Raw genomic sequence first — 288358 nt, 5'->3', positions numbered from 1 at the left:
CCAAGACTCTACGGTGTAAGGTTTAAGACCTGATAAAGTATAACTACATACAGAATTATATAGAAAACACAACAATCCCATTTGAGTAAAAAGTGCAGTCCAACAATAGAAAGCAGGCTTTTAACTTCTAAACTTTGTGGTGTCCACCTGGGCTCACATGGACATTGCACAGACCTTATACTAGGGGGCTCACAGGATAAGGTCTGGGTAATCTCTGATCTGACTGACTCTAACATTTGCATTCTCACCTGCAGCTGACCGAGGTAAAGTCTGAAGATGTTCAGGGTTCCAGTGCATGTGTAAATGCAGCTTATAAGACCTAAGCAGTCATTTAGACCCTCAGCTTAACACAATAGAATTGTATGAGAAATACTGCATGGAAGAAATGCAGCATTAATCCAAACAAGATTCAGGCCTTTATCACTACAGGTATGTGGTGATCATAAAGCAGCCAACAAACAGTCATCATTCTGGTCTTCTAGAGCTTTTCCTGAATCTAACATTTAGACTTGGACTAAACCTTTCAACAGCAGCTGAGCCCCCTGTAATAATTTTTAGAGATTTCATCTCCTTAAATCTCCTTTGCTTCATTAAATTCAGCTTGAGACAATATGCTTCTAATACATATCACATCAAAATAATGAGGTCTTTAAATTGCCTAACACAAAAATATCACAGTGGCAGGTTACTGTAGTTGAATCTAACAAATGGACTCATTAATTGCCTCTGTCTCTGGTCCTACAATGATACACTGAAGGCCAGAGTAGGATTAAGCTTTACTTATAGGGTTTTTCAACTGTTAAAACTCTCCTGAACTAGACCCTTGAGCTCTCTGGAACTTCTGTAAGTAATATATGTATGGACTAGTTTTTCAGCATCACACCACAGATCCCTAAAAGTGGAATGAACTCTTTGTTTTAAACTGTAGCTGTACCTTTGCTAGTAATTAGTGTTGAATCTGTGTGGTATCACTTTACTGAAGTTTTTCCTCACTCTTCCTTACTGCACAAGCAACTATATGCCATGTTGTGTGACTAACACGAGTAAACAGCCTTTTTAGGTCTACAACAAATGCTCAGTTGGACTGATATGTGAACTCTGACTTGACAATCTAGTACATTATCATTTTGGTTCACTGGCTGGCTGGAAAACAAATCTTCTCCCAAGTTGCAGGTTTCTTGTACATTGCATCAGATGTTCCGGGAGGTATTTTGTGGATTTTACTGCAATCACTTCAGCCTCCACCCTTACAAGTCTTCCATGGCCTGCGGCATCCCCACAGCATGATGCTACCACCACCACCACCACCTGATAAAGCACAACTGCTTTATTGAGTACTTTTCCAATCCTGTGTTGGCAAAAAATTACTGAGCAAAACTTTTTTATGGTGCATTCTGGCTGTTTCATTGGTGTAAACACACACCGTGTAGAATGGTGCCATCTCAGTTTGCTGTAGCAGTGGAACATTTTATCTTTGATTTACATAAAATCTGAAACTTTATAATCAATTCTTATATCCAGAATAAATGAATAGGAATCTAAGGCATACAGTCACGTCTGTCTAACTGCATAAATTAGCTCTGTCAAGGAGGTGAAAGGGACAATTTTGCCTGAGTGCATTTGCCTCCACAGATCAGAATGTATAATGTATTCAGCTGCATTGTTGGAGAGAGCAAAGAACTAACTGAAAATTATAGGTAAAAAATGGCAGGATTATGTGATTATGGGATTACACATTAATTGAAGTTGTATGCTATCCTTAGATCACGCTTGACAGACATTTCATTCAAGCTCATTCATTCATGGGGATCAGTGGGAAATGCTTCACATCTGTACACTTCAAATGAATGCATCCGACAAAAATAATTTTCTTTGACCATGCCTCATGATTATACATGATAGTTTTGTCAAAACAAGCTTACTGTTATCAACAACAGATGTTGGAAGAGAGAAAAACTTAACGTCACGCATCTAGATACTTTCAAACAAAAAGGAAGATGAATTCTGTGTCTTGTCATTTTATTTCAAACTGAGTTTTCCCTGGCTCCCTGTGTCCTTAAGTAAACTTTTCCAACTAAGATACCTGTATCCATGGAGACAGTTGTTCTATAGGTTTTTTTCACTGCTTGTAGTAAAGAATTTTTTTATGTTCTCGCCTCCACGAAACAGGATTACTTTGCACTGTGCCATTAATAAAAAGGCAGTTTTGGGTAGAAGCTTATCTCAGCTAATGTAAAGAAGGGACATGGGTTTACATGTATTTCCTGCTGAAATAAATATTTATGTGCTTGCAAACAGTAATTTAACTTTCTTTCACAACAGCTTAGTAGATCATTAGCATTAACATTAGTGTAAACACATACTTTTACTCTTTAGATGCTGTTTGTGCTAATGTTCACCACCTTTCGCCAAATTCCCCAAATCTTTACAACAATCAACAACAGTTCCTTCCTGACTTTCTTTACCTTCACATGGCAATCTAGAGCTCTCGCTATTTACCAGGAATTTACCAGGAATTCATTTCTGTCCATTCAATGTCAATTCCTGCAGTCTGGTTCTGTCAGCACCTGTTAATGCTGCAGAGTACTTGCTTGGGAGACTTTGCATCCTGACAAGAAAACAGGATGTAGTGTTTCTATATATTTTTCTAAAACAGAAACACTAACGTTAACATACATGAGGGGATTTTCTTCACCCCTAAAAGCTTCAATTCTTAAGATTTTCATTATATTTGTATGGATAAGCTGCACTGAATGGATGGATGGATTTTCATTATGTCTAACACTATTATGACACTGCTCCACAGCCAGTGGGCATTTGTTGTATAGCATCAGTTATTAGGATATTTAGCAATTCAAACTGTTATTTCCCATATTGTGGAAACAACCAATGCAAATTTCTTTTGTAACAAACACATTGCTGCAAAACTGTAACTTTTCTTCAGCCAGCTGATTTGAGTGTTTTGCCATATCTTGCCATAATTTGTTACCGGTTGTTACCATGCCCATAGTTATGGTTCAACAAGACCCTATTACATATCAGCAGATGACAAAAGCAAGAGTGGAGGTAGGAGTGAATGACAGTTTAACAAACTACAGGTCTGTGAATTAAAAGACACTGGTTAGTCTCCTCTTGAAATTGGTAGTCAGTGTTGATACAATACCAAACCAACAACATCCTTGTTCAGGTCTGTTGCATAATGCACCATAATATTGACCTACTGAGCATACAAGCCCATATATAAGGTACTGATAACAGATAACAATCATAGAATGGAATGATGACAACAATCATATGAAGCAGCTTTACCTGAGAAAAAAGTGATATGAACTCATCACTATTTCACAGAAAGCCATTTTCTATCAATGTTCTGTCACAAACCTCAGTAAAGTAACAGTCCAAACAAGTTCGTCTGAGTCTCTGTCATTGTCAGTGTGAAAACTGAGACTCTGGGTGACACAGTCGGGGAAGTCACTGACCTAGATTTCACTGTCCGTCAGTAAACACTGCAGTTCTATTAGTGATCACCTTAGCATAGAGTAAAATAATGTGGAGTTTTAAAGGGAGTGGTGACAACTCAGTAATAACTTTGGGAAAGGTGTGACACAAGTATTTGTCTGTGTTTGAATGCATACACTGAGTGAGCAATGGAGTTAAGCCAAGAGAGTTTTGGTCTGGACACTAAACAATGAGCTGAAGGTTGCTATAAAGCTTTGTAAAACTGAGCTACAGACTTAGATGATAATTTCTCTAGTTTCAGTGTGATGTCAGACTCCTTTCAAACAGCCACATAGTTTTCATTTCATCATGATATACTATTATTAAACTAACAATTAGAGCCCCTTTTAGGTTTATAACCTAACTGTAGGTTGGTGACAGTAGCAGCATTCAGCACTGATTCAAACCGGTTTACAAAGAAAACACGTCAGGCGTCTAGGTTTTAGTAATTATTTCATTCAATAACAGAAAAACGACCATGTAATTATTTTTTCCAAACAGCAGGACTACAAATCTCAGGAGTATCTAGGATACGGTTAACATGGCCTCACATCACACCAAGAGACGCTGATGTCTTTTCCTCAAATACTTTTAAAGCACAGTATTCTCAGGTGGCCTTATTTCACATAAAGTTGTTCCAGCCAGTCTCCTCTTAGGTTAGTTTTAGTCCCTTGTTAGAGTGTACCACACATGAAACAAGATAAACAAAACTATGTTACTAAACTGATTTCCATTTGAGTCTACCTGTATAATTACTCACATCACAGGCTGAGGATAATTATTTTGCAAACATCGTTCAAAACACAAATTTCTCTTGCATTTCTTCCTCTTTTTTGAATCTCACGTATGGTAGATTTGCAAATCCCATTTGGGGACATTTGACAGTCAGTGCGCAGCCAGAAATTACCTAGACACTTTCTGACAGTGTCACCGTGGCGACGCAGAGATTTTTTACTGGTCCGGCTGCTGTTATCAGGATTCCCACACAAAGAAAATATGCTAAGCTGTGGTAACGGTGACTGCGTTCACCTGCTCCCATGGTCAATGCTGGCTGCAGGATTAAGCTCTGAAATGAGGTTGATTCATGTACAGTACAAACACAGATAGACATGTGTGTCATGAACAGGCATCTTTCCCTGCAAAGCAGTTTGTGTTTGGTGTATAAAATGTGATAAAAGTCCCTGAATAACAATGGGAAAAATCCCAGAATCCCAGTTCTTGCTGGTCATCTCATGTTGAGGCACCTCAGTCATTTCCTCAAGTGTCATCATCAGAGCTGCTATAATGCTTGAGGCTTTCTTGAATTTGTCTTAAATATCAATTCAAAGCAGCGTTACAATTGTTTTCCCTGTTGAAGACTACTCACTGAGGTCTTTGCAACGGATTTTTTTATTTGCCTTGTTGCACATCTGACACGTAGGCAGCTCGTTTTGTCAGTTCAAGGGTTAGAACGAACTAATGCTTCACTGGAGTATTTTATGTCTCATCTTGGGCTGCAATTTGTTTAGGAAAGTAAATGAAAAAGCTGCTACAACCTTGTTCTGTTTGTTTTTGGCAAGGCTGCCTCATTTATCTGTTGAGGGAGGGTACTTTTTCACCTTGATCATGCCATTTTGTAAACATGAAAAGCAGTCACAACTGTTTGATGATGCACATCTCTGAAGGACATTGTCAGGGAGAGACAGACGGTGCTATGGAGGTACAGTACAACAGTGTCTCTCTTTGCTTCTTTCCTTCCTCTTCAGTCTCCTCTATTTCATTAGGGAACAAGGTCCCTGTCTATGGAGGCCCAAAGTGTTCAACAACAAATAACTATATTAATAAATCATTTTTTACTTTATAATATCACTTTCCATAGAAATTGTGTCATCAGCACCCTCTCACTTCAGAGTAGTGGTCAGTAACAAATGGGTAAGTACAGGTACTTGTACTTTACCCTATATTACTTTTACACTACTACTGCTCAGTGGGTAATATTGTACTATTCAGTCCACTACGTTTGAAAGCGTTAGTGACTTTGCAATAGACAGTTTATTTGCTTGTGTATTGGTATTAACTATGCTATTAACTATCTTTCTTAATAGAAAGAGAATTAAACTTAAAGAGCTGGTGCTTTGTGTCATTTCATGTTTGTATTTTTTTTATTTTGGGGCTCTGCTGAAACAGTGATGGGTGTTTTCTTATAATTTACCTCTTCTGACCTTCTGTATACAGTGGTTTATTTTAGGTCATTCAGCTGTACATGTTGGTGCTTGAACCAGATCTGGATGACAGTGCAAAAAAACGTAAAACACCCACCAACAAACATTGCTGAAGATAACATTAATGTTGGTAGATGGTACTGGCCTCTCTCCTCTCCATCACCCATTTGTATGCTATAAATCACAGTATAGCATAAAATCTACAATGCTAGTGAAGTAGACATAGTAACATTTTCAAGGGAAAACTTGAAAATGTTGGTGTAGAAAACAGTGGGCAGGTTGTGAAGTGCTGTGAACAGGTGGAGTAAAGCTGTTTCTGTCCCGAAACAACATGATCTGCTGTTATATAGCGCTTTTCTACCTCATTCACCCATTTTCACCCTACATTGGTTGCTCCAACATGGTAGCACCAAGTGTACCATGTGAGTTGAGCAATCTGGGGTTCAGTGTCTTGCATAAGGATACTTTGACATGTGGATGGGAGGAGCCAGGTGTTGAACCACTGACACCACTACTGATGGACCACTACTAATTCACTCGTTACATGTACTCAAGAAACCTGGTTGATGGAAATCACTGTTTACATGCAACAAAACTATAACTGGATTTCTCCTCTGCCCTAGGTTGATGTCAGAGGTATGGTTCACAGGTTTTAGCTATATGGAGACAGAAAATCCCAAGCTGTGAGGTACAGTCACAGTGCTGAAAGACACACAGACAGTCACAGCACTCCTTTTTACAGCGCAAACGGTCTGAATTAATTCAATATACAGTGAAAAGTGACTTACTTAGACCTCTACGGGGAAACTTTGTGTTGCCTTCAGTTTTAGTTGGATTTTGGACGAGTTTGATTTACAAATTATTGCACTTCTCCATGTAATGATGTCTCCTTTCATCCAGCTGCACTTCTCAGCTGATATTAGAGTGGCGACCTACCAGTAGCCTTTGTTATGCACATGGGCTCTTAAAAAAAGCCAGTTAGAAACCCTGTTACATGGAACAGTTCTCTGGGAGAAATCTAACTAGGCAAATCAGGTTTTTCTAATCCTCTACCCTGATTACAGTAACCAGGTTTATCATTTACACGACAGTTAAGAAATCAGCTTATTGGAGAAAGCTACTGTAACCTGGTTACTTGAGTGCATGTATTGATGCTAGTGTAACAAAGGCTAGCCTGGTCCTGGCGTAATGTCTTTGGCTCTCTCTATCATCACTTTCTTTAGTTTTCCAAATATTTGTTAATAAACCAAAGTACTGAACATTCTATATTTCTTTAATAAATGATGATGCTAGTTAAAAAAAAAAAAAAAAAGGGATCATCAAAGCTCTTAAAATTGAATGAATTTCATCAGTGCTTTAGGAAACCTGTTCAGACATTTTACTCAAAGCTAAAACTACAACCTCGATGACCAAAATCTGTGGCTTTCTAATTAATTTGACTGATTAATAATCACAGGATGCAGTCTTAATCCTATGTAATTGGCTGTTGCGCAGCAGCAGTGGAGTGGTGACTGATTTTTGTTTCTTTCTCTTACTCATTCTATTTGTTCACTTCCTTCAAATCACTCTCACTTCCACCAAATCAGAGACGAAACAAGCTGCCGGAAAAACAAACCAATCCTGGAGTGTTTTTTTTTTTTTTTAATATTTCATATTCCACTTTAATTTCAACCACCATTCCTCCTTCCACCTTTTAACCAGTCAAGTGTCAAAAATCAGGCTGCAAAATTCACTTACATAGTGATTGCAAAATCGCCTGCTGAAATAACACACCCACATTGGGGTGTTAGATATGTTAAACACATCCTCCTTCAAAGCAGCTCCTCTCGTATCAGTTATGAGACACTGCTGGTGGAAAGTGGTTTATTAAACTGGCACTGAAATAGCACTCAGGGTACTCTACACAAGAAACAGGCCTTATTAAAGAAAAAAATATTTACAGTTTTACAACACCACAGGAGAACTTACTGTAAGTCTCCTTCAAAGAGATATTTAATTTCAACTCAATTTGCCATGCAAGTCAGATGAATTATAATGTATAAACCTCTTAAAAAAGTTAAACCCCAGTCTCTAAAAATAGATAAATCAGTTATGAAGTGTATTTGTTGTGAACAAGCCATACTGGATATGGAACAAAGTGACAATAAATTACACTTTTATCTTTTTTTTTTCTTTGCTGCTTTGTCATTATACATTTTCATCAACAAATCCTTTGTAAGCGATAGACTCTGATCACCATCAGGTGTATAAATCTTCCTGTCAGCTGGTTTGTGATTTGCTTGTCTTGTGGCGCCTCAATTATGCTCCCACACATGGCGCTCAGGCGACTGACATTACAAGGAACTAATACGGGGTATTGCAATCAGAAAAAGCCAAGCCTATTAAGATAAGACATAGATAATAGATAACAAGAAACTTAAATGATCCCCACTGGGAAATGAGGTCCGATACCAGGAGACACTTTGTAGGGATATAAGAATAAAAAAGCATGAAATGTGTGCAGCATGATGAATGTGTAAAGTGATGGCTTTATAGCACCAGGAGTATAAAACAGACACATAAAAGATGCATACAGATACATAAAACTATAAAATGTGCATGTTATTCATATTTTCACATGGAAAAATAAAAAATATTCTCCTCTGATCAGGTGATTAATGTATTTAAGCAAGTTTGGCTTCATGAAACCTCTACATCTTTGCTAAAGATAGCCCACAAATATGAATTACAAATAAACCAAGACAAACAACCACTGTTTTTCTGATTATCACAGTAAAAATGCACATGATGATCCATAACACAATAAAAGAAATTTGTTTCTGTACAGAAAAAGCCCTTCTGTCGCACAAACATTGTTTCAACATCATTTTAAAGCATTACGCCCATTCACACAACACCAACATCATTTCTAACTGTCATGGTAGAGAATGTGGAAACGATTTACTATGAAATCCAATACTAGTCTTAAATTTTCACCATCTGTTGAGTTCTTATTTCATTTGACCTCTCATTGGTGGAAGCCAAAGCCCACAACAATGTCACCAGAACAGCAAAGCACTTCAAGGTCTACCTACAGATTGAATCAAAAGGTAGATTTCAATTGTGAAACATGGTCTCCTTGTAACATTTGTGAGTTTTTATGTTAAAGGGAAATTCCCATCAGTTTGACACATTAAAGGTTGTTTATAGTGGAGTTCTGCTGCACACAGTATGCGGAAAAGGTTGGACAAAGGCTTTTCTGAAGTGAAGTGAAGTCTGAGAAATATCCTCAAGTAATGTCACTTCAGTCAGCATAGGTTGTATCTGAAGAAGCAAAGGAATCTGCTGGTGTAGAGAAGTGAGCTTACAGACCTTGTAGTCCACTCCTCATGTTTGCTTGACACTAGCAGCTCTAGGCTACATAAGCATAACATAAAATGTCTGTTGGAACTGCTGAAGGTCAAGCTGAGGGTAAAGTAGTTACTGTCACTTACAAAAAAGAAAAAATCATCCATCCATTATTTTTACAACAGTAGGTGGTGGGGCATACTTTTTACTGGTTTCCAGTAGGTTTTCACAATTAGGCCTAAATAGAGTTGTTTGAGTTAGCAAATTTTGTGCACAGCAAGTGACAAGAAAAAGTATGTGAACCTTTTAAAATGTTGTGGTTCTCTGCATTAATTTCTCATAAAACATGATCTGAGCTTCATCAAAGTCAAAAGTATTAACAAATATATTGTGGCTAAAATAATAACACAATACAAATTGTGATCTTTTATTGAGAACAACCATAAAAAAACCTCATGGTGACAGTAAAAAAAAATGTATGTGTGTGTATGTGAACAGACAAAGTCAAGAATATCCTTAACCAGGCGCTTCCTGTAGTCCATTCTGCTTTAGCTCTGTCATGTTCTTTGGATGCCTCATGTGTGGCTTACTTCTCCCTTCTAGTTATTCTATAGCATCTCTATCTCTACAAAAGGTAGATTTTGTTTTTCTGACGCCATTCTGTTGTGTGTTTTGGGTCATTGTTCTGTAGCATCACTTTACAAAGTTTTAGCTGATGTACAGACATTCTCACATTATGCTGAAAATGTTTTTGATACACTTGGGAATTCATTGAACCCCTCAATCACTGCGAGCTGGCCAGACCCTGAGGCAGCAAAGCAGGGCCAAATCATGATGTTTCCTCTGTCATACTTAAAACTAACCAAACGACAGTTGGGAAGATGCTTTCATGATGATATGCAGTGACCTTTTTATGTCAAATGTAGTGCTGTTTGATTTTTTGCAAATAGTCTCTCGTAGTCTCATAGACATAGATGAACACCGATGTTAGCCAGTTCCAATGATGCCTTCAAATCTCAGGGTTGCTTCTTTACCTCATTGATGAATTATTTGTTGTGCTCTTGGGATCATTTTGACTTCTTGGTGGAGTAGCCACAGGCCCAAACTGTCTCTATTTGTAGATTGCTTGCCAACAGTAGACTGATGAATTTCCAGTCCAACACTGTGAAAAGTCAATGTGTAATGTCTACCCATTGAAATGCTCACGTGTGTACATAAAGTTTTAATTTTGGTGTCTGTTCATGTTTCTGTCGAATCAAAATCAAAACCTTACTGTACAGATGTCCAGATTTAGCTGCTTCTGACTGTAAATGATATGCAGACAACAAGGTCCAGAGTGCACTCAAAAGTCAGTTAAATCTGAGAGACATTTATGGACCACAACAAGCTCAAATTCAGTCCTTTGGCTTTTCAAACTAGGTACCTGGTACCTTTGTTAAATTATACAAGCATAACAATTATGACATTGCTTATCTTTATCTTCTTGTGATACTGTAATGCCCAACAGCATCTTTCTGATTAATTGCTCCCGACTGCTAATTAATTGAGAATATAGCTTTTCTTTTATGAGCTGTATGAGTTGAGTATGTAGCTCTCCTTGGATTTGATTTGCTAAAAAAGTGGCAATGGCACCTCATCACGTCTGTTGTCTTTATGGTTATTCTACTTATTAATCATGATCAGATGCTGTTTCATATTGACCTTGTCACTCAACATGGAAATCAGATGAGAGCGATTCCAACTTCAGATTGAGACTGGAGGTATGAATTGAGGGCACCCTTAGACACTCGCTCTTCTCCTCCATCTTCTTACCGACTGTTGCTGGTAATTTAGTCAGGAAATTGTTTTGTGTTTGTTTATGAACCATGCTGTCCCAGGTGAGATTAATCCACGAGGAGGCACAACACAAAAAAAGGTCGTATGCCTGCAGTGATGACTGTTGTTCCTGTGTTGCAGTAGTTGTAAAGTATTTTCCTATCTCTCCATTTCATCTTCAGAAAACTCACAGAAAGCATACTAATCAGTCAGTGTCTCAGCACAGGAGGAGTGACCGGCTCTCGATAATACAAATTACTCTTCACCTTTAAAGAACATCCAGTGCTAAAGGTCGTACACCATCCCGGCCTTTTTATTATATAGATGATAATCCCTCATCAGCTCGGAGATCTGCAGAGTGGCTTATCTGCCTGTAATGCAGGCAAATGAAAAGGTGATCACAGCACCTAATCTTCCTGGGATTTCCTCTTGCTCTCCTTGTCTGTCAGTTATGTTCTGATTCATCTGGTTGACCTTTAAGTTGTTGGACTGAGTGGTTATGGGGGGATTCATCCTTGACCCTTACATCTTCTGTATAAATCCATGCTTTTCCAGAAAATCATGGCATTCACTAGAACATAATTTGTACTTAATACAAAATATAATTGACAATAAATAATGACTTACTATTGTGGATGAATCATGTGTCAGTACATAAAATGGTTAAAAATAGCTCCACCTTTAGACACTTTTACACATTGGTGCATCAATACGTCTTTTCTAATAGTGAAATATATACACTCACTCGCTGTATTCCTGTGAGCGGAAAGAGGAGAGGTTGTGGGGCTAGCTTTGCTTGTTAATAACAGATGGTGTAACCCTGGGGACGCCACAATCTAGGAGAGGATCTATAATGAGAACATTAAACTCTTTGCAGTTACTTTGAGACCATATTACCTGCCGTGGGAGTTCTCTTTGGTCATCAACATTATTTGCACACGCTCTGCACACGATGAAACTGCCTGTGATGTAGTCACTACGCAACTAATGCAACACTACAAACACGGTATTCGAACCAATTCATCCTTCTCTCTGAAGGATAAATAAGTCTGGATCCTTGTAGCCTGTAGCCTTGGACTGGATCATCTGACCTGTAGGCCACAAAAAGTCCACCTAAAGAATTGTGTCTCCAGCAAACCTTATAAGCCGCACAGGGACCTGCAAGGTACTGTCCTGTCCCATCCCTGTTTCTCTTCACAATCTACATGCCTAACTTCCAGTACAACACATTTTACAGAATGTTTCTGATGATTAAGCGATTGTTCATCTAATGCTATGCAGTGTAATAGTTTTGCCATTAATTCTATTTTTAGTGGGATATAATTTCAACAGTATAGAACGAAGAATTTTTAGGCTTGTTACTTGTTACTTATTTCATGTTAAATCACCTGATAGAAGGAAAACATTGGAGAAGAGAGACTGAGCATGCTTCTATTGTGATCTGTTTGAAAAGAGGTTACCAATAATCCTTGAATAGATATGAAGTGGGATATATATTTAAGTTTAAATTTCACAGACTAATCCAGGCTGTAATGCAACACAGCATAACACTGAGTAAGTGACTTGAGAAAATAAAACCTCACTGCATCACCATCACAAATGCCAAAGCTCTGCCAAAGTCTATGCCACATAAATTGACAAATCGATGTGTGCTATAACAGTATGCACAATACTCCATATTCAAAGATTTTACCCACACTTTTTCTTAAACAAACATGGACAATAACTGTAGAAAATGAATATACTAGACACAACACACAACAACCAAATGTGGTAACTGTCGAATCATGTTTGTAAGGCTCATAACTACAGTTTGCAAGGGAATACAACTTTTTTTTTCCTCTAGAAAATTGTGATGCACCAGAAATGATAATAAAGGTGTTCTATTCCTTTCTATTCTATTGTAATTACGCTGAAGAAATCAATATTTTCATAATAACATAGGACAAAATTACAACATGTAATATGTGTAATATAAAATAGCTTGCTAGCTTTGACTAACCTATGTTGTAGCAGCATTTAATCATTTTATGGACATTAAGTCTCACGATATACTGAAATAGAAGGAGGGTTGTTGTCTTTTATTGTTAGTGACCGTTGTAGGACTTGTATTGTGATGTAATGTTTACTTGTGGGGAAGCCAGGAAGAGTAGCCACTACTTATGAAGTGGCTAATAAGGGTTCCAAATCAATAATTAAATAAAGATAAAACCAAGTGCAGTTCCTTTTAATTCTGTAAAACTTTGACACATCTTTTAGATAACTGCCTAAGATCTTTAGCCCACAATAACCTTCTCATCAACTCACGACTTTACAGCTGTGCAGCCATTTGTTTTCGGTGAACACGGTAGCATACAGTATAAGCCACATATTTTGCTTTACATAGTTTGTTGGTGGAGACCAAACCTAAAGCTAGAGCTAAAAGAAGAATTCATATAGTCACTAGATTCCCATTTGTCAGATGGCTCAAAATACGGGTCCAAATAACGTGTGCACTTGCCTTCACTCTCCTCCCACTTCTATCACCCTTTTTGTACAGTACCCTTGTCTACATGCGGAATAATCCTGTTTTTGCCTATCACTGGTAAATACGACCCAAAAAAAATAATATCAGGTCCATATGACCTAAATCATGCTCTCAGTTTGCATGTCACCCTTTGGACAGACACACGATTCCTTGTTCCAGAAATGCATTCTACACCTAACTCCAAACTTGCATAACTGAGTTAAAACGTGTGATCATGAACGTGTGGACTAGTTTCTGTGGGAGTGGGACTTATAAATGAACTGATTACTGTCGATTAGTCTGGACAGACTTTAAACTGCAATACCAATCATTGGCTTAGGCATCCAACTGCAAGGTAGTAATTTTTTTTTGTACTTTGTGGAAAAAACTTGTTCATATTCAGTTATTTCTCCTTTGAAAAAGCATTTTTTTACTCATTTTAGTTCAATGACAACTTCATCTAGGGCTACTGCAGACCGCTGTAACAAGAACTTCAGGTAGGTATTACACATTGAAATGTGTAAATGTGAACAACCACTTAGCGACAGGCAGCTTATCTCTTCACTATAGTGTATTCAGTTTCCTTGTGCCCAGTCTGTATTTTCATCTTGGTTCTTTGTGCTCCCACTGAACATGCCACATCTCTTTTTAAAAGGAGGTTGTGTATTTTAATAGAATCTAATTTAACACGTTAGAAATTTGCCCCCCTGTCAATATCTGATGCTGTTATTAATGTAACCTCAACTACACTATGGGCCCTGTGGGAAATAAATAAACAGTAGTGTGCTCCTGCATGCTCCACTACTTTAAAACTTAAATATTTACAACTTTTCAGAGATGTAAATTCAAGGAGCTACAGTTGGATTTATTTGAAGGTTTGTTTTCCATTTAATAAAAAGGACAGTAAATAGTTGGTGACCAATATGATCTCTTATTTTTATTTCAACAGATGACAGCAACAACTAGCAACTCATCAAATCAAGACAAATACATGATTAAGTGTGACTTAATTGTAAAGGCAATTCTGGCCACGTTAAATAGTTTTATGTCCACTTGAGAGCAGCAGAATAATCAGTGTCTTTTATAGTCTTTTAACTCTGTTTTGGTCTCCACCCACTCCTATGAAAATATTTGGATCTTCAGTTTCTGCTGATGATGTTTACTGATCTGCTCCATGATGTTTACTAACTGCATCTGCCTGCTGTATCTTGTAGTTGGATTACCTTAGATCTTTGTGTTAAAAAAAGAAAATGCAGAAATGATGATGAGAGAGGTGAGCGGGATGACAGTGAAGTGGCAGCCCAAATAAGTGAAATATGGACCTGCATCAACTTAAAAACTACATACAGAGCTGAGCAGAACAAGTTGAACAAATGTCTGTTCTTTTCTCATTATGAGCATCACCATTTATCATTTGTTAATTTAAAAATAGTAATTAGTGGAGCTTTAAAAATCCATATTACAAAGCTACAGAAAACTAGGGTACAGTAACTTTAAGTTCAACATTCATTGGTGTCTTGTCTTCATGCTGTTTTTGCCCACTCATGCTTTTATATTGCCCCTAAATGTTCCGCCTCTTAAATTTGCCCTTAAAAGTCAGTATGCACAAAAGTGGAGGAGCAAGCTTTTAAAAGTGATCCAGACTAAAAACAAGTCTGGGGCTAGACAGAGACAACACTTTCTTACAACATGGTGCTGATCGAATTCCTCATCAATTTGTTTTGCCACGAGTGCCTCCCGACATCACATGGAAACTACACTGAAAGCTCTCTGTCTGATAAGTTCTGTCAGCATGCTGTGTTTGTGCTGGTCATGGCAACGGTACCATCAGTGCATACTGTACACCCACACGCTGAGCCTGCTCAATTCCATTCAATTCTAGGTACTCATCTAAAATTCAATACATGCATTTTCCCCTGGCTCTACCTTTGAGTGCTTTGCAAAACACCATTTCCTCTGCAAAGTTCTCCTCATTCACAAAGCAAAGTGTAAACAATCGTGCAGGACTGGATGGAAGGAAAAGGACAGCCTGTGCTCATCCAGCTGAAAAGCAAAACACACCTGCACCAGAAGCTGAGAAAACATGTCCCAGGGTCATCACACTAAATACAGAAACTTTACTAATTATCACAGCTTCAACTAGAAGTGGGAAAGAAGCCATAAAGTAACTGGCTGTGGTGTTGGCTCGAATATAAAAAAAAAGCAGAATTTTGGGCCTTTTAGACACATGTCTGCCTCCATGATCCCAATTAGCTCCTGGTATCTAATTTCAGCTATAAAGTACAACTTAACTATGTTGGCAAGAAGTATAACTCAGTTTTAATGAATTACTTCATTAGGAAGATAGCTTACACAGTTTGCTGGTACGTTAAAGCATTGTCTACTCAACAACTGACTGACCAGAACATCTGCTACAACTCCACTACCCAATGTGAGTGTGTGAATGTGAAGACGAGACAGAGTAACAGAAAAATTAAGCTACCCAAAGAGGACAAATACTGTAGCAGAGACTAGCACGAGCACCTTATTTATCACTGGTGCACAGACGTGACCAGCTGGACCACATTCTCCACCCAAATGTGGTGATTTGGGGAAATCAGTCTATACAACAATCAAGGACGGTACCTTTAAATGATGTTCTTTGTCTGTTCTAAAAGTTTCAAGTCTTCATCATGTCTACATTTCTGCATTCATCCCAAGAAAATGGTTAATAGAAATGGCAACCAAGGCCCCACAATGAAGAAGACATAATCATCATGAAAGACTGACTGACTTCTCTGACACTGTCAACAAAGAATACTAGATCACAATATTTTCCATGAAATCAAAACACAGATTGCTCACAAAGAAGAGTGTCAGGTAATAGAGAGACATCATATTAGGCACATTGTACTGCAAAAACACAAACAACACACAATAAAAGCAGATAAATAACCAAGAAAAACACTTAGCTGATTGGTTCTATTTTACAGATGGGCATCTAGCCTTTTAAATTGTGCTCTGCACAATTCCTTTTCAACATCCATGTAAACATCACCCACTAACACAGGCTTTGCACAAAAAGAACAATAGGACTGTGTATTGACTCCGACAGCAAAGCATGTCTCAAACACAGCAGCCAGTTTTTAATACTTAGCCTAATTCATGACTATAGAAAGGCTGTACTTATCTAGCCCTAGCTGCTCAAAAAGACATCTGTAAATTTTCTGAGATTGTCTGAAAAAGCAGGAAGAGGTGCACTTAGGTGATCCCTAGCTTAGACGGCATTGCTATCTAAGCAGCAAAGATATTTCATATCCTTAGTTGAGCTCAGAGGGTACCATGTACTGTACTGATGGACTGAGCCGCAACTGAGCTGGAAGTTAAAGGCACTCAGAGAGTTTAAAGCTTTCACATCTTATATTTCTAACAATATTTGCGTGTGATGATTGTGTGGGTGAGGTAATTCTATTGTCATGACCGTCTATATATTTAATTTATGTATATGTTCCTCATATACTTGTATATGTGATTTGTTGTCAGGCCTCTTTTAAAACATATATTGATCTCTCAGGGCAAATTTCTGAGTAAAAGTCAGACAAAAGTTAGCACACAGGACATAATTCCAGCAGTTCTACACAAATGAGAACAAACTAATGCCCACATAATTGGAGGCACATACAGAACATTAAATAGAGCTTAAATCTCACTCACAGTGTACTGTGTGGTAAAGTTTAGCTTGAGCAGAGCAGGTGGCAGCTGATTGACATATTTCTCCTCTGGGCCTACCATAGCTGTACAGTATTTGACACCACTCAGTGCTACCAACATGTACACACTGTACAAACCCAAACTCTGCCCTCGTTACTTTCTGTACATGCTACAAGAGCTGTGCAGTATCCTGAAGAATGCCAAGCAACTGGAGCTTCAGCCTCAGATTCATCTATGTGTGTACCAGATATGTACACACATAGATATGTGTCTCTGAATAATTATTCCTGGCTTAATGTGGAGTTTGGCATGATTTGTTGCTGCAGTATGGTAGATAGAATACTGATGTATGAGTGTTACATTTTAAAACATACAGGGGGGGATTGATATTTAAGACAATATACAATACATCTGGGCAAGAATACAGGGAAAAAAACTAGGTAGACCACAGGTAAATGATTAGACAGTATTAACCTGTAGTTCTTCTTGAGATGTTTTTTCTATCAGTCTGTTTTTGTCCTCGGAGATTGCTGTGCTGATGCGAGACTGCGCATCAGTACTGGCTGAGCATTCTGTCTACTAGGTGCACAAAGTTTGATTCATTTAGCAGCAAATCTGTTTCTGTAGGTAACTGCAGCCAGAATGTATTTTCTGTAAACATAATGACAATAAGCTCCCAATCAACATAAATGGCAAGTCACAAATTTGTTGACAAAGATCCAGTCTTGCAGTACAACATTCAGTTTAGGGACTACAGCCTTAAAAAAGTTGTCATATATTATCATTTTTAATTTTTAATTTAGGTTTTTTCTTTGTTTTTGTTTTTTTGTTTTTTTTTTGTACAAACAGGCTAGTACACATTTTGTTAGCCTGTTATTTTTTCATTATTTACAGTGACGTTAAATATTTAATGGGCAGTTTACTTTGGTCCAGCAGCAAAGCTGGTATAAAAATGTCAAGTGGAAAGTTGTAAATATTCTCTGTTCCTGAAATGTTTTGATTAGTTGGTGCATAACCTGCAGTGTCTATCTGACGTGAATGGTTGACTCAAAAGTCCACAAACGTCTTACAGACTTTTTTTTTTAGATGATTTTATTTAGAGTTAAAAGGCTTTGTGAATCAATATTAGACCAAACATGAACACACAGTTACTGCTAACATGCAGAATATTTTTACTATATGGACGTTTGAACTATTCAGATATTGAAACCAGCTGTGGTCCCAATTTGAACAACTGTTTTGGCATCACTCTCAGACTTCATGTCATACATCACTGAATGAGTCACAGATAATGCATGTGACTCATGTAAATCATACATTTGTTATAGCTGGTTAAGAGGATGTTATATAAGAAAAACAAAATTGGTGATGCAAGTGCAGTCTGAGCCTGCATTAATTATTGTCTGAATCATATTAACACTACACATGCGAACCTCATTTCTATATGTTTTTCTAAAATGCAATGAAAATGAAAGTTGATGATTTGTTAATTCCATTAATTAACCTTTTTTTATTCTGACACAAGCACAAAGATCTATTTTAAATTTATAATTGAATCTCTGCAACACACTCAAAGTTGGGACAGAGGCTAAACAAGACTAAAAGTTTGACAAAATATAAAGTAACTCCATTCCAAAATTAGCAGGTTAATCAGTAGCAGGTGACTGTATTATGACAGGAGCACCCACCAATAGTAAGCAACGAGAAGTCATGGCTTTACCACACCACTGACAATACACACAATACAAGAGAAAGATTGCAAACACTTTTTGCATTTTGCTTTGACTGTTTACAGTTCATAATATTGTGAAAGATTCAAGAACTCAGGGGAAGTCTGCCCAGGGCAAAAACTACTGTTGAATGCTTGTGACCTTTCAGCACTCAGTAGGAGAAATAGTTATTCTACCATGCTGAATATAGCCACAGGGGCATAGGAGTACATTGGAAAACCGCCTCATCCAGAAACTCTAAGGAAGAAGCCACATATCAAATCCATGTGGGAATGCCACCAAGTTCTCTGGGTCTCTGCTCATGTCAATATAAACATGTTTTGTGCTCAGATGACGCCACATGTCAGCTTGTTTTCAGAAAAAAATGGTATTGTGTTCTCTGTTTCACTGACCAAAGAAAGAAATGCAGCTATTAATGAAATTGCAAAAGCCAGCATCTGTAATGGTATGTGGGTGCATCAGTGCCCACGGCATGGGTGAATTGCCTATGTGTGAAGGTTCCATGAGCGTGGAGGAGTATACTGGGATTTTAGAGAGATGTATGCTTCCATTAAGGCTACGTATTTTACTAAAAAGAAAAACGTGCAAATATTCCACTTGCAAAGCTGCAATGATTAGTATCTTCAGTGTAATTAAAAGAAAACATGTTTGAACACAGTGGTAAATATGTCTTAGTCCCAGCTAAGCATGCAGCATCAAATTCATTTAAATTTGCTGAAAACACAATTAAAATGTTTAGTAAAAACACTGAACATTGTTTCTTAGTACTTTTGTCAGATAAATAAAGTTTCACACAAAACAACAAATCACAGAATGAAGGTTGTATTGCATTGTAGAAAAAGTCCTAACTTTTCTGGAAACGGCGTTTGCATATTGTGAAAAATGTAAAAATAAATTAAAATAATACAAGTATGAGTGAATGAACAGATGGGAAAAATAAATCTGAGTAACACAAAAAGTATAGACCTGCTCCACAGAGCACTGTTACACTTGCCCACATTTAATAAGCAATGCAGAAGCACAATTAATATTTGATACACATGCCTGAGAAGAAATAAAATGCACACTGGATGAGTGGTCACAACACACCATCTATTCCAGCTCATCTATCTAATTGTGTGCTGAAAGCGTAATTATATTTTTCATATTTTTTCCAGGGAATGGACAAATATCAGATAGCACAGTCATGGCCAATCCTAAACTAATGATAAATTCACCACACAAAGAAAGAAACAGAGCAGAGGAAAGTCAGCCATGTTCTACTTCTTTCTATTATTTAAGTATGAGTCTGGCCTCCGACCTTTCTTCAGCTTAATATGACCATGGTGAAAGCATCCTTATGATACACACAACTACTGGTGTGTATCTACTACTACTGGTCTTGAACCCAGTGACTTTTGTCTGAGTTGAATCTACCAAAGTTACCAATAATAAAACTGTTTATTTTATTACACCTGTGAGGTATAGGCCACCTCTAAAAGCATGTTATACTTGATACTATTCCTGCGGTGAGGTCACATTTTGAGACGCACTTCCTGAGAACGACATTCTTGTCATGATTAATTGTCTTGAAGCAAATCAATATCGCCTGCAGCGGGGGAAAAAATATGACGGAACAGAGAGATGCAAGAATCTGTCTGAAATTCGGTGACCTTCAAATCAATGGACTGCTCATGCCATGTGACAGGAATCAATTTATATAGATGAGAGTTGACGAGGATGGAGGTTTGTGCCTCAAAGGGGAAAAAGAAAAATGTTTGAAATGGTTACCTGGAAGCTGTGTTTGCTCAACACTGTCATTTCAATCTTTGAAAGGGATTGCTTTTCACACAGACACGTAACAAAGACTTTTTCTCCACAAGTGTATCTACACATTTTTTTGTACTATGTGAGTATGACTTGTCTTTGCTCAGTGATACGCAGAGTATTGCAGTAAATTGCAAAATTGCAGTAACACGCAGGGCTTCAATTGTTTTTGTTTTCCTTTGTTTCCTTCATAGTGAAAGGGGATGGGACACATTTAGGTGCAGTAACAACAACAACTCCACAAAGCTCCATGTTAAGCTTCAGCTAACAGCACAGTTTGATGTGAAACACAACTCGCAAATTGATTTCCATGCTGAAGACAATGAGTCATAAAATTGTTGCAGCTTTTATAGGTGCTATAATGCACCACCAGGCATTTAGCTAGCCATTTATATCTTGCTGATGTAGGTAAATTTGTGCACAAGCAAATGTATAACGTATACATGTATACAAAGGTGTCCTTAATAGTGTACAAACACATCAGCAGCTTGTGCTTGAACTCCTTTTAAGTTAGTACTCCTAAGTTTAAGTTGCAAGGTGGGGCCTTAACAGATCAGGCTTTTATTGTGCGTTCCTAAAATAAACAACGTGCAACCAGCCAATCACATATTGCAAGGCAAGGCCACTTTCTCACACAACACTCACATACCCTGTTCATGTGTTTTCAGTAGTGAACAGCAGGATCAGCATGGACAGTCTGAGTAAGTTTGTGCTGCAGAGTAGTTCTTCTATGGGATCAGACCAGCTGGAACACCTTCACTCCCCATGTGCAACAATGACTCCTAAGCACCCATGACCTGTGTGGTTCACTGGTTAGCCACCGTTTACATGGTATGTAGTGATCATTGCATACTGGGAAAATCTCATGAGACTTGTTGTTTTAGAGGTGGTCTGACACTGACACACTCTGACACCTGCTTCCAACATCGACTGCAGTAACTGTTCACTTGCTGCCCACAGATGATTCTACTCTGTTTCAGGCACTATTGCGATGACATCATCTGTGTTATTCCCATCACCTGTCAGTGGTTTCGATGTTGTGACCAACTGGTGAAGATCCCAGGGCAGACAATTCAGTGACAACAATACACAATCAGATTTATGATTTTCAGTCCTGGCTGTTAGTGATATTAGTGACACTGACAACTTCAGCATGCCGATCTACATGTTGCAGCTTTAGCCCATATAGACGCCTGCAAACTAGTGAAATAACCCAAAATTACTTCTACAGCAAACAAGGACGTTAACTGTTACCTACATTATGATCAGAAAGGGTGCAGTGGAGAAATCTCAAGATGTGGTATTTAAGAAGATTGTGGAGGGGTCTCGTTTTAAAATAGGTCAGATGGAAAGTCAGCACAATATTTTCAGCCAAGAGTTAGCATGTATTAATTAACTGGCTATCAATAGTTAATAAAATCTGTTATTTCAGTGAGAAAATTTAAAAATCATTGGCTTGAAACGAGAAGCTCAAGGACCCATCTGTGTAAGTTGGCAAAATAAAAGAGCATTATCAAATTCAGACTGTCTCTATAATAATATTATATTAGCAACATTCCAAAGATACCATGTTAGAAGAAGACACTAATGAAAAACATTCAAAGGCCAAGTGCCGATCACTTTTTCATTCAGTAAGTGCTACTAAAGGTTAAACTAACTATTCATGGAAACTATATGTCCTTCAAGTACCCAGTGTGTATTTTCCAGACAAAAGTGAAAATCTACTTATTAAGGGTAAAGGTAAGTAAACTAATGAAAGATTGCATCAGGTACATTCATGATTTATAAATGTCACAGAGGATCACACAGCTTCAGCAATACAGACGAGGGAAGTATCATAGTAGTATTTTCCAACATTCCAACTCACCCTGCTGCCTTTTTCCACAGATTTTAATGCACATTGTGACATTCCTCAGCAAAATATGTTCAGTGAGATGTCAAGGAGATGGCTACAATTTCCTCATGAAAACCAGACCAAAACTAATCATAGCATCAACAGAGAAGGAGTCAAAGATCCTTCTATGTTGAGGGAAAACATTTATAAAAGATACATACAACACTTCCACACAGAGAGGGGTAATTATAAAAGAACACTGTGCACCCCTCATGCATACTTCAGCATACATAGAGCTAGAAACAAGCAGTATGAGGTGAAGATGAAAAGAGGAGGAGAGGGTATCTACATGTCAAATAATTTATCTTGCTTGTTTCAGTCCATACAATTTGCAGAATGTCAAATAAAAGTGCTGATGAAAACCACAGACCGTCTAGACCAGATACTAAGGGTAAATTACCAAATTAGGTTTGCAAGTTGGACTTCTGTCTAGATGATTCTACTTTCTTTCTGTGCTAATGAAGCGTAGAGCAAGATGAGTTCTGAACATGAGCAGTGCTGTTCAATAAGTCTGGATCACAGGGGCGGCAAAAAGCACCTCTCTACAATAAGATATGCTTTGGGAGACATTTCTAAAGAAAAAAAAAACATAGTAACATACTGACTGTGACTCTGAATGCAGCAGATCATAAATCAGATTTTAAACTCACAGATTTCAACTGTATAGTGACAGAAGTTGCTGCTTGCTTCCTCTGCTTTTTTGTCTACAGGTCTAATTCTGACCGGGGGGAAATCAGTGTTCTCCATCCGTGCATTTACATGGACTCAAGTAACCTGGTTTCAGAGAGTAACCAGGTTTCTCAGGTAATTGGGGAATGCTTTTACATGCACTCAAGAAAACTGGTTACTGAAAAATCCAAGTATACATGCACAAAAGGGTAATCAGATTTCTCCTCTGCACTGGGCCGATTTTGGAAGTGTGGTCCACAGATTTTAAAAAAGTACAGAGACTGAAAAGATCACTTCCTGACTGCTCCATCTAGATGGGTGGTTTCACAGTCTCAGGTGGTCACGGTACACACACGCCAGAGGAAAAACAACCCACAGTGACAATGTGTTAACGACTCAATGACTCCACAGGGCTTATAAGTTTGCTTTTCCAGTCAGTGAGAGCCAATGAGCCCTACTGGATATCAGGTGAAATGTATTTAAGAACTTCATCCAGTTGCCACTGAACAAAAAACAATGAGCAATTTTTGGAATGAGAGTGGAAAAAAAAGGCAACTAGTGTACCACTTGGAATTTAAAGTGAAAAAAGTGTCTTTCTTAGTTTGGTAAAAAGGGAGATAATCACTGTCTACAAATATAATTAATGTGAAGTAGCTGAACTGGTGACACAGTGAGGGTATACAGTATATGGATTCACTGCTTAATGCACCCTGTGCTCACGATAATGAATCACTGAGCAGCTTCTAAAAAAGCAAGTCCAAGTCAAGGAAGTGAGGGAATGAGTCAACCTCCTCTTCTCAGGATATTTCAGTTGATCAACATAGGTTTTTATCTTTTTTCAACAATAGCAGCTGGCTTTGCTCCGCAATTGATTGTGGAAAAAACGTTTTGTCTCATCTGTGAATCACTTTGTGGCTCATCACCCACATTTTACCGCCTCTGAATAGGAGTGTAGAAAGTCAATTTATTTCCCCAAGATTGCAATTTCTCTTGTTTATAGTATGAAAATGAGTTTGTATCGAGATGAAAAGGAATCACATTCTAATTTGTTTGGAGCTTGCTTGAATGTGATAATGAGATTCTGTTGTACATCAGTAATTTTAATATATCTCTGGTGACAATGACTGAAAAAGCCAGTACAATAAATACCAGCGTTGATATCATCTCATTGCGTCATACACGAAGTCCCAGATGTCTTAGTTCCTCTTGGCACAGAGTTGAACCATGAGATCAATGTGTAACCAGAGCCTTCTGGCACAGCTCAACACTTACGTAAGTATGAGTACATTTGTAAATATTCAAGGATGTAACAGATGGTTTATAATTGGAAAGGACATGTTTTTTTTTTTTTATTTTAAATGTAATTGCATTTGGGGCGCAATTAGAGAAAGCAGTATACGCTGTATCGTAGATTGGTTTCATTTTTTTCTTTTGATTAGCGAAAGTAGTGAGAAATGTAAATTTCTCATTTATATGGACACTGAGTATTTGTAGAATGAACACAAGAGAAACAGATTTCTTGGCCCTGAAAACGTCTGAATCTGTTTCTTTGTTAATGTTAATATATATCAAAAAAGAAAATACAAAGAAAAGAAAACTAAAGAAAGCAAACAACAACAACAAATAAAACTGAACAAGTGTTGATGGATGTTTAAAGAAGAGTGAATATTAAATACATATTTACTGGAATAGCTAGTGTGACAAAATTAAAAGGCATATTTATATAGCGCTCTGTAGCAAGCATTTTTTAACTACTAAGGCTTATTCTTTATTCCGAAAACCTGTTACGAACTGGGATGGACATGACTGACGGGGACCAAACAGGTAAGAACAAAAAAGGGTTTTATTAACAAAGGGGACGCAGGCAACAGACGAACCAACAAAACATACAAAGTACCAATTAATAAACCACTAGACAAAAATACAAACTACAACTCACTAAAAGAAATACAAAGTGACAAACGAAAATCACTGCCGAGGGCAGGAAAACGAGAACAAAACTAACAGGACAAAGTATCAACTGAAAAACACTGCATGAACGCAGACCGAACAACTCAAACCGACAAACCAAAAACAGACAGGTGCCTCACAGACAAACAAACGAACGAACAAACAAACAGACTGACCAGATTAGTGAAGGAGTAGTGTGCAGCATGAATGAAATCAGGGTGAATGACATGAACGAACGAACTAACTAACTAACTAACCAGCGAGAATGGGATGAACAGCATGTATGATGTCAGGGTGACAAACCAGCAATGAACTGAGGACTGAGGGGTGCTTATAAGGCAGAGGGAGTGCACAGGTGAACTGAGTCAGTAATTAGTCCGGGGAGTTCAGTGGAAAGCGGAGGAAGTCCATATATGGTTGTGTTGCAGGAGGGTGAGACATAGAACAAACAAAACCAAACCAAAAAACAGGGGCAGAGGGAGGAACTGTAACAGAACCCCCCCGGCAAGGGGCGGATCCCAGACGGCCCCAAACAAACCAGGACGGGCGGGGGGAGGGAGGCCCGGAGGAGGGCCTGAAACACCAGACCGGGCGGGCGGAGGGAGGCCCGGAGGAGGGACCGGGCGCAGCAGACCAGGAGTGCCTCCGGCGGACGGCCAGGAGGCGGCAAACGGACCAGGAGTGCCTCCGGCGGACGGCCGGGAGGCGACGAACCAGAAGACGGAGCCTCGGGCGGACGGCCGGGAGGCGACGACCCAGAAGGGAGAACCCGAGACCCTTGGGCCGGCTGGAGAACCGGAGAGCAGGCCGAGGCAGGAGACCCCCAGGCGGACTGCCGGATGTCGAGCAGTGAGCCGGGGAACAGCAAGACGGCTGAGGACTCCCAGGCGGACTGCCCGGCGGCGACGAACAAGGCTGGAGAGCCCCGGGCGGACTGCCCGGCGGCGACGAACAAGGCTGGAGAGCCCCGGGCGGACTGCCCGGCGGCGTCGAACTTTGAGCCAGCTGGAGCTGAGGGGCCAGAACAGGACCACAGTTCTCAGGGGCCCCCCAAGGAGACAGGAGCAGGGTGGTGGTGTCCTCATTGTCATCCCACCACATCTCCTGGGGTGACAAACAAAGTTCGAAGTTAAGAGGCGGCGAAGACGACCTCTGCGTCGACCCGTCCGGAGACTGAAGAGACGGCGGCGACGGCCTCTGCGTCGACCCGTCCGGAGACTGAAGAGACGGCGGCGACGGCCTCTGCGTCGACCCGTCCGGAGACTGAAGAGACGGCGGCGACGGCCTCTGCGTCGACCCGTCCGGAGACTGAAGAGACGGCGGCGACGGCCTCTGCGTCGACCCGCCTGGGAACCGGACTGGAGCAGTGGCAGCTGCTGGGACCAGATCAGCAGCTGACACCAGAGCAGCGGTGACTGCAGCAATCAAGGTGACTGCAACTGCAGCGACAGCTGAAGGACCAGGAACAGGAGCCGGATCCGTGACAGGAACAGGAGCCGGATCCGTGACCAACACGGCATCGGCTGCTGGACTAACAAACACGGCATCGGCTGCTGGATTAACAAACACGGCATCGGCTGCTGGACTAACAAACACGGCATCGGCTGCTGGACTAACAAACACGGCATCGGCTGCTGGACTAACAAACACGGCATCGGCTGCTGGACCAACAGAAGCAGCATCGGTAGCTGGGGGACCAACTAAAGCAGCGCTAGCTGCAGGGCTAACCACGGCAGCAGGGGCTGCGGGCCTAACATGAGCAGCAGGGGCTGCGGGCCTAACATGAGCAGCAGGGGCTGCGGGCCTAACAAGAGCAGCGGGAGCTGCTGGGCTAACTAAAGCAGCATGGGCTGCTGGGCTAACTGAAGCGGCATGGGCTGCTGGGCTAACTGAAACAGCCTTAGCTGCGGGACCAACAAAAGCAGCTTCGGCTGCAGAACCAACAAAAGCAGCACTAGCTGCAGGACTACCAAACGCTGGGGACCGGGGAGTACTGGAGGAGGGGAGCAAATGGTGCTGGCTAGGCAGGGCAGTCAAACAAAACCCTTGTTTGAAGGAATTCAGAGAAGCCATCACAGCGTCTTTAAGACGCTGGAACTCTGGATACGTCATCATGTATCCCTTCTTCACAAAGGTTCTGATTGCTGCCCTGTAGAGCGCCTCGAAACACTCGGGGTCCACACCCGAGTGCAGCCAACCGACCAAATGCTCCGCACTGCAAAGCAAGTCTAAACACTCCCCCTCCAGAATATCCGCCAGGCCCCCATAACAAACAAAACTAGGACAGGGAGGAAGGGGGAAGCGACCAGTGGTGGAATGTGGTGGTTCCATGGTCGCAAACGTGGCTGGTTTGTTCTGTTACGAACTGGGACGGACAGGACTGACGGGGACCAAACAGGTAAGAACAAAAAAAGGGTTTTATTAACAAAGGGCAGGGGACACAGGGAACTAACACAAACTAACAAAGTATCAACACAAAACGCTGCGGGAACGCAGGCAACAGACGAACCAACAAAACATACAAAGTACCAACTAATAAACCACTAGACAAAAATACAAACTACAACTCACTAAAAGAAATACAAAGTGACAAACGAAAATCACTGCCGAGGGCAGGAAAACGAGAACAAAACATACAAAACTAACAGGACAAAGTATCAACTGAAAAACACTGCATGAACGCAGACCGAACAACTCAAATCGACAAACCAAAAACAGAACAGTGCCTCACAGACAAACCAACAAACAAACAGACTAACTGACTGACCAGATTAGTGAAGGAGTAGTGTGCAGCATGAATGAAATCAGGGTGAATGACATGAACGAACGAACGAACGAACGAATGAACGAACGAACGAACGAACGAACGAACGAACGAGAATGGGATGAACAGCATGTATGATGTCAGGGTGACAAACCAGCAATGAACTGAGGACTGAGGGGTGCTTATAAGGCAGAGGGAGTGCACAGGTGAACTGAGTCAGTAATTAGTCCGGGGAGTTCAGTGGAAAGCGGAGGAAGTCCATATATGGTTGTGTTGCAGGAGGGTGAGACATAGAACAAACAAAACCAAACCAAAAAACAGGGGCAAAGGGAGGAACTGTAACAAAACCTTATCCTTGTCTTTACTTAACTGTCACTCAGTTCTACCATCAAAAAAATATCTTTTCCTTGAAGATAATAACACCAATATCATAGACCGCAATTGTATTACAATCAAAACATGTTAAATAAAGGTTTCAGCCTCTTCAGCTGTTAAAATGGTGACAATGGAGTCATACAAAGAGCTCTGTGACATAATTTGGTGAAAAATCAACAAGCAACATCCCTCCCAGGCCACTTCCCACCATGTGTTGGGCATCGGGGCATGTCGAGTTCAGTGCTTACGGTAGCAAAGGGAAGATTTGTTACACTAAGTGGCTTTAACCCTCAACGAAAATATAATATCAAACCACCACTGTTGGTAGCTTACCAGCGCGTTGCAGTGGAATAACGTGCAATTTATGCACGTTTAAGTAAATTAAAAAAGTTAAAGCTTATTCCACAAAGCTATGAATTTGAAACCAGATTTTATACATTTTCAGTTTTGTCTTGGTATGACAAACTACATGAACACATATTTATTATTCAAAGATTAGAGACTAAACCATCAAAAAAACAACAACATTGTTGAAGTCTATAGTTGACCTCTTACTACAATGTTGGAGTAATTAATAAATTACAGAAAAGGCAAAATTTTAATAATAATATTACTCATGGATACAGTTGCTTTATTGCATGGACGGAAGCCAATAGAACAAAAACTGACACAGCTGAGACAATGGTAAGAATGTTCTGGTAGTTATATTTATCATGTTCTAACACCTTGTCACATTTTGCATTATGCCACAGTAATTGTTTACATAAATACTAAAACATAAACTGCTGACCAAATGCAGAGTTGGAACAAATAGTCAGTAAGCACAGCATTAACGTGCTCTGATCATTTCCTATGTCTATAACATGGAGAACGCTGAGGTCTAATGGACCGGTCTGATGTGTGTCAGCTGTGTGTGGTGGAGAAAACTTAGTGTATGTCACTGGAACCATTGAAGGGTGGAGTAGCTAAATAGTTTGATAGTTACAGGAGCCAGCCCAGTCTATCTGGGCTCTTTTCGTTCTTTTAGAATTCCTCTTTTTGCTTCAACTTGTAATTTTGTATTTTCTTAATTGGATAAAAAATTAAAATAAAACTCAAGTGTATACTGTGTTTTGAGTTCACATTCTGTCTAATTAAAGTTGTTTACTGGACAGTTACACTGAAAAACCTTTTAGGGTTCCACATGCATGTATATTTTTAGGCTCAGAGATCATGCCTACTGTAGCAGAAATATTTCTGAGCATGTATGACCTGCTTAAATGGCATTATAATAATAAAAATGATATAATGATAGGAATGATGTTTCAAATAAATGTTTTCAGTTGTTCATGCATGTTGATTCTAAATATTGTTTATGGCATATGGGTTTGGGCTAGTGGCCAAACAATAGACACAGAGCAATATTAGAATTGATTTGGATTTGGTTTTTGGCCAACTGCCAAGTTTATTTTTTTGTTTCCACTACTACTCCTCTAGTTTCCCCAGCTACACCGTACCTTTGTCTGCTGTTGGAGCTAGACAGATAATGCACATTTGGTTTGTCAGGTTTTCTCAAAATAGTATGTTAAAACATTCAATTCAGCTGAGGGGAACTGCAGTTGCTTCCTGGTGTAAAACATAGTCCTGCTAGCATTATGTATCGTACAGAACCAATTTGACAGGGCACATTAGTGGAAGATAAAAAAAACTTTTAGCAGAATGGGCTGAAAAAAAACATTAAATGTACTAATATCACTAAGCAAAAATCTCTTTATATGAGATTAAGTAGCTCGAGTATGCACACATTATGCAGATTTTTGAATCAAAATGACAATTATTTCACTATTTCTATGTCCTTGCTAAAACAAGTTCGATTTGTTGCTTTATTTAATAAAATGTATCAAAGTGAAATCTTTTGAATACACAAAAGGGTCTGAGAGATAGTGGTGTTCCTTAGGTAACAGTGATGTGGATATTAACCAAGTAGAAGAATCAAGATGAGGGGATGTACTGGGGGTGCTTGGGGGAATTCTGGTTTATATGCGAGGTTAATCAGTATTGCGACAGATTATTCTTTTTAGAGCATAATCTGTCACTGCCGAGTGGACTAGCTGTCATGTCATAATCTAATGTGTTTGCTGTGTTTGCCTTAGGTCTGAATACCATTTATTTTGTAAGTAATATCTATTTGTCAGTCAAATTACTAGTTACTAGTTTAGACTCATATTCTAATCAGTTCATCAGTTCAGAGTCCAAGTGGATGTTTGTGCCACAGTCAGTGATAGATTTAAGATCACAGTGACCCTTGTCCTGCAAAATCTGTTATGGCTATTACTGGTGCATTGGCACTAAGTTCTACAGAGGCACCATTGAGAGCACCCGCCCAGATGACCAACTGTATCACTGTGTGGTGTTTAAAGCAGTAGAAAAACATCAACACTTTCTTCACCTCCCTCCACTCACTGCAACCACAGCTTCTATAGGCTTTTACCATTCAGTGAGGAATAACAAAGAATCAAGGCAGGCTGTATGTCAATCAGACTATATGTCAGTCAGGCTGTATGTCTGGTTATACATCATATAACAATATCCACTATGTCTTTTATTTCAAGGCTTTACCAAACATACATCTTGTTCACCTGTGCAGTACTGCACCATGCCTCTCTGTGACAACAGTAAGTTTATAATTAATGTACATAGATATTAGTTACTGTACAAAGAGGTTGGCCTTGACATTTATGTTTGTTGAACGATATGCTGTCCCAGAAATACTGTAATTACGATACAGGATATTTTTGACACTTTTAGAATACTTTATGCCAATGAAAGTTATCACCTGCTTTGTGAGCATTGAAAATCTTGGCTGTCTTAATCTGTGTCTCCTTGCATTCACACATATGACGTATAACGTACGTGGAGACTGCAAATATAGGCCGACAGAGACTTCTTTGCTAGTAAATGTAATATGGGGGTTTGGTGTGCCCAATCTATTCTAATGTCACAAAGTGAATCTGATGTTCGGGTAAAAGAGTGGCTATTTTCTATTCTTCTGGGAAATGAGTAAGACTGTTTCAGTGTAAAACATGCAGGTAAACAGGCACTTAAATGAGTCATCTACCAAATGATAACACAAAGGTAAATGCATTCATATGTACATGTTCTTGCTCAGATAAATTAAAGGTGTCAGGTTAAGCTTTCACTTCAGAAATGCACAATGTTTATTCTACAGCACATCCCACACTGTTGCACTACTCCATGGCAACTCAGCAGACACACAGACTGGATAATAATAATGTTACATCGCTCGAGTTTCCAAGGTATCACTGGGAAGGTCTTTTTGACACGGGTGTGAAAATGTACTCATTATAAGCCACGTTCAGGCAAGGTTAGAGAAACATGAACTTCCAAGTGTGGAAATTGTTTGCCTGTAGAGTCAGGTGAGTGTTTGGCTGTTTCCTTCACTCCTCCTGGGATACAGAAGAGATCTTGAGAGCAATGTGAAGATGTGAGAGGGAAATTAGCAGGTTTTTATTCTTCTGAAGTAATGAGTACATTGAAACTACATTAAGCTTTCTGGTTTCTACAATGTCTAGATATATTCAAATGCAGCAGTTTTTTGTAGCTTGTAGAGTGGCAGGTGAGCTTGTTAGAGGACTCCACCTGTAGCCATAGAAGCAGGATTATAAATTCCCATTATTTTCTGACAGAACTCCAAGAAAAAATTAAAGCAGCTACTGCATTTCCCCTGTCGTTACACCTGCTTGTCTCAGTGCTAGAACTGAACAGCCAGTTCTGCAGGGACCATGCATAACCCTTACATCAGCACAAAACTAAACCCTACTAGATTTTGCTAAACATACGCCAAGAAAAATGTGTACATCACAAAACAATATGTATGTAACAATGTGACAATGTGCATGGTGGAGCTGAAAAGGGGTCTCAGCTAAGACCAAGCAGGGTTAGAGCTCAAGCTCAACACAACACAACACAACACACAAACTGCATATGTTCACCGCCTGGTGATTGTCAACAGCTTGAGGTAGGTATGTGTACATAGAAACTTAAAGTTTCATTTGTTGCTGGTGCTCTGAATGTTTTCTCTCCTATTTACTGCTTTGTTGTGAACATAAGTCTTTACCTGAAATGCTGGCTAAGGGCAGCATACAGTACATTCAGTATATGTACTGTATGTTCTTCTAAATGCACAGCAATTAAAATAACAGACAAAAAAAGACAAATAATTTTCACCTTGGATATCTAGAAATACATGTAAAATATGTACTATTTGCCTCAAAATTCTATAAACAATACCCTATATTGACAAACTCAAAGAAGTTAGTTTAAAAACTTTGCAACTCTTTAGTCTGAATGCCAAACATTATGTCTGGAGGATATCAGGCACTGCTCACCACCTAGTCAATACCATCTCTACAGTGGAGCATGGTGGTGGCAGCATCATGCTGTGGGGATGTTTTTCAGCAGCAGGTACTGGGAGACTAGTCAAGATCACGAGAAAGATGAATGCAGCAATATAACGGGACAACTCTGGAAACGTCCTTGAGTGGTCCATCCAGAGCCCAGACTTGAACCTAGCTGAACACCTCCCTGGAGAGATCTGAAAATGGCTGGGCACCGACGCTCCCCATCCATCCTGATGGAGCTTGAGAAACACTGCAAAGAAGAATGGGGATAAAACTGACCAAAAATAGCTGTGCCAAGCTTGTAGCATCATACTCTGTTACAAACAGGACGGACGGGGACCAAACATGTAAGAACAAAAAGAGGTTTTATTAACAAAGGGTAGGGGACACGGGGAACTAACACAAGGACCAACAAAGTATCAACCTAAAGACCCCAAAACATAGTGGAGAGACACAAACAAAACCATAAACTGACATACAAAGTAACAACTGAAAATGCTGTGGAAACACAGGCGAAAAATACAAACTAGAAACTTAACACACTAACACAAAACAAGACAAGGCGCAAACAAACTCATGACTAAGGAATACAAAGTAGCAAACAAAAATCACTGCTGAAGGCAGGCGATACGGGAACAAACAGACAGGGATCCGAAAAAGCTGAGTGACAAACTGACGAACTGACAAACGAGTGGCGTGGATCCGTGAGAAGTTTTAAGCATGAGTGAGCATGAATGAAGCAACAAACCAGCAATGAGCAGAGGACTGAGGGGAGCTTATAAAATGGAGGGATGCACAGGTGAAATGAATGAGTCAATTAGTCCAATGTGTTGAGAGTGGGGGAAGAGGAAGTCCATATGTGGGTGTGGCAGGAAGGTGAGACACAAAACAAAAGAAAACATAACAAACAGACAGGGGCAGAGGGAGGAATTGTAACATACTAAAAAAGACTTGAGGCTGTAATTGGTGTTAAAGGTGCTTAAACATAGTATTAAGCAGTGACTAAATACTTTCTGGACACACTGTATTACAGTCTTACTTTGCAAGGTAAGTTACTTTTAAGTAAATATATAATAAATGCCACAGCTATAGACCATGTACTTTACCTGTTTACACTCACCTTTGTGCTTGTAGTTATTGAGTAGTCCAAAGGTACCCTGTACTTTTTGAGTCCTGAAAGTATTAAAAAAACTAAAAAAAAAACCACAAACATGAAAGGTAGAGATTAGGAACAGTGAAGAATATGTTGATTCTGTCTTTAGGGTTCAAATCCCAAATCAAATCTTTCCTTGAATCACTTGAGTCCTACTGTAACAAAATCTTTTCAGGGACATTTAACAACCATGTTAGTTATAAATTCATATTACAGGTGCAAACACATTTTTATAAGTGGTAGTATTATTTTATGAGCATAGTCCATAGAGAAGCAAATGTATTAAAGGGTACATGATTCTAAATAACTGTGTGCCTAAAAGGATAGGTGGGGAACATGTACCTTGTTAAATAGCATTGGGGATCAATGTGGCAAATCTGATTAGGTGACAGACTTCATTACCCATGTCAGGGAAACACACTGGAATTCAGCTCAGAGCCCTTTGAAAATGTAACTGGCTTACGGAGCTTAAAGAGTCATGCTTTGGAAATATTAAATTCAAGCTGTAACTGCAATGTACGAGTTGCAATCACAGTCAAACTACTGTAGATAAAATTATTTTACATTTCATCATAGTAATCTAGCCAAGTTGTGAAATAAGCTTTCTGACCCCAGTATTTGTAATTATTAATACTTTGAAAACTCCTGCGAGTGACAGATTGCTCCTCTGTGAGCTTAAGACATCAATAAGTCTGAGGAATAACTTCAGCTTTGACCAATAAGCAGCAGATGAGATATGAGATAAGAAACTAATGTTAGTCAATCTAATAAATCTTTTTAAAGTGTCTTATCTTAAAGTCACTCCAGGTGGTTCTGTAATGTAAAAATAGGACACCAAGAACAAACAGTTACATCTTTGACCCACCTAATTTATTTTCATTTTCATAGAATTTGGAGAATAAAGGGTAGTACAGAGGAATAAGCTGGAATTGAAGAAATAAAGAAAAATAAAGAGAATCAAATATACGCCTGTGAGGACATTCAAAGATTTTACTGAGTACATTTTTTTCGCCCTCCTCCTTCTCTCATTTACATTTCATCAAAGAATATAAAATAACTAATTGATTGTTTCATGACACAGCACCAAATCCTGAAGCTATTGCCAAAGTGTAATGGGGCATCGCGGCAGTAGTTAAGTCTTAATTATCAATACCCACAAGTCAATTCAGGGTTATGTACAACTATCAGCATCAGCAGGCCTTGATCAGAGGTGTGTGTGTGTGTGTGTTGATGAATTATACAATCAAGGCCACAGAATAATTAAAACATGTCAAAGTTCCAGCATATCAATAACTTCCACCAAAGAAATCAACAAAAATGTGCAGTAGTGCAAAGCTGTACAAGTTCTACACTTAAAAAAAAATGCTTGAGTTACTGTTATGTATGAAAATGTGCTGTAAAAAGAAACTTAAAGTAAGAAAGAGATGTATTCATTAGTATTTATTCATGGTTATGACACTGTAAAAATTGTCTGTCTTGTTAAGCTATTTCTTGCAAAATATGTATATAGTATAGTGAATGACAGTGGTACAGTAGGTAGTTGCAGACATTTCTAATTATAGGTCAAATAGGAAAATCGGAATCAGCAAGTCAGATAATTAAAAAAAAAACAATTGGAGAAAGAAAACTGCAATCTGTGCAGCTTTAGTAGTAAAGCAACAGTGAATCTAGGGAGGATGTTTGACATGAATCCTGCACTGTCCACTGTTAGGGCCTTAGTCCAGGTTCTGCCTTTTCCTTTGTTAATATGAGGGTACTGTGGGCATAGGAGTCTATGGAAAAAGACTACATGAAGGTGTAAATCAAAGAGAGTGATAGAGTGATAGTCAAAGAAATCAAAGAGAGTGATAGTCTAATCTCAGTTACAATGAGATTAGACCAAATCATAATGATAGCTTGATACCCTGCTATCACTGTGTCAGGTATGGAGAAAGAAAATGTCAAGTGCCAAAAAAGGTGTCAGACTGAGGCCACTTCACTCAGCACAAAATTTCCCTCTACTGCTGGAAAGAAAAAGATGTGTGTGAACATCAAATACAAAGATATTTGCAGGTACTGTATATCGCAACATCCGTCGGACATAGTAGATATTTTTTCCCCAACTTGTCTTTAGGTTTCACTGAAAATTAGTTTTATCCAAGTGCTAAAAACCAACACACATCAGCAGGTATCTTAGATCATGGTCAAACAAAGAAAGACGACTGATGCCTGTCATCCAGTCAGCAGAAATAATACCATAAAAGATAGGTAATTCAGATTTTACAATATATACTATTTGTGATTATATGTGCAACCAACCAGGGAAGTTGCAGTTTATGTGCATGTCCAGACTCACATTGTCATAATTTGCAGAAATGCTAGAAGTAAAAAAGTTCTCTCCAAGTGTCATTGTCTCCCCAAGGTTACAGTGACCAGGATATGTAATAAAGTCAGTTAAATATAAAAAAATTCCACTATGGTGCTAAAAAGCTAACATTCAAAAACACCTAGTTCTCAACTATTAGTAAGAGGTGGAATCAGTGAGTTTTTATTGGGTTGGTGAGTCCAGTCCTCTCATGCACAGAAATTGGTATTTTGTTCTGTGTAAACACCTGCTTGTGGGTCAAATGTGTGCAACTAAAACAAGCCAGTTTGTCGATTTGCAAGCTATAACAGTAATAATAAAAGCATCATCTAGATAATTTTAACTGCACAATTCAAGTTTGCACCCATCTCCTTATAACAGCAAAGTCTCCTCTCTAACAGCAAAGCACCATATACTAAGGAAAATGTTCTCTTAATTTCTCTTACGCAATCAGAAAAACAATCCTGTCATTAGTAAGTTATATATAACACTTTAGATTTATAGATAGATATCATGTGATAGGTAAAAACGAGACTAAGAGCCCACAATTAAAGTAATAGCACTAGGTAAATACTAACATCGTAGTTGTTGTTGATGTTCGTAGGTGTAATGTACAGTGGCAACAAAAAGTAGGTGAACCTTTCGGAATTTCGTGGTTTTCTGCATTAATTTGTCATAAAATGTGATCTGATTGATAAAGATCAGATCACATTTTATGACAAATTAACCCATAAGAACCCAGACTTATTTCTACTGAAAGGAAAATGATGTGGAATATAAAATAAACCAAATGGACCACACACATACATCATGTACTTTTTCTTGCCACTAGATTATGTTCACCATCTTTGTTTCATTGAAAGCAACCAGCAAAGATAGCAGCAACTAAGATAGCCTGATTAGCTACAACTGATGTGAGTGACACATAAATAGCTATCCATGATCTTAACCTCTTGTCTTCTTTAGGGTTGTGGAAGTGCAGGAGCCTACCCAGTTGTCATTTGACAAGAGGCAGTTTACAACCAGGACAGGTCAGGACAGAAAAACATTCACGCTCACATTCACACCAATTTAACCTAACGTGCATGGCTTCGCCGACCTGTGGAATCAAATCTGCTGGGAGGTGAGACTACACAACTGTGCCACCCCCAACACATACTATGTCAATGTTTGTTTGTTTGTTTGCTTACAGCAGTAACTATAATCCACAGTTTACAGCAGAAGCGCCACTACTTGAAAAATAACATTCTGATGATGTCCTGTGTCTTGCCAACATTCCAGTGACACATATGTATACTGGTTATAATTTTGAGATTTTTACTAGTGTAGTTAGTAGAAGTATCATTTTGACACACACATTTAATGTTTATGTCTTAAGATCCATTGATCTGACACTGTTGTGACTGACACTGCTGTCTTTTTGCAAGGGTAGGAAGGGAGTAAAATACTGTATCCACACTACCCCTTGGTAATTTCATTCTCCATTTCAGATGGTACGCATGGACTTTCATCAGAAAAAGGCCATAACCCAAAGTGAGACATGAGGTAAAGAGACTGGGTGAGGTTAATTTGAATCAGCTATAATACTTTGCTAAAAATAAGAAAGAAGGTAAAAAAACAAGATGTGACTAAAAGAGCAACGGTATGTTGGTGACATTACAACAACACATTTAACAAACATGGTTTTAATGTTTTTTTCCTGTCATCATACCAGTTTCCAACAGGTATATACAGTATGTTGGTGTTAGCATGTTTTCATCTACCAGATTAGCAACACCTCCTCTCTGAAATTCTGGTTTTCACATAAGAGTCTAATTTCACACTCATCTGATAAATAAAGCCTAAGTACAAGCAGGTCGTTCCACAGAAAACACTCCACTTTAAAGGTCAGAGTTTCTTTTAATATCTGCCCTAGGAGAACTGTGTCTTGGATCAAGGATCATGCATATTACTGCATAAATTAAAACACAACTCACAACTATGAGAATAAAACACATTTAATAAGTTCAGAGGATATGAACGCGTCATTCCTGGCCTCATGTCTACTATCAATGAGCTGCTTCATAATAACATCACCTAATATAGGGACAAATGAGTGACAGTTGCACATACACAAGGATGGGATTTCAATTACAGCAGGAACAGCGGGTGTGGATGAAAGATTAGCTAGTGGTCCAAGTGGGTTTACAACCACCGACCTGCACAGGTAAAGATTAAGTCACATCTTTTCCCCTAGTAAAGTAAATCCAAGCATTTTGATGTTATAGCTATCGCCACTGTTGATGTGTGGTTACCATGGTTACAAATGATTCTTTCACCTACCGGGAGGGTTAGTGAAAAGTCATGTTTCCTTGTATATGTCAGATTAGAATAGTTGAAATAAACACTGCCAAAATCACTGTGCTGTGTCGTAATACAACTCTTACTCTTCAGTAATTCCAGGTGTCATTCCCAACGCTGGTTATTTAAACGCAGCACTTCCTTATTATTGTTCCTGCTCACTTAGCATTTTCATCGCTACCTGCACTCTTTACTGCAGAGCTGCTCTCATCTGTTCACTAAATTACTATTCTCTCTTTGTGTCTAGCTTGAGACATTAATGCAGTGATATGCCTTAGCAAGCAACTAGGGGGTGATTTAGATGATTTACAGCCTCCATTAATTCTGCATACCTCCTTCCAGTAGCATATTAACATGAAAGACCAATGTTAACAAGACTGCAATAAAACAATATAATTAGTTCATTTGTTTGTCCTTGCATCTGTCTGTTACATCATGTTTTAGCTTTTTTATTATTATAACAATTGTAATAATTTTTGTTTTCAAATGTTACATTTAATTCATTTTATTCATTGTGGAAAAAGCACATCACAAAGATTCTCAGTGAGGTTAAGTCGTGGACTCTGTGGTAGCCAATCCATGTGTGAAAAGGATGTGTTATGCTCCCTGAACAGTTTGAGCCCAATGAATCGTCTCCGGCATTGTTCTTAACCCAGTTTTAGTAGTTTCAGCAATCTCCTTAGATGTTTTCTTTGCTTGATTCATGCCAATTTTTCTACCCTTCTAAAACAGATTAACAACTTTCCACGACCACAGGATGTACCTTTCGACATTGTTAGTTACGAAATGACAGGCTACTCACTGCATCAGTTAGGGTTATTTAACTTGTTGGCAGCTGAAAAATAATCACCCATGCAGTAATTATCCAGTGAGAGGCTCTTACCTATTTGCTTAAATCCAGGTGGTGACATTTTTTTTTTGACAAGCAGTGTAGTTTCAACACATACTTTTTCTCATAGTTTTTGCTTCTGAGTACATGCAAATACAGCATAGAGTGATGTGTGTGCAGCTCGATGGCTGTCAGAAATCCCTGTGCCAGGCATCCCACTGCTCTCATCAAAAAACATATCTTCTTGTCTTGTCAACGTAGCGAAGGCACATGTAACAAAGAAGCACAGATGGGGCTCTCACAACATTAGATCCTTTTCTTTGAGTTGTTATGGAAGGATATTGATAACCTGCATGAAACATGCCTGCTTCTTCACCTGACTGTGTGAAACATAAAGCTTAGGGAGGCAGAGTTGCTTGAGGCACTTAAGATGTGAACAAATATTCTTTTCCTATAAAATCCCTGCATGGTCTCTCACCTGTCTTTATATTCTCTACAAAAAGGGCAGATTAAAGGTGAATAATCAGACTTGGGACATTCAACTGCAATGTGAATGACGTCTTTTAACCATCAGAGGGCCAAATCTTTTAACTGACGTCTATGCACAGAGATATGAAGGAGAAGCCCTGATAACATTTAACCTTTTACAGATAATTGCTATTTTATTTCCCTGGTTGCCCCAATATCTTCTATAGATAAGATAGTGATGTTGCTATACATAGTGTAGGTGCAATAGTGGGTTTTCAAATCTTTGTTATAAATATCTATTTCCTAAATGACTAACCACAAATTTTGGAATTTTAATTCAAGTTAAAAAAAAATAAATAGAAAATGAAGGAATATTATTATTGTTTGTTATAATCTGTATAGTCTGTTATAATTGGATTACACTAAATTACTATTTCTAAGAATTAAGTGACTCAGTTGGTAGAGCAGTACTCAGTCAGCTTTTCAACTGCTGGTTCCAGCTGACCACACTACTTTTGCTTTGCCTACAGTCTAAATCACTTTGAAACAGACAATATAAATAAAGATGCTTTGCCTAAGTTCACATCATGGAGGTTACAATAAAAACAGTAGTTATGTCTGAAATATCTTCCCTTTACTAATAGGAAATGTACAAAACAATGTAGCCAGACATGCTTTTTATTTTTTTTGTTCAACTTTTACTTCAAAAATAATAACTCTGAAGTTTGAACTGTGACTGAACAAACATGATTTGAAGAAAATGAGCTCAGGTACTTCATTTGATAGCATACAGATATAGGTTTGTTAAGTGCCTCGTCTAACTCCCCTGAAATTATCCTTCACATATAGAGCTGTGGTGAGAGCACACAGGGCTTACTGTATGTGCAGGAGTTGTTTGTGGTTTAAAACACAGCAATGCTTTTTATCGATCATTTCTTTTAAAAGAACACTATGGAATATCTTTACCATTACATGTCATCAAAGAATAAAGAAATCGCTAATAATTGTATGTAGATTTGGCAAGTTATCTTCTGAACAGTGTGCCTTAGCTAAGCTTAGCTAACTTTAACTAATTCCTGCTACTAGTACATAGTGACATACATACTGTGTGGTCCATGTGCAGTAACAGTAATTTCTATCAGTCACACTGAAGGAGCAGACGGACCTGCTAACCAGCACTCAGTGTAGCTCTGTGCCCTGCAAACAAGCATCACTTTGTGCCTCAGGAGGGCAACGATATGCCTGGATGCAAATGGGCGAGGACACAAGGTTCCTCTCCAGGCCACAGAGGCTCTCCCTGGTTCTCGCTTTATGGCACAGAGGTGGGCATCTAGGATATGGATGTCCATACTCCTCAGGGTGCAAAATTAAGTTTTTGTGTCATCAGCCAAGCAGATTTATTTTTTTTTTTTTACCAGCCATAACAATAAACTGGCCTCTGGTGGCAGATATACATTTATCTCAGTATTTTAGTGAGATAATAAGATATATTAAACTAATGTAAAACAGACAAAGCTACATTTAAGTAAAAATATTATTATTATTAGCAGCATCAGTATATTTATTGCATAAAAAATAATAAATAAATAATAAATAAATAAAAAAATTAATATTTGAAAGTCAGAAAGTCTTGATCTCAAAATTCTATATTTATAGTTTTAAAAACTTGTAAGCTCTACACTAGTCAGTCCCTGAATGCCATAGATGACCTATATTCTCTACGGTCCTTAATGCCTCACTCACAGACGCAGACACTGCATGGTTTTACTATTAATGTAAAAGCATGTGCACAGAGACGAGTGATGGATACACTTACAACAAGAAGAGAGGAAATGTCCATCTAACTACCATTTTTAGTTGACAGTGCGAAGAAACATCAATCAGCTATTTGATTAACACAGTGATGAGAGGCTGCCACACACAAATCACAGAAAGGTTGGACCAAACTCTGATTGCTAAGTGGCATATCATGTTGCTAGTTTATCATGTGTGTCAAACTCCGACATTAGTAGAGGGCGATTTTTTTTATTACATTTTTTTTTCATATAAGTAGATATTAAGCTACAGTATATGTAATAGGAAATAAGTTAAATCACTCTTTCTGCCAACCTTTATGTTTCCTTACTCTTAAATAGGATGTGGAGGCACTCAATTGATTATTTTTGACCACGCTTACTGGTATTATGTCTTTCGCATTTACATTGGCTATTACAGTATATGTAAAATATCACTGTTCTTTGTTTTTTGTTGAAAGACTTGGCGCTGGAAAGTGGACACTATCAGGTCTTGGGCTGTAAAGTCTTGGATTGTGCATGCTCTAAAATATTTACGTTTACACCACCAGTCTACACACTACCGACTTTCACATTACAATGTGTTGCTGCTAACAATTCAATTCAACTCAATTTTATTTGTATAGTGCCAAATCACAACAGAAGTCATCTCAAGGCACTTTACAGAGACCTTGCAGAGTATAATTGTATAAAAAATAATATAAACTGATATTACAGTCTGTGCTGTGAGCGTCAACCTAACCTGAGTAAAAAGGTCTGTCTGTCTTCTGGTTTTGTAGTTGGATTTCTTACTGGCTCAGGAGCTGATGGTAATTATTTTTATTTAACATACATGTCATTTAATCTTTATTCATGTGTGATTTCCTTCTTTGTCCCTGGCTAGTTGAGCTAGTTCGTTAAAATCGTATAAATAAAAACTTTAAATCAAAAGCTACTTAGCTAGGTTTTTAATAAGGTATTTAAACGACTGAACCCCCGCAAAGCAGCGGGCCCAGACTCTGTCTCACCCTCCGCCCTAAAGCACTGTTCCGACCAACTGTCTCCTGTATTCACTGGCATCTTCAACACCTCATTGGAGACCTGCCATGTGCCAGTCTGCTTTAAAACCTCAACCATAACCCCTATTCCTAAAAAAGAAAAAAACACAGGACTCAACAACTACAGACCCGTTGAGGCTTCTTTGGTCATGAATTCTTTTGAGCGTCTTGTCTTGTCCCACCTCAAGGATTTTACAGCCCCCCTGCTGGACCCCTTGTAGTTTGCCTACAGGGCCAAAAGATCTGTAGACGATGCTGTAAACATGGCTCTCCACTTCCTCCTCCAGAACCTGGACTCCCCAGGATCCTATGCCAGGATACTGTTTGTGGACTTCAGCTCTGCCTTCAACACTATTGTTCCATCTCTGCTCCAAGACAAGCTCCCTCAGCTAAACGTGCCGGACTCACTGTGCAGGTGGATTACAGACTTCCTGACAGACAGATGGCAGTTCGTGAAGCTGGGGAAGCATGTCTCGGACTCCCGGACCATCAGCACTGGATCCCCCCAAGGCTGCGTCCTCTGTCCTCTGTTATTCACCCTGTACACAAACAACTGTACATCTGGACACCAATCCGTCAAACTCCTAAAGTTCGCGGACGACACCAAACTCATTGGCCTCATCTCCGATGGAGACGAGTCAGCCTACAGAAGTGAGATGGACCATCTGGTGTCATGGTGCAGCTTGAACAACCTGGAGTTCAACGCTCTCAAGACAGTGGAGATGTTAATGGATTTCAGAAGAGACCCAGCCCCCCTCCAGCCTGTCATCCTCTGTAACACCCCGGTTACCTCTGTTGAGTCCTTCCGTTTCCTGGGCACCACCATCACCCAGGAGCTCAAGTGGGAGCAGAACATCAGCTCCCTCACCAAGAAGGCTCAGCAGAGGCTATAATTCTTGCGGCAGCTGATGAAGTACAACCTCCAAAAGCAGATGTTGACCAACTTCTACACTGCCATTATCGAATCCATCCTCACCTCCTCCATCACAGTCTGGTTTGCTGCAGCCACTGCCAGGGACAAGGTCAGGCCGCACAGAATCATACGCTCTGCCGAGAAGGTGATTGGCTGCAGCCTCCCATCACTCCGGGACCTGTACGTCTCCAGGACCCAGAGACGTGCATCCAAGATTGTAGCTGATCCCTCTCACCCCGTCCATGCACTATTTCAGCCTCTTCCCTCTGGCAAGAGACTCCGGTCCATCAGGACCAGGACCTCACACCACAAGAACAGTTTCTTCCCTGCTGCTGTCAGCCTGCTGAACAGTTTCCCAATTCCCCCCAGATAACCTCTGCATAAATCCACCCCTCCCAACTGACTGTGAATATGCGTATTTATGTTTGTTTGGTTGTTTTTCTGCTATTCTATTCTATGTCTGCACCTAACATCAGGACAAATTCCTAGTGCTTTAAAATGCCCCTTATTGCACCTGGCAATAAAATGTTTCTGATTCTGATTCTGATTCTACTAAATGAAATCTTGTGTTAATTCATCAGAGGGAGTTTGATAGTATAACAACAGTCTGGTAAAAAGAGTAGGTTATGATGGTTAATATGATATTATCTGTACTATATGACTTTTCATATCAGAGTTGTTGTATCAAGTTGACATAGATTGTATTTATAGCCATGAGGACCCTTTGTGTGACATATATTTTTAATGAAATTGCAAATTAGTTGGGGTGTTATCTTGTTACATTTTATAGCTCAATTTTCTACTTTTGCAATGCAAGTACAGTTGTAACAATGTCTTTAAAGTAATGCTTAAAGTTGTTCCTCTCGTGTGATCAGATGTGATTAGGTTTTCATAAAGGTATACAGGAATAATAACAAAAGAAGCTGATTTTGAATTCTGTATAGGAAAACACAATTGCAGGAAGTGAACAAGACAGAATAAAGGCATATTACTGCAGTTCTGTCAGTAATTAGGTTTAAAGTCTGGCTTGGCGGTGGAGCATATTTTTCTTTTCCCTGAACACGAGTCTGTGAACTTTCATTTCCCGGACCCACTCTATGGGAACTCCAGCCTGCCCTCACTGATTAGAGGTCCTCAAATGACAGTGGAGGTGATTTGGATTGAAGGTGGCCCTACTGCAAAGCACAATCTACATCCTGCCAGAGCAAGGCAACAGATGGGAAATCAGGAGCTGCCGTACAATGTCCACTCATTGCACATATTGTGTAGACCCCTTGAAACACACAACAGGAAAGAAATGCACGTTCACAGAACTGGAAAGGAGATGGACGTCACGCCAGTAACTACAAAGTTCAGGAAGTGACCGTTTCACTCACTGTGCACATGGACGGCTGTGATTGTATTTTATATTTCAGTGCAAATTATACCTTGTGCTTAGATTCTTGTCTACCAAAGTAAAGATTAAAGAATTGCATGAATATTATCTTTATCATTCTTTCTATTAAATCAGTATAGTTTCTTTATTCTCAATTTGTTGATTTGATAAAGGAGGATTTTAACACAAATTCTGTACATGTGCACGCAAGTAAAGATGTATATTAGACATATTGACATAGTCACCGTTAAAATGCAAATAATGTACTTAAAAAGTGCAGAAAGAGTGAGACGAGTGCTTCTCATCCAGGCAAGACTATTAAAATTTAACTACAAACATGAAACAGCTCAATTTAAATAAAACTTTGGGAAACATAACTTCAAACCTTTCAACTAACATGTACTGTATACCTGTATTCAAATACAGGGCACAGTAATCTCTTGAGAATACTTCCTTATTACAACATTACCATGATTGACATGTTATTGACTATAAACCTTTTTAAAACATTTGTCCTTGTGGTTGATGTGTTAGAAGAAGGTGAAATGGGTAAGCATAAGGGTTTAAGCACATTTGATGACGGCCAAGTTGTGATGGCTAGACGAATAGGTCAGAGCATCTCCATATCTGCAGCTCTTGTGGGAGTTCCCAATCAGCAGTGGTCAGTATCAAAAGTGGTCCAAGGAAGGAGCAGAGGTGAACTGGTGATAGGGACCAATGCTCACTAAAGCATGTGGGGAGTGTAGACTGGCCCGTGTGGTCCATTCCAATAGACAAGCTACAGTACGTACTCTACTGTAAGGGGTTAATGCTGGTTCTGATCGAAAGGTGTCAGAATACACAGTGGATTGCAGTTTGTTGCATATGGGGTTGCATAGCTGCACACCAGTCAGGGTGCCATTGCTGACCCCTGTCCAACACAGGAATGTGCCAACAATGGGCACATAAGCGTCAGAATTGGACCATGGAGCACTGAACACATGGTACTAGGATGCACTATAGCTAAAAGGCAAGCTGGGGGAGGCAGTGAGATGCGTTGGGCAAAGTAATGCTGGGAAACCTTGGATCCAGCAACCCATGTAGATGTTACTTAGACACGTACCACCAACCAAACCACTGTTGCAGACCATGTATGTGCATCGATAGAATAGTGTTCCCTGAGAGCTGTGGCCTCTTTCAGCAGGTGCACTCTGACACAAAGCAAACATAGTTCAGAAATGCTTTGAGGAGCACAATAATGACAGCAATCCACATTCACCAGATCTCAGTCCAACTGAGCATCTGTGGGATGTGCTGGACAAACGAGTCTGATCCATGTCTTGATGGGTCAAGGCCGTTTTTGGCAGCAAAAGCTTGGCCAACGCAATATTAGGCATGTAGTCATAATGCTCAAGCTTGATTGGTGTACATTCTACATATACAAACATATTGCATTCAAATTCCAAATTGTTGAAAACTCATGCATTTTTTTTTTCTATTTTGCTAACTTAATATCTTTTTACGTTTTTACACAAGTTTAATTTTCAAACTCTGATTCACTTTAACCCTTGATGGCAATCTGAAAATGCCAATCACATTATGGTGAGGAATAAAAAAAGAAAAAAGTAAAACCACAACTGACCTTTATGGAATGTGGTCTCAGTCCAGTCCCCAACAAACTCTGGTGCAGTTTGTTTGTGGTAAGAATGAGAACTGACCTTAATACAGCACAGAAAAAATTGATTTTTGCAAAATGTTTAGTTGACAGCACATCATCTTTACAAAGTTTGAAAAACGTTTTCAAGATGGGTTTTTTAAAGTACATTCAGCATTATGCTGACGGAGTTATGTTTTTTCCATGTTGCATAGCAACTTTTATATATTGAGGAGGACTATTGTCACTTGACTTGTAGTGATGCATGTGGTTCACTTGTATTTTTTACTTTGAGAAAGGAAACTGAACAAGGGGGAATACAGACCAAGTTTAAAAAGTTGCCCACTGATTCAGACTAAAGCAAACAATCTGTAAGTTTAAAAAAAATGCTCAGTCTATCTGGCATTTGATGTAGGTTAGGTAGCATATGTCTGGGGCTTTGTAAGTAGCTGCTTGTTGAAAGTAAAGTTGGTGAGCACAGATGGTGAACCAAAACTGTATATTTTCATGTCACAAAACCATAACAATAATCACAATGAGCTAAACTATCATGTAGACTTAAGAGACGCTTAATGATAATTCTCTAAGGCAAAATACTACTTCAAAATAATAGTCTTTTAGTGTTCCCTAGCAGAACTGGGAAGGTCTGGTAGATGTAAAAAGTGGTTAGACTTTAGTGTATTAAAATTTTACCTCTAACTAACATATCTGAATCAATCAATTTTTTTATTTGTTTTAATCAAAGGTTTTTGCTAGAAGAACTTTAACTGGTGAGAAGGTGGAGGTGGTGGAGAGGTACAAATACCTGGGTGTTCACCTGGACAACAGACTGGACTGGAAGTTCAACACAGAGGCTGTATACAGGAAGGGACAGAGTAGACTGTACTTTCTGAGGAAGCTCAGGTCCTTTAATGTGTGCAACAAGATGCTGCAGATCTTCTACCAGTCTGTTGTAGCCAGTGTGATATTCTTTGCTGTCGTCTGCTGGGGCAGCAGCATCAGAGCCAGCGACACTAAGAAACTGAACAAGCTGATCAGGAAAGCTGGCTCTGTGCTGGGGGCTCCTCTGGAACCTTTAGAGCAGGTGGTGGAGAGGAGGATGCTGCACAAACTGCTGAGCATCATACAGAACAGCTCACATCCTCTCCACAGCCTGCTTATCAAACAGCGGAGCAGTTTTAGTCAGAGACTTCTCCAGCTCCGCTGTGACAAGGAAAGGTTCAGGAAGTCATTTGTGCCAACAGCCATCAGCCTGTACAATGACTCCCTGACAGAGAGTCAGTGTCCACGCTGATGGTTTAACAATGTGTAACTAAGTCACTTTACATTCAAGTCCTACTGTGTGTTTAGTTGTTATTACTGTCTATTCTCTGTGTTATTCTTGTACTGTTTCTCGTGTAGTGTTGTGTAGATCATGTTACTCAATGTTCAAATATTTTTGTGTGTAATGGCTGCAACACCAAAATTTCCCCTTGGGGATCAATAAAGTATCTATCTATCTATCTAACTTTAAACAGCTTTGCCTGTTTTACGTTTTTAACAGCTCAAAATGGCAAAAATTCTAAGTAATCATACATAAAATTAAAATAATGCATGCAATATGTACTGTAATATTGTTGTGCACACCTCCTTGCCAATGCATCTCCTCTAAATAATGTTGTATTAATTATCAGTTGCATTAGGAGTTTTGATTTTTAAGTTTAGTTTAGATTATTAGGTCTGTGGATGAAGCTTTATAACGAGTATATATAACATTATGTTCTCACTCTCAGACATCGGGTTTGTGTTGTTTAGTGTACTAGCAAACGTCCTGCAAAATTATACACATTTTTATCACGTGAACATGTATATTAGCGTTATCAAGGGTGATATGATAAAACAGCCGATTACAGATTACAGCTAGAAAACTATACTACAGCATTTTGCTGACTTATGGGCAGAACTAGCTAACTAGCTAGCCCACATGTGACACTCTTATTTGATTTCTACCAAGCCAGTTCAGAGCTGGTTTGGAGTTATTTGCATTTTAACAGCTAAAGGACCAGCTTTAAGCCACTGACTGGCAATCAGGGGCTGGGCAGTGACATCAACTGAAGATTTGTTGTAAAGATAAAAATAAACATGTTATTTATTATATTGGTTTCACTGCAGGGTTGTTGATAAAATTAAATGCTAACAAAGGCTGACATTCAGATATAAGAATAGACCAAAACGTACCTGCTGTACATAGAGATCACAACAAGCAGCGCATATATGTGTATGTTTGTGTGTTTATAAAAAAGTCTAGTCTTAAATGTGGAGAGGGTGTCTGCCTCCTGAACCTGAACTGGGAGCTTGATAGCTAAAGGCTCTGCCTCCCATTTTACAGTGGTGTTTGGATGTGATCATCATGTTTGCAGAAGGGAAGCTTGTTCTTGAGCAATTTAAATTGTTCTTGTTGGATTTGTTCAATGCAACCAGCTGAAAGTTTGTACATTTTGTCAAAACATTTAATTTGCAGTGAGGCTTGAATCATTTTTAAATACAACTGTATGCAATACAGTCAAGTTGTTGTCAAACTATATTATCCTCAGCAGATATGTTTGTTAAGCCAATTATTGTACTTAATGTTTGGAATAGAAAGATTAAAAGTTTTAGAAAGACTGCAAACACTAAAACAACAAACAACTAATTCTTCCAGGTACACTTGTGTTGTTCCCTAGCACATTATGTAAACTGGCTGTAGGTGGACCAAGGGAATAGATAGTGCACAGTATGTCCTCACTACAGCTGCAGTAATAGAGCAGTAAAACCCTTTGCTTGATAATCACCTTTATAGCATGGGAATTGTTATCTTCTGAAGCTTTAAAGCTTTCACTTCTCATTTTTGTCAAATTCCATGTTCCATGCAGAAAAGTTGGAAAATGAAGAAAATAATAAATCAGTGTAACAACAGCATGATTTCAGGCCTACGGGCTAGAACGTCTACAAGAAATTATGCTGGAGAAAATTACATTTCCTGACCTCCTGAAGTGAAATAACAGTCCTCCCATCCACATCAGGCTTAGGTGTTAATGCCTCCTACTGCCTGAAAATACTGCTCTAGCCCCCAACTTGTAATGAGATCCATTATCTGAAAAAATATATAATCATTAGGAATGAGATGATGTATCAAAAGGTATTTTGGGAATTACTATAAAATGAGCCTAATATTGACACTGAAGCCACACTACCAGCATTTGATTCTTAGGAGCAGCTGCAGGCAGTCAGACAGTACATGTTACACTAAAGAGTCTCACTTTCTATCTCTAAGACACGACGGCACATTCCTGCTTGACTGGACTTTTCCAGACAACAACACAGCCACCACACACATGCTCTTTAATCGACCATATCTTCCTTTGATGCAGCTCAATCTTTTACTGTTTCCTTCAGTCGAGGCAGCAATGTAATGTCTGTGTTAATAACATCTCTCACTCACAGCAGCTTATCTCCTTTGAAATGGTCCAGAACACAGATGACTCATATGATTCCTCTTCCTTACTGTTGTGTTTTTTGAAGATATCTTCCCAGATTAATTTACTGGCTGTGACGTCTGACAGAATGCTGTTTTATGGCAGACTGCTGCTGTTGTCTGGGGATATGCATACATAATCTGATATATTCATTTTGCTCTATAGACATTTTACAGAACAAAGTCCTTCATAATGTGTTACATACATATATGTATTTATACACCTTATTCTTTCTGAACAATGTGCAGGTCTGATCCACAGCTACAGGAAGCGCCTGTAGTGGTTGAGGTTGTTGCTGCGGGGGGAAAGGGTTCACATACTTTTTCCACAAAAAAAAAAGCTTAAAAAAATACACTGTCACCGTGAAGTTTTTATTGTTTTTCTCAATAAAGACATGAAAGATTAGAATTGTTTTGTGTTATTTCTTTAGGCACATCATATTTGTTAATACTCTTGACTTAGATCAAGATCAGATCACATTTATTATTTCTTGCCACTGTAGATGCGGCCTGATCCATACTCAGTCATGTAGTGAATGACAAATAAGGATGAATATGTTCTAGTCTCCTAATTTTATGACTACCTCATTAAAATCTCAGAGCTAAGGTCAAATCCTGACATCAACCATCATAACAGAGGAGGCTACAAAAAGTCATATTTCGGCCGGACTTACTACTAACTGGAAGAGATGGATACAAGTAGAACTCACAGGTACTTCTGGAGGCAGTAAAGTAAATACCAAGACAAAATGATTCCCATCACAACACTAAATATTCCTATTTAATACTTAATACTTATTATTGCCTGGGCTTCATACATTACCATAAATGTGTTTTTCTCTCGCCAGGCATATCAGTTTACTTTATTTTATGTTAGTCCAACTTTGTTGCATCAGTTTATAACATTCCTTTAGACTGGCATTAGGCATCTTTCTTCATCTTCTCCTTCTAACTGCTTTTTGGAATTAGTCTCATTTACTATTACTCATCCAATCATCCTCTGGATTAAATGATACAGGGCTATAAGGACGTGTGTTTATTTGTATTCATCTTGCACTAGGCAGATATTAAAATGCAGCTCAAATAAGTATGGGTTTGGATTTTAGGATTCTTTAAATGAAATCAGTGAGCTTTAAAAAAGCCCTTTGTATCCATCCTCAGACACAGCAGTCAATACTCACTGCTTTCCATATAATGGTCTGCCTCTTAGGGAAGTACAAAAGCTGCAGGCTGAGGCCTCATGCTTGTTGTTTTCTAACAATCAATCCATGGTTGTTTTTTCTTGATTAGCTGACTACAAACTTTTTAAAAAGTGGGACATTTTGAAATTAAACTTGGAGCTATTTAATAAAACCAAGAGGAAGAGCCTAGACTATTATCCCCACTTAGGCCCTAATGTTTACCTTTTAGGATCTGCAATAAACAATTACATCTAGCAATGCAGTTAATTTTCTCTATTTAATTATAGTCCATTGCACAACTAAGAATACAACAATAAAAGAACTTAAGTCTGGGGGGCTTTAGTATTTTCATTTTTCTTTGAAGCTTAGTGAGTACCACTAAGGTCAACAGCCAGTTTGGCTTAAGTGAACTGAACTCATCTTTCTCATTTGAGCTGACACTGCTTGTAGCAACACCTGTTTCTGCGCTATGCTTCAGCATGGTGCTGCTGAGAGCCTGCATGAACACAGAAATCTAATATTTATGTGGACCTGTGGATTGTCCCATGCTGTGTCTCTGAAAGTCAGTCTCACCTCTGGACACACTTTTACTGGCAAGAGTCAGCTATGCACAATCACACACTGATCACAGAAAAGATTTGCTTTGCCTATGATAAAAACCCTAAATGTGCTCTACGTTTTCAAAGATTTCAGGTGCAGAATCCACAGTTCATCTATTTCTCCTCATTCCTTCTTCTTCTTGATAAGTGTTATAAGGGAAATCAATCAGAAATAATGTTTTCTACCTGGATTCACCTCATCAGTTTACCTCAAGAAAAGAGTAATCTGTTGTGAATTCAGTGTACTCTAACAGCTTTACAACTGCCTTTCAAACGCAGGGAGCCGCAAAATAAGTCATTCCAAAATAGTGAAAGCAAACAAATAGTGAAAGCAAACAAATAGTGAGGCGCGATAACAACAGTGCCACTAAATGTGCTCAGACCAACTCTGCTTTATGTTGACTGTGATAATGCAAAACAGTCGTGAACAACAAAGTGCTGTTGTCGTCCCTAAAAGGCTGTAACGGAGCCTGGTCGACAAGCCGAGTAAACCAGGAGGATGTTGTGGAATACTAAACACCCGAGGCAATGTCACCTGATGGTTCGTAAGTGATTTCAGCCGATCACAATCCCAAATCCAGCCAGATCTCAGGTGTTTTATCTGTGTCTGGAAGCTCACAGATTCATCTAAATGTGCGCTATCCAGAAAGCATGAGAAATGTCTGAAAGTAAGTCAATTGCATTTTACATAAAAGTTTCATTCAGGCCACCTGTATCAATCTTATTTCACACACAAAGGCCGTAGGCAGTGATGAATGTAGGGAAAAGAAATGCTGTTGATGAGATGCTCTGAAGCAGCAAACAGATGAAAGATATGTAGAGTGCATTTGTTCCATCTACACACACTATCCAGTTCACAGACAAGGTACAGGAATAAAAGTCCCAGCTAAATAGAAAAAGGAAAAACTACACATGAAAGAATGGATCTACAGTCATAACCTGCTGTGGTACGGTCACCTGTCATATTTGGTTGCGTTGGTAACTCTGGAGCCTTACCACCTGAAGCTGTGACCTGTTGTGGTTCCAAAGGTGCTGCCTCGCCTCACATTCTGTTTGCACTGCGTTGCTTGCTCTTGACACATTATCAAGATTTCTCTTACCATTGCTAATAATAATTTAAGCATCTACATTTTGATAAAACTGTTCTAAATTACTCTAGTCAAATGCTGTAAAAAGAAATTTGCAATATAGTTTTAGTGGTAGTCATTTTCTGAAAACTGTAAGTTTTTTATTGTCACATTATAATCATTTGTTTTGTCTTAGTTTAAACATTTTCAGACTTCGTGTCTCGTCTTAATCATCGTACTGTGCTGAACAGAGATTTCACCATAATTTTTGTTCAATTAACATTGTTATCACAGTTAAGTTATTAAATAAAAGGCAGTCAATGAATACTTAACACTGACAAAACGAACCCTGTCTGCATGTCCTATAGTTAAACACAGGCTGGTTTGGTACATATATTCATTCATCATTTTCTTTTACGTTGGTGCTGGTTTGATCAGAGAGGACTGACTCCAGTCTTACCCTCTAAATTGCTATAGGCTATTTAAAGTTCCAAAAAGCTCTTTATTCAGGTCTTTTTTTCATGCTGTCTTTACAATATTCACAACTTTTTGCCTGGAATTTATTTTATGGAAAGAATTTTTCTTAATGCATATTTTATTAACTTTTACTCATGTTTCAAATGTTCCCCATTACTTTGAATCTGGGCACCCTGTTATAGTTTTTCTAAACTTCTGCCTCTGCTCTGCATCAAGAAATCTCATTGTTAAATGCCACTTTTGTTTCAGACAAATTGCACATTTGGAGGAGACCAGCTAAAACTGTGTCTCACATGGCTGCTCCAGTAGCACTGATAATGCATTCTGAGCTTCAGAAAATGTTTGAACTCTTAAGTGCTGTTCATCACTTTTCGCTTCACACAGTCACAATCACTAATAATATATTAACAAGGCTAGTTGAGTTATCATCACAATCAGCAGATTCATGCCACGACATTAAGGATACTGTTGATGAATGACACAGCCTGCATGGCTCCACATGCCTCCAATGTAGAAACAACAAGCAGAGGCAGACGTGCTGACTGGATCATCTCTCAGAAAAGTATTTGTCCAGCTGACATATTGAACGCTTGGAAATGAAGCAGTATTGATGTCAGCTCCCCCGTTCCTTAGATGGGCGTCGAAGGGACCATCAATGAGATTGATTCACATCAAAAGACATTCCGAGCAGGAAATTACAGGGTCAAAGGTCCAAGGGTATTGGACTGAGGTTTTTCTTTTGCCTAGTCTGGATCTCCAACCATAAATAGACTTGCACTTTGAGTTTGTCATTATATGTTCAAGTATTAATAATCAAATACAGCTACAGTGTTAGACAGGCTATTAGGCGAGTGGTGTGATTATGACAAAACCCATATCTATTTATTTTTCTTTAGAATCCATCATTGTCTAAAATCTACTATAGCTGTGTGATGACATCAGTTTTTTTGGATTTGTTTTTTTGTTTTTTTAATTGGGAAAGAGTCAGTGGGTATAATATAACTAATATGACCCAGAGTTTCATGTGTGAAAAGCAAAGCTATTCCGAAAACTTGTAAACATCATCTACATTACATTTTAATTAATAATTTAATTAATCACTAGAGCAGTGTTACTGATTATTTTTTCTGATTGAGTCTGTGAGGTTCAATAATGTCTGCAATCAGATTTCTCAACTCTCTGCCTCCTGATGAATGAAGTTATTATTTATGCCCATCAATTTCAAACAATTGTATGTATTTTATTGTGACTGTTTTGACTATAAAATCATTGATTTCAATTCTAGTCAAGACTGTACAGACAGCTCTAGCCCTAACTTGATCCTGAACAGAAAGAAGCAGCAAAAACAAATGAATGAATTAACCTTTCTTGTTATTTTAAATGCTTCAATCCAGTACAGACACATTCCAAAGCAGGTTGCTGCTTTTGCTTTTGCTTAAGATCACATCACCACTCTATTTCAGTTTCAAAAGTAAAAATTCCAGTGCACTTAAGGGATGTCTCAATCATCATTTATCAAAAACCCATAAAGAAATTGGCAAGTTCCTGTAGTTGTTGCCAGTTTTGAAGAGGCGAGGGGGATGACCAGATAGGACTAGATAGAGTAAAGCCTACCGGAACCAGTGCCTCCACTAAGGGAAGGGACGATATTTGTACATCAAACTTGTTTTAAAACCATTTTAAGGATTTTTAGTTAGAAGGTGGAATCACGCCACAATGTGCAAGCACTTGATTAAGGCAAAATGTGATTCAGCGGTCAGTTATTTGGTGACATAACCCAACTGGTCATATATTATTATGAACAACCAGAGCCCGATCCTAATTAAACTAGAACTATAGTAATTTCTCAATTTGTGACAATAATAGTTTATGTACACAAGGTACATCAACTTTGTTTGGAGAGTAATTTATTTCTAAAATGTGCCAAACTAGCAAAAGCACATGATGACTCATTCACCAATAATGTTTTAAAGCCAAAAGTGTGGGTGCCGACTACCTGTGTAAATCGCACACTGGAGCACCAAGCATTTTAAAGTGTATTGTAAAGAGACAAAGGCGTGTTAAATAGGGGGACACACTCTCTCACATTTCTGTGTAAAAGAGGCTACAGGGACTTCACAGAAAAAAAGTGTGGTCCATCCTGATATTGCACAAAACCATCCAAACAGCCACAGTATAGACTGCTCCCTCTCTCATACACACATCTGTAACTACACAGATACAGATTGTTCTTTTAGGGCTAAAACAGTTAGAGCTTATGGTACATATGCTGAGGGCAGGGAACTTCCACAAGATCCCCCTAGCTGGGTCTGTTTTATTGCAGGATGTGGACTAGGTGTGGGACCTCCACTGCGGTGGACTTGGTTGCTGCACGTTTACTTGCCAGACTGTATGGACCAGAACAGATCAGCCAATGGGGTGGTATGAAGCAGCGTGTAACTGATGGGTGGAGCCTACTTCTGCTGCAGTTTGTGGGGCCCAAGTGTTCGAATGTCTCTTGAGATGGGGCTGCAATTATTACTAGGTCTGACCCTTGAGGCATACTGCCAATGAGCACAGCATCTGAACTAGGAAACTAAAGGCGCTTCGCAGATGTTTGCCTGCTTTAGGCAAAAATTCTGCTTGCATATCACATAATAAAACACTAACATTAAGGAAAAAGCATGCCAAATCCAGACAATCAACAAATGCAACAACAAATACTAGAGTGAAGACTGGCACAAACAGTAAGTATTCATTAAATTAAATTAAATAAACATTCACCACACTAATAATAATTCTCAGATGATATAGGGAGTAGTGGGCTTGATTTGAATATGCAGCCACATTCAGATACTTCTGTATGTTTGCTATGTTTTCCACTGTCACAGTGTTATGTAATTTTCAGCTGGAAACATGAGCCACATTAATAACAGGTTTCAAGTTGATTTAGTTAATACAACATACAACATGTATTTATTATTCTTATGGTAAACGGTTGGTATATATATATATATATACGGTTGGTATATATATATATATATATATATATATATATATATATATATGTTTTCTCTGGGATGACTGTGCACACTGACTGGTTGGTAATCACAATAGCTGGACAAACTAGCAGCCAGTCCTCGCGGATCCAACAATGTGCACTAAATGTCCAAAAAGACATTATCTCTAAATGGACCATTTATTCAAAATCTAATTGACTAATTTTCCATAAAATAATATCAACTACAAATTCAAATTAAATTGCTGCAAGCCTGTACAGTTAGGCTGACTTCACAGGAGCTGTCCCTCAAAAACAGGATGCGTTGAAACGTATTTCTACTATAAATACATATTCAAATAAAAGTTACACACTATAGCTTTAATAAAAAGTTTCTAGGTAGGTGGGACCCTGGTGGATCAGCAAAATACTCCTGTCCATGTGCATGTTGCTGCTTATTCAAATTGAGTTTTTATTTTCCATTTTAAGACACATTATACTTGTACTCCACTACATTTACTTTTATATACATTATTGTTCCACTACATTTGTTATTAGTTATCTTGCAGGTTCAGATGATTTCAGTGTTTTATGTATTTTATCATTATGAAGAATAGAGGTGAGCTTATAACTCTCCACATTTTAAATTCACAGAGGAAACAGCTGAAGTGTGTCTGTTGTTAACATATATAAATCCATGCCAAAAAGTAACAATATTTGCCTGAGTTTTATTTTGCTGTGGCCTGGGGTTCTCTGTGGACAGTCAACCAGCAGCTGAGCCTCTCAGATAAGCTTCCAGCCAAAGAGAAAGAGAGGGAACAAAAAAAAGAACGAGTGAAATAAAGAGCAGGCCAACAGAGCTGTGTGATTGAGAAGGCTCCATTTCATAGTAAAAAGCAGGCGAAGGAGAGAGGGGAGGTCGCAGTCAACAGCATGGCAATGGAAGAGTGAAGAGTGAGGATAAAAGGCACAACATAGTATTAGGATATGGTAGGTGGGAGCGTTTTGCTGGGGGGGTGGACGAGTTGCAAGCGTGTCAGTGACTGCACCCTTTGGTGCCGCACTGGAGAGAAGACGAGTTTGGTTAGTCTCCCTCTAATGGTCGTCACAGCAAGCACTGAATGCTGAGATGCACTATCCTCTTTTGTCTGACATCCTGAAATTATATTATGTCACCCACACATCCACAGTCTTGTGGATATGTACCAAAAGATTGGATGAGGCTTTATTTTAAAAAGGGGTGCAGTAGTGATAGTGATCTATGAGACCTATGAACCATCCAATGCTTATGATTCTGCCCAGTTTTACTACAGACCTTATACCCCAGCTACTAGGAAGACTTTAAATAAGACTAAATCTTCTTTGCTCCATCCAACATTATGTATTTTGTAACACTCTAGCATCTGAAAGCTGTTAATGTGGCTGGAAAGATTTAGTTCTTTTGGCAAATAAAACAAATGACACATTTTGATACTAAATATTACATTTCTAGTACACAAAGCTGCTTTTGTTATCTTTTAGTCACAACATGTAAATTAGGCATTTATCAAAATAGCTTCTCTCACCATGTTTATATATATTTAAACATGGTGTGGTTAGAGGTGCAGAAAAGACTGAGCCGTACACTATACCATACTAACCTGAAACTGAGACACGCAGATTTTCATCTGTGCAATAATCATTTTGTCAGGATATTTTCTAGTTTTATATTTGTTGTTGTTGCTTCTACAATGATGACATATGCAGCTTAAATTACACTCTTTGGAAAACGCTGTGAAAATACAGTTGTCTGTGCCATGCTGGTATTTCAGCATTGACAAAGAACTTGCCCAAAAGGTGATTGATGCCACAAAATTTGATATAATAAAATGGAAACACTTTGAACTTATGACATGAGTTAAATGCAATTTCATTAAAGAATACATTTTGCAAAAGCGTGCTACACTTTATAGTAAACAGATTAAACAAAGCGGTGGTCACACATGTGCACAGTTGAAAGTTCAGAAGCTCTACAAAATGATGACGAATGAATGATGGTCATCATCAGAGGATGGAGCTGCTTTTTAAAAAGAAATATTCTGGTCCCAGTTTTTGTGTGCACCCAGTCCACCGCTGTGTTCCTCTGACGTGTTTTTAATCATGTGAATTGGTACAAATATATAAATTATTCAGAATATTATTCTCTTATATGTTATTTAATTTATGTTTGAGACTTTGGAGCATTGATCAAATTATTGTGGAGTGTCCTGGTAATAACCAGAGCAGCACACCATATGTAAATTAACAAGGAAGCTTTGTGGAATGCAGAATGTGTTAGAAAGTTCAGCAACAGCGACACTGATTACATTTTGTTAAATATAAACAGCCATTGCACATTGTAAGATAAGAGAAAACATATAGCTGTCAGCTCCTTTAAGAGCAGTTTACATTCTCATTAAACCTGAACGCCGTTGGAGATCAATACATTATTCCTCCTGAGAGATAAAACAACTTGGTGAGAGTCAAAGCAATGGCTAGAGAGAGTATCTTACTCCTTCATTACACAATCTTAAACAAAACTAATGTTGATAGTTCACAGGGCCAAGACCTGGAGAAATGATTAGAATGACTGTTGTGCATGTTTAAATGTGCACTTAGTCGAGTAACTGGGAGGCAGAAGCTGGTGAGTCTGCTTTTCAGAGAGACAAAGAGCTCCAGCTTTTTCCAGTTCTTTCTTGGCTTTGACGGGGAAGTTGGGGAATTGTTGTTGCACAGAAGGATTATGAATCTGCTGCAAAGCAAAAACATTTGTCATGACTTGCTGTGTTGATTTGAATGCAAATTAGGAGTCCCGTGTGCATCCTGAAAAATGCTGTCACCTGTGATATCAGCTTTGTAACATTTGATTTCTACCTCTGTCCCACAAGTGTTTAATTTTATGATCAACACGGAGAAATGAGGGAACAAATGGTGAAGAGTCCCATGTATTTTAAGCTGTTGTTGAGGTCTTGTGATTTGTTCGCAGGTACAACTTGCTAAATATGCAGTGAACTTGGCACAAGCATTAACCTCTTTATTCTCAATTAAATAATGTTATCTCTTTGTCTCAATTTTACAAAGCAAAAACAACAAAACCAGCCCTGGAAGTAGTTACTATAACCTTGTGTGCACCAGGAACAAATTGTACCTTCAAATATGATTTAGTTTTGCATGTAACAGAAAATACAATCATCATCAGCTGTTGGTTGCAGATAAAATACAGAGACATGGACATTTCTTTACAGGCTGGCCAAATCAGCAACAACATTTAACAAAAACAATGGAACCTTTAATTACCTGTTATCAGCTGTTAATTGCACTATGAAGTTGTGTTGGAGGGAGATATTGCACAGCCAAGGAAATTAGACTTGTACAGAAGCAAGCCAGGAACGTTGAGGCTTGCAGCGACATGGTAATAAACTTTGATATCTTATCAAAAGATGATAAAATGTGAGCAAAAACATGATAAAGCCACTATAATAAACATAACCTATTTTTGGTAAAGACATGGTCTGATTGTTGTTTGTTTGAAAAAGAAGCAAAACACATCTTAATTAGTAGACAAAGGATAAAGGTAAGTAACTTTGCTTTGAGCCTACAGCACGAAAACTGCTTATTTATTTTTGTGTTGTGCAGACAGGAAAACAAGAGCGCATTAAAGTGAGAAATGTATGTTTAGTGTAAAGGCAGAAGGAGCTTGATGTCTTTATAGCACAAACTGCTTTGATATGAGATCAGGTGGGTAGCTCACAAAACAAGTTATTCAACTTCCACAATGAATTTTGCACACAGGACCTCATTTTATCTCATCTCTTACCAACAATCAGCATCCGTTTCATTTGACCGTGACTAAAATCTCTCTTCTAAGAATCTCTCTACTACTTCTATGGAGAACTTAAAAGCTTCTCAAGTGCTGAAGTGCTGATGGTGTTTTCTAACTATTTATCTCTTTATCAAAACCAAACAAAATATCATTCAGATAGATGTGTTTAGATTCTCTCCTTCAGCCACCAGTTAAAGCAACAATTGTTTTATGACCAAGAAATATGAAGGAGATGCTGGTTAAAATGGTCACTGAGTTTCTTGTCATTTCTCTTGTACAATCCTCACTAAAAAGTTTCTGTCTTCAAAGCACGGACTTTCATGTCATTGCTCCTCATTTTCTCTTTAGTTTGAATATGAGGTGGTTAGACAAATCAACAACAACAAGTCATTTACTGTTTGATATCTACTGATCGGAATCAGATTCAATCAAATATACAAATAGGGATGTCTCAATACCAATACCAGTATCTGGATTTGATGGTGTAAAAAACATAATGTTGATCTCATATTGGTTGGGTAGGCGAAGGTGGGAAAATATCAGCAGTTTGGAGATTTTTTTTAGAAAATACCGGATTCCAAGCTTCTCATCATGCTGCATGGAGTATGACATTCCCAGCCGTCACCACATCGTTGACACTGCCTCACATGTACATTTAGTCATTTAGCAGACGCTTTTATCCAAAGCGACTTACAAGGCAAGCAAACTAACTCTAAGTCAAGGGGAAAAAACATCAAAGCAAAGTGCTAACAAAAAAGTGTATCTGTTTCATGAGATGTACAAGAGAGCAGAAAATTTAATGTGCAAAGGAAGATGCAGAAGAAGAGGTTCTGTTTTCAGCAGTTTTTTAAATATTGAAATTGAGGTGGCTGAGTGTGCAGAGTTAGGCAGCTCATTCCACCATCATGGGATCACTGAGCTGAAGAATTGTCCATGGTGTCGACTGTGTGGTGCTGGTACCACCAGACTTACCAAAGGTAAACTACTTTGCGAAAAACTAATGATCTTCTATTAGCATCAGACAATGGTCTTCTCTCTATACTCGTCATGTTAGATCTTTGCTGCATTCGACACTATAGATCACAACATTTTATTACACAGACTGGAACATGTCATTGGAATCAAAGGAACAGCACTAGAGTGGTTTAAATCGTATCTATCAGATAGATTTCAGTTTGTTCATGTTAATGATGAGTCTTCCATGCACACCAAAGTCAGCTATGGAGTTCCACAGGGATCTGTGCTTGGACCAGTTCTTTTGACTTTATATATGTCCCCTTTAGGCAATATTTTTAGGAAACACTATAAATTTCCATTGTTATGCAGATGATACCCAGCTATACTTATCTATGAAACCAGGAGAAACTAATCAATTAGTCAAACTTCAAGCATGCTTAAAAGACATAAAGACCTGGATGTCCTCCAATTTCCTTCTCCTAAATCCAGACAAGACAGAGGTTATACTGTTTGTGCCTAAAAATCTCAGAGACACTATGTCTAATCACGTTCTCACCATTGATGACTTAGTACTGGCCTCAAGTAATACTGTAAGAAATCTAGGAGTTATCTTTGATCAGGATATCTCCTTCACTTCATACATCAAAGATATCTCTAGAACTGCCTTTTTTCACCTGAGAAACATTGCTAAAATTAGGAGCATCCTGTCCCAAAGTGATGCTGAAAAACTAGTCCATGCATTTGTTACTTCCAGACTGGACTATTGTAATTCCTTACTAATAGGATGTCCCAATAACTCAATAAAAAGCCTCCAGTTAATCCAAAATGCTGCAGCCAGAGTTCTGACTGGAATTAGCAAGAGAGATCATATTTTTCCTATGTTAGCTTCTCTCCATTGGCTCCCTGTTAAATCCAGAATTGAATTTAAAATTCTTCCTCACTTATAAATCCCTTAATAATCAGGCTCCATCTTATCTTAAAGACCTCATAGTTCCATCTCTTCCAAGCAGAACTCTGCGTTCTCAGGCTGCAGGTTTACTTGTGGTTCCTAGAGTTTCCAAATGTAGAATGGGAGGCAGAGCCTTTAGCTACCAAGCCCCTCTCCTGTGGAACCAGCTCCCAGTTCAGGTTCGGGAGGCAGACACCCTCTCCACATTTAAGACTAGACTTAAAACTTTCCTTTTTTATAAAGCTTATAGTTAGAGATGGATCAGGTGACTCTGAACCATCTCTTAGTTATGCTGCTATAGGTTAGTCTGTTGGGGCACCTCTACTCATACACTGAGCTCCTTCCGCTCTCTCTGTATTTGTCTGCAGGTATTCTCGGCCTTGGAGCTGTATATCTCCAGAATCTATTTGACCTGCCCAATGTTCTTGCTGTTTGTTGTTGTCTTATTGCCTGCTGTTCTTTTCTCTCTCCTCTTTCCACTCACTACACCGGTCGAGGCAGATGGCCGCCCACTATGAGCCTGGTTCTGCTGGAGGTTTCTTCCTCTAAAGGGAGTTTTTCCTCTCCACTGTTGCCTAAAGCTTGCTCAAATGGGATTGTTGGGTTTTCTCTATAATTTTTTGCATAAATATTTTCTGTAAGGTCTTAAACCTTGCACTGTAAAGTGCCTTGAGATAACTTCTGTTGTAAATTGGCGATATACAAATAAAACTGAATTGAATTGAATTGAATTGAAAAACATATTGACAGTCTTTGCAGGACGTTTCATCGTTTAGCATCACAACTGATGTTTGGACCAGCAGGGTCAGTCCACTGTCCCTCATTAGTCTAACAGCTCAGTGGACTGACAAGGACTTTACTCTCCAGCAAGTCATATTAAAAGCAAAACAATTTTGGGGCATGTATACCAAGCCATTTCCCCTGACAACAGGAAATGACAGTCATATACAGATATTTATTGCTATTTAATAGATGTGTGAAACATTTATCATAACTACACTTTCAGTTGACCTATCAAAACCATTTTTTAGGAACTCTTGATATAAATTGAAGTCAAGCTGCGTTACTATCAACCAATCCTAACTAAGTGTCTAACTCTGGCTGTGACACGTCCGATTAAAGACGTTAATCTTGAAATCATTTCAATTGTTTTAAAAAAGAAAGACTGTCATTTCAGACAGGAAGAAGTACACATTTGATATTATAGTGATCATATTGTCACCGGTCTTCACTCAGGCCAAATCAGGCCATAGAAGAGCGCACACGCAGATTTATTTTTGACAAGAAAAATATATACTACCAGCACATTGCTATTTTCACAGTTTTCTATAAAGACAGTGTCTTACCAAACAACGGATAAAATATTAATTATACTGCTATGTGCTCTTCGATCAGTTCATCAATATGTATGGAAGATCCAGTAAAGCAGATTTCTTCGCTCTACTTTCTCTGATTTAGTCTATAACTGAATACTAGTGAGTTTCCCTTTTGTCCCTTGTACAGGAGAGTGATGAATATTTATGAAGGTCATATATCAGAGCTGTGGTCACAGAGCGTGTAACCATGAAGTACAGATATGCCTACTATATACAGAATGTGTATAACAAAGTAAGTAATGAATATTAACCATGCACTTGGTATTGAGGTCATTGAATCAGAAGAATGGCAAACATCACTGAGCAATAACAGCCACTTGATTCAGTTGGAGCTGGAGTGGCTCAGTCACCTCCTCTCCAGCGTTTCTCTGCGCAGCCATCAACCTTCATAAAGCTTACATTCACTCTTCTCAGCAGTTATTTAAAGCAGGTTAGCCATGCTAGCAGCGGCATCCAATTTAATTAACATTTGAGGATATAAAAAGTGTAAAGATCATTTGCGAGAGCTATTAAGTTTCCCGAATGAAAATGAAGTTCAACTTTTGACCCATGGAGCCTCGGGGGCAGATTCCCTCTTTCGCTAAATCCCAATGCGTCAATTAACAGAGGAGACATCCATCAAACGCAGTCATCCCAAGCTGCAGCACGGAGCAGGCAAACATTACTGAAAACCTGCAATTATGAACATTAAGACAGATGCAATGTAAGTCTCTAAACATGCTATGAGGTGGAGAGTACAAGCCCTCTATAGAACGTCTACTGTGAATTTTTTTTGTTTATTTGTCTCTGTGTGTGTGTGTGTGTGTGTGTGCTATTAAAGCCCAGAGTGATGAAATTAATTCGTGAAAATGCCCCAGGAAAAAGCCAAGTGGAAAATTGATATATTTCCTACAGCTGGCAGGAAATGTGGGGCTGTACTGCTATCATCTCTGCTTCATATCTGAGATATCCACGAGCGTGCGTCCTGGCCGTGCATGTGGAAAATTATTTCCAAGCTCCTACTGACATTGTGCAGTGGCCATAAAAAAAAGCTCATGGAAAATAGATTTTCTTTCTTTGTTTTGTTCATATTTATTCTCTGTTCTTGGCAGAGTGTGATCTTTCCTTAATCTGTGGCATTTAAGAGCTTGATCTGCCCACTGAAAATCTCACACTTACACTCTACAGCAGTCTAGGGCAGTTAAAGGAGCTTTACAAATGTTAGAAGTTGGTATGAAGTAGCGAATGAGGGCACTCGACGCCATTCTACTGAAATCCCAAGAAACCAAGAGGATCTGGTGTCTGAATAAATTTCAAAGAAATAACTTTGCTGTGACAATTTGAGAGCTCACTGTTTCACTCACACATTGTTTTCTTGTGTGAACTTTCTTTTACAATGACATGCAATTTTTGTTTTTTCCATCTCAAGGGACATTAGTTTCTGTCCTCGTCCAAAACAGCTCCATGAAACACAAAAAACACAGGACTGAAATTTGCCATGAAAGAACTCCCGCTTTTCTTGTAACATATTTAAAAAAATGGTGGAGCATCATACAGTTTGCTTTGCATCTGCTGCCCCATCTTTAGAATATCAGTCAACACTGGCCTTCTATTTCCTGTCTCCCGAGTTGTCATCCAGGACACCTTCAATAAAGTTAATAAACAATAATTGTTTCTTGTCGCTCTGTTTACCCAGACATCACATCAGGCTGGCTGGAATGGTGGCTCGGAATTTAAATGTGCTCCAAGGAGTTGTTGAGCTTCACTAGAAAGACAATGGACACATTTAGGGGGATCTATTGAGCAATGGCACACTGACATCATTATCGCTGATGGCTGAGAAAACGGCTGTCATAAATGGGGAGGTAGGCTTTTGGGGGTCTTAACATACAGTCAGACAAACACAGTGATATTTCTACTTTATGTTGATGATGGCACTACACAACATCTGTCAGATCACCGATTTTTCCATGATTTTGCTACTTGGGATATTTTAAACACTGGAGAAGTAGTAACATCATAAACTGACACGTCAGCAGGAATAATTAAAGAGTCACAGTGATAATGCAGTGGAACAACACAGAGCTTTTCTGGACACCCCTGAGGGACATGTCTGCACTGGATGCATATTCTTTCATTAGGCTCTCTCATTAGTTGAACATCATCGGCCTCGGCTGAGCAGCTCCTGTCTTTTGGGCTGCAAGTTGAATGCTTTCTTTCAGCTTTGCATTTATTACTTCATGTGATCACATCAGCCGTTGCTAAATGTCAAGTTTGTTTTTACAAAGTCACAGATGATTGATCAGCATTTTTGTTGGCATTCCTTCATTAAGATTGTTTAGTTTTTAGTATTTTTGTAATAATATTTTTAAAAACTAAACATGGATTCTTGTATCCAAATCAATATAAATGCAACATTCACTGTTGCCTTTACAGCAAGAGCCTGCAATCTGAGAGCACGGATTGTAGCATTATGTACAGTATACAGATAAAGGACAGCTCCTCTTTATGTTTGCTTTTTTGGTTTGGTTCAGTGATAACAGAAAAGTAGTTGGTTGGGTCATTGTAATTTTAACAAAAAATAAAGTAGTGACAATTGTGATCAGAGTACTAATCTCAATCTAATTAACAGTTTAAAATTATATTCAAAACAAATAAAATAGGATTCATTATTTTCTTTTAAACTAGCTAAAAATACAATTTACCTTAGCAGTTTGCCTGCAGCCCCCAAATCACTAAGAAACGTTTGGAGGATGCTCTGACCATTTCAGACTCAATGTATTAACACACACATACCTATCAGCTGGCAACCTCTAATCATTAAACCACATTTAATTTAGTTAACTGTGTGTAGGCTCCAGGCTGCTAGCATATACCATTCTTAGGGAAACATGGTTAAACAACATGATTGATACAACATAGATACCATTTCGACAATCACAGTAAAGCACAGTGCTTTGAAAAAGTATTTGCTGCACTCTTTTCAGGATTTCATTTTTTATATAGATCATAGTAAATAGTATTAGATCTACAAATTAAATTTTAGGTGAGATCCTGGCAGCTTAAGTAAACGCAAAATAGTTTTTTTAAAGATATTTAGTGACACAAGTATGTTGTGTATGTGTATGTATCAATCACTACACAAGCGTGACAAATCCACTAGGTTGCCAGCCTTCTTGATATTTGGGTCCAGATGCATTAAATATACCCAGCTCTGTGCCATTAAACCCCGTTCATTCTACCTATCATTTAAATCTAACTTTTTCAGCAACTGTGACACAATCACAGAAAAGTCCAGAAGAGATGAGGAAGAAGGTGAGTGAAGTCCTTCAGTCTGGGAAAGGTCACAAAACTTTTCTAAAGCCTCGGGATTCCAAAGAACCTCAAAGAGGACCATTATCTCCAAACGGAGAAGACTCCTCAACAACTCTTTAACAAACAGTTGAAAACCAGTCTCCTAGATTAAAAAGGAGTCTGTCACATTCAGCTATGTCTGCCTAAATCCTCATGTTAACACACGATTTATACCTTTCATACAAGAAGTATGAGAATCTCAGTCAAGATTATTTGTGTTTTTATTCCAAAAATATGTACATGCATTTTACATTTTAACAACAAAAAACATGTATTTAAAAAAACATCAGAAAATGTTATATTGTTTGAAAGTTATGAAAAAAAAAATCAATAATGCTAATCTTGTGTTTTCTCACATTTTAACATATTCTAATACTTACTCAAAAATCTTGAACCTAACCGCTGACCAACCAACTGCAGAGTTTCTAGGATTTTCTACAAAAAGACAGAGAAATATTGCTCATGGCTCTACTAACCCTAACCCTAACCCATGCATATACAAGAGAATAGCTTTTGAATAGCTGTCCACTACTATGCATGAAAGGGTTAAGATCATTCAAAGATATCAAAATAGGTTTCAACAAGTACTGTCGTTTTGAAGGCAATTTGGCTTTTCCTGTGAAACATTTGCAGTGTCGTGATGTTTAACTATTGACTTTTGAACTATTCAGATTTCACAATGCTTTCTCACAGCACACACACACACACACACACACACACACACACACACACACACACACACACAAACACACACTAAGGCATGCATAATGAGAAAGTCAAGATACAGTCATGATAATACATTTCCAAAGAAGATGTAAATCTTTCTCTATTCTATGAATTCATCTCCTCCTTAAATCACCCTGCGCCTTCCTAATGCAAGAGGCTCTAATATTGGGAGTTCACCTACAGTACAATTTTTGTACAGTAATTGGCCAACTCTAGAGTCTACTTAGATGTCTAAATAATAAAAAAAGTTATGCATTGAACGAACTGTAAGTTTAAAGGTGAGGACTGGATTTAATGTAGTGAAGTTTCTGAGTCAGAAGTACAGTGTTTCCCATGAATGTAAGATATGCTGGTTTCCCTCCATTTTTTAAAAACATAGTGGCATTCTCTGTATTGCTGCGTTAAACATTCTGAAACTGCAACATGTAAAGGAACCCTTCAAATCAGCATGCAGGCACCACTCTTTTCATCAGTAATTTTCCAGTAATCCTAATAAAATCTTTGATGTCCAGGTCATTTCACATTATCATTTTGTTCAAGTGAATGACCACCATGTTGTTGATGGGAGATCACCAGTGCCTGTGCAACAATATTTATTAATGCCGGCCACAATGCACCCATTCAGCATTTTTCTTAAAGCCAGAACATCATATGCAGTCCAAAATTGTTTTTTAAATCATATCTGCAAGGCATAACACTAAATTATTATAGGTGCATGCAAGCAGTCAGTGCCACTTAATTTGATAGCCCAGTGGACACGATTATCTTGTGCATTGTTTATATGTCCTGCAGTAACTGCATTTCCAACATTTGCACAAATCACAGATTGATCAGAAAAACATGTGGAAGATAAATGAGTGAAAAACTTGTGGACTAATAGTGTGCAGAAAATGAGATTTTAAATTGCCTGCATATAAATACTTCAAGTGCCACTAAGTGATTTAAAGTTGATTGGAACTGTCTCTGCTGTGATAAATGATGTTGGATAATGAATTGATCTCTGTCCTGAGATCAAACTAAGTGCAGCACCGGGTGTAGGCAACAATTGGGCATCAGCAGCCCCACCGTAATCCCACACCGTCTGTGCATCCATCTGATAAAGTATAAAGTGATTGGTTACTCTGCGCACTGCTGTCCCATCAATCCTGACTAGGTCAAGTATTTGAGGCTGCAAAGTGTAAACCTGAGTGTGTCTCCAGGGGTTTTTAATGTGAAACAAGGCAAGGCTCTGATGGAAATTGGGCATACCAAAACGACAGTAAGAGCCTCCTCTACCCCTCTGAGCTACTGTCACTCAGGTGTATTGTAGACTGCCCGTATTTAACCCCTCACCCTGAGCCAGCAGTGTTTGTTTGTGATGTACTTTTTCCCCCTTCCTTCTCACATCTACCCAAAAGGTAAAAGACAAAAAACACACTTGCACACAAAATGAAATTTGCTGTGAGTCATTATTTGACGCTTGTAGCCGAATGGGAGTAAATGGAAGGTCACTTGAGTCGCTAGAGTCCTGATGAAAAATGAAATTTTAGTTCAGCCATGACAAATGTTGAGATCTGACCTGTTTGTCACATCAACACGACCCTCTTTATGTTTGTGTACCCACAGTGACCCACTGTGATCTGCTGTCAGCAGCCTTTTCAGTACCTTCATATCCAACCTGTCAACTCACATCAGTCTCTAAGTAAGGCATGAAGAAAACACTTGAAGACCTATAGCCGCCATTTTGAACTGGAGCTTCACAAGGATGATAATGCTGAAGATATACAATATGTTTTAAGGAGTCCTATTATGCAAAATCCACTTTTTTGGCATTTCTGTACAGTTGTATGACTCTAAGGTACATGTAGACACACACCAAGTATGTTAAAAGTGCACTCTCTGCTTTTTTCACAATTTCTTGTTTTTTGAAAAATGGAGATTCCTCCCTGAACTGCCACCTTACTGTGGTGGAGGGGTTTGCGTGCCCGAATGACCCTAGGAGCTATGTTGCCGGGGGCTTAAGCCCCTGGTAGGGTCTCCCAAGGCAAACAGGTCCTAGGCGACGGGCCAGACTAAGAGCAGTTCATAAACCCCTCATGACGAGTGACAAATCAAGGTCGGATACGTCGCCCGGATTGGCGTCACCGGGGCCCCACCCTGGAGCCAGGCCTGGGGTTGGGGCACGTAGACGAGCGCCTGGTGGCTGGGATCTCTCCCACGGGACCCGGCCGGGCGCAGCCCGAAGGAGCGACGTGGGACCGCCTTCCCGTAGGCCCACCACCCGCAGGAAGGCGCATAAGGGGTCGGTGCAGTGTGGATTGGGTGGCAGCCGTGTGGAGGTGCCTCGACAACCCAATCCCTGGACAAAGAATCTGGCAATTGGGACATGGAATGTCACCTCACTGGGTGGAAAGGAGCCTGAACTTGTGCTGGAGGTTGAGCGGTACCGGCTAGAGATAGTCGGGCTCACTTCCACACACAGTCTGGGCTCTGGAACACAACTCCTTGAGAGAGGTTGGACTCTCTTCTACTCTGGAGTTGCCCATGGTGAGAGGCGGCGGGCAGGGGTGGGCTTGCTTATAGCCCCCCAGCTCAGCTGCCATGTGTTGGAGTTTTCCCCGGTGGACGAGAGAGTTGTTTCCCTGCGCCTTCGGGTAGGGGATAGGTCTCTCACCGTTGTTTGTGCCTACGGGCCAAATAGCGGTGTAGAGTACCCAGCTTTCATAGGGTCTCTGGAAGGGGTACTGGAAGGTGCTCCGACTGGGGACTCTGTCGTCCTACTGGGGGATTTCAACGCCCACGTGGGCAATGACAGTGATACCTGGAGGGGCGTGATTGGGAGGAACGGCCTCCCTGATCTGAACCCGAGTGGTGTTTTGTTATTGGACTTCTGTGCTAGTCACAGCTTGTCCATAACGAACACCATGTTCAAGCATAAGGGTGTCCATCAGTGCACGTGGCACCAGGACACCCTAGGTCGGAGGTCTATGATCGACTTTGTGGTTGTGTCATCTGACCTCCGACCATATGTCTTGGACACTCGGGTGAAGAGAGGGGCTGAGCTGTCAACTGATCACCACCTGGTGGTAAGTTGGATCCGATGGCAGAGGAGGGAGCTGGATAGACCTGGCAGACCCAAACGTATTGTGAGGGTCTGTTGGGAACGTCTGGTGGAACCCTCTGTCAGAGAGGTCTTCAACTCCCACCTCCGGGAGAGCTACAATCAGGTCCCGAGGGAGCCTGGAGACATTGAGTCCGAGTGGACCATGTTTTCCACCTCCATTGTCAATGCGGCTGTTCGGAGCTGTGGCCGTAGGGTCTCTGGTGCCTGTCGTGGCGGCAATCCCCGAACCCGGTGGTGGACACCGGAAGTAAGGGAAGCCGTCAAGCTGAAGAAGGAGTCTTATCAGGCCTGGTTGGCCTGTGGGACTCCTGATGCAGCTGATGGGTATCGGCAGGCCAAACGTGCCGCAGCCCGCGCGGTCGCAGAGGCAAAAACTCGGACCTGGGAAAAGTTCGGCGAGGCCATGGAGGAGGACTATCGGTCTGCCTCAAGGAAATTCTGGCAAACCGTCCGGCGCCTCAGAAGGGGAAAGCAGTTTCCTGCCAACACTGTTTACAGTGGAGGTGGGGAGTTGCTGACTTCGACTGGGGACGTTGTAGGACGGTGGAAGGAATACTTTGAGGATCTCCTCAACCCCGTCGTCACGCCTTCTGTTGAGGAAGCAGAGGCTGGGGACTCTGAGGTTGATTCATCCATTTCCCTGGTCGAAGTCACCGAGGTAGTCAGTAAGCTCCTCGGTGGCAAGGCACCAGGGGTGGATGAAATTCGCCCCGAGTACCTTAAGTCTCTGGATGTTGTAGGGCTGTCTTGGTTGACACGCCTTTGCAGCATCGCGTGGAGATCGGGGACAGTACCTCTGGACTGGCAGACCGGGGTGGTGGTTCCTCTTTTTAAAAAGGGGGACCGGAGGGTGTGTTCCAACTATAGGGGGATCACACTCCTCAGCCTCCCTGGGAAAGTCTATTCCAGAGTGCTGGAGAGGAGAGTTAGGCCGCTAGTCGAACCTCGGATCCAGGAGGAACAATGCGGTTTTCGTCCTGGCCGTGGAACACTGGACCAGCTCCATACTCTTGCTAGGGTGCTCGAGGGTTCATGGGAGTTCGCCCATCCAGTCTACATGTGTTTTGTAGACTTGGAGAAGGCGTTTGACCGTGTCCCTCGTGGCATCCTGTGGGGGGTACTCCGGGAATACGGGATTCGGGACCCTTTGTTAAGGGCCATTCGGTCCTTGTATGACCGGAGTAGGAGCTTGGTTCGCATTGCCGGTAGTAAGTCAGACTTGTTCCCGGTGCATGTTGGACTCCGACAGGGCTGCCCTTTGTCACCGATCCTGTTCATTACTTTTATGGACAGGATTTCTAGGCGCAGCCAGGGGTCGGAGGGAATCCGGTTTGGGAATCACAGGATTTCATCTCTGCTTTTTGCAGATGATGTTGTCCTGTTGGCTTCATCGGACCGGGACCTCCAGCAGGCACTGGGGCGGTTTGCAGCCGAGTGTGAAGGGGCTGGGATGAGAATCAGCACCTCCAAGTCCGAGGCCATGGTTCTCAACCGGAAAAAGGTGGCTTGCACCCTCCAGGTTGGGGGGGAGATCCTCCCTCAAGTGGAGGAGTTTAAGTATCTTGGGGTCTTGTTCACGAGTGAGGGAAATAGGGAGCGTGAGATTGACAGACGGATTGGTGCATCGGCAGCAGTAATGCGGTCGGTGTACCGGTCCGTCGTGGTGAAAAAGGAGCTGAGCCGAAAGGCAAAGCTCTCGATTTACCGGTCAGTCTACGTCCCTACCCTCACCTATGGTCATGAGCTTTGGGTCATGACCGAAAGGACAAGGTCGCGGATACAAGCGGCCGAAATGAGTTTCCTCCGCAGGGTGGCTGGGCGCACCCTTAGAGATAGGGTGAGGAGCTCAGTCACCCGGGAGGAGCTCGGAGTAGAGCCACTGCTCCTCTGCATCGAGAGGGGCCAGTTGAGGTGGCTTGGGCATCTGTTGCGGATGCCCCCGGGACGCCTCGTAGGGGAGGTTTTTCGGTCCTGTCCCACCGGGAGGAGGCCCCGGGGAAGACCCAGGACACGTTGGAGGGACTATGTCTCTCGGCTGGCCTGGGAACGCCTCGGTGTCCCCCCGGAAGAGCTGGAGGAGGTGTCTAGGGAGAGGGAAGTCTGGGCATCTCTGCTTAAGCTGCTCCCCCCGCGACCCGGCCCCGGATAAGCGGAAGAAAATGGATGGATGGATGGAGATTTGCCCAGAACAGGCAGAATTCTTCACATTGTCTACAAAGACTGAGGTTTCTGCTGTTACAGAATCTCTGTGATCCACACAGGAAGGGACAGGCCATGACGTTACTCCTAGAACAGCACAGCAACCCCGTGCTAATAATTAGAGTGAAGTCACTCCAAAAAGGACAGAAGCACTGTCTCAGTTTTTCTCTCAAGTTAGTTTCATGAAGCTGCAGTGACAGAGAGAGTTTGCAAAGTGACGATGATGTAAGAATGAACCTTTTGATCCACAGATAATATCAGCTTTATTACAGTACTGTTACTACTGACTGAACATTGCAGTGCTGTTACTACTGACAGAATTCTGTAGTACTGTTACAGTGTGTATCTGCAGCTTTCTCTTATGTTGCTTTCCAAACAGCACTAACCTCTCAGTTACAGTACACTGAGACCTTTACAGAATGTAGTAAATTGAAATTAGTCACAAGTTCTGCACAATGTCAAATATTCTGTTAACTGTATTTCTGTGTTGAATCTGAAAATGAATGATTTTCTTTGCACTGTTTCTGCATATGGGAGTAAACAACTGCTTAGACAGCACATCATACATACTTTAAACAGTGGAGGTTACCCAACAGACTGACCCAGCACTGCTACAGTACCTACCTTTGACACACAACTGTTTCTGAAGGAGTCTCACGTGAGTACAGGTCTGTAGCCTAATATACAGCTGCTCCACTCTCCAGGTGACTGTCTTCTGAAAAGACTTCAACACCCATAAAGAAACAATCAAAAATGTCACCTGGACCTTGAGGAGGGAGATCTAGAGTGAGTGGCTGTGAGGGAGTCAACAGACATGTTGTGAGTTACTCAAGTTTCTCCCAGATCATCAGCTAAAAAAAGGCTCTCTAATTCTGATTCAGCAGTCTCACAATATTTCCTCCCCCTGTGAACCTTCTTCTTCTTCTTCTTTTCTTTTCTTTGCTTCTTATTTTCAGATTAAACACAGAGATACAGTTAACAGAACATTTGACGTTTTGTTATTTAGAGGATTCAGCTCATGCTGTTGTTACATTGTCTTGCTGAATGCTGACAGATGTTTATTTTATCTATTTCAATTTCTATTACTAAGGGCAGGTTGAACAGACATACCTCCCTTCCTTCAAAGACCAAAAAGAAGAATGCTGAGGCAAAGCACAGAGGACTAAGGCATGATTTTGTAAGTTTTTCCTTTATAATTTTTATCAACACATTTGTAATTTACATGTGGTATTTACTGCTCTTGTACGTTGTTACACATTCAGAACAATTTTAATAAAATAAAAATAAATAGAAATTAGTCTATGAAAAATATGTAAATTATACACATTATTAAGTGAAGCACACATTATTTGTGTGTGTCATATATTACAAAGTATATGTCGATCGTGGATCATCTTTGAGAAAGTTTTTGTGGACCTCTCCCCAGAAGACCTGTGTGCACAGCATGAGCAACCAGAGTTTCCTGGTCCAGTGGGGTGGGCTTGCTTTCTGTGAATCCATGCACCACACTGCCTGGAATAACAGCTTATTTCCTCCATCCTCCATCCACCAGCACCACAGGACTCTGAAACATGTGAAACCTCAGAAAATAAAAAAATGTGTTATTAGGTTGAGCAGTGCAAAGTGCAACTACTGGTGATGTCAATAAAAAAACTTTACAATATCTGTAATATCAATAATATGATTTCATATTCTGCTAATGACCAACCTGGGTACTCTCAAAAACTATGACAATGACTTATACTGGTACATTATGGGGAATAAATGTAAAGCAGCTTGGTTTAACATGGTTATGTTTTAATTATCATAAAAAATCATAAATACAAAAAACCTTACAAATTTATTGTGATATGATGAAGCAAAAAACCCCACTTACTGCTGTTTTCCTCTTAGATATTGTATTTCCCAATCCCAGCTGTATTTCTTCTGTAAATACAGCTTGGATTGGTCGTGTTGCCTCTTGTGACCTAGTATGAAGTAGAAAATGTAGGTGTAATGGTATGTTTTAAATACAGCCAGGTAAATTGTGATGTTAGCAAAATAAAAAACATACATCTGAGGGTATATTTTGTAGACACCTTTGCACAATTCTATTGATAAATGTGAGTTTTTCTCCCCAGTATCAAGCATCTGAAACTCTAAACAAGACAGACATTGTGTAACTGTGTGTTTTTATCATTACTGTAGCAGCATAAAGTTGCTATGCAAAATAACTATGCCTATATTACAGAAAGTAAGCTAAATGAAGTTCAAAATCATCACTGACAAATATTACCATTCAAAAATACGTAATCTACTTAAATTACATTTATTACGTACAACTACTTACAGTTGTATTATTACGAACCAAGATACAGACAAGACAGGGCAGCTTCAGCTGGACCAGTCACTCTCGCTCAGTCACTGTATCCAGTGTATTTCAGGACCTCCCTTTTACCATGGCGACATGAAGGATGTAACCCGAACTCCGCTACGTCATATCCGCTTCCATGTAGAGGCGTGGGGGTCACATCTCATTTGCATACTTAGTTCTGACAGAGGGCCTGACACGCACAAACACTTTCGCACAAACACTTTCAGAAAGGATCGCTTCCTGATTCTAACCAGCTTTTCAGCATTATAATTTACACATTCTTGGGACATCCAGGTTCAATAGTCTTTAGACTGAAAAACTATATATATAATATGACCCCTTTAAAACGTTGTTGTTAGATTATGAGATTAAATTTAACACACATTAGCACAAAGCATTTACACACACACAACAACACACACACACACACACACACACACACTGTTACGAACTAACAAACAGGACTGACGGGGACCAAAACAGGTACGAACAAAAAGGATATATTTATTATTATGTAATCATTGAAGAAAGGGACAATGGAGGGAGATTTCACTTGTGACCCTACAAATATACAATGGCAAGAACATTTCCTGGTTTTCGGTATAAACTGGTCATGAAGTGTTATCAGATCTGGTGTGTTCAATAAAAACATAAAATATCATGACATCATATTTGTGTTTTATTTGCTTGGACGTGTTATGTTAATATTTGTGACTGTGGTAAAGATCACATTTCATCACCAAATCTTCATTCAGCTCACAGTCTTCATCTCTAGACCATCTCATTCTTCCACTGCATTGGAAACATTCCGCCGCAACCTCAGATCTCTCAACCCGGAGCAGTTGTCTTCCCTGGTTTCTGCAGCGCTGCCCTCATCGCAGGTTTTATCCACCTACGACACCGACGCAGCCATGGACAGGCTCTGCGATACTCTTTCGTTCTGCCTGGATAGTCTGTGCCCGACATCTACTAGACCTGCTCGTCCTTTAGCTTCCAACTCGTGGCTCACTGACCAGATCCGTGAACAACGCACGGTGCTCAGGAGTGCTGAGAGGAAGTGGCGCAAATCCAAGTCTCAACCTGCTCTAACTGAGTATCAGGATTTGCTTCAACCTTTCTCTTACAGTGTCACCAGGGCGAAGACTGAATATTACCAGGACAAGCTCAGCAACACCACAGACACCAGAAAGCTGTTCTCAACTTTCAAATCTCTACTCTATCCACCCCCACCTCCACCACCCACCTGTCTCACAGCTGACGACTTCGCCTCCTTTTTTACCAACAAGGTGGCAGCCATCAGCTCCCAGTTCACTCCTCCTGACAATGACATTCTGCTTACTAAACCTGACGATGCATCTCACTTCACTTTTTCAACACTGTCAGAGGACGATGTATCCACTCTCGTCCTCTCCAATCGCCCGACCACCTGCTCTCTGGATCCGATCCCCTCTACTCTTCTTCAAGCTATCGCACCAACACTAATACCAGCCATTACACAGATCATCAACACCTCTCTCACAACAGGCACCTTTCCCACCTCGTTTAAGCAGGCCCAGATTACTCCACTGTTGAAGAAGCCTTCTCTGGATCCCTCCCTTGTGGAGAACTACAGACCGGTCTCTCTTCTTTCAATCCTGGCCAAGACTCTGGAACGTGCAGCCTTCAATCAACTCTCTGACTTTCTTTCCCGGAACAACCTCCTTGATGTCAATCAGTCTGGCTTCAAGAGTGGTCACTCCACAGAGACGGCACTTCTGACTGTGTGGAATCCCTACGGGTGGCAAAAGCTGCAGGTAAATCTTCTGTCCTTATTCTATTAGATCTATCTGCAGCCTTTGACACTGTGAACCATCAGATTCTCATGACTGCACTCTCAGACCTGGGCATCTCTGGATCAACTCTAGCCTGGCTTCGGTCATACTCGTCCGAACGAACCTTTAAGGTATCCTGGCAGGGGCGTGTCTCTGACTCTCATAACCTCTCCACCGGTGTACCGCAGGGCTCAGTCCTTGGTCCTCTTCTTTTTTCAATCTATACTTCTTCTCTAGGCTCTATCATCCACTCTCATGGCTTTTCTTATCACTGCTATGCAGATGACACACAGCTCTTCCTGTCTTTTCCGCCGGATGACTCAACTGTCTCATCTCGCATCTCTGCCTGTCTCTCTGACATCTCTGCCTGGATGAGAATAAGACACCTTCAACTCAACATACCCAAAACTGAACTTCTAGTCTTCCCTGCCAGACCTTCAACTCAACACAACATCAGCATTAACATTGGATCTGCGGTGATTGTCCCTACTAAGTCAGCCAGAAACCTGGGGGTCATCATTGATGACCAGCTGACCTTCACAGATCACATCGCCACAGTCGCTAGGTCGTGTAGATATGCCCTCCACAATATCAGAAAGATCAGACCCTATCTGACGGAGTACACAACCCAACTCATTGTACAAGCGTTGATCTTATCTCGCCTGGATTACTGCAATGCACTACTGATGGGTTTACCGGCATCCACGACCAAACCCCTCCAGATGATCCAAAATGCGGCAGCACGCCTCATTTTTAATCAACCAAAAAGGTCTCATGTCACACCGCTCTTCAGATCTTAGCACTGGCTTCCTGTGGCTGCAAGGATCAGGTTCAAATCTCTGTCTCTTGCCTACAGAGTGGTTAACTCCACAGCTCCATCTTATCTCAATTCAATCGTTCAGGTCTACATCCCTTCCCGTCCACTGCGCTCAACCAGGGAACGTCGACACCAAGGAAAACTGTTCAGCTCAGTGATCCCACGATGGTGGAATGAGCTGCCTATCTCTGCACGCTCAGCCACCTCACTAGCAATCTTTAAAAAACTGCTGAAAACAGAACTCTTCCGCATCTTCCTTTGCACTTAAAAAAAAAAAAAGAAAAAATTCTACCCTTTCTTTCTAACATCTCTTGAAACAGAAACACTTTTTCGATAGCACTTTGCTTTGATGTTGTTTCTCCTTGACTTAGATTTTGTTTGCTTGCCTTGTTCCTCACTTGTAAGTCGCTTTGGATAAAAGCGTCTGCTAAATGACTAAATGTAAATGTAAATTAAGCAAAAATTGTAAATTGTTCATTTATGTTGTAAACCCAATAGATCAAATAACTGTGACTGAAAGATAATATTTTAATGATGAACCAGAAGAGAACCTTTGGACAACAGCACACTGCACCATAACCGCAGTGACATTATTAAACATTTTAAGCATACAGTGTAAATTCAATTCAATTTGTATAGCACCAAAACACAACAGAAGTCATCTCAAGGCACTATACAGTGTAAGGTTTAAGACCTTACAGAGTGTAATTGCATAAAAAATTATATAGAAAACTCAACAATCCCATTTGAGCAAACTTTAGGCAACAGTGGAGAGAAAAAACTCCAGTTAGAGTAAAAAACCTCCAGCAGAACAAGATTCATGTTGGGTGGCCATCTGCCTCGAGCGGTTGGGGTGCATAAAAAGAGAAGAGAGAAAAGAACAGAAGTCAACAAAAACAACAAAAAGCAGCAAGAACATTGGGCAGGTCAACTGGAGATATAGAGCTCTAGGCTGATACGGTATACCTGCAGAAAAGTACAGAGAAAGTGGGAGACAGAGAGGAGAAAGAATCAATTCAGAAACCTAGAAGACAGAAATCACAATTATTGTGTGAACCTCTAGACTTTACACAGACACTCTGTTTCAATTTTTAATTTATCAAATGTACTGTCTTACTCTAACACTAATCATCACAACTAACTGCCTCACCCTAAACTTTACCCTAACCAAAACCTTAATATAACTCTAACCCTAAAACCTAGTCGTAAGCCTGAAATCTCTATAAACTAGAGAAAAAATTGATCAGATCATCCCTGCATATAGCATGGATTGTACAACAACTCTAGATCCACGCTCGTACTTAGACTGCTTCCTCCCCGTAGATCATTCTGAATTAATTTCAGTAATTAATTCCTCTAAACCATCAACATGCCTCTTAGATCCCATCCCGACTAGACTCCTCAAGGATGTCTTACCTTTGATCAGCACGTCCATATTAGATCAGATCAATCTGTCTTTACAAATAGGCTACGTACCACAGGCTTTTAAGGTTGCTGTAGTCAAGCCCCTACTCAAAAAGCCTACTCTGGACTCAGGGGTCTTAGCGAATTATAGACCAATATCTAATCTGCCCTTTATCTCTAAAATCCTTGAAAAGATAGTTTCTAAGCAATTGTACGACCACCTGCGTAGCAATAACTTGTATGAAGATATCCAGTCAGGATTTAGAGTACATCATAGTACAGAAACAGCACTGGTAAAGGTCACTAATGATCTTCTACTAGCATCAGACAATGGACTACTCTCTATACTCGTCATGTTAGATCTTAGTGCTGCATTCGACACTATAGATCACAACATTTTATTACACAGACTGGAACATGTCATTGGAATCAAAGGAACAGCACTTGCAGATGATACCCAGCTATACTTTATCTATGAAACCAGGAGAAACTTCAATTTCAACAATCAATTAGTCAAACTTCAGGAATGCTTAAAAGACATAAAGACCTGGATGTCCTCCAATTTCCTTCTCCTAAATCCGGACAAGACCGAGGTTATACTGTTTGGGCCTAAAAATCTCAGAGACACTATGTCTAAACACATTCTCACCATTGATGACTTAGTTCTGGCCTCAAGTAATACTGTAAGAAACCTCGGAATTATCTTTGATCAGGATATCTCCTTCACTTCATACATCAAAGAAATCTCTAGAACTGCCTTTTTTCACCTAAGAAACATTGCTAAAATTAGGAGCATCCTGTCCCAAAGTGATGCTGAAAAACTAGTCCATGCATTTGTTACTTCCAGACTTGACTATTGTAATTCCTTATTAATGGGATGTCCCAATAACTCATTAAAGAGCCTCCAGTTAATCCAAAATGCTGCAGCCAGAGTTCTGACTGGAATTAGCAAGAGAGATCATATTTCTCCAACGTTAGCTTCTCTCCATTGGCTCCCTGTTAAATCCAGAATTGAATTTAAAATTCTTCTCCTCACTTATAAATCCCTTAATAATCAGGCTCCATCTTATCTTAAAGACCTCATAGCTCCTTATCTTCCAAGCAGAACTCTCCGTTCTCAGACTGCAGGTTTACTTGTGGTTCCTAGAGTTTCCAAATGTAGAATGGGAGGCAGAGCCTTTAGCTACCAAGCCCCTCTCCTGTGGAACCAGCTCCCAGTTCAGGTTCGGGAGGCAGACACCCTCTCCACATTTAAGACTAGACTTAAAACTTTCCTTTTTTATAAAGCTTATAGTTAGAGATGGATCAGGTGACTCTGAACCATCTCTTAGTTATGCTGATATAGGTTATTCTGCTGGGGGACCTCTACTGATAAACTGAGCTCCTCTCCTCTCTCCCTTCTCCTGTATCAATGCAAATGCCACCATTGCATGTCATTAACTTTGTGTCTTCTCTCTCCTGTAGTTGTGTTTCCTCCTCTCTGTCTCCCTCTCTCTGTACTTTTCTGCAGGTATCCTCGGCCTGGAGCTGTACATCTCCAGAATCCAGTTCACCTGCCCAATGTTCTTGCTGCTTGTTGTTGTCTTATTGCCTGCTGTTCTTTTCTCTCTTTTCTCTCCACTCACCAAAACCGGTCGAGGCAGATGGCCGCCCACTATGAGCCTGGTTCTGCTGGAGGTTTCTTCCTCTAAAGGGAGTTTTTCCTCTCCACTGTTGCCTAAAGCTTGCTCAAATGGGATTGTTGGGTTTTCTCTATAATTTTTTGTATAAATATTTTCTGTAAGGTCTTAAACCTTACACTGTAAAGTGCCTTGAGATAACTTCTGTTGTAAATTGGCGCTATACAAATAAAATTGAATTGAATTGAATTGAATATAAACACCCTTCTTGTTGTGAGGACCTGCTTAAATGTCCTCACTTTTAAAACTGTCCTTACTTTGTAAAAATGTCCTCACACACATAATTTAGAGCTTCTTTGCAAAAAGTCAAAATAATAATAAATAATCCAAATTAGTAATGTGTTTTCACTCATTTCATCATTATGAATTATTGAGTGTAAAATGATGAGCAACTTCCTAATTTGGTTATTTTGAGATTACCACCCACCCAATAAACTGAAAGGCTAGACCGAGACTGAGATCTGGACTATTATTCATGAACTGAAAGAAATAACTTGAGTTAAGAAGATGATGATGAATACTAACCGAGTTCAGCCACCTTTTCATTTATCACAGCATGACAGGCTGCACGTTAAGAAACATTTCCTGAGCTTCATTTCACATCCTTCTCATTTCCTGGTTTAGGGCAAGTCATACAAGGAAAGGCTCTTGCGAATGCTTATTTGAGTGCATAGCTGAAAGCTAAAACCGTACTCCACCGCTCAGTGCCTGAAATAATTACCCAATGCCAACCCTCTTTTCTCCTGTGAATGATTTCATCATTTAGAGCTTCTATAGCTTTTCCTTTTAATTCACATGCTCACTTAAAAAGGCAATGATGCACATTTTCTGAGAACATAAAGAAACTTTTAGCATACCATCTTCCCATACAATTGGGTATTTCTTGTCCATGAACTGGCTCTTAAGCCACACTTTTTTGACACTTTTCCGAGCATAATAAAATGTTGTATCATTTGATAGCTGAATAACTACCATCAACTTTTAATTAAAGAGATGAGGGAAACTATGATGTATATTTTAGAGCTAATTAGCACACCGACTCAGGGGAGTGAAGTGATTAGATGAGTAAAGACTCCCCATGGATGCTGTAGATGAGCACACATACAAGTACACACACTAGCATTCTGGAGGCGTTTGCACTTGATCTCCCAGCCTTGCAGCACTTAAAGCAATATTTCACTTTGGTGTGACATTTTCATTTTCTAGTGTGCAGTGCTACTTTTATATCGACCCTCAGCATTTAAGGCTTTTCCACAGTTTTCTTTATCAATAACTGGAGTAAAGGATAATTATCTGCTGGTGTCTGAAAAATCAGTCAGAAAACACAGAGTATTATCAATAACAACAACACCACAGACCTGTTCATGTGTTACAATGGTACCTTTCCATGTATCTTACTGTAGTTGGCTCAGGCTGAGAGGTCAGCTCCTACTAGTAAAACAGTTGAATAAAAGAGAAAACAACGGATGTCAGCCATTTGCCAAAGAAATTTAAAATGAATAGCAGAGAATGAAGCAACATTTAATTCACTTTTCACTGTTGTTACAAAGCATCATGGTCCACAGGAGCACCAACTAAAGACTAATTAAAAAAAGAGCATTTCTATTTGTTGCTGATGTCCTACTTAGAGAATATTGCATTCAGTAGACTTCATGCATGGACAGATTTTGTGCTGAATTAGATATGATGGAGTTTACACAGTCAAACTGCTGTGCTTGTGGATAAAATAACTATTCTGAAATTATACAAAATCATGCGCACCTGAAATTTTATACAAGTTGTAAAACGCTATCCGTAAATTACCAAACAAACAAAAAGTCTAAATTATTAGAGCACAGTCTTCTTTTTTGTCCCATCAGACAAACAGTTCTACTCTTTTACTCTCTTCAGTGAATCTACTAACTGGCCTTAATGTTCTTCTATTATATTGAGCCACACACTACTGTACAGTATATCGCTCCAGTCACACGCTTTCATTTAACCTGTGCACAACCCCCCTGAAGCCCTTTTTTTTCTGAGCAGTGCTTTCCCTGTTTGCATCTGAGAATGACCTCCTGGTAAGGCACCCCACTTTCAAGTTCAAAGAGGAATCAGCTTTCTTCAGTCACTTTGCTTCTGTTCTCCTGCACGAGGACAGCTTATGATGCTGGATGCTTTCATTATCTATTAGAATACAGTCCAACATTTTAACACCTCACACGGGAGCATTTCTCCATGTCTGGAGGTATAAATTATGTCAGCACAGGCCAAGATGCCAACATCCTCTGAATCTTATGTCCCATCTGGAAAATCTCTATACAGCCGCTGCCTCTGGTATATTGCACCTCAAGGCCTACATTGATCTCACCAGCCTATTTACTTTACTGTAACTGTTTTGTTCTAACTTAACAATATAGTTTTGTTGGAATCTGATTCCATTCTTAGACGTATTCCTCAAGAGTCTGAGAGCCCCAAAGGCCCATTGTAGTAAAATACCATTGTAATAAAATCAAACATATATCCTCTTAATCTCTCTCTTATCTCTGGTTTTATAGACCATTTTCAGGAAATTGCTCATAAAGCTGAAATGTCCTTTATCATATCACATCCTAACAAATTCCTCACATTTTTTATTAAATTTTTTTGTTGTTTTGTTTTTTTGTTGCTGTGGTTTGGAAGGAATGGTGGAGGTGATATAAACGCACTTACTTACATCTGCTCATGTCCTGTCAGTGTGACTTAAGTTACTGAGTGCAAAATAAAGCTTAAAATTGTTTCTCAGAGAATTGGTGTGTTTGCTAAAAAGAATTCAATATTGAATTAAATTTCAATTGCATAGTAACTTTTCTACCTAGCTGGTACTTAAAGCGTTTTACACCGCATCTCATTCACACACACACCAATGGCAGAGCTGCTATGCAGCTGACCTGACTCACCGGGGGCAACTGGGGGTTCTGTATCTTGCCCAAAGATACTTTGGCATGTGACATGGCAGCCAAGAATTGAACCACCAATCCTTAGTTGGCAGTCAACTGTTCTACCTATTAAGCCACAGCCACTCCCTGCCTTCAAAGAGTCCTGTAGTGCCAAATCAAGATAGAAGTTATCCCAAAGCACTTTACAGTGTAAGGCTTAAGACGTTACAGAGTATAATTGTATAAAAAATTATATAGAAAACCCAACAATCCCATTTGAGCTGTCTGCCTTGACCGGTTTTGGTGAGTGCAAAGAGGAGAGAGAAAAGTACAGCAGGCAACAAAAACAACAACAAGGGGGGGGAGACTGACATAGGAAATAATAATACAGAGAAATGTACTCAAAATTAACTAATGAAAATCAGAGTGAGTTGCCAAAAGGTTCCAGTTTTGTCTCATACGTTCTAAGGACATTCTCCACGTCGCTAAGCATTATTTAGTTTTTTTTTTTTTTTATTGCTTTCAACAGTGAAGTCCCCCTCAGACCGATGAAACTGATGTACCTTCACCTTGGAGTTCACCTCTAATCTCTTTAAAAGTTATTCTGGACTCTTTACTATTTACTGTTCATACCTTTCCATCTCTTCAATTTGTCATCAATTTTCCTTGCTGCCACTTCCAGTTGCTTGGAGATGGTTTTATGGTCTTTACCTGTAACATGTTTGTTTTTTTTGTTTTATTTCTTATATCCTATGACAGCTCTCTTCTTTAGCTTTCTGTGGTCTATGTTGAGTGTGTTACACACCATGATACCAAACAACACAGTGACTACTTTTCACCATTTTAATAGTCAAACTGTTTACAAGTTTGACACCTGTGATGCCAATTACTATAGGACACACTTTAGTTTAACACGTCCCTATGGTCAAAATTTTTTGTCTGTGGGTACCATAATTTTTGTTTGGGCCAGTGTCATTAATTTTTGTCAGTTTCACATTATTTCAGAGGCGATTGTGGGTTTTTCTTTCTTTAAAGGGAGAGTACCAACAATTTTGTCCACATCTGTAATACCAGCTCCTTCGTATTTGTATTTACATAAATCCCATGTTTTTGAAAAAGAGAGCGCATTAAATATTTCAGTTATTTTGTAAAGTAACAGATTAACTAATTCAAATATATGCAAATACGAAAATAAAATATGTATGCTTTCTTTGTTTTCATATTAAATTATTTATTCTTTTTTTTAGGTTTATCCCTCCAATAGCTACAATCTCTTATCCTTGAGTTCTATGGGGTGGCTAGGGCAAATGCCAGCTGGGACACTAGGCTTGTGGGTATTACCACACATTTACTTGCAGTATTAGCATTGTTAGCAGCTATTTCCATTCATATTCAGTTATTTTTTGATTCTCTACTAAAATCTATTTTACTTTATTGTGCATTTAATCATTTTTTACATATACCATTAATATTTACTTGCATTAAAGTAATTGTTTGGATCAATGACTTTTGATAAAAAATTATTACTTTTATAAAGATCACAACTGTGATCCTATTACCATAATCAAATAAGTCAAGTGTTGTTCTATCATGTGCTGTGAAGCATGATATGAAGGCGATGTGACATGCATGGTAAACATTTGCCCAGAAAACATTGTCAGAATAAGCAATAAAAGGCATGCCTTTTTTCAGCAGTGTATAATAGTACACAGCCTTCCTGTTTGCATTGAACAAATGTTTGTATATTTGTGTGGCTTTAGGACAAAAATGAACATACTGTCACGCCAACCTACAGAAACACAACTGGAGATGGGCCCATGCAAATGAATTCTATCAGAGACAAAGTGTGATAAATGTGCTGTCAATAGAGATAGTGCGGTGCCACATCACAGTCCCCATCACAGCCCAACAGAGCCAAAAGGAATCTCAGAGGCCCTCACAGGCAGCATCACGCATCATCTAAAGAGCGCGTGAAATGCTGCTGTGCTGCAGCTCTGTGATAAACAGAACTAACTAATTTCTAGGTTCTGCCTTTTTGACTAGATTTTTCTATGCTTGTACCTTTTGGGTCATACAACTGTAACATCACTGAGGGAGTCATTTGAGTTTAAAGACCTGCTTTTAAAGACCCAATCCCATCCTTATATACAATTTAGGACTCTGCTCCGAAACCATTTTTCTAAAGAATAAAGTACAAAGGCTGATAGCAGATTGCCAAATTATCAGTGCTGTAGTCTGACATCTTTACTGAATAGGGCATGAGAGAAGACAATAATGCATACCTACAGCTCAAGTATTGCAATGTGCTATTAATTTCTTGACAAATCAATCCCACTCAAGGCTGCATAATGTCCTGTTCACAGTCACATACTGTGGAGATCCTATGAAAATGAGAAAGATACTGTACATGTCTGTAGTTACTAGTCAATTCTTTTTCCCAAGATGAATGGTCTATACATGACTGAGTAAGATTGACTATTGACTATAACTATTTTTAAGTGTTTTTAAGGCTGAATAGAGTAATTTGTAGCTGGTTGAATTTAGAACAGAACAGAGCTGGTTCAATTTAATAAGGCCTGATGCATTCAGCAAAGGAATTACGTAAAGCTGGATATAGAATATCATTGCTACAACAATGTAAAAAAGCACAGAAACAAGCAAACTGTTTAGTTAAACAGATTGTTTATGTTTGTATCATTGTATCATGTTCCTAGAAGCACAGGTCGGGGTGGAGGAGTAGCAGCAATCTTCCACTCAAGTTTGTCAATCAACCCCAGACCTAAACATAGTTTTAATTCATTTGAGAGCCTCACTCTTAGCCTCTCTGATCCTAACTGGAAAAATCAAAAACCAGTCCTGTTTGTTATTGTGTACCGTCCTCCTGTCCCTTACTCTGAGTTTTTAACTGAATTCTCAGAGTTTCTATCTGATTTAGTTCTTAGTGCAGATAAAGCCATTATAGTGGGTGACTTTAATATCCATGTAGATGTTGATGATAACTGCCTCAACACTGCATTTAATTCACTATTAGAATCCATTGGTTTTACCCAAAATGTAAATAAACCCACTCACTGTTTTAGTCACACCCTTGATCTTATTCTGACATACGGTGTGGAAGTTGATCAGTTAATAGTTTTTCCCCAAAACCCTCTTTTATCTGACCATTTCCTAATTTCATTTGAATTTACGCTACCAAACTTTACTAAACCTACAGATAAGATTCACTATAGTAGATGTTTATGTGAAAATGCTGTTGACAAATTTAAGGAGCTGATTCCATCTTTTATTTCAGAGCCATGTACCAACACAGAGGAAGGCAGTTATTTCAACCTTACTCCAGCACAAGTGGACTATCTTGTTAATAGTACTGCTGCTTCACTCGGAACAATACTTGATACTGTTGCTCCTCTGAAAAAGAAGCTAGTGAGTCAGAGGAAGTTAGCTCCATGGTTCCAATGGCTTAAAGCAGAAATCACGTAAGCTGGCAAGGACGTGGCGTTCCACCAATTTAGATGAATATTGCCTAGCTTGGAAAGATAGTTTAATAATATATAAAAAAGCCCTCCGTAAAGCTAGAACTTCATATTACTCCTCATTAATAGAGGCAAATAAGAACAACCCCAGATTTCTTTTCAGCACTGTAGCCAGACTGACAAAGAGTTATAGCTCGGTTGAGCCTAGTATTCCCTTAACTCTCAGCAGCAATGACTTCATGAATTTCTTTACAAATAAAATCATAACTATTAGAGAAAAAATTGATCAGATCCTTCTTGCATATAGCATGGATTGTACAACAACTCTAGATTCATCTGCAAGACCACACTCGTACTTAGACTGCTTCCTCCCCGTAGATCATTCTGAATTAATTTCAGTAATTAATTCCTCTAAACCATCAACATGTCTCTTAGATTCCATCTCGACTAGACTCCTCAAGGATGTCTTACCTTTGATCAGCACATCCATATTAGATCAGATTAATCTGTCTTTACAAATAGGCTACGTACCACAGGCTTTTAAGGTTGCTGTAGTCAAGCCCCTGCTCAAAAATCCTACTCTGGACTCAGGGGTCTTAGCGAATTATAGACCAATATCCAATCTGCCCTTTATCTCTAAAATTCTTGAAAAGATAGTTTCTAAGCAATTGTATGACCACCTGCGTAGCTATAACTTGTATGAAGATTCCATTCAGGATTTAGAGTACATCATAGTACTGAAACAGCACTGGTAAAGGTTACTAATGATCTTCTATTAGCTTCAGACAATGGACTACTCTCTATACTCGTCATGTTAGCTCTTAGTGCTGCATTCGACACTATAGATCACAACATTTTATTACACAGACTGGAACATGTCATTGGAATCAAAGGAACAGCACTAGAGTGGTTTAAATCGTATCTATCAGATAGATGTCAGTTTGTACATGTTAATGATGAGTCTTCCATGCACAGCAAAGTCAGCCTGGAGTTCCACAGGGATCTGTGCTTGGACCGATTATTTTCATTTTATATATGTACCCTTTAGGCAATATTTTTAGGAAACACTATAAATTTCCATTGTTATGCAGATGATACCCAGCTATACTTATCTATGAAACCAGGAGAAACGAATCAATTAGTCAAACTTCAAGCATGCTTAAAAGACATAAAGACCTGGATGTCCTCCAATTTCCTTCTCCTAAATCCAGACAAGACCTGTGTGTTTGTTGGTATTACTGTCTATTCTCTGTGTTATTCTTGTACTGTGTCTCGTGTATTGTTGTGTAGATCATGTTACTTAATGTTCAATGTTTTTGTGTGTAATGGCTGCTGCAACACCAAAATTTCCCCTTGGGGATCAATAAAGTATCTATCTATCTATCTATCTATCTATCTATCTATCTATCTATCTATCTATCTCTAGAACTGCCTTTTTTCACCTGAGAAACATTGCTAAAATTAGGAGCATCCTGTCCCAAAGTGATGCTGAAAAACTAGTCCATGCATTTGTTACTTCCAGACTGGACTATTGTAATTCCTTATTAATAGGATGTCCCAATAACTCATTAAAAAGCCTCCAGTTAATCCAAAATGCTGCAGCCAGAGTTCTGACTGGAATTAGCAAGAGAGATCATATTTTTCCTACGTTAGCTTCTCTCCATTGGCTCCCAGTAAAATCCAGAATTGAATTTAAAATACTTCTCCTCACTTATAAATCCCTTAATAATCAGGCTCCATCTTATCTTAAAGACCTCATAGTTACATATCTTCCAAGCAGAACTCTACGTTCTCAGGCTGCAGGTTTACTTGTGGTTCCCAGAGTTTCCAAATGTAGAATGGGAGGCAGAGCCTTTAGCTACCAAGCCCCTCTCCTGTGGAACCAGCTCCCAGTTCAGGTTTGGGAGGCAGACACCCTCTGCGCCAAATCACAACAGAGGTCATCTCAAAGCACTTTACAGTAGTATTAAAGAATAATTGTATAAAGAAAAAACTCCCTTTAGAAGGAGAAACCCCTAGCAGAACCAGGCTCAGGGTGGGCGGCCATCTGCCTCGACTGGTTGGGGTGCGTGGAAATACAAGAGAGAAAAGAATAGCAGGCAACAAAAAACAAGAAGAAGAAGCAAAAACACTGGGCAGGTTGCAAGGGCAAGTAACTGCACTCTTGAGATATACAGCTCCAAGTCCAAGGTTACCTGCAGAAAAGTACAGAGAGAGGGAGACGGAGATGAGAAAGCACAACTACGAGACAGAGAGATACAATGATGGCATTTGAATGGATAGAGGAGAGGATAGAGGAGAGGAGTTCAGTGTATCAGTAGAGGTCCCCCAGCAGACTAACTATAGCAGCATAACTAAGAGATGGTTCAGAGTCATCTGCGCCATAAGCTTGACAAAAAAAGGAAGGTTTTAAGTCTAGTCCTAAATGTAGAGAGTATGTCTGCCACCAGGACTTGAACTGGGAGCTGGTTCCACAAGAGAAGAGCTTGATAGCTAAGGGCTCTGCCTCTCATTCTACATTTGTAAACCCTAGAAACCACAAGTAAAGCTGCACTCTGAGAACTGAAAGTTCTGGTGGGGAAATATGGAACTATGAGGTCTTTAAGATATGATGGAGCTTGATTATCAAGTGCTTTATGTAAGGAGATGATTTTAAACTTCATTCTGGATTTTACAGGGAAGTTAATGTAGGAGAAACATGATCACTCTTGCTAATTCCAGTCAGAACTCTGACTGCAGCATTTTGGAAAAACTGGTTTTCTTAGGAGTCATTGGGACATCCTATCAAAAGTGAATTACAGTAATCGATTCTGGAATTAACAAATACATGGACTAGTTTTTCAGCATCACTTGGAGACAGGATGCTCCTCAGGTAGAAAGAGGCAGTTCTAGATATTTCTTGTATGATTGAGGTAAAGGAGATATCCTGGTCAAAGATAACTCTGAGATTCCTCACAGTGTTACCTGAGGCCAGTGCTAAGTTTGGGTCTAGGCTAAGAATGTGATTAGACATAATGTCACTGAGATTTTCAGGACTAAACAAAATAACCTCATTTAGGAGAGAGAATTGGAGGACAACCAAGCCTTTATTTCTTTTAAGCAAGTTTGATTAACTGATTAGTTTCTTCTGGTTTTATAGACAAATATAGCTCGGTATTATCTGCATAGCAATGGAATTATTAGGAGTATTTCCTAATAATATTGCCTAAGGGAGACATATATAGAGTAAAAAGAATCAGTCCAAGCACAGAACACTGTGGAACCATTAACCATTAGTGACCATAAACATGCACAAACTGGAATTTGTCTTATAGATATGATTTGAACCAGCCTAGTGTTGTTCCTTTAACCCCAATGATATGTTCCAGTCTGTGTCATAAAATGTAGTGTTGAATGCAGCACTAAGATCTAACAAAATGAAGATGGAGAGAAGTCCATTGGCTGATGCTAAGCAAAGATCATTAGTGACCTTTATTGTCGCGAAGGTGGTCAGTTTGCTTTGAAGAATTTTAGAGGGCAAGGGCAGATTAAATATTAGTCTATAATTGGTCAAACCCTTGAGTCAAGAGTAGGCTTTTTGAGTAGAGGTTTGACTACAGCAACCTTAAAAGCCTGTGGTACATAGACTGTTAGTAAAGATAGATGGATCTGATCTAATATGGTCGTGATAAAAGGTAAAACACCTTTGAGCAGTCTAGCTGGGATTGGGGCTAGAAGACATGTTGATGGTTTAGATCAGTGGTCCCTAACCTTTTTTGGGCCACGGACAGGTTTAATATCAGACAGTATTTTCACTGACCCGCCTTTAAGGTGTGGCGTATAAATACATGTGGGACTCTTGGTATTGTCTGTTAAATGCAGCTTTCTTTTTCTTTGAAGTTACAGGCTCTTCTTCTGTCTCCTCACTGGCTTTTTTTTTCCTTGCGCAAAGAAACTTCCCAAAGATGTTTGTTTTTTGTTCATTTTGCTAGCTTGAGGTTTAAATTTAGCCAAAATATATTATGTGTTTCCTGGCCGGAGCAGCCCCTTTAAGAAGGTTGTGGGTATAGGTAATGTGACCAAAGTGAGCATCTTGACATGCATCAAGAGTGAGTCATAGACACATGTGGAGGGAGGGGCAAGAGCATTTAAAGACTTAAAAACAAATAAAATAATTTTAAAATGAACTCTAAGATGGACAGGCAGCCAGTGCAGTGAGGCTAAAACCGGGGTAATGTGCTCTCTCTTGCGAGTTCCACTCAGCAAGCGAGCAGCAGCATTTTGTACAAGCTGAAGACTGGACATGGACGATTGAGACACACCAAAATACAAAGAATTACAGTAATCCAGCCTAGTTGTTACAAAGGCGTGGATCACTGTCTCAACGTGCTTTTTTGACAAAAATGGTTTCATTTTTGCCAATTGTCTCAAGTGAAAGAAGCTGGATTTTACCACTGCACTAACCTGCCTATCCAAACTAAAACCACTGTCCACCTTAACACCCAGGTTTAAAAAATTGTTGACGGTAGGTTTAAAAAATTGTTGTAAAGATCCCAGGTCTACAAGAGAGGACCCACTGTTGGCACTCGGGCCAAAGACAATGACCTCTGTCTTTTTCTCATTAAAATGGAGGAAATTTAGAGCCATCCAGGATCTTACTTCATCCAAGCATGTCATCAATGAGCCCATGGCAAAGCCATTCTCCTGTTTTACTGGTACATATGTCTGGGTCTCATCAGCATAACAGTGAAAGGAACAATTATGCTTTCTAAGAATGGAGCCAAGGGGAAGCAAATACAGGGAAAAAAGCAGAGGCCCCAAAATTGAGCCCTGTGGGACCCCAAACAGGAGAGGAGCAGAAGAGGACTGGACATGATCAATTTGTAAACAAAATGTTCTCTCTTCCAAGTACGACCTAAACCACTCTAGAGCAGTGCCACCGATGCCTACACATTTCTCTAATCGAGAAGTCAAAATACCATGGTCCACTGTGTCAAAAGCAGCAGTTAGGTCCAGTAGAACCAAGACCACATTGTCTCCAGCATCTGTAGCTAAAAGGATGTCAAAAGCAAAAACTGTGTCAAAAGCATATATCTTTTGCAATAAAGTATATAATACTTGAAAAAGACATAATGCCAGTAAGCAAGGTTGAAAATGTCAGATTTAAGAGGCTCATTAACCTTATGATATCTTGATATCTCACTTTAAAGTAAAAATGAGCCTTAAGGCTAGACAGAAGGTGATTGTATTTATATGTTAATAAATACTGGAAATGACTGATATGAAAAACAAATGTTTTTTTTTTTTTTCCATTTCACCCAGCAATATTGTGTTATTTTGCAACAGTGACTGCTTCATTGCAAATGGGGCATATAGGTTACTGAGAGTATTACTGAAAGCTGACATGATGAAAGTGTTGAAAAGGTAAAGTCACAGCATGTTCACATAGGGCCAGCCACACTTATAATATGCTAGTTTCAATAGTTTGTGTCTGCTTAGAGAAATACTGTCCCAAATCTGTATTGTCCAGAAAGAGATGTAGAATCATTGTGGCAGGACAGTTTAGAACATCTGAACATTCCCAGCATGAACAAAATACAGAAGCCCAAAGGCAGTTTTCAATAGCAGCACTTCAGGAGCTGTGGTACTATAAACTGTTGCTGAAATAGAGGCAAATTGACCAATTTTGCACCCTAAAGCAGCTGTGTTTGTATTGTACAGCTTCTCTCTGGATGCTATCTAACAGACGCTACTAAACTGTTCATGTACATGTTTTTTTTTTTTATTATTATTATTCATAGTTTGTCCTCTTGCAATGGAACAGATGTTTGTCCCAAATGGCTGCAAGTGGAAACTAAAAGCTTTTAACTGAAGTAGCCACAAATCAGATGTCAAAAACAGCAGGTAAAACTCTAAGGTTGTGAGTCTAGTTTTCTGTGTACCCATCACTACACATTGCTGTCATCCCGTGTTTTTCACAACTAAAAATAAAATATATTTAGATAGAAAATTATTTAAATTACTCTGGCTTGTGAACTCTTTTTTTTTGCAGATGTAGTTACAGTACATTGGTGTTGCATAGGAGATTCATTTTTGGGTTTGACAGTTTTGGTTGGTGCAATAACTGTGTAGGTGGGCACTAAAAACTAGACAAGATAAGTTGACAAACTATTCTTAGGAGGCATCTCCTTTCAGTAACACACATCCAGAAAAAATATTTGATTACTGTACATATTCTGTTCACCATAATGGGAGCCGTGTCTGAATAAATGGTCATAAAAATAGCAATTGCCCAGCAGCAGAGTCCTATTCATTAATGAGACAACAAAATAAAGAGGCCGGATGTTACCGGCTCTATAAGCATGCTTGTTGCTTAATGTCATACTGTATGACAAAGTAGATTAAAGAATGTAAATGTAAGTTATGACAATTACTGTGGAAATTATACTGAAATGCAGTCTGATCATAAACAATACAGTCTGTAATATTACTGATCAGGCATAGAAAAGACATACAGTATGCTTTACTAACGAGGCACACACATAAATAAAACATGTCAATTTGTCTGTCTGCCTTACTGCTCAGTGAAATGGCCTTTGTGTCCTCAGAAAACATTTTAAATTAAATGCTTTTATTTATAAACTCTGAAATGTATGGCCAGAACCTTGTCTGTGCCTTACACCAGAACTTTATTTGGGTAACTTAGTCTAATTAACCATGGGAGTGGTTAGGAGATTTAATGAAAATCTTAATTGATGCAGCATTTAAGTCTCATTCTTATTATTCCACCAAGGTTTTACAGGACATTTCAGGCCAAAAGTTACAGCATGAGAAAGCAGAAGGCTATTCAGGGTATTTCACCACCACTCCTTTTCTTTTAAATTTACTTTTCACTGTAGCTGCTGAACATTGTCTTTAATACCTCCAGTCAGCAGGGGAAGTCAGTGATGCAGGGCACCAGTGACACTTTTCAACTCTTAATTATATGTAAATCACTTGATAAATTACCTCCTTTCTCACCTTGACAATACAGAGGACACGTCTGCAATCCAAATGCAATAAACAAAAGATTTGTCACAGCATATTGGAGCATGTGCAATGTTTTGAAGCAAGTGGCCGCATTTTTGGGTGACATGCTTTTTGGTGCGAACAGTACAGGCGTAGTGATTTGACTGATAATGCATGTCTAAGAAGGTGTGTGTGAGTGTGAGGTAGGGATAGTTTGAGGGATATAGACCTCAACACGTCAGGTAATCCAACAGCTCAAACTGTTTTCCTGCCAACTGAGAGATCTAAGTCATTGCATTGGTCTTGTAGAGAGAAGGGAGTGCTAGTTAACAATGTGAAGAGAAGGCACAATAACAGTTATGAAAGGACAGAAGGGACGTGGCCGTGACTTGACAGCCACTATAGACGTGTTTCATTAAAAACATGTAATTGTTCCCTTTAGATTGTGCTGTCAGATCCTCGAGCACAAAACAAGTTCCAACTGGTGTTTTTTCACAAGATTATTATCCAGCAGTTTTGGGTCCCATTTGTCCACTGTGCTGTCAAGACGTATTAAACTGGAGTAATTTACTCCACCTCTGTTAGAGGAGGTCAGTGCTACTAAAATGACTCATTCTCTCTCTTGGCATTTGCTTTTCAGCAACACACAACAGAGTGCTTCCCATTTCAAGAAATCTCACTTTCAGCTGCTGACTGCTACTGCAACATGTCTGACTGTCTGGGACAATTGTCACACACACAAAAAAAAAAAACTTCACATCACCTCATTTACTACAGCTAGTATTTGATTTATCTTTCCTCTTGAATATGGATCACAAGGCATAAGAAACAACTAATGAGAAAATGTAATTTCATCAACCTTCACACAAACTGACACTCGTATAGACACAAATCTGGGATTTAGTTTGTCTAGAGTACAAAGGGCTAACCTGGCTAATGATGCAAAAGGTATTTGTGTGCCCTATAACAAGGCCAAAGTAATGTCAGCATGTCTGGTTAGTTAATCAGTCCAACCTGTGCCCAGAGCAAGACAACAACTATGCTTTTCGTGTTCTGACAATGACAAATGTTGCATTAGTAATGTCTGTACACACAGCAGTAAATTTATAAGATGGTCTCTGTTCTGATCAACACAAGGCACACAAAACAGACTTCCATCTACAAATTAAATTGTGAACTTATTTGCAAAGTTCAGGAACTAATGTATTTCACAATAATTGCAGTTATTTGGTGGCAGACATACCAGTAGTAGTAGGTAGTAGGGAGGAACAGCTGAGAAGAAAGTCAAGAAACTATGTGGATATGTGTTCAGATTAGCCCTTTGCTCAGACACTGGTGGTGTGAATCCCTCCCTGAAACGATCCATGATTCATTATTATAAAGATACAGCATTATTCAGAACTGAGCCCATTCACTGCAATTCAGTTAATATTCAATTTTGATATAACTTCCATTCACGGCACACATTTTGCAGTGATTAAAATCAGTACATTCACCTAAATGCTACACTCAAATACAGCTTTTAAAGCAGCCTTTTCACTCAACTGCAATTGAGAGTGGAATATTGTACAATTTACTTCACTACATTTATACATTTTTTTAGCACAAGTGGACTATCTATAGTACTAGTAGTAGTAGACTATTAATAGTACTGGTGCTTCACTCGGAACAATACTTGATACTGTTGCTCCTCTAAAAAAGAAGCTAGTGAGTCAGAGGAAGTTAGCTCCATGGTACAATTCACAAATCCGTAGCTTAAAGCAGAAATCACGTAAGCTGGAAAGGAGGTGGCGCTCCACCAATTTAGATGAATCTAGCCTGGAAAGATAGTAATAATATAATAATAATAATAATATATAAAAAAGTCCTCCGTAAAGCTAGAACCTCATATTACTCCTCATTAAAAGGATGTCTTACCTTTGATCAGCATGTCCATATTAGATCAGATCAATCTATCTTTACAAATAGGCTACGTACCACAGGCTTTTAAGGTTGCTGTAGTCAAGCCCCTACTCAAAAAGCCTACTCTGGACTCAGGGGTCTTAGCGAATTATAGACCAATATCCAATCTGCCCTTTATCTCTAAAATTCTTAAAAAAGGTAGTGTCTAAGCAATTGCACGATCACCTGCGTAGCAATAACTTGTATGAAGATTTCCTGTCAGGATTTAGAGTACATCATAGCACAGAAACAGCACTGGTAAAGGTCACTAATGATCTTCTATTAGCATCAGACAATGGTCTACTCTCTATACTCGTCATGTTACATCTTAGTGCTGCATTCGACACTATAGATCACAACATTTTATTACACAGACTGAAACATGTCATTGGAATCAAAGGAACAGCACTAGAGTGGTTTAAATGGTATCTATCAGATCGGTTTGTACACAGCAAAGTTAGCTATGGAGTTCCACAGGGATCTGTGCTTGGACCTATTCTTTTCACTCTATATATGTCCCCCTTAGGCAATATTATTTCCATTGTTATGCAGATTATACCCAGCTATACTTATCTATGAAACCAGGAGAAACTAATCAATTAGCCAAACTTCAAGCATGCTTAAAAGACATAAAGGCTTTGATGTCCCCCAATTTCCTTCTCCTAAATCCAGACAAGACAGAGGTTATAATGTTTGGGTGTTTGAGTTTTTCACTATATATATGTATAGCGCCAATTCACAACAGAAGTTATCTTAAGGCACTTTACAGTGTAAGGTTTAAGACCTTACAGAAAATATTTATACAAAAAAAATTATATAGAAAACCCAACAATCCCATTTGAGCAAGCTTTAGGCAGAAGTGGAGAGGAAAAACTCCCTTTAGAGGAAGAAACCTCCAGCAGAACCAGGCTCATAGTGGGCGGCCATCTGCCTCGACCGGTTTTGGTGAGTGGAGAGAAAAGAGAGAAAAGAACAGCAGGCAATAAGACAACAACAAGCAGCAAGAACATTGGGCAGGTGAACTGGATTCTGGAGATGTACAGCTCCAGGCAGAGGATACCTGCAGAAAAGTACAGGGAGAGGGAGACACACAGGAGGAACCACAACTACAGGAGAGAGAAGACACAAAGTTAATGACATGCAATAGTGGCATTTGCATTGATACAGGAGAAAGGAGAGAGGAGAGGATCTCAGTTTATCAGTAGAGTTTTGTTTGTCATATGTCACATGTACATATTACAATGACATTTGTCCTCTGCATTTAACCATGCCCTGGGTTGGGCAGTGGGCAGCTACAAACAGCCCCAGTGTGTCTAGCTTACACACACACACACAGATGGGGTTTGAACCAGGAACAGGGACGCATCCCAGGCTGAACGCATCACCAGGCCACCTAGTAGCACAAAGTTGCTGCAGGAAACTGAATCTGTAATTTTAATCGTGTATGATCATGTCTTACTCGATGGTTATCAACTGTATTTTGAAAGCAAATCATTTCTAAAATGCATAAAACTAGCAAAAGCACACAACAGTTCATTTCCTGGTAATGTTTTCAAAGTGACCTGCACGTCATACATCAAATTAAACAGCCTGCCGCTAAAGCCGAGGTGAGTTTTTATTCAGGTGTGCCAAAATTCAGGCACACATCATTTGATTAAGGTCCAGGTTAACAGAGAAAAATCCAACAATACAAAAAACATCTGTATTACAATGTACACAAACTTTTAACTTTCTTTAATTGCAACCAGTTAAACCAAGTATTTTTCTTACGTAAACCAAATGTCACACGCAACTCTGGACTCCGATTTGAGTCTGCATATTGTACGTCCTTCATCCACCTCAACTTCCTCCTGCAAATCACTATATCCTTGATAAATATAACAATTAATTGACACTTTTTGTTACTTTGCAGATGCAGATTCTTCATGCAAAATAAAAATCAGCTAATGTATAAATATAATACATACAGTAATGTATGCATTTATTAGCCTATGTATTGTCCTGAATTGATAATTTGTCAGTGTATATAGTATTTCAAATAATCTCCAACAATGATGCTTACATAATATCATATCTGTATTTATAATCCAATAATATAATGTATATTACAAATTGACCATTTTACAATAAATAATACTTTTGTAATTTGTATGTATACATTTTAGACCAATTTAATCAGTGGCTTTAAACAATTGCAGCCACTTCAACTACCACGTTCGTTTTTCCTCTATGTTTCTGTTAGTCTTTACCCATTCATCCCATACCATACTTTCAGAAGAGAAGTAACACATAAAGCACCATAGCATATGAACCAAATGTGTCACATTACTAATAAAATATTGTGACTGCACTAAATAGTTGTAATAAAATATTTTGTCACTTTTTATGTGACAAACCAGCAAAGCAGTTGTTTGTCTGTTGTTGTTTTTTTTTAACAAAACAAAAAGAACTATATTCTATATGAATCTGCATTAAATTAACATGTCATTGATATTGGCAATACAAATATATAAGTTATGCTGCCACAGTGGGGTGCATAGCACTGCACTGGTTGTACCAGAAAAATGAAGACCAGGGTCTACTGACCTGAAGTTTAACACTGGGTCAAACTCCATTTTTGTGTTGAGGCAGCTACTATAAATTAACACTTGACAAGGTGAACATCAATAAGTCAACAGCTACTCTGCTGACAAAAAATTATTCTAGAGGAAATATTATGATCACCAGTTTTTTTTTTTTCTGCATAATTGAATGCGCAAATTTAATGTGCATTCAAATGTATGTGTAAATTTAATTTATGGTGAATATTTCCAAGTCAAAAAAAAACAAACAAACAAAAAAAAACAACTCACAGTTGTCTATCTGTATATGCCCTCAAAACAGACAAAAAACTATTCTATTCTCATTCAAGAAAAGATATATCAATTAACAATACATATGTATATAACCTATGGTAAAAAATAAAAGGTTTAAATATAAGTTTGTACTGGCTGTCTGGTCTTTGTACAGTGGGAGACTGTTTTTTTTTTGTTTTATGTTTATTTGGATATGAGATTTATTTTTTCTGAAACATAAACAGTTTTCTAAAAACATCTTGGTATAGAGCATTCTGTCATTTTATCAGACTTTGCAATATTCCCAGCTGGGTATTCTTAAACAGACACACACACTAAATCAGAAGAAAGGAATTGCATAGTTACATCCATCCATCCATTTTCTTAACCGCTTGTCCACTGAAGGGTCACAGGAGTGCTGGAGCCTATCCCAGCTGTCATCAAGCGCCAGTCCATCACAGGGCAGACGTACAGACAGACAACCTTTCACACTCACACCTTTGGGCAAGTTGGAGTCACCAATGAACCTAAAAAGCATGTCTTTGGAGGTGGGAGGAAGCCAGAGAAGAAAAAATCCATACCTACAGTATGGATTCTAACCAGGGTCCTTCTTGCGGTGAGGTGACACTACTGTGCCTCCCCTTCTTAGTTACATTTACTGTAATATTATAGATTATTATTATGTATTTATTTTTAGGTGAAATTATCAAAATCATTCATATTGAGCCTAGAAGCTGAAAAAAATGCTGATGGAAGCTCATGAAATACATGTTGATAGGCTCCAGGGAGCCTTTTTTTAAACAACACAAGACACCCTGAGCAGAATGAAATGATAAGGGACAGATGAGTGGGTAGGAGCTGGGGGTGGCATAAAATGATTCACCATGGCCTAATTCACTCCTTGGTCACTCTCAGTCCTAACATTTCAGAGCAATTTTACACCAGCCCTTGATATGCTGGCAGTCAGCCTTAGCTTCACTCTTGGGAGTCAAAAAGGCAAAGGCGCCTCTCTCAGAGCACACGCTGCAGCACAGCATTTCCACAGAGATGCCTCTCCATCACTGCAGGCTCTGACAAACATGTGCCCAGCAGAATCGGTACAACAGATGAGCCTGAAATTGTGCTGCAAGGCCAGCTTTTATCTACTAAGTCAAACCCAGTCTTGCCAGATGACTACTGGCTGCTCTAGCCGAGAGTCAGTGCTTTGATAAAGTGATGCAGAGCTGAGAGATCTCTGCAGATATGGGTTCTGCAATCTGATAAATATGAAAGGTAAGGGTTCAGCTCCGTTCACTGCCCAGTGGTGATGGCTGGTTCGAAAGCAGGTTTGTTTGGGTTAGATATGCCCCAGCTCATTCCACCTGGCCAGAGATGAAATATCCAAGAGAGGTCTGTAACAGTTGGCTACTTAATATTGCAAACTTCTACTTCAATGTTGGTTTCCACAGAAACAGGTACAACATTTACCTATCATGGTTCTCGAGTTTATCAACCAGTCTGTATGATATGAGCTCTGCTTTTCTCACTCTCTACCGTACAATATCGCAACACAACGCTGGTGCTTCTGTGAGAAAATGTTTAAAATCTCACTTAACTCCTCCATCATTTCACTGTGACCAAATTGGCAAACACTGTTTGACAGAATGAGGCTGAAGAGTTGCCTATAGCACCACTGAGAGATGTCAAGAGGCTGTAACTGGAGACTTTCATTTGACAGTCACCAGAGCCAGACTTGAAATCAGTTGTTTTTTTTTTTTTTTTTTTTTTTTTTGCTGTATAGCTCAAAACCACATTAAAATGAGGTCAAAGGACAGGTGGACTGCTCAATATATCTAATTAGGATAAAAACTAGTTAGCTGAGAGAGTTGTTGCTCTACTTGGACTCCTAGCTCTAGAGTTAGTTGTTTGCAAAAAGTTGAATGCAAAGCAGCAGATAGTAACAAATTAAATTAAAAAAACAAATGTAACAGTAAAATGAAACAACAATAAAGTGAAATCCCTTTGGGTAAATGGGTTCTGTGTTCTAAAGGAGAGGTGAACCACTTCCACCCACATTAACTTGAATCCTGGGTGATCAAGAGGTACTTATTTTTCAAAAAGTGTGATGTATGTTGTGGTATTTACTAGGCATTTTTTGCAATACAATTACAGGAGCAAGAGTAAATATAGACTAGTTTCAATGCAATTATGTTTTTTTTTTTTTGTATAATTAATTAAGAATAAAACCCACAAAGTTAAGTAAATTTAAGGGTAGTTAAAAGTAAAAAATGACAAAAAAAAAAGTATCATCTACAGTAATCTACAGTACCAGTACCTACTCACCCTACCTACCCAACATTTTGAAAAAGATATGTGTTGTTGTTTTTTTGTCGTCACATTGATGACTACAAAACAAAACAGCCATGCTGAAAATAATGGTTTGAATATCTCCACTACTCAAACACTGAAAAAGTCTGCAATTTGCAGCCCTGATGAACACAATCATAAGAACAATGCTTCTCAGAGCCTAAGAAGTAGATAAGGCTGATCATGTGGCTTTTCTTGTGTTACAATACTGTGTGAATATGGGCAATGATTTTGAATGCACTTTTTGCACTGGAAAAATTAGCTTACTGTGCTGCAATTCTGACATCACAACCCAGCAAGTATTGTTTTAAAAAGTGAATGTTTTTTAGTGTGTTGTTATTTGCAAGAACAATACACCTTGAAAGGCATGATTACGTATTATTTTTTAGTATTATTAGATCATTCTAGTCTATTTTATTATATAAAATATCTAATAATAACAAAAAATCAATATGACATGCCAATGTGGAGTACCCCATCAGCGCATGCTGAGATAACCTAAAGGTAAAAAGTGTTTACATATAACAGAAACGTGGTACAAATATTAACTACTGCAGCTCTGTGTTTCGCTTTACTATGTTCATAGCAATTAGAAATGAGTGAACAAGCTGTTTGTGGTTAACAGGACAGTAGATGACGTTACTGGTTCTCTTTGTTTGTTCTCTGTTGTTCTCTCTGTGTTTGTTTGGGCAGTATTTCAATAAAGCACTTTAATTTACTTTTGACTTTTATTGTGTGTACAGTAACAAGCCATATATAACAAACTCCTGTCCTGCTCTGTATGAAGAAATGGGGAATCATTATACCTAATTTAAGAAGCTACAGTGGCAGTAAAACTCTACATCTAATTAGCAATTAATGTGTGGTTTGCATGTGGAGAGGGTAACTTTTACTTCAGGTTATGATAATGCATTTCAACCAAACGTCAAACACAGAACCAACACTACTTCACATTCATCAAACAAATAATGAAGCAGTTTATGAAGGGCTTGCAAACTAGCAGAAACCAGTGGTAAAACTTAAGAGTGAGGTTTAAAAACACTAAAGCATTATGTATCTACCAATATGCTGCACTTCCAAAAGCTCTGTTTTATCTTACTGTCTAGGAGCTAAATGCTCGGTGAGCTCTGCTATCATTAGACTGACATGCATGCTTTCACTCAGCTGACTTGTGCACATCAACATTTGACTTTGCTGCAGTGTGATTACTGAGGCATAGCACTGGGGGGCTTTGATCCCAATAAGAAAACCAAGCTCTACTGGCAATTAGTTTGAAATGAACATGGTTGAATTGATTTTCTTCCCAAATCTACCTTAATTACTGAATGCAGTGTTAACCTTACAGATCTCTTAAACGATATAGTGGGACTGATCGCCCAGAGCTCTGTCAGTGCATCCTCAAGGCACTTTCATTAGTGGTTCCACGCTGAAATCTCTGCCAGACAAATTAAACCACTCTGACACTGGAGAATATTGCTGGAAACACTTGCTGAACTTGATCACCAGTGGCAGCGCAGGATGAACTCAAGTTCAGCATTCAAGGTTAAGATTCACAAGCCCCCTGATGAGAAAACCTCTTAATCTCCATCTCTCTCCCTGTGTCTTACTCCCTATCTGTCTAATCTGCCTGCTCTTCTGCAGAGAGGAGAATTTGCTTCTTGCATTAAGTAATGTAAGAATGCTGCCCTGCTTTATTAAAAAAAGCACTACAAATTTCAATGGTCAGTGGTCAATAGGTTAAAATCAGTGATGAATTTAACTGACTACAACAGTAAAGCTGGTTACACTGGGGGAAATATCTCATTATACCTTATGTGGACATGTAGTGCTGACAAAAAAAAAAAAAAGCAGTTTTCAATTTTACAAGCTAAACTGTTGTGTTTCAGAAGCACAGGCAGATGTGTCACATAAAACCTGTCCAAAAAATAACCATCACAGTTTCCCAGGTAACATCTCCCAAAATAATCTAAAATATTCTGTTTGCTATAGACTAAGAAAACAAACAAATTCTATCATTTGGACTCAAAACGTAGGTTGTGGCCAATGGCCATTAGAATTTTCTTACTTTATATTACTTGCAGATTCATTTTCTGTGGGTCTTGTACCATTAGTGTGAGTGTTCCTTGACTTTGAGAAAACATGTAATGAGGGAAAACCGAGTTTTCGTTACCTAACTTTAACTACAGAACCTGATCCTATCTTCTGTAGCTAGTAAGCTGTATGAAACATTTCTTGATGCTTCAGCTCTTGTCCTAAAAAAATCACAGCAGATCTATAATAATGATATGGACTGGGTTAAGTGTCCCTGTTTCATTTGATACAGGCAGACAGCCGCAGTAGGTAGCATGCTGGCTGACGATAACAATAGTTCCTGTTCCTTTTGTTTTTTGTTCCCTCCTTTTATCTTTATGCTAACCCAAGTCCACAGTTTCAAAGTAAGGCCTACAGCAGTAAGGAGCCCTGTGCTTTCATAGAGCTGACATAAAAGTAAAAGAAACCACTGATCATAGTCCTGTGTGTTCACAGAGACGCGCTATTATTCACTGCCATTCCCTCAGGTGCATCTCATGGGTACTGCAATTTCTTTGAAATTGTGCATGACAAGAAAGAGTAAACTCTTAAATGTAGATAAGAGTAAAACATCTCTCTGCTAAATGCATTTTTGGAGGCTTAATCTGAATGGAAACATTTGTCCTGGGGGTTAACTATGGAAGTACACCAGTTCAGGTCTTTTCTAGGTGATTGGCTATTGATTTTCTATCTGTGTAGTAGATTGGTCAGTGTATTTTGCCTAGCAGTGATAGGAGAGAACCATTGTTCTTTACTATTTAATTTCCAGGGCTATTAGTGCAGAGGAATTAATCAAGTGCTGTTCGTGGACTGTATATCATGTTCCAACATGACATTGTTCCATTGTATAGTGAAACGGTTAAGTCTGATCAATTCACAGCTGTAATGGTTTGCAGCACATAACTATAGAGGCAGTGATATGCTAGTCCGGCTTTCTTCCTCCATACACTAACAGCGCAGTTACCTTGACTATTCAGCCACACCAAACATACTAGAGCAAGGTAAGAGTGGAGTCCAATGTGCTTAATGAATAGTAATGTGGTATTAGTATTCACTGTGTGGAGAAAAACTGGATTCTTTGCAGACTCTCTCCCCTTTCCATTTGAATGACACAGTGAAATCAAAAGAGCACCAGAGAGGCACAGAGGCCTTTCATCTGCCACCAACCAAAAGTAAGTGAAAGAAAAGGGCAGAGAGTTAGAGGAAGTGAGTCACTGAGGATTGTCTCTTTTTGCTCTGTGTGCTATCCAAACGACCTCTCTGACTTCTGGTTTGTTTTCTGGCTGTGGCCGTTCTCTCCTATTTGGTCACACTAAGAATGGATGGATTGTCTCCAGAGGTGCACAATATAAATGTGAAAGTACATTAACTTTTAATATTTTAATAAATGCAAAACTGTGCACATGAAACATGCCATCAGTGTAATGAACAGATTGTTGAAATATTTCTAATCAGTTAGGAAATTAATCATGTCATTCCATTGTATAAAAGGCTTAAAAAACTAAAAATTGTTTTTAAAGGGTTGATCTTTTTAAATTATTGGGCAGATTATGGAATCACTGGCTACCACAACAAATCAAACTTGACTCAAATTACCCTGTGAGATTTCTATGGAGCAGTGTTTTTAGAGTAGTCCCTGTTTTGGTTTCCAAAAAGATGGGACACTGCAATCTAATGATTTATAAATCTCATAAATCCACATTTTATTCACAATAGAACATAGGAAACATGTTGAATGTTTCAACTTACAAAATGGACCACTTTAAGAAGAAAATAAGGTTATTTTGAAATTAACAGCAGCAACACATCTTTAAAAAGTTCGGGCAATGGCAACAAAAGGCTGGAAAAGTAACATTACAGGAAAAAAAGTAACAAACACATCAGGAGCTGGTCTTTGGCTATAATTATAGGGACAACTGGAACAGGAATTGTATGTCTGTGTAGTGTCCATTCTGAAAATGTGCATGAACAGCCCGTCTCACCTTTATATACAGGATTTCTCTGTCAAAAATAAATCCAGATTTATGTTCAGATCCTGAAAGGACCGGTTGTTTGGTCCCTGGGACTCAATAATATGTAATTACGAGTGCGAACTTTGAGTGGACAACTCAGAGACTGGTTTCTACACAACAAGGAAATGGAAAAAAAGGAGGAAGTGCACTTCTAACATACTTGGTGAGTGTCTATGTGCACCATAGATTCATATAAAAGTGCCAGTGATTTTCAAACAATTCCAACTCAGATTCACCAGTTCACAAAACCTTTTGCCAGTAGTGTTCTGGAGTGTCAAGGTTCACCAAAGAGCATACCCCTTCCAGCTTTATGCAGATTAACAATTTTCAGCTTTATACAAAGAAACAATTCTTAATCTTTAAGTGTTTAGAATGTGTTTTTTGTGAAGCATGATTCACTACAACAGATGCTTCTGCAAAATGAGACAGAGCCCTAACTCACACCTCTGATCTAGTTTTACTGACTGGACTCCAGGTTTGTTTTCTCCTGACTCCCATTAGTTTTTGTTATTGTTATTAGCCAAAGGCTTTACATACTTTTTCAAAAGTATACTTTTCCTAGTCCCTGCTAGAAAGGATACAGAGGAGAACAGAAAGAACCTGATTTGTATCAATTACAGACTTTAACAATAATTATTTTACAAAGCATTATTGTGATTTTGCATTAAATAAACTAGCACTAGCACTTAAATTCACATTTTTCAACATAAACTGTGATGTGCCACTTCTCCCTATTTTTTTGTTTTCTTCCGTGTGGAACATGGAGCTGCATCATCTTGCTTTGCTCTTCCTGTATGAGTCCAGCGTGTACACGTGAGCCCAACAGCATTTTTATGAGCACCAGTGGGGTGTTTACCTGTGCTAAATAGAAACAACACACAACATTCTTTCAACCTACTGTATGAGGACAATGGGATTCATCGATATGAGAACTGAGCTACTACTGGGGAATAGGAGCATTGTCAAGTGTATCATTATGCAATGTAACAAATATTCTTTTAGGACTTTTCCAAATAAATTTAAGAAAAAAAAAAAATGAAAAAAAAAAATAATAATAAGATATTGGTGAATGAGGCCTATTTCTGTAAAATAACAGTGCAGTGCTCTGGTGAGAGAGAGACTACATCAGGGGCATCAAAACAAGCTTATCTTGCAACAGACAGTGGGCAGCAGTTAATTGTGGCCAGTGGCGCTATGGGGCAAGGCTGAATCACCAACTGGGCAAAGCAGTCAACAGCCCTAGGGCAGCAGAACTCCAGAAGCCCACAAAGACCCAAGCTTACTGTGTGTGGACTGGCTGGTGCTGAATTAATAAAGAGTTTTATTTAAAAACATGCATTGCTAAAGTACCACTATCAACTGACCCGATAAGGGCATTAGGCTGGGTCCTGCTTTATTATCTGAGCCCAGAGGGCATTATATGAGGATAAATGTACACATTACACAGAAAGTCCAGTAGCACCTTTGTATCTGGATCTCCTATAAAGTTGCAAAGGAAATGCAAAGAATAATTTAATGAAAGACGAATAATTGAAAAGTGTTAAGTGTTTAGACCAGAATATAATTCAATTCAATTCAATTCGATTTTATTTGTATAGCGCCAATTTACAACAGAAGTTATCTCAAGGCACTTTACAGTGTAAGGTTTAAGACCTTACAGAAAATATTTATACAAAAGATTATAGAGAAAACCCAACAATCCCATTTGAGCAAGCTTTAGGCAACAGTGGAGAGGAAAAACTCCCTTTAGAGGAAGAAACCTCCAGCAGAACCAGGCTCATAGTGGGCGGCCATCTGCCTTGACCGGTTGGGGTGAGTGGAAAGAGAAGAGAGAAAAGAACAGCAGGCAATAAAGACAACAACAAGCATCAAGAACATTGGGCAGATGAACTGGATTCTGGAGATGTACAGCTCCAGGCCGAGGATACCTGCAGAAAAGTACAGAGAGAGGGAGACAGAGAGGAGGAAACACAACTAAAAGAGAGAGAAGACACAAAGTTAATGACATGCAATGGTGGCATTTGCATTGATACAGGAGAAAGGAGAGAGGAGAGGAGCTCAGTTTATCAGTAGAGGTCCCCCAGCAGAATAACCTATATCAGCATAACTAAGAGATGGTTCAGAGTCACCTGATCCATCTCTAACTATAAGCTTTATAAAAAAGGAAAGTTTTAAGTCTAGTCTTAAATGTAGAGACGGTGTCTGCCTCCCGAACCTGAACTGGGAGCTGGTTCCACAGGAGAGGGGCTTGGTAGCTAAAGGCTCTGCCTCCCATTCTACATTTGGAAACTCTAGGAACCACAAGTAAACCTGCAGTCTGAGAACGGAGAGTTCTGCTTGGAAGATAAGGAACTATGAGGTCTTTAAGATAAGATGGAGCCTGATTATTAAGGGATTTATAAGTTAGGAGAAGAATTTTAAATTCAATTCTGGATTTAACAGGGAGCCAATGGAGAGAAGCTAACGTTGGAGAAATATGATCTCTCTTGCTAATTCCAGTCAGAACTCTGGCTGCAGCATTTTGGATTAACTGGAGGCTCTTTAATGAGTTATTGGGACATCCCATTAATAAGGAATTACAATAGTCCAGTCTGGAAGTAACAAATGCATGGACAAGTTTTTCAGCATCACTTTGGGACAGGATGCTCCTAATTTTAGCAATGTTTCTTAGGTGAAAAAAGGCAGTTCTAGAGATTTCTTTTATGTATGAAGTGAAGGAGATATCCTGATCAAAGATAACTCCGAGGTTTCTTACAGTATTACTTGAGGCCAGAACTAAGTCATCAATGGTGAGAATGTGTTTAGACATAGTGTCTCTGAGATTTTTAGGCCCAAACAGTATAACCTCTGTCTTGTCCGGATTTAGGAGAAGGAAATTGGAGGTCATCCAGGCCTTTATGTCTTTTAAGCATTCCTGAAGTTTGACTAATTGATTAGTTTCTCCTGGTTTCATAGATAAATATAGCTGGGTATCATCTGCATAACAATGGAAATTTATAGAGTGTTTCCTAATAATATTGCCTAAAGGGGACATATATAAAGTGAAAAGAATCGGTCCAAGCACAGATCCCTGTGGAACTCCATAGCTGACTTTGCTGTGCATGGAAGACTCATCATTAACGTGTACAAACTGAAATCTATCCGACAGATACGATTTAAACCACTCTAGTGCTGTTCCTTTGATTCCAATGACATGTTCCAGTCTGTGTAATAAAATGTTGTGATCTATAGTGTCGAATGCAGTACTAAGATCTAACAAGATGAGTATAGAGAGTAAACCATTGTCTGATGCTAATAGAAGATCATTAGTGACCTTTACCAGTGCTGTTTCTGTACTATGATGTACTCTAAATCCTGACTGGAAATCTTCATACAAGTTATTGCTACGCAGGTGGTCGTACAATTGCTTAGAAACTATCTTTTCAAGGATTTTAGAGATAAAGGGCAGATTGGATATTGGTCTATAATTCGCTAAGACCCCTGAGTCCAGAGTAGGCTTTTTGAGTAGGGGCTTGACTACAGCAACCTTAAAAGCCTGTGGTACGTAGCATATTTGTAAAGACAGATTGATCTGATCTAATATGGACGTGCTGATCAAAGGTAAGACATCCTTGAGGAGTCTAGTCGGGATGGAATCTAAGACACATGTTGATGGTTTAGAGGAATTAATTACTGAAATTAATTCAGAATGATCTACAGGGAGGAAGCAGTCTAAGTACGAGCGTGGATCTAGAGTTGTTGTACAATCCATGCTATATGCAGGGATGATCTGATCAATTTTTTCTCTAATAGTTATGATTTTATTTGTAAAGAAATTCATGAAGTCATTGCTGCTGAGAGTTGAGGGAATACTAGGGTCAACCGAGCTATGACTCTTTGTCAGCCTGGCTACAGTGCTGAAAAGAAACCTAGGGTTGTTCTTATTTGCCTCTATTAATGAGGAGTAATATGAAGTTCTAGCTTTACGCAGGGCTTTTTTATATATTATTAAACTCTCTTTTCAGGCTAGGCAATATTCATCTAAATTGGTGGAACGCCACCTCCTTTCCAGCTTACGTGATTTCTGCTTTAAGCTACGGATTTGTGAATTGTACCATGGAACTAACTTCCTCTGACTCACTAGTTTCTTTTTCAGAGGAGCAACAGTATCAAGTATTGTTCCAAGTGAAGCACCAGTACTATTAACAAGATAGTCCACTTGTGCTGGAGTAAGGTTGAAATAACTGCCTTCCTCTGTGTTGGTACATGGCTCTGAAATAAAAGATGGAATCAGTTCCTTAAATTTGTCAACAGCATTTTCACATAAACATCTACTGTAGTGAATCTTATCTGTAGGTTTAGTAAAGTCTGGTACTGTAAATTCAAATGTAATTAAGAAATGGTCAGATAAAAGAGGGTTTTGGGGAAAAACTATTAACTGATCAACTTCCACACCGTATGTCAGAATAAGATCAAGGGTGTGATTAAAACAGTGAGTGGGTTTATTTACATTTTGGGTAAAACCAATGGAATCTAATAGTGAATTAAATGCAGTGTTGAGGCAGTTATCATCAACATCTACATGGATATTAAAGTCACCCACTATAATGACTTTATCTGCACTAAGAACTAAATCAGATAGAAACTCTGAGAATTCAGTTAAAAACTCAGAGTAAGGGACAGGAGGACGGTACACAATAACAAACAGGACTGGTTTCTGATTTTTCCAGTTAGGATCAGAGAGGCTAAGAGTGAGGCTCTCAAATGAATTAAAACTATGTTTAGGTCTGGGGTTGATTAACAAACTTGAGTGGAAGATTGCTGCTACTCCTCCACCCCGACCTTTTTCTAGGAAGTAATTAACATACACGAAAGTCCACGTAGACATGATCTCTCAAAGTTGCAAAGAAAAGAAGTCTATTTGACGAATATTGAACATTTAAGTAAGCAACATGTCCATAAAAGAAGAGTCACTGTGTTGGTTTTAAAACAACCTGGACCTGCACACACCCAACACTGTGGAGACTGTGGACTTCAGGAGGGAACACGCACCTGAATTGCCTCCACTTCCCAATTCCACTAGCCTTGTGTCAACTGTGAAAACCTTCTTTGTTGGGGTGGAACACATCTTCCAGATCCAACTCCATCCTCAAAAAAGGCTCAGCAGAGAGTGTATTTTCTGCTGCGGTTGAGGACATTTAACTTACCACAGGTGTCTGTTCTCTGCACCTCCTTCAGTCTGGCTTGGAGCAGCCACCAAACAGGACATGCACAGACCACCAACTGCAGAAACAATCATCAGTGCACCCTGGCCCACTGTCTAGGACTTGTACACCTCTAAAGACAGGCAATGGGAAAAAAGAAAAAAAAAAAGAAAACCACAGACCCCTCTCACCCTCAACCTCTTCCAGCTTCTCCCCTCTCTCTTTGGCAGTCACCGCAGAGCGGTTTGCCAAAACGGACAGACACAGAAACAGTTTCTTTCCACAGTCTATCACACTCATTAACAACTGACCACATACATTTGCTACACTGCTGCTACTCATGCTGTAATGTACACGTTGGACATACTAATACTCATTCGCTACAACCCCACACAAGGACTGAAGGAACACAATGCACCTTAGCTACACATAAATACTGTGCTGCAACACACACTTGTGCCTTGGTTTGTCTTCTTTATGTCATTGTTAAATGATGTGTCTTGTTTAGTGTTGAACATACACTCCTGTACACTCCAGAGGCAAAATCTGACTAAATCAACATTATGAGTTTTCTTTTTAGTTTTTCTTTTCTGAATCTTCTGTTGTTGAATGTATTGTTCTGCTATACCATCATTTATATGGTTACTTCAATATTGTGATACAATGTCAGCTTTGAGTCTGACACACACACACACACACACTCACACACTGCTTTCGCTCTCTACTCAGAGGGTAATGTTGTACTTTTTACTTCACTACATGTCTTTGACAGTCAAAATCACAAGTTATTTTTCAGATGTTGATTTTAAATAATCAACAACTACAACTAATCATTATATTTTGTATTGACAGTTACTACATAGCAGCAGCAACTTTAACCTATTCTTTATAATGTAATTGAATATTGTAGATATTGAATGGATGTACTTAAAGTACATTTTAGAGGAAGTAAAGAATTTTCAGTTTTTTTGGCATGTACTTTATGGTTGTGTACATCCGCCATGTCTGTCTACATACTGATTAAGTGATGAACTATGATCATAACGAGGGCTCTGTGTGATGCTGGAGTGTTATTTGCCTGCTATTATGATGTGGTACACTAGAAGTTATCACAGTTATTAAGTCTAGTTAAATTGGTTACTTTTGCATAAAAATAAATTATTTAATTAAACTGAATATTTTAAGTCAGTAGTAGTAAAATGCTCAGTAGTACACAGCTGAAAATATATATGCATTTTAATGAAAAGCAAAGTCTACTTATCTACAGTATTTTTCAAGGCAAATAGTTACACTTTTACTTGAGTATTGCCTTTGGGTACTTACTAAATTAGGTATTGTATTTTGTACTTACAAAAGCTTATCTAGTGTCGTACACTTCGAGTTTTACATTACATTTACATTTGATCATATAAAAATTGAAAATCCCAATACAAAACAACATTGAGTCTTTGAACCCACTTTTATTACATTTTCTAATAATTCCCAGTGTCAAAAGTCAGGATCACAACTTTCACCATGTGCTGGCCATGGTGCTTTGAGAGTTGTGGATTTATCATAAGTGAGGTGTGTTTGTGTCAGTCAGGTCTATGCAAGTCCTGCCACCCCCACCCCACAGCCTCCCTGAAAGCTCGCACAGAGAGGTGAAAGATGGACATGCAAGCCCTGCAAAGTGAAAGCCAGTGAGAGAAAGCAGGGTCATTGCTGACTCGCCCTCAGCCATCACCTTGCATCCTCCCTCCTACATCAACAGATGATGCCGTGGGTGGGAGAACAGCCTCATCAATTTGTTTTCTACCCCCTCTTTTTGTCTGCAGCACTGCCACAGGCTACCCCTTCTTTGCCATTAACCGCCGCCTTCATGGATGTTCCATCATCCAGGACTGAAATAATCAATGATGACTGCCATGCTGAATGAGACATTTTCTTAAAAAAAAAAAAAAACACCAATTTTTGTCATCAGCAGCAGCTACCATCTCCAAATATGTTTTGCAGACCTTGTTTGACATTATTCGATTGGACCAGGTAAAATGATGAGAGGAGCTTCTGGGTCCACATATCCTCAAAGAGCAATCTAATTTAATGCAAGTGGTGTCAGAGATAAAAATGAATCTGCATGAAAATAAAGTGAGTTTAAATTGAATCTCCCATCAGCTGGGAAAAAAACACACATAGTCTGTGTTTGCCACCTCCCGTGGTGAATTTTTGTGTCACAATGAAGTGGCAAGAAAAAGTATGTGAACCTTTTGGAATTTCATGATTTTCTGCATTAATTTGTCATAAAATGTGATCTGCTCTTCATCTAAGTCAAGAGTATTAACAATAATAATGTGCCTCATGATACACTTGGGAATTCATCTTCCCCTATATCACTGCTGGGTGGCCAGGCCCTGATGCAGCAAAGCAGGCCCATATCCTGATGTTTCCTCCTCCATACTTTACGGTTGGTATGATGTTTTTATAACAAAATGCAGTGACCTTTTTACACCAGATGTAGTGCTGTGTCCTCTTTCCAAATAGTTTAATATAGTTTCATCAGTCCACAAAACATTTTGCCAATACTGCTGTGCAGTGTCAATGTGCTCTTTGGCAAACTTCATGCATGCAGCAATGTTCTTTTTAGTAAGCAGCGGCTGGTGGTGTCCTGCCATAGGCACCCTGCTTATTCAATTTTTTACTTGACTTATAAACACAGAGGTTAGCCAGTTCCAATGATGCCATCAAATCATTGGCCGTCTCTTAGGGGTTCTTTCTTTACCTGACAACCCTTTTGCCTTTGCAGACCTTTCTCTAGGCAGAAACCCGGTTGGGAGAGTTCAGTCGTCACTGAGATTCAGCTCACCTGGTCTGGCTCCAGTATAAAACTAGTGGCAGTTAACCAGTCTCACTCCCCTCTGGGCTTCCGCTCTAATTGGTTTTGCCATTTGGTTTCTTCTTTTGTTAGTTTGTCTATACATATTTATTAAAAATATATTTTTCTAGTTACTCATGTGTGGTCTCGCCTCCTTTGACTTGCCTTGAGGTTGTGATATAACTCATTAATGAGAGTTTGTTTTGCTCTTTGGGTCATTTTGACTAGCCCACTTGTTGGTGGAGTAGCCAAAGTCCCAAAGTGTCTCCATTTGTAGACTGTTTGCCAACTGTAGACTGGTGAATTTCTAAAGTCTCAGACATCACTTTGTAATGTAAATCGATAATTATTGATCGTAGATTTTCTGAAAACTCCTTTGATGCATGGCTCACAGAAATGTATTCTTCTTGTGCAGAGCAAACTCAAAAAGTTAGTGTTTTTTTCAGTCGAAGTAGCTTTAGACCATACCTACAAACTAATTTTCTTAATTTATGCTAACATCGACTGGTTTTTAGGGTTGTTCCCAAAAAAAACATAAAAAAATAAATATGTGTTATTAGTTTAGGCACATCATATTTGTTAATACTCTACTGACTTAGATGAAGATCAGATCACATTTTATGAAAAATTCCAAAAGGTTCATATACTTTTTCTTACCACTGATAACTGATTTGTGTGGCTATACCCACTGCAAGACTGGAGCTTAAACATGAAGCCAGCAAGTTGGAAGCAATGCATCTCTGTGTTTGTGTGTGCACAGCTTTTCTTCGGCAGACTCGTGATGCCATCACGCCAGGACTTGCCCCCTCTCCACCCTCCCCACTTCCAGCCCATCTGAAAACAAGCTACCAACTGATTAGAGTAGTTTAAAAGGTGTGGACTTACACGGCGGGGATAAGAAAGAGGCTAGTCCCGCAGAGCCTGCTGGACTCATCTACAGACAAACTCTAATCCACCGCCAGCAGATCAGTTGTGGAACGCAGCCCGCCATTGTTTATCGTTGGCTTAGAGTCTGCTCCAACTGCTCAGCGTGTCTGCTCTTTTATGTGGATTTTAATAACTCATGAGTGAGAATTTGAACAATCCAAAGGCATCACCAAGTCTGTTGTGGCTGCTCTCTTAGCAGGAGGATGTGGCAATGAAAAATAAAACAAAAGAGCAAATAATAAACTATTCATGTGTGGAGCCGTAGTGCCAGCAGTAACTGCAGGTAGTAAGGGACTAAAACTGCCACCACTTTTACAATTACTGAGCTTAATCACCACCTTTATGCAGTAATTCAATATCTGTGTTTGTCTGCTGATTGCCCGGTGAGAGTAGTGTGTGCATGTGTGTACAGAAAATGCCTCATGATTGACAAAATCATCAAGATAACCATTCCCAGATATCTGCAAGCCTTTTGTTTCCACTCTTGCTTTCAATAGTGTAGAGAAGTCATGGTTCCAGCACTTGAACACAGCCTTTAAGTGTAAAAACAATGGCTGGTACAGTAATGGCAGACACACACAGTGTGACTGTGGGACCAGTGCTGTACTCCAAAGCGTTCATATCACACTCCAAAGGAAAATACGAGAGAAATCTGAAGAGCAACAGCAACATGTGAAGAAAAAAAGAGAAAGAGCCTCATATCCAGGTTTGCGTAATCTGACATAAACAGATGCTTTGACGAGAGCGTCGCCCCCATCCTTTTGTTCGCTGCACACAATAGCGATTGTGTTTTTCATCCAGAGCACATTATGCAGCTTTTCATCATCTTTTAAACGCAGTAATGTGAGATCTATTGCCTTGGAAATACAAAGACTGAGTGTAATTGAACAGGGGAGGCAACGCTGGCAGCCAAACAATACAGACCCAGTGTGGCCTTTGACCTTCATCATACTGTTCAACTATTTCTGGAGTTCATTTGTCCCGCTGCCTGCTCGCTGTCCTCTGCATGCCTTAGAAAAATCATCCGTTAGCGTCCTGTCCCTCATTTAAAAAGTGCGCAGGCAGCAGAGGGAGTACAGTGCATTGATAAGAGAGCAGGGCAGAAAAGGGTCAAACTGTGAATTACTGCAGCTTATCAGCTGCTCATAAAACACACTAACTAGATGTGACATGTCTTGTAAAGCGCCACTTGCAGATTAAGTGTGTTGAGCCCTCGATCAATGGATCATCAAGACTCTCCAATTAAGGAGAAGGCTGAATACTAGAGGCTCTGTTTGGTTCTAATGATAAAAAAGTCCATTAAAGTTGCTAATTAAATGATAAGCGTAAATTAAAACACAGGTCATGATGAATGAACTGTGGAGGTTTTTTTGTGTGTGTTTTTTTTTTTTTAAATGGCGTATATCTGCTGGTTGCATAAAGTGAGGGGGCGGTGGTGATGGGGGAGGATCAACAACTCTTCCGTCTCAAACTTAAAAGTGTGTAAAAATGTTATGTCAAAAATATATGGAGGGGAGCGTGGGCCACACACATCCAGCTGAGCCCAGACAACAAGAGCATTTGAAAGTTTGCAGCTTTGGACACTAAGAGGTTCACATCACACAAACTGATTCTCTATTCCAATCTGTTAGTGGCCCAGTGCTGCCCCCGGACCTTTCTCTGTCCCTGCCACTGTCTGTACGGTGTAAAATAAAAACTCTAAAAAGAGAATGGTTGTTAAGCAACAACATAGTTTATTTCTTTTCCTGTTTTATACACTATTTAGAAAATAAAACACATTGAATAAATACAAATTTAGAAAGCGATAGATTTTCTCCGTATTCTCACAGCAACATGTGATTATTTTTACAGAGCTCTCTTGGGACTAGCGGAAGGATTCAGGTTGCGGAATCCACCCTAAAGCAGACTTGGGCCACACACTGCAATGAAACACTTAAGACTGGCATGCAGATGCTGAAGTGGTCCCCATATACAGACACAGAGAAAATGGATTGGCACACTGATAAGACGTTCAGAACATCTAGAAACACCCGGGGGGAGAAAAAACATCTATATACACAAAGAATAAATAAAGAGAAATTAGGTCCAAGACAACTCTACTGTACAGATACGTCCATCAGACGTAATCGACTTCTTTCCTTGTTACCCTCTGGTAACTTTCAATCATCAACCTTGCCCGTGATAAAGTTCAAATATAGTACAGTACGACATGATGTGGGGGGTTCACTGACAGTAGATTGCACCATTTACAGACACGCACAAAATATCAACCAGTGGTTGGCATCAACTGTAGTTCCCTTTCGGTGTGAGTGTTCATAGTAAGGCAGGATGCAGAAGAGCTCTTTGAATCCCATCGTCGAGGTGTACAACAGGTAGTCCGGCTGCCTTGACAGGGCTCGTATATAAAATTAACTCCACTCCTGTGAGCGGCCTCTGGTTTGGCAGATGAAAAGTGGCACAGGAGAGAAGAGGTTACATCAGAGTGCCGAGGAAAAGCAAAAAGGGTGTGAGTAGAATGTTACAAGTTGTCCAGTGCACTTTCTCAGTCAATCTTTATGGCGAACAATGTTTCATCCAGGCATGGTGAAGGAGACAACCAGAGCTGTATACATGGACTGAGGAGCTAGGAGCAGAGACCCAGGATCCAGACCTTTCCCTTAGGCAGTGATGCGAAGAGAGGAATAGGTGCTATCTGACTTCCAAGCAGTCAAGGTACTCCAGGGCCAGTTCATAGCAGAACCGATACTGCTCCTAGGAACAGAACAGAGGTTTATTTTCCAGTGACAGAGATGTAAATAATAAGTAAATAAGTAATAGTAAATAATCTGCATTAGTAACTATTAGTACTTTTTCAGAGACAGCTTATTTGCTTTCTTAATGTGTGTTACTGACCGTACACTAACAATGAAGGCCCACCTGTGGCCTGTAGGGGTCCCTAGGCAACCCCCTTACATTTACCCTGCCTTTGCCTTGTACCTTGTACTTCACTTGTAAGTCACTTTGGATACATGCGCCTGCAAAATGACTAAATCTTTTAGCAAAGCACTAACATAACATAATTGGTTTTGGAACTTGGGCTTACTTTGTTTTGGCCTGAACCATTTGTTCAAGAACCAAATTGCTGAAGAAAATGGGAATGTAGGTGATGCTTTTTGCTTTTCCTACACTTCTTTTTTATTATTATAATTCCCATCAGTAAAAACATACTGTATAGTGTTTTACAGTGGGTTTTCCCCTTTATGTCCCCTATTTTACTAAAAGACTCGAGTCAGGAATACATGTAAAAGTAATGTGCTTATTTTGGTACAATGGCCGACTTCGCGGCTTACATTCCCAGTCTGTGGCAGCAGCATCATATGTTATATTGCAGTAAGGAAAGATAAGGACCCCTGCATGCTCACCATTGTCTCCACCATGTTTGGCTTAGAGTTGCGCAGTGTCTTGGCAGCAAAGAACACGTCCACCATGCTGTGGTGACGAATCATTTCCAGGATCATGGTGCAGGCACAGAAGGTACCGCTCCGACCGCCACCATTCCTACTCCAGAAACAAGGAACGCAGACACAGAGACACAGACCAGAAGCAGAAAGACATGAATGACCTAATAAAGACGTGGCAGAGCAGCTCAGACAGCCTCTCAGAGGGGGAGCTACAGAGTGAAATGTCACAGTTTGACTGAGCGCAGATCAAGCACGCTGTCAGAAAAAGGCCAACTGGCAAGCTTTCAAGATGAATATCTGAGTAAAGTTCTCATTAAAATACAGATGCAGGGACCTAATCAGATGTGAGCTGTCTTATACACAGCCTGACCTCCAGAGATCAAAGGGCCCTGACATGGAGACGGGGGCTGGCACTTCAAATCAAACATCTGACGTAATGACACAAATTGTAAATTTTTCCTTTGTAATGCAGACTTACTAATATTTAAGTCTGAATAAGAACTTTTTGTGACTGTGGCAAGTTTTAAATGACAGTAGTAAAGTGAATAATATGCACAAAATCTGGCATTTTAGAACATAGTTTACTAAGTCCAGTCTTGAGTTGAGAGTCTTTAATGATTTTCCATTTAGACACAAAATAATTAATGAGCTGCTGTTGAATTTCTAGTACTTTTAAAGGTCACATTAAATTGTCACATATCACATGAATGTGAGCACAGGCTGCAGTTTGAGTCTCAAAAGGCTTTTCCAGCGTCAGAATTGGCAATGAAGCATGTAATGTGGACTCACAGGCAGTGGACGATGGTGCGCCCCTCTCCACACTCCCTCTGCCAGTTGTGAACCTGGGCCAAAAGGCTCAGGAAGGCTTTCTTGGAGTCGGGCACATCGCGGTACGGGGACCAGCGCAGGAACTGGAAGTGACGCACCACAAGCTGGCCTTCCTGAAGCTGAAGAGGGTAAAGGACAGTGGAGAGGGGAGAAAAAGTGAAAATAGTTTTATGATTTTTTTTTCAACATATCCCATCAGATCTGCATTCAACTCATTGCATATGATTCACACATCACAGACTCCTAGGAACATCATTCTGGTAATAAACCAGAGTCATGTCAACTATGGAGGTTAGGTTCTTAAATTTTAAAGGACTGTTAAAGGCACAGAATGCAGCAGAGTACTGTAACTTAATGTGAGATATTATCAAAGTGAATGTAAATATAACCACCATGCCATAAAATCTGGAGGATGCAGAACAGCATGTTTATCAATCAGCAATAGCCACATCGGGGGCAGTGAAGCCAGTGCAGAAATGTAGTAGCTCTTCTCGATAGGTAGACGTTTGGGAGCAGACGTGGCATGTGACATGATCAGCTAACGAGTACTCCTTGCCACCTGGCCTGTCCACTTCACCCTCACAATTTTTAATACTATTCCTGCTCTTTAGGTGACTTAGAGTTGTTATACAGCTTGAACCACATACATCTGATACTAGCGACACTGCCTCTCCAAAAAAAAGTTGAAACCTTGATTTAACTTAACAAATAGGTAAGAGTATCCCATTGGATTATTACTGCATATATGATTATGTTTCAGCTGGGAACAAGTTATATAACTCTAACTGATGCAGAGAGTAGCTTCTTGTTTCTTAAACAATCATGTCTGAAGACACATCCTGTGGTCGTGGAAAAGTTGTTAATCTGTTACAGAAGAGTCACATTATTTTATGGATCAAGCAAAGAAAACATTTAAGGAGACTGATGAAACTACTAAAACTGGGTTAAGAACTGTCCAATGAAAGAAGGTCTACCTTCAGGACTACCTGAATATATTGAATGACTAGGTTATTCCATCAATGGATTTTTACTTCCCTGATGGCACGGGCATGTTTCAAGATGACAACGCCAGGATTCATCAGGCTCAAATAGTGAATGAGTGGTTCAGGGAGCATGACACATCATTTTCACACATGGATTGGCCACCACTCTCCTATCATCAATACAAGATCTTGGTGAAAAATGAATGCCACTCTGGACGGCTTCCACACAAATCAAGATTTTAGCTAATCACCACCTTAGTGGGCATCTACATAAAACTTGTGATTGTAATTGTTTGCATATCGACACTGAGTTGTTCTTTAATTTCTCAGATGAACTGGTGTTGGTGACTATTTTCAAGCCTTACGAACTAATGTCTACCCTTACAAATATAATGGTTATATAGAAATATTCCATTATCTTTTGAATTTTTATAGTAATATAGTCAATTTCTACTAATTAATAAAAAATATAACCGTTTTAAATACATTTGTTGCTGTTCTTCATTCTTCTATATGTAATTTTCTATATGTGTTTGTTATTAATTTTGAAAAACATTTTACCTCACATGCATTTAAAGCTGCATTTATAGATTATTTTGACCACTGGGGGGCAGCACTGCCAGCTGTAAACACACATTAACTCCTACTAATTACTATTAACAACATATAAAGCTAACTTGTGGTCTCCTAGAATTCATAGTGGCTTTGGCCACCTAATTCTGATTATATGTCCAATATTCTCTCTACTTATCTCTCTTCTTTGGTCTTCACTAACTACTGAGAACTTAACTTTGTCCCATCATTATTGTTGAAAACAGCTGACTGCTGAAACTAGGCTAATGAGAATGGTTAGAGTGAAATAGTTAAATTGAAACAGAAAGATGCTAAAGAGCCATTTAGAGCTAAAGGGGGCTGCACAGGTAGGAAAAATGTCACAATTACCAATCTCCTTCACATTACAACTTTTCTCTTGGTCCATTGTTGATATTAAAGTATTTATAATATCAGTTGTAAAGAAAAACTTGTTTATTATGACATATTCTGTACTGTTTACCCCATCTCGACAGGACCCAGGCTCTCTGTTAGTCCATAATGAACCTTTGACTTTTGTGATTCTAAAATGCCAGGGAGCAATAAACCCAAACCAATACTGGACCAGAAAACAATTTCTAATGTCAGAGAACTGACAACCTAGTTTCTCCACAGTATCTGTTTCTACTGTCTGGGGATTTGAAAACATGTTTGTTCTTAAAGCACAAACAGAACTAAAGGTTTCTGGGTTAAGTTGTTCACACCTTTCTCAAGGCCAGAGACAGCCAGGGGATACTAGGATGCATTACTACTGGATCTACTGTAGTACCTTCGTGGGTAAGGCGCTATCGGTGTCTTGGTCTGTGGTGCCTCTCTCCTTGGATCCCTGCAGAGAGGCCATGTGGGACAGTTTCTGATTTTATGCCAAGATATTTGAGGGGCTGGGTGGCAGTGGGGGAGGGATGGGATACTGAAAGTGGAGGGTTAGGCCACTATGAAGGTGAGGTAGGTGTTGTAAAGGGGATTCACAGCTAAAGGAGGCTTAGCAACAAGGACACATGTTCAAATAACTACTGAGGTCAAAGGACGGGACGGGAGCTAGACACACAATCCACAAACATATTCAGTAACACAAAAGTCATATTGAAATATTGGGTATGGTCAAAGCAAAGAAACATTTTTGTACTTTAGATAATAAAAAGTTGCATAATTGCTCATATTGCTTCAATAAGCACATGTGGTCCACATGTGCTTATTAAGCAGGTCTTGGGACTAGACACAGCTAATGCCATTATCATGTTAATGCTGTTGACCATTTAAAGCAGCATTATTATACAGCAAATCATTATGACTGCTGGGAAAAACAAATGCCAGCTGGGACCTAGGTCACAATTCAGAATCATTATATTAGCATGAGGCGTCATAAACCCACTTAAAAATAAATTAACTGATTGAGGGCCAGGAAATGCCTCCCACACTACAGAGCTAGAGCTGTCCTGAGCAAGCATTTCTGTCCATATCCAATATTAAAGAAAAGAAGTGACATTTGAGAAGAAAATTAAGACATATAAATAGCAATTTTTACATTAATGCTATCAAAACTGACGTATCCGGCAAACTGAGTGATTCAAAGTTTACACTAAGATCTTAGTGTTTCTATACAGTGAAGAAAACTAAATTACGGCAATTACATACTTTTATTAAATCAAGTCTGTGAGAGCAGGGTGAACAATGTGTAGGAAATAAACACAGTGTAACACTGTACTGTATAACTAGACACTCCTGAGTTATCCAAGAAGGTGGTGTGACTCCACTTATCAACTACAACGAACACTGTTCTTTGGTGATACAAGAGATATGCTTTTGAGAGATGTTCCTTGAGTCACTGCTTTACTTGCTTTCCATCAGCTAATACTAGACAAACCTATTAACTCTCAGGAGAATAGGCATTGTCTATTTACTCTTAAACCATTGTGTTTGAACTGAAGTCATGAAACGCTAGTTTCAGCTGACTGAGGTTGGCAGCCCTCCCATATAATTATTCCTATACGTCACCTTCTGTTGGGTTGAGGGAGATGTTTCTTTGTTTTTTCGGAGGATTTCATTTTCCCTAACCAGTCACTTGTATGTAGCTGCTCTGGCAGTGCTTTTGATTTAAAAATAGGGGTGTGTTAGCATGTAGTACTAAAGTGTGTGGTCTACAGTGCAGTGGTAAGATCTCCACCCCTAGGCAAGACCTCCTTATGCCTATCCAGCATGCCTTTGTACCTTGTACCTCACTTGTAAGTCACTTTGGATAAAAGTGTCAAATGACTAAATGCAAATGTAATGTCAATGTAAGTTACCAGGGAACCACAACATTACGCTTACAAAAACACAAAGAACAATGTTCCCTACTGTGTAAACCAGATATAAGCAACCCGTGTCAGCTATAAAGCTTCTTCATAATGTGCATGATTTGTTACTGTTGTATATTTTTTGACTATCTCACAGCAGCTTGGTATGAGAACAAATCCTCAACAAAAAGAACTGAATTGCATCAAATTTTGAATCTGAAATTGAAAATAGCTCTTCTAACATGGCTGCTGTGTTCTCAGTCTGTATAATAAGATGTACAGACCATATGATATGTTATGGTAGTTGGTCCCCACTTGCATGTCATGCATGTCAGAATAAAAGTGTGCAGGGTAATAAGTCAAATTATCACACAGGACTGCGGACTTGAACCCAGATCTGCAGTTTGTCAGTTCTGCACATTTTACTTACTCCATCAACCCCAACCACTTCTTTGCAAGTTGCTTTCTATTAATCAATATAGAGCTTTATTGTCTCAAAGTATTATATTGCATCCCAACATGATTATATATGATTACATTTCCTACTAAAACACAATTGTGGTTGCAATTTAGTTTCGGGGGAACATAATGTTTAAGAGACAGGGTTCAATCAGCAGTTGCGTAACATCAACCATTAACCATGTATTTTAAATCTAAAGCAGTTGACACAGTTGCTCTCATAGTCAGCTGGATTACATGAATATGAAGCAAAAAGATTTATAGTTGTACCTACTATTTTGTCCATACCACCACATGTTTACACTGATGCTGACTGCATGCTTTCTGACAAGAGATGGCTCCTGATTTACCAGACATACATCAATGTCCTTGTCATAAATAGGACCTTGGGACTGTGCTTTTTCATTCTGAGGTAGTTCCACCTACCCGGGTGATGTTCTGAACACGGAAGAGGCGAATGATAACGTCATCGTCGGCCGTCCTGGACAGAAGCTCCACTGTCATGGGCCCAAACTGCTGCAACCCTGGTTCAGGCCAATACTGCAGACAAGGCTGAGAAAGAAGAGAGGAGGTAACAGATCATTAGCCCACAGTCGCTTGAGGCAGGACAAATCATTATGTCAGCTGCCAGTAATGGTGAAGCCCAGTAACAAGACACCTGAGTATTGACAGCAGAGACAATTAGCCCAAATGACAATGATTATCTACAAATAGCAACTGTAAATTAAATGAACAAAAAAACAACCAGCTCATTGCTGGGAACAATCCCTCACATAAGCCACGGTCACCTAGCTTGAATTATTCATGAGTCGAAATCATTACCATTAGCGCATTACAAATTAATGGAGTGGGAGACCTTGGCTGTGCCTGGGAGAGATAAACAGGAAGTTAGCCGAGAGGCTGGTGTGCGCAAAAGCCAAGGTCTCCTGTCATCACCGCTTCAAAGACGCGTCCCCAGCAGCCAATAGAAGTCGTAAAAAAAAGTGTTGACACACTGACGTGTTCCACGGTGACTTGGGGGTTGAGGGTACCCCTGGAGTAGGCAGTGATAATGGCATTTCACAATGACGAAAGGTTATTAACAGGTGACATTGGGCAGGAGGGGAGATAAATATTTATACACATAGACAGGAGACAGCCAGCCCCAGCTCAGGAGGGCAAACTGTGTGAATGTGTGTTAGAGGGGTGAACTGTTAATCCACTGGCAGTAAGAGACAAGAAAAGAGAAGAAGAGAGTGACAAAGGAAGAAGGACAGGTTGCAGCTGACAGGCACGGTGGAAATGTTGAGGAGGAATCAGACATGACACGGGTGACAGAGTGGGGACAGGGAGACGGCAAAAACAAACCACACATGAGCAAACAAAAAAGAAAATGATAAGAATGTGTTAATGTCACGGCAGCCCGTGTTAATTAAATGGACGCGCTCGACGCAGGGTTGAAGCTTTGCGGCAGAGCAGCAGTTAAAAGGCCAGACACGTGATGACCCATCCTCACCGTGCTGCGTGTCACACACGTGTCTTATCTGACGGAAAAGGGTGGTATGGAGCCACCATAAGCAATGACAACAGGAACATTAATCTGATAAGCAGATTTTTTGTTGACATAAGTGAAACACCTAAAACCAAAGATTTTGAAGGTGATTTCTCGGTCTGTGATTTGACTGTGAACAGTGGCAGTAACAGGACAGGACATCTTTGGGTTTTAAACTGTTGCATGGCAATGTGAAGACCCAGAGCTTGAAGAAAATGTGATGGCCCTTTTTTTTTTTTTTTCGTTATTATCCTTGACATTTTATGACTGTGTCTGTTGATAAGTCAAAAATGTAAGCAGTCATTAGCGGGAGCTGCTACATAATGTACAGTAGATTCAACTTTTATATTTTCACTGTACAACTGAGCATGTGTGCACAGCAGGATGGTAGAAAACACGTTGATAACACATTGCCATATAGATAGCTGTCATCTTGACATTTTCAGCATTTAAATAAAGTCAATTGATGGAAACAAACTTATTTTTTTTACTACACACTGCACTCATGTCTAGCTAACATGACATAAATAGCAACTAATTACATTCGCACTGCTGACCAGAGACATGACAAGACTTTCAACAGGTGGTGTGTTTCATGACATGAACACCATGTCCTTTATAGCTGCAGCGTCAGGGGTGCATGAAACACTTAGCTGGAAGTTTTATTGCCATTTAGGAGGACACATTGTGCTAGATAAGATAATTGATACGTTAGTACTAATATTAGGTAAATGCAGGATTTATTTTTAAAGAATTATTTATCAGCTACACAGCATCATGAAACTCTCTACTGTCAAATAATATAAACTGACTGTGTGTTTCTCTTCAAGCCCAGTGACCATAGTAAGAACCACAAAAACGATGACAAAGTTTAAGGTGTTTCTTTTTCAAGTGGGCATGAAAGTTTTCTGAAGGCAGCTGTGAGAGCGGAAGTTGCTTGGATTACTAAGGGTGGAGGAACTGTCCTTTGCAGCAGAGTAGCTGGCTAAGTGGACAGGACTTAAAGAAGACGCGGACAGCTCTTTGGTTTACGTTGCTTTGCCATGTCTCTGCTTTTGCTCTAGTCTTTAACGTGCTGTTTGATGTACAACGGTTGGAACTGGTGGGAAATTGTCCTGACACTCAACATTCTTCCTTTTCTTCTTCAAGTAATACATACCACACATTTGTTAGAGGAAAAAAATAAGTCTGAATATATGCTGCAGGAGCCTCGAACACACTGAAAACAAAGCACAACATCGTATAAAAACTCACCCTCTATAAAGGCTGTAAAAAATGAAAACCTGCTGTAAGATTGTACTGTGATATTATCTGTATGCAGTGTATGGCACTAATCAAAAGTTAGCTGTGGTGCAGATGCTATCACACAGAGGGTTTGACTGTTACCCATGGCTAAATTAGACATGACACGCTGATAATTTAGAAGTATGAGCTTAACCTAATTACATTAATAATAAAATGACTTCTATCTAAGATGCACTATGGGTATTACAATGACAATTTCATCTCCAGCTGGTTTATTTCTCATTCTTCCTCTTACCCAGGCAGAGTTGGATTGGTTGAGCTGGTTGAGCATCACCACTGAGGTGCAACCGTAGTCATAAATGAGCCTCCAGAAGTCAGTGGTGGTGCCGGGCAGCGGGTGCGGGGTCACCACGAAGGCAGCAGGCCGGAGGAAGCTGTCGGCGAGCGCAGCATTGATGTAGTTGCTGCCTTCTCCCTCGGTAGTGACGAGGAAGGCCAGGGACCGGTCCGGCGGCAGGACGTCCATGCTGCGGTTCTTCTCGCGGTTCCTCGGCATCAGAGAGATGCTGCACTCCTCCACGTCCAGGTGAGGAGTCACAGAGTTCAGAGTCTGCGAGAGGGAGAAGGAGAAGGAGGAGGAGCGGGACAGTGAAGGAGTCGAGAGCATGCAGAGAAGATAATTAGAGAGGTTGGCGCGTGTGTTTGAGAATGTGTTCACATTTTAGATGTGGAGATAAAATTAAAGAGGGAGAAGAAAGAGTGTGATAAGAGGAGACAGACGCAGCGGAACAGAAATGGGATCAAAGAGAGATGGACAGACAGAGTGAAAATATTCTCCACTCAAACAGCCTGATTCTCAGTACTTGACAAGCACAACTATCTCCAATCAGAGCTGGGAAACTTTAAAACACATTCATTATCAGTCAAAACCCCCACAAGGCTTAATGGATAAAAACACATTTAGTGCAATCTCATACATTATGAATAAGCATATTACCAAGCAATGGAAATTCAAATGAACTGATTATCTAACTCGCTTCATATTGTGAATTACTCCCCATTGGTTTAGACTAAACGAATAGAACATTCCAGCCCATAACTGGAATATTGCGTCTGGGCTGCAAGTTGCAATTATGACAAGGATGGGACGACACATGTGAGCAGCACTGGAGGAAGGTAATCGTCCAAGGGAAAGAAAGAGCAGAATTTCTAATTATTCTGGACAAAGATCGCCATCAACGATGCCATTACAACTGGCATTGAAAGGACAAGGCAAAAACATTACACATTGTATATGATCTAAGCTGCAACCTAAAAGCTTTCTACTGAGTAAAATGTGTTTTGTGTTTTTACTGACTCGAGAAACAGCTTCAGCCTTGGTGGCTCTCATTTCATAACAACCAGAGGATTTGTCTAATGCAGGGCCAGCTACTCTCAGAGGGGTAAATGTAAAAGCTCTCATGAAGAGGAGACGGACTGAATAATAGCTGTGTCCGAGCATCTACTCAATAAATGGACATTTACTTAATGAAAAAAGGCAAGTGCAGCTTGTGCAGAAGAAAATAACGGAACTAGAGTGCAGTCATTTAAAAATAAACAAACAAACAAAACATAAAAAACATAATGCCTCTGGCTACAACAGTGTTCTTGTGAATGTGATATCTTAAGAATGCCTTTAGGGAATTTCATCAAATTTGGCACAAACATGTACTTCTAGTCAGAAATTAACTGATTAAATTTTGGTGGCTAAAGGTCAAAGTCACTGTGACCTCATGTATGTCTTAGTCTAGCCAATGCTGTATCTCAGAAACACCTGTGGGGTAGAGCATTTAAGTTTAAATGAAAAGAGACAAGTGGTGGTGAGAACTAAAGCTAGGAAAAATAAATCTGAGAAACAGCTCAGACAGATTTCTTGTTGCACTGTATTGTATATAGGCATGACAACAGGGAAGCTTCATGGAAAAATTCACAATAAAATTGAAGTGAAAGTTTGAGATCTGAACATTCTTTTGCTTGAAACGGGAAATATGAACATTGGTGCAATGACTTTCAACATTTCTTGAAATAAGGCCGAAACAAATCAAAAAGACTGAATCAAGCATTCCTTGTTTGGTGTGGTTCATTCCATTACAAGCCAATCAGTACTCTTCACTGAGCTCCACACAGGCAAGACCTGAATACTTCCTGCCCAGTTCAATTTCCAACCTATTGTGTGACCTTCAGGTTGGTGCGCTCGTGAAATGTCTTATAGATGTAGATGATCTACAGCGAATTCATCTGACTGAGTCGGAAAGTTTCTCCAATGAGGAAGATGAAAATATATCCTTACGCAAGTGGCTATACACACACGACAATGGCAAATTTCAACTGTCACTCATACCACTCAGAAGGTAAACACTGCTGTACAGTACAGTGTAATCATGTATGAAGCATCTGTCCAACACTGTACTGGGGACTGTCAATTATAAATCAAAACCTAAACTTTTCAGGCTGACAGTGCTGCTACAGTCTCTTCACGTAAGAGCAGTCACACAGGTACAGTAGTTCTGCACACTGACATCACAGAATCGAAAGACACAAGTATAGCAGTATACAAATCCACAAGCATACAAGTGACACCAGAGAGAAATAACACACTGAGGCAGTGAAAATTCAAAATGAAGAGACAAGTTGCTAAAAGACATTTAACCTTTTGAACCTGACAGACCCTGTACCCAGTATCTGGTCAATGTGCCATCATTTATTAGCCATCAGCTCCACAGAAAGCCATGGATTTTACCTGAAAGCTGTCTTTTACTCAGGGAATAAGTGTGATCCGTCATACAGACAGCAATAGAAATTTACAAACATAATTTGTGTGTTACCTGAAACTCCTCTCTGAGCTGCGACGTGTTGCTCTGAGAATCAACCTTCAACATCTCCTTATAGGTGAGCGCAAACTCATTAACAGGGATGGCAGTCTCCCCGCACAGACAAGCCTCTAGGATGGCGTCGTGGATGAACACATACTGCTCCTAGGAGACAGACAGCGGGGAAACGTTCACAAATTCACAAAGTCACACAAAACCCCCACTGCACTTATGAGCCTCGTAACTGTTAATTGCCCACTTGTGAAGAACAATGCTGAATTTAATTACTGCTGTTGAATGTTGACTAATAGTCCTAACTGTCAAACATTCTTCACATCACCATGCCCACTGTGAGACATTATTTCCATGCAGGAAATTGTCTATAAATGGGGTAAAAAGTGCAGAAAACACACATCAGAAGAACCAAACACTGCCCACACACCAAATCTGAATAACGTCATGAGCTGTGCAATTAATGAGGAAACTAGAAAATTTGTTTTGACACCCAACCAAACAAAAGATCAAAGAGGCGAGGATACATTCAACATTACAGGCATGAAACTGTCCCTCTTCCAACTTATTTATCATTTTTAATGTGCTCTGTAATTGCAGAAAAATGTATTCACTTGGTAGATGAGCTCCAGCTGAAAGGTGAAGAGATTAAAATTAAATTGAAGATAAATACCATTGTTCTGGTTTTACTCTATCCACAATTGCTAATAAAAGAACTCTTTTCTGACTTTCAATACTTTTGTTTACTTGAATAATTAGAGCATTTCTCTTGTTTGTCTGCGTGAAGACTGGGAGTCTAGTGTATGCACACTTTAAATAGTGTATGTTGCTATTGTGTTTATTTACACAAAGCAATTACTGTATCTTAGTTTAAGTGAATCAGAACAGGAGCAAATGTTTTTTCTTATATCAATATAAGTAGTATTAGTGAGTAATGGATTTAACATAACAAACATCCTTCTACAATTAATATATGAAGAATCTAAGTACATTCAGTTATATTGTACATTGTTGTGTATTTGTATGTTAGTATGCTAATAAATGAGTAGTTTATACTACTCCATATATATATAATGTATAGATTGTATTTTGCTGCATAAGCTTACAATAACAGTTGCTGTATATCCAATGTTTTTTTTCTGTTTTACATACTTTAAATATAAGAGTCCTAAACATGATGCATAGCTATTAAAATGCTAAAACAATAATAAAACAGCTTAAATTAGCTCCACGTGGACCAACTACATATTACATTAATAATTCAGTGGTAAAATGGATAACACCAGAAGAGGAGCATTCTTATGAGTACTTTTAAAGTTGCATTTATCAAATATTTATACTAACAATAAACAAAATAAGTATGGGAGTTGCAAAAGGTATCGCAAACAGGATGAACTTAGTGTGAATTATCATCCAACTGCACGGTTCCCTGCAGCTCTATGAAGCTTTTTAGCCTCAATCATTGCTTTTTAGCTTTTTAGCTTATTGTTTTGGTTTTAAGATAAGTTAAGATAGACTTTATTCATCCCACAATGGGGAAATTCTTTCTTTTCTAACTCTAACTGATGCATCTATTGTATGCTACCTGTTCAGCATTCAACATAGAAAACAGACAATTTAGCAATACTATGGTGAACATAATGGAATAATTGAGAGCTATGCAGCTATATTTCCAAACCAAAACAAAGCATTTGCAAACATTTGTCAGGTGGCCAGATATGTGACTCAAACTGAATTCTAATGTTAATCCATACACCATGTAAAAACAGCCAACTATTTGCTAAATAAAAATAATAGTAATAATAATAATGATAATACAGTACACTAAATCACATTTCCTGTAGTTCTAGGAATGACGTTTCCAGCCTGAAAAAGTGTGGTGCAAACATGCATGACAAAGGTCAAATATGAAGATGATAAAAATGTGGAGTATTAGCAGGTTCATACTGTGAAGATCAAACCTGTGAATTTCTGGTTAACAGTTCAGCATGGCCTCTCAAGCCACATCCCTGCCCTCCCACTCACTTCAGTCTGGATCATATTTATGCGTCTGGAGCAGAGGGTCTTGACACAGTTGTAGATGTCTACCACTCCTTCACACTCAGCCATATCCAGCATGACATCCAGCACAATGTAGCAGCCGGTCCTTCCTGCCCCCATACTGGTGCAAAAGGATGAAAGGAAGAATTGACAAGCCTGAGTATAGCACTGAAATGACAAAGTGTCAGTGGGGAGCCTTTAGTAATCATCAAGATACTCTGCCCTAAGTCAAGTATAATAAGTGTCTTTGTTCTGGAAAGGGACAAAGGGAATACAGTGACCATTATGCTCGGCTTTTTATGTAGCATAAAAAAGAGTTGAGCTGAGTTACAGTTTAAAACCTTGTAGTAGTTGTAGAGACTGCTACAACATTAAATAGTACCAAATGTACTGGCCTATGCCTTCAATTTCTGCAGTTAAGGCAGATGTGGTTGTCTGTGAATGCCTAATTCCTCTCCAGGTAAAGCTTGGCCACTCTGAAACTCATCTAACTGCTAGCAGTGGGATGTTTAATGCCTCCAGAACAGATCCTTCTTCATCGTCTTTCAAAAGCTTTTTCAATAATAGAAAAAAAACAAATCTATGTAGTAAAAAGGTACTGTTAAATAAGTACATCATCTTATAAGCTTCACAACGACTGGTGCTTCAGAATAAGACCTCACAGTCACAGGTTTTGTTAAAAAGAAAACAGAAATAAGCAACAAATCTCAAAATCTCAAGGTTTACCATGTTCCTGCTGTGTAATTTAGAATACTGCTGTTTCTGACAGGCAATAAAATAATTTATTAGCTGATTCAGTGACATGCTATGCACTATGCAGTCAGAGTATGAAAGGTAGAACATAAGCATAAATTCAGCGTGTGATCGATGAACTGTAAGGAACCTATTATCTAGCTAAACACAAGAACAGTGGCCGTGTTTTCTTCAGGTAACATTTTGACATAACTCCCTCAGAATTGAACATGTTTTCAATATATGTTGTGTGTGTTGCAAGCTAATTTGAAATGTAGGCACAATCAAATGAGAATCAGAAGACTTTCTCACCTGCCCGGTTTTATTTAAAAGAACTCTGGTGTGTTCACCCACTTGGTTCAGTGAATTTAGTTTTTTAAAAAAGCTGCCAATCAAACTCTTACACAGACAAACCAATTGCACCAAAACGTCCTCAGTGGGTCACAGACCCACAGAAATGCACCCCGTTTGAAAAGGTTCAAACAAACTCTGGTGTGTTTGCCCAGTTTGATTGGCTTGTTTGTTACAATGCTATCCATCAAACCCTGGTGGGGCAAAGACCATTTGAAAAGAGGTTCTCAGCCTGCATTCAAGTGGTCTCTGGTGGGGTTTGTTGGTTGTTTGAAAGCAAACCGAACAACCAAACGTGGTAGACAAAATGTGCTATTATAGTGGAAATATTCATGAAATGTTCAAGAAATCATCATCTAATCAGTCTGTATCCACATATACACTGACCAAGGCCATCTTTTGCAACCTGTCTTGTTGTGGTGGTTCAGACCACACCAGTGTTTGGGGAATGATCTGGAACCCAGTCTGAACTCAAACCTGGGAATTTGTGGTTAGGTACACCTCAGACAGCTGTGCTCCATAGATCATTTTTTGGCTTTTCTGGTGAAGTGGAGGCTTGTAACAGTGTGTAGCAGTATGACATGCTTTGTCTGTGCTACAAGAAGCAGAAGCAGTGTTCTGTCAAGGTGAATTAGTAAACTCTATTTCCATCAGCTTCTACTGTATCCATTCTTTTTTTGATACGCCAAATTTTCTGTCTCAGCCAAGTAAATTTAGTTTCAGATTTTTCATTATTTTCCCATATTTCACTTGTTTCCACTCAGCTTTCTATGCACATACTAACAGGCGAATGGAAATAAAGCCTGTGGGGTTTAGCATCAGTGTCCAACAGTCAGTCTTCCTTGAAAAGGCAAACAGCCTATGCCTTTGTGATTTCTCTTTTTTTATGCATGAAATACAACATCCCGTTGGACATTCTTACTTTATTTTTGTTTTTATCACTGCTGTGCTCTCCACCTCCACAACACTAAGAAGCTTAAAGTTATTTTGGGAAACAGAGAAAAACAAAAACTGAAGTAGAGGTAACCAGGGTAAATTAAGTGGGTTAGAATGTGATATTAAAAAGAAAAACAAGAACCGAGGCTGAAATTTATTTACAAAATCAGACATCTGTTAGATGTTGAGCTCGTTATCAGAATGAAAAGTGATGTTACCTGCAGTGGACCACCACAGGCCCAGCGTCAGGAGGTGTTGATGCCTTAACCCGACGCAGGAAAGCCAGCAGACCAGTGGCGTGGTAGGGCACGCCATGCTCAGGCCAGGAGGTGAAGTGGAACTGGCAAACCTCATGTTTGGCAGGATAACCTCTCTAGATGAAATAAAGCAGGAAAGTTTAACGAGATGGAATCATTTTAAGAATGTAAATATTTAGAGGAACCATTTGAGAAAACTTGAAGCGTACTTGAAGCAGAAATACTGTAAACTGGTGAGTGTGCATGAGAGAGTTGAGATAAAAATAATGTGAGAGTATGACTCACCCGCTCCATGGCGAAGGTGCGTACAGTGTACTCTGCCAGCGTTTCTGTCTTCAGCAGTGTTATCTTAATGTCGCCATAGAGCTCAGTGTCATCAGGCCAATACTTACAGCACTTCATCTGGGCAAATAACAAACAGCTGAAGTTCAGAAAGGTTCCCACGCACACACATACACGGCTCGTTTATCTCAACAGCAGACAACAAACGCTCACACGATATACGGCACAGAGATTTCAACAAGCAGACAAATTGCAACGCTCTAATCCTGCTGTGGCCTTTGCTAAGAATTTGGACTTTATACAGTTGCTCCAATCATCTCCACCATCACATCAGACACATAACACTTGTTGATACCAAGATAAGACATGTTCTGATGACACTTCTAAGGGCATTTCCCACTCTTGAAAATAGAACTTAAAGTCATTATTTCCTCCATCTAGAACCACCCAGACCCTGAAACACTTCACTGCGAAGTTTTGAAAAGAATGGCTGTTGTGTGTTTCTGTTGATTAAGTGTTTTTCTTGTACTGCTGGCTGTGTGGTGTCGACATTTTCATTGCTTCGGGCTGCAGACACATTTTCTGATTCAACCTACATAGTCTTCTTGAATTCTGCCTCTAAAAGACTGTGTACTTGCCTGACAAAGAATATATGGTAGTAGCCTGTGGGGGACAATAATTGCACCGCTGTGTGAAAGGATGGAATGCTAAAAGGCTGCTCTTAATTATACAGGACATATTTATACTTTCTATTTTAAATGAGACATTATTTGGGTGTTTGTGAATTTGGTATTTTTACAATAAAAACAGCTAAAAAAAAATACACTTTTAGCTCTAGAACTCTAGTTAAGGGTTACTACAGCAATTTAGCATTGTGTTCCATAAAGCTTCAAAATCAATGTAGAAGAGAACAGAATATTCTTAATCTTCTTACTTCCTCCAGGAGCTGGTTGAAGCAGCTGTTCGTAAGATCAAGCTTAGTCTAGTTAGAAGGTAAGTGCTCATGATTTTAATTAGGTGATTTATGCATCACCTGTTTTGCAACACTTTGCAAAACACAACTAGTTGTTATGTACTGATTAGTTGTTGCGCAACCAGTAACTGCCATGTGTAGGCCAAAATGTTGTGTAGCTCGCCTAACTAACTAACAAAACTGATGTTAGCTTGGCAAGCCAAGCATAAGCAAGGTTAGAATGACTGGCAATAATCTGCTAATTGTAAATAAACACAATAATAAACACAAACGCCACTAAATGTGAAATGCAAATATTACAAATTACTACTAAGAATTCATTAATTAAGCGTTCCCATTTAACTTTATGCCACTAATCACATTTTATTACAGTCTGACTAGTGCTTAACATGTCTGTCATACTCAGTGAATACTGTAGCCAACTGTATTCAAAAGTAGAAAGAGAAGTTGCTAGTACAAAGGCTACTATGTTCATCCATGGACCTTTATATACATCAAAGCTTTGACCTGAGCACAGCCACCAAAGCAAAAGGTCATCGGTCATGATCAGACAGCAGCAACCATTTCCTCCCACAACACACAGCAGCTCTTCTGATATACAGTAAATGAAAAAAGAGCTTTAAAAACACATTCCTTCCATCAATCTTCACTGGCGGCTGCAGAGGTCACCAGACAAAGGGAAGAGAAACCTACCCTGCCCACTTCCACCAGCTTGTTGATCATGACAATACTGAAGCAGTTCTCTTGCCAAACCATCCTCCAGAAATCGTAGATCATCTCCTGCTTGGGGCCTGCGGAGGAGGAGATACACAACAGAAGTATGGGTGGAAAAGTGGGAGAAAAAAAGTGAGGAGAGAAGGTGGAGGAAGCGAAAGAGAGGAGGAAAGTTGAACCATAAGTCAGAGAAACTAGCAGCAATAACCAACAATGTAGAGGTGCTGTATAATCCATGCCAGGGAATAGAGTAACAATGTGTCATTCATAATCTATTGCCCATTCTGTGTTCTCCTAATACTACAGAGGAATGTCATTTCAATACACCCACAAATCCTCAGCCATTGTGCAAACAGCCTCCTGTATTGCCTTTCCCAGGCACCGGTGCCTGACACAAATCACAACCCCCTGGGGAAGATGACACTTTCATTGATTTCATTACGCTGTGGTGTTGATAATATCACAAGGTCCTCTTTCATACGGCCTCCTCTGCCAAATACACTACGCGCTTTTAGGTGAATTAGATATCTATTAATTTCCGCCTACCTACTTTGTTTAATAGCAATATTTTCTTCTCTCCTGCAACTAACCTACATGACTCGGAAACCCGTCCTTTTACAGTCCCCTAATTACTAAGCAACTACAGTTGAAATACTAAGAGAAACCTCCACTATCATGCATCAACTCAAATAAGTCACAGTTGTAGTGGCCTTTATGTTGGTAACAGCCCAGGTTTAATTAATTACTATCTAGAAATTAAGGTAGCTCTTTCCAATAAATTATCTTTTCTTACATAGCTTTTGTTCATGGCTACACCCATTTATTAAAGGCTTATTTAATTATGTACCTTATACTTATCTTGTAACAACACTGCAGGAACAGGTTTTTTCTGGTCATGGTACAGTAAATACTGCACAGTATATGTTCTTATAGATGTTTTGACAATATACAATATAAGCTCTAACTGTACTGTAGAATGACGTCTTGTCAGATTCCATGGTATTACGGTGCTCTTATCCATATTTATAATACATTTATTTATTTCCATGACAAATGTTTACCATGGTATTACCAGGTATTAAGTTGATCGGTAATAGTGGAGGTTTTTATATATTTCAGTGGTAGTTCCTGTATTTACCAACTTTTTACATGTGGTAATCACCTGTTACATTGGAATATTTCTATATTTGCCAGATAAACATGAAGTACATCATTTAACTATTACAATTTTACTCACTACAGTATGTATTTGGTATTTGGTTTTTGGTAGGTATTTAATAATATGATAACATTATTAACAAAGAAAGAATTTATTTAAAAAGCTAAACTAAATCAAACTTTGAGCTCAGGTGTTCCTCTTGATAAATTTATTGCTATATTTACTAAGCTATTATCTTCTGAATTTATCTTATATATATTATTATGTTAACTTCATATATGCACTGTATACAACTTTGTAGACCATAAGTAGAAGCACTCCAGGTCCAGAAGACCATAAGTGGTATTCTATCTATCCTATTCTACCACAAAAAGACCAAAATACAATACATGCTGTGTTCCAAATTAGCCTGCATGACAAATTCAGTCACATGTTCTTTTGTTACACTCCCCACCTCTATCTGTATTCAGGATAAAAAACAGAACAACAGCTTTATGCTGTGTCTACACACCCAGTGCTCATATCTGCACATGTAGAGCACACGTTTCTGCGTTTCCGAAGTAGAAATTGAAAGCTTGCAAAACACAGGTGACCTACGCCTGAGCTGCACCTGAAAGCCACCTACATGGATGCACTGCTCTGCTAACATGCTGCACACCTCTGCCTTCTGTGTAGCTCACGGCGTTACCCTTTAAAGTCAGCTGGTAATGTGATAAACACTTAGCCAGTGGAGGTTTGAGAGTAAGAGAAACATCTACACGACATTCAGCATATGGAGCGCTGTTGTAATCCACGGGGATAGAAAGAACACTGGATTGGATTTTTAAAACAATCCTGCACATGGTAGAAATACAATTACAATGGTAATACATAGTCCAATAGCACATAAACACACAATGAGGTATATGTTTTATGTTTTGTTTTATGCTGCTTGTACCTCCTCTTATTATAACAAGATGAATAATCAAAATGTATGAATTTACCCCAATGCGAACAAGGAAAAAACTATGAAGGTTGAGAATTACAACTGGGGATAAACAACCTTACTTACAGAGCCTGACAATGCCTTCGCCTTTCATAATAGCCAGATACTGGTCTTTACTGTAGCTGACCCAAGGTTAGCTGATGCCTGCCTGTGTACACTTTAATTCACACACGTAGGCAGCTACTTAAACCACTGTTTTCCTCCTCTTCACAAGGTTATTCACATCTCACTCTTCTGTTAGCAATCACTGAGCAGCTTTCTCTGTGTATTAGTGATATGAGATGTTAATATTTCCAGCAGCAGGAGAAGCCCACTAATGCATTGCCAGGGGGACATGGCAGTCAGTTGAGACACGAATGATGTGTGATCCCAGCACCTGGGTGAATCTGTATGCATAACACAACATGTTTCTGCTTTGGACTCAGGCTTTCAAAGTGCGCTTGGCATTTCTCACCGCATCTGCCTCCCCGTCAACCGCCTCCTCGCTCTCCCTCATCTCCGGACATAATAGAGAGTTAGCCCAGAGCACCTGCTGCCTGCTGCAGAAGCACAGCTGCCTTAAGACTAACGTAAGATACAACAAATCAACCTGAACCTGCTGCCTGGTGGCTGACCACCCAGGGCTCATGTCTGTATATGCATGCAGTTTTTTTCGCCATATGCGGACTGTGAGGGACAAGTGACAGCTTTAATGATGCAATTTATGCATGGTGTCTGTATGTGTGTGTAGGTACAGTAAGAAGAAATCAACTGCACTTATTGCGGTATCTATAACAGACTGCAGTTTGGTATAGGTTTTATGACATATTTTTAACCATTAGTTTAGGTTAGCAGCTTTAATGCATATCAAACTTCAAAATATCTGAAAGCCTGTCATCTGTAAACCTAAACGATCAATATATATCTCACTTGAAATAATAAAAATGATTTGTTAGTGTTAGCCAGCAGCTGCTGACTTATTCTTCACTGCAGGTGCTCTGACAGAACAATATGAAATATTTTTCATTTTTTGTCATGACCCCAGTTTGGCCTTAAAAATAAGAATTGGTTCTTGAAGGCCTCAATTTGACAGCTCATCGACGTCACACACTTCACAGCCAGGTGGCTGAGGGATCCTGAGTAAACACTGATAGTCACGCAAGGCACTTGGTGATATAATATAAGCAAAATGAACTGCCTATAAAAACAATTCAACTATTCCACACGCCTTATTGTTTTACTACATTAAATTGTCAATTTAATTTGGCTTTTTTTTTTTGACAAAAAATAATGTGCATACAACAGCAGTTACGTTGGTTCTTCAATCGTCAGTGGGTCTAGTGTGATGTCTAAGAAAGCTACATTTTGGAATTGGTTTAATATGAGCTTTTTTCTTTGCCACTTCAGCATAAGTGGGGAAGCCATGAAGCTTTAGCTGCTTCGTGTTCTCGCATTAAGTCTCTCCCATTTCAGCTATGGAAACTTGAAACTACTACCCTCTTTAGTACCCTAGTTGCACAGTCACTCAGTTTTTGAAAACGCTTTATACACGTTATTTAAGAACTTCCAAGTCCTTGAATAAAGTGTTTAAAGTGTTGTATTAGGACTCACCTACATTTGGTGCTGACCCAAGTACTGGGTTACACTGTGCCTACGCAGGCTGTGTTACACAGCAGCATGTAAACTGAGCAGCAGCAGCAGCAGCAGAAGATTTAGTACAGTACAAGTTATGTATTTCTATTTTTTTATTGTTTGATTTTTATATTTTACGTGATTATTTGTATATGTATATTCTATTTAATAACAGAACCTCATTACACAGAAACATTTATTCCGGATATGTAGCACAACAAAATTACTGATGCTTCTGTTTGATTTTAAATCTAAAATATTTTTTTTTCAAAGAAAGTTAATTTAATACTTTAATCTCTTTAAATCTGTAACTTCGGTTCCACTTTATGTCAAATTTCGCCTAGTACTTCTGCTTGAATGGCATGCTGTGGCACTCTCTCCACCTCTGCCTGCACCCTTGTCTGCAGAAAGGCTTTGTGAGCAAAATGTGAGAGAGAGAGAAACGTTTTGAGGTTACTTTTGTGAAGTGGTAGAACTGAGACCAAATGAAAGATGGAAAGAAATCAGAGGGGGATTATGAAGTGAAAAACATATTCACTGAATAAATAGGATCAGAGCTGGTAGAGAATAAAGAGAATGTCTTGCTCTATCTTCCTCAGTCTTGTTCTCTCCTTCAATCTGTCTGTCTCTCTCTCTGTCTGTCTGTCTCTGGTTTTTGTGTGTGTGTGTGCCTCTTGGGGACTGCAGCCTGTACAGTGTATCAAACTGACATCAGAGAGATGATGCACCACACATGCAGATGGCGAGGTGGAGAGACACAAAAGCAGAACTTCACAGACTGCGGCAGGCAGTGGTGTTACAGTGCAGATTGACTGACAGTTACAGTCGATTGTTATGCGAATGTTTCTCACAGGCGGTAGAACGTGAAGCTTCATCGTAGAAATCCAGATGTGAACATGATGCAACACAGGCTCTTTGTTGTTTACAGGTTAATAATTCAGTGAATTATTGTCAGCAGGGCTGCTGTGTAAAGAATGCCACAAACATAAATATTAGCAGTCAAACACTGCCGCTGGGTACTTCACACTCACCTTGAGTGGCGATGAAGTGGTTTGATCGCTGGTAACCCTGTGTGACAGAGAAAGTAAGAAAGATGGTGGAGACAAGATAAAAAAGAAAATGGCAGGAAGTTAATAATTACAAGAGCAGATGATGAAGTGAAACTTAGAGTAACTCTCATTTTACCCTCCCATCCATCCCCTTCCTCCATTTTCAGCTTCAGTCATGGCTTATTCATCTCAGAGCAGATTTGATGTTGGCGCTCTGCTAAATTTCTGCTTTGCTTTCGACTGAAGATATTTCAGTGGCCGTAAAAACGACTATGCGCAATGGTATCGGCTTGGCGGCGCTGCTTAAACTACATTAGCATCTTTGACAGACTAAATTCTCAGGACTGTTTAGGCTCCGAAGATTCGCACTTGAATTTAAATGCAAAAAAAACGACATTAATTCAACTTTTTCTCTGTCTGTCTCTGAGTCAGGTCATTACATGCAGAGTGAGGGAGCTGCATTTCAAAGGCGGCCTGGAGTGCTGTGCTTTGCATGCAGACAGGGCCGCTGATCAAAGGTAGATTGACAAGTGAGGGATCTTCAGCTCTGGGAGTAATTCTACCTGAGTGACACTGACTGATCTGGCTGTCTCCTTTCTGCTCAGCTTGGCATTAGTGCAGTTATGATACAGTGTGCACAGTCTGGAAGGCTATTAGTGGCATGCTGGCCCTTCACTAGACAAACCCTGAGTGCTGAATGCAAAGCAGGCAAGCCTGATGATCCCTAGAATTAAGATTAGTGTGCCCCCTCAACACTTATAGGTAAAGTGATACAGTAAACATTTGTGCACTACAAATTGCAGGGTACAGTACTGGGCTATTGTCTCCCCCACACCCAACACCCACACATAGACACAAACTACAGTAATATGCACATATGCACTATTCACCCAGGCAGCCACACAAATTACATTCTGTAACTGTCATGCCACAGAGGGAGGTTGAGATGGATGGCCATCCATATGAAAGAGTGCAGCACCCCTCATTCCCATAAGCCTCTGGTGCTGAGTTTCCCTGAGCCGACCAGTTTCCTGTCTGTCACCTTGACAACCGCATATTCCGACAGCAGACAGGCAGAAAAATATCAAGCAATATGAATTCACAATGGATTGGAGAGGAAAAAAAATAAAACATGCAGAGTCATTTAAAGTGTAGAGAGCTTAGCAAGTCTATCCAAAGACAAAAACAACTTTCAGTTAAGTTTTTCTTGGCAAATTTGGATCACTATCTACAACCTGTGGCTGATCTTAGTCTCATATTTAACATGCATCTCAGAATCACCTATAGGGATCTTGCTGAAATTTTAAGTGATTAAAAACCATCCTCCCTGAGAGTACTGGAGGGTATTCTAAGGCTTCTACCTTTGGGAATGACAGTGACTGGCAAAACCTAGTGCTTTTACATAGGCATGTTGTTCTAGAGAAAACTGTACTTGAATACAAGTAAAGGCTAAAAATATATCTAACAACAGATTTAGAGTATAAAAAAAATACCCTCCATTACAGTTTTGATTCCAAACCATTCTAATTATCACTTTTTCATTTCCTTGTTGCCAAAAATTGGAAAAAGAAATTATTTTCTGTGGAGTAATTTAGTGTAGAGCAATTACTGAATATACCAGATAAAGCTGGTTTGTTATTTTAAGACTTTTTGGAATTTTTTACAGAAATTTTTTACAAGTGTTTTTGTTTCAATGGTGCACTGTTAACATATTTTCTCACGGTAGACAGGTAAATCAACGCGCAGCTTCCATGCATTGTCTATCTTTTGTGGACTGTAAAGCAACTTTGAGCTGCCAATTTCAAACCATCTTAACAGTGCCCATGAACAGGTGTGTATGAGCTGTGTGGGACCATCTAATATTAAGACCCAGGATCCGTTGGAAAAACCTATTTCCTCTACTTGCATTTCCAACAGAGGAAACAGGGTCCAAATTTAGTTCCAGCCCTGTAGTTCTACCCTTCGTCATGCGGCAATACTGCAGCTTTAATCACTGCTGATTAGTGTGGCTGATTGATTGATTTATTTCCACCTGGTATTTTTACTACCTGCTGCAAACTGAATGGGGATAGAAGAGCCCAAAAGTGGGATATGTTTTTCAGTCTTTCTGGGGCTTTGACCATGCTGTGAAAATGAAAATCCCCCCAAAGCTTTGGGGGTAAAGCATATGAGACATTATGGTGGAAATGGGTCTTTGCTGTATATAACACAGCTCTACAAGAGTAAAAACTGTGTCACACTGAAAAAAAAAAAAATCGGGTAACACTTGATATGAGTTTAGTAAGTTGAACTAGTAAGTTGAACTTAGTTCAGTTAAGTCTATTCAAACTGTTAGGTCAACTCAAAACAGTAAGTTAGATAAACTTAATAATAATTTAAGTAATTTTTCAATGTATTACTTTATAGTGTGACAAGATGACTATTCTTCTGTGAGATGCTTGATAAATATAGAACCTGACACTGTTGTATCTCCTGTAGACCTGCCAAAACCAAGTCTGATATTGACATAACACTTGTAAGCTATAGCTATAATCATTTCTACACTGGGACATGCTGTGTTTAGTAAATGTTTTCATGCTCAGTGAATATACAGTATTTACAATGCTTGCTTTGTCATGATTATATACTAGATTGACCATCATCTTCTCTCCTCTGTGGCTTACTACCAGTCTTTTTTTAGAACTGCCTGATGTTAAGGCAAGAACCCCAGGAGAGTATCTGACTATGGATAAGAAAGGACAGAAACTGCTGCAGTCAGTTTTGGGGGGGGGAAATGGAAAAAAGTGATAGCTAAAGGTGGAAAAGCAGCTCAGAATAAAAAAAGGAAGGATGATCTGCTGTTGGAACGAAGCCATGGAGGGCTGGCAGGGACAGTGAGAGGGGGCAGCATGAAAAGGGAGAGGAAATGGAAAGAGAAGAGAAGCAAGGTACTTACTTCCCTGTTTATCCGAATCTATGCCAAAAGGTTGGGGGGCGAGAAACAGAGAGATAGAAGACGGAAGGTAGGGGAGGAAACAAGAGCTTGTTATTGTGATTAAAGAGCAGGAAAAGAGGGTAGTGAATGGTTAGAGAGCAGCTTGCTCTGTGGACCTGTGGAGAGAATAATATGCAGATATCTCAAATTGCAAATTGATAAAGGCCTGTAATGTATTAACTGTTCAAGGTGAATGATATCTTTAAGGTGTTCTGCAGCAGTTAACCAGCCCACTATGTCTTGGAATTACATCTGTCTTAAATGATTTCACACCTTCTAATTTATGTTCAATGACAACTTTCAAAGCCAGTGCAGGAAGTAGTTCTGCTTCTACTTTATGCAGACCAGCAGAAAGTAGGGACTGACCTTTGAGGTAGCATATGGCCATTTAGCATGAAACCAGCTTTGTACGTGAAGTTTATCATCATTTTTAACCATAACCATAACAATCTTTGTCTAGACTTAACCATGCACTTTAGTTGTGCAATTCTGCTATATTTTTTTACCACAGTTTGCCAACTCTCAAAATGTATTTTCAATAAAGACACTTTTCTTATTTTAACTTATTAGAGGGGAAAAAGGCTTGAGCACCAATTACAAGTATCATTTCAACCTACAATATATTTAAATCTTTTTAAATATTTCATATAATACATTTTTAGTACATCAAGGAGGTCCTTCTACATCTGGACATATGTATCTAACAGAGGACTAAGGTCTTCAAATATCTCTATAACAATCCTGTTAATGAACAACAAATACATACTGCAGAAATGGTTCCAAATGTAATTCCTCATTTAACCTTCTTGGATTTAAAATGCAAACTTTAAAAATCCTAAATGACTCTCAGTATAGAAGCAAATGGTCTAAATTGGGTGATTTGTTTCAATGAAATATCCTGCAACTAAACAGTTCTCTTAATTTTATGTTTTAATGAAGACAAGACTGCTGAATAATTGGTCAATAAAGAGTGCACTGGAGAAGAGTTATACAACATATTTTAATAGATGGATTTGCCTTGAGACCTGCACTGGTCTGCACCTTGCTGTGTGATGGTATTGCACCGTTCCAAGACGTGTGAGAAATGAACAATGAATAAAATGTTAATATTACTGATAGGCAGCATGTTAAAACTACCTACCAAAGTAGTAGTAGAGAATTCTTTTTAAGGGGTACTTTAAGGTGAATAAACCAGGTCATAAAGACAGACAAAGATGCACACAGTATATTGAGCATTAAGCTAAAGCTGAATTTGTCTGACATTGAAAGAAATTAAGCATTTGGATTTGCCTGCTCAGCCATGGCAGCCATTATGTCCCATCCTTATTCCCATTTTATCTTCTCCCAAACAAATTACTGTTGCTTCCAACATGAGAGTAACAGGCATTACTTCCTGAGCACCAGAGCAAGAAAAGACTACCTGGTAGTGGGCGTTTAGAATAGCAAAGGCAAAATCCTTTACAACTTGGTGGGGATGGTGTCATTCTCTGTCAGCAATAGACAACAACAAAAAGAACATTGAAAGATTTGAGCCAAAAATGTCATGTCTTATTTTGCGACGCAAAAGAAAAACTATACCATGTACACCTGCATGTGAACGAAAGGAAAGGCAGATAGAACTTTTTAATTTAACCTTTTAAAAAAGCACTGTTCCATTTATTTCAACCTTGGTCTCATCAGTGAATCATTTGGAATCATTGTGCTGCAGTGTTGGGAGCTAGGGGTCTTGGCATGACATGCAGCCAGTGCTGTAGACAGCTCAGTTAATGACACAAAGGTTCTTGGAGCATTTGTCCTAATGGAGCCCTCACGGAGCACTAAAGGGGATAAAGTGGCCACGCACAACGCTGTGAGCTTTGACGTTTCGCTTTAACCGATGCCACCCACATACGCTGAGGCATTCACTACTGTCCACTTTACATTTCCTTTTGTTCAGCAAACAATAGCAGAAACAAAGGATGTTATTCAGTACTCAGGGACCATAACAGCTCACGTTAAACACTCAGATGAATACTTCAGTAGGCTACATCAAAAATTGTTGAGGCTGTTGAGGAAAGACTGTTAAGAGCATTTCACAGTCACCGTCAAGTGACCCCCCCATTATAAGCGAGCAGCAGAGCTCACAGACTGGCCTCTAACTAAGATGAAGTAACTGTCCTTTAGATAGAGTTGGTCCAACTAATGCAAAGTTTCCAAGATAGGATCTGGCAGGAGCATGAACCACTGGGACCGAAGAGGCTCCTTGAGATGCTCACTCGAGCTAAACTGTAGGTGAGATCAAAATGTCTAAAACTACAAGAAAGGATCACTATGAAGTTATTTGATTGACTCTGGGGTTGCTGAAATAAAATGTCACCTTAAAGCCTGCATGTACAAACATACATAGACATAATGTCACCTTGTGGGTGTGGTTACAAAATGGCCGTTCACTGTGAGTAACAGAGAGAGGTAACACAGCCTCAGACAGCATGTGCTCAAAGACTGGATCAACCACAACTAAAAAAAAAAAAAAAAAGACAACTATAGTATCCTCTCTGAGATGGAGTAGGAAGCAGAAAGAACAGGAGACTTACGTCTATATAGTTGGCATTGACATAATCAGAACTGGGGTCAGCGAGCAGAGAGTGGAGTTTGACTCGATGGCGATCATCTGAAATGCACAAAAATGTTTTACAGGTTTTAAGAAAGATGTTGTGAGTAGGAGATGTTGTGTGCTAATTAGAGGCCCCTTCAGTTCATAGGAGCTAGGTTGGCCTTTATCTAGACAGAGATGTAAATCCCAGGGTAAAGAAAGTCCTACACTCGCCAGAGGCTCTGGTGAAGGTCGCTGTTGTCAATGCACGACAGAAAAAAAAGCTATAATGCCCTTGACTGACTGAAATGATGGCCAAAAAAGTGCAGTGGTCTAATACACTGGGTTTATCCATTAAGCTATTCTGCAATAGCTACCATCACATCTTTATGAATTGTGCTAGTCTAGAATTTGTACCATGACTGTGCAGACAGTATTTCTGATGGTGTTTCACAGTGACTCTGGACAAACACTGACATTAAGATCATCACAACATAACATTTCAAAAAAATGATCAGTTGTAATTAATAAAACCTTAATTACACAGTAACTTTTTTTAAAATTAAAACTGTTCCACCGGTAATAAAGGTAATTATGGGTTTGGTTTGTCTGACACAGTACAGGAAGCTGTGTTGTTAAAAGGTAATCTAATTTACAGTGTAAATACAAACCACTACTAATGTTTAGTTGCAATAAAAGACAGACTCGGACAAAATCAAGTAATAGCATCATCTGTATTTCTGTCTTATAATTTGCTAAGCAACCCATTAGGCTATATACACAAATACTTACGGCTGAGCAAACTATCGTGTCTTCCTTTGGTCTTGTCCTTCTTCTTGGTGACATCCCAGCCATCAAAGAAACTCTGCCAAGTCAATTTATATTTTAAAGAAAGACATTAAACAAATACAATGCCAATGTGTCTTTAATGCATCAACTCATAATGGAAATGACTTTGCTAATGGGCTCCAGAGTGTCACCCTAAGGCTGTCGGAGTAACTTCACTATTATAGCATCTTGCCAAGTGATCTGCAGACATCTGCCACAACACAGAGGGTAGAGACTGAGGCTGAGTTGACATCCTGCGCTGAGAGATGGCTGCGGCCTTGAGGAGAAGCGGCCCGCTGCAGTCATTCTTGTTCTACACACAGTGTGAGGCCTGCTGCTTGAGGAAGCCACTGCTCCATAATACCTCATGTTAATGTTAAACTGCTAAATTTGTGACAGCTGTTTATGATGCCCATCTAGTAAATCTGCTGGTGCAGCGAGATGAGTCACTGAATCTAAATCAATACGATAAGGAAAGGAAGAGTGGGTGGAGGAAAAAAAACAAATATGAGCTTGGATGTGCCTGAGTTGACTTATGTCATATTCTGTTACATTTTAGGTCCCAACTTGATCTTCCTGCTGTATCGAGAGGCACATCCAGAATGTCATACGCAGGCACACTGCCAATCATTCTCCGATGGGCGAGGTGGTGGGGTGGGGTGGTGTTAGTGAGCAAGTTGGGGCCACCTGAGTTCCTGGTTAAGTTAGCTAAGCAGGGGCTTAGATCTGACACTGGATCACAGGTAATGCCTGATCTAATCTTTCCTAACAAACAAGCTTTTGTCCAGCACACTATTTTTTGGAGACACAACATTGTGTTCACCTTTATGGAGCTTTACCTTATTATGCTTGCTCTGTATTATTTTATCGGCTAAGTTTAATATACTCAATACACAAACTTTTTATTGAACTATAATAATAATAATATATATATTCTAGAAATAGAATTTATTAATCTCACAAAATAACGACGAGCATCGGTCACTGGTGAGCATCTGTTGGCCTACATTTTTTAAGTTAGTCCCACACTGTTGGTTCTAGTCTGACCCTGGTTGGCTGCTTTTCAGCATGTCAGTAAAAGAGAAAGATCAATGATTGGCTTGTCAGCAAATCACAGCACTAGATGAGAAATTCTATTTACAACTTCTTCTGTATTAGGATTCTTGATTATAAACCATCTGTAGTGACAGTGAGTGTTGTGACCACAGGAAGCAAATGCTGCCAAGTGCTGTTATGTTTACAGTTTGCATAGCTGTACTCTTTCCTGGCTTGGTGTGTCATTGTGCTTAAAATGGAAAACTGAGCTCCTCCCACTTCAAAGCAGTAATGTTCGAGGTTAGGGTCATCATTATCATTTTACTGTCATTTATAAGTATGTCACTAACTGTATTGGCACAATATTCAAACTGTCAGGTTCTATTGTACATCATATGAGCGTCTAGCAGTGTTAAGAAGCACTAGAGCTTCAGAAGAAAACACAATGACACAGCTTCACCCATAGGGGGGCTACATGTCATGAAGGGTGTCACACCTTCTGTCACTGTGTGTTTATTCACTGGCTCTAGTTCCAGATGTTGACTTCCAAGGACAATGCATGCAGTACTGTACCCTCACTGCAATGATGCCCTGACTGCATCAAAAAAACTAACAAAAAAAAAAAAAAAAACAAAACACAATCCACCGCAACATGTCTGATCAATGGCAGCAGGACGACCCTGTGGGAAATAAGGGTTATGAAGTCTGACAGCAGTGTGCCCACTGATCCCCTTCATCTTGTTTATTTCTCCAGGCGATGGGGAGCCAGACTGAGGAGTGAAAAAGCGACCCATATATTGATTTTGAAGGAGGGAAATTTGTTGGCCCCTCAGGGGATAGCTTAATGAATCGAAAAAGTGCATCTGGCTTCCTGCAGGTGGATGTGCAAAAAAGAAGACTTTTCACCACCGGTTGATATGAACAACCTCATATTTAAGTAAAAAGAAAGAGGAAGGGAGTAACTTTGGAAAGCATAATTAGTCCACACAATACCAAAAAGTTCAGTGTATCTGCATTATCTCTGTAATGCAGAGGAAGCAAAACGGCTTTTTATTGCTTGCTCATGAATGTTAAATGCTCTATTTAAGTAATTTGAGTGTAGAGTTGTTGTACAGTAATACGGAGATGTGCTCTGCAGACAGACTTAAAAATATCAAGAATTTAACCATCTGATATATTGTTTATTTGAATCTTTTTCTTTTTCCGCTGAAGAAAGGGTGATGTAGGTGTTAGACAGCATCCTGGAAATAAAACACAGACATCTAAGCCTACGAGCTGTGCTCTGTCTTTGACAGCAGCAGCAATCACTTACTCACAGTCACATGCTTAACAAATATATCAAGACCCAAGCAACAGTGATATAATGTCAACCTTATGTATTTATGAATCAATTAGTTGATTTTATTTATCTAAGAATCTACAGCTGAAAAAAGTAACTAGTAACTACATTTGTAAAATAAATGTATGGAAGTAAAAGTAAAAGCAACATAAAATAGAAATACTCTCTATAATCCAAACATACAATAATTACGAAAACTGCTAGAGGGCTTTGTCACTCGAATGTGAACATATTGTTTCGTGGCAGCTGCTAAAATGACTGAGGGTGTTTTCTTGGAATGGACAGTTTCCATTATTATTATTTTTCCATGATGTAGTGTACCTCCCACTCTATGTCTAAAATAAGTTATGTGCTATAGTTATTGCAGTGGGACACCAGAGTTCGGATCCCGGCTGTGGCCTACCTCCAGTAGGGGTCCCTAGGCAAGACATTATTACTCTTACCCAGTTGTACCTTGTAAGTTGCTCTGTACAAAAGCATCAGCTAAATGACTAAAATGTAAATGTAACCTATGAAGACCATTACCGATTTACCTTAAATGGATCTTAGCACTAGCACAAATCATGAAACTCTCAAGCAGTATTATTGTTCTATATGGTTTCCAGCTTTCTCTTTCTTTTCCTTTCTTACCTCATATTCTTGCTTGAAGCCGTATCCCTCAGCCGTCTTCATCTGGTTGATGTGCTGGAGGAGGTCAGCCACCCTTACAGCAGGGTGGAGCTGACCTGTGTGATAGGGCGAGCTCTTCCTCCGACAGTGGCGATGCGGCGAGCCTCCCAGCAAGCTGCTGGACTCATTGACGGAGCTGCGCTGTTCATCTGGGAACATGAACACATAGAGTTTACGCCATAACGCACACTTATTAATGTAAACTCAGCTGAAAAGTCTAGGGGGCAGCTCAAGGAAAGAAGTCAGTGTTTGGCAGTGCAGAATATTTAAATAGACAAGAGACATGCAGGAGATTTCTCTGTTGAGACCACCTTATGGTCTGGCAGAACAGATTGGAAGCTATGCTTGGAAGTAAACATGGCTGAAGGTCAGGAAGGAGAGAGCTTCATCACTCTAGACACTTTCTTAAGAGTACCCATATGTTCCTTGCTGTCTTACTTCGAGCGTTGCAGCCATGGGCGTCCATGAATGAGTGGGCCATCCTCTCATCCTGCTGGAGAGTGCTCTGCTCTGTCATGCTGCAGTCTAAAGAGCTCAGCTTCCGATTCTTCTCCTGCCTGTAGGACATGGCTGCCTTGTTTATGGCCACCTTCTTCCTACTGCAGAGATGCAGGTACAGAGAGGCAGGATAAAGAGAGAGAGAGAGAGAGAGAGGAAGGGGAAAGCAGGGGGTGATTATAGACAGAGGACAGAAGAAAAGGGGCAGAATGAGAGAAAGACAGGCACAGAGATAAGAAGGGAGAGCAGGGAGGGCGAGGAGATGAGAAATCGGACTGAGCTGGAAATATAAGGGCTACAAGATTGAAATTGGACAAGGGGAAAGAAAGATTTGATGATAGCAAGAGAGTGGTGGAGGTGGTGGGACAATAGGAGAAGGAAGGGGGAGCAGGGGGAGATCTATACTGGTTGGAGACAGCAATTCCTATTTCCACTCAAGTAAACCTAGGGCTACGAAAGGCAAGCAAGGGGAAGATGGCATTAGGGTGTCATGGTGGAAGATGGAGAAAGGAGTAACTTACGGGTAGTAAGGGTAAGAATAGAAGTCCCTTCTGATTAGCATGAAGGAGGAGGAAAGGAGAGAGACAGAGAGTGAGGAGAAAAAAAACTGAGGTGACTATGGCTTATCAAGATGGGCACTGGAAAGATAAATGATGCTCAGTGAGTTGGAATGTTCCTCGTAAGACGTCGCAATACAGGACAAAGCATGAAAAATGAAGAAAGGGCTTGTTGCACACCAAAACACAGCTCCAACATTTACACTGTTAAGGTTTACAATGAATGACGTGTTTACTGTACGCTGCTTTATGTTCAATATCAGATCAGCGTTTGTTAAAAAGGGAACTGATTCTACACATTCCAGGTGTTGGTGAGTGCTGCTACATAAAGATGGCTCCAGAGGGAGTTATGTGCAATGTGATAATTGGCCTCAAGAGATGTCATCAATCTGAAGAGGAAAAAAAAGCTTGTTGGTGTTGGAGTTAGAGACATGTGAGAATGCCAGATCTGGCCTGCTCCTTATCTCTGCTCAAGACGAGTAGAGAAACAGAGGGAACTTGTATGTCGTGATTTTACTTTTTTACTGTCCATTGTCTGAGTAGGAAATTCTTCAACTGCTTTCACCTCTAAAAAATCAGTTATTGTCACATGTAGACATGAATCCTGTGACTGAAATTCAGATACCTTAGACAGCACTACAAAAAACAAGTGTGCTCATATGTACTAGCAGAGGTACACTAAAGCACATCTCCCAAAGTACTAAAGTATTTATATTTAATTTACATTCTATTACATTCATATTGACAACTTTTCACTTTTATTCAACTACAATTCGGAGTCAAATGTTGTACTTCTACATTTATTTAATATCTTTTAGTTCCTAGTTATTTTTTTCTGATATAAATTCTTGCATTATTATAATCAAGTAATAAATGATAGTGTAATATTGGATTAACTGTCCAGCAGAAAAAAAAACTAAAAAACTTATCAACCTCACATATACCAGCGGCCATTTTTATTCCACTTCTGTTGCTCAGTACTGTTTGCAATATATTGGGTTTCTTTTCCTTGTACTTAAGCATTAATTACATCAAACTGAGTAAAAGAAACTGAAGTGACAAGTCTACTTGTAATAGGATATTGTTTAAAGAAGTACTTGACCACTGTGTTTGTGTACTTCTACCTCCTCTGTGAACAAGCAATTAACCCTGATCGTGTGTAGAGGTATGCAGAAATACTACCTCATATTTACATCGACTCCTCTTTCATGTAAAAGTATTTACATAAAAACTTGGTTCAGAGTTGAATTTTCATGTGCATTAAGCCTTTTCTTTATTTCTGAGTATTTCCGGTTGCCTGCATTGCAAACACACTACAGAAGACTGTATCCTGCTGTGCAGTGGAAGTCTACACTGAATCATTTTAACATACACTGTGTAACATTTCACATGGAGGGTGACAGTATCTTGTGGCTAAATATATGCACGTCTGTTCCTGTTGCCCCCATGTGACTGTCTAGCTCCTATTGTGCCTGCTAGATTGGCCCACTGAATCTTATCAGTCACTGGCCTTCTGCCAGACATCCCCATTCATTCTCCCTGTATTCTCTGTGAGAAAATTCCTTGGGGCAGAGGAGATCCTCTCTCCAAAAAAAGCAAAAACAACCTTCCTAACCAATTACTAGCCCATCCACTGGCACCTCACAGCTGCTCGCCTCATGTAATTGAGTGGGCAATGGAATAACATGCCCCTTGATGAAATATTTCATACTCAGACGAGTGTTTCACCATCGCCCAGCGAGCAAAGGAAGAACACGCTGCAGGTGCGATCGACGACAGCGGTAATTTGCAAGTGGAAAGCAGCCAACGATTTCCTGTGCGTGCAGGCTGCATTTGAATGTGCTCAGCCAACATGCAGACCTTGAAATTAAAAGATGAGATGAAACACAAAAGCTTGGCTGAGGCAGCGGTGGGAGAGTTTAGGATTAATGCTCTACCATTCCACTAACTCTGATTGTAATTCACTCTCATTGCCTAATGCTTTCCTCAATAGACCCTAGCTGCCAAGTGGAATAGAGATAAATTTACTCCTTTGGATGGGCTACACAGAAACAATAACTTAAGACTGTAAATGTGAAAAGGTCTAACCCATCTCACACCAGTCAGCCAGAAGACACACAAACATTTTCACTGACACTCACCCCTTCTTGACGATGATGACAATAGCCCCAAGAAGCAGGATGAGAACCACTAAACCGCCGGCACAGGCCCCGAGAATCAGACCCATGTCCTCTGCATGTTGGGATACCTCCAGGGCCCGCTTAGAGTCCTTACAGGCAGCTGCACACAATGCACAAGAGAAAGTTCAGGACGAGGAGCAGGAGGCTTACAAAGAGAGCCACTGTTATAATTAGAAATACAAGAAGTTACGAGTAGCAGTTTGATGTCAGTAAATCATTGACACATTCATTTTAGCATGATTATCATAAACAAACAAAACTGTTGCCAAAAGAGTTGGCAGCCGGTGCTAGTCTTGATCCTGTAGGTCTGATCTGATTGGAAATCAACTGGATGCTTTGATGGATTTATGGTACAAAACAAGAAGGAGGAAGGGGAGGTTTTTATCTAGCCATTCACACTGTCTTGGTTTTATTTGCACAGGTTTTACAATAACTTCAGTCTCCATCCCAAAAGCATGGTGATGAAACAATTTTATTTTGTGATGCTCAACATAAAACAGAAACTCAGCACTGTTTGCCCTGGTCTCCCAGGGAAGCCAGTCTTCTCCAACTACAAGAAGATAGTTCTGTTCCAAAAAAATATGCCTTTTATACATTTATATACTAGTATACACCAAATATTGATACTTAAATTGATGACCTGTACTCAAGTTAAATGTGAGTCCCACATATTTAGACTTTCAACTTGACTCTGACTTGTGATCATGAGCTTTGAAGACTAGTAAGGCGCTGAATGTTCCTGGAACGTCTTTGAATGTTTTACAATCCTCTGGAGTCCTTCAATGCATCACAGTGTGACTCTGACAACTACAGGCAGCCTTATATAAGTTCACACTTAACCATAGCTAGCTCAAAACTCAGTTTACATTCATACATACATTTGTGAGTGCTAAAATTGATGTTCAGATTTGGATGCATTGTGTTTTAATGGTGGTGTATTTAAAAGGTAACAACAGTTTTCCTAAAATGAAAAAAAAATATATATATATACCGCCTTGCTTACGCTATCATAATGTATTCAATCATAACCCCTCTATCATGATACACATTGTATGGCCAGATTCTTGCCAAAAAATAGCCCAATGGAAGTTTGAAAGTTCTTGGTGCTCAAACGTACGTGAATTCTGTAAGATCCCCGAAAAACATACATTTAGTGCAGATGTTATGAATGAATTGAAGTAAAAGTATTATTATACTTCTGACAGCATGCTTAACATCTCACTGTTGAGAAAACTAATAAGGTGGGGAGCAAACCTAATACAGGCAGAATTATTTAAGGGTATCAGAATAGTTTCTGCAAGCCTCGTTACAGCTGAACTCAAATGGATATTTCTCTGTTTTAACAAAGCTAAGGTGCCTAATTGCAAGAGTTATTGCTTTTTGTCTATGACTGGAAAAGACCAAAATAAATGATTTTACAGTGAGGCAGACATTGAGTGGTAGATGGTAGAATAGTGGGAGAGAGAGCTGACGGCTCAAAGTGAAGGGTCGCACATCAACTGAACAAAGCCTTTTGCAGCCAAGGTTAACCCTGCATTTGAATGTCGCCCATGTTCTTTATTTGTTGAAATTATAACAGATCAGATCACTGATCACTAAAACATGAGCATGTTCAATGAACAGTGCTTGTTTAGCACGTTCACGCACAACACTGACTACATGTGTAGGATGTGTGACACAAAAAACACAACAAGCTATTGAATTTGAATCCTGTAGTGTTTAGGATACTGGTTTTAAAAGATATATGAAATGGGTTTGTCCTGTTGTAAAGGTAATCTTTTAGCTGTTCTTAAAACAGTGATGTACCGTAAGCTAAAAATCTTGTGGCTACTATTCATGTTGTAATTATACAAAAACCTATAGCGACTTTTCTAAAGCCCTTTAGTAGCATCTGTGTGACGAATACAATGTTTAAGTATACTGTTTCTACAGCTGAGTTATATTAAAGAGTAAAGTGAGACTGAGACACTTATTAATCAGCAAATTGCATCATCACTGGCAGGTAGAGTGTTACATTATTAGAATTTTTACATCTACTGTATAAAGTGCAATGCATTGCACTATATGAGTGTGAAATTGTTTGAGGGGAATATTTAGTACATACATTTCATTTTATCTCTAAGCCTGTCTTTAAGCTGCTGTTTCAGAAAGAGCTTGGATTATTTCAGTCCACTCAAAAGCAGCAAAATAAAGGAAGCTAAACATGTTTCATTCAGGAGAGAAAATGTTCCGGTTATCTTACCAAACTCAAACACATTCTCAATCATGCAGCTATTTCCCTCCTACCCATATGTCACAGTCCCAGTTCATTTCCTTCTGCACTGTCATCTCAGCTAGCTGAGAGCATGAAATCTCGCTCTCTATGACTCATCTGCATGTCCTGTAGTGTGTTATCCAAAAGTGAAAAATTGCTATTACATCTGAATGAATTGAAGGAGTATTATTACATCGATCTGACTGATGAGAAAACAAATAAAGTGGGGAGGGAAACAAATGCAGGCGGAATTTTTTTAAGATTAGAGAATAGTTTCTGCAAGTTCTGGCTCTGGCTGAATTTGAATGAACGTCTGTTTATTTTAACAAAGCAAAGATGCTTCATAGCGAGAGTTATTGCTTTTTGTCTGCAACTGAAAAGAAAAGGTTTTACAGTGAGGCAGAATGCTGAGTTTGGCTTGATAAGCTGTGGATTGTTGGTGACTATAGTTCCTGGCAGACACAGGCTGACAGACTTGCCGTAATCACACAAATCATGCTGGGTGAGTCATTCTGCTTTTAGGGCCATATTTAGAAAATTGGCTATCATGGTATATTTCATTGCACCAAAAAAAAAAAAAAAAAAAGGTAGCAGCGGTCACTAAAAAGTATCCACCAAGATGGTCCCTAATATGAGCCTGGTAGAAATTACCTTTAGTATAGAGGCAAATGCAGTACAATGAACGTTATAGCACTAACTCCAGCAGTAGAGGGACAGAGTGTCTGGGATTTTCTTAATGCTGTGCCCAGGCATCATAGATAAAATTCAACATTCTGTGAAATCCCTGACTTTCTGGAATTAATCTGCAATTTATCAGGCAAGATCCATCCTATTAGTCACAGACCTAAATAGACTGTGGCTGGATAGTGTAGTGGTCACATCGCTGCCCTCCATGAGGAAGACCGGTTCAAATCCGGGCTGTGGCCCACCTCCAGTAGGAGTCTTTAGATCTAAGAGCTCATGCTTTGGATAAAAGCCTCTGCCAAATAACTAAATGTAAATGTAGATACATGTATAGAGTGTATATAATGTGTCTTTGAAATAATGTTTTAATAGTAACTGTCTAATTCATTTTTTATTTGCATTTGATTTCTTCTTTCCTGTTTTTATTTTTACCAGAAAACTATGCCATATTTACTGGTCTAAGATGTATACACAGCAATGTTGTAGGTACATTTAGCATGATGTACAGTTCCACAACGCAGTAGCTTTCTTCTTATTATTTTTTTATTTTTTTATTATTAATCTCAATTAACATTTCTGACACTTCACACTACCTGCAGAAGATTCAAAGTCAAGAGACAAATGAGTTACACTTTTAGAGCAGCTAGAACAGTTTAAATGATCATTGACAGTGGGTAACTATGTTGTTCGACTGATGAAATTAAAGATGTACAAATGTGCATTATATTAAATTGAAAAAGACAACAGGTAAACAAAGAGGAAACAGCTGTGGAAACATATGATAAAATATTTTTTTGTCAATTCTTTTCTAATAAGCTTATTTCATATAAGCCAGTTTCGAATAAAAGCCAAAAAGAAGTATTTATAAACTATTTTAGAATTTAGGGTATAATGGGATTCCTTTCAGCTGTCACAAGGATTTTAAGCTAAAATTTCAATTCCTGCAAAAGCTAAATTTGACTGTGATGCTTTTTCCTGGCTGAGCTGACACGAATAAAACCCTCGTCTTGTAGCAGAATGAGCAATCTTTCAAGACAATTTGGTTTGTAATGAACATGTTCTCACCGTTCTTTAGTGTCAGCTAATGTTGGTCGTATTCCATTAGAGGACAAAAAATAAAAAAAATAAAAGAGAGAGAAATGCCTGGGTGTTATAGAGAGAAAAAACACCTCTGCTTGGCCAGGTGCTCCGGTGAACACAGCTGGCAGCAGTCGTGTGTAGGAAGCTGGTGAGAGGAAATGAAAAGCAGCCAGGAACGGTCCTAACAGGACCTCTGTGTCACCTCTGAAGGAAGTGGAGTAACATCAGCATGTCCTCCTGGGACTGTCTGCCACAATTGTATATGTTCAACTACAGTAAAAAATTGGCTCCTATAAATACGACAACCCACCTCCCCCTCTTACATGACATGCTGGCAGACAATAGTAAGACAGAATTCTTTGATGTCATTGCACTTTGGATAAAAAAAAGAGTTCAGGCATAGGAATCCAATTAATCTGCCATCTTTCTCGAGAGCACTACAAACTTCAGACATAATTCAGTAGGGAGGAAGGGGAGAACAACTCCATTTCACCTTCTGCCTGCCTCACTCTCCCCTATTGTTTGAACTGAGAGCCTTCAATCTGTGTCTGTCTCTCAAGCAAACACTGCTGGTCGCTTCCTCTCTCAGGGAGATAGAGAAAAAAAAAAGCGGAAATGTTGCTGCATTCAGGATTTCAAAGCTGTCAGAGCCCAAAAGGGGTTTGCCAAAATGTCAGTGTCAGTAATTCAAGAGGAACAGTGAGAACACAGATGCATGTTTGCTTTCACCTTTCCTCTGGTGTCTCTGTTGAAGGGAGATTGGCACAGGGGCTTCCTCCCTGCAGCACCCAAAATAACACTAAGTCCATGTCAAATCCACTAAGTAGCCGGCTGATCCAGGATAACTGTCGAAGACTCTGACATGCACCCTGTACCTCATAGCTGAAACCACTGAAACCACTACATTTCATAGTGGTTATGATTACTGTGAGAATCACACCTTCATTTATTTAACATAACATTAGTAATGGAAAAAAAAAAAGCTCCACAGTGCTTTTGCTGTAGCATTTTCAGAATTCCAGTCTGAAATTGTTATTTCATTGATGATTGTTATTTTCATACTCTCATTACAACGAATAATAATAATAATATTAACAATAATAATACTTGCACTGCCTTAATTGCTAAGACAACAACAAAACAACACTGTAAAACACATCCGAACAAAGGAGAGCTTGAAGACATTACAACACATGTTTTCAGTATGACCTTATCATCTAAACTACTTAATATCATCATTATGATCTATTATAATCTTCCAATCTGTGTCACTTCAAAAGCTTCATGTGTGCACCCCTACTGCAAAAAACAACAGGATTCATTGCTTCAAAGCTGCTCTGCGAAATATACATGCTCTGCATCAAAATTACAATTACAAATTAATTTAATGGATTTACAAAGAGAGATGGGTATGGTGCTGCATGCCATGCCGACATATTGCTTTTATGCAGCTAACTTAGCTAACTTATAGGCTGAGTTCTCAAGTCGATCCAGTGTCTTTTCTCCACTGTCCATTTTCGTTACAGAAGACAGAACATATTTAGTGTAATTTTAGGTATTAACTAATAAAAAAAGAATCCCCTGCAGCCCAAAAACATTTCTCACTACAGTACCAGCCACAATACAACAATAACACTGCATTATGCACTCCAGTACAACTTCACCATCCTCTGTAACCTCAATATTAAACATTTAGTAGATTTATCACCTTTCTGAAAGTTTCAACTCTAAAACTGCTGTATAGGACCTGAAGTATAATTGCACCTAATAAAGTGCCCAGTGAGAGTTGTGAGTGTGTGTATGTGTGTGTGTGTGTGTGTGTGCCAACGCAAGAAAGCAGTCAACAATATAATCCGATGTACAAATACTAAACTGAAGACTCTGCATTAAACATTCATGTGTTGTTCACTTTGAACCCTGCACTGGAAACAAAAACAACAATGAAAATATATACTGCACAGCTACAGTATTAGTGAAAATGGTGACCAAGACAGTGAAACCAATGTAAAAGGTATTGATATATTGAAAATATTTAGCAATATCTCGAACTAAAGTCCTAATGTCTCATTTGTTTCACTAACTAACTCAAATCCCTCAATTCACATTTCAACAAATAAATACATTTACCTCATACCTCAATACATTTAACTCTACAGCTTATGGTTTATTGGTTTCATAAATATTGAAAACCATGATTTACCAATTTTCTTTTACAAAATTTGTAATTTTTAAGAATTTTAGTAATTTGCATCACAACAAACGTTAAGGGTAACCAACATCTTTTGTGCTGTAAACCACTTTTCTCTGTATTGTAAAACTATCTAGAAATCTAATGAGATGCTTGTAGTGTAAAAGCAGAAATGCAGGGCATGGCTTGTGACAGCCACGTTTAAGGTTTCAAGGTTTACTAATGTGAAAAGTAGCGTCATAATTCAAAAGAAAGGAAAGTGTTACCTTTGCGAGCGATCCGAATGCAGTTTATTCTGGTCTCCTGTGAGGAAAAGAAGAAAAGTTATTCATATGTATTGGCAACAGTTCAACATTATCATGGCTCAGTCTGACAGTCTGGTGTAAGCTTGCAACAACAGTGGCTATGTGTGTCAAAGTCACCCAGACCTCTGCTAGGTGAAGGCAATAATTGAAATTTCCAAGCAGATGACATCTCCTTGTGATATGAGAGACCTCTGCTCCCCTTCCCCATGTGAGGTCCCTCACCCGGGTCCACTGATTGGCTCAGACTGCCCCCAAAACAGCCACCTCTATCTTGTAGATAGAGGGGCATGTTACCAAATTAAGATTTAAGGAAGTTAAATCAGCCTTTATGGGCAATTATGGTAATTTGTGCTCTGAGATTGGAGTCAAAAACCTTTCACCTAAAACGGTTGCCAAATTACCTTTTTTAATTGGAAATCTGTTTCAAGTGGATTCTCATCTCTTCCAGTGACAGATAAGTCATATTTACTCCCACCCAGAGGTTATTAAAGCGGCGGCAGGTAGTATGTCATGTGCCATCATGTCCTCTGTCAAGGTTGACTTTTAGCCTTTTGAGAACAGAGACACCAATGTTCACCAAAGTAGCAATTTAATGCAACTGACCTTCCAATTTTGCTAAGAAGAGATATTAGCAGTACATTGAAGAATCACCATGCGTGGGGTGGATTTCAATAGTATTATATCAAATGTGTAAATCTGCTTATCAAAAATGAATCCTTCTTAATCCCTTACAGATTCCCTTAAGGTTCAGCTTTAAGCAATTATAAATAAATGCAGTTATAAATAACAAAACTTAACAATAACATATGTTGTCTGATAGCCATAAACAGTTTTGAGTCTTACTAATTGATGTTTACAACCTGAAAAATTAGATGAACTACTTGAATTATGTGTTGAATGTTGATTCAATGAAACAAACAGCTCAGTGACAATACGCATCTTCTTTTTCAAAAGTTACTTGAGCTATTGAGCCATTTAGCTTAAAATATCAGTCTCGCATGCAGAATTAATTAATTTATCCACACATTATCACCTTCAAATCTGTTATGTTGAAGTTGCTAGCTAACAGTTTTTTTTTTTTCCATTTACAAATGTAGAAAAAAGGCTGAAGTGTTGCTTGTCCTTCTGAAACTTTGTCTCATCTTCACACAGGATCCTTGATTTCAGTCAGAGTGACAATTGGGTTCTTCTTACACATCTTACTGAGGGTTGTTTTAAAGTTCTTCCATGCGAGAATTATGGAAGCCTTTGTGCTCTTGGGAATTTTCAGTGTAGCAGAAATCAAAAATCATTAAAGAAGCAACGACCAGCCAGGAAATCCGATAGATTGCCCTGAACAAAACCACCATGAACAGTTTGGACAAAGTTCTCAAGTGTAGGCATATCACACCCCACAAATACATAAATACAGGAGGAAAACAGGCATCTTTGAACTATGGTGCTGGGGAAGACATTTACCCTGGGCGCCCTGCAAAACAAATGCATGGACATCGCAGCAGATCAAACCAAAGATGTTACTGGAAAGTAAAGTGATATGGCTTTTTTATATTGTGCTTTGATCATAATAAGTTTTAATGACAGATAAAAGGTCCCATAATATATTTGGTAGCTTAGCGTTTTTGCCAACCTGGATCTGGTTCAAAAGTTCAATTCACAAGCCAATATATCCATTAAGAGAAAAAGTGAGCAAGAGAGATTATCTCAGATGATGAGTAAAAGTGCAACTAGGGCTTGAAATGGAAACTATCAGTATCTATTTGGTATTTTCACTTTTACTGTCATAGATGGCAGCAATCTAGATATTTCTAATGAGCCACGTGACTTCTACAGACAAAGCAGAGAGAGAAAAATGAGTTTGTTTCCTCCTTGTGTGCTTCTCAAGAAACTGACAGCACCAATCATGCATCTTTCAAGCCCCACTGAAGGCATATCTGCCAAAGCAATTACTGATTCAATTCAGTGGCAGCTCATGGTCCACAGTAAGCCTCGTACATCTAATTTATCCAGGGTGATTGTCAAAATAATTAGTTTTTTTTGGCTTTTCTCTGAGCAGCCCATTTCTCCTGAAACACCACTATAGTTTAGAAAATAGATGAAAATGTTTGCAGGACAAAAAAAAATCATCAATATTCCGTTTGTTGTGCTTGCTGCTTTCTGTCTCATGACTGCTGTGCAAACACTCACTGCTGATTTCAGATCAAAGGGGAAAGTTTTCAGTCACACACACAGCATGTTAGTCTTGACCCAGATCAGAGGTTCATCAGGTCTTCCTGGCTACTGAGGCCCCCTTAGCACAAACCAGTTAAAATTGTGTGCTTCCCCTTAGGAGTCGGATACTGATATAGTATACACGAGAACCCACAGATAAACACTGTAAGCATATGTGCCTAATGATTTCAACAGCATTTCCTTGTCTTTGTTACTCCTCTGCACACTGGCCAGCACATTCCTTATTCAAGCTTCAATCATTTCTCGAACTGCTCATTGAGTCTCTTTTCAGATCTTTTTATGCCCACGAGGCAGAATTCATCCCCCCACCCGCTCCCCCAAAGAAGGAAAAAAGGATCCTTAAAGTTTTGAAAGTGTTTGTTTGAATGTGAGGGAATTTGACAACTGGATGATTACAAAAATGTAGAAGTACACGTTGTATTCTCCAAGTAATTATCTCCTAAGCGCTGTTAAGATTCATTTGGCCACTTTGTTGTTCATAAGATGTTTTAAAAAAGATAAAAGCTTGCTGTTTCACTGAAGACTGATGCAAAAAAAAAAAAATATATATATATATATATATATATATACTGATAAATATATATATACTGATATATATATATATATATATATATATATATCTACTGCTAGGACATAAAAACAGCATGAGCTCTGTGTCAGTAACTTCATAGTTCTTACCCCTCTGAAGTTGCTGGTGGCCTGAAAGTAGATGAGGTAGTTCTTGGTGGGGTCTAACGGGCTGTTCCAGTAGCCGTTGTAGGTGTGGTTGTCACCCACAGTGAAGGGGGTGGCCTCTGGCAGACTGCTGGGAGCCAGCTCAGCTGTGTAGTAATGTGGGGCTCCCTTGGCCTGGGCCTCGTTGTGGGAGTTTGGTGTGGGGAAACAGTCCACCGTGCCCAGCTCTCTCCTCCTCACCTGACGAGAACCATCCTCTTCCACCACCACAACCTGGTAGGCACTGGAGTCAGACAGTTAGGAGCTCAGTACCCCAAACAGTACAGTACAGTGAGCTAATCAAACTAATGGCATTACCAAAACAATTCATCCAATTTATTTTCTTAATACAATATTTAGTCTGCATGTATGTCCCTCGTGTCCTGGTTGCTGGATTCTGAGTGGCAATATTTACGAACACAGTCACGTATGATAAACCTTTACTCAAAAAAGTCCATGTATGTATGAGCTTTTCATTTCATGGTCTTTACCAGCAGATAAAATAGTAAACTAATACCAGTAAGTCATCTCCATGACAACTGCATTACTGCTTAAAAGTCTGGGTCACTTTTTATTATTTATTTTCGTGAAACAACGATCAATTAATCAATCAATTAAAAACAGGTACATTTCTTAGTGACCCAGATGTTTAAATAGTAATGAATGCCAATTTCATTCATGAAGAATTGAAGATTGGGCATCAGTTGTAATAATGCCCAGAACAAAAATTATGTTAAGCATTTTTTAAGCAGGTACAATAATAAAAGATCAAAAGACCATCACAGCCGGAAGAGTGCCTCTATCTGATGCAAAATGGAAAATAATAATATACTGCATGTAAATTGCACATTGCATGTCCATACATATTTAAATAGCAGTTTTATTGTTGATTTCATTTATATGTTCCTCACGACACAACATACAAAACTAATTTCTTATACCATGAAAGAGTCAGTGTCCTCCAAGTTTTTTGTAACTCTCAAACATTCATTCTCAATTCAAAGTTAGTGTAGTGCTTGTGCGTCACTGCAGATCTGTGTGATGTGGTGAGTCAGGTTTTCAAAGAAGCAGTGATAATGGCAAGTATTTATTTATGGGTTGTTGTTTTTTTGTTTGTTTGTTTGTTTGTTTGGTGATTGTTTCAATCCTAGCCCAATCGATTGTGCAGTACATCCCCGGTAATTCATTTGAAACATTTCTTACAGCCTGTACACAACTTTAAAAGCTAACTTTTTATAAAAGCAAGCTTGAACTTAAAATGGCTTCTGCTATGCTACAAGCCTACAGAACTATTTTCTGGTTTTCTACAGAGCCCTTTCTGATGGCAGCTATAAATATCAGAGTGCGGACGAGCACTGAATGAATGGTGGCGTAGGAGTGAAGCATCTATTAGTTGTACCTGACAGGAGCCCCTCTTCCCAGCGCAGGGCGCAGCAGCACGGTGATGGTGCTCTCCGACTCACTCAGTGGAGAGGGGATGTCTTCATAGTCAAACACAGGGGCTGAGAAAAGAATTGGAGCAGGAAAACAACACAAAAGTTAGGGCAGAATCAGGAGTAGTAGTCGAGTATTTGAATTTTACATTTGCTGGTGAAGATCAAATATGTTTTGTTATGGTCTGAGAGAAAAGTAGCTGCACTCATGCCTGAATATTTCAGTAATTTACCACCCCTACATGAAAAGATACAGTATACGATCTTAATTCATTACCCGCACATGTCCCCAGTGTACTGTAGTGTGCGGAGGCCTCCCACACAGTGCCACTGACTGATGGTGACTAGAAACAGCAGCCAACTACAGAGAAAACAAGAGGCCCTTATATTATAATTAGGGCAGATCGCAAAGCTGCACAACCTCAGCAAAGCTCTGGGGACAATGAGGTTGAGTGTTCCCACCTCTGTTTACTACAGGGAGTGAATTAACTGGAGTATGCAGTGGAGCAAATGGCTATCTTGGTACAACAGTTGAGCTCAAACAAAAAGGCTCCTGAATGGACGTGCAAATGTTTCTGCTTCCGAGGCAGAGCAATGATGCTTGTTGTAAAAAACGTCTTGTGTAACTTGTCAACCGAAAAACACACACACACGCTTGCACACAAAAGGCTGAGGTCTACATTATATACAGCGGTGCCAAAAAGTGTTAGCCAGCCAGTGCATGTTACAGTAGGTGGTTAAATCCAGCATGAATTATGAAAAAACTAAATGTCTTGCTGCTAGCTGCCTCATCGGTGCAAGATTTGGCTTCCTGTTGGGCTTTTCTGGCAACGCAGCCAAGCGAGAGCGTGTGATACTGTATGCTGAATTCCATACCTTGACAGCTGTGAGCCCACATAGACCACCTTCTAAACTAGATAGAGCAGGCAATGAGGGGATATGAACAGGCTGCATTGTTTATAATACCAGCGTATGTCTTTAAAGTCAAGAATTTTTTTTTTTACTTCTGCTAACAATCCAGTACATAATTTACGTCCTCTGGAACCCAAAAATGTTAGAATCTTTTTTTTTATTTTCAAATATTAATCTTTACATTTTGAGTAAACCAAGCTGTTTTGCTTCATACAGAGTCATTTTGCTCCTGTATAACCCTGTGCAGCCACGCAGCAGGTGCATGTCTGTGAGCAGTTACAGGCCATGTATCTTAATTAAAAAAGACTGCAACAATGAGGGTGGAAATGGTTATAATAAAATAAAGGGCACAGTGTAATTAGTTATGTTTGTGCACAACACCCAGCTGAGTTTAACATTTCTCCAAACTGAATGACTAAATATCTTATTTATCATTTATCATTTGAGCAGCTTGATCTGACAACCCTTATCTAAGTCTCACAAATAATTCATGTGATTCTTTGCTAATCTATACAGAGCAGGTGCTATTGAGTACGACTAATAAATATTCACATAATAAACCACACTTTATTTCTGACATTTTATCATATATTGAAGGGTTGTCAATGATCAAACAAATATTATTTAAGGGCAAACAGGCCAAATCTTCATGACCATGTCCAAAAGTAAAACAAACCTGCATTATAAAATTAAAACCAAGCAGTTTCTTTAGATTTCAGTGTCGATGGCATTATAACTGTGTAAAAGACATTATTGAAGGGGCAAGGACAGTTGCAATGAATGCAATGAAAACATAAAACAGCCACATACAAATGCAAAAACACAATGTCATGAAAATGTCAGGTGGTGATATAAATCTATAAAGTCATGTTGGCCAATCCAAAGCCTGAAAAAAAGCACTGTTAACAACAATGACAGAGCCAGTTATAAGTTATACTGATATCTACTGATAGCTTCTATGGTCTGTAGTGTATTCTGATGCCTCCGTTTATCAACATAGTGGAAGATGTGTATGTATGTCTTATCATGTAAAAAGTCTGCTGCCACTGAACAACATTTTTTTTATTTTTAAAAGGAGATAATGTTGTGATCACTGTGATGTTAAAAAAAGGAGATGCCGGACTTAAGCCTGGAAGGCCGAAAAAAAAAAAAAATTCACACACAGTACACGCGGACTAGAACCTAGATGAACGTTTGAATCTAAATTGTTTGTCTTTTTGATGAGTCCCAAAACTAACCACTAATGACAGATAATATATACAGGCAAAAAAATAAGTTTTTGTGGTTTAGGTTAAACGTTTTTTAGATTAGGGAACTTGGGGACTGTGTTGGTTCATGGTTGCTCACAATAGCGTGTGATGTTTTATCAAAGTAAACACAATTAGTAAAACTGCTGCATTCCCCACAGACACTTTTTCCAGACCTCTCTCACAATCCACACCTTTTCATTCACAAACTCCGCTTCTCTGATTTCTGAGATGCTGCGTTGCCTTTGAATAGCAAACACGAATTCAGTTTGTGGGGATGTTGGCTGAACAAAGATGTTTTCATCCAAACCATTTCAAGCTGAACATTTGCAGGTCACTATAATTCAGGTCTGCGTCAAACGAACGCACATCTAAAAGCTGTTTGACTGAAGGAAAATGTAGATTTTGTAGTTAGAAATCTGTAATTTAATCAAGAGCTCTTCAAAAGAGGTTATAACATGTCATTTTGTCATGTCATTATTGTTAAAATAAATGAAATCAAACATTAGGAATAAGACATGACTTTGCAGCTACTGAGCTCAACTGCTTCAAAAGCAGCCCAGCTAAAACTACAGGGGAAAAACATATGTTGTCTCAAAGAGAGAATTCAACTTTTTCAATATAAGTGCATTCATTCTGTACTGTAATTATTGGATTAACCATACTCAGATATGCTGTACACTTAAAAGCAAAGACCACAACTGACTCAATAAAAAAAATATCAGAAGGTCTCACCCGAGATATTGGTGGTGATCTCGGTGAGCGCCGTCTGGCCAAAACCCTTGGTAGTTCGTGCACGGACTGACACCAGGTAGGTGGTTCCAGGATGCAGGCCAGAGAACATGTGATAGGTCTCATTCCTCAGTTTGGACACTGTACGGCGAGGACCTGGCACATTAATGCCAGGGTCTGATGACTCGATGCTCTGGTAGCTGATCTGGGAATGGAAAAAATGCACGGGGTTAAAACAACACTCGGTGAGACTGTGCTCGGGCCCAACAACACTCTGAGCTAAAAAGTTCATTCAAAATCACAAACTAAACCTTTGTGTCAATCAACTTAGGTAATACTGATCCATTTTACACAGTAGGTAAAAAAGCAAAAAGTTTGATTTAATGCTGGCACCAGAAGTAAGGTGTCAGGATTCATCCCCTGGGGAATAAGATACCAGAATTCATGACAATCTTTCTACTTTTTGGTAAAATATGACAGCATACACTAAAATAGTGAACTGACTGACTGTCCTGACAGACCAAGACTGCCATCCCCAGAGCCTCACTGCTAGCATAGCAATTAAAAAAGAACTGCGACCCATTACTAGATTTTAAGTTTAAGGAAATGAGCAAAAACCTCCAAAACATTTCTGTTGGATTTTTTTCTTTTCACTCAGCATGTGTTCAAATTAGGTCATTAAAAGCATCCTCCAACATATACTATTCTTAAACCACAACTAATCCCACTTACAGTATCTGTATCTGTATCTTGCTTCACATAGAGCAGAGCTTATTATTCACACAACCTGAAAGATTGAATTTAGATGGCATTCTATTTAAAGACTCTCTCATGAGAAACACCTCTCAATATATAGATAAATTTAGATGTCGTCTCTCAGTGCAGATCTAATAAATCTCACGCTGCCTTTAGCCGCTGATAATCAGACACAGTCTGTGTCAGATTCTCCTACTGCAGCATTGTTGGCCTGGTTTTACACAGTTTGCTGGATTAGTAGCAGGAGGGAAAAACAGCGGGTACTAAAGATAAAAAGTGTGAATGAAGACCGGTGTTTTTTTTTTATCTTGCCATTTGATAAATGTGTTTAAGTCTGTAAAGCAACTTTCACAAAATTCAGGAAATCAATCACACAAATCAATCAAATTACCCTTTCTTCCTTCTAGTGGTCTGTCAAGCTGTTTTAATGTAACACTTTAATGTCAAGGTGGTGGGTTCATTAGTAGAGGGTTTAGTGTACTGGTGCTGCCCACTTCAGACTACTTACTGAACAGATGGAAGGAGAAAAGCAAAAAGAAAATTTTAATTCAGCATTTTCAATCGTATTCCCGTCTGAATGAAGAGATAACAACAAATCATAAATATGAAGATGTGTAGAGACATGTTAGCGTTCTTTCAAGTGACATATTCATTAAAGCAATAATGTGTGTAACTCAAAGGCCCCTTATTTGTGTACTTGAACCATGTTTGATGCCTAAGCCACAGAAGGATTACAGAACAAAGCGGAAGATAGAAGATGACTGACAACACGAGGGTTTGGTTCACTTATTACACACCAGTAACAGATTCATGGCTGATATTGTTAACCCATGATTTTATATCAGATATAGTGTACTTGAATGTGATGCTGATGCAAATTACAGAAATACACACTGATCTTCCTTTCTTTGTTAAATTTCTGAATGGACATATGTGACTACAGCTTTGCCAAGTAAGGCTGGACACATTCTGTTTGAGTGAGGTGATGATAACATTAAAAGTTTGGTGGACATCCAAAATGGCAAAAGGACACTCAGTAATGATATTATGGGCAATCAGAGCTGTAGAATACCTAAACTGTTAATGCAAATGTCCATGTCTATATAAATATGAGAATGGGACTTGAAATTCGCCATTCACTTTTACTGTGTATTTAGACAGAATTTTGGAGGTGGAACAATTGCTTACAAAAAATCTATTCAAACAATGGATAGAATGAATAGAATAAGCAAATTTTCTTGCAATGGCACAATTTCATGTAAATTCGCACCTGTGCCAGTTTAAAATGTTTGAACTTTTCCCTGATTTTTGTGAACTTACTTTAAATATGAACCAATATGAGAGGTAAACTAAAATAGACTAAAGATAAACAACAGAAAGAACTAGAATTTCTGGAGAGAGCTGAGTTCAGTCTGAGGCTGAGCTGTCTGGTACATACACACACACACACACACACACACACACACACACACACACACACACACTCTCTCTCTCTCTCTCTCTCTAACAACCTCATGCACACAGTCAGTGCATCTGTTGCTTGCTAGCAAAGCTAAGCTACATCTATTGTCTGTCCTGTCGGTGCATTGCTCCAGTAGCACAATTAATGAAATAAAATGTTACCCGGCTTTGTTGGGTTACTGGCCAATAGTCACAGATGCTAATATGAGGTACTGGCTTGTCACAGACAGCTAATTGACTATTAGAATAGTCTGTGCAAGGTTGAGGCCAATACCCAGGTAGGTTTTACATATTAAGAGTCTTTGCACTCTGAAAGTGCTGTGGAGTGCATAGTGATTCAACCCATATAGTGTAGGTGTTGAACTCACTACATGAACTTCTTTTACAAGGTAAACAACCACTATTGGTATGATATTGGCTTTTAAAAGTTCTTTCAACTGATTATGAAACATTGCACTTGCAAACACACGGTTGTGTGATCGAGGTTATCCAGGTGCCAAAACATATACTGAACTGTGGCTCACATACTGTGCAGTAACAAACCACCCACAAGTGGCAGAGGTACACAAACTCAATATTCAAGAAATAGAGCAAATTCTTGCATAAAAAAGTACTTCACTGCAACTAGAAGTACCGCCTCAAAATATTTATTGTAAACATTTACTTTTGTGCTATAAACTGCAAACAAATGTTAACAACTATAAACTGCAAACAAATGTTAATATATATGTATATTAATAAATATATATATATATATGTGTATATATATATATATATATATACATATATATATATATATATATATATATATATATATATATATATATATATATATACAGAAAATCTTCTAGTGATTAGTAAAAATAAGAAAATTATTTGTTACCATAGTAACAAGGTGTGGGGGGAAAAAACGTGGTAAAAGTGGTGGTAGTGGAGGAAAAGTAAAAGTAACCAGATAATGAGATATTCAACTCTCAAATTCTGATACTGGCACAGACCTTAAAAATCTGGATATTTCACCCAGAGCAGTAGCAGATTGGAGGTTATGAGCCAGGCCACTTCATCTGTATGTGGATATAGGTTACAGCACCACTCAATTCTTTGCCTAGTTCCTCACTTTCCAAGCTTCTGCTTGTGAATGGAAACTAGTTTCTTTCCCCATCAGGCAGCCATGTATTAAGTCAGAGTGGGTCTTCACGTCTACTTACAGAAAAAAGATCCAAAGTCTGTACTAAAAAGGTCTGTGGTTGATACAGGGCCATCAATAATTAATTAGAAACATTTAAAGTTGCCCTCTTGTGGAGGCATCTCTTAGGCAAATAAGCAATTAGAATGGTTGTCCCCCATGTAATTACAGCCTGAAGTCTGGGCCTCAGCTTCATTACCATATGAACATGTACAGTAAATCTCATGAACTGTGAAAAGTGGGTCCTCCCCACTCTGCTGGCTCAGGCCCATGTGCACTACCAGCATTCGGGCTAGAAAAGAGGAATACAAGCCTGGGGGAAATCTAAGACAGCAGAAGTCTTCAAAACAGCAAGAGGAGATTTTCCTTGTTTTGACTCATTATACCGAAGGAGGATGAACAAAATAGACATTGGCAAGGGGAAAATAACATCCCACACCTGGAAAGGATTAGTGTGTGATATGCTATATTGTTGTGCACTGTTGATAATTTGTATGACTTACAAAGTATCTTACCTCATATTGTGTGATAAGACCATTGGGCTCGACAGGCTCCTCCCATTTGAGGAAGATCATGTCATCGAGTTGGGTGAAGGTCAGGGACTCAGGAGCGATGCCGCCAGGAACTACAGCAGGAGAAATAAAATAAATAAATAAATAAATAACCTTCTCTGAAACAAGCACTCTGCTTGGTTCTCAAGTAATGGACTCTTGTGCAGGCATGCCAGGGGGTAAAAACACCTTTGAAAGAGTGAAAAGGCACAGGACCAGAGGGACGGAGGAGGACAAAAAAAGAGCAAACAGATAGACCGGGCAGAAGGAGATGAAAGGAACCTGTGGAACGCCTTGCTCCAAGCCCCTAGGATGAATTGAAATTCTGGCTCCTACTGTCTTATAACAGAGCACCGTGTCTTTGAGGATGACAGTCAATTTTTCTTTTTTAGCACCTCACTGACAGGGAAACAGCAAAGTAAATCAACCTGTGAACTTCCTGAATATCTCTTTTTTTTTTTTTTTGTTTTAATGAGATGCATCTTCTGAAAAGTACAACTATTTTTCAGTGTTTCAAGTGCTGGATAGTTCTGAGGATAAGTAATCGTCCATAAGAGTCCCCCAGTAGATTGTTGGTTCCAGTGGGGCTCTGTGGTAACACTCATGATAATAGCTTTCCAGGATCAACATGTCACAAAATCTGACTTAAAAGAACTCTAAATCTTAGAGAGTAGCCTTAGGTAATACTGTGTATTACTGTGTATGTATCTGTGATGGAAAGTAAAAAAAAAGTTCCTCAAACAAGCTTTGAAGTACCAGCATTCTCTTTTCCCATGGTAAGTGAGTGACAGGATGGAGCAAGAAAAAATGTAAATTCAAACAAAATTGGTCAATTTTGATCTTTTACCAGCTACAGTCCAGAATATTAGATATTAGACTGAAAAAGGTCTAATGCAATGCACAAAACCACCTTCAAAAAATGTTTAAATGCTGTGAAAGTTATAGCAAGATTCATTATTATTATTTGAGCGTTTCTAGTTCAGGTGGCACACCATGTTCTTTTTCTCACATTTATCACACGTTTGGCGCCCTTTTTGTTCATCTTCATTTTCACTTCTAAATAAAAAATTAACCTGGCTAACCTGCAACGACGAAAAGGAGAATTATTATTTACAGACATGGAGAAAATTGTCGGTACCCTTCTGTAAAAGAAAGAAAAACACACAATGATCACTGAAATAAATAAGGTATGCATGAGGTAGTTTTTATTAATTAAAAATTACTAACAGCTACATCATGACATTGCTTGTGAGTTGTAGTTCAACAGAAGCATTTTAAAATACAAACTAATAAAACTCGTCTGGACAAAAATGCTACCCTTAATATTTTGTTGCACAACCTTTTGAGGCAATCACTGTAATCAAGCGATTTCTGTAACTCTCCATTTCTGCACCTGTATACCGGTATTTTGGTCCACTCCTCACAAGCAAACTGCTCCAGCTGTCTCAGGTTTAAAGGGTGACTTCGCCAGACTGCATGTTTCAGCTTTTTCCCTGGACCCTGATTTAGATGAGGACTCATAGAAGGCCACTTCAGAATAGTTCAATGATTTGTTCTTAGCCATTTTGGGGTTTTTATGTTGTGTGTTTTGGGTTATTATCCTGTTGGATGACACATGGATAACCTGTGTCTGAGACCAAGCTTTCTGACTCTGGTAGCCTTGAGATTTTATTGTACCCTGCACAGATTCAAGACATCATGTGCCAGATGCAGTAAAGCAGTCCCAGAACATAACTGAGCCTCTTCCATATTTCACAGTAGGGTTTCAAATGTTTTTCAAAAGTTTTTTAAAAGTGGAATCCTCCTCAATCGTCCTCCATTAAGTCCACTTTGGCTCATGTTCAGTGTGGTACACATCATGATAAAAAACAGCACAGTGACCACCTTTCACCTTTTAAATACTCAGACTGACTGATTACAAGTTTGAAGACACCTGTGATGCTAATTGCTGGACACACTTTAGTTTAACATGTCTCTATGGTCTTTTCTAGGAGTACCATCATTTTTATCCAGGGGAGTTTAATTATTTTTAGTATATTTCGATGTATCACTTTTGTCAGTTACCGTGTTTGTTTAGTGACCGTTGTAGGTTTTTATTTCTTTAACAGAAGGGTACCAACAATTTTTCCCATGTCTGTAACAGACCCAAAGATAACTCAAGCCCGTATCTCTTTTCAGATCCCAAAATAGATTTCTTGCTCCTTCTCATTAATTTCCCTGATAAATTTTACAAAGTCTTCTGGGGAGTGGTTTCAAGTTGAATTCCTTGTTGTGCATTTGGGAAAAAATAATGCATCTAGTGCTTAAACCTCACTGTAAATCTGAAGCTGTGACAGGTTGACAGATAACTGATACCTGACTGGTTGATATTATGAAAGGCCAATATCAAACTGATCTGTCTCTTTGGCTCAAAAGCTGATAGTCAACACACTGGAGAAGAAAATTCCACTGTATCCATGGATGCCTGACAGTCATATATGATTCCTCCAAGCATTACAGTGTGTAAGCAAAGCGCTACACCAGTGTTTGATTGTTGAGTCCAATAGGAACCAGGCAGGAGGAACTGTCAGAGGCTGCAGCTCAATTACTGTAGTTGTGAGGGTGATGGCAGCTCTCCTTATGACGGGGGGATTGGGGACTGTCAGGTTGTCAGACTACCATTCAGTGGCTCAAAAGCAAAAGTTTCCATCAGTGCTGACATTCAAAATATCAAGTAAAGTGGGGAGAGAAACAATCACAACTTAGTTTTTTTTTGTTTTGAACTTGTCACTTTACACCAGTCAATTCTGAGGCATAATATCACAGCACCACGTTACATTCTGCTTGTTTATTCCCTTTATGTAAATAAATGTCCTCCTCTTTACAAGACAGCAATGTGTAGGAGTAGGTAATTAAGCTCGCTGTCGGTTTATTTCCCACCTATATTTCATAGACTGCTTGGAAAGAGTTGTTGTAAAATGGAATGTAAAACAATAGTTTTAGCAGAGCTTGATTTTGAATAAAAAAAAAAATCTACCAATTTTATATTATCATCATTCTCCCTCACTCTTTCCACTGAGTCAAGAATATCCCTGAGTGGCGTTCCATTATGTCGAAAAGTCTTATTCTACATAACAATACACATTTGGCCGTCTGTATTTTCACTCTCTGGGAATTTGCATAACAATATGCCTAATCTGCTGATGTACACAGGAAAATATTAATAAAAAGATAAGCAAAATCATTTTACCATTTTGCTAGCAGCCATGGCCTGAGCTGATTAATGTTCCACTGGTCTCTATTTAAAAGGCTGATCTTCCATTTAGTTATGCTGATCCAGCTTATTTTTTGAGTCAATATTTGTGTTTTTTTTTTTCAGCTTGTACTGTATGACTAAAGGCATGGATTTGTGTAAGTAGTGCACAATAATTATATGAGCATCAATAGGCATGCACAGACACAGAAATTTAAGATGTTCTGAAGCCTGAGCTCAGTGACGGTGACAAAAAGCTTCAGTGCAATTCAAAGAAACATCCTTTTTCTCCATGATGATGTTGCAGTATGAGGTATAAACTGCTTTTTCTCCTGGTGTTCACTGGGTAAAATGTAACACCCACTTACTGTCTTCTTCAGTTTGGAAGGTGACCTCTCTGCTCTCCTTCTTGCCTTCGGGATTGGACAGTGCCAGCCGGACGTGGACTGAGCGGAAAGGCGGTAGGTCTCTCAGTGTGAAGTGTGATGTGTTATGATCCACGGACAGGCACTCCCTGACGGTGGCGTTGTTCCCTCCACTGCCCCCTGTTGGCATGGAGTAGCGGTAGCACAGGGACACAGAGTAGGTGTGACAGCGGGTGAGGTTGTAGCCAAGGGGCTCCCACTGAAGGGCCAGTTGCCGTGGCTGGATCTCTGTAGCAGTCAGACCCCGCAAGGCACGCATGGGCTCTAAGAGGGATGCAAAGTAGAAATTGTATCACAACAGTACAAAACAGTAGTAACAAGCAAGGGGGAACTGGGGACTGTCAGGTTGTCAGACTACCATTCAGTAGCTCAAAAGCAAAAGTTCCCATCAGTTGCTGACCCACATTATCGAGCTGAGGTATATAGGAGGTGTTAAGTAAGATGGAGCATGGGGTTGAAAAGTGGACAGGTGCAGTGCTCCTGTCCAAGTTATTCCTCCAATATGGCCATGAGCTGTGGCAGAAGAAATTAGAGCACAGATACGTACATTACAGTTCACAGGTGATCATAACTAATATATTTTTCATGTGGACAATTATTGAGTAGATGGACTGCTCCTTGACTCTGAATGCACTCTGTTGAGGTGCTAATTCTAAACTGGGTGCTTCCATATGGAGGTAGTCCGGACACATCCAGGGTCTCTTAAGGCAGACTGCAAAAGGCTGAAAACACTACATGCCCAATCTGGTCTGAGGTTTTGGGATGTACCAGACGGATGTGACTGAGGAGACATACTGTATGTCTGGCTACTTTACCACTTCCACATGTATGTTGATAAGCATAACAAAACCATGCAGAGTTGATTTGCAGTGAGAGGGATATTATCTCTTGCAATACACTTTGCTGATTTTTGCTGACAAGACAAGTGTATATTTTTTTATTCTTCTAAAAGAAGAAATACTCATGTGGAATAAGGAGACAGCAACAGTTGCAGCTGACTTTACAAACTTACATTTTGAGGTTACACAAGGGTGAAACAATAAAAAACAAGAGTGTTCTACATTCCCTTCTTTCCTTCAGTGAGTGAGGTTCAGGAGGACTGCAGAGAATCACACATTCCAATTACTGCTGTCATGTGTAAACACTGATTGTAGATCTTCATGTATCAGAGCTGTTTCATAAACTAACGAAGGAATGTAATGACCTCAGTTAAGAGGTGACAGAGACTCGACACAGAAGAAAAGGTCTTTAGCTTTAGATCCCTTGATTGAAAAGATTTGAAAGAAACAGGGAGAGTGTGGCTGATTAGTGTTTTCACAGCTGACACCAATAAAAGCTACAATGTTCCCAGGAAACAGAATCAATCAGTCATGTGGTGAAAATGTCATTTTGAAAAATCATATCATAATCAGATTTTTTTAACATCACCATTCCCGTATAGCACTGTGATCCAGCTAAACCAGGCCTGCCACCACAGGCTCACTGACTCAAAGTTCAGCTTCTGCTCCAGACACTATTACTCATCATTACAGCAGCACCACAGCAGGCTCCGTCCTGTTCTCTACACCCGCCAGTCCTCCACCAGTCCTTCCCTGAAACTGACATTCAGCTTGATTCGCCTAATCAGAGGGATTAGCCAGAGGCAGAGGGAGTAAAGGAGGGATAGGGAGTGCCGGACAAGAGATGAGCAGGGAAAGAGGGAAAGATGAATGAGGGAGAGTCCCTATGGGTCTGCACATTTCATCTCATCTTTAACAGCTGCCTCAATGAGTTGCCACTGAGGCCTGTCCCTCCTGCCAGGAGCAATGTTGGAATTATGATGGACTATCAGTGCACACCCTCATACTTACCTCTCAGACCACATGGGGTTTTGATTGCTGACACTTCCTGCAGGTATCAATATTTAGAAATGTAACTTCTAATGTCTAAATTATGTTGATGCTATGTAGCTTCATGGTAATTTAATCTGATACTTAGGAACTGCGTTTCAAAATGAGGTGGGAGTGGAGTTAGGCCTCAGAAGAAGAACAGCACTTCCAGCAGTTTTTGACATATTAAGTCTTATTTTGAAGGCTTGAAAACTATTCACGCATCTGTCATGGCATTTCTAACCACCACTAATTGAGCAGAATTTTCCCACAGCACCATTGGGGTACTAGGGTTTCTTCATAATTTCATTGTAATATAACTCAAGTCTTACGTTGACACCTTTGGCAATTTCCTTTTATTAATAATGAAAACATTGTGCTCAAAGTAACCGATACCTGGGAAAGCAGTAACACCCCTAAAATGAATTCTGATGGAGCAAAAGCACAAGCAGTCAGACCTGTTGAAAACGAGCCACCATTTGCAATGATCCAGTAAAAACCACTTCATTTAGAGTTACAACTAACAGTGAGAGCACCTGAAATGCTGCTAATAAACCTCACTGCAGAGCAAATCTGTGAGGATTTGTTTCAAATCTGTATGATCATATTTCTTGGCTCCCACGTCTTATGTGGGAGTTCATTGAATTCAAAGATCTCAACTTGAGGGTTGTAATATTAGTCTGGGTAAAGGGAGCTTCTTTTTTTTCATCTTCATTCTGGATCGAGGATGATGAAGAAATCAATCACAGACTAGATTCTTATTTCAGGCTGATAAATGATGAGAGTATGACAAGCCCAGGATAAAAGTACACATTCAATGGTCTTACAATGACCAGCTCGTCATAAGTCCTGTGTATACTAACATCACATCACACATGCACTAGACGCAATACACCAGTTGTTGTTTTTATTTGTGCTGCAAATCGATTTGTGATCTTCAAGTGTGATATCTACAAGCAGCTGCTTTTATGTGTGTTTGCTTTTGTCCATGTTTTAGTTTTTGTAGTGATTGATCAGGCTCACTATGTCACTGTTAGCTTTCTGGTTTCGCTTTTCAAACCCTCTGCAGCAGACAGGGAAAAAATAATAAAAACTAAAGACAACAGAAAGCCTATATTAAACCTATGTCCAGTAGATGTCTGCTTGGGAAGACCACTTGTTTGACTGCTGTACGACGTTAGAACATGATTAGAATAAAATCATCAGTATGTTCAATGGCTAAAACCATAATGATAATGCCAAAGCTTTGATGAAGTGAGGTAGTAATGTATAGCCAATACTCTCTCCAAGAACTTGTTCATATCAGTAGTGATGACATCTCAGCGAATCACATCTATGGTGTTGCATCCACCTGTACTTAAATAAAGTAGATCCAAAGGTGCATCCACACACCTGTTAAATCACTGTGAACAATAGCTGTGATTGGGGCATTCTCTGTTTCAGATGCAGAACTCCACATTCCGACACTAGAAAGAAGTCTTTAGAGAATCTCACAGACACCTCGCTCACAGCATCGTTGCCGTCAGATGAATGGGCCTGACAGCAAGCTAGTTTTCAGCAGTCTCATTCTCCTAGAAACAAAAATTATGCCATCAGAAAAAGATGCCATAATCACAGAAAAATTTGCCATACAGTGGCTTTCAAGAGGACAGGAAGCTAACATACATGAATGGCACATCTGTATTAGTGCCATTTTTGTATGTCTGGAACCACACTAAAAGCGTCAACACAAGGAAAAATGAAAATTGGTATATCATTTGTTTAGCATCTAAACTGGGCCTGTGTGTGCCTGGCCACACTCAACAAGAGTGAAATGCTCTGCACCATTAAGTATGAAATGTCACACTCAACGACTGTCCAAAAAAAAAGTCCTTCCCCTAAAATAAATGGCTCTCTGTGACACATTAGGAAGACAAATTCATCCCGAGTTTTGTGTCGCCAGGCCTCTGCTGTCTGCTGCTTTCTCCCCCGGGACAAAGCTTCAGATCTGAGCAATGGGAGTTGACAGGAGGTGGGCGAAAGGAAGACACTGACGAGAGCGGATCAAAGAGTGTGGCAGGTGACAAGGGCGTCACGCCGTCTGCTTGACAGAGCAACGGGGTGCCTTTTTCACCCAGATGAGCAGCACTGCAGCTAAAACACAGATAAGCGGGACGAAGAGGATCACGTTCTCCGCTTGCGTGACATCACTTGACAGAACTGGACGACACTAATTCTAGAACTAAACTTTCCTCCTTGTTCAGATACGTCATTAACCTGCGAGTGTGGTGCTTCAACAATGAATCTCACACATCATTTGTTTGTCACAGAACTCCTACAAACCTCATCTTGCATGTAAATGACTCAATCCTTCATGTGCAAATGTATTTTTATCAGGGATAAGCCAGGATAAATAGAAAGCATCAGACACCTTCCATACTGCAATGACAACAAATGCATTGTTTGTTCTCAGTGGCTGCAGGCAAACTACAACTTGTTAAGTGATGCGTCAAAGCAGAACTCGAATGAATCTTAAAGGATCAGAGCGGGAACAGACTCTGAAAACAACATTTTCTTTATCTGTGAAGTGCAGGAGTAACCAGATGGTCTGCTGTTTGATTTTGAACTGATGTTTCAAGTCGTCTGTCACAAGTTTAATTTCACTTTCTATTTAGAGCTAAGGCACATGATCATGACATTTTCTCGTAAGTCATATTCATACATCAGTTGTGATTTATTGAAAAGATGCAGCTGGTCACCAGTAAGACAAAAAATTATGTAGTACTAAAATATTAATCACTATTAATAAATGAGGATGTTGAACTTTCAATAAATGGGGTTGTCCAGTTTTCCCCTCCTTTATTGACAGGCTTTTGGCATAATCTCCGTGTCTCAGCTAGAAGTGCAGTATATTGCTATATTCAAAAACAGTTGGCTTATTTAGAAGCAACATTTATGCATGGATTTTTTTAATTTAATCATTGGATGCAGAAAGCTAATATTAATGGATTTTTTGTTCTCATTCATCTGGCATTTCAAAAGATGCTTAATTTTTTTAGTTGTGTCACTCATTATGCAAGAGTGACACAAATGTTGCCATGAAGTCAGTCATTGTTATGGATGCAGTGTTTTAGCCTGTATTTTTGTATTTCTGTCTGCAAACATGTTGCATTAGCTATTAACAGTTTCTAAATAAGTTAACACTGTAACCATGCACTGTAAACTTGTATAACTTGCTGTTTTAACTTCAAAATATCACTGCAGTGTTTCCCACACAGTAACTTTACTTGGCTGGGACACCCAAGTATATTAAAGGCTGTCCAAGTTTATTTGGTCAACCACTTTTTTAATGAGAATGATGTCTTCCATGATCAATTAGCTACAGGACTTTCCCTGCACTCTAATATGCCTGGGCTGTTGTCTGTGTGTATCTTTTCAGCAAATTGGGAGAGAGACATGCAACAGTGCTATATATTACAAAAGCTCACAAAAAACAGACAAATCTCCCAGTTTAAATGGTCATATCAAGTCATTAAATTAAGATCAACTCGTAGTTGGCAAAAAATATGTGCCAAAGTCAGTAGGCTGTTACCCTTAAGTAAGTAAGTAAATAGTGTAGTGCAAATAGTATATATATATATATATATATATAATAGTATATATATATATATATATATATATATATATATATATATATATGTGATAAAACCTCTTGGTTTTATCACATCCAGTTTTTAGAACCTGCAATGAACATTTTTCTCTGCTTTTTTACATGTACAGACTTCATGTCAAATTGAATTATGGATAAAATCAGGAATAGATAAATCAATAATGAAAATCATCAGTTTCAACCTTAATTAGGTCTTCACATCATTTCAGTAGATTCAGCATTTGGGAGTGTTCCTAAAAGGAAGAACTGTCTAGAAGCAAACTGTGAAACCATTTTGCAGAGTTTGGTTTAGTATGGATAAAGTAAGACCGCAGGCTTACTACAGTCTTACTGAAGGCTTAGTTCATTGCTTCAAGATCAGAAGGTGTTTGTATCAAGAACTCAAAAAACTATATTTTTTATGTGGAATTTGAAAAGTTCATCCAACGCTTTATCTGACTTGCCTGCACATTTTGTCCTGCTGATCAGGGGTGGCCCAGGTGCTCCAGTGCCGCCCTCCCCGGGCCTGGTGAGCAAGACACTGATGTGGTACTCTGTGTCTGGCTCCAGATGCCATACCTTATAGGTAAGCGAGCCAACACCATGAGTCTCCGTCCATGTGGACTGGCTGGCTCGGTATTGTATTTCCCGCCGAATGACTGGGCCATCCCCCACAATGGAGTTGGTGTTAAGCTGGATGATCAGATATGTGGGGCCTGCCCTCAAGAGCTGGGGGGGTGCAATCGGTGTCGGGGGGACTGCAAGAAAGAATGGGATGTAAATATGTACATAATCATACTAACATTTTTGATGTTTTGTCACTGATTTTACTTTACAATTAGATGATTAGATAGATGGAAAAATTGTCCTTGAAAACAGTGATGAACACCAACTGACAGATATTGCCAATTTCAGCGAGAAAAAAAAAAGTCATGTAAGCAGAGGAGAAGTCAAGGATTTCTGTCATGGATTTTCTCTTTTTTGTTTTATAGCTTCAATAACATTATTTCTGCTCTGCTAGAGCACTGAGTCATAAAATGTTTCATCAAGACTATGAGACGAGAGAGAGAGAGAAAATGACAGTCTTGGATACTGCAAACTCTTAAATTTTCATTTTAATTATGCTGAATAAGAGCTTATTTGCATGAATAACAACTGATTGTGTCTTGATGGATAGTATGACCCTTATCAACCCAGAAAACATGAAATTATTCATCACGTGATACTGTGTGTATCATGTGTAAATGTGTGCCCCAGAGTGACTACACCTGCCTAATTGATTGACACATGAACCAAATATATTATGAATGCTTGTCTGTTAACTTAAAGGAACAGTACAGTACAGTAAAGGAACAGTACAGTACAGTACAGTACAGTTTGACTGACAAACTACATTACTGAGTGGCCACATTTTTGGTGCATGTCCAGGCAAAATGTTTCCTACCCTGAAAAAAACATTTTAAAGGATAATAAAAGTATATACAGTGGCAAGAATAAATAACTGTAATGAATGGAAATGTATTGGTAATGTTGGCATCTTGTAACTTCATGAAATTCTCATGCAAGGTAAATTGTGTTTACCTCTGACAATGAGTTCGCCAAAGTTTGAGACTGCTGCACCTCTGGGAGACAGGGTGATGCAGCGGTAGAGGTCCTGCTCACCACGCTGCGCCTCCACCTGGAAAGTCGCCATCAGTCGCTTGTGGCTCAGGCGCGACAGCATGGGCATATCCAACACCATGCCATTTCTCCGCTGGCAGAAAAACAAAGATCACACAGAGACAAATCAGGCGTGAACACACCAACCCAAACATACGTATACCTAGAGTATACTGAAGTGATTAAAAACAGGCAGCAGGCTGAGAAGAGGACAGGGTGACAAGGGTTAGAATTAGCTACATGGGAGGGCAAGATAATAAATACGTGATAAATGTCAGTGGTAACAATACTGTTTTTGCTTGTGAAGGCTGATGACACAGGCCTCCCGGGTTGTTATTTCCAGCACAGTGACTTGGGCTGACATCTCCTCATCTCTCGCCATGCTAATGTGTCAGCGCTCCAGGCATACTGGCAATTGGCTCAACCAGTGCAACAGGAAATCAGAGGCCAGCGCTCGCAATGAGCCGTTCCAGGTGTGAGGTACAATATATGCAGCCCTCTCAGAGGATAAGCAGATTATTATGTAAGCTGTCGCCTGCTCATGCTTTTCAAAAGCAAGTGGGTTTGACATCCTCATGTCTGAATTGGTTTATGAGAGTAGGGGGGTGAAAACGCAGTGCTGTAAGAAAATATGAAATTAGATGTACAGTGGCTGGGTACTACTGCCTAAAGCTACACATTAGAGTTCATATTAACTTTAGCTTTGGTATCAATACAATCTACCTCATCGGTTATTTAACCTTCTAGTAGTGTTTCTAATTTGTTTCCTACTGTTTTTGTTGTCAACACTATTTTGTATTTCGCTTTGAAGTGGTTCTTCAGAATAAAACATCGATTTGTACTTTAAACTTTAAAGACTTTGGGTCTTTAAAGCAAGTAAATGCTTCATTTTGCCAGGTCTGATCCCCGCATCAGAATTAAGCGTTTGTGAAGGAACTAATTCAAGTGTGGAGCACAATAATGTTAAAGCTCCAGACAGCATCTCAGACAAACTGTCTGCAATTTGGGGCCACAGTGAACGAAGTATGATGTAAACTGATTAAGAAACATTATGCTAACAATTTGTTTGCACTGCGTACACAGAAGAAAGAGCAGAGGAGAGCAGCTCCATTCTGGTCTGCAGACGACCTCCAAAGCACCAGTGAGATCAAAGAGAAAGCAGCAATTAGCAGAGTAGTCTTGGGGTTGCTGATCAAACAGGCACTGAACAACAAATGGTAGAACAGAAGGCATTAATGGTTCGTGATAAATTTCTATTTTCTGCTGTTATCAAGTTTTTTTATAAAAAAGAAGGGAGGAGTTGAAGTGAGTTTTGACTTAGGCAGAAAAGTTCACTGCAGCATACTGTCAATTTACAAAAGACAACTGTAGTATTGTTTGTTTGTGTCTTTGTGTGTGGGTGTGAGTGGGGCTCTGGCAACAAATTTGCAAAGTCTGAAACTGATAAAAATGCCTCTTTCACATGCTGATGATCTTCAAAGGATTCAATTCAGAGATGAGAAGCAGGTGGGGGGTGGGGGTGTGAAATAAATTCGAGCGGAAACACAAGGGATGGATCACCAAATATATGAAGATCTCATTTGCAAAGCGCCTTCTCCCTGCTGCCATCATTTCAAAAGCACTTAGATGTGCAGGCTTCAAGGCCAGAGGAAGAGTGGAGGCATTCAGGGATGGATTTTTGAAGACTAATATTAGCTCACATTTAAACTAGAAAAATTGAAAGCATTTTCCGTTGGTGCATGAGAAAAATGACTTTAGGGGCTTTAGTAAACTAAATGCAGGCACAATTGAAAAGCTACAAAAGCAGAGGCACAAACTTAACAATCTTCCAAATGACTTATTTCCCTGCAACAACACAACCAATAAAAGATAAACTGTCACAAACTCACTGCATTCATTTACAAGTTGTAGTAGTCTTGAGATAATGGCTCCTATTTTCTCTCCTTTAACAAATAATGTAAGGTCTCTCATGTCCAATTGACACTTGACCTAATTATCAACAACTGTTACAGGAGAAAGAGGACATTTGTTATAAAAAGGTTAGCCATAGGTTTAGGCTTTAGTATAGTATTTTATAGTACTTTCTAGGAGTGAGTGTAGTTGCTCCAATGTAAGCAAGGCGACATTAGGCATGGTGGCAATAATAGAACCGGTTCACTATGTGATCACTGAAACCAACAAACCACAGAGGCAACTCACTGAGCATGACATGGAACATGTGTCTATTGTAGAGTTAGGACACACTTACACCAATTCTGACAAACCTGGCTACGGTAAGTGCCCCTTGCCTGGAACAGATTATCAAAGCATTCATTCACTCAAAATGTGTCTGGCATTGCAGACGTGTGTTGTTATGTTCAAAATCATTCAAGTGAAAAGCACTTATTGATGCAATTACTACCGGGAACTTTCTGGGTTTGGCCAGAATTAAAATGTGCTCTCAAAGAGGACTGTTTTTCAGGCTGTATGGACAGAGGTACACATTCTCTTCATGCAGAAATGTTACAGTATCTTAACTGTTTTGGAGTCAATCACAGTATAAAAAGCTTGTGTGAACAGCACCCTGAACATGTTTCTCTTTATCCTAAGTGATCCCAATTCTATTACATTCTATTTACAAGGTGACTTTACAGTAGGAGCAAATGTAATTGTGAAAAAAAGAAAGAAAATAAAAACACATACAAATGTTCTCTGATTCTCACCTCCAGCAGGAAGGGCTCAGCTTCAGACACTTTGCCCGTGGCGATGCACTGGAATGAGGCATTCTGTCCAGCATTCACCTCCACGTCACCTAGCCGAGAGAAATGAGGCACCTTGTCTGTGGAAGGAGGGAAACACAAGACACACACATTGATTAAAGCATTACATCTGCAGCACCACTCAATATATTAAACACACAGATGTGGACTGCAACAATGTAGGCATGTAGGCCTAGATATAGCTTCACAAACATAGATGTATGCATACTGTGTACAGTATAATCAACATAGGACCATATATATATATATATATATATACTGTATATATATATATATATATATATATATATATATATATATATATATATATATACATATACATATACATACATACATATATATATATATATATATATATATATATATATATATATATATATATATATATATACTGTATATATATATATACTGTATATATATATATACTGTATACATTGCTGTGGGTTTTTCTTCACAGCTCTCACAATGCTAATAACATCAGCTGTTGTTTTTCTTGGTTGACCCGTTCTGTGCATGTTGCTCAGTACACCAGTGGTTTCTTTTTTTTTTTTTTAAGAAATTGCAAGTTGTTATGTGTTTGTGAATTGCATGTGACATTTTTTTTTCTTTCTTAGATTAAAAATGTCTGCTTTTCTACAGTAAAGGCTAAAACCGAGAGTAGTCATTTAGAGCTATTCATTGTTTGAACAATACAGTCCACCAGCACACTCCTGGGTGAAATGAAACACCTGTCAGTCACATGAGACAATACTTTTGCTCACTTAAAATTAGCATCATCTGATACAAAAAGTGCTACATACATGTTTCCACTTGTCAAGCTGCATACTAGATTACATAACTTAAGACATCATGATTACCACCATCCTACCTACACAAACACTGTTCAGTTTGAGAGTAGCACAGCTGCTTATGATCACAAAGAAACACTGTTTTCTGATGCTTCAAATATTGTATTCTCCTGGCAATGTTGAATTACATTTCAAGCCGTATCAAGAACCTATGTAAATTCTTAGTCTGTTTCTATAACAGCCGCTTTTTGTTTATCTATAATAGGATTCAATAAAATATGAAATAGCTCAAGCTGAGATGTAAAACAGATAATTATACCAAATAACTTGCAGTGAACACTGCAGTTTGCATGTTTAGACAAATGGATGCGTAAGCAAAGTGTCTGTGGAAATGTATAGTTATCAAGTTGCATACCCCCACAGTTACTCACAGCTAAAGAAGTCTGTGCCAATATATGGAAACAGTGTTCCATTTGCTTACTGTAAAATGTGCCATATGGTAGTCCTCAGAGTTGCAATATATCCATACTGTCACAATTTAACGTGGTACCATATTTTAAGCCAATTTCCATAAAATAAGTGATGGATGGTTAAAATTACAACAATGGTTTAATGTTTTTTTCACAAAGCCTTGCTGCACAGCTGTTCATCTGTAGATTTGCAGATTTGACAACTCTGTGCAATTTAAAGGCGCATTTGTTTTTGTGTATAGATGTGCATTTTCTCCGGTATTATTGTTATTATCTTGCGTGTGTATGTATGTTTGTCTCTGTGTAATGGCTAAAGCAACACCATAATTTCCTTTAGCTTAATAAAGATATAAACAGATCTGTCAGTGTGTCTGTCTTTCCCTAATTATACATACATACACAACAATGCTCAAACACATGGTTTCTTCTCCCGTCTTAGATGCTGATTTTCTACTTGTCAGTTCTATTGATTCTGATTTGTGGTTCTGCTCCTTCATTGCCAAGTGGTTGCCATTTTAAGTACTGTACAGTTCAATAAACAAACTGCAGGTTACAATCCAAGGTGTCATATATAGAGAGTATGTGCATTACTCCTTAATACACCTTTCTGATATTATGATTCATGCTATTTTAATGCAGACAAAACCGTCAGTTGCAGAAACACCAACATGTTAGTTTTAAAGTCAGCTCACAATAGAGTAAATTCTTTAAAGGTGTTATGCTTCAAATTAATCTGATATTATACAAATATTTTAACTAAGGTCTTTCAAATTGATTACAATAGTTCCTTTTCACAGCAGACATTTCGACTTGTCAGACAGTAGCAGGAAAAGCAAAGGTGTTACTAATAACATTAAGGATGGCAGCTTTTTATTCAGGTGTCCCAGTAATCCATGACAAGGTGACAGTGAAACTGAAGCAGCTAAACAGAATTCAGCTGTCATTAATTTTATTATTTACACTGGTGGTTTTCCTGCGGTGCCAAGTCAAAGTGTTTTCAGTGAAAATGTCCTGCTATTCAAACTCTAGCATCACTTATAACCTCTAAGTAGAAGGCTACCTTTTTAGCACCTATTTTAAAGTGGTACTGTTTAACTAATGCCTTGCTTGGCACTTTGCAAAGAACCACATTACTGATTATGACTAAAATCTTTTGTGGGCTTCGCCGCATCTAATAATTTTGTTAAAAAATACTGAAACTTGTGTAAACCTCAAGCATTTGCATTAAGCTAAAAGTTGGAACAAGATCCAGCAGGGATCATGAAAGCTATATCCCACCAACATGGTTCTCTCACTGTCCTTCATAAGTTAGTTACATAAATTTAACTGATCAGTTTATTTAAAGTAGGTCATAAAACTACAGCCCTGGCAAGTTTTGAGAATGACATAAATATGAATTTTCATTTAAGTCTGCTGCCTCCGTCTTGCCAATAAAAGCCTCTGATACTTATGAAATGCTTGTAATTATACTTCACTATAACATCTGATAAAAAGAGCTAAACACTCGGGCTGCAAACTGAAATTAAAATTAATATTTGTGTCATTCTCATAATTTTTGACCACAGCTGTACTATAACTCTGCTACTTTTCAATCACAGACACTGAAATTGTATTTTGTACTTGCCATAAATTGCAAAAAAACTCACAGTTTAATACTACAATATTTATTTTAGCAGGCAGACTGATGTCTTAGCCAGCATACCCTAACATAAAACACGCATTGAAAGTATCGTAATTGTAAATAACTGTGCATGACCACTTAGGTTGTGAAATCAGTGAAGTGGGATTATTATACATGGCAAGAAGAAAAGTTTAAAAAGTATGTGAACCCTTTGAATAATTGACTTCAAAAAACCAAATTGGAGTAGGGTGTTAGCGTAAGTTAAGAACACCAGTTTGTAGCTGTGGACTAGAGCTACATCAAATGACAAAAATCTAACTTTTTGAGTTTACCTTGCACAAGAAGAATACGCTTATGTGAGCCATGCCTCACCAAAAGCAGCTTTCAGAAGATCTACGATCAAGAATCTATCTATCTAAGATCAACATCTGTGTTCATGAGTCTACAGTAGGTGAAACATTGAACAAGCAGGGTGTCTTTGGCAGGACACAACAAAGGAGGCTGCTGTTTACTAAAAAGAACATTGCTGCACGTGTGAAGTTTGCAAAAGAACACATTAACACTCCACAGTAGTATTGGCAAAATGTTTTATGGACTGATGAAACTCAAATTGAACTATTTGGAAAGAACATACAGCGCTAGATTTTGTTCTCAAAACAGAGACATGAAAAAACAGAATTTTTTTAGTGTGTTATTATTTTAGGCTCATTATATTTGTTAATACTCTTGACTTAGATGAAGATCAGATCACATTTTATGACAAATTAATGCAGAAATCTATGAAATTCCAAAAGGTTCACATACTTTTTCAGGTCAGCAACTGCTCAAGTAGTGATTGCTAATTCTGGTAGAATACATTTTACTTACATAACAATCTCTCTATCTAGAAACAGTCATTGATAAAATATTAATTTAAAATCAGTTGGATGGATCAGTTGTAAATCACTTAGTATTTACAGTCTGGATGTAACGCTAATTACAAATTCATGAAGCATACGTGTATCCTGTAAAAATACTCATGTACCACTGTATTAAAGATTATGTGTACATGTGCATCCAACACCCCATCTAACTTCTACCTCTGTTGTATAAACCTACTGTTAAATTACGTTTATCTTCCTCGTACTTGAACTAAACATAGCTTGGAGATCAACAGATTATCTAATGCAACACAGTTTTTTTTCCATTAGCTTTTTCTTTCTCAGGTTCCATTTACAGTAACTGTTATTGTTGCTGTCTCCCATACTAGTGAAGCCATTGTTAGTGAGCTAACAACAATCTGAAGTTACTGTACAAAGAGAAAAACAAATGCTCTGACATTACACTGGAACAGTTTCTCCAGCCAACTAAAATAACATGATTATATATAATGAGAAAATAATAACTTTCATTATAGAAGAGATGGAGTACTAGAAATTCTGCTGTGGTGTAGAAAAGATACAGGATGTTTGTCATCTGTCGAGCACATGTGATGGGCTAAATTAAATTCCAGTACAATTCACGCAACACATCCTTTTATACCTGGTTTTCACAGTAACCAACAGCATAATTGGGCTGAGGATGAGATGTTAGAAATTGAATCTCACATTTTACCATTGCTCGTTTTTGTCTTGTTCTTCTCTGCAGTCTTTTCATGCTCCATCCGTGCAGTGATATACACACCTTGTCTGTACTAAAATAGTTGCATGATGCACTGAAAGTATAGAAATCCAAAATGGAAGAAAAAAGACTTTGTCAGGAGGAAACTTTTAAAGTCAACCTTTAAAGACAAGCATTCACAGTCCCAATTATAGAAAAAAACATATTGAAGATGAGACAGCTGCATTAATGGTTACTCAGAAATTCAATTTAAAATCTAAAAGCCCAGTAGTGAGGCTATGTGACCGGTCTAGCCTTAATTAATGCCACTAAACATAAATAGAGGCAAAGTAATTTCAGTCTCAAATGTATTCCGACTGTCTGAGATGTTGGTTCTTTAAATTAGTGATGCTGCCTCTTATTCTTGATGCAGGAGAGATTGGTCTTGACTGAAACACATGTTCAGGATAAAGACACTGACTCTAGAGGAAAACAACACAAATGTCAAATGAGTTGGAATACAAACTGAATAGCAGTTACTTTTGAGCTAAATCTTTCCTAATGGGTATACAATTATTCTAGTTTCCTGCAGGGACATTGATTCCGGTTTACTAATGTTTACTTACATCTTTGATTGAGTGTGTGAATTTTTAAGGGCCCTTTGCAGTCAAGCTTTTACAAAATAATAATAATAACCTTGCATATGTGGTATGTATTTAACCACACTTGGCATTTGTTGTTTGAGTAGATTAATGTGCATATGCACGGTTAAGCATAGATTGATTGGGCAAGTGGTAAACTCTGCCACTTCGCCCAAATGCTTGGGTAACATTAAAAGAAAAGATTTCAAGCTGGTAATAGAAAGGGTTATTTCACTTTCACTGTCTGTTTTCCAATGAGAATTCAATGATTTATAATGTGTGGCCTTTTTCTGTAGAGCCACAAAAGGATATCTGAATTTCATGAGCTCATAAATACTCTACATTATCATTCATTAACATTTTCCCACAGTTTCGCAGCTAAAAAAACAATACAACCAGCTCAGAGAAGGCCAATATACCCCTAAGCAGTTATGTTTGACAGAACTACTACATTTCACATAGCAACAACAAGAATTTCAGTATTTTTTGGACTGACACTGTATAGGTAATTGTCATTTGACAGTAAGATTAAACAGCATTAACTTGTTTTCTGGCCACAAGGGGCAGTAGAACACCCTAAAAGCAAAAGTGTAGTGTACTGTGTTTAGAAATGCTTGTATAGATTACAATTGCTAGCATAAACTATTTACACATCCCACACACAAGCAGTTACATTAATTAGGATATGGGTTTCTGATAATGTGATTAATTCAAATTCCTTAATTACTCTCATTTTAGCTCTGTTATGGTCTGCACCCACTCTTGTTTCTGTGACTATGTACAATTACACACCAGTGACAATACACACAGTCACCTGATTCTTTGTTGTATGGATATTTACAAAAAATGAAGAATGTTCATATCCATCATATTTTTCTCAAGAATTTCATTCTTGTACAGGTGAAAAAAGTTTTAAAATATCAAATATTAAATTAGCAACAATAGAAACAAACACATAATCATCCATAGATGTGTGGACTCTAATTAAAGCCTGATTTAGGATAATGGTTTTCCTTCAACAAACAGTATACAGTTCATGTAGAGCTCACCAACTACAGAGTAATTATGTAATCTAACAAACTCATGACTATTAAGCAGCTAACCCCATCATTTAATGGACAGCCTGTAATTACCTCATTTTCAACCTCATTGTTTACATTTGTGGCCCTGTGCTGTCTCATTCTGAAAGTCACTACGGGTCAGTGGAGCGTTTCAGTGATCTCTTCTTCCAGGCAGACCGATAAGATCTGATTTAGCTTTTGTCTATGGCTTCCAGTAGAGAACATCATCTTGGACACAGCACAATAATGAAAGGCAGGGATCTGCTATGATGGGTACAACATCTACACAGAGCCTGTGTACAAGAAGACTATGGGGGTTATAATGGTAAATGCAACAGAGGAGAACATAATGTAACATTACTAGAACTCACAAGGCTCCAACCTCATGGTATCCCATGTATCAATGATGACAAAGAAGTCCAAGAAAGGATCAAAGTACAACCACTAGCTGTCCTTTTACTGTCTGTAACGTCACATTAGCAGTAAAAGCACCTGGCTGGGAGCACAGAGATCAGAAGAAAAGGTCAGCCATTCTAGCAGGACAAAAGAAAAGCCTCCTGCTGTGCTATTGTGACTCTGACACTCGGACAGGTTCGAGGTATATGTGTCTTCAGCTGCCCCCTTGTCAAGCAGGATTGCCTCGTAGTCTTTAAATCTGGCTTCCATTGTTCATCTGGACACTTTCCCTGAACTCAATAAAGGTTAGTAGGTAGGCGACAAGCAGTGCAGAGCGGTGTACTTACAACAGGGGTAATTGAGCAGCACAATGTCGTCCAAGGCGATGTAGCCCTGTCGCTCCTCTGAAACTGTCGCTTCAAAGATGACCTGCAAAGACAATGGATAAATTAAATGACTACAGAACATTACAACTTGAGTGTCAAGAAGACTGACAGTGTAGGAAACTAAGGAGATGAGGTCAAAAGACCTTTTGTGAACACTAAATTCACTTTTAAAAAGAAATCTTCACTGTAAAACATTATAATCATTAAAACAGTGAAGAAAAATCAGCAATGTGTCTTGTTTGGTCAGTAATGTTGTATGGTATTCTTCAAATGCAGCAATTTATTCACAATTTTAATGGAATTATTTATAACCAGAACCTTTTCAGCTTTCTACAAAAACAAGGGAGAAATATCAGAATCAAAAAGCAAGCACAGTCTAGGCACCACTTTGTAGTGAAAGGTCATAGAGAAGGCGAAGATATCAGTTCCTGTACAAACACTTGTTGGAATGTGAGCCAACCAAAAGACAGTTTCAGTTGGCTGTGGTGATAACAAGGTTTTCCATAAGCAGACTGGTTTGCTAGATTTCAGCATGCTTAAACCCATATTTCTAATGTAGATCACAGACGTGAATATACACTCTCTACATCTACAAATTTGTAGGCAATAGAACAAACTTACAAAAGTTACAGTACACTGCTGTGAAAGAAATATTCAACTCCTATCTTGTTTCTTCTACACAGTTGCAGATCTGACATAAACAAAGGCAACTTGTATTTTTTTTGAAGCAAAGGTTTGATCTAATACCAACTACACCTGTGGGAAAACGTATTCACCTCCTCACTTATGACGTCCAAAAAGCTATTTACAAAGCTATTTCTAAAGCTACAGAGATACACTCTCTACAAAAGAAGAGAACTTGGAACAACAGTTAACCTTCCCAGAAGAGACCAACCTTCCAAAATAAATGCAAGAGCATAGAAACAACAACGACAACATCAATAGGTCCAGTGGTAGCCCCAGAACTTCAATTATTATCAATTTGCTTCTTTCTCTAAAGCTGCCTGTAGTGTTAAGGGATGTTCAAATAATTTAGGTAGCAAAGGTGTCAAGCTAATGCATACTGAAGCATCTTTGGGGCAATATTTGGTTAGCCTGTCATATTCTACTTGCAGGTTTGGGACCATGCAGTCAACTGCAACACAATTGATGCTTGATGCACAAGCTAATGCCACCTTAAACAACCCTCAGCAGTATGAGCATACTGGCGTCAAGACTAGCTCGGGTGCAGATACCAGTGTTGTCATCATAGTATTATACAGTTTGAACTAGACATATTACAACAAAAATACACTGCAAAGCAAAAAAAGTGAACAACCCCTAAACAATAAGCTATAGTGCAAGGTTCATCAATACATATGAAGGTGCACACAATAATTAAGCTTACAGTGTATTGAGTGGTGAAAGTGGAAATGAAAAAAAAAAAAAAGTTCTTAGAAACACGAAATAACATATTGTGATTAGTAGCTAGACTGTTAAGGTCTTAGCCTTACAGTGCACGATAAGAAAGAAAATCCTTCTCTACTGTCCCTGTTATCAATCTACAGGGTAGCTGCAGGAGTTCTTAAACACAGCCTTAATATTCACTCACTCATCTAAATGAGGCAGGAGCACGTAGAGTGAACCGAGAGGCCTCCCAGAGTGCAACAAAGTCATTCCGGGTTTCGGAATAGTAATTACAGTCAGCAGAGCCCAAACCATTCCTCTACAAGAAACTTTTCACTTTCTGCTGCAGCGTAACAAACTCTAAACCTGAGTCCTAAGTGTGTTAACAGCCAATAAGTTGGAAGCTCTAACTGTATACTACGTCAGACTTGTGTGTGTGGCACTCAGCGCTTCACCCACCCATACTACCTCTAGCTATTTATTCTGAAGCCCAGAGGAAGTCATACTGTGACCGTGCACTCCGATGGGTAATAAATTGCCATGTTGACAATACATCAGCCTTTAAGTGCCTTGGGCCAATCAATATCACAAAAGGCCTTGGCAGATGGATACAGACTAAAGCTTTCTTTCCACTAATTTATTTTTATTTTTCAACCCTGTGTCGGACCATTAGAGACGTCTGACCGATTAACTCTTCAATTCATCACGCGTCAACGCACCCACCACCATCGATTCACTCAGCTCTGTGCTTTGAGCCATCATTAAGCTCCTCCGCAAGTGCCCTGACTTATAGAAAAGTATGTTTGAGTATGACTGTGCCAGACACTGAGGAATAACCTTGGCAAATAATACCTGTGCACATGTAAACACTACCTATTATACAAATAGCTAAACTAGCATCCCCTCCCTCCTGCAGTTTGTACATCTAATCCAGGGGACTGTAAGTACGAAGAATAGAGAGTCGTCTGAGGGGGAGAAGCTGCAGTGGACCCGAAAGCTAGAGTAATGGGTCATCCAGTTATCTTTGGGTTTCACTCAGGTCTCCCTATATCACAAAGCTGGCTCACATATAACCGGGTTAGATCACCATGGTAACCTATGCTGCACGGTTCACACGCCACAGGATGAGATAAAAACCTGCCAATTAGCTTACTGGAAAAATGCCTTAGGGGGAAAAGTTACAGTTGTTAGAATTTTCTTTTAATCATTTTTAGTTTAGATTTAGTTTTAGATAATTTAGGAGAGAGAAACTGAAAATATTTGAATAAATCAGTAAATTGCCAAAATACGATCACTCCAGATGAATAATCTAAAGGAATATTTCAACTAAAAGCAGAGTGATATTTTATAATGGAACTTTAATACCATTTATAGAAATATACATACCAAGCTTGATCCATGAGAAGCAAGATGAAAATCTATGGAACTGCCCTTTAAATAAAGGACTCCTGACAATGTCTTTATTCTGTAATTGCAGTTAGAATATTTTAAGTAAGCTGATGACTCGGTTGTAAATTTCTTATGTATTGTTTTTTGTGTTCGCTTATGTTGCAGGGCAGGGAGCTCTGAGGACCACCATAGATGCTCAGAGAGAAAAACGATGTAGAAAAAACCAAAAAAGGAGAAAAGATAGTGGAGGAGCACATTGCATAGGAGCAAGAGATAGAAGTGAAAGGTGGAAGCTTAAGCCACACTGATACTGTTTGTCATGACAGAGCCTGATAGCATCTTTAATATTTGATAGCAAAGTTGCACCCTTTTCCAATACTCACACAAGTAGAGATGGAGGAAAATCTATTTCTGCAAACAATATAAGAGATGGATTCATCCAATTGAGAATATCCAGTTCATGGTGATGTCATTCTCCCTTCTCCTTTTAGTCTCTCTCAGGCTTTTGTTGCGACAAAAATGGCCGACAAAAAACAGGCGTGTAATACTACAGAGGCACGAACTGTGAAGTGTGAATCAAGGTTTGGTTTACTGCAAGCAGCAGGGTGCCATCCCTCAGGGTGCACCGCTGTGTCATTGTCAGCGACCACAGGAAACACAAAAGAAACACGAGAAAAAAATCCAAATCACAAAGCAATTTCAGGTCAAGAAAAGCAGCTGTAAATAGTTAAGGAGATGGAAGCAGGTGGGCAATCATATTTAAAGTAAAAGGCATGCAAGCATTTTAATATGCACCTAATGCAGCATTTTATTTTACTCGTAAAGTTCAGTGCTACAGAATTGATAGTGTAGAGTAACAAAATCCATATTGCTTCCCAGGAGGCCTCACAGTGAATATGTAAAATCGAGTGTGGTAGCAGTAAAAAGGATTGCATTAAAAACAAGGTAATTAATACTTTTAGCTTTCGGTTTTCATTACAGCACTGCAGAAATTATTTGTGTGTGCGTGTGTGTACTAATGAACAACCTCTGAATTGATACGTGGATGCCATCAATCTTCACAAGGACTTTAATTCATTTCACAGCTTACGTGAAGTCCTTTCAGGAATGTGTTGAACAAAAATTGTAACACTGTTCTGTTAATTGATTTCTCCAGCTAGAATGAGAAACACACTATTGATCCATATTGGCAGTGTGGCAGCAAAATGCTGCAATATATGACGTGCAATTGCACCTGCCATTTTCCCTCTGCAGTCTGAAGAAATATGTGTGTGTGGTTAACAACCCATGGCTTTACTTGACTGTAAAGATGTGCTGCAGGCTAAAGCTACCAAAAGCTATAATTTTGTTCTGCAAAAATATATATTTCTTTATAATATGCATGTCCCTAAAGTTACAGAACTACTGTTGGCAAAGTTACAATAACGAAATTGTGTCAATGCAAAACCTAAGGAAATAACGCACTTAGCCATAAAATAGTTGTAGGAATCCATAAGAATGTCCTTGTTAGCCTTCTTCAGCCTAATGTCATGGGGCGATGTAGGGTATATACTGTCAAGCCCACTGACATTATGATGAGACTTAAATGTAATTTTGAAACTTAAAGAAATACAGTGGAGAAGTGGAGAAGAACTACTATACACTATATAAAGAGAGATGGGGGACAAAGAATAAATAATAAAATAACTTGTCAACAATAGGAAAAGGTGGCTCAAATCATGCTACAGAACCTAAATGGAGCAAATTTACTACGACATCATTTGCATCTATCCAAAGATTCATATATTTCGGGAAAGTATGTGGAAAATCATGCACATTCTCTGACTGTAGATTCCATTTACATGATTATCTCTGTATGACCTGCCAGGTGGCTTAAAAGCAAATGACACATATCTCCTGAAAATATTTACAGTGGGGAAAAAGACACCGACTTGTAAATGGTTACTGATCCACCTACAGTGAATTCTTTGATGAAATCATCAAAGAGATTCATGAGACGGAAAGACAAATGTTACTTATGCATAGCAGGATGAAATAAATAATATTTGTTTAAATAAGGGATAAAGCTCTATTTATCTTCCCTCTACTGTATACAATGCAAATCACAATTATTTAAATCATGTAAATACACATGAAAACATACTCTCCATAAGCTGCAATGTTGACTCAGACTCTGCAATATGAATGTTGTGGGTGTGACTGTGCCTGGTAATTAAGTTCCTGTTCTGTAATATTTTGACATATGTGAATGTTTGATTTTTCTAAATAAACACTAATCCTAAAAGTAAAGAAAATAAACATCTTATCTACTTCAATGAAATGCTTGATGGATCAGATAATATTCCCGTTTTTAACATTGATAACAAAATATGTTAACAACAATGGACATCTTGTTTCCAGAGATACTGGCTCTAAATTTTATCATAGCAGTCAAAGCTGAAATACAAAAGACTAACAACTTGTGATCACAGTCCAACATATCTCTGTAGCAGTCTGTTGTTCCTGAGGGGGTGCTGATGCTTGCTGATTACTAGTTTTTTTTTTTTTTTTATTATATAATCTCTAACCACTACTACCTCCAGCATCTGCCCCCGAACACACACACAAACACACTTTCCTCTTCCAAACGCCTCTGAAGTGGTAACCCTCTCCCTGTGTGGAGCTGCTCCTCAGCAGCCTGCAGGGGGGTGATCTGTTGGCAGGCAGTGCTGGACAGTGATCTTTATCAATGGGACTGGATGGATGAGTGGAGCCCTGTGGGGCCTGTGCTGAGCTTTGACTCACAGCGGTGGGAGATAGTGAGGAGAGGGAGAGAGTTCCAGGGGCGAAAAAAAAAGGAGTGAGAACAACCTAAAGAGGTACCAAGCCTCACTATGGGCTCACTCCTGCCCCTCTTCACACAGCACATAGACGCACTGTGTTCCTTCGGGGCTATGTTTAAACCTCTTCACTCATCTGCACGGCTTTACCTGCTTCATTACCTGCTGCCGATCATCCCGGTTTATAGGACAAATAAAGCAATCTGTCCTGTGTCTAAATGCCTGGCAGGGGGATTTTGGAGAACAATACCTTCTCATCATCTAGACAGCTTGGATATACCTCACCAGAGTAGTAGATTACATCACATATGCAAGCCTGTCCAAAAGGTAAACACTACAGAACTAAGCAAACTCCCCCACCTGGGCTGACTTGTTTGATTGTACACCTCGGCTCCCCCCTCTGTGACTTCACCCTCTTCCCTCCATCCACCTGCTATGGAGCAGAGGAAGAGGTGGCAGACAAACATCTAATGTCCATACAGAAGGGAAGAAAATCATTACTTTAAATCAGTTTGGCTGTTTGTGAGAGTCGCTCCGGACAGGAGAGCTGAGGATGGTAAAGCACAGGCTGTCTTCATTGATCTGTGCAGCCCTCTAATCTCATTAACTGGCTCTTGATTTATTGAGACGGGGGCCCAGAGTGCACCAAGGTTATAGAAGCAAACACCCTGCTGGCTCCCCAGCACTTAGGGTCGCTTAGAATTGAGGTCAATTGACTGTTTGGCGCACCCACGCTCCCGCAATCCTTTACACCAGCTACTGCCTTCTCATTAACGCCTGTTTTGGGGTGGGTTGGAGGGGAAGGGAACAGGCAGCCTTGGTGAAAAAACAAGAGAACATTAGGGGATAAATTATCGGCTGTAATGAGGTGAGGCAGGACTGCATACAGCCATGAGAATCTTACAAGCTACACAACAGCGCTAATAATGCAGCACCGACAATACAGGCATCAAACGCAGCTATTGATTACACTGCAGCATGCAGGTAAATTGACCAATAAATAAAGATACTATGCAAACACACACCCACTGCATTTATACACCCATTGAGCCACTGTGATATATGACACAGATGCAATTTGGCTAATTCTTGTATATGCTGTGAAATACAATTAAGCATGGGAGAAAATTACATTTTGACAAGCATATCAAAGCATAACATGCAGTTCTAAGACAAGATAGGATATCTAAAGGGTAGTACTCCAGCAGATTTGGACTAATCGGAGGCTGATTAAAGGAATAAAATGGTCAAAAAGAAACAGAGAGAGATCTTCTGACCAGTCAGGACCAAGCTGCATTTTAGAAAATGTGTATCTTTCAAAATGTCACGACCAAGTTTCTCACACTTTTGATGAGATCCGATTAGAAAGCTCCCTTGGGCGCCACGGAATTTTGGCTTTACAGGCTAAGTACTGTATTTCTCCCTTTAGAACAAACTGATCTCCATGGATAAAATCTGTGGCGTGGCCCTTTAATTAAAAGTGTCTCACAACTCTGTCGGATGTGTTCATATCAAATTTATATATCTTACAAATAAGACTAACAATGTTCCCACATTAACAACAGTGTTGGAGCTACAAAAATTGTTCCTCTTTCATGTAAAAATATATTTTTTAAAAGAATCTGATATATCTGGAGCATTTCAATGTTTTTAGAGTCTACAATCTTTGGATTCCTGACAAAAAAATTAGGTGGATTTATGTGTGAGCGTCTGCACTGTTATTCTGCATTCATTTTGTTAATCTACATGGAATGAGAAGGATGGCAGCAGTCCCAGAACTGCAAACCAAAATAGTCCCATAACATACAGTTGGATGATAATAAAATAGGTGTAATATGATATTTACAAAAAACAAAGCTTGCCATACTTTAAAAAAGAATGATCATTGTGAGATGAACATGAGATATTCTGTTTGTTGGGAAATGTAAAATGAGCACTACACTCTGTGCTGTCCATGAAGGCCTCACACGCAGAGCACCAGAGATGCTGCTAACAGACTATAGCTCACATTATACCTTCTATACAGCATTACTTTTTTAACGTAAAGCCCTGCACAAGTCCTCTTATGACGAAAATCCCCAGAAATGGCATCAGATTAATATATTTCTAAATCCTAAATGGTTACATTTTTCAATTTTACCCTGCCCACGGGAAATACAAGACATAAGAAGAGCACAGATAAAAACACAAATACAAAAGACATTACTATTTACAGTGTTTTTTTTCTTCATGCTGGACCCCATCACTCACAGTCAGAGGCTGAAAATAGGCTTTTAGAGCCTTTACACTATGAGAAACATAACTATTTCCACCTAGGTGTTGGTGTAGGTAATCACTTTCCAAAGGCTCTCACCTGGTATTCACTGGGCCAGAAAGTGCTGACGGCTAGTTCCACTTGATGCCACTGGCGGCCCTGGGAACCTGACACATTCCATACCGCACTGCCCTTGGAGCCCCCATTGACCCTGATGTAGACCTGCAGGTCCCCGGGGCTGTGGCCATCACGGCTGTACAAGAAGTAGCTAAACTGGATGCAGTGGGTGTCGTTCTCACTGAGTGGGAGCAAGAGCAGCTGAGCCCTCTGGCCTCCGAAGTGCTGCGAGGAATTGACCATCATGAAGGACCCTGGAGGAGTAGACAGAAAAGGACACGTCAGAGAACGATATGCTCTTTTCTCAAGTGCCCATTTAAATTCAGTTCATTTTACAGTTAATATTGGCAGATTCCCACAGAAAGCTTACTGAGATGACTCGAACAGATAAAAAGCTGTTTGAGAGTTTAGTCTTAAGAAAATGGAATGACCTTATCTGAATAGCAGAGTCTTTTAAACAGGAGTTTCTATACCTACATGCACTTCACACATTTCAGCATTTTCAACTGCCAGCAACAACTGAGTGACCTAAAACATATAAAAAAAATAACAAGATCCAACTCTTTGGGCTTCACCTGTAGCACCTCAGCTCAGGATATATATGTCATGTTAGTTTTCAACCGCTGAAGAACGTCTGCATTCTTTTTATTTTTAAACCCAGAAAAAGAGCCTGAGAGCCAGAGTTGACAGGCTCAAGGTTGTTACCCAGAATATCTGTGCAATACGTTCTGGCTATTTGTCTGGATTCAGTCCGACTGTGCTTCTCCCTGCTTCCCGCTTTCACAGGGCTTCCATCAGTTTTGCAGCACTGTCTCAGATCTAGTGAGTTCAAAGCGGCAGCGTTGGGTGTCAGATTGGGATTTCATTTTGGACTGAGGTTAATTTTGGACTGAGGTTCACAGAGTCACTCATCCCGGCAGCACAGCACAGATCTCCTGGCCATGAGAGGAGCGCCACAGTGGAGAGTGGCAAAATAAAAGAGTGAGCTTTGCCTTTGACTGTGGCCCTCACAGCAACAGGAAGCTCAATTTTAAGTGGAAAATAACTGTGTTATTTTGTTTGTCTGCCACAATCAGATTTCAATTTAACAAAACATGCAGCACAAAAATCACACATATTTGAATTGCTAAATGATTTGTGTATTTATGCCTTTCAAATTAAAACAACCCGGCCTCCTTCATCAAATTACATTTCTTTTGTCCAATCCTACTTTTCTTTTTCAAATTATTGATTATAAACCAAGAGCGGATGGTGAGGACTACTAATACCTGGATCAGAGTAAAGTGTTGCAAACCTGCACCGAGCCTGCAGGGACAAAGCTCAGTACTGGTGTCACTGTTCCACCCTCGGACCAGCTGGGGAAGCATTACTTCCTTGGTTTACTCACCTGTTTGTTTTGCTTCTGGGTTTCTGCCTCAGCTGGTTCACCTCCCACAGGTGATCAGCATTAGCTTTGTATTTTTGCTTCCTTGCCTTTGTCCAACTCGTCCTCCTGTTAGTGCTTTGTTCGCCCTCTTGTTAGTGTTTGCTTTTTGTTTGCTAGTGCTGCATTGGTAGCCTTTCCAAATTTATAACTTTCTCCTTTTGCAGTGATTTTGTATCTTCTTTCTTCTTGTTCTTAGTTAGATTAGATTTAGCAACACAAAGTTAACATCTCCATAAGCTGTCAGTCTGCTGCACTTATTACAGAATGATAATTAGACATGATAAAATTGGTCTGGTGAAAGGAAAAACTGTTAATTTTCACTTGTCTTTTCATCCTCATCTTTCTTTCACACGCTACTTCCCTGAATTTAGTACATTTTTACCTGATTTATCATAAATCTTTTTTTATCCATTACAAATAATCTTTGTGGGTTACCCAGCACAGGACTCTGTATCAGTTTATACAAAATGTATTTTCTAATGATGACTACACCATAATATATGATAATAGTCCTGATTGACATACAAAGATGATCATTGCTTTACATGTATGTGAAAAGTGAAATTCCCTGACATTCACCCATAGTCTTACTATGGGCCTATTACAAGTTGCCCTTTAACACTGAAGGTGCTTTAAAACATTGTTTCACTGTAACTTTCAAAGACAAATGCTGAACAGTGAGGAATGCAAACGCAAGGAAGATGAGGGCTGGCAGTAAGCAGTCTGTGTTGATTACTTTGGATTGCTTAATGTGGCCTTGGGGATTTTGTAGTTTCCTAACTTCTAATCTCCCAATCATCATCATCACATCAACCCGTCCATGCTGCCAGTAGGAGGGTGTACACATGCTAATAAATAACCTTCACATCCAGCGCAGCACGGCAGATGCCGCTGCTGGAGATGGCTGGGGCGGACAAGCACAGACAACGGGATCGTGGGTAGCGTAGTTGCCTAGGTACTGTAGTTGTGCGAGAGTGCAATCAGAGCTCTGCCTCCTGCCATTAATCATACTGACACGGTTATTAGGCCATAATGGCAACCGAGGGAATGCTTAAACCAGAGAGATGGCTGTAATACTTGAACACTGACATGCAGGACACATATCAGCGCACACACACATATGAACACACAGTTTTTAGGCTCAAAAGCAAACTCAGAGCCAAGTCCTGCTGACCTTCCCAAGAGTGAGAAAGGGCTTGCTCTTTCAGCTCTCATCACTTCTCTGCCTCTATCATTTATACTTTATCTCCTTATTTCCTCCTCTTCTCCTAATCCTCTAATAGCACCAGCTCTTTTTTTTTTAATCCTAATTGTCTAAAATGCAAATAATCTTAAACAAGCAAAAATAGCTAAATTCATTTATACACTAAAGATTTGCCATCTGTTTTCTGTTTCGAGCAAAGGCAGCAACCAAGCATCAAAGAAAACATCAGCAAAGGTCTTTTGGGTGATGTGTGGAATAATTTTCATCAAGGATAGGAAATGTTCCAGGAAGTAATTGGTGCTGTTATTTGAGATTTTGGAGCATAGTGCACTCATAACAAAGTAGAGAAAATTGTTTTACTCTTTAATGTGCTCTGAAAAAAGAAACTGTCCTCCGAGTGCAGCTATTTATTTAGGCAAAGGCAAATGTGAGATAAACTCAATTATACTAAGTAGTTTCTGCTATCAAGTAATGTTCGGTGTCTCACCTGTGATACAGTGGGAGCATTTTGCTTTTAAAAAGTAACTCACCAGAACCAGTCTGGTTTTAATGTGTAGCCCGGAGTGTACCCTGCCAGCTTGTTCAGAATAACAGAGGGACTGTTGAGCCCCCAAGTTAAAAGAATTCAGAAACCGGTCAAAAGCCAGGTGAGATCTATACACAATCTGGATAGAAAAAGATTTAAAATGCATGTCACAAAGCCTCCCTGACCACTGTCCATTCCCTCCCTCAGCTCCAGCTTCCCTGCCCCCAAAAGCACAGATGAGACGTCAAACTGCCAGAAATATCCTGTGATAACAAGCAGCCTCTGTCCTTTGAGATCTTGCCTTATTCTTGGACGACACTGATATTTTTCCTCTCCCTCACCTGCTCACAGGCAAAGCCGGGCAGGCTCTGGCTTAGCCACCTCTCCATCCCCCCTCTTCCAACATCCCTCTGCCTCGCCACAACCGCTGCTTTGATGTGCAAGTTCTCGAGGGAATTCTGTGGCTAAATTGCTTTTTTTTTCAGCTATGAGAGCTGGACCACCTCTTTGTTGACAGGCAAGTCTCCAACTATCCTTATGACAGGATGGCATTGGAAAGAGTTAGGGACAGTGGACAGCTGTCCTGCAGTTTTCAAATTATATTCAAATATCTTTGAGTATCTCAACCTTTGAGGTAAACCAAACAAAGTCTCTTACTGAAAACTCCAGTCTAGTTGGTTAAATAAGTGAACATCACTGATGTCATGAAATCAAGGCAGATGCCGTTTTTACATCCAGTAGCGACAGCTGCTCTGCATCAACTGCAGCCTGACAAGAAACATAACAGCTTTCCACTCACATGTGTGACCAATAGCACATTTGCTAAGTGTTGCCCATCACAAAGTTGTAGAGAAGAGGGTGAAATAACATAACTAAAATTGCTGATTTGTCTAAATAGGACTAAGAACAACAGCAAAGAAAGTGATAGATTGATAATATTAGGACATAGGAGCTTGTTACTCTGTGAGATATTAATAAAATTCACTCTCTAAAAAATCTAAAATCTTTTTCAGTATAAAGGAAGATTAATTTTTTTGTTATGTTTTCTGGTTACTTGGTTACAGTCTGTTTTTTAGACTATTTTTACTTCTAACAGTAGTGTTACTACTTTACTGTCAAATATTGTTTTGAGATACTTTTGAGGTAAATAATGTACTTTATAGTCCACTACAGTATTACTTCTAAATATAGGGTACATTTCTGATTAGAAGAAATGAAATAATAATTATACTAATAACACTGCTAATATTAATAATAACTATATTCATTCCTTAGGGGAAATTATTGTGGACAGTCAGTCTCCTTAAGGCACAAAGGGTTCGGGGTTACGTGTCTTTTCCAGAGACACTTTGATGTATCCAGAAATTGGAGAAAACCGGGACTTGAACCATCAACTCTGGTGTTCATAGTTGACTTCCCTACCAACTGAACCACAGTCATAATCATAGCACTACAGCCAGTAGGGCCAGTAGACTAAAATAAATTGGCTGAAAGTCGCTAAAATGTGTCTAAATTATGAACATTTAGGTTTATTAAAAATCTCATCTTATTTTAAATTACAAACTTCACTAAAATATTGATTAGTGCAGCTTTAAGTCATAAAATAGCAACATTTTTCTTCTGTGTTTTTTGTCTTTGATAGATTATTGAGTGTAAGAGAAGGTTAGCACACTTTAGCTCAACATGATTGATGCAGTAATTGGAAACTTAATAAAATTCATGATATCACTGAAGATATTACCAGCTCTGATAACCTTACTCAACATCCTTGAGGACACACACATGCACAGGGACACATACTGTATATGCACACACACAGGCTGGAAAAAAAATGCACCCAATGCAGAGAAATTCTCCATAAATCCATTAAAGCTGATAAGGCTACATCTATTTCTCCCATGACCCTGCCAAGGGCGAGGGAACATGCATTAAGAGATTAGGGGACGGCCTCGGCTCCCTGAATTCATATCAGAATGAGGGGTGGGAACCTGAGTCATAGGTCTGCCTGCTTTTATCATACTTACACTAAGAAAAAATGGAGAGGAGGCAGTAGTGGAAAGGGGTGGTGGGTTGGCGGGGTGCAGCAAGAAGTGAGTGAGAAAGATAGTGAGGGCTTTTATCTTTATGTTTGTCTCCATCATTTTTTTGCTAGCTCCACTGCCATCAGTAACACTTTGTGTAACTTGGGCAGCCCATTCTACAAAACGACACCATCTTTCCTCAGAAAAGGCCAAGCAAAACCTGACGCCTTTAATCAAAATTTTATCTAAAACACTGTCTACAACCACCTCCATCAAGAGCCTGGTTTCTGGTGATGTGGACCGAGACTGTATGATAGATGGGAGTGAGACAGACTATATTCCTCGACCCTCCTCCTCCAGGGCATCTGGAGAAGGTCATCTGAGATTTTCAATTTGGACTCTGAATTTGGTCTTTCAGATCTTCATTTGCTTTCTGTCTTCTATTCTTTTTTTCTGTTATTGCAACCCTGAGCCACAGTGACCTCAGATGATATTGCACATACAAGACAAGTGAAGTGCGCCGAGCGTAGATGATTGGGAGGGCACAGATTGGTCTCACTGTTTGTATCTCTGGCTGTGGTGTGTGATCTGCTTGGCTGGCAGAGAACACTCGGGCTGGGGCTTGTTTACTGGAGCCAAAAGGCAATGCAGATTTTGCCATTTACAAAGTGAGACACAGTGCTTACACCGTGCAAATGGGAAATCTGCAAACCAAGAGCAGCTGGTCATGAATGCGACACTGACAGCGCCTAAACGCCCTGCAAACAATACAAGTCTGACTGCAGCTGATGACTCGAGCTAATGAATTCCCCAGGTGAGACTCAAGAGCCCAACAGACAACCTGGAGACCACTGACAATAACAGATACATTGTGTTTCTACACTGATGCTTCCAAGGTTAGTATCACACACAGAGGGGAAGGTGCCAACAATCTGCGTTTTCATTGTCTATGCAGATGCTGCATCACATGTACTGCACTGTACCAGTAATATGTGAGCTGCTGTTGTGGTTATACTGCAGGATTACACACACATACACATGAGATGAGCTTATTCATTCCCTGACCCAGAACACTCATCTCAAGAGCATACTCCAGTGAAATATACATGTAAGCACACAGAGCTAATGTACCTGCCATTGCATGATTGGTTCAGTGGTATTAAATAGCCTTCTGCTTTTCAACCGTTTTCAACTAGATCAGACCTCTTTAGCTAACTTTGATTGGGTTATGTAGAGGAGGAACCAAAATAAGTTTCCAAATTAAAGGAACCAAAGTAATATTTTAACACTGATCACTAAAATTAGACCATTAATGACTAAAAGTGACAATGAGACGTTACCCTGGAATCAAAAACCTTTAAAGTATATATTATGGAGAGCCTAATTTGTCCAGTGTTGGGGTTGGTTCACTGTCCAAGCTGTTATGACTTGCACTTAATTAAAATCTATTTACTCAAATCTGGGAGCACAGCAGCAGGTCCAGTGGGTTGACAAAGCAGTAGCAATAGACAATCACACAGGTGATAAACTTTCTTTGGAAGAATAAATGAAGCTGAAACAATGATATGTCTGTGGTTCTTTTCAGTTGAGGTGTGATTATAGAAGACTTGCAAAGGTGTGGTTGGATTGATTTGGATTTTTTCAGTTCCGAACTGCCCCAAGGAGTGATGACATGTGACAAAGATCCTACATATTTAAAGTATGTACCTTGAAATCTGGCGTGTATACATCTGCATCCATACTGTATATTCCTGCTTCACATTTCACAACTGTTAATGTCACTGAGGAGGATGGGGGTAGCACTTAGCTGCCTGATAATAAAATCTTGAGAAAGATGAAAATGTCAGTTTCACACACAGTTTTAAAAATCAGCCTCTGTCTATTTTGTAAGAACTGTTTTCAAAGCAATTATTCCTGCTGCTTCAAATAAAAAGTAAACAGAAGAGGAAAAAAATGCAAAAAAAAGAAAAGGGCTGTGGTCAACGTTTTGTTCATTTTGTACTTGCCAAGCTCAACTATTGTTCCCCAAACACAAGAATAGTTGTTTCTATAGGTAGCTGAGAAATCTGATTGGTTGCCTGTGGTCGCTGACAGCAAGAAAAAGTTCTGGCCAACTGTTTTTATTGACAGGGTTTTTAATCACCCACACTGCAGCATGGCATCCCTAGAAGCGATACTTATTCACAAAAGATGTACTTGTTATTGCTTGCAGCATTGATTCAGGCTTCCCCAAAAATAAATCTAAGCCTGATTCTGATCCACGCCATACACTAGTCCTGAGTCATAGTCAGCATCCAAGCTGGTTGACAGAGACACGACTGGATGGAAGTGGATGGTGAGGGGGAATCTTCTCAACGGCAGAAATCAATAGTGCATTAGCAGCCGCCCAGTGACAACGTGTGGGCTGACTATCCTGCCTCATACCACTACCAGCTTTCCGCCCTTCTGCTGCATCTTGATACGTACCACCCGCCCTTAGCCTCTTCATCTAACTTCTGTGATCTACTGTTTGTTTCATCTTGGCATCCCGGAGGCCTTTTGGGGAGCTTGCGCGCGCTCTGCTCTTCATGCCAGTATTCCACGCTCTCTTTCTATGCCCTATTTCTTCTAGGTTTTTCTGGTCATTTAGTAAACACAGAATTTCATTTCCCTGCTTCCTCCCTTTGCTCTATGGAGAACCTGAGCTGACAGAAACATCACAGACTAGCAGGTACAGTAGCAGTGATCCCTCAGAACTATGTACAGGGACGTTAGAAATATATGGGGTTTAAAATACATACATCAACATATTTTGCTGAACCTTGGATAATTTAAGCCCAATCCATTTAGGCTTATTTCTTAGGCTAAGTAAAGAATAAAGAGAATCTATAATAAAGAGTTCATTCTAAAGTTAATATTAGAGCTACCATATACAAAAAGTGTTATAAGGCCATTTAAGATGACAAATTATATTTGAGGGCTTGCCAGAGGAACAGAAGACGGGACAGAAGACAGACAAGAATATAAAATATTTGTAGTGTACAAAACATATTTTTATTATTCGATTTATAACACCTTTGCTTTTCTCGTGAAATAGTGAAGAGTTTATCTTCTTAAGAGTACCTCCAAGGACAAAATCATGGTTGGTCTACTTACAGGTTAAAGAATTGTAAAAGGTCCTGTTGAAAGAATGCTTAGACTGATCAATGTAAAAGTATTACTGGTTAGAGCCTTCTCATACCTAAACAGATAACTAGCGTAAACAACTATGTGTGCCTTATGCTGCACTGGATAACCTTTGTTTGTGTTTGCAGCTCTTTTCTACTACTACTTTAAAGGTGTCCAAACAAAGTCAATAAATGATGGTTGACAAACTCTAAATTTATTTGTGCAATTTTTTCTGTTTTTAATCTATTCTGGAGCTGACAACAGCTAGATTAATTCCATTAATCTAGCTGTGGTTGTCCTCATTGGCTGCAGATTTACAGTCTAAAAGTATTGCAATGTGCAAATGTTTCTTGCTTTTTCTTTATTTTTTTCTTTATTTCTAAATGACTGCTCTTGATTTTAGCCTTTTGTTTTATGAGTGAAAACTGCATTTGCTGTTAATACATTAAATCAATATAAGACCAAGAGAACTGTGTATGGGAGAAAAGTAAAGAGTGAAGAACAATCAAAGGCAGTGTTCAAACACTGGGTATAGCCAATTCAATTTGGAACATCCTTTATTAAAATACCGCACTGGTGAACTGAGCAATATAAACAGAACTACTTGACTAAGGACAATAACAGCTGATAACAGAAGTATTATGAAAAACAGTGGTCAGTGATCAACAACCTGCACAGAGCATGGATGGCAGTACACAGCATACAAAGAAGACTTCATGAGCAGAAAAATAGGCCATACCACAAGATTTCTCTCATTAACAGTAATATCTGGAAAGCCAGGTTGGAATCTGCAGCTAAGTCTACGTCTTTTTTAAATATTATATTTTTGTTATGTCTGTCATTTAACTGCTCTCTTGATCATCAATTGATGTGACAGAGTCTGTAGACCTTTGCAGTGAGAACAATACACATCTTTCAAAAAGAATGTTATACAGTATTCTTCAGACAGAGATATTATCACTTCCTTGATTACAACTAATGGATGGGCCTCTCCGCTGAAAATAGAAATAGCTTGAGCAGTCACAGTGTACCAGGCTCCATCACAGACAGAGCCCTGATACAGCTCAGACAGGAGTGGCACAGGTGAAGGTAAGAGGAGACTTACAACATTCTGTAAGTGTAAGGCACATTACAGTGCAACATGAGAAAAAGTACTCAGGTAAAGTAACCTGAGGTAAGTGGAGGAAGAGACCAATCGATAAAAGTGGGTTCTGCAGAGGACTTCCGTGCTGCTTGGCAGAGACAAACAAAGCTTTCCATTTCCCAAACCCATCTCATCACAAGATAAGTCTGCTTTTTGGCAGTTTTTGTCCTTCACTGATAGGGACCATGAGAAGGGGGCATGAAGTTTGGGTCCTATAGCTTAAAATCTGATTTTCATCACTTGGTGCAGTGCAGAGCTGCAGCATCTGTGTGGATGAGGAGGAGGCGGAAGAGGAGAGAGAGTACTGGATCTGCCAGGCTGGATAAAGGCCCACTGCAGGTCCCACTCCATCCTACCCCCTCCACCTGCCTCTACACACAGGGTAGCTGCGATAAGGCCATATCTGTTACAGTGCTACTGTGTGCCAGTGGCGGATATGAAAAAGGTGAAGTGCATCTGGATGAGAGGTGACCATCTGGTCCAGATCACCTTCAGGCTGGAAAAGAAAAAAAAAAAAAAACGAAAACAGCCTCCACCTGTCCCTTCCTGAGCCCAACCACAAAGCCCTGACCTGAGGAGCATATTGTGTGGGCAGGGAAAAAAATGTTAGATGTGTAATCTTAAACAACAGCAGCAATGACTGTGAATTTTACTGTTTCTCAAAGTTAAATTAATAACCTTATAAAAAGGTATTTTAATAAATAAAGATTAAATACACCAATCAGCAATTATACCACAGCAGACTTATTTATATATGTCATTATATGACAATTTCAGGATTTTGTTTGCTTGCCTTGTTCCTCACTTGTAAGTCGCTTTGGATAAAAGCGTCTGCTAAATGACTAAATGTAAATGTAAATGTAAATTTTATTGCACATTGTATTGCTTTTACTCCCATTTTTTCCCAATAGTGTCTCATTCAGTCATTAAATGAATATATGAATTTGTTTTTTTTTTTAAATAATGCCCACCCTTTTACTAGACGTCGCTGGGAATTTAAGCCTGGCAGTAGGGGGCACACTGATACTGGCCTGCAACTTTCACTAAGGCTTTTTAAATAACAATGAACCTGCATGTGTCCCTAATCTCAAGCTGAAACACATGGCATCCTGTCAGATAATAAAAAGGCAGGGTGTTTTAAATTTTAAATGTGTCACTGAATGAAAGACCGTTAACTGACAGTGGCCTTTCAAATCCCCTTTTGGGACTAAAGCAACGGACTAACGGTTTTAAGCACCACACACAGCGCTGGAACTGTGAGTTATTCAAAATCACCCACGCTTCCACACAATTGGCTGCGAGTAGACCCAAATCAGCCAATAGGCCGGCTGCGGGATTTGAACGGGCCAAACAAAAAGCAGCCATTACTTCGTGTTCATTTGCTTTCACAGATGCACATACACAGTGTTGCTCATTCAAAAGTCATTGCTCTGCCAGACACAACTGAAAGGCATTTGTAATCCCCAGGATCTTAATTCATATCCTGCATGGCTGCAGTTTTAATGATACAGCTTCCAGCAAATAAAGTCTTGGAAATTGAAATCAATAGCAATAAATCAGCATATTAAGCATCATGGCTGAAGTTGGAGGGAAAACACACACTGTTTCAAATCTATCATTTGACATTTATGAGCAGAACTCTTAATCCTTGTATCTGCCAGCGGTGATAGCAGAGTCATCCAACTAACTACAAATCATGGCAGGAGAGCAGACAAATGTCCATAAAGGGACTGTGAAAGCTGACCCTGCACCCGTAGTAGCCTCAGGTCTGTAATTACAAGCAAACGCACAGATGAAAAATCCTGATCAAAGCCCACAGGGAAATATCCACACAAAGTTGCAGCAATTACATTCATTATTTTTCCCTGCAAAAGAAGAGATCAGAGCATGTTTCGACGCAAGGTCATGCACTCTATTGTGAAATTTGCTCCAGAGCAGAGGACTGACTGCAGATAAAAAGCACCTTTCGACAACAATACAGGATCAGCCACATAAAAAGCAGTGGAAGCATCCCAAGACGGCCTTCTCATCAGTTTTATTACAGAAAGCTGGGGCATGATATAGGGCGACAGAGGTAGAACAACAAATAAAACAGAGAGACATGAGTTTTCAGCCATGCAGGCAGGATAATTCATTGTCTCTTCTGCTTTGCTGACTCTCTGTGCAGTACACTACGAATGAACTTAATGCCAACAGCCCCCTAGCGTGGTCCCAAAATGCCATGAGAACAATAGTAGTGGTAGTGGTGGCGGCTGTTATATTTGTGACAAGGCAGCAAGTGGCTGGAATTGAGAGGGGAAGGAGGGGCACTACGCCTTTGTGTGTGTGTGTGTGTGTGTGTGGAGGGGTTCAAATAGTGAGTCTGGCTTTGTTTGCCGGCTCTTGCCCTCCAATAAGGGGGGTGGCGGGGAGACAAAAGTCCCAACAGACTGGAAACGAGGTAGCCAGTGACACACTAAATCCTCTACATGCACATTTGATGGCACGCACATGCACACACGTATTACACAAGTATTTTACACAATCTCATGACGGCGCCCAAGCGGAGCACAAGGGGAAGGAGGGGAGCAAACTGGAACTGGGTCAAAAATCCAATTAATCCATGACACAAGAGAGAGGGCTCTGGGAGAGAGATGATGCAGGAAAACCACAAGTGATGGGAAACAATACATCAGTGCCCCTTAACCTGAGTGTGTGTGTGTGTGTGTGAGAGTTTGTGTGTGTGACAAGCGCATTCATTTTGGATCAAGGTCAGGCAGTGTTTGTTATGCAGAACTGAGTGCTACCGTAGTACTGCAACAAAGTACTTGGACTGTTGGCATTTTTCCATGTACCCTTTTGAAGTCCTCTGAAAGGATTATCAACTTTTCTAAACTGTAAATCAAAAGCAGCTCTCACTTTTATTGTTTTACTTCACTGATTGACTGAGTGTCAGGCGACTCAAATGGTTGGGAAGTATTATTTCTTCTATCACAGCCAAGTTTTAGAACGTTCTTCATTAATTCTTTTACAAGCTTACCTCCAACTGGGGGGTAAGCTGGATCTGGAGGCTCTTAACAATGACTGAAACTAGGGAAAATGCAACTTTGGGCCTCCTGGGGATCCAGAGATGTTAATGTGGGGTGAATGGGCTGCGGCAGTGGGGTGACAGCCGGGGTGACAGCCGGGATGCCAGCGGGGCTGCGGAGCAGTCACTATGGGTGATAGGTGTCAGCTGGGATGATAAATAATGTAATGCCTACGGGATGTAATAGCAGCCATATGATTTGAACCGGTCACACTCCTGGGGAACGCTCTAATGGAAGACGAATACACAGCCATCAGCTGCTGTTTCCAAAGTGTGCAGCCCACCAGATATGGAACAGAAGGATGAGAAAGAAGAGTGAGAACAGGAAACTAAGGCAGCTCACTGAGATTTAATAAATTGCTCTGTTAAGTTGGTTTGGCCTTTGAGGAGTAAATTTGCAGCGATTCAGAGAAAAGAAAACTTCTGCTTCACAGCTCCCTATTGATTGAAGCCTTCACGTCTGGTCCCTCCCCAATCAATGTTGTTACAGCAGGTGTTCGTCCATTAGCTGACAAAGTGAAAGTGCAGCTTTTTTAGGATCCAGTATGTATTTACCCTTAAAACCTATTATGAGCTGTCCAATTTGAAACTTGATGACTTTAGTCACCCCTTAGTGGTTTTATTTTGTCAGCTGTCAAGAAGAAACTTGCCACCTGTCACTCCACAATGGGAGTCTATCGATCAACTTGCACCCTTGGATCTCTTACTGTGTAATGCTCACATGGTCTTTGTTAGACAAGGGACACTTTGGTTACAGTAAATCAACACAAACATTTTGTTAAAAGAGAATAGAAGAGCATAAAAAAGAAAGAGCAAAGTCTGAAAGGGTGAACCCTCCGGCGGCACTCATTTCTGGAGTTGTCTTTGCTTTAATCAAGGCTCTGAGGCACCTACGGGTGCGGCTTGGCCCCAGGAATGTGCTCTCTTCGTCTGTACTAGGGTGATCAATCAGAGCTAGCGGCCGCCATGCAGATGCTCCTCTGTACCATAACTAACACACATGCACCCAAAGCGACAGTGATGAATTATGAAACGCTCAGACAGTTTAGGAGTCGCTGACTCTCCTCATCTGCATAATAAACTGTCGCATGATTTTGTTTCACTTTGTTCCCACTTGCTTCTCTTCTCTGACTCCAGTTTTCTGTTCTTTCAACCTATATCAACCTCTGCCCACAAGTTTGCTCATTTTTACCTAACGCATAATCCTTCAGAAATTACTAACTAAGACCTTAGAAAATGTTTCATTATTTGGGTAAATATGTCATATTATAAAATAAAGCATCTCCATGTGAGGTGACACGGCTATTGTTTTCTCATTCAGCACTACTCGCCAGCTAAATAGAGTTGTGTATTGTTAATTAGAAGTGGTCCCTGAAGTACAGCTTTAATTCAGGCATAATAAAAAAAATGAGGATGTGCCTTTGGTGGTGTCTGAGAATACTCTTGCTATGGTATTTCCCTTTGTCCCCTGCAAAGCAGAAAAAAAGTGCTGCTGTTCCTGCTACTGAGGAATCGGGGCACCTTGAAAATAATGAGATCCTGTTGGCGAGACGACACTTTTTCATAACATCCCACTCGAGTTTTGTTGACACCCGACAAGGTCTAAAAACAAGCACCAGTCCTCAACAGCACGAGTAGGAGGGGAAGAAGAAGATTTAACACATACAGTTACACAGCAAATGTAAAACACATGCACGGCAGCTACTGTATGCTAAAACTTTTGCATCAAATTTATTGGTAAGATATTACATTACTTGAAAGTTGTTTAATAATGTTATGGACTAGTGAGAGATAAAACTGAGTAAGGATGTATATTCAGTGAAATCTTGGCATTTCTGTCTTCCTTGCCAAACTCCAAGGTCAAGGTTGCTACCAATGGAGCACAACTCACAACTGCCCCAGGGAACCTGACCTTCTTTAGCTTTCCAAAGCCTCAAGGTTCACTGTGTGGCCATTATTTCATAATTTGTTTGTCCATTGGCTGACTGGTTGGCCAATCACTTCACATCAATCTTTCAATAGCTATTGGATATTTTTTTTTAAAGAGACAATCATAGTCATAGTCCCAGAGCAGCTTGGCAGGGCATAGTTGCTTTGGTTTTTGAGTGCAACCTGCCCTTTTAAGCAATGAGAGAAATTTAACAATTTATGGTTTATTAGTACGTTTTGCATCTTCCTATTCAATGAACGAAGGGCTGTGCATAGCATGGTGTTGCGTAGCAGATGGTAGAAAAGCACAGAGGAGCAGGGAGGGCTGGGCAGGTTAGTGTGAACTGATTTTGAATGCCATGCTAGCACCACCTTAACTTGCATATTTTAGCTTTCAGTGTAACCTTCTAGAACTGCTAGCATTGCTGTATGTTGAAATCTAGTTTAATACCTTTAAGATTTCAGTTAATAATAAGCTTGCATGGTGCATGTTGCTGAATAAATTTGCATTTAATCACAGCATGAGAAAACTAGTTTCAACTGTATGCTGGGGGATAAAGCAACTACTGTGTGACAACTTCTCCAGTTTGTGTACGACTTAATATTTTAATTTCCATATGTTCACTGATTACTTTTGGCAAATGTCCAATGTGCACTTTAGAGCAAATGACACTATATGACAATCTAGACAACAGAGACTACAGTAAGTTGAGAACAATTTTTCAACCTATATATAAATGTCCAATTTGTCAATATTTCATGTACCAATTTATTAGTTTTAAGATGACATTTGCAGTGCTTCAATCCAGGCAAATAGTATCTCTTTTTGTTTTTATAACGGTGAAACTTCTTTATCCACTTGCTACTTGCATTATTTTTCATTTTATGTCTGACAGTGTATACTGAGCGAGGGAGGTATATAAGCTGGATGCATTATAGAGTCTATTAATCACAACCATGTTCTGTGCTCTGAACAATGACAAAGCTCAAAGTGCTGAGATGAAAAACTGCTGCAGAGCTGGGTGATGAGTGATGGCTGAGCTCAGATGGAAAACAAAAGCAGGCTGATTTCAATCTATCCAGAGAATGAAGATTCTGAGGACTTTGTATTTAGTGGTTATAGGTATGTCTGCTTCAAAAGCACATAAAAATACATTACAGCATATTTTTAAATTACTATTGACCTGTGAGATTCACACAGCACAAAAGGGAATTTTATGGCAACTTAATTTACAGTGAAGAGTTCTACAAAGATGGGAAGACCTGATATTTGATGCCACCTTTTGGTTTCAATTTTTAAAACTCAATGCTACAAAAGGGGAAATTGTTGTTTGGACAGCTGCAGTAGTCTTGTCCAAGGACACCTTGGACATATAGCCAGGAGGAACCAGGTGTTGAACCATTGACCCTGGGGTTTCATAGACGATTGTTCTACCAACTGAGCTACATGTTGCCCCAAATTTGTTATAGTTCAGTTTATTGAGATTTATGTAACGTTTTCATTCTTCACGCAGCTGTTTCTGTCACTTTTCATGTGCAGAACCAAGCACAGCACCTTGAAGATGCCAAAGAGTGCAGATTTCTTTGGTAGCCTTGGAAGAGGAAGCGTAATGTATCCAGATAGAGCTATGATGGCAGGCTTTTAGGCTCCATCTTCAAAGGTTGCCATTAGGAATATTTATTAACACTTTTGCTTTGAGACATGCCATACAAACCACTTCGTTTCAAGCACAGGTTTGCAAGAGCTCCTGTAACTGAAATCATCAGTGAACATTATGTTCTAGTGTTATTTAAAATGTCACAATTTGCCATTTAATTCCTCTACAATTAAAGTTTAAACACAGTATCCTTGCAAACATGCAAAAGGCCTCTGAATAAAGCTTTATATCCAGTACACAGGAGATGAATGACCATCTGAACTATATTAGATTTGTAATTCCCCTAATCCTGCACACCACTTCAAACTTCTTCTTGTTACACTGGCTGTAACATATTGCTCCCTTTTGTTTCCTCTGTTTTGCTTTTTTGGACATGTTCTGTGCTTCTAGTTAACGTGGAAGAAATCTCAGAGAGACAGTGTTATCAGAGCAGTAGAGCCTGTACCTGCAGGCGGTAGGGATCACACTTTTCGAGATGAGAGATGGATTTGTAGATGACCCTTTGCTCAGGTGCAAGTTTTTAAACAGTTTTATGCTCTTTCCAGGCCCTCGTCCCGATTAAAAGAGCGGTAGAACAAAAGAAAATAAGGACCTGCTCAAATTTAATACTAATTCATTACCATTCCTTTAGAGATATGGCTAAAAGCAGCATTCAAAGACCAGGCAAAAATTACTCGAAGAACTAATTCGATGTGCAGTGCCGAGGGAAACTATCGTGACTTTTAATTACTTTATCGCCCTCATTTTCTCTATCTTTACAAAATTGTAGTATGAACAAAAGAAATGGAAGGGAGACAGGGAAAAAGTGAGGGACTGTATGCAAGGTATGGCAGAGATATGCACTTCTCTCAGTCTCCGTCAGGTCCTTTTTCTATGGCTCTGTAGCGCCTGAGTCGGCACTCCCAGGACGAGGGTGGTTGCGGACCGTGGAAAACAGGATTACACAATCTTCTCTTATCGAATTAATATCCACCTGTTTGGGGAAATTAACTCTCCTTATCGCTCCATAATATCGCTGTGTAAGTTTCTTTACCTTTTCTGATGCTTAGGAAGTTGAAAATCTTCTCCACCAGCTCCAGCATTGTCGAATAAGGAGGGACATCCAACTTAAACTGTGTGGAATAAGTTGTCTCATTCCAACTTTTCTAAGGTGTTCTAAGGTGAAAACACATACTTGGTTTTGTAAGTAATTTTAAATATTTTTCTTGATAATCGCTACAATAGGCCACTGTTTTTTTATTTGAGATTTTGTGGCATTTTATTTTTTGTAACATTTCTTTGCAGTCTTTGTTCTCGTGATGGAGCAGGAAAGTAAAATCCTGTGCTTATTTAAGTCAAGGGCAATTCTCAAGGTCAACCTTCTATTCGTTGTTTCACTCTGGCCTCAAGTAAAAAGTGCACAGCAGCAACTATGACACAACTAAGCCTGCAGCTCGAGCCAAAACATTGCACCAGTGTGGGCAGCCCAATCAAAGTCTTGCATTCTTCTCTGTGGGAGTTGCAGCCCCCGGTTAAAGATAGCAGCCTGGAACAGCACATCCTGAAGTCTGGATTAGGCCTGCCAAGTGTAGATTCCCTCACTTTCTTTCGCTCTTCCTCCAATGGCTGCTCCAGGAGAGCATGTCAGTTCATCTCAGCATAAAAAGGCGCCAGGGGAAAACTAAGATGACCCCCATCACTGCTGAAGCACAGCATAGAACCATAAGCTCCTCACGGGTGCACCTCCCAAGTATAGCTTCAAGTGGTCAGCAGCCTCACTGTTGCTTAACTTTAACAAGCACTGTGGGAACTGAGAGGTAATTCAAAGACAACCAGACAAATAAGTACAAAAACCGAAGCTAGACATAACTACCACAGTGTCAAAGGGCCAAAGGAAACATGGAAATTCTTCTAATTTGCTTTTAAAAGCAGATTATTTTAGAACGTATACACTAGTATTTAAAAGTTTTGAGTCATTCTGTTTCTTTTCCATTAAAATATATGTTGTCAACTGTGCTAACATCATTTCTAATGATCAATGAGCCTTTTAAATTGAGAAACTTGCATTAGCAAACAGACATGCCGTCAGAACACAGTACTAATGTTTGCTGATGATGGTGCTCTGTATGTTAGGTACTTAGTCAAGTAAAAGTTACAATAGTCAACACTGACAATGTCTACATTGTATATCTGATCAGATTGATATATTAAAACCCCAACAGTTTGAACACTAGTGTATTTTCTGTACATATTTTAATAAAGGAATTCATATAATGGCATGGTGTTAAATAATAGCTATTCAGCCACAATACCTACGGGCATACTCACAAAGCTGTTCCTCTGAGTTTCTCCCTGCGTTTTATTTGACTAATTAATTCGTCAAGTTAAGTACAGATTTTTTTGTATGTTGCTAGGTAACGCACAATAAAAATTGAGATTTCCTGTAGAGGTTTATGCTTTGAGCTGCTGTAAGTTTTTTAAGGCAAAACATCTGAGTGTAAGAAGAGTTGAGTTGATGGTAGCTTAACAACCCAGATAAACAACATAGAAGAGGCAGGATTTTATTGAATTTTAATATCTTAATCCTCTTCATTTTTTTATTAGAATGAAATCACTTTTTCCTGTGACAATGTTATGATTAAAAAATATATAATGTAATGCTTTAGTGATAGTTTAAAAAGGGTGTCCAGCTAATTATTTTTATTTATGTCAGACATTTCAGTCCATTTCATAGGTTTATTTAATTTGTAAGTTATTCTCTATGCTTGCGCTAAACACTTCTCTCCAAGCACAGTGGTCATGCTAGCCACAACTAAAACAGCTATAGCCACAATCAAATGGATTTTTGACTACATCCTCTGAGCTGCACATAAGTTTTTTAACATGCAACATGCAGTATGTGTAGAAAGTGTGGGTTTCAATAATGCTAGCTTGTCTGTCATGATTGAAAAGCTGCCAAATGGAAGTGACAGGAGATAATTAGTGAATGAAAATGTTTCTGTTAGAGAAGGGAAACTTAGACCAACTGACAAGTAAGTATGAGATGGCTCTGTTACAGTGCAATCTTAATTAATGCTGTAAAAATCTACATTAAAATTAGTCAATCTTAGTCAATATTAGGAAACAGTGTAAGAATTAAATTAAATTAAAAAAGAAAATAAAAAAGTAGCTGGGGAGACTGGAACTTCTGCCCTGTATTTGAACATTTACACTAAACACTACAAAGAAATAGAAAAGGTCACATATTGGGCAGAGCAGAGGTAACACTTCAGCAGTGCTTCAACAGGTTTAAAAGGAAGCCAAATAATGTCTTTCCATCCCCAGACAGAGCTTTCACCTTTGGATGTGAGCAGCTAAGAGTGAAAATATTTTCCTTTTGACATCTTCACCAGACAAATCCGAGCACTTATTTCCTATGTCGCTTCAGCTGCTACAAATGCTGAGCGTGAGAGTGTCTTGCCGAGAGTGTAGAGGATGTTTAGCGGCACCATTTTAAATTTTAATCCTACAAACTTTCAATTTTGCCCCAGTTGAGATGAGCAAGAAAGAGCTGGTGAGTATGAAAGAAAACGAGAGATAGTGACAAGCACTCATCAGTGGGCAGCAGGCAAGGAAACAACAATGAAGAGAGAGCAGAGGAAGAAGCCAATTACCCGCACCGGGGCTGCCTGTTCTAGGTCCGATAACCCTCCTCTGTCTCCCACTATGAGAACCAGAATTTTATCCAGCACTTGGAGGGAAAAGACAGCTACCGCATGGGCAACTACAACAACCTGCAGCCAAAGAGAGCCACGAGCCACAGACGGAGATGGAAATTAAGTCAGGCAACCACAGGAGCAACTGATACGCACCGCATGAGCTGAAAAGAAATGGAGTAGTGGAAAATATTACCGCACAGAGGGATGGATCACATGCAGCATCAGAAAGGAATAGTGTGGAGGGCCATGTTACAGGTGTTACTGTAAAAACTACTGGTTTATCTATGTAGTGATTTAGTTTTGCAGAGTAAAGATTTTCTTCCTTAATTGCTAGTGTAATCAGTTTCTGAATTTCTGAGCAACACCAAAGCTATTTGTACCATTGTGTGCTCCTGATAAATTCTGGACAAGTACAAACTAATTACAGTTTTCTCTATTTGATACTTCACACAAGTGGCAAAGAGAAGAGAGAGAAAGGAATTTGTCAACAATATTAATAACTTCATAGTAATTAAACTCCTGACATGCTGACCTCAATGACTTACTCCCACATTTTAGCGGCTGTAGATGGAATGTCTGTTGTCATAAGAAAATACTGGATTAACCTCACTCAACTTTTAGCTTGCAGCACAGTGTAATGTCATACAGTGAAGCACTGCAATTGCTAATGAAATACATGCAACAATGCAAACAAACAGCCACACCTTTAATGCCAGCAGATGGGATTCTTAGGTGTTATTGGTTAATGCCAGGGCTTCCTACAAGTGTAATGTACCTGGAAAAACTCCAGTGAAGGGCACCCAGGAGATACTTTTGCTCTACCCGTCTATGCCCTGAGCTCCCTCGACATGTCTGAATTTGACCCTCTAAGGCTGAGCCTGCCCACCTTATGGAGTCATTGCAGCTGATTGTTCAGATCGCTACCCACAGGTCAAGAGGGTAAACAGAGTGGTTAATTGAAAGCTGTGACTTGGATCATATTTATAATGTATATATGTGTAAAGTTCTTCCTGAAAAGTAATAAAATAAAAAGCTCCTTTATAATCTTTACCTGTCTTTTGATTTGCTAAATAAAAAATTAAGAAGCAGTGAAAAAAGCTGAATTCTTATTTATTCTGCAAAGATCTTCTAAATGCCCTTTATAATAAAAAGATAAATGAGTCACTTGAAGCAGACTGTAATGGAGAAAAGTTCTCATTGTGTTGTTCTATATCTTTATGTAAACATGGTCGAGAGAAGTAAATTAAATATTTGCCTTTCTAGACAAGTCTTGTCTAGTTAAAGGTAAACTACACAACCATCTCCAATCAAACATGTCGCTTGGAAAAAGACCCCACCTTTGAACGAGAAAAACGTCGTCTTTTTTTAGGCTTTTTTGAAGGAAATGAAATGAGTGATTATTCTCAAGACCTGTAGATACTACAATTTGTCACATTCATAGTCTTGACAAACACAGCTCCTTGCTTTATTCTGCAAGAGAGCTATTGTCAGTCTGAACAAAGGCTAATGTGTTGAGCACTCACACTCATCTGGTGTGTGTGCCCTGCTTGAAAGTCATGAGATGGCCTTGTTAGTTATTGCGTGCACCAAGGCAGCAGGAAGCAGGCAATTTTCTGGAGGACTAAAGAGAAAGACAGAACACAAGTTTATTTTGTTGTTCTGTGGGGACACATGGAAAAGAATATCATCACCAGAATAGCAATGTTTAGGAAGAGGGTGGGAAACCCCCCTCGTACAAACACACACCAGCACAGGGAATATAGGAGGTGTTTACTTAAGTCAGAAACATTATCAGATACTGAAGGCAACAAAGACTGGTATATCACCCCAAACAGGGAATACCATGAGTAAGAGTCAGTGTCAAGTGCCTGGGTGAAATGAAGCCACACTGCATTGTAGCCCATAGGTCGGAGGCAGATGGTTCACACTGTGCTGGAGCAGCTGAGTCAACTGAGTCAGGGTTAAGGAAAGTTGCTCCTTAGTCAAAGAAACGTGTCTGTTTAATTAGCATACAAACAGAGGAAGTGGACAGATGGGATGGGATGGGCCAGGTTGGGAGTGGCGGACAGCTCAAACCTTTTCTGCAGAAGAAAATGTTGTCCCTTGTTGTAGTTGCAGTTGAAATCTAACCAAACACAGTTTTGTGTAGCAGGTCTATAGCAACAGATGTAGGCCAAGAATACTTCTGCTAATTCACCCAAGAGTCATCAGATTACATCAGCTTCAGTCATGTCAGGGTCACATAGTGGTTATTTCTGTTAGTGATTGAATTGTTCTTGAAACTGGGGATAAAAAGTAACGTTCTCTGTTTTGGTTGTTTTACAGCATTTGTCTGGTCTTTTGGGACCAACTAAGTACTAGTTAAAGGAGTTAAGGCAAGGTTCTTTGAAGGATTTTGACTTTGTTCTGGAGTCCTTGAAACTGTGGATTTCCTGTCTGTTCTCCTTTGACTCACTGCAGAGCTCCAGAGGTTTTGATCTGGCTGGAAAATATCACTTATTGTGCATTATTTAAATGGTCATTAGTCTCGCAAAGCCTCATCCTTCCTGCACACGGCTCTAGGCTTTCATTATTACATCAGTTATCAGCCCATTATATGCAAATGACTCATCCTAACTCTGAAACCTATAATATATAATATATCAATTACACTGACAGTGAGACATTTGAAGCAAGGGGATATGGAAATATTTCCTAAAGATAGCCTGCCAGCAACTGAGAGATGGGACAAGAGAAGGAAACAGTGACGACAGGAGATGCAGGGAGAAAAATATTAGAAGATAAGAGAACCAGATATTAGAAACAATAGACAAAAGAACAGGAGGAAGAAGGGGTAGTAATTGTAATAGTTAGTTAAGTTCAGTTTATCAGCAATTAGTGAGAAACGCTATTGTTTTCCAAGAAATCACACATGAAATTAATCAAATTAGAAAATATAGCAAGAATTATGAATGTGTTCTTCAAACTTTGTGATTTCACATGTCCCACAGGATGGAGATGGATTGGCTTAATGGGGTCTCCCTCGGTACCATACGGTCAAGCTGATCCCACAACAGCTCAGCAGGGTTCAGATCTGGAGACTTCGCTTGCTACTCCATTCCAGTCAGAATTCCAGCTGACTGCTTATTCTTCAAATATTGGAGGTGTTTTGGGTCATTATCCTGTGTTATGGCATTGCGTTGCAAAATCTTTTGATAGCTTTCCACTCTGACTTCCAGTGTCCAATGTCTCAGCTTTTGCCCATCTCAGTCTTGTTTTTATTGGCCAGTCTGAGATTCGCCTTTTTCTTGGCAATTCTGCCATGAAGTCCAGCATCCTGAAATCTCCTCTCCGCTGTTGATGCCACTGGTGTTTGATGTGTTTAGTGTAGTTGCCATTTGAGAACCTGTGATGCATCTTTGTCTTAAACTACACACTCTCAGATATTTGTCTTCTTGCACAGTTGTGCATCAGGGCTTCACATTTTCTGTCCCTGATAGAGCCAGTTTGTGCTGCTCAGTCAAGGGAGTAGTTACCAGCATGATAAGAAATTTCAAGTTTCCTTGCAATGTCTCACATTGAGTAGCCTTTCTTTCTTAGGACAACAATAGACTGACAGGTCTCTAATGAAAGTTCTTTATTTCTGACCATTTTGAACCTGTAAACAAACTGCTGATGTTAAGATACTAAATTAACCTAAAAAATGTTATGCTCCCTTGTTTGCTCTATTATTACAACAGTTCTCAGCTGTGCAACATAATTGCAAAAATGTTTTCAACTAATTAGACTTATAAAATGATTAACTTGAATTAGCAGCTCTAACAGGATCGATGCAAAGTTCTGACAATTGTTAGTCACAGGCCTCCATGCAAAAATGATGATGATGAAAAAAAATGATCTGGTTAATTTAAATTGTTTATGAAATGAATAGAATGCTTGAGGAATTGCATGAAAATGTGTTTTTCTTAGAAAAACAGACATTTTGAAGTGATCCCAAACTTTTGAGCGGTAGTTTGTATATACACTGCTCAAAAAAGTATTAAGTCAGTTAAACTTCTGTGATATTGATCTGGTCAGTTAAGTAGCAGAGAGTGTTGTTTATCAGTTTCAGCTACTTTGGTGCTAATGAAATTAACACTAGAACTAGAGGGGCAACAACGAGACAATTCCCAAAACAGGAATGGATTTTTTTCCCTCCTCTTCTTTTCTGACAGTTTATTTTACAAGTTATGCATTTGGCTAGTGTTAGTGTCACTACTGGTAGCATGAGGTGATAGCTGGATCCTACAGATGTTGAAGTGGAGTCCCAGTCTTCCAGGATGGGACATCAATGTGTGACATTGCCAAAAGGTTTGCTGTTAGCACAAAAGCACCCTGAATGCAAATAGGTATGGGGATGAAATCCTTGGACCTGTTGGCACACCCTACTCTGGTGTAGTGGGTCCTGGATTCCACTTGGTGCAATGACATTGTGTTTTGGTATAATGTGGCTGCATAATGTGAGAATGTCTGTGCGACAGCTGAAACTATTCTGCATCTATTATATGAGAAATTGTAAACTTATTACATTGAGAGTGATAGACTCTTAATGTGATAGACAAGAAATTAGATAGACAGGATTACTGCAGAATTCATGAACAAGTATGACAGAATGTACAACATGAAAACAAAATGAATACTGGTCAACTCCTGTATGTGTATAAGAAGAACACTTCAGTTGTCGGATTTGACTACATACATTAATTTCCCAGAAAAAAATAAATATAATGGAATAATAATAATAATATGGAAATAGTGTTGCCTGAAACTCAATAACCCCCTTAACATAAGAGCTCACACATCCTTTACTCTTGCAGCTTTTGTAAGTAGTACATCATGTATACAGAGATATTTGTGGTCAGGATATGAAAATGAAAGAAGTTTAACCTGAGTCAGACCCTAATCACAATATGAGCTATTAGCCACACCACTCATAGTAGAGAAAAGTACTCTTCTTCAGTCCTCAACCCAAACTTGTTGACTTATGGCACGCAGAGATCCATTTGCATTTATATTGTATACTTTATTCAAGAACATTCTTACTAGAAATACACCTGGAGTGATGAGAGAATGTGAAAACATCTTCGTGGAGTACCCTCAACCTCTGCTCCTATATTCCTGTTCAAGTCACGTATATCTAGAATAACAGAAAACAAAAGCTTCTAGTCTGTAGCTATATTAAGATTTACAGATACAGAGTCATTGTACATCTATTTTAAAATACTGTACTGGTGTTTAATGCTAGCTTTTAGAGAGGCTCTCCAGGCTGTTTATGTTTGTAAAATAGTGACAGGAACTACTAAGAGTCACTGGTAGTATTGTACTGTGTGTGGGTGTACAGTAAGTAACAGCATGTTAACTGATGCAAAAACAGAAATGATGTAGTCAGAGACAGAAGTCAACAGGGAGCGCGAGCGGCCTTATTATAATCAATGGTAGTAAGAGAGAGCACAGGCCATTTTAAAGCAATGGGACTTGACTGTAGAAAGAGTCACTTGCAGTGCAACATGCTGTTAATACCAGGTATTAAAAGCTCAAGCAAACATTGAAAAGTGTGGGCAAAGCTAATAAATAATGCAAATCCACTCTAAATACCTTTCCTAAACTGGAGAGAGCTTAGAGAGGTTGCTGCGATCGACCCCCTTGTTACCACACAATTCAAGAGCCTCAGTTTGCAGGCATGAAAGCTGAAGTAAAAATTTGTTTTCTGAGTGGAGTTTCAGGTAATAATAATATACAGACTGGCAGATGGGGGTAAGTACATTTATAGGATACTGAGCTCTGACAAGTTTGGAAAACATAGATTACCTACACTCTGCATTGTCACTGAATGCCTTGCCAGTGACACATGGTGTAGTCCTATATGTACAGTAGGCCCATTTATGTCATAAATGGGCCTACTGTATGTATAGTAGTACGTTATATGTCATGTAACTGTTGTTACATGACATATAACAACAGAGGAAATATCCAGGAGATCACTTGCGGGCATCAGTGTCTAGAACTGAAGAGTTACATTAACTTGAAGGTAATTTGAACTCTAATCATGTGGACATAGTTACATCTGTGAACACATCAACAAGGTCTTCCTAGCTGTTAACAGCTACCTTTTTTAAATTTCTTGTTTCTAATGATATAACCTTCTTCACACCGACCTCTATTTACAGCTCTGTCACTAAAGTCACCCTTAATTACAGAGGGAGGGTCGCATTACCATTGTACCTGCTGCTAAGACAGAGCAATGACACAAGGACAAAATAGGCACTTTCATTTAAAATGCCAACCCATGCCCATGATTGAACACAACATGGTGCTCTACAAAAAAAAAAAAAAAGACAGTGTGCAGGGTTAGGAGTTGTCAAAGTGTGGACAGAACTGTCAAAAGTGTACAGATGTAGTGCATCTATTTTGAATTTCGACCAAAAACAATCTCTATTGTGGCAGCATGTTGTCATTAGATGTACAGTGTGGCACACTTGGGGAGAAAGATTTAACTGCTAATTATTCCCCTGTCAAAGCTCACAAATTAATTTATGCTCTTTACACATTTTAATCTATTTCAAAAATGCTGTTAAATTATGATGTGGACCAGTAAAGGAGCCTGCCATGGTGGTCAGCAGCAGAGTGAATCAGACAAAATCAGACTGAATCAGATGGAGCACATCTCTGTCTAGCTGCATAATAAACCAATCAACATGTGCTGTCAACATAATTCCTACAGCATCATAATCCTGCTGTTGTCTCACAACAAAAGAAATGCTTAACTCCTTCATGGTAGTTGCTACAATATGTAGCACTCAAAGACCATCCTTGAGAACAGAATGCATGACCTTTAGGTGGTTTTGTTATCAGTAGTCTTCTTCTACAGCAAAGTGCAATTTCACAGTTTGTCCTGAGCCTTTATCATTCAGTGTGGCACAAGACGATAAGAAGGGAACAGGCAGGTAAAAGTTCCACATGGAAAATTCTTACTACCTTGATAAAAAAAAAAAAAAAAAAGCTCTATCACTCCTGAATCGTCCCTTGTGTACAGACACATCTGCTGTACCCAAAACACATCACCTTTTCTCTTTCAGAATATATTTTTCCATCCTGTTTTTGCTTCTTCAATATGTTTGTGGTATTTAGCGGGCTCAGTCTGTCCTAAGACATACACACGGTTTATGTCCTTCCCTTTAATGTTTCCTTGGGTCTGATGAAAGAACGTGAATTTAGGACCTCAGAGAGCTGATGACTGCGATGACAAGTGTCCCTGCTTCAAGAATAAAAAAAGGGCTCTTAGTGTTACACAACAACATTTTTCATTTTGCAGCTATCTACAGTATGACACCAAGACAAAGCAAAACCTGTCGTTCATAAAAGCTGAATTTGTTGCTACAAACACAATGAAATCAGCAACAAATAAGTAGCAGTCCTACTGCATTCGCTGTTTATCCTTGCAGCGTGTTGGTGCAGTGCCTCCAAACCAATCACCAAAGTTGTCACCAAAATAATAATATAAAAGATTTTACTATTCACTAATAGTCCAAGTTCCTTCAATAGTCCAACAGGCATTTTAAAACCCTAATTGATGAAAATTTGCTCATTATCATGTAGCTTTTTCAGCTTTTGCAGCTTTTTCTTCTTATTATTGTCTAGTTTGGTTCTGTTAAAGTTTAAGATTAATTATTAATTACCTGGGGTTAGCAACCTAAACCCAAAAATCATTGTTTTTACATTTCTTTTTGTGTATTGATAAACAAACGTCATAAAAAGTGCTAATTAGAAGAGTGGTATGTGGAGTTTTGACCTTTGCATAACTATAAGAGCAGTAATCATACTTGGCTACTTGGGTTGGACTGTCTAGTTAAACACTGTTCATTTTTATTACAGCTACAAAATGCAGTTTTTAGGAATCAAGACAGCAGTCGCACTCATAACTCAAACTCACTCTACTCTGTCTGGCCCTTCAGGTATCAGTCACAAAAAAATGTTCAAAGTTTCCAGTTAAGCACATAAAACTGACATTCTCTGATCAGTTAGAAAGATGAGTGTAAGTCAAAACCTTTACAAGGTAAATCTTGAGAGTCCTTCTAAGTGTATGGGTCCCAGAATATAGGGGTCAAGCCAGGAAACAATGAATCACGACAACTCACCTGTCACAATCAGTCACCTCCCAAACTGGTTATACGGTGCTAAAGTGAGATCATGCTGTTTTTGCCTTCTAACACATAGAAGTCATCATTTATAGGAGGTGCTCATCAGGTATATCGAACATACATTTAAAATCATCATGATCAAAGCTGCTATTTATGAGGTGAGAACAGATTCACTGATGCCACTGACCGTGTTTTACTATACATTAAATACCTCATACAACACACTAGTATTTATGAATATGGTCTTCAGCAGTGCATAGACTTACTCTACCTCCACTGCAACACCGTCTCCAATGCTGACAAATTCAAATAAGTCATCGGATCAAGAGAAACTGCTCTCTGTTAATGTGCCATTTAAATGCAAAGAGTTATTCTGCCTCCTCTGGTTAGTTTTTCTACTCTGGGCCCAGGATCATCAAAGCCAGCAGTGTTCAGTAGAAAACCCAACAGAGTGGGGACAGGGAAAAGGGCAGAGGTTGGAGGCAAGAAAGCATAAATGGTTTGAAGTTCTGCTCAGCAAATGAGCATCATGTTCCAAACTCAGTAGGGAGGTTTGAAGGGAGAAGAGCCTCAGAAGTCTGCTTAGCTTTACTTCCACTTTGCTGGGACTTTGTGCAATTTGGATCAGTGCTGCAATAGCATTCATAGCTCAAAGGTGATTTATGCTGAACCAAAGCTGCCATTAATGATGACTTCTTCTCTGTGAGCCACATGATATTTGCATTTTGTCTGTTTGAAATGGCAGGCCTGAACGTTCGAAGAAATCTAAACACAGACATCATCTCTTTGCATGGATCATGGTGCCCCTGCTGCTCTTTTGAAATGTGAAAAGGTTTATTCTCCTCAGTACTACAATACTTGCTGCATATGGAAAACAAATACCCTCTTTTATATTTGCTTTGAAAGTTGATATGTGCATAACTATTGACTTATCTGCAAAAATACCTCAATTAATGGCATTCAAACACTTAATTAATGCAATTGCCCTTTAAAGTGCAGTAATAATTACCATCGTTTTCCAAATTGGCCTCTCTTATGAAGTTCATGTGAAGTGGTGAGACACTTTTCACTTTGATTTACAAGCGTGGCTTTACTTTCTCAGGATGAAAATGATTGTTCAAACAAGGTAATTGAGCACACAGGTATTAACCATAGACAAGCTACTGACTGTGTGTGGCTGATGTCATTGCAATTGAAATAACTGACAACCACTTTTGATGGGTTTCAACACAACAGATATTCAGTAAATATCTGTATCTCTTGGGCAGTATCAAAGCTTCAACCAATAATAATTCACATTTGGCAAGCTGGCATCATTAAACATATGCTGAACTAGATATTAACAGCAACTGTTTGCAATTCACATAAGAATGTACACACAATTATTACCGGATTACTTTAATACTAAAGAAAACATAAAAACGTGATGATTCTCAGGAAGGTTCTGCAGTTAAAAGGATTGTAAAATTTTTATTTTTTAATCTCTAAGCAGAGTTATGGATGTTTAACTGCAGTGGAAACCGGAGATAATGTTATCCTTGAAAAGCATACTGCATGCCACACTGAGCCTAATAATATGTATATCACGCATGTGTGTTCAGTTGCTTGGGTTTAGATTCCAAGAGTGAAGATTCTTTTACTGAATCTGCTGCAATCAGACACTTTTCAAGTATCTTAATTGCCTCTATCAGTGTCATAGCTACTGGTGCTGCTGCAACTGATGACCACGTTGCTGAGCAAGTCAAATCAGGATAAACTACATTAACCAATATCTTGTTGTTTTAAGAATACTTGCCATCACCTTCTCCTGTTACCTCTCATCTCTGCCTCTGCTTCCTTGACCTCCAGAAAACCTCTGATGTAGACTAACTTGTCTAAATGTTGCAGGTCACGAAGGTAGCCCGTGGGGATATTGACATAAATTTAGTCAATTTTTTAGATGTCCTCTGTGGGTTCAATTTAATTTAACTCAAATCAAACCTTCTTCAAGGGGCTCTGAATCTGCTTTGTTTGGCCCTGCACAAACCTGCTCAATTTAACTATAACAAAAATCGTGCAAACACTGTCAAGAACAGCATTCACATCTGTTTTCCCACTGTGCGCCAGACACTGAACCCTGGCATTGCACATTCTGCACCAGCATGCTGACAAGCAGGCTGAGAGACTCAGAAGAAACACTATTATGAAAGACAAAAAAAATTGCAAAGCTGAGGGGCGTAACATGTTCCTTTTTAGCTGCAATGTTTCATGTCATTGGTATTCCACTGGCTGGTGGGCACGAATCAATACTATTGACTGCTGGCCCCTAATAAACTAAGTTGTTGTCTCAATTGCAGCCTCTTTAGCATCTCTGAAACAATTTAAAGCCCTTGGAAAAATTCAAAGTAAAAGCATATTTGCAATGTCCTCGTGGAAAACTCTGACCTTGCATACTCTTCCTGAGCTGCAGGACAAACAGGAGGCCTGGAGAGACCGGTTCTTTTTCATTGACGTCTAAAAAACATAACAGATAATGCTGACTTCACGCTTGAGTTGGTAAATTTGTATTTCTACTGTAACAAACACAGCGTGTTCACTTATAGCTTGATAGCAAATTACATTTATAAAATAAAGAACGAGCTGTGCTAAAGAACAGAAGTCGTTTGCATAACTTTGTGAACATTTTTTGTTAATTGCTGTTAGATTTCACAAACCATGTGACATGATGCACTGTTTCCCTGTCACCTCTACCTGTTCCTGATGACGGTTGTAAAAGCTTGAGAAAAATCCCTCACCTTTCTTACACTTGAAGTTTCCTTTACTGTCTTAACACACACAACTTGGATGTTATTTAGCTTTTCAGTGGCTTGTCATCTATTTTCATCAGCCCATACATATAGTATGGCTCTGTAGCCCTCCTTTCTACCTGCCAGCAGACACACTACTATAGGTGGTTATAAAGAGCTCAGTTTTTCTCTGCAATCGCACAACCAAACTCTAGCTGAGGTTTCTACATTGAGCTTCTTCTCCAAAGGGGTGATGAGTTTTCATTCAGTGCACTACAAACAATGATAATTGAAACTAATGCTGAAACTGGATAAATAATAATTGGAGCTAGATGAGATAGAGATGTTGAACAGCAGCTAATTTTACTTTAATGCAGAATATAGAGAGGACATCACAGGACATAGTATGAGTGCACCAATTTAACTAAACAAAATAAGGACTGATGTTTAGTATATTATGTTGATTTAGACTTTTTTTTTTACAGTACAGTATCTCAAAGGGATGGAAGAAGATTGAAGTCCCTAGACCCGAACACAGTCTGTGAGTTATGTTAGACTGCTGTAAAAGGCCTCACAGCATGTTCCTCTGATGATGGGATCTCACCCAGCTATTTATCAAATCTCCATCTCTTAACCAACACCATCTGACAGGAACATGCAAGTCATCAGAGCATGGACTCATCCTGCCTGAAATCAACCTTCTCTAATGGATGAAAAGACGATGGAAAGCATTTTTTTGTGGCACTGCTGGCCTCTCAGGAACACCAGGAAATGTAATCAGCACTGACCCATGCTAGACACCACCAATCCCGGGGAGTTCGTTAACATACCAGGACTGCCTCGAGGGAGCTGTGCCCGGAACAGCGGAACAACCACTTGATAACTTGATAACTGCGAATGAATTATGAAATCCCGTCGGACTTCGGCTCCTTCCATGAATTGCCACATATTTCCAGAGCCAGCGGCCTATAATCGGCATGTATATTTTCCCCTTAGATGTGCACTAGCACAGCATTTTTAGACAAACAAGCCGCCTTAAAATAAACATATATGTAAAATGTCAGCACAGATTGGAAGCCAGCAACCTGCCTCGATACATGTCAAACTTAAACAGAAAAGCACAGTGGGGCTGAATGCGGGAAAACAAGCTGTCAGTAGCTTGATGATGGAGCAGGGTCCCACGTAATAAGATTGTTTGGCATAAATCAACTGAGGAAACCTGTTGAGCAAACAGACACAGGGACTAAGTCCATTTCAGCATCTATTAACATTTAGCCACAGTGGGAATAAAACATGTTCACACTTTTCGTGAAGATGCATGAATGAGAGACAACTGTGATTACAAGTGAGAATAGCACGATTTCACTGTGGGTCTGCAATAGGCATCACTACGAGTCAGCTTCTTCTTCGTTTTTACCAGGATGATCGAGACTTGCATGATCAGATGAGTGACATAATGACATTCTAAATCTTAAATGATTCATTTGTTAGCAGAAAATTTCAAGCTAAATATGATAGACTAGGATTTCAGCTTCACTAATATGTGCATTTGATGTTTTTCCTTGTCATAAATGGCATGAAAATTAATGTGTATGGGCTTCCTGAACGATCATTGGATAAAACAAAAATAATAATTACAATAACAGTTTAGAGGAAAATGGTTGACCTTTAGTTTCAGCCCTGATCTATCTCAATAATTAAGCTAAGTGAACCTTGACATATAAAATGTAATAATAATGCAAATACATCACTATTTTGTCACTAAATTTGTATGACTGCTGTTTGATGTTGTGTTAAAAACTCCAATAGTAATAAAGAAACCAACAGAAAACTCCAGTAAGCCTAGAGCTATATAATCATAAAGCAGCATTTGCAGATTTTTGGACTCTTTGGGGAAACACAACAACCTGTCAATACAACACAAATATATTATCAGATGGAATAACATTCTTATTTATTTGGAATTGTGTTTTTGTCCATGCAGTGAAAGTAAGTCTAATATTATCTCTATGATATTCTCCAACTGGTATGGGAAATATCTGGCTCCTTGGCTGCACTGTGTTACCCAAACATTGAACTACTATACAACAGTCTTGTTGCTTTTTTAGATCTAAGGGTAACTGCAGTATTGATTAATGTGTTCTTAACTACAAGATACTTTTTTTAAATCTTACAGTCATTGGATCCCCTGTTAATGTGATTAGTGCAGCTTTAAGTGCTGCATATGTTCACTCAACAGAGCTCAGAAGTTCAGAACTGGCTCCAACTAGTAAAAGCCCCGTCATCTTCAGAGTTTAGACTGACTTGACAGTCAAAAAGGATCTATCCTCTAAGTAATTTAGCATCCTGCTGCATATCTATGATCTTCTTCATTCTTTGCACCAAAGGGCATCTTGGGTAATTCTTTCATAAGTGAGCAACCAAAGTACAGAAATCAGATGTGTCTTGACTGCTCAAGCATACTGGCGGCAATATCATAAACGGACCACCAGCTACTTATAAATCGTGATTCAGTTGGTAAAATCAGATCTGATTCATCTCGTAAGATTATAAGTGAGGTGAGCCTTTGTCAGAAACAAGGAATTTTTTCACAACACTGCTGATAATAATTAAGCAAGTTGTTTTTTGTTTGAACCCTCCCCTATTTCAAAATTACTTAATTATGCTCCCTGGATGACTGTGAAAAGATTCTGAGGTTTGGACGTGAAATTTCCCTCTGGTAATTGACAGAATGCTACACAAACAGTGGCAGTCAGTTTGCAGTGAATATGTTTTCATAGTGTACCATTATTTTATCCAGAACCTTCAAAGAACTCCTATAATGAAGCATGTGAAACACAGAAAAGCACATAAAAGCTGCAGGAAGATTGCTTTATAGTAGACTGATGGGTTATTGTGCCTGTGTTGTGATTTTAGACCAAAACAGCATTTTTATAACTCAATTTCTAGACTTGGTAAATAACTCCAGATATTTGAGGCTCCTTTTATGTTTGTTTTCAAAAAATACATATTCCAAAATACCTGTTTTAGGTGCCTCCAGCAACGCCGTGACTTGTAGCAGGAAAGGAATTTAGGACAATGAGTAGATAGAAGGATGGATGGGAGGATGGAGGAATGTCCGATAAGAGAGAAGAATAATATAGAATCCACTAAGCTGCACTAAAGTATATGGTTGTGTTTATGTCCATGAATGATTAATGTGAAGACTATACATTTTTTTGAATAATTTCTTTTTAATACATATATTATTTCCATTTCAATAATAAGGCTTGAAAGCACATCCAATTCGAATTTTACAGTAAAACTAAAACTTATTTCTGAAGAACTAATCAACAGTTTTGCTGGTTATAATGACAGCTACAACTATGGCACAGATAGGCTTTAACAGGTATACTGCAGTCACAAACTGTCAGCTAATCAAGGCACTCATGGTGTTGATCATGTTTAGTTTATAACTGTTTCTAAAAAGAGTTTTACTGTTTTTTTTCACTAATGTCAAATTCTTGTGCATTTTATTAAAATATTACCTGTAAATAAAATGTGCATTTTTTTCTGAAAAATATCAAGAAAAGGCGTCAGCACTTTTTTCAAACCTGAGAAAGTCTTCCTCAGTGATTGTATGCAACCCAAACAATCTATACCAGGGCTAGATGACTCTGGTCCTACAGAGCTACAGCCCTTTTGCTCTTCCCACTGTTGATTACCTGAAACAGGTGTTTCCAACATCAGCCAATCAGAACCTGTAAGTGGAGGAATGTTTGGACACTGGGACCAGAGTTATCTACCCCTACTCCATAACAACATGATAATCTAAGCTGTATGTAGAGTGGTAACACACAGGGTTAAAAAAGCCCATCAAACTACTTGCCACACCACTCATTGCTTCTCATTGTACTTTGCAATGTAACACTGAATATTTCTGAGTTTAGCAAGACCTCCTCAGCCATTACCCTGCCTTTGCCTTGTACCTTGTACCTCACTTGTAAGTCGCTTTGGATGAAAGTGTCTGCCAAATGAAGTAATGTAAATATAGTGTATTCACATTATTATTAGCTCTTGTTTTCACTGATCTGGACTGTGGTGGCTGGAAGAACACTTTAGAAAAGTGTTAGAAAAGATTATAATAAGAGAACAACCCTGAGGCTGTAAAAGTGACAGGGACAAAATGGGATTTTGAAAAATGAGAGACACAAGTCCTTCCACATCTCCATATTTGGGCTGTTGGAGGTGTTCTCCTACACGGTACAGCTTAACTTCAATAATCAACTCCTAGTACATAATTGTGTCACGATTAAAAGATGAAATGAACCATGGTGACCGGACATGCTTGATAATTTTAAGCAGAAAATACATTTCTGCTCTGCTACTATGTTCCAAACCACCCCAACCTGTCAGGTGATGCACTTTTAAATCCTATTTGTGTCTTTTTATATTGTTTTGTGTTTCTTTTATGTGCAGTCTTGTTGCTGTTTATGTCTAATGGAAAGCACAATGAACTGCACTGTTCTTGAAAGGTGCTGGCCTCGCTTTAGGTAACACAGCTTTTGGTAATGTTTGATAATGGATCCTTCCAAATCCCACTCTCTAGTACATGTGCAACCTTGGCATGTTGTTCTCCTCCAGCCACCAATAGCAAATATTATGTTGTTTTTTCTCTGCTCACTGCTCACTTGAAAGTTAGAGAAGTAAATGCTGCTGTAGAAACAGAGGACCTGAAAGAGCCAATTTACAACAATGTTCATTTCTAGCTGTTTCTTTTCACACATGAGCACAATTCAATACCAGTCCACAACTAGTTTGAATAAGATGGTCCACTGCAGCAAGTGGGCATTATACTGCTATGTGCTATGGCCAGGAGTCCATAGTTTACAGTTACATATTGATCTGAGGCTGGAAGTGATTTTATGCTACAAGACCACCACAATGGTGTGGTCTGACCCATCTGAAACCTTAACTGTAACACATATTGAAGCCTACCTCGTAGGAGATCCGGGGTCGGATGTAGCCAATTGTAGGTCCTGATCAGCTGCCAGTCAAAGTCATCCTCTTGGCCCTGTCGATATTCACACAAGCCAGGGTCTGAGTCCTCATCAAAGGTGCAGCCTGCTGCAGAGAGAAAAGAGCAGAATGTGTTACTAAAGGCAGCACAGAAGAACATATGAAGCCTGTAGCTATTAGTAAAGTATGGTAGACACCACTAGGGTAAAACTGGTGAAAGTGTGCATCATAGCATTGTTAGGAAAACAACAGTTCAGCTCCATCACCACAGGCTCACTATAAATGAGTTAATACATCAAGTCCTGGAGAATCTCTGCAGTTATAAACTAAATTACAGCTAATGGCTGGCACTGGGCGGTCAGCATGGACTGGCTATCTTAACTATTCCCTCCAAATCTACCACCATTTGGTGCAATTAGCCCTGTGGTGTGAAAATGACAGCAGCCACAGGTCACCCAGATAGCCAGAAATAATGGGCAGCAGTGCCAGAGCAGTGAAGGGGGTTTCTTCAGCTGATGGAGGACAAAAACAGGCTGGCTCTCAGCCTGTGAAGGTGACCCAACCCTGTCTGGCCTCTAATGGTTATATTCACTATTCTGCCATTTTCACAAAAACCACAGGCTTTTAAAGCCACCGTCTCGGTTGTCCAGCTCAGGGGAGATGCTGTGTTTTTGTTTAATTGGTCAGAACCACAGGTGCACTTTAGAAAATTAGGACAAATTGGTGCGTAGGTGGGTGTGAGCTATATGGTCTCCTTGGCTTCAGCAATGGAGCAAAGTTTCCTGCTGATACGCATGCTTTACACATCACACCTTTTTGAGCTGGAGATTAAACAATGAAGAACAATGAACAATGAAATTACTCATCACAACTGATGTTTAACTCCAAATAAAGTGGTGTGGTGAGTATGTGTTTCTTGCCCAGTTGTACTTAAACCACGTAAATTTAATATGTATATTACAATAAAGAAATATTAATAACAACAACAAATATTACATTTCACCACCACCATCACAATTCACCACAAACTAGCATCTAAGCTACTAAGTGCTTTAATGAATACAACAATGTCATCCATATAACCAATGACCAAAGTGAAATCGTAGCTGTTTTTTCACACTAATTCAACGTATGTGAAATCTCTGCTTGCAAATATCTTTTCATAACACAATGGGAGACACGTGAACGAGGCAGGACACTATGCAAAAAGAACACTGCTGAAATCGCAGTGTTTTGTTTACAGCCCATCAAAGCAGCGCCAGACGCGGGACAGAAAAGTCGTTAACGCCCACTCACCCACTGTGAATTCTTCGGACAATTACCTGCTCTATTCACACATCAGCTCAGTCAGACATTACACAGACTTTGTACTAGGGAGCTGGCAGGGTAAAGTCTGTTCAATGTCCAGTCCATCTGCTTCGGACATTTGCATTCTTACATACAGCTCCTCCGGGTAATGTTTAGGTAAGTCTAGGTTTCTAGTGCATGTCTGAAAACAGCTATAATGAAACCATAATTCTTCTTGAGTTGGTTTTGACACCAGGGTCATTGCTTTACCAATCTGTGCAGCCAAACTCTGCATAAGCAGGAAAAGAAAAAACAAAAATCTGACCAGTGCATCTACAGACCCAAATGAATCTCCAAGTGTGATTTGTACAAATCGATCCACCCAGAGAACAGCATGGGACCTGAGGCCAGAGGGTGGCTCAGGAATAATGGTGCAGGATGTAGGGGAGCTGCTCATTTATAAGACACACAGTGCAGCACAGGCCTGTCACCATTCTACTGAACTGGCCATTGCTCAGTTTGGCTCTGGCTTGGAAGACAGGCATAAGGGTATTCTTTCTACCTCCAAATGCCCTGGGTCCACAATGGTCCCAGGGCCCTCTTCACTCCCAAAGATTGGCAGCAGTGCTGCCGGTGTTAAAGAGCTACTCTGACTCCAGCTTCCACTTTTTGTATCACCCAGTGTTTTTGTGTTTTGTTCAGTTTTTCTTTTGCATCTGAAGAAAATATATGTTGCTGTTAAGGCCTTTACTTCCACAGATCCTGCTGACAAACACCACCTCAACACCAGTGCACCTCCTGACTGCCCTGACTGTCTTCCCCTCCGCCTGCAGCTGACCGAGCATTTCCGGGAGTGTAAGCAGATCAGAGTTTTAATTGCCTCCTGTGTGAGAGCTGCTTGTTGTGCTGCACTGTGCCCGGTTATCTGAGGATGAGAGGGCTGAGTGGTTGAGCAGGGCCTGCAGCGAAGGCCCGTCTTTCATCGAGAGCCCTCCAGCTCCAGGAAGAAATGTCACCATCAGACACGTTCCACTGATTTCACTCATTAAGACTCATCCTTCCCGGCCTCCTTTGCTTTTAGAGCAAGCGTTCCTCTCAGTGCCCAAATGAGCTTCTCTGGCAGCAGGAGGGCAAGCCCATGTAATTAGAAAAGCCACGTGCGTTCTGTCGAATTCTTACTGATGTGCGTGTGTGCGTTACTTCCAATGTGTGCAAAAGGGTGTGTTTGTGTCTGCTTAGCCGAAGAGGTCTGATGTTTTGATGTTTACTTAAAAATAAATTAAATTATAATGAATCTGTCACTGTCACACAGGCTGAGGCTGTAACGACTGCAGGAATGAATTATTTGTGTTCATCACAGCACCGGGGAATATTGCCAATATGGGACCAAGATTGCTCGAATTTTCACACACTAACTCGAATATGAGAGAAAGCAGCTTTTAGAATGCTAATTGCTTATCAGAGGCGATAGCTGTTCGGCACAGTCCTCAAGGAACGAGCCGCCACACAGAGCTGCAATAACACCTAGAAACGTGGACCGCAGGGTATGAGATAACTTTAGTGAGTTGCTGTCACAGCTGACAAGTTTCTCGAGAGGAGAACAAAAGAGGGAGAACTAAATAAATGTGCAAGAATAAGGTGCCCTCCTCTTTGAAAGGTAGGAGAGGTAATTTGCCAAACAAGACCCGAGCTTGTCATAAGATACCATGCCTGGAACGTGCTATCTGTGCTTGGCTTGTAGTTCTGTCTCAACACATTCTCAGCTCTCTCATCTGCCTTGCAAAGAACACCAATAAAATAAATAAGTACTTGACATAATTTTCTGTTCCTTGTCTGATTTTAGCCTAACATGTACCTTTCTCCTGTTAGAATCCTGATAACCTGACTTTAACTGGCTGTCTTACAAACTGACACCAGAGGTTCATGTTGAAGTCACTTATTGCTCTAGTCCTATATAAGTTAAAGTGTTTCATCAGATTCCACATAAACAAGCAATTTTTTCTTATTAATGTTTTTTTATTTATTATTTGATCAGAGGAATTCTCTGTTTGGTGAGTTGGGATAGGGGATGGGTTACTCAACAGCCAGCAAAGCCTTCAAGAGGAAGCAAAGAATCTCATTAATACAGCTTTCAGTAATGGTCTAAATACTTTTTCAGTCGCTTTCCCATGAGATGTCTGAGGGGAAAACCCAATCTCAGTAATTCTTGTGACTTTCAGAAAACAGATATGCTTGGTGTTACTCTTATATATTTTTTTTTATCGCCTCAGAGTACTTTCTGACTTTGTTTGTGGCTCTGAGTCACAAACAGGGTATTGCTTTCTACAAAATGACACAAATCTTTATATATGCCTCATAAATGCAATGCTGTGCAAAAGTCTTAGGTCTCCATTAGGTTTGTTTTTAAGGAGTGCTAAAATGGCCAGTCTCTCAAAGAAGAAACTCTGAGAAACTTCTCATCGCATTTTGACAGGTTAGACCTATGTTTGGAATAACCTTTGACCTCTCTATATATGACCTTGACCTAAAAATCTTTTAATCAGCCACATTAACACCACCTGGTGGTGTTAGTTTGGCATGAGCATGTCAGTTTTGTGGCATTTTGAGCAGCTTTACCTCATCTTTAATAGGACTATACTAATTACCATAGTTATTACTTGAGAGCAGAGGTTTTAAAACCTGGTCCTCAAGCCCCACTGTTTGTCCCTACCTACTGCTGTTAACATGGATTAGGCATGTTCAGTCAATGCAAAGCAAGCAAAACACCATCTCAGATCAGGGCAGGGTTGAGAAAGACAAAATGAATTGGTATATTGCATCTTGATTGAAGGAACACACCTAATTTAGGTAATCACCAGTAGGTGGGGAGGGGTAGCTGGAAAACAAGGAGAGCAGCAGAACCAGGGAGGACCAGGTTTGGGAATAGCTGCTGTATAATAAAGTCTTAGTATAGGCTCCCCTTAAGAAATATTCAGATTCAAGTTCTACTGAAAGATCATTGGGAATGATGGAAACTCAGGAAACTTTCTACATAAATTTTGGCTTTTTTATAGTACACAACAAGATAGATACCTTTTTAACCAGTCAGTGGTTTAATACCTTAGTGTTAATTGAATCCTGTTAGCGATGTTTGTGTAGGATCACAATCAGGAGGAAGTGGAATGAGCATAAGTAACTCTGAGGCAGCCAGAAGAGGCCCTGGGGGGAGATTAATGGCATAAGGTCTAAAACAGCCTCAAGTGCTTGTGATGGACGCTGGGTACCACCGTCCAACCTGGCTTGCTTCTACAGTGAACACCACAATCCTGACTAATAGCCCGCACAGCAGGCACATCATAAATACTTTGTGATGGAGAGGGAGGGAAACACAAGCCTCTTACGTAGCATTTATCTTGGAAAAGGAGAAATAAATTAGAGGGGCGAGACAGAAAAGCGTGGGCGGGGTGAGGAGCCCTCAGAAGGGGAAAGAAAGAGTAAAGACAAAGAGGGGTGGGAACAATGAGAACAAATCACAGATAGTGCAGCATATGTATAACAAGATGACTCGTGCAAAACGAAGAGCTGTACAGTATAAACCACCAAGAGGTAATCAAAGCAGTCTGGGATGAGGATGGCTTTCAATTGATCACACTGTTCCAGTGCTGTTCTCAGATGGGCTTAAATCATCTATATACAGATTTAACAAGGACACTCATTTGCAATTACTCTTAAGCTGCTGATATGATTGTGTTCCCACAGTGTATGCATACATTGGTGGCTTTGCAAGGATAATATTACACAGTGCAGGGCACAGTGGTGACTGATTCCCACGGATATAAATCTCAGCCGGTATGGATGGCTGCCAGTCGGAAAGATTTCCTTTCACTGCTCATTTGAAGAACACAGACAGTAAATGTTACTGAAACCTCAATTAAAAAGATACCCTTAGACTTCCTCTATCTGCTCTGGGCTGATTGTTTCTCTTTTTCTTTTTTCATTAGTCTTTTTCTCTTCAATGTCAATTGTTCTGCTACATGCAAGGTGCTATTTTAAAACCTGACCAGGAAACCTGACCAAAGATCTCATCCTGTGCTGATAAGCCAGCTGTGTCTGTTAAGCTCATTTCCAATTGCATTAAAGCAAATTCCTCAGGCAAACCACCTAATATTGTGTAACCAGCAGCAGCGCTCTGCTGGCAGCCATTTAATCAGAGCCTCTCAGATACACCAGCTCTGTTGGGACTGAGGATCCAGGATGTTCTGCTGCTTCTCTTGTTTGGTTTGAGATAAAGCTCTGCCGCTGCATGATTTGCATTTGAGTGTGTGCAGGCAATGCATCAGGCCTGACAAGTTTACTTATGGAGGAGGGAGAGGAGGAGGGTGGGACCGGGGGAAAAGAGAGACGCAGCTGTACAGCTCATCAATAGTGAGCCAGCACAAGAATCATCCAAACACTGCTTCTTCTTATTCCATTAATAACAACCAGCGCATTTTCAGAGGCATTACCAAGGAGGAAGCCCCCCCACAGGGGGGGCCGGGTGAAGTAGAATTTGGAAAAAGATCAATTTAAGTAAAAAATGTTTACATTTAAATGAAACAGAAACAAACAAACAGCCTTTGCAGAGTTTGATTGATATAAATTATTGATTGATAATACTGAAAGTAGTAGGCAAAGTCACAAAACATCAATATCAGTCTGTAACACTGTTATTTTTAGGCCATAAAAATATTAGGTCTTTGCTGAACTGAACTGAAACTTTAGTGAAGCCTTCATTATTATTTACCAAATCTGAATTTCAGATTCCAGATCTATAGCTGATGCACAACAACATTTATTCACTACATTAAAGGTACCCTGCAGAGTGTTCTTGTACATAAACAAGAAAAGTCTGTTTACATTCAGTTTTCTCACTGCAAAACATTTTGTTTATCACTGAGGTTTAACAAACTTGTGTAGTTTTTACTTACCCCAAAAAGCATTTACTTTTTTTTAATCATTCATTATTTACATCCTGTCTTCTTCCTCTTTCCTTAGTTGGCACATTTCCCAACTGTGGATCCGCAGAACACTGAAAAGGTGTGTGGAAGGCTGTGATTAGCGCTGTCTACATGAAATATGGAGTATGTGAAAGTGCATCACTGTGCACAATACAAACAAAATAAGTATCTACTCATTAAAATACTGCTCAATAGCACTACTAGTGGTCAAAAACCCCATTACGCACTTGATGTTTATAAAACAGAAAATGGTACGCATTCCTGTATGCATCCACTTAATGCTTCTCATAAGTTTCGTCTTAATAAAAATTATGTTTTTAGTTATTCATCAAGGACCTATATTTACAATTATTAGCACCCCACCTCGCAACAACAAGGACCTAAGTTCAAATCAGCCGACTGGGTTCCTATCTGTGTGGCGTCTGCATGTTCTCGCCGTGGCTCCAGCATGCCTGTGAAACTGGACTAATAATAAATAGATAAATAGTAACATTTAAAAACGAGTGTGGCAAAAGTGAATGAGTGAATTTTTTTTATAAGTGAATAAAAAACTATATAACTTGAGAAATGAACATGAAATAACTACTGTCTAAACAGTGTCTTGAAACTGCATGAATCTCGACCCACATGAATCTGCAGAATTACAAATTATAACTCGCGACGATTTTCCTGTGATGCCTGAACAATCTTTTGTGCAAAAGTAGCTTTACCTGTCGCACCCATTAAATATTTTACATTTAGTGTTCCGCCTCCATAAGCTAGTGTTACAGCTTCAGTGATGGAATAGATATGGAATACAGTATACAGAAGTAGGAGTGGTACATGAGCATGTCAGTTTTGTGGCATTTGTTTAAGCACACATCACATTTAACTCATTTTCTACAAAAACGAGTCATACAGTGTAGAAAATATACTGGAACAGAATGTTGCTGTATGCAGTGATTGATTTTATTGACACTGCCAACTGTGATAACCTGAGTAAACTCACTGCATATGTGAAGAGAGATTGATCAAAATATAGCTGGTGGAGCTGCAGCTGCAATCATTTATCAACATTTATCATGATATAGGGATTTGACCAGAGATATCCAAGCATGTTATGACTGATGGGCTGAAGCGCTGTGCTCCTGTGACCTTTACAAGACAGCAAATGTTGAGTAAATGGTCTGGTAATGACTATATTGCTGTCCAACGTGAGACAAACCTGCTCGTAAGTCTTCATTAAATGAGGATAAGCTATGTCTCCTTTAAGCCTCAACCATGTTTTCTCGCTCACTCTTTCTGTCTTTCTTTCTTTGCATATTTCTTCTGTAGCTCTTCTGCTTCTATTTTAGTTTTCTTATACCATCTTGGACCAACCTGCCATATTGTGATTCACTAGATTTGGCGGAAGCCACTATAGACACACAAGGCAGTGAATGGTAAAAATCTAATTTCCTTCTAACTGCATGCTGTACTTTTCCCACTTGTGTTGGGAGAGGATGGGAAGATTGGCACTGCAGGGCATATGCTGTTGTGTGAAATTGTTTCATTATTGGTCCACGATGGTTCCAGTCCCCAACTGTAACTTGGGAAAATCCCAGTGGCCACGACTGACCAAGCTTTTTAACATCTTTCAGTATCTTTAAGGATGTAATGGACAGGTTCTTACTGCGGCATAGCACAAAGTAACCATCAAAATCTGCCTCCACGGGTTGATAAGAGTTGACGATATATACAGCTAAATGGGCTGTGCCACACAGTGGGATAAGAATTTGCTACAGTATCTACTGTCAGTCTGTGAGGATTCTCCAGTCATCCATCCACGTGCACTAGAACCCCTTAGAACTTCTCCAGGTTTTACCTGGATGTGCTGCAAATGTCTGAGTCAGTCAGCTCGGCAATGACACAGACTAAAAGCCCCTAGTACAAAGTCAGTTTAATGTCCACGAGCCAGACATAGGTCATAGGTGCATATGTTAATGTTAAGCACCTGTTGAGGCTAAGCACCGCCCCCAGGCAGCTAGAACATAAGAAGCCGTTCAAGTCTTCAAGCAATTTAAGCAAGTATCACCTTAAAAATACTCTTCCTATTTGAAGTTTAGAAGAATCACTTATTACCTAACATACTTTCCTTTCCAAATAAAGAACAATCCATTTTTATACTTAGCTCCTGAAGTGTTAGTCTAGCCAAGTCTGAAAAAACACAGGGCAGACTGGTACTTCAGCAACACAGATGAACATGCACAGTGAAATTAAAGGGGTGGTTGGATGATATAACAGCAAGCAAGATAGAAAAGTGGATAGATACCAGAAGAGAAGTACTGTCTAAGATCTATACTTCACCCTTTGTTGGCATGGAGACGGTGTATTAATCCTCCACCAATGGTTTATTTAGGTGGAAAAACAGAGCCACAAAGCACCCACTAAGGACAGAGTAGATACTTTTCATTAGGGCAAGCTCTCTACTTTCATTTCTCATTTAATTTTTCCACCCCCACGTCCCCCTCCAAAGAGACATCAATTACAGGGATCCATCTTGCACAATCTGAAGCTGCGCTCTAAAACCTATCAGAACTGCTTAGCCAGTTAATGCTATTGTTAGACATGTCATGAGGAGAGGGGCGCATGAATAGAGGTTGATGAACAAAAACAGACCTTGTCCAATGAGGCTCAAATCAGACTAATTAAGAAGACGGAGGGTTTCTCTTCAGCACCTGCATTACTGCACTTGGTCTCTTCTCTGATGGAGAAAGGGAGGAAAATGACAGATACACTCAAATACTCTTAGATATGAAAATTTAATCGAGAGTGCTAGAGAATACACTTTTTCCTCTTCATGTGGAAAACCGCTTTAAGTGGTTATGTCAAGTCTTTTTTGTCCACTGGAAAAGAGGAATATTCATTTCTTATTTCTGGACTGACCTAAATGCATTAGTTGAAAGCCTTATATCGCTGTTAAGTGGTGATGTATTCATATTGAAAATTATAACTGTCTCCATGGTTAAATTTGTCCTTGCCAATTAGTGCTAAATATTAATGAACAATGTTTAAAATGTGATAATTTTCAGAGAGGGTGTGGCTTGACTTCAAATCAAACACATCTGATTAAAGGCTTAAAATACATATGCTCAAAAATAGCCTGAATCTATCTGCTGCCTGTTCTTTGCAGTTATGCTAATGATTTGCATAGATTTACACAACGTGCATGATTGCATGATGTCACAACAACCAAGCGCCCAACAGCTTAGATGTCAATTTCCATACACTCAAATGGTAAAAATAAATGCTTCAAATCGCTCCAAGCAGGCTGAACTCAGTCATGTGAAACCACAAATGAGGAAACAACTCTTCTGCAGCAAGACTGATTGTGATGGTTAATTACTGGCGGCTTTCTTTTGTACGTTGTGTGCAGAATATATGATGTGCTCGGGCCTGGTTTTCACCGCGGGTGGTCGCCAATATGAAAAGAACATTCAGTAAACCATTCATAATTTTTTATTATTTCTTTTTACCAAAAGATTAACTATGGAGGAGAATGTGCTCTGACTTCCAATTGATTAAATGCAGGGATTCAGATGACAACTCTCCCTTTGCTCCTCTGTCCTCAGAGATCCACAGGCCCCAGCACTGCTGCTGCAGCTCGTCCCTTGGGTGCTACAATCAGTTGCTGGGGCCTGACTGCACAACCTCCCTGCCATCCTATTCCCAAAAGACCCATGACTACACAGCACACTTTAATCCACCTCCCCCTTTAAGATCTAAACCATGTACACGTTTTTACAATATTCAGCAATAATGCAATGTATTCCTCATCTGCAAGTAAGACCTGTTTCGTAACTGTTACTTAAAGTAATGTAATTGATAAAAAAATCCTAACTTAATGTATTGTTGTAAAGCTTACTAACACTGTTGTGTAAGCGGTACTCGATTCACCAAATACTGTTGGCTAGTGTAATCTATAATACTGTATTTCCACATAGATTAACTTGCAGTATCAGAGTGCATGTGGTATGAATGCTGTAAAGTGCCTCCATTTTGCACTAAGTCACAAGCAACTACACTGCAACTATATACAGTTTTTTTTTTTTTTGCACTAATGTCTGTCAAGTCTCTGATGCTGATATAGAATGTTCTGCAAGCATACTATATTTAGCATTTTTATAGTGCAATTATTTCTTATTTACTAGCAAACAGATATAATATGTGGCAGTGACTCACAGTCAGTACTAAAATTCAGGAATTGCATTGGTAACTGGTTCGATAAACACAGCCAGCCTTGTGTGCAAATGAATGTTCTGCAAAAGTCTGAAGAAAGTCTGTGATGTTCTGAACTCACCATTGAAATAATTTTGTATTTTCAGCACCTTGATGCATCTAGGCCAAGAATTTAGGTACCACCTGGCATTGTTTCTGGGTTTAATATATTGAGCACATGCAAGAATGCCAACTGTTGAAAAGGTAAATGAAAAGCACAAGCCCAAAAGCAGCTGTTATCACAACAGCTAAATCTGCATGCACATGCTTACATTTGCACACACAAACAAAAAGCTAAACTCTCAAAATGAAATGCCACGACTACATCGTCAAGAACCTCTTTCTTAAAGAGATCAGTTCTCCTCTGAGGAAGTTGCACTTTTCTTCGACTTAATTACAGCTCACACTTCCCCTCTCATTCTGCAGAGGAGTAGAGAGAGAGAGCTTTGATTCAGATGCCCAGTGGAACGCTTGATCCTTTTCTTCCGGTGTCATCCTTTACTCCCCCTTCAAAGCTGTTCTGTCTTATGCTCTCAATTCTTTTTTTGTTTTCACCCCACATCTTCCCAGGCCAAGTAAGTGCTGTGCATCGAGCACCTTTCTAGCAGCAGCACCAGGTTACACCATTCAGCTGCACATCTAAGAACTGTAAGACATGGAAACACTAAGTAGTATTCAGTAAGAAGAGGCTTTACATCACGTTTTAAGCAGTGCTTGCTTTAGCACCATATACATGTAAATGAGCACTTGTAATAAGAGGCTTAGCTGTGAGAGTGCTGTCCATTATTATGATAAAGAAATATTACCCAAATGTCCAAAATGCAGACATAATTGGTCTTGAATCTTTTAGCAGACTTTTGTGAACTCCTTAATTCCAGCACACAGGGAAATTATGCCTGCAGTTATTTAGAGTAACCTCAATTTCTATGAAGAAAGAAGCAAAGTAGAAATGGAAACTGTTCAAAAAGCCTCCAAACGCTCCTCTTTATTCAATAGGCGCCACACAAAGCATTACATTTCAAACCAATAACTGCAAATGAATAGACATTTAACCTATCCATGAATATTCGTGCAGCTGGTATTTATAAGAATATTTAACATCTGTCACTTGAGCTTAATGAGAAGCAATTGGTGCTGCAGTGTGAGCATATGTATTTCTTTTAGTCTGCTTAACATTTAATACTTATGGACATAGCACCAGAAATTTTGCTCTACTATGTAGATATGACAACTTTAGGTACTGATTGCTCTGCAGATGACATTTATGTCCAAAGTGTGTTATCATATACATCTATAAATAAATAAACACAGGTTCATCATAGAATATTTAAAAAATTGCCTGCTCTGTGGGGGAATCACCCACATGGACGTTGTATGTCGTCATAAACTGTACTAGTTTTCCCTGAAAACATACATTTTTACTGTGCTAACATGATCAAAATGAAAATAAACAACAATAAAAATGGTTTCCCAATGATTAGCTTTAGTAAATATAATAAACTTGCATCAGCAAAAAACGCAATGTGCCATTGTTGGATGTTGGATGTTTATCAATGTAAATGAATGGTAGCGTTTGTGTCAAGTACAAGACAAATCATTTAGGTCATAATTACCTTTTAAGCAGGGTTTTAAAAGCAGGAATTGTACTAGTTTTACTTAATTAAAAGATCTCAGTACTTTTTCTAAAGATATTGTATCAGAGGTCAGTCGTTTCTACAAATTGGCCACCTCTCCAGACTTAAAAAGGTTGAATCTGCTAAACCTTTGAGTGAACTGAATTGAGGAATGTTGTCATTCATCAGTTACAAATTCATCTTCTTATACAGAAGCAGAACATTGTGTTTTTTGGTTTCCTTCCAAAAGCTGCATTCTCTTACTTTGACAATGGAGAAAAAATTTTGAGATCTCACCAATGTGAAAACTCAACACAAGGAAGCCTCTCACACATCAGCAGCCTCATGTGCTGTACTCTGTCTAACTGGGGAAAAACAGGAGAGACTCAGAGGTCAAGGCTACAAGACTGAACAGCATAGAGAAGGTCAGGCTGGGGAGAATATCCCAATAGGCATTTTGTAACACAGCCAGCTTTCTATTATGTATTGACTGTGAGTGCTGCGGAGAAAATGGAGGTGTGTAAAATCAAACAGTCCCCTGATATGTTTGCAGGACAGCATAGGTAGAATGATGAATGGTCAGGATACGATCCATCCAGGGCTGTCCAAAATAATACCGGCATTCTCCAGTGTCACTGGTCTGATGGTTCAGTGACCTTATGCATTTTATACACCTTCAAAATATCAAATATCACATCCACTCTAACAGGATTGTAACAATTGATGTAGTAAGTGCCACATGACACAATATTTCATCAGAATTTGATACAGCACAGCTTACTATAAAGGCTCCGAAATGTCATATCTTAACACAACTGAGGACACGGGATTAACCCAGCAGATCATTTTACTACTAAACCAGCTTCTCATCTTTCTTATCATCACCATAATTTTGTAATAAACCTCTAATTTACATACTAACATATCTCTGCTCTGCTAAATGAGAGTTCTACATTTCTGCTGTGAAGATTTTAACTTGTCAATTTGAAAATGCATCTATGTAAAACTATTCTGCACAAATATAACAAAGACACCAGTAAATTTGTAACACAACAAAATCTTAGCAGTTCACTGTAAATACACCATAAAATCAAAAGAAAGCAGGCAATGCCAGTAATATTGTTTGTTTATACTGTATAAACATTGTTTTCTATTAATGTTTTGGATTGAACAAGAAAAAAAACCCCGTCAGCAATACACAAAAGGTTTGACTATACAAACCCGTGCAGTCACAGTGAATTTTTCACAGTGCATAGAAAGTGAAACTGAAAGAAAAATAAAGAAAAATAAAAACTCTGATCCCTGTAGTACATTTTTATAAAAAGCAACCCACTTTACATGAGTGCTGTGTCTAGTTTAATGACCCTGTGATGCATTCTTTGTGGTATCAAAGGCCTTAAGGTTAAACCTTGACAATATTACTGTTGCCAAGTGTCAAATTAAAAGTATTATAATTAAGGGCACATTTATCAAATCTCACAAAAGCACAGCAGACTTACTCAGTATTTCTGATTCTCCTTCAAACTGCTTTTTACATGCAGTTTTTGCTTTTCAGAGATTACAGACTTCACTGAATAACAGCTGCACAAATATGTACCAACTAAGGCTGGTACGAACAGCACGAAAAACAACTGGGCGAAGAGGCGAGGCGAGTGTGTCTGAGATATAGGCTCTATGGTGGGGCCTATAATTTCCACAGCCAGGGGCCTGTTCCACTTGCACACTTGTGCTCAGTGGGGCGGCCTTGACACCTTGACAAGGGGTCCTCAGAAACCACTACAGCAACAACAAAGTCAGTGGTGCAGGCTGCCCCAATGACAGATGATAACCTCCTTTACGGGGCAGTATAAGCTGATAATTATGTGCTTAACTGTGGTCACACAAAAGTCTGGATCTGATATGCAGGCCAGTCATGTCGCTGGGGAGGAGTTAAAGGACTGTAGAGCAAGTGTAAAGAATTAGGTCTGGGAATTCACGCTGCATATTATTAGTGGCCAATATAAAGGGCTGATTTTAGGAGTAACTGGCACTCTGTGGGGGTTAACTACTGCCTGTGTGAGTGTGTATGCATGCGTCCAACAGTCCATGTGCATGTGTGTGTGTGCGTGTGCAGGAGCATTCAGCACATATGGGTATATGTGCAGGCATGCACAGATGCTTATGTATTTGTCTTTGGAGTGTTAAGCAAGGAATAAAAGTTTATGATGTGGTAATATCCATTATGATACTTAAGACACTGTTCAGATAATATTTTAAAGCTCTCTATTCATCACTCGAGCTGGACTACTGAGGCCCCTCTGACAGCACAGAACCCATCCTCATTTAACATTCACAGAACTGCCAATATTTTACAGGGAGCAGCATCCAGGCTGGGGCGTAAAGCAAACACATCTGGCCTTTTTTAGCAGGGGATACACCCATTTAACAAGATGGGAGGACAGCTCTGAACTGAGGGAAATAAAGTGCAACTGTGAACTGATAATGAATCAGGATATGTTCAACAAGACAACCGCATTACCTTTTGTTCCAGGGTCAAGTTTGAGTAATTTTGTCTTTTTAAGTAAGTGAGTGTGCTACTGTATATGACTGATGTGATGATGAGACACCATACCTGTTGCCAGTAGTCATTTAAAGCCTTACAGATTTTAGCATTCATGCCAAAAAATGATTAAACTCTTTGCTGACCCTAATAACTACTTTTCACCATAACATCAAGAAAAACCAAAGAAAAAATTATTAAAATAGTCCCACACTGGCAATACACAGTTCTATTAGAGAGTTGGACTGGCCAGAATATCACATCTGGACTTTTGTGTAACCACAGCTAAGAACTTAATTATAAGCCTATACTGCCTTGTAAAGGAGGTTACTTCGATGTGTATTTGGAGAGACTGTCCTTTCAAGGTGAGGTAGTGGGCATCTTGCCAACATGTAGCCCTTTGCAGGTGTACCAAAAGATGTGAGGTATCAAATGATCCATACTTTCATTGCTCAGGGTTTATTTTTCAGTAGGCAGGACTCAGAGAATTACCTCCCATTAAACTTCCACTCTCTTAACAGGGGTTCAAATTGGCTCTCACACCTCATGCAGTGTTAACATTATATCAAGCTACCAACTGGGAAAAACACATTTGCCTTATAGAGGTAATTTTGGATGGTGTGAAGAAGGTTTATCTAGTGTATGAACGCACTGTGTCGATAATGTCAGGGTTGGATGGACTGTCCACAGTAGGGGTCCTTTGACAAAAAGTAGTTGTGGTGTCAGAGTTTTTTTGACTAATGTTTTATTAATGGTACTTTTCACCAAAGAAATATTCCAAATTCAAATATAAGTACTAATGTTAATGGATTATCAGAAATAGTCTACATTACCATATGCTAGTACCTAGTTAGAAAATAGCAGTTTATTTAGCAAAGTAAAACCAATATAAAAAAAGCAGGATAATGTTCTCTTTTCTTGGTGCTGACTCTCTCTTATCATTTTTTGTAAAATGTCCATACAAATGTATGTCCAATGCAGGGCAGACATATAGAGACAGACAATCTTTCACATTCACACCTATGGGCAATTTAAAGCCACCAATTAACCTAACATGCATGTCTTTGGAGGTGGGAGTACGCACGTCGAAATGGGGAGAACACGAAAACTCCACACAAAAGGACACCTGTGCCGATAACTTCTATTAATTTGTCCATCCAATTTACATCGACTACAATATCAGTAATGTAGTCACTTAAGGGTACATTTGTAAGTCCATTTGGATAAAAGTGCCAAATGACTAAATGTAAATGTAGTGGACAGCATGGGCACTCTGACCAAGCTACAGCTAAAAACTAACAAAAACTTAACAAAAACTGAACATTAGAGTTTAACAGATTTGAGTAAAATGACCTGTGAAAGTGGTAACATTAAAAATTTATTTATTTATTATTATTAATTAACCTATTTTGGCTACATTTACTTACAGTTATACTGTCAGGTATAAAACAGTTGTAATTCCTACACAGTTTATACGATTTACACAATATTTTTGACAAAACTCTTAAATTGATACCAAACACATGATTCCTACTGCACATTTTAACTGTTTGTTAATACTTAATCTGCGTACATTAAGTCCCCACCTCTACTTCTACTACAGTCTGCCTTTCTTTAGTAGCATTAGTATAATGACAGGGCTATTTTTGTATAACAAAAACATCACAAACTTCTGCTGCTACATCTTATCGTCCCAACTATCTACAAAATATGAATGCATATGTATTGTAGCAACAGGATGTCATTCTTGTTTTTCCTTTTTCAGTACTAGCTGAACAGAATGAGAGATGCTAGAGACCTATACAGTACGAGGAGCCATGAGCAGATGGCTTAACTCAAAAAGGGGTGCATGGGGATGAGTAGAAGGGCCCTTGAAATCCTGCAAAACACTTATGGATATTAATGGACATTGGCTTTGTAGTAGAGTGTGTTTGCAAGTACATGAAATAGTATGGGGAGTGCTGTACCATTGAAGAAATTAGGTGGGGTCAAAGGGAATTGAGAAGCTGTCAATCTGGCCTTGATCCTGACTACTACACAGCAAACCACAGGGCCTCCCACCACTCCAGCCACCCATGGGTACACTTCATCACCACATGGAGTCACATTACTGATCTTTACAATTTCCTTCAAGAGCTGTTTATACCCTCATTTTCCTCTTTGGTTCCACAGCTCCCTCCCATCTCCCCTCATCAGCCCGTATTGGTCTCTGTCTCATCTCTGAGGGAGTGCAGAGCAGAAAAAGGCAAAGTTAAACCAGTCAACATGTGTGTCTCTAGTATATGGCTCCATTTGTATTTGTAAGTGAACATGAGACACAGCAGAGAAGAAACGAGTGTGCTTGGAAGAGTGGGGCTTTTGATAATGTTGGAGAGTAATGAAAAAGAGCATTAGCACAAAGTCTCTCAGGGGCTAATCAGTCCAACCCCCCACCCCCCTTCCCACCAGCACTGGAAGCCATTGACTGCTTTCTTGGCTTCTTTCAAAAGCAAATAGCTTGAAAAAAAAAGAGATTTGTAAAACTGGAGTCTGTACAAGTAAGCATGTATAGAGAACAAGGAAGTGTTTAGGTTTGTTTATAGGGCTTTCTTCACACCTCTCACATCTGACTTTGTGCAAGCAAAAATACTTTGTACTTTGCAGCAAAAGAAGTAATATCATATTGCACCGAGCGAGATAAATAAGAGCCTCTGGGCTTTTCTTTACATATTGGGGATAAATATTGTTTCTTATATCTGGACTATCTGCCTTTGTAAATTGTTTTCAGCAACAATCATTAGGCGTTTCCCTGGGCTCTTAATAAATGACAAGAAATTGCAAATTTAATGAGCACGATAGAGAGCTAGAAAATTCAAGCACTAACACCTTAAAATATAAATGCATAGAAATGGGCCTAAAAAACATCCAGTGTAATGTAATTCCACACAGTATTTCCCAGTAGGTCCAGAGCAAAAGGAGCATTACTAGGGAATTATTAACTTGATTTCTTCTCATCATATTGGTAATCGTTTCAATGTATCTATCTGCTCACTTGATCCCATTAAAGCTAAAATATCCTGTATTCATTATGAATTTAATGATAGCCCAAACCCTGGTATTTTCATCCCTGAAGTCGTTACTGCAAGAGCAGGCATCGTTTTTCCAGCCACTGTGTATCTCATTTCAGGATGAAATGTCATACGATGAGATTTGCAGACTGCAGCTCTCTGCTCCTCAATGGCAAAATGAAGTGGATGTTTCGACTTGGAAGTCTGTGGGGGAATTGCTATTTGCTTTTCAACAAGAATTGTGTAATTGATATAGAGCCCATCACCTCCTGTGGTCTAAACCTAGACTGATAATCATGGCTGTCTTCTTACAGATATACTGATCTTCATTGCTTTAGATGTCAGTGAATAAATTGCCATACAGAAATGTCAAGGATATATTTGAGGTAGTTCGGAAACATTGTTTTCATAATAATACATCCATTTAGAAGTTCACTTCCATTAAGTTTGGGAACTCACAATAAAAAGATAAAAACAGGAGTGGTCAAAATTGATCAGTTTCTAATTCAGGGGTTTTGTAATGAATTGAATGCCTTTAAAAGTCCAAGTCTATGCTATATAACCAAAAACTAGTTCCCCAAGGGATCACTGAGTCTTCCAGCTCAAACCCTTACCTTGTGAGGGAGAAACCCAGCTCCATGTGATGATCTGAGCATGGGTGCCAGCTCTGAAGAATCAGCTCAGTCTTTTTGGAAAGTAAAAGAATGTGGAAGATACTTTGAGGGGAAAAAAGGGAGGAGGAGATGAGGCAACATGAAACATTCATGATTGCCCTGAGGATATTGAGCTGTTGCAGCAACAAAATACCAAAAGAATAAAACAAAACACAGAATAGAACAGATATTCAGCAAGAATTGGGAAAAAGTAAACGTGATGTGGCCAAAAATATCTGTGTGTTGGATGTACAAATGCGTGAATAACACGTAGGAGATAAATGAAACACAATTATCCATTAAATATAGATAAATGGTGAGAGTGAGACTCCTTAATATTTTAGACCAGCTGATTTTATTTTCAATTTTCTCACAGATTTCCTTGAAACAAGTGTGTAATATGATATTAATAGCATAAATGACAATACAAAAAAATGAACTGCATATGTGCCTTATCTGCATTTATCATTCATCATAACATCTTTTTCAACTATGCCTGTCATATATTCTGATGGAAGCCTTATGCAAGAAAAGGAAAACCCTAAATCTAAATAACACTCATATAAATTATATCTGGACTCCGTTCCACAAGCTATGCCTTAGCACTCATGATCTTAACAAAAAGCGGGTAGGTGGTGGTAGCACACAGGCAAAACAGCTGATGTGAACAAAAACACAAGAAGACTAAACAAAGGCAGCACCCCGACTGTGGCTAATTCAGACATGTCAAAATGGCAATCACTCTGAAAGACAGCGATGAACAGTCACAGTAACCATCATATACAAGAAATGCCAATTTGTTTATGAAGATTACAAGCATGTGAGCCAAACTCCAGCTGGAGGATGCTTGTGTTCTGTACAGGAAATACACAAAAAATAAGGTATCAACATGCTGTATGATAAAATGTGGTGCGAAACACCTTGAAGGCAAACTGAATGTTATCATCTGCACCGCTGGTGAACCTCAGGCCATCATGCACAAACACAAGAAGAGTGGAGTGGGAATGTACGACAAACCGGGTATGTGCTCAGGAGAGCTTAAGAGGCGAGAACGTCTAAAGTGACAAACAAGACACAGGAGAAGACGGCAAGTGAAGGCAAAAGAAAGAGACACAGTTAAGCTGCATTCAAGTCATGCTGGAATTATCTGTCGCAAACAACACAGAAGTGTTCTGTACAGTTTGGTTGCTTGGTTTTTCACATAAATGTCTGAAGTGACACAAGGTTAAGTTCAAGTCAAAGCATCTTGCTGCCCTATTAGGTGGTGCACTGAGGTTCAAAAGTGTTACAGCCGAATAGTGGCTTATTGGCAAAGAAAAAAGTCTGATTAGAAGATCACTTGCAGTAGTTGTTGTGAAATATGTGGAAATATTATTATAGTTTTTGGCTTTGGCTGGAATTAGATTAATAAATAGCAAGGGCAAAGGTAATGGGTGCAATACAAAGGGTGTATAAATGTAACTAGACCTGAAAAAATGTGTTGATTAACTGACTCAGTAAGTATGTCCATTGTATTATTTTAAGTCTGTTCAATTTAGAAACTAGAAGTCCCAGTTGTTGAAGTAATTTTGTACCAAAATCAGACATCCATCACCACTCCAGGGACTTTCTTCAATTAACTATGGAGCTAAGAACTGAATTCAATACTAGCATTTATCAAGCTTTCAAATGTAAATACTGTGTTTTTCTCCCTCTTTCTCTTTTTGGATTTGTAAACTCAATATCTTTGCATTGTTCATTGTTGTTCAAAATTTGATCAATAATCACTGAGTAATCAATTTGCATTTGTCACATGAGAGCAGCACAGCAAAGCTTTAACGTGAGCAGGAGTCGATATTCTATTTAGAAAGCGTCACCTAGGCAGCTGAATGTATTACATTCCAGACAGACACAGTTTTAACATGGAAAAAAGAGAACTGGAGACTGAGGATGGCAAAGATGTTGGTAGAACATGTGAATGTGATGAAGACTGCTCACAGAGTTGCTGTCAGTGTAACAGGATTCTGTTGTGTCTAAAAGGTCAAGCAGAAAACGTACTTCATTAAAGCTACAACACGCATTTTTCGTTTTTTTTATTTTCAAAGCTTTTTCATTTTCACAGATGTTGACTATAAAGTGAGCTGAACTATTTTTCATAATGTTTGTATTAAAGCTATCACTTTGATTGGGCAATTTGGAAACAAGAAGGAGAATATGAATTAAATAATTTCTTTAAATGCCTGGTTTCTTCCTATCAAATGTGACGACGCCACATATCTCTTTTCTGTATCAATCTATCATTCTGTCATTGGGCACTGGAAAACTGAGATGATCATTTTCACAGTTTGACCAGACTCAATGATAAAACATAAAAATAAGATAATCAAAAATTCATTGATAGACATTGATTGCTGGTTTTATTTTTGGTATATTAAGATTTGAGAGTGGGATATGGCGTATATGAGCAAAATAGGACTTGCAATAAGTAAAAGCAACTACACATTCCTTCAGTCAAGGCTCTTGTTGGTGCAACTTGATCCGTATTTAATATCTGGCACCAATTAAAAAGTAATATTAAGTGTACAAAGTAAAAAGCTGCTGTTTACAGTGTCTCTTAAATGCAGCATATGTCTCTCTCTGTGTCTCTCTCTTCTGTATTTTCCCAGTGTACGCTGCCCCCAGAGGAACAGAGGTGTCCTCGCCAACTCCTTATCATCACTGCAGCATTCTTCTCAGTAACAAGTGGTAATTAGTCATACATGAAGTGGAGGGGTTGAAAAAAAAAAACGAAACAAAAAAGCAGCGGATGAGGATGCAGGTGTTTGCTTCATTGGGTTATTTGCATTTGCATTGCTGTCATTGCAGCTGTGATTCATCACATCTCATCATATGTGTGAAGAGATGGAAGGATGTAGGAGAGGAGGAGCGGCCTCTGATGACTCAGCTCCCCCTACTGCGCCTCCAAAATGTCTCTAATTATCTCCATTTACCCCCCGCAAACCTCTGCAAACCTAGCAGAGCCTTCTTCTCCTAAAACCCCCCGCAGCGCAAGAATTAGCCAAACCCCACCCTCTTACATCTCAACTGCGAGCCACCACGTCTAGACGACACCACTCCCCCAACCACCCCCTTGCTGTCCCAGGTTTCATCACCCCCGCAGCTCATCATAACGGAAACGAGAGTTGAAAAACTAGGAAAGAGAGGAGCGAGAACGAGCGCCTGAGATGTTGGAAAGACTGATGAAACCCGAGATGTTTTTCATGCAACAGCGTGTCACATCTTTGTGTACAAAAGGTAATTTACTCTGAATGGAGCAGCGGGCGCAGAGATTTAGGGCGGTATGCAATTTCACCAGGTAGGGCTTCGGAGGGGGGGCTTTTGATGTACTCTGCTCTGACGTTTATGGAGAGCAATTTAGAAAAAGCCTGCATCTATTCAAACACTGAGACAGATGAAATCAAACAGTCACACAAGCCCAGTGTGGGGACACATGGAAAATATGTGAGAACACACACTGTTTAGTGACACATATGCACACGTTGTCACCTACACAAGAGTGTTCATACACCTAGAGCTTCATCAGAGAGATTTGAAAATACTCAGCAGCAGCCAGACAGACTAATGCAAAAAAACAAATCCACTGTTTTTTCCTTGTGCAAGCTTCTATTTGCAATGGAAACAGATACAACAGTGTCTGGCAGCCTGATGTGGCAAGAGGATGTTCAAACTGTGCAACTATTCATCTGATGATGCTTTAAAAGGGCTTCTAAATTAAGTAAACAATCCATATCTCTAGTTATCGTGTCATTTCATTTCCAGACTAATAACAGTACTGAAGTGAAAAAGTAAAAGAGCAGCCTCTGTCCAAACAGTTATGCAGTGCAATAAAACCTGTGTGAGCCAAATCAACGTAGGCTTTGATTGCTCACAGCAGGTTCATTAGGGTAACAATGCTGCTCTCTAAAAACCCAGAGTATCATAGCTTTTTCTGGGAAAAAGCTTCTGTTGCAGGGGAAGTGTTGCCTGTTTGAAGTTGGTTGTTGGTTTGAAATCAATAGAACTCAGTAATTCTCTGGTCTTATTTTTAATGTTATTGTTTTGGTTATGAAATCATTGTCACGAGTCTAAGGAAGGACTCAGAAACCAGCCAGAGACCACACAGGGTACAGGAAAGAGTTTTAAAGGTTTTATTAATAACCAGTGTACAAGGGAAAAAGTCAAATGAGTACTTCAGAGAACTCTTCAGGAGGAGACGGTGTAGGGTGAGTGCAGAGGTCAGGGTGTGAACCGGAAGTGATTGCTGACAGGAAGAGGTGGTATGCATCACGGCCAATATGGACGACCAACAGAGAGCACGTGGAGCAGATGGAGACAGTGAATGCCGGGAATGGTGGCTGGCAATAGTGGAATGAGTCCCGGAGAGCAAAAGTACAATGACAGACGGTCCAAGTCCTAACACAGATGATGATGATGAAATCCAAAGTCCAATACACAGTGTGCTAATAAAGTCCAGGGATATGTACAGGGGCAGTACAACAATAAATCCAGCAGGATATAATCCGTGGTCAGGGGTATCCAGGTCAGACACGGTAAGGCAGTACGAGAGAGGTCCGGCGGGCAAAATCCACAACAGAAAGACAGTCCAGGTCAAAACACTAGGAGGTCCACTTAGAGTTAAATCAGGGTAGGGAACAATGGGGAAAAGAACAGTTCAGGGGAAACACTCAAGGTACAGAGGAATAGGCAGAAAACAGGTTCAGTGAGGGGAATCAGGTAGAGACAGGGCAGAAGGTGTGCAGGTCCAGGAAGGGTAATCAGGCAGATACAGGTCCAGGTCTGGTACTGTGAGCAGGGGGAATGATGGGAAGTAAGCAGAACCCACAGTACCAGAGGGTCAGACAAGAGACAGGGTGCAGGGTAGGCAGAGTCTGTAATATCAAAAATGGCAGTCGTGGAGAAACCCCGGATAGTATTCAGGGGTTGAGAATAGACTATCTGGCAGATGGGAAAGGCAAACAGATCTGTTCTTTTAGTCCAGGGAAACCAGGGACAGCCAATCAGTGAGTGAGAGTAATTGGACCGGAGGTTGACCAAATAAGGGCATGAGGGGGAAGACAGGCAGGAGAGGCTGGAATCGTGACAACCATTGGTCAAGTTCCCAGTCAAGATCTCAAAGACCTGGGTCAAATAACCAACAAGTTCCAAGTTAAGACCAACACATCTCAATTTAAGTCTCAAATCAAGAGATCAACATGTTCCAAGTGACGGACCAACCGAGTCAAGTATCAAATGATAGGCCGACATGTTCCACCTCAAGACCAAGTTCCGAGATAAGTCCCAGTTAGAGTCCTTAATCAAGTCAAGTTCTACATCACAGACTAACAAGTCTCAAGTCAATCAACACGTGCACATAAAGTCATATTGAATAGCAGAAATGATGAATGTTTCTGAAATTTGTATCAATTACTCTCAAATTCCATGTTGTTCCATGCCTGTTGTTCCATTTTTTTTTTCTAACCACATGTTCATTTGAGGTGTCATTTATTATTTCCGAAACTTAGCATTATTTGTTGATTTTTTCATCCAAATAAATGTTAACCCAACCTGTAGATTTGATTTTCATTGTTTTCATCATCTCAATGCTAACATCTCTTAATTAAAGCTTCTATTTAGCAATGTTCATGTGATTCCATGATAAACTAAAATCATATTTGATAGTTAAATATCATGTTTAAATGCCACTTATAGAAACTTCAAGAGGGGAAAAATGAGGGTGAAGAAAAAAAATCTATATTTGATTGACAGATGATGTGTTGTAGTGCTGTCAAGAATGATGGAGACAGAAAGAAAACAATTCTTCAGAATTACCATTGTGATTTTTCAAAAGTGTAACAACGCTGTGTGTGCGTGTGTGTGTACTGAGAAGGAAGCTATTCAAAAATGAGCTTCTGACTGAAAATCACCGGTCCAATTATGAAAGCCCTGCATGCTTTGTACCCACAAACAATAAAAGAGGCCCGGGCATAAAAAGCGGTTTAACTCAAGCGTTTGTCACAGCCAGACAAGTTGACATTAACAGACGGAGACAGAGTCCCAGGCAGCTGAAGATTTGAAAACAAATGACAGACAGAGTTTCCATTGCAGTTTTCATTGCATCTCCTTCCAGCATAGCCATCTGTGCCTTTCTTTCGTAAAATCCACACTTCCCTGCACAGTTTACTATGGCTGCACTCTCCATAGTTTGGTGTTCCATTTTAAAAAAAGAAAATCTATGTGCCACAGTAGACTAACATAGTGCAGCCCAAGCAATTGAGATGGTCTCTGTCTGTAGAATCCTCAAAATAAAATGAGGCAAAGTAAACTCTAAGTAAAGTCCAATCCTTTCCCTCTCTCACATTTGAGGCCTTAGTGCAACCTATAAAAAATGGTAGCAGTTTCGCTCGTGTCCCAGTGGTTTATAAAATATTCACCTGTTATTGTCCACAAGGTGGATGGCCACTATGAGGTTATTTAAGGGCAGGGACAGAGATGCCCCCAGAGGCCTTGAGAGTGCACAAAGTCACACAGTCTCAATTAATCTCTGTCAGCACTTGGACAATGTGACCCACCTGTCCCTCTTCATGATGAGGTTTAATGGGAGTAGGTGGCTTTGACTTGGCCGCCATCATCCACTCAATTTATGGATATCCTATAGGAGCTGCTGTGCTGAACATGAAGGTGGGGTGGAGTATTGATTTAGTGTTCTGAAATCCAGGCAGTCGGCCATTCACAGAGTTAGTTTAAAAGTCTATTACTTTCCAGGTTTTGTGTGTAGCTTCCACCAAGGATGAGAGCTGAAGCTGAAGTCACGTTTGAAATAATTTAATAACCCACCATCCCCCTCTTTTCATCACTCTGCGTCTCAGAGCAGGCACGTACAACCTCTGCGCAGCCTTAGCTTCAGGCCACGTGCAGCACTAGCTGCCCACTGTCATTAGAGAGGCCCGCTAAGCAGCCAGATGAACACAAATAAACAACATCAAGAAATGAGGTCAATGAATTAAGTGAAACCCCTGTCATGCTCACATTGTCTAATGCTGTCTGAAGACATTCAGCTCAGGCTATGCATCAACAAAAACAAGATACAGTACCACACCTCCTCACATATTAATGCACACATGGGCCTTATAGTACACAGTGTTGATAGTGAGGTAATGGATGCTGTTCTTTATGCGTGTGGATGGCATACTGTATCTGTTATCTAATGCAGACAACACAAAGACCCCTGGGATCTCACTGGAAACTCTGTGAAGGAGACAGAGAGGACATTTGGTTCCGTAATGATGTATCTCCGTGCTGGGCACAAGACCATGTCCCTTCTTCAAATGGAGCTACAACACGCAGCAGAATTAAATCATGTTTGTCACTTGAAGAAAGCTTTGGACACCATCACATTCCACTAATGGCCTGCCTGTGGAAAAGGCCATAAGGCAGGCAGCATAACGATAGCAAAAAATAAATAAAAAAATGGAAGCAACACGCACTGCATCATTATCTCTGGGTCTCGCTGTCTCCTGCTGCCTTGCTCGAGGTTGTGCCCACTGTCCGTTGTTGCACAGTTGGTGCTGTGCCACCCCACAGAGGGCGAGCCTCATGACCAGGGTCGTGCTGAATTACACTTCACCTCGTGTTAGCATCACAGATAGATTTGAGCAAAATGCTGAGATGCTCGCCACAAGGCCACATTCAATGCATCACCACAGAATAATGTTCCAGCATTTGGGTCTTTTCATGCTTATGGATGTGCTTGTTTGTAAGTTCTTTGGTGCATATTAGGAAAGAGAAAGAAGGGAGAGTGAGCTTGAGAGGCCAGGACGTGCAGATTTTATAAAACAGACAGTGGATTCTCTGTGTGTGTTTTCTAATCCACTTATGTTTGCACCCTTAGGCTATCACAGAGACAAGTGAAGTGAAGTTCCAGAAGGGAGCATTGCGTTAGGCTAACCTGCCAGCTAATGCTTTATTCAGGCTGAGAGGCCTAACACAACAAAATGAATCACTCACTCTCAAGAAGATGAAACGCATAAATACATTGCGACCACATGGGGTGCTCTAAAGGGGATTACTCTGTTTGGTCACAATGTGGAAATCCATAGGTTCTGGCATGAGGAAAGAATGAAAGGACACAAATTTAGCTGCAGGCTGTCCAGCAGTTTCCTCCAATGGACGTCCATCATAGCCAAAGGGTAAATTAACTACCTGCTAAATGCTCCATCCAGCCACAAACCCAAACCAGTAATGAGATCCAAGAGATGTGCACTTTGGAAGCCCTTGCACACACAATTCATACTTACAGCCTGTAAGTCTGAGAGGTGATTTATGATACTCCCTGATACAGGTGACATTAGCTGTGCAGCCCAATTGAAGAGGGACAGTGTCTATCCTGTCCTGATTAAGAAGAGAATAATTCACTGCAGACTTAACACACACAGGCGTCACCTTTGAGATCAGCCAGATCTCAGCATTCTTTAGTCTTTGTAGTCATGCTGCTGGACACACCTGTGTATCCACACCTACACAAACACATGCCTTGAAAGACAAGATAAGAGATGAAGATTGCTACTTAAATATTTTTCCATAATGTAAGTTAGCTAGATCCGTTTGGGTGAACAGGACAAAGGTCACTTAACAGTGGACCAAGACGTAGTGTGGCCTCTTAAATTATGCATTTACATCCCATATTAAAATGGAAATGGTATCCTTCATAGGCAGTTAGATGGCTGAAAACCCGTTGGGTCGGACTGGAGGTCAGAAGGTCTTCCAAGCTGGCATCCAGGAAGTAATTTGCCCCAGGTGAACACTATCAGATGCACCTGTCACTGCTGAATTGGAGTGAGACTGGGAACACTAAGCAAAGAGGAGCTCATGCTGGAGATAGGGATATAAAGCTTTCTCCAACCCTCAGGCTATATTCTCTGGTAGAGCTAAAGTGGATTTCTAAGGAGAATTAGGGCCTCTTAATCTCTTTTGTCACTGTTCTGCAGAACTCAGCCAGAAGACAAAGACTATTTCAGAAAGAAAAGGGACTGATTTTCCACATTAAATTAAATAATGGCACTCTGTGGTTTAATTATTTTGTACCCTAAATAACTGAAAAATGAGCGACTGTCAAAGCCGGCGAGACTTGAGGTGCAGAAGCACATAGTGGAGAAAATTATCACAGTTCCAGGAGTGTACATTTATAAAACGGGGATCATGAATATAAGCAGATAGATCTGCCATGGATTCTTTAATCTAGCATTTTTAAAACATGGCTGAGGTTTGCAGATTCCTTCAGCTGCAACAAAAGCGGGTAAAGACACATATCTAAAACATAACTTTACCCACAGCTGCTCTAACAAATGCCAACTATGTGTGAAAACTCTACATTCATAAGCATTTCCACAACTCCCTAGTACAGTCTTTTGTAGATGCTATGTCTCAGCAGTGATTAGCATGTGGTGCTAGACGGGTGTCTTGGAAACAGACTGAGCTGGAACCCATAGGGAATGAATAGATGCAATCTTCGATAATCCCGGATCATCCAAGCCCTGATTGAGGTAAGAGCCATCCGTGTCTCTGTGCATCACCCATCGTGTTTAGTTACCAAGATACATTAATGCCAGTCATGCATGGGAAACAATCAGGGCCCGTGGACATAATCCTCACCCAAAGCTGTGTAAATAACTCGGCATAGCTCAGAGGGGGGTTACAATGGTAGAGTCACATACTGAATAAGAGGGATACAGTTTTGGTATGCATGAATCCCTGCGTTTGGCTAACGGAGCTTTGCAGCAAAAAGTTACTGGAAATCACTCAATGTGCATCAGCAAGAAAGCTTCTTTGAAATGATCCAATTATAATGCAAACAGCTTTGTGTATACTGTATTTATGTGTTTGTGTGTGTGTACATATTGCTTGGATCTGTGTATGTGTAAGAGTGTTTGTACTTTTTCCCACTCTGTCAGCACTCTAGTTTCACAGAGAGCTGTAAGTGAAAGGACAGGGCAATATTACTGGCTGTTTGTTTGGCGCGTTTCTCCCTGTCGCTCTGTCACTCTGGCTCAGCCTCAGAGCCTCTGACTGAGATGCTCTGACAGCTCCTCTGTCACATCAGCAGCATGGCGGCAAGGCTGACTGATGGCCAGGACAGGCAAGAGGTGCAGGGTGGGTAGCAGCAAAGCTCAAAAATGTGTGAGTGTGTGCGTTAAAACACAGGGAGGAAGGAAGAAATGTGCATCTGTGGTGAGGCACAGTCAGTGTGAATGTGCATGCATGTAAGGAAGGAAGAAAGAGATGCCTACAGCTATTCCTGTTTGTCTGCTCCTGTGGTTTGTAGTTCTGAGACTTCATACTGCTTGGATCATGCTGAAGCTTCAGCCACTTTTTCAAACAGGCAAAAAAAATATATAAATAAAATGATAAATAAAATACAACATGTATGAGGTTTGAGTTGGGGGGTGGTCATCCAGGTCCAGTGTGACAGATCAATTAGGAGCAGCATTCCTCTAACGAGCAGCTGATCCTTGAGGAAGGCCAGAGACAGAGGGTTTTCCATGTGGAACCCCACAGATACAGCCAACTGGCTTCATGCGTTATGTATACAGACAGGACAAAGCCTCTGTTGGGTTGCCAACTTTGTGCCTGTGAAAAAAAGAATATGTTGCACTTCCAAAACCTATGAAACTCACTGTATACATTAGGCTTTGATGATGCATTAAGTTGCCTTACTTCTATCGATCTCTATTGGCAGGAAATAAGACCTGAGGCAGTAATGACAGAGGGTGTGCATTGATAGAAACAATAAATTCACTGACTAACTGAAGCTGACATCCAATAGAAATGTGAGGTTAAGAGGTAATATGTCACGATGCAAAATACTGTGATAAATACTGTAATAAAATGCTGCTTTGTCACTGTCGTTTTCTGGCTTGAGAATAAGGTGTTTTAGCTCTCCAAGCTGAAACTCATTCATTGCACCATCCATCAGTGAGCTGAAAATGTCACTAACTGGGGGGAGTGGAGAAATAAATAGAGGACAGACTGTTCCACAACAGGCTGGGACAGAAAGTGAGTTCTGAAAGACAGAAATCTCAGCACTACTGAGTCACTGATATCAATAAACAACCCTGTCCATCATTTGCGGGTTTTGTATTAACAATACTTTTGTAGAATTGTCACTTTCTTTGAGTAAAACAAGTGGTGTATGATAGATAGAGTTCAAATTTAGTCATGTTAGAAATACATACTATTCTGTGCCATCTCAGCTGTCACTTCACATTGGAGAGCTTCTCGGTTTAATTGGAGTTCGATCGTTCTCCTCATATCTAGGTGACTTTTCTCACAGGTGCTCCGGTTTTCTCCCAGCCTATCACCCTGCAGGTTAGAGGAACTGGAGCCGATAAACTGATCATCGGTGTAATTGTGGTTGCTTGTTTGTGTCTGTCTGTGTGGGCCCAATGATTCACTAAGCTTCTCCAAGGGCATGCCAAGAGCACAATTAACCACTACATTTTGAGTGGAAAACATTGCCTCTGGCCGGTGGATAATTTTGTAGACTGGGAAGGGTTGGTGTTTCTAATCACCTTGCACCTACATCTATAACTAATGTGCATATAACTACACAACTGTGAAGAAGTAGTTTACTTTTACTTTTACCTTTTACACAACTGCATTAACAGACAGCAAACCCCATGTGACGCTCCATCAAAATTAAAAATAGGTTTTCCTGTTTTAATTGACTGTATAGATGCAGTGGCTCAGAATTGCTGCTTACAGCTGGTTTTCTGTCAATTTTTAGCCAACTTTTGGCCAGTTCTCAGCTACCTTTCAGCTGGCCCCTTCTCCTGTTAGGGGGTGTATACATTTCAAAGTAACCACCTCCATAGTAAGTAAGCCCCTATTCATGCAATTCCAGGGCACCACCAGAAGGTGGTACTTTGTTCACAAAAACACATTTAAACACGCAAACCAGTGCATAACCTGTAGCTATACATAATCATCTGTAGATCCATCTGTAAATATCCCACAGAGTCTGGAATAACATTTCAAATTTCCAATCAGGTGGTGTTCTCTAGTCAGCTAGCACACATAAACCAAAAATAGCAGATCACCCCTGCCACCACCAGTCCTCCCGCATTTCGAAGTACCAGGCTGTTAGCACTTTCAGGACTATCAGTAAAGTTGGGGGTTGGGGTTGGAAACCGTTATTGTTCAAATTTTCTGCTCAAAATAACACGTTCATTTTGAGTCAATCAAAGGGAAAAAAAACACATTAATCATGTTCTGTAGTTTCTTTTAATCCACTGCAAAACCGCCAAAAATTAACAAGTTGAGTGTAGGGGATGCAGGAGCGTAGGGGATGCAGGTGCTGTTTGCTGGTTTGTGCATTAACTCTGTGTTTGAATTTATTAATGCAGTTATTAAGACCCCCCCGGGTTTGGGGTGGAAATAGGTTGTACATGTGTCCTGGGCCAACATTAGGTAATCGCTGGTCATTCACCTCAAAGGGAAGCATTTAACAGCAAACTCAGGGTCCTAGCTAAAACCTAAAAGATATGTTTAACTCCTAGGTCTATGCCAATTGGCTGGAGGGAGTCCAGTTTGGGGACCAAAAAGCAGGATTTCATTCCTGCTTTTTGTGATGGCCCTTATAGTGTCCTTTTGGCTGCATTAGCCCAGGACCTTCAGAGTGGACTGGGGCAGTTTACAGCCGACTGCGAAGTGGCTGGGATGAGAATCAGCACGTTCAAGTCCAAGGCCATGGATCTCAACCAGAAAAAGGTGGCCTGCTCTCTCCAGGTTGGAGGAGACATCCTCCCTCAAGTGGAGGACTTTAAGTATCATGTGGTCTTGTTCACAAGTGAGGAAAGGATGGAGGGTGAGCTTGACAGACGGATTAGTGCATCAGTGAGGTGAAGAAGGAGCTGAGCCGAAAGGCGAAGCTCTTTATTTACTGGTCAACCTACGCTCTCACCCTCACCTATGGTCATGAACTCTGGAGGAGGCCCCTGTGGAAGACCCAGGACACAGTGAAGGGGCTATGTCTTTCGCTGGCCTGGGAATGCCTCGGCATTCCCCCGGAAGAGCTAGAGGAGGCGTCTGAGGAGAGGGAAGTCTGGGCATCCCTGCATCTGCATAAGCGGAGTAAGTTGGATAGATGGATAGACAATTACAAAATCCTCCCCAGCCCTACAATGAACTGAAGTTTTTGTTTTGACTGCATGGGCCATGTACCATTAATCACTCACACGTCTACTCCACGGGTAATACACAGTCCAAACTCGCAGGATCAAATATTATCATTTGTGTTAACCTACTGTCTGATTATTACGCCGACATAGTATGCGTACTTGCACCTGCACGGGTCCAGTTTTGCAAACCTACATCTGCAAAGCTCGGTACCAGACCGTGCTTTTCTCCAAATGGAATCCGTACCCCACCCAACCCATTATTTCAAAAGCCGCGACCAGATACATAGCCAAAGCCTACTTCAACATATTAAAGCTGCCAATCGATGTAGTTATTAACTAAACCATGTTGTAAAGCGTTGATATTTATAATTTTTTAACTGTTAGAAAGTATGTATCTCTATCAGAGATCGACATAAAGAGGGATAAAGAAACTGTAGCGGTTCATCCGTAACATGCTCATGTGTGAGTGCTGAGTTAAATATGTGCTTTTACAGTAACTGTGTGATAAAACTGTTTCATATGATAACATCTGTGCTTTCACCATATCAACCTAAAATTTTAAACATTCGTGGCATAAAGATTATTGAGTAAAATGCATTTTCAAATTAACATAAATTCTGTGCATTTTATCTTGATAAAATCACCAGTGTACATTGCTAATAAATTCCAATTTTTGTTTACTCTGCTTTTCTTTGCTCTTTATGATAAAATCCCTGACCAGGTGATTAAGAGGGAACTTTAAATCTGAAAAATAACATGTTGTTTTCTTATGGTTTTTCTCTGTGATTATGTTCTAAAGCACAAATAACCACAGCCGCACCTCTAACGCACAGATCAAAAACTGAATTGATGTAGCCTTAATGTTTACAATGCAGGTCACTGAGAAAATAAAAAGTCATACATTCAGTACACTGAGAGGTTTTGATTTGACAGAAATTCCAAGTGTCACACATACGGTTGTATCCTGTAGTATTCTAATCACTGCTCCACCTGGCGGATCAATACAGCATTGTAACAGGCTTCAGTGGAATGCGAATAGGTCTTAACAAGACGGCCCCACTATGGCAGTGCGGGAGGTTTACGCAAGAAAGGGACACGAAGTGGAATGGATGTGAGGTCACAGTGACCTTTGACACAAAATAATTAATTGGAGTCAAATTTTATTAGTTCATCCTTGAATCTAAATGTTGGCGATTATGAAAAAATTTCCTCAAGGCATTCCTGAGATCACATTCACGAGAAGGAGAAGGAGATGGACAGACACACTACTCAAAAACATATTGCCTCTGGCCATGCCTGTCGGCGGTGTAGAGGATTCATTTTTATTCTCTGTGCAAGTGTGCCTGGTGTTTCTTCAAATCAAGCAGGAATCAGAAGGAATAAACCGCGGGTGCATTAAATTTTTACAACATTTTTAAAATATCTGACTGTATTTTGAAAGAATAAGGCATATCACTGAATTTGAAATTAAACATAAATGTGATTTTATAAAATTCTTGAAATGACATTTGCATTTAAAACTACTTTGAATGACTTTTTCACTTGTTTTAAGAAAGTGAGACTTTCTTGCTTGATAAAAATGTGTATTTTTTATCTTTCACACCTCAATTTGTTTTGTTTTTTTTTGTTGTTGTTTTTTTTTTGTCTTATTGGATTTCTGTGAGAGGTACACAAGGTGTGAATGTCATCTCGATAGTCGAAACATGTACCGCATACAGACAAACAGTTACAGACGTGTACACCCATCCTCACTCACACATCCTAAGTCTCATCTAAGAAGACAGGAGAGACTAAGCCCTGAGGATAATGGGCAGACAGCGCTGTGTGTCTTCTTTCATTTTGGCAGTAAGAGAAGAAATGAGAGTTAAGACACTCTGGAGACACATTCTTCAAGTAGACAGATCGCTTCTACAAATACACCCGGTCCCCTGTGGAGGAGCACATTCCTCAGAGAAGATGCTTCTCTAAAGATATTCGAATTTACTAGAACATCAGAGGGGAGAGGAAGAGGGGGAAAAATAACCACCCTCATAAACCTGCCTTTAGTTTAGAGTATTGACTAGAATAAACCCACACAGCGCCTCAAAAGCAACAGGCAGCATGCGATGTTGCACTTCAGCTTTGGGATCTCTCTCAGCATGGGCAGCCTACTTAGCGACATAACACATTCCTCCAAACCCTTGAGAATGATTATAATTAGAGTCCATTGTATATGAGTCATTGAGAAAGTGGGTAATTTATTTGCAAGAGGGATGATATACTAACTATTGGCCAGCAGTTCCTTCTCCTTCGTCCTCTTTTAACACAAGCACTGATCATCAGTTTCTTAATGAAGCATCCGTGATTGCCAGTGCATTTTAAAATGATTTCTGGTGGTAAGAAAAAAGCTGCTTTAGACAAAATACCACCAATTTTCAAATTTTATCACTCACCACTCAATAAAATGAAGTCTATAATCTGTCAGAACGTGGCTGCAATTATCATCCATTTCAACAAGAATCTAGAAACTTAGCAATCAGCAGCACATAACATGAAACCTTACAACCATGGATTATATAGTGAAGTATTCTATGATAAATGCAGTTTTCTGAAGTTTTAATAATCACTCTCATTCATGGCTGAGGGTCTTTGCAATCAGAACTACTTGTGTTATTGGCTGAAGCAATCAAGCCCATTCCAGTGGGACCTGCAGAGTCAGGTTTGGAGGCTAGAAGAGGACAAGCACAGCATGCGTACTGGTGTGGTGGGAAATCCACTGAGGGAAAACAGTGCAACAGCCAAGAGAAGGAGAGCAAAATCTCTGAAGTGGACCCAATAGTTATGTTGAGTTCAAGCAATATCAGAAACTGAGATGTCGGGCTCTCATACTTACATTTAGGAATCATTGATGGGACATCCATTGTAACCACCAAATCCAAACTAACACGAATGCAGCATTAGATGCACCAGTCTTGTTTATGAGGAGCCTGTCACTGGTGACAGTTTACATTTATCCTGATGGACACATTGAGTGATACCACAGACACAAGGCAAGCAGTAGTTGACATGACACTGATATGGATTTTTGGAGAGAAGTACAATAGCTTTAGAGAAATTCAAATCCACCACTTCCTGATACATAATGCTGGTAGCATTGAAGTCCTATTGATTTAATCATTGTCTTTTAAAGATACTCAACATCAATATTTTATAATGTTTATATGTTTATAATTCTAGTCTTATAAGGATTGAAAGGTATCTAATATGGTAGCAAGAATTCATTTGAGCCAAATACTAATACTGGTGTTTGTGAGTTTAGAAATCCAAATAATAATATGCCAATGGTAATTATCTTTTCAACATCAACATTTATCTTGGCAACACTAAAGGCTTGATTGTCTATTAGGCTTGATTTAACCAAATTAGCTTTGATATGAAATACTACAGCACTCAAATTTAAAAGGAAAATTTGAAAAATTATATCACATGACAACATGTATCTCATCCAGTGTATCACAGGTGGATGACACTACCTGTCAGTTATTTATATTTCTAATAAAAAGCCTCAGCAGAATATATCAGCCTAATAGTCTGTTGCTCTTCAGCCACTGAGCCAAAGGCTAGAGATCAGACCCGTAGATGATCAATCAGGCCAGAGTTGTGAATCTTCTTCACGTTAGCTCCAAGGTCACATTGCACAGTCCTGAAAACTGTCCACTCCAGGACACAGTCCTTATGTTTGTCCATTCATCATCGGCAACCCTGGAGCAGGCCAGCAGACAGGCCTATTGAGCCGTTCCCCCGTGAAAAAGGGTCTACAGGGCTATGTTTAAGATGGGCTTTTGGCACACAGTGATACTTGAAGGGCACCGCTTTCGGGGAGATGCCCCAGAAAACTCGCTGAGCTCATCCCCAAGTCAAAAAAGGTTTCATTAACTGAGCTCTTTTATATATAGACAAACACAATTTCAGCATAGACACAAACTATTCCCTGTTTCCCGCACCTGGTTTACAAAAATGAAGTGTCTCCCTAGGGTGCTTTGAAGTTTTGAAAGAAGGCCGAGATGGCATAGGGCCGAGAGAATAAATAGATTGCAATCTCACTCTCTCTCTCTATCCCTCTCAAAATCTTCATGTAAAGATACTCAGTGTGGATATTTTCCACATGGGGAATAGTGTAGACCCAGTTTAAAGTATCTGTGGGCTAGTCTGACTTTACATCAAGTGCAGCAGCACAATAAAGAGACAAATCAGGCATGATCCATGCACATCTAGGGCGTAATGGTCTCTAAAATGAGCCTTGTGCTGTAGCGCACATTAATGAGAGGCCTCAGTTTACTGCAACTTCTCTCTATGTGTGTGTCTGTAGTCCCGCAGACAGAGCTCTGTCAAAGGCACCATGCAGCTGCAGACAGTGGCTCTGCTGTGTTCAAAAAGTGGACAACAGGCTCTCTATCCTTCACACAGTTACTAAGTAGCCCTCTCATCTTCCTCCTTCGTTCGTCTTCTAATCTTCTCATCATCATTCTTCCTACAGTCTACAGCTGATGACAGATACTGTATATTGTAGTTGAGGCATTGCAAACTTTCTTCCTCTATCTTGCACTTTTTCTTTTTATCACTCCGACTCTTTGTTCCTACAGCTCATTCTGCTTCTGTTTCTGCGGCAACCTCTCTCTGTCCATCCCTTCGTCTCAGTCTCCTGTAGACTCTGATAATGAGAGTGTACGGTTTTGCTTCCCTGCTCTCGTTTTCTCTGTGAGTAGCATGCTGCTTTGCTGTGGTGATAGGGGTTTAAATCCTCCAGCACAGCCCGCCAGCACCGCTGCAGCTACCCACTGGGCCGGAATAAATCCGGGAGCCTCTAGTCTCGCCTCTGAATGGGCCCACACCCCTCAAACTGAGCCCAGAACAAACACCCCTCCCGCTGATGCATCAATCCAGCAGCAATGAACCCAAAAGGCCTTCCTCGGGGAGGTTTGGCTTCCCTCCCTCCCTCGCACTGCCTTCACAAAGGATGATTTCAGCTGCCTAATCAACTAGAAAAAAAACTTGTGCCCTCCTCCCTCCAGTTCCTGCTAGTTCCACTTCCCCTCCTCATCCTCCACCATGCAGATTTCACATGCCAGTGACTTTGTTTTTCATAACATGAAGGGAGAGGGTGATTGCCCCAAACAAGATTTTCTCCCAAGCATATTTGAAATGTCAGCATCATTAAGACCAACTGTCAAATCTTATGACAGTAAAAGGGTCCATACCTACCTAATCATTATAACATCATACCATGTCTTTAAAAAGTCTGCAGGAAAAGGTTGTTTTTCTGTCAAATCTCTACAGGTTTACATCTCCACCTGTTTCCGCAAGGGCTCAAACACCTGTTGTAATGATCTCAGTGACAGAATAAGGCAATTACTGGACATTTTTATTCATGCCCTCGGCTAGGTCAAGACTCACACATCCACATGCACCACCCTTGCTAGAGTGCTTTTTCTCCCCTGCCCCTCTCTCTCAGATACCTAGTCAGTGTTTGGGCAGAGCAAATAGCCCTGGTGCCCTCTGGCAAACAATGCGTCGAAATTCCCACATGAGCAAAAGTTAGAGGTCAGTCCTGAGTCAGGTGTCCAGTGGTCTTGTCAGCTCCTCAGAGCCAGGACTTCGATTCTCAGGTTCAAAGCTGAAGCAGCCACAAGGGAGCTTACACAGTGCCCCAAACCTAATACATTTTTATATCTTCAAATACAGTTAGTCAGGTATCCAGGGACAGGGTGACTATAAGTGATTGTAATAAATTGTAGACTTTAACAATACAACAGCAGTTATCTACAAATGAAATTGAAGAAATGAAAAAAGCACTAAAAGTGCTCGGAACAACTTATTTCCTGTGTTAGGGCTGCAAGATTTCAATACTGATTAAATCTGCCTGTTGATTTCTAGAGTAGATGATGCTTTTATTTTAAATGTCAGCAAATAGTAAAAGAACATGTATTAAAAACTCAAGACAGTCTATGAACAGTCCGTAAGATGATAGTAGTAGTATTATCACATAAAACAAACAAGCAAACAAACAAGAAAAAAACAGCTAAATAACATCATTTAGAATAGAATCAAAGGAAGGTTGGTGTTCATGTTAAAAAATGACTTGATTCATTCATAAAGGCATTCAGTTTCTGCCAACTGGCTCTACTCTGCATATAGTTAGGAAGCTTTTTATAGCACTTGTACTAACAGAAGCAGCTTTAATAATAAAGCACTAACAGAAGCAACAGAAGAAGACTTAGGAATAGAACCATTAGTATTGTAGTAGTAGTCATTACAGGAGTCATACCGTAGCATTAGAAGCAAGCAGCAAGCAGCTACAGAAGTATTAGCCATATCAGTAGCAGCAGCATTAGCAGACTCCTCAGCAACATTAGTGCAGTATGTAATGTAGTAGTAGCATTGGTACAAAGCAGGAAAGGCATTAGTAGTAGTTGTAGATGTAATAATGGTAAAAGAATGAATTGGAAAAGCATTAGTACTTTGTAGCATCGGCAGCATCATAAGCAGAGATAAGACAACATCAGTAATGGTATTATTAGTAAAATTATTGTTAGTAGAAGCATCTATACAGTGCCAGCAGCAGTGATGATGACGATAATGCTGATGTTGGCTCAGTAACGGTCACTGTTTATTGGTCAGGCACAACTTTATTTCACTGCAGTGAGAAAAAATGTGAGATATTACACTCAACACTCAAAGGTGTTGACTTCTACTTTTTTTTCTTCCTACCTAAGCATGAGCGTCTGTCATTGTGTGTCAGTGTGCATTTTCTTACATGGCTGCAAGGTAGGATTTTATTCTGGGCATTTTTTCACATCTGTGCTGCAGTAAGCAGTCCAGTAGGTGAGCAATTCAAGCATGCCTCCGGCCCAATTAAGCACAAATGAATCACGTTAATTAGGCAGGATGCTGCTTAGGTAAGGATTTACAGTACACCACCTCAAAACATGCTGGACAACCCAAGGATAAGACAAACCTGTTAGCCGTCACTCACACTGTGGAGTTCTCAGCACCCACCCAGCCCCACGTTAAACCTTCTATTAGCGATTCTACTTCCCTCACTTGCCTCTACAAATTCACCCAGCCTTGTACTGTAATCCCTTTCAAGTGGATTCTTAATTAAACACAGAAGACACAGGGGGGGTCAAAGACGTCACCCAGGCAGCATGGGTGCAGAGGCAAAAGGAGGCTGAGACGCATGTTGGACTGTGCAACAGAGCTCGTTACTCAACCTCTCTTCCTTTGTTTAAAAAGAGAGACTTAAAAACAGCTGTCACTTTTGACAGCATTCTTAATCTGCGCCCCCTATTAATTGCTCCACCCTCCCCAAATGCACTCATGCGTTTACAGACTGAAGATTTGCACACACACACACACACACACAAAAACCCAGTTTAAGTCAACTGTTATTTCCTTCACAGCCTCTAAAATGACTCTATCACCATAAACGAAGTCCTGCTAAAAGACACTTTCTGTAAAAGAGTAAGAGTAAGTAAACTTCCTATCTCCTCTACTTCCTCCCCCTATTCTCCCCCTCCTTCATTGTCTCTCTGTGATTGGCAGGTTTAATTAACAACAGGTCACAGAAAGTGGGTGACAGAGTTGGCGAGTGGTAGGTGGATGAGAATGGAATGGGGCGAGGGGTGGGGGTGGAGATATGAAAACAATACATAGCCTACTTTTGTGTGCATATAATTAGAGATGTCTGGGACTCGTTGCAGAACCACAGGGGCGTGGCTGCACATATACAGTCAGAAACAATTTACGTGCAAACTCTCCCTTAGGAGCGACAATGACAAACATGTCATATATATTGTTCTACATATGCATCTCTCTCCCCCGCTAACCACTTCAGGGCCACTGTAAACCTGTCCCTGTGCTTGAGTAACAGGATACTGACAAGTTAAAGTTACCAAGCTGTTAAGTATATGATTTAAAGGCAGCTGAGTCAGGAAACTACACTAACCTCTTGCCTTTAGGCTGAAGCATAGCGTTTTCCTGATATGTCCCCCAGGGTCTGATACTCGGCTCCACTCTCCTCTATGTATATATGTTGCCTTTAGGCTACACTAACCATAAGTACAATATTTCTTTAACGGTTATGCTGACAAGATTTAGCTTTACCCATTTTGTTGGGCCTGTAACTACAATAACTAAGAGACCTCAAGAACTGCCAACAATGACCGACGTTCCAAGATGGTTGTGAACTTTCTTCAGCTCAATAGGAATAACTTTAACTTATGTTAGCACAGTCAGTGGTATTTATAACAAGCCTTGATGTAATGACAAATGATACAATCAATTTCAGTGGGAACTGATAATATTGTATTATATGGCATTGTTTTATTTCCCATAGTATTGTATGACATCATTTCTTATTGCAACTTATAATAACATGGAATAATATTAATTTCTGTAGCACACACCATACATTTCATATACACAAAAGACATATGACTCCAGCATTACCACGTATCTTGACACCAATGACTTCCCAGGCCTGTGTCACACTGCCAAGTGACGTGAGACCATTTGATCAAAACCTCCAGAATGCCCCTCAGTCCAGGAATAATACATGTCTTTTCCAGAAATGTTTGCACAAATTCAAACTTTATAACTTTATTTTGAATAAAACCATAATAAAGTGACAACCAGCAGCCAGCTCCAAAAAATACGGGTAACCCGCATCAGTTTGACTTTGTGAATACCCAGTTTCCTACAAACAGTGCAGAGGCAGCACACCTCCTGTGGGCTTTTTCATAATACAGACACCAACACTATCTTCTACATGAAATACAGATTTGGGAAAAATAAATAAATAAATCAACCAGTGCGGCCATTTGTTGGAAGGCTTTCTGCTGCTCTCATCACTTTTCTGGGTCACAATACAGGAGGGTGTGCTTAAACCAACTCAAACAACATATGTCAACTGCTGCCTTATGCAAGGGCAAACAAAGTAGATCTGTTTTTAATGTCTTACTTAGGTCATCCCTGCATCATCCCTCCAGTGTCTGGGCCAGCCTCATCATCCTCTCATGTCCTATTATTACTGTGTGTGTGGGCTTGGTGACCCCAGCCACCAGCCATCTGTTCAGACTCCACTGATGCTGAGATTAGGGGGGTGTAGGGCAGGAGGGCACAGAGACACACATGCTCTCCGATCTGGAGATGCCTCTGCTGAGTCACTTTCACCTCGGGACGGCCTGCTAGATCAGAAGGCGGCTGGGAAGATGAAAGGTGATGCACAGAGTTGCAGCACAGACAGAAAGCCGACCACCAGCTGATTTCCATGCTGTTCCTCTACAGCTTCCACCGATGTAATCAATAATCCCTCTACCTCCCTCCTGGATTCCACACACTTCACTCTTCTCCCGCTTCCTTCATTTCTCTTTGTGCCTCTCTTTTTGGCATTTTCGTTTTTGCATCACTCCATCCATATGTGATGCAGCATGTACACTTGAGACTTTTTGCTTATTGAATCAATGATTCAGGACCTCCTATAATGGCAAGCTTATAAAAACCACAACATCACGCTCCGGGCACTGCCAGAAATACATCTTATAAAACAGAATGAGAATTTTAGATGTATATACCTCCAACATTCTTGGCTAGGCTGATGCATTCCTCTGTGAATGCAAAGATGCTAGCGCTTGTTCATTTCCATGCAGGTCACAATTCATCAGCTTCTTGCTCATGAATGTAATCCTTTACGTTTATCTGTCTGAGTTCAGAGGCCACAAGGGCCATAACCCCCACACTTGATACTGATGCAGGCAGCATTTGGAAGCCAAACACAGCAGATGCTGGCTCGGGTGCTACTGCATCGTATACCTGCCAAAATACTGCCATTGTCTGAATCGTTGCCAAGGTGGGCCCTCCAAATAGAAGTCGGAAATGGAAGAGAGGGAGAAGGAAGTTCTGAGAATGTAATTTCTGTCATTTCTAAAAGAAGCCTAGGACAGATGGGTTGAGAGGCAAGGGAGGCAAGACAAGGAAGCAAGGTGTACCGCTGACAGGGTTTGATTCCCATTTGGAACGCCTACGCTGGGAGAGTTTATTAATTTCTCTCTATAACTAGTTAATCCTGAAAAAAAATTAGCTACTTTCACACGCCCTGCTGCAAATTGACACAGTTCCTCCCAATCGCAGCGGGAGCTGCTTGATGTAAAGGTGTCAGGATGCTTCAACTGAAGTGCCAAACCAAGACTCCGACAAGTACGGCCACTTCACGCAGTGATTAACCAGGTGTGAGGAAAGTGGTGTAAAGATGGAGGGTGTAGGGTTTAAACTTCTCTCTCAATCTCTCTGCTTCCATTCATCGCACATCTACTTCTGTCACCTTCTGTATGTGCAAATTAGTGCATCACCAGAAAATGCTTTTGATGACTGCCTGACTGAAAGGGAGGTACTGTCTAAAAGAGAGGCACCAATCCAATATGCTGGATCCATATTGACATTCACAATAATCTTTGGAAGCAAACCAGGTATCTAAACAAGATGTGACTAATCTGCACTGACTTTGCTATATAATTCTGAAATTTGTTCTCTATTATATTCACTCAGCCATGTCGGGCTGGTGGCTTTCAGCAATGCACCAATGCCTGGCTTAAATTAAAACAATTCAGTGTGTTATATATTTTGGAAAAACAGGTCACTAGTATCAGATCAGTACCAGCGGATGTCATCTGTTGATACCGTAAGAGGTGTCAGGAAAAAAAAGGTTGGCTTGGAGCACTCCTATTCCCATTTCAATGGACTACATATTGCCTGACAGTGTGGTCAGGCAAACATGGCAGACAGCCACACAGCAGCTGCTCAGGAGAAGTTGGGAAGGGGGGGTTTTGTGCTGAAAAAGCACTTTAAGGAAGGTATTACTCATCACTCCCCCCACCAACACCATCACTTTTGAAGCCTGAACTCTGGAGCGCTGACACTTCATGTGTACCATTACAAAGTAAGACTCTTCAGAAAAAAGGGCAACACTGAGCAACAAAAGCTTGGCACTGATACAAATTTACTTACAGAAAGAAGAAGTGAAGAAGGTGGCAATGAAGACGTCCCGCAGCGATAGCAGACACACAGGTGTTGCTGCTCATGCTGCATAACCTCCCCTGCTGTGCACAGTAGGGTCACTGCTAACCTTGACAGGGGTGAACAGGTGCTGCTGCAGTGCCCTTGTTCACACCATTGAGGGACATGTCATATTATTTATTTAATAATTTTACTTTTTTTCCCCTGTTCTTTCAAGTTTCTCTTCAACTTTTAATATCTCTTGTGTGCCGCAGGGACACTCAGAGGCCCACAGGTTTGATAACTCTAAACGCCTACTTTTTAAAGTGTAATATCAAGAGATACCTTGGGACCCTAACATCCCAGGTCTTGCTCCATATCACTGACTTTTTTTTCTTTTCTTTTCTTTTCTTTTTTGTATGTTCAGAAAATGAGTTTGGGGTTTGGCAGTTAATCTAACTTTAGTTTATCAGCACTGTGTCTTCTACATTAACACAGTGCTGGACTAAACATGTGAGCTAGAGAGGGAAAACTCTAGGAGGTAAATATTTGAAGGGGAAGGAGCAAAGCTGAAAAGAAATAGCTTTTGGCATCATGCAGTTATTTTCCCCCAAAAGCTGCAGAAAGGAAAGGAAGCGAGAGGAATGGTACTCCCACAGTTTGGCGCCTGATGTCATCTCAATCTAAAGTGACACTTGCTGACAGCACCACCACAAAAATCATCATGTGGCTGAACTTCGACCCCTCCTGCTGAATCCACCATTCAGTCGCCTCACGCTGCAGCGATAATCGAGCACCAGCTTCCTCTCTGCTGCTAGCGTCACGACTCAACCTGTCATCAGCCGTGACAGGTCCGACCGCGGGTTTCATGGCCTCGGAATAGCTTGGACAATTGGTTCAGCCGCAGAGTGTAAACACACCATCGGCTAGGAAGCACAAGCAGTAAAGGAATATTCATGAAGATTATTCATGGTTGGCTGTCAGCGGCGGTGACAAATCTAGGAGGTAATGGCAGCAGCAGCCGAATCTGATGGTGAGCCAACTAAATGGACAGGCAGCCATCACTGCAGAACAGTCATGCTCCTGCATATCTCATCTCAGTGTCCAACTCATCCTTAATACAAGCACACAGTCATAGTTACAGCCAACAGGATTCAACATCATCAATCTCACCTGCCATTCCCAACAAGCTGGCCACGTCTGTGTGCCGAGAGCAATGATTTCAATACAACTGGGTAAATTATCCTTGAAAGGAAAAATCCTCCCTCAAACACTATTATCTATCATCAATCTGTGATGCTGAGTGCACTCCAGGGCTTAAATTTTGATTAAGTGCTCTAATTTGCTTCTCTGGTGTTTCCACTTTCCCTCAACCTTCTAACTAGTGCTAAGTATCATTTTGGATTTTTCAAATTTAAGAGCAAAAACATGATACCTAAGCTTACAAATACAAAGTTACAAGTTCTGGACATAGCAGAAAGTTTGAGGATTCAGAAACACAGGAAGTTGTAGCACAAAATAAAGAAAAAATTCTAGTAGCATTTAAGATTCTGCAGAATTTCTGCAAAATGTGAGCTAATTTGTGTGTTTGATTCCAGGTTTAAATGATGTTCAAAGTGGTCTCATACTGTAAGAATGAGAAGCTGTGAAATGTTTTATCTGATCAGGCACTCAAAGACAACTTTACCGTTTTTGATACTAATATTTGGTACCAAACATTAAGTAAAATACTCAGCACAGACCACTGACAAAAGACAAAAACCTGACCTTTACTCCAACTGCATATGTTGGACCAACAGTGCATGGGCTAGTACAAGTATACCTAACAAGTATTCACCTTGTCATTTTTTTGTCCATTATGGAACATGGATTTTTTTTCTGGCTGTACCAGATGTGAATACTTATGGTCAATTGCAATCAATTATTTTCAGCTTTTCAATAATTTACATTTATTTATACAACTTTGTAGCCTTTTTTGTACTTTTTTTTGTACCTTTTTTTTTTTAAATCAGCCATGATTCAATGTTGTAAAAAAAAAAGGGTGAAAATAACTTTTGTAGTGTGGTAATATACCGTTTTGGGGGATATAGCAAGAAAATCAATGTACTTTGTTTCTGACTTTAATTTCTGTCAACAAGTGTGAGTCATATTTTTTTTTTGTTTTTATTAGTTTACTAAAAGTAAAGAAAATATATAAATAATATAATATAAAATTTTTTATAAATAATTTGTTAATTTTTCAGGTAGAAATGCAAAACATTATATTCTATTTGATGCCGAAAGGATTTTCCTTATTTTAATTCCTTGTCGTGCTAGGATAGTGAATTTCTTCCATTTTGTTTATAGAATCACTAAATTGTGATTGGCAAACTTGCTCCTTTCTGGCAGTTTGAATCAAATTGTTTGGACTAGACCAATTATTGGTGCATTTTTATAAGTAGGCAGAGAAGGAAATAGTTGACTCAAGATTTCTTCTGTCCTTTGAGCCAATCACCCACAAATTGCAGCATACTAGCACGTTGCAATAAAACATTAGGAGGCCTCACACAGGCAACAGTTTGAACATAAAATTACTGCTTTCTTTTGTTAAGTTGTTTATCATTAAACCTTTTCCTTATTTTATTTTTTATTGTGCTAGTATTTTTCTTTATAGTTTGTGTAACAGCAAGTGCCAATAATGTCCATCAAAGGTACAAAAATAACAAATATTAACCTTTTTTTGAGTTTGTCACTTCTCGTGTCTTTCAGGGAACATATAAGAAAACTTTGGTTATGTGCTAAAAAGGCAACAAGCACCTAAAGATGAATTTGTTTAAAGTTCTTTCCTTCAGATTTGACAAGATAAGTGTTCCTAGTGTTACCTAGTTTGATGACATTTCCCTTCTTGAGGCTGTTTGAGGAATTAAAGAGACACTTTGCTGACATGAAACGTACACGTTTTCAGAGACAGATATTGTTGTCAGTGCAATTACTTCACTGCAATTGGGTAAGCCACCTAAGCTGCTGCTTTCAAAGTATCATCCTCGCACTCTCTGTGCTCGGTGGACAATTTGAGAATGATCTGTGGCAGACACTGAGCTCTTACACCGAAGAAGAGAGGGGTTAGAGGAGTGCAGAGATATTTTCTCACAAATGTCAAAGTATTATCTGTAGTTAAAAAGTCTGGATGCTTTAAACTTTCTGGAATTTGTTACTCCTAAACCAGGTCAGTTCTCTGAAACTATAATCACGGTACATACTGCCTCCACAAAACAGCAGAATGCCTGGATTTTAGCTCTGACACTGACTAAAGCTTCCCCACCTACTCGCCTTTTATACTGTAAACTACTGAACTAACTAGCAGTGCAGGTGGTGCCTGCAACAAGTTTCCCCTCTGGACTTGCCATTGCTGCATATATGTTTTTTCCCTTCCATTAATGTCTTGATGCAACAAAGGCTAATGGTATACTGTAGGAAAAATAAAACCCCAGACCTACGCTGAGTGTTTCATCCAGCAGCTCATTATATAGTTTGTTGGTAAAAAGCAAACTCAGAGGCGTGTAAGGAATAAAATCAGTCACAGAGAGAAGACTGAGCAACAGCAATCACAAACCCAGCAGTTTCCTTTAAAGTAATCTAAATTGAATACCAACATAAGCATTCACCAGCATGTGAGAAAGTCTAAAACTGAGCAAATCAATGTTATTGTCTAAACATGTTTAGCGATCAGCTTGACAGGCAGCGCAGCGCCTGCTGGCACTCCTCCATCTGCTCAATAATGATTTGTTGTCGATGGGGGAAAAAACAACACGTTCCTAACACCTGGAGATGCCGGTCCTAGTTCTCTCCAAGGCCAAGGCTGCTCTGGCAGCGCTGTCAGCTCCATTAACAACGGATGGTGGTGACATGCACGTGCAAGCAGCAGACGCAATGGTAGATTAATGTCATAAACATATTGTACTAGGCAGTAGTGGTCCAGCATGTTCACATTTCTAGCATCAACATGTGGCTTCAAACACAGGCCCTGCTTAATGATCACCTGGACAAGTTAGTCAAGAAGATCTAATGTAACACATTTAGCTGGTATCAGGCATGTTACTTATAATACTCACAGACGAAGTAACTTTACTTTCTTAACTACTCAGCATCAAAAGGAATTAGTTATGTTACTTTTCTTTCAATACTGAGACACATGTGCCAGCTTCATTTTAATTCAGTGAGCCTGTGTTAATTGTTCACTTATGTTATGCTAAATACATGTTAAAACAGATCTATTTTGATGTTTTCCACTTCTCTTGTCGCTTTTCTCTTCCTTTAGATAAATGTTTTTAATGACTCATGTTGTGCTCTGGGGCTATTACAAACATACATGCAGTCAAATGTGATTAGTTAACCTCACGAATGAGTGTTAGCTAGTAGATAGATTGGAGAGTAATACAGCAATATAGCTTAATAAGAGTTGTGTGTTCAGCTGTCAAGAATTATACAAAGAAGTGATTTTTGATTTATGACTCCCTCTCATAACCAAACCCACATATTCTCATTCATTCTGAAATATGTCACATTACTGATTCTAAAAAGGCCATTTTCAGTTTCACTGTGACTCCAAAATATACCCAGAAAACATTAGACCGAAGTGACACACAGTGTCTTCTTGTTGGTCTTCTTCTCTCTCCACTGTCCTCTCACCCAAACCAGTTGAGGCAGATGGCCGCCCACCCTCCAGCCTGCTTCTGCTGGAGGTTTATTAATTAAAGGGAGTTTTTCTTGTCCACTGTTAGCAAGTGCTGCACAAGTGGGCTTTGCTGAGTTTCCTGTAAGCAGTTGTATTGTTATATAGGTCTTAAACCTTACATTGCAGAGTACCTTGAGATGACATTTGCTATAAAAATAAACTCAACTAAATTGAACTGAATTAAAAAAAATGCAATTGAGTTATTGTATAGAAATACATTGATTGAGACATTGAGACATAATTGAGACATACGTTGTGCTTATGAGAATTGTGTCACTATACATGTCTGTCATGCCTCTGCTTTCTCAGTAATACCAATATCAGGCACAAAAACAAGTACTACAATGTGCCTAAACAATTAATTTGTGCTGCTTGTTAATACAAATGATGGCTATGGACGGCAAGTACAATGCATTTTAATTCTAGTTAGCACTGAACATAGAAAGTAAATGTTAGCCTTTTTTAGCCGTTAGCTTTCTACTTATCATCAACTACATAGTGTAGTTAAATCTAATAAATGACCCAGTGATTTTCCTCTTCACAACAATCTTTAGTTGATCTAATAGGTCACAATAAATTAGTCCCTGATGCAAGCAGTTCTTGTTTCTAGAGCAGCAAAGAGTTGCTGCCAATCTGGAACCAGTTTTTCTGGCCAACAGCCAGTTCTTTGGCTGAAAATGAAAACAGCCCTGGAAGTGGCATGGTGGTACAGGTACATGTGCATGTACTAGTGGTTTATGTTAGTAAGGCAGGTAAGAAGATGCAAAATGTACTGTAAGTAAGACAAATCTGACTCTAGAAATTTTATTTGGTAGAGATTTTTGCTTCCATTATTCTGAATTATTAGGATTCTTTCTAATAGTGATTCTATCTTGTGCGGTTCTAATAGTGTTACTATCACGTTTCAGTTTGAAGCAACTGAAAGTGAAGGTGGTTTGCAAAGAAAGAGAATTCATAACATTAATAAATTTTCAAAATTTCAAATTATAGTCCTCCTCTCCTGTAAGTGTCTGATACTGCCAACCGCAGCTGGCAGCTGATGACTAGCACACTAGATGTTAGGATAGATGAACTGTTAGCAGAAGGCGCTGCACTTGAGCATAGGCAGGGACAATAAAGTCTGTTCGAGTCAACATTGCATCTCACCAATTCCACTCCCATGGAGAAAATTGACTTCAGTAGCACAACAGCAGCTCTGACTTCTTCCTCAATGATAAGGGGAAATCATTTTTAGATAAATAGAAGTAATCACACTGCAGTTTCATATAAAGGCACTGGAGTTTTCCAAGTCTCTCGCAGCTATTCACATGCCTGAGAACTTATAATAGCCAATAGCCCGTGAATTCTTCCACTGTGATGATTAAAAGTTAAATTGTAATTCCACCTTTACAAGTTTGCTTTAGCCACACTGCCAATAAGGGACGAGCAGAATGACTGGCAACTAACAGCAGAAGCAATTAAAATGTCTCAAAAGCCATCAAAGTGGCCGAACACAGGGGAGGAAAAGCCTTATTGACTTGCACCTCATCCGGGGCTGTGACGCTTTCACTGGCTTTGACTGTCAGGGCTGCTTTGGCTGGCTGAATGTGTCCACGCATGTGATGCTTGACCATTTAATAGCCCATTTAAATGGAAGGAAAAACAGTCTCATGTAGATGCTTGTAATATGCAATCCATTTAATGCTGCATCGAAAGGATGAGGGATGAATTGTGGGTTGTGCCTATGTTATCATCTCAAGCTGGTCAATTTTATTCATTTCAAGCTTAACTACGTTCATTTTTCTTCAGCCAAACAGACAATTAAAGCTGGATTGTTTAGTTTCTTGCTTCTGAAATGTAGTCTCATAGCTCCGAAGGCTTGTAAGTGTCTGGTAAACTATTTGAACTGGCCAATATTGATCAAAATCTGTAATTTTCTTCCCTTATAAAATGGGTGATAAAACAACCCTTGTTCCTTCGCCAGCTCATTATCATGAACTATAATTACAGACTGTACTCACAGTCTTGAACAACGTGTAGCTATTATGCAGTTCACCATTGTTCTATTAAAGAATCCTGTGTTATTTCCTCCAGAACAACCACATTTCATCACTGCCTTTTGTGTGAATACACTCTCCATTTTTTCCATTTACAGCCTCCACATTAGCCCCAGGAGAGCTGTGTGTGTTGGGCTGTTTTCCGATGGATTAACACTGAGCCGGATCCACACCGCTACACACCAAAGACCCTCACTACATCCTCCCAGCATCCCGTGAAAGCCCACCTTCTTGTGTCAGCGCCCATTTTCACTGTGGTCTTTTTAAGCTAACCTCCTTCCGACCTCTTGTGAGTGTTTGCAGCGGCGTGTCAGCTCCGTTCAGTGTTGGGATTTGCTCACGTGGTTTCGTTTCAAGATTAAATTATCTTCTTGCTCGGACTCCTTGGAGCCCTTTCTAACAGGGCCTGGGTGAAACTTAAACAACACACCAGGTTTCACCTCAGCAAACTCACATTGTTTAGGTGAAGCTAAAGATCTGACTGTAGCCACACACACTCCACTTTGATGGGGGAAGATTTGCATGAATACAGGACAATAATAAAGATGAGGTGGGACTTCATGTTCTTATTTTTGGCCATCAATATTAAAACTACAACATTCTAACTACAATAGATTCTGCCATGACAAATGTGCCTTTGATCATTTGTATATGTGTGAAACCTCAATACTTTCGCCAGAAATGTGCCTTTAGCATTGAGCAACAAGTATCAAAATCTGGCAATAAATGGCAGGCAACCTGTGTCAGTCCTTGCAAAAGCAGCACTTTGGGGTGCCCTGGTTGCCTAAGGGTAAGTGACCAACCATGTGGTTTGTGTCTAGCAGGGAACCTTTTGTCTGTTGTCAATCCGCATCCCCTCATTTCATGTCAACTCTCTGCTGTAATCTGTCTAATAAAGTCACACAATAATTAGTCACATAATTTACAGGGAACTAATGTAAAACTACAATTTTTTTTTTTTAAATAGCATATATTGGACCTTTAACAGGCCTATGACAGGCCTTGTTTAATCACGTAGGCCTAAAGTCTGGTTTAATTTGTGGCTGGGAAAAACTGGATTTAATTCTGGAAAAAGCTGATAGAAGAATCAGGAAAACAATTGTGAATCTCACCAGCTTGTTTTATATACTTCATGGATCCCCATGTGAAAATGGTTGTTGGACAGTTACACATAAACGATGGCTCTACTACATGGTTTCAGCGTCTTGTCGAAGGACACTACATGTGGCCAGCAAGAAATGGAAATGGAACCACCAAGCGTATGGTTCAACAACTGCTCTACCAACTGACCCGCAGCCGCCCCCACTTGCCAACTTTTCTTCTTTTATCTACCATATATGAGAGTCAAAGAATTCTCTAGGTTCACTACACATGAGTAGTTAGGACCTGCTCTATTCTGACCTGTTCCTTCTGTGTGGCAATAATTTCCCACCTGTGTCTATTTTTAACAGAAATTATTTCCAACAAATAAACTGAATTGGTGCCAACTGGTGATGGGACAGTCTTCTGTGTTCTGTGTAAGCTCATAAGACAGTTGGCTTGTCACAATAAATCCTGCCTGCAGAACCAACTTGATCCTGGAGAGCAGGGAGTGGCTCAGTGCACGTCTGTTCAGCACCTGCTTTTGGATAGCTGTGTAACTGATACCAGAGTATTTATATCGGAGCTACAACGCTCGCACAGTTGCAAAGCATTTCTCACATAAAGCAACTGGCACTTTTACTTGAGACAAACTTGACGGGGTGTGACCGGAGGCATTTTTGTTTTCCAACTGTATTCTATAGCCTTCCGCAAATGATAAGGATCTGAGGCCTTTAGAAGGTTTCCAAAAGTGCTTGAGCCATTCAAATGTTAAACCCGCCACAGGCAAAAAGGAAGAGGATTTGAGCTCCTATCTCAGATAGACTCTGTGGATTTCAGGTATTAGGGCTTAAAATCTCTGTTTTCTCTTCTCTGAACACTTTTAAACTGTCTATCAAACTTCTGACTGCTATGCACACTGAGAACTGGATCAGCTGCCAGTGCCGTTATTTAGGGCAGAGCACTGACTAATTCATCTCCACTGTATTGCTTTGTAGCAGCAGAAAACACACTCCTCTTGAGTCGCTCTCTCCAAATTATCTTCCCAAATAGCTTGGCTGCAAACTGAACCAGTCAACCAAATTATCCCCTGAATCAGCAACGTAATTATGCAAAATGTTCCATCAATACTGTTAACATGCTGGCAAGTGAGCAGTTCATTTTATATACATCAGCATTGAGGGGATAACTTAATCACTGAGATGGAATTTACATTTTCTGGGATGACACACTGGCGTAGAAAATTGTGTTGCCACCTACTGAAGCCTGAACAATAAAAACATGACAGTAAGCATCATGATGCTGAATGCACTTGACAGAGACAAAGAGACACAGAGCAGGAGAACAGGGAGAGAGAGGGTTCAGGATTCAGCCACTTCCATTCCAAAGCCCGCCTTCTTCTAACTTTGCAGATTTGATATTGAGAGGACCTGTATTTAGGAAATCTCACCACATAGCACTGAGTCGTGCAATGAAATAATGCTGTGATTATACTCTGTAGGTGCAAGTATTCCACATTTCATGCCCTCTGGAATATTTCACATTAAAGCGCAAAGTTCGCACCACTGATTTTAGCCAGACCCCGATTTCTCACAGCTCGATGCACATTTAACTTTAGAGTTGGGAAACAGCAGAAAGAGCAAAATGCAATCTAGACTTGAACTCGTGTCTTGACTGTGGCTAGAGACCATCGCTGAACCTAGAGATCAACTTTAAAGCATCACCCATATGCGTAAGGGCATTTCTTCACAGCGCACTGTGCCAAATATCTCTGTTACCTGTTGGTCCTTCCATACTGTCTGCGTAGATCCTGACGGCCAGCATCAGTAGCAATGCTGCTGAATACATGTTGGCAGGAGAATTAAAGTCCAGCACGTTTTTGTTTTGTTTTTTGTCTTTCTTTCTTTCTTTTTGTCACAAGAAGAAAATCCTAGAGAAAACTCCAGCAGCAGCAGCAGCAAGAGGAGGACTGGAGAGAAGTTGTGCGCTCAGCTCCATTCATCGCTGAGTCCCCCTGAAGAAGCGCTGCCTGCTCGGTTCTTCCACAGCCCGCACAGGGAGCATCTGATCTCGAGCTAAAGCGTTCAAAAACAGCCCCCCTTTTCCTGTAACGGCTCCACTACTTTTTTTTTTTTTGGACTGTCAAGCGACGGAGTGGGACGCAGGAATGCGGGCCTGCGGCGCCTCCATGTGGCGAGGACGTGGATCTAAACATCCATACGTTACCAGAGGCAAAGTGGATCAGTGAATTAATACTGGTACTGTAGGTCAACATGTTGACTTAGAGGGGACGTTTTGGTCTCTGTGTTTCTTTTAAGTGCATTTTTGGCTTCCAACAGGCTCATTTCTGCTTATTATTATGCTAAACCCACCAGATGATGTTCTGACTCACTTCTGCTGGTGTTTAGGGAGTAACATCCTGCCAAAGGCTACAAAATTTGTACCCATGCTGGATGGCAGTTTAATTTATTTGCTAATATGATACAGGAATAGCTGATTCCTCTGTTTGTTATTAGTGTTTAACATACAGCAGGGAGATTTACCTGGACAGCTTGGATTCAAGCCACATGTGAAGCGCCTGTAGCAAACTCAGCCATTGGGTCCCTCCTTGCAGCAGCTAACCCTCAGCTCTGACCTTGCCTGTGGGTTTGGCTTTAATTAATGGCTATGTAGCACACATCTCCCAGATTTGAAGTTTTAAATGTATTATTAACATGCTGTTCATGTTCATAGTTCTGTTTTCGCATTGTTGTCTTTGATGTTTGGAGCATGCCTTTGATTCGAAGCATCAGGAAAGGAAACTATCCTTCCAATAAAGGAATAAGTAAAAGAATGAACCAAACAATACACAAAAATAATCACAGCTCTAACTCACTGGAACTCTCCTCTAAACCTTCATTTCTCCCACTCTATGCAATGTACTCATGTACAGTATGTACGGTATATCTTTAGAGTGCCCATTTAGTGCATAGACAACACAGATATTTTCCCCAGAGACTGAGAAACTATTAAGTACTATGCATTGAAACAACTGACATTACATTCTATTAAAAACATGTATTTTTGAACATGTACCTTGTAAGTCAATGGCTCACAACCCAGTGAACCAAGAGAAATATCTTGGGGGGTCACAGAGTGAATGATAATGATAATGAAATACTTTATTGAGCCCCTTGGGGACATAAAGGCATAATTTAATAATGAACTGCTGAATTTATTCACCTATACAATACAAGAAGAAAATAACCAGGGCTGGATTAACTCTCTGAAGGACCCATGGGTGAAACTGTGCTGTGGTCCCCCATTGACCACCAATTCCTCCTATCTCTTTGTCAATTGTGCATGTAACCTCTGTATTAAGCACAAATTAATTCAGTGAAATATATACATACAATACAATAGAAGCACAAAATAAGCTAACAATGAAAAGGGCCTAACTTAAATTAGCATTTAAGTTTAGGAAATATTGCAAACGATGCATGAGGGCTCCAAGTTTTAGCTTGTAATGTAATTTAGTCCGCAGATTATTAATGAGCTTGCAACCAATGTGCCAAACTAAGTGTCAGATAGTGATGTTGGCAATCCAACCTTGAACAAAACCATTGTCATGAGGGATCAAAAAGCTGTGATGGTCCAAAAGGTTGAGAACCAACAGTGCAAAGTTAATACCAACAGGTGTAATCAAGTTGCAAATAGATAGAGAGAGATGG

General features: G+C 39.5%; 1 protein-coding gene across 5 annotated transcripts; it reads right to left on the bottom strand.

Annotated features, from left to right (window-relative positions):
• Positions 1-116138: 116138 nt before the first annotated feature.
• ptprua (protein tyrosine phosphatase receptor type Ua) lies at positions 116139-286708 on the bottom strand. Of its 5 annotated transcripts, none has more exons than XM_026349671.1 (31): positions 286427-286496; positions 234229-234357; positions 198514-198785; positions 190528-190609; positions 183569-183684; positions 180789-180960; positions 179672-179965; positions 173655-173975; positions 170019-170128; positions 166104-166305; positions 163176-163278; positions 161741-162020; positions 158795-158831; positions 152284-152422; positions 150107-150136; positions 149526-149686; positions 149049-149236; positions 146009-146081; positions 145218-145294; positions 142606-142623; positions 139653-139689; positions 134846-134943; positions 133183-133299; positions 132859-133013; positions 130607-130742; positions 128585-128734; positions 126016-126330; positions 123371-123496; positions 118597-118754; positions 117769-117904; positions 116139-117118 (listed from the first exon to the last, which is right to left on the bottom strand). In XM_026349671.1, the coding sequence occupies exons 1-31, from the start codon at positions 286494-286496 to the stop codon at positions 117056-117058; spliced, it is 4365 nt and encodes a 1454-aa protein (XP_026205456.1). In that variant the 3' UTR covers positions 116139-117055. The 5 variants fall into 5 exon arrangements, with proteins under 5 accessions (XP_026205456.1, XP_026205459.1, XP_026205457.1 ...); XM_026349672.1 differs by having other exon boundaries at positions 117056-117118; positions 149526-149683; positions 286427-286708; XM_026349674.1 differs by lacking the exon at positions 150107-150136 and having other exon boundaries at positions 286427-286708.
• Positions 286709-288358: the final 1650 nt, after the last annotated feature.

This window comes from Anabas testudineus, chromosome 11 (assembly GCF_900324465.2).
Source record: "Anabas testudineus chromosome 11, fAnaTes1.2, whole genome shotgun sequence".
Classification (NCBI taxonomy): domain Eukaryota; kingdom Metazoa; phylum Chordata; class Actinopteri; order Anabantiformes; family Anabantidae; genus Anabas; species Anabas testudineus.
Note: the sequence above shows the minus strand (reverse complement) of the source record. Positions and strands in the feature narration are given on the sequence as shown.

Excerpts from the sequence above, each read along its gene's own strand:
- ptprua (XM_026349671.1), bottom strand. The coding sequence starts at position 286,496 with ATGTATTCAGCAGCATTGCTACTGATGCTGGCCGTCAGGATCTACGCA. Across the intron at positions 173,976-179,671 it reads CAGCAGGACAAAATGTGCAG|AGCCCATGCGTGCCTTGCGG; the intron begins GCAAGTCAGATA and ends CATCCCTCTTAG. Across the intron at positions 163,279-166,103 it reads GATCACCACCAATATCTCGG|CCCCTGTGTTTGACTATGAA; the intron begins GTGAGACCTTCT and ends TTCTTTTCTCAG.